The sequence below is a fragment of the Semicossyphus pulcher genome, unplaced genomic scaffold (genome assembly GCF_022749685.1).
Source record: "Semicossyphus pulcher isolate SPU_LCO1_2020_fin unplaced genomic scaffold, fSemPul1.0.p SCAF_5, whole genome shotgun sequence".
NCBI classification, from domain to species: domain Eukaryota; kingdom Metazoa; phylum Chordata; class Actinopteri; order Labriformes; family Labridae; genus Semicossyphus; species Semicossyphus pulcher.
Genome location: NW_027211726.1, coordinates 14,373,208 through 14,630,163, shown reverse-complemented (window position 1 = coordinate 14,630,163; position 256,956 = coordinate 14,373,208). Strand labels below are relative to the sequence as shown.

Below are 256,956 nucleotides of genomic sequence, written 5' to 3'. Positions count from 1 at the left end.
AATTATGTATGGGAATGTCCAGAAATAGCTTTGATAAGCGGAAATACGCCTCTCTAGTTTGCAGCTGTAGTCTAAAGCTTTCATGAAAAATTCATGATGGCGGCTCTGTTGTGTATAAAAACTCTGTGCTATCTTCTCCATACTGTTCCCTGCTTGTGTAACACTTGGACCAACGTATTGCTTTAAGTCCTTGAACCGAGGACGCGTTTACTAAAATGTCAGTCTACACTTTTTAATTAGCCTTATCAAGGTGAGGAACAAAGGGCCTAGATAAAAATGTCTTCCCTGTATTCAGTGTTGATATGAAGTGTAATCAAATCATGAGGAAAGTTGTTTGGCATCAAACTTTGACCGTTTGAAAAATCTTTCCACCAATGCTACATAAATACTGCTTTGTTCTTTGGTTGGTGCTCATAGTTTGAAGCCTTTTCACTGCCTTATAGAAAACCATATAATAATTCAATGTTAATTGACCCTCTTCTCTTCCACAACACCCTTTTACTCCATGTTATTCAGCAGCCATATGTTGTCATTTCCACTGGGAGAGACATCCTAAGCCAGACAACACTACAGAAAACTGCAGCCACATGCTCATACCGACATTATGGAGGCATGGTGTGCAGCCAAGCACTGTGTTTGTCTGCCAGGGGACATTTTAGAGTACAGACACTGTGCCTCCATATTTTTGGACTCTTCCACCACTGCATTCCTGACGTAGCATCAGTGACTCAGAGATACAGCAGGACCTAACCTCAGTTAATGTATTGAAGCATTTACTTGTGTAAAATGAGATTTCCACGCTGCCTTCGGAGGATGCAATGTGTGTTTCTTTGCCTCCTTATGAGAATGTGTTATCAACTCTTGAAGATAAAAAGGCTGCAGATAAGAGCTGTAAATACTGTCTGACGCACTTTGATTTGAGTGAAGTAATTTACAAGCGTTATCTTTTTTGTGTGTAATATTATACATGTACGAGGTTATTAAATGCTGACTGTGGAAATCAAGTCTGACAGTTTGGTGGATCCTTAATTCGACATGTCACAGATGCTTGACAAAGCATTATCTAGTATCAGTGTGTGTAATGTTGAGGTCTTGTCTTATCTACTTTGGGATAATTGCATTGGCTTTCTCTCTAACTGAATAATATGCAAAACTGTCCCAACAGATTCCATCAGCTGCGACACTTATGTGTCTATCTCCTGTGTGATACGGTCAGCCAGTCTGGGAAGCAGCGAGTGTCCTTTTGCCCCGAGGTGATGTAAGAAGGTGAACAGTGAATGAACACAGAGACGTGCAGTCTGAGAGGCCCTCGTAACCATAAATGGGAAAGCAAGAGAGGCAGCTAGTGACCTAACATCCACTTTGGACGATGTGGGACTGGAGGTACTCACTGAACAGAGAGCACACACACAAGGCACACACACACATGTACACTAATGTACTCTGATACTACACAAAGAGCACCTGCAGGTACACAGCTCTCAGGGGTCAGGCTTTGAGTCTTTCACAGAGATTTCAAATTCAATTGATAAATCAATCAATTAACAATTATCTTTGATGCACTGAAAACATCTTTTAAAGTATATTTTCTGACATTTCCTTAAGCCGTTGATCAACACTAGGCCTGTTCACACTTACAGGCAAGAGCTATCAAGAGTTTTGCTTTCAATAAGCACATATCTATAGGTGGTTTTTGACCAAAAGTACCAGGAACTTTAAGTTCAAGTGAACTTCTCTTCAAGGAACTAAAATGTTCCTGTGGCCATTCCTGTCTGTGTTTCCACAGCAGCCTAAAGTCCCAGGAAGATTATGCAAATCAGGACAGTGACGTATGGAGAAGCAATAAAAGTAACTGCACTACACCGCCAGTTCAGTAAGAAGAAGATGAAGGCCATACAAAAAAAGGTGATGGCGTAAAACACGACGAACGGGCTGGTATCATCATTTGTGCGACACTACAGTTAGCCTGTTAGCATCGAGGAGATTCAACTTGTGATAAACAATCCCGAAGCACGATGATAACAGTGAGCTCATAGCTGCAGTCTTTTAAACATGGCAGGTGAAAAAAACACTGCGAGTACTCGACCAATCAGCAACGGTCAGCTCTGCAGGCCCCGCCCGGAAAGTTCCTGAACCTTTGGAAAGCACTACCCCCCGGAGCAGGGACTTTTCAGGGGGTAAATCAATTACCCGGAACTAAATTTAGACCCTGGTTCCTGCTATCAAAAAGCACCTTATGCGTGCTTCTACATTGTTTTTTATATGAGGACTGGTTGGGTACAACCCCAGCATAAACACTTTGTGTTGGAGAGGTACATTTCCTGACTCTATGTTAAATGTCACATGGCATATCTCCTTCTAAAAATCTTCCCACAAACAATGAAACAAAGTCCCCCTGGAATTATTGCACTTGTAGCTTCAATCTGGATTTGTACTTTAAAACTTGTGTAACTTGGCAGGAGTTGCATATGTTCGCATCAACCAGTTTTAACCTGGTATTCACAGTCTCAGCCTGAGGCTTAATACTGATGCTACTCCATTCGTCCAATAATATGTCCTCCTGAGTATCTTCCTGCCTAGAATTCAGCTGAGCCAGACCCTGGCATATTGTACAGAGCTGAGATTCTACCCTGACTGTTACACTGAGAAGAGACCTTATTTTCTAAAGTGGACATCGGGGGTTCTGCTAGATTAGTTCTGGGCCGCTCTGAGGAAGCTCCTCAGCTGTAAATATTTAACTATGTGTTTCAGGAATATCATGTTTTACTCTGATTTATTCAAATGACATACAGTCTTATCTTTGTGCAGGTCTAGAACTTTCCCTAATCCCTTGCTGGCCCAAAGTTGGAAGCCTGGATCCGCACATTTTTCTTGGTTCACTATTTTATAAGAGCAACATTACTTTGAATAGAATAGTAATACAGCAAACACTACAAAGCACAATTTGAGTATGACTAAAACAAATAAACATTCATGTATTAAGACTCTCCCTTTGCACATGTAGGTCAATATTTAGGGGGGGGGTAGGGGGTCTTTTTTACCATCTGTGCTCTCGCACAAACACACACCATTTGCAGACTCCTGGTCCGCGGCGAGGTATGACATCATGCATTTTGACATCACTTCCCTTTGAGGCAAGTCACCGCTCACTCGACTGGAGCGTGAAAACATAGCCACGCAGGGGTTTGTGTGTGTGTGTGTGTGTATGTGTGCTCATGTGGGCACATGACATCACAGCGTCATCACTGCCCATCTCCGTAGCCAAAGCTGTGCCTCTTGAAGCAGATATTATGTCAGCAAGTGCCATGCTAGCAGAGCTGCTGCGGCTGTTGTTGTTGATGTTGTCGTAGCCTTGATTGCACTCTTTCATTTCTTTAAATCTATCACTCATGAGCTTTAAGAAGAGCAGCGCCAGGCAGCTGACAGATTAGGCGAAAGGAGGGACTCGTGTGCCCAATATGAGGAAAGGCCAGAGGGCGAGCAGCTCCTCTGAGTCCGACGAGAATCAACAACCGCGCTCGAAGGATTCCTCAGATCAGTCGTCACAAAGTGGAAGCTCATCGGATGAAGATTCATCGTCGGATTCAGATGCGGAGGCAGAGGGTGCGATGAAGAGGAGCCAGAGGTTCAGCAGCTCTTTCAGCTTGGAAGAAGAAAATCAGCCGCAGCCAAAGAACGAGGGCTGCGAAGAAGATGAAGTGTCACCAAAGAACTCTAACGGAGTGCCCGTCACAGAGCCGGTGGAGGCAGAGTTCGCAGCAGAGTGCAGGCTGTTGGAGAAACAGGACACTTTTTGTGACACAAATCAGCCTCTGAGGTCGGGTTTGTTCAGGCCTCAGGAGTTATGGCTGGCAATGACGAGATGTCTCTCCCTCCGGTGGCCTCCTTGTCTGTCAATCAACAGACAGACAACAAACAGGAAATTAGCCTACCAAGCGGACCTCGACCAATCAGAGGACACTCAGTCGTCTGCCAGCTCTGATTCGACCAATGACAGCTCCTCGAGTGCGTCCAGCTCAGATGCTAGAGACGTGACTTTGGCCAAACACGAGGAAAAGGAAGTCAAAAGCAAAGCGGTTAAAAGTGGTCCGGCCCGTTTCCTCGGGATTTCCCGTTCCTCCCCGAGATTGCCAAGAGCGAAACAGGCTACGGACTCCGTGCTAGCTTCAATGATCCTGGAAAAAGAGATGTTTTTAAGGATCGAGCTGTTAGATTCAGGCGAAGAGAAGGAAGATTTACGCTACCGGGCAGAGTGGAAGCTGTCAGAGAGAACTAAGGAACTGGCAGAGGGAGTCTGGCTCTCTCGGAGCCAAAAAGAGATGGATTGAACTTGAAGCTAGCGACTTGGTTGCCTTTAGTGAAGTAGTCTTTATATTAGTCACCCGCCAAGTTAGATCGGTTATTATAATCATCTAATCTTAGTTTGTGTGACTGCTGATTAGAAGTGGCCTAGATTTCAATGAATAATCAGTGAGATTGGTTTTGCATGACGGCTGAGTTAAACTGTGCTGATGCAGCCTGTGCTGATACAAACGCTCTGACTGTAGCTGACTAATTAGAAAGGCTATTTTCAGAAACAGCACAGCGAGAGTTAATGTTTGTTTTTTTCCGCCTTTCTGGGTCTCTCAGAGAACATTTTCTACATGGCTGGTTCCATGTGTGGGAGGCAAGAGAGACCTAATAGACTATGTCATGTATTTATAAATAAAAGCCTCTTTGTGAAATGGGTTTTATTTTTCTAATAAGAATTTATAGAAAAACAAATATGGGCCTTTTTGCCAAATCATGCTGAAATTTCCCACAAAGGAACGTTTGTGAGGAGAAATGTGAACATTGATTTGGTTTCTCTTTGTTTGTCTTTATGCTTGAGACAATTTCATGCTTTTATTGGAACTTTCTACTGAATTTGAATTCATTCAGTTTGAATGGCTCACCTCGAATTAAAATTTTTAATCACATAATTTGAAATTAAATGTGTTACTTTAAAACTGACTTCAAGTAAACTTGAAACTGAATGGATAATATTGTGAAATTCAAATTCAGTTTACTGAGACGTGCATCCTGTTGATGAGGAAGAGCAATCAAGTGCAGATTCACACCACTCCCTTTTGGCCAGTCAGCACCAATGATTTCTGACCATTTCCCTCACTACATCGAGCTTTTGAGCTACCAGAACTAATGATAGTTATATTATTACTTCTGGTGGCTACTGAGACCTGCCAGTGGAACTGCTGGTATCTACTGTCGTTACCTGCCAGCCCTGTGAGGAGCCATAGTAATTGTAATTGTGCAATGTGTTTTATGTAGATACCAAAACAATGTAACATAAGTTTTACACTGCGGTTCCGCCTCAGCGCTGTGACGAAGCTCCACCATCATGCGGCCTTTGCCATTCTACATTGGACCAAGCAGACGCTGGGGTAAAGCTGCCCCACGTGTGTGTGTTTATGTTCTGGCGTTGCAGAAGCAAAACGTGCGTGATGTGTAAACAAACTGCTTCACATACACACACACAGCGCCGTTCCGCCCTGCCGGCTCCACTGAGGCCGTTTCGCCTCTGTTACTACCGGCTTGGAGGCGGAACGACTTCGCCCCTACATCATGCCTCTGTGCGTTTTACATAGAAAACAGAGGCGTAATGACCCAGCTTTGATCTGGCAGTGTATAAGGGGCTATAGATTACAGTCAAGATTTCATGATCGGTGTATGCCAACAGTCTTGGATACAACCCACTGACTTTTTAATAAAGTCATTTGTTGATTTGTGGTTTAAAAGTCAGCACTTGTAATATCTTGTGTGAGTAAGAACATGATGGGAGTCTGCCAGAGTAACTACATTTCCAAAGTGCAGCCAAAGACAATTATCACCGTTTTTCTATCAGCCTTTCACCGCTCCATTATTACTACAGAAGACATGGCTATAATATGGTTCTACTCACTACTCTGATCAGGCCCCTCTTGAAGCCATCACATGCAATATAACAATGCACTGCTGCATAACTGTAATCTAATGTGACATGTGCAGGAGCATCCCTCAGTGTCTCTATGCAAAGCTGTAACCTATTTTTAAACATGCACAGGCTTAACCTCTCTGTGACAGAGGTTGTTAATGAGGATAATCACTGTATATGTTCAGTGTAGATAGACACTTACCTAGTTTAAGTATAAAGTCCTATAATCCTCTAGGTATATGTGTTGTTAACATTCGAGCAGTGCAACATGAACATGATATCTTTTCACAAACTCATGCAATTGGACCTTTTTCTATCCTTCTCAGCCTTGTGTCGATTATTGCGAGCGTCTGAAAATGGAGCATGTTTGCACTGAGGAGATGCTCAGCTGCTTTGACTGCCAGTGCCAGTTCCCCTTTCACTGTTGTGAGGAGTGCTGCAAGGAAATAGGAAAGGAGGAAGAAGGGGTTGCATGAGGAATGATTAGATAGAGTTCTTTAGTTCCAGCCAGTCATGAATTGTCTCCCACTGCTACCCCAAACACAGTAGTTGCAGCGTTCATGATGTGGATTTGTCATGCATCTATCCGCCCATTATTTATCGTATATGTGGCCTATAGCAACATCCAGAAGATGAGAAAAAAAAGAACGGAGCATGGAGAATGAAAAAGTGTCTGAACAGGCAGCGAGATGAGGAAAATGGAAGAAATTGGCCTCATCTGTTGTGAGCCAAGAGTTTGATCCCTGGAGCCACAAAACTGGCAACACATCATCACTACAGCCCGCCTCATTAGGCAAATGATACACGGGCTGCAGACGATGACACAGTCTTGTAGGGAGTTTTCAATGATAACGTGATTGCTCTTCAGTAATTCATTCAGTATTTATGTATGCTTAAATACTGAATGTGTGAGTCCTCATCCTCATAGAGTATGAAAACGAGAGAAAACTATCTAGCATCTAGACGACTGATACGGCGACAGCTTCTGCTGCATATGATGTGTTTTATTTTTGCAGGACATCAGTGATAGCTTTTAAGTTCTGGCTCATTGCATCTAGGTGATTAACTTCACATTATTAACAGTGGAACTGAATTGCTTTGCATTGTAAGGTCACCTTTCCATAAACGGAGAGGAGTTCTCACAGCGTCAGAAATAATCTTTTCCTTTGTCAGCACTCGCCGACTCATTCCCATCATTTTCCTTCAGCACATAAAGTTTTCCACGACTTTGTCTTTGGCTGAGTCAAAGACAAACTATCAACATCACGACCTCCTCTGGCAGGAAGCAGTCGAGATTGTAACGACGCCATCAAACCCTGGCGATCGTCAAGACCGCAGCAGTAAAAGAGAGAGGAGCGTTCCTCAGAGAGGTGACAGCGTACACAACGGCCAGCTCCTCTTTCCTGGTTCCTCTCAGCCGTGAAGAGTGTTTGTAAACTGTGCTGGAAGGAGCCGTCCCTGAAGATAGTTACATAACGTTCTGATGGGCCGCAAATCCCAGCAGAGGACACACGTTCCCGTCGCTAAAGGACAAATGTGACTTCATGGAATTTCGAGGCCTTAGGAGGCTCGCCAGACAGTAATTGCTTTAACTCCTCAGCCTTTACTTGCATTCGATTAGATTTAAAGCTTTTTGGAAAGGCCATTATGCTACACCTCAAAATGAAAGACAACTACAGCTTTATGAATGCTTTCAGACATCCGCCTTTGAACCGTCTCTTTCATCATCTAATGACCAAAATCTGCTCTAATTTAAAGTATCTGACATTAAAAGATAAAGCAGCGATCATCAGTGTTCATACCTACATACTACTGTATAAATATTTGTAGGGCTTCATTTCAAGATTTTCAGTTAAATAAATGTCTGTTAAGTCTCTATCTATCGCTGAATGAGGTAACACAATGGTGCCTGAGCCTATGGCCCTCTGATGAAAGCCTTTACATTTGCAGTGTATTGAATTTTTATTGACTGGGTGTCTGTGGCGACAGATAAGCGGCGCCCAGTTAGTGACGCGTTTTCCATCAGCCAGCAGTGGTTGGACAGTGTAGGCGGAGCTAAGTGGCTGCACTTCCGGTTTCTGTAAGCATTGAGAGTAAACAGTAATCTGCTGAACAAAGAAAGAAAAGATGAACAAACAAAGAAAAGATCGATGACTACAGATACAACGTCAAAAATAAGTGAAAATCCAAAGAAACGGAAACAAACTCGACGCTCAGATGAAGGCAAACAGTCTAAAAAGGAAAGCGACCGTCAGCGAGGAAAATCAAGAGTTACAACTGTAACAAAGGGAGCCAACCGTAGATGTCTGGTTAAATTGAGAAGAGTGTTCTTGTAATTAATGTTTCTTGCCAGTGTGTGGGGCTCAAGAGCACCAAAATGATAAACTTTGAAGTTTCTTTAAGTCACTATCTTTCACCGAATGAGGTAACACAATGGTGATTGGGCCGATGGCCCACTGATGAAAGCCTTTGCATTTGAAGAATTACAGACTGGATGTCGGTGGCGACTTTCGCAGAAAAAACTCACAAGCGGCGCCCAGTTAGTGACACGTTTTCCATCAGCCAGCAGTGGTTGGTCTGTCAGAGAGGCGGAGCTAAGCAGCTGCTTTTCCGGTCTCTGCAAGTGTTGCGAGTAAACAGTAATCTACTATGGCTGAACAAACAAAGAAAAGAACGATGACTACAGATACAACTTTAAAAATAAGTGAAAATCCAAAGAAACAAATTTGATGCTCAGATGAAGGCAAACAGTCTAAAAAGGAAAGCGACCGTCAGCGAGTAAAATCAAGAGTTACAACCGGAGACAACCGTGGACATCACACTTTAATTACCATTTATCACCATATGTGCCACCAAAGAGAACGAAACTAATAGGGTAGAGAATTGTCTAAAGACTTCCTTCCAATCATTGTTAGGTTCATTTCCACATCTCTAATGTATTTTCTATACACTGTTAACATGCAAGAAGCAAGGAAGCACAAACTGTTGACTAAGCACATCTCGGGAGGAAACGGACACAATGAGGACAGTTTGAGTTGGGGAAACCACACATGGAGCATGTTTACAAACGTATGCTGTATGTGCATACCTGCACATTTTTCCACATGCAGTATGAGCCCAGGTATCCCATGCATGTGTGTATTCTGCAGGTTAATGTGTGTGCAAATACTCTTAAGATAATTCCCTGTTTGCATCTATAAATGTTTAACCGAGGAAAAGTGTTTCATTCATCAGTAAAGGAGGGTCAATCCCCTTCGTCCCAGCTCACTTTACTTCCTCTATGTATTATAGATGTATCGTTTGTAAATGTGTGTGTGTGCACTGAAGTGTGCGTTCCAAAGCATGCAGATGGGACTCAGGTGTGAGCTTGCTGAAGCAGAATAACAGTGATCGTGGCATGCAGGAGCAAAAGGGACACTTTGCCAGTTGAACACTTGACTCAGGATGATGAATTGGAGTTAGGAGTCCGTGCTGTTTGCGTTGATGTGTGCTGCGTGTGTCTAAGGAGGACGGAGAGGAGTGTGATGGATGATTCCAGCGGGGCGTTTGTGATGACGGTCAAGATTAGTCAGTCCTTGACACACACACGTTCACTCTGGCCAACAGGCTCTGCAGTTCTCTCGTGACTTCGCTGGAATCTTATGAGATGTGTTCGTCCTTGTGGCTTTATAATCTGCTGCATTGTGTGTGCACAAGCATTCAGCACAGGGCTAGTTGACTCTGAAAGATGATATCATGATACTCCTCAGTATTCTCTCTTGTTATCGCCTGCACAAACACACACACTCACACATACACCCACCTGCAACACCATGCGAGTGCAGACCATACGGAGGCATTGCTCACAGAGGCGCAGTGGGTATTTATCTGCTTCCCATATAGTATTTTAAAGATGCATAGTATTTGTTAGTATTGGCGCCATAGCTGTGGAGAAAGTTGTACAAACAGCTTGTGGTTTCACCTATTCTACATTCCTACAACACCCAGCATGCATTGCGCCCCTCCCTCTGAAAGGAACGTCCCAGTGAGAGACGCTGGAGTGAAATACTACCGTTTTCCAGCCGAGGACATTGATCGCTGCAGGCAATGGCTCAGAGCGGTACAGAATCCGAAATATGACAAGAATATACCGGCGGATCGTCTAAAAAATCTTCAGGTCTGCAGTCTACATTTCAAACCTGATGATTTTTAACAAGACGTGACATCAGAGGCGAGCGTCCTAGATTGAGGAAGTGTAGTTTAGCAAGCTCCCTGGCCTCCGCCAGATGACGAGTTTAACGTAGTCTGGCGGAGGTTTTCCAGGGTTCACTGGAGAAGCAGATAGTGTCCTCCAAAGGCACACAGTGAAACTGCATATTTTTCCTACCATAATGGCATTAGCTCCCCATAATAGCATGATAGGACTCAGGTTGAAAATCAGCGAACTGGCCCTTTAAGCAGGTGACTTTGATGAAAGAATCTGTGAAGCTTCATTGAACCTTTTTTCCATTAGCACTAATAATAAAACCCTTTTAGATAAATGGCAAGCACAATTTAGTTTTCCCTCCCATATAATTGAGTAATAAGGTTAAATGGAACTTGCTTATAACCTGTGTGAAACCGTTTTCACATGACCAAAACTACATTTTTTTACGTTTTCAAATTTTTGCTAATGTCATCTCACTTCTTCATTGTTGGTTTCCAGGCCCTGTATCTAAGGGAATAAAACGTCAGGAACCAAACATGTAAATGAGACGATCCTGCAGAGAAAGATCACCTGAATCTTTAGTTTTCACAGAGTTTAATCATCAGTTTCTCCTCCTGCTCGCTCTCATTACTTTAAGCTTTGTGTTTAGCTGCAGGCAGTGTTTCTTTTTTTTAGCATAAATCAGGAAGTAACTAAGAACATGTTTACTTGTGTGAATACAAAATTGAAGTACACTTTATCTGAGTTTTTAGTTAGTTTATACTTTACTAAATTATCAGGAGATATATTTTACCTTTTACTTAACTTCTTTAGGCGATGGTTGTCGTTTAGTTATCTTTCCGATTTAAAGTTTTACACAGTGAAACTTAAACATATATGAAAACATCCAATGCCAAAGATTAAATCAGTGGCTGTCAACCTTTTTGGCTTGTGGCTACATATAAAAAAATGAGCTGTCCATGAGTTTTTAGTAGCTCCACCAAAGAGACGCATCTCCTCTAAACTCTAAGCTAAATTATACAGTTCAGCTTTTAATTTAATTTTTCTTTGTCCATAAATGCTCTCTTTTGAATTCATCTTGTGACCCTTCGGGAGCCACTATACTAACGTATTTGCTCATAAAGTAGTTGAACCAGCGCCACCTCGACTAACTACAATAGTAGTAGTGCTAAAAGTCTACATATCTGTGACTGGGACGAGTAGAGTACTGATTGTGTTAAGAATATTTTGCTGATAATACCTATGTACTTTGAGACATATGTTGCAGGACTGCAGGACAGTTGTGATGTCATTTTTACTTAAGAAAGACATTGAATGCCTCCTCAAATATTTTTCTTATTCAGCCAACAATGTCTTGTTTTAAAACCTTTATCATCACTTCATCACTTCTTAGCTGACAACATGCACATAAAGGTCTGGTACAAGGAGATGGAGGGTAAGGGGTTAGGAAGGGTTGGAGAAGTTGGTAGGAAGACGGGGATAAGCATGAAGTGGGGAAGGGGGTAAGGGATGAAGAAAGGATGCTACTCCTCTCCGTTTTCTTTCTTCTCCTTTTTCAGTTGCTCCATCTCCATTTCCTCCTCCAGTCTATTTTCTGCCACTTTCTTTGCTTTCTCTTCCTCTTTTTTCCTCTGTGCCTTCCTGTTGTTGATCCTTTGAAAGATCTCCTGAGGAGAGGGACAGCAGACATTGAATAGATTGTAAAATCAGGAATAAAAATGCGCTTATTATTTCAGATCAACAGGATCGGCGGAGGTGTCGTACCTGCAGCTCGGCCCTCTGTTGAGCCAGCAGCTTGATCTGTTGCTCCATTTTGCACAGCTCACTGAACAGCTCACTACACGGCTCCTCCTTCACCTTCCTGTACTGCAGCTCCTGCCCTCTCTGGAGGCAGGCCTCCTTTGCAGCCCGCTCGCACCTCACCTGATCTTCCAGAGGTTTGAGTTTGCGTGCTGCCTCGAGGAGCTCTTGCAGAGTCTTGATCTGCGCGGCTGCCTCCTCCTCTCTTTCAGCCCAGCGTTTCTTCCACTCTGAGTTTAAGGCCTGCAATTTCTCTTCATGGGCCCCCGTGTCTGCATGGTGCTGGCAGGACTCGGTATCACTGTGCCTTTGGATGCTCTGCTCCACATACTCCAGTCGGTTTTGCAGGGTTTGCTCAAGAGCGGAGAGCTGGTCCTCGCAGTCCTTTAAGTTCTTCGCCCGTTGTTCTTTTTTCCAGGACCGCTCTATCACGGGATCAATTTTGGAGGCTAGTGCCTCGTGTTTTTCATCGGCTTCCTTTGTGGTCTTTGTCATGGACTTCCTGAAGTCCTGCGCCTCTTCATCTGGACCGTCCTGGTCTGGAGCATTTTGGGAAGCAGCTTCAAGCTGTAAATTCAACACATATCTGTAGTATCCAGAGAAACTAGCAATAACAGCAATATAAAAAATCAGTTTCTTCAGGCTGCATGTCCTCTACTCTTAGACATTTACATCTTACACCCCTTGCTACAAAGTTATTGTCTAAATTCCAGACAAAAGATATAACTAAATGATGAAAGAGGCTGCCCTTGACCAGTGTTACACTGAAAAACACGTCCTGCTGAGAAAAACTTACCCTATGTACCGAGTCTTGTCTTGCATCCATGATAGCTGTACAGGATGTGCAGTAGTGCCGCTTATACAGGAGTGTTGTATTTTTGTATTTTGTAAGCATTCCGAATGCGTCATGGCGACGTCCAGAATGGTATGATGATTGCACGGTGGACACCAGAGGTCATGTGACTTCTCCATACATCTTGCAAAATAGAATGGGTCTCTCAAACGATATTGTAATAAAAAATATCACACGAGAGGGAGAGATGACAACATCATGACCTCCAGTGTGATATTACTTTTATACAACAGTTAAACAAGCGGAAAATAGTTGGAAACAGTAATAACCAATAACAGATTATTTTTTGCTCCACCAACTCCACTTGTTCCACAACTTAACTGAAACTGGACTTTTGTTGCCGAGCAACCCAAACATTCTCCTGCACTCTGTGTCTACAGGTCACCACAGATCAGCTGTTTTGTACATTTATCTGTTTGTTTTAATTTACCATCAACCAGTGAAATAAGAGTCTGCTGTGTGATTCAGAGTCACCAGCCTGACCAATGTTGACATACACGGTCTGCTGTGATGTTAGTTAACAGTATTCAGAACTCCTGACTGAGGCGGAGTGATACACAGAGTGAAAAGTCCCAGTGATGTTGTTCTCTATATCACTCATGTAATGCCTCTTATCCAATCCTATTACTTAGTCGGAACTAACTGTTTTATAATATAAAATAATAATGTAATATCTCTAATCAGTTATCAAAAAAAAGTATTAAACACAACAATGCTTGTATGTTAGCAGAAAGGCAATTAACAATTAAAAATGTTTTTTTATTAACCTGATATTAAAATGGGGGAAATCCTATTTTAAGTTAATAAGACAGTTATCATTCATGAGGATAGTTTTCCTTGTTGTTGTAGCCATAAAAGTGCCCGTTGATTTTCACAGCCATGATATTTTCTTGTTAAGTTAACTTGGATTGAGGAACCTTAATCCCAGTAATTCCTTTCTGGTTATTTTAACTTAATAAAGAGATCACATAACTTAAAATTTACTGTCATTTTGTCCATCTCCCATATGTAGCCTCTACACTATGAGCGTAGGATATGGAAGCCATATGCCACTTAGGGTTGAATCTGTGTCCGAACCCATTCCACAAACGACATGCTTACATTCAAGACATTTAAGACGTTTGGTTACAGAAATTTCAAATTTTATTGTTATGAGAATGCAAACCATACTGCAACTGTCGCAAGTGTTGACTGTTGAGTAGGGAAAATACTTAAAGGGCCAGTTCACCGATTTTCAACCTCAGTCCTATCATGCTATTACGGGGAGCTAATGTCATTATGGTAGGAAAAATATGCAATTTGGCTCTGTGCCTTTGGAGGACGCTAACCGCCTCTCCAGTGGGCCCTAGAAAACCTCCGCCGTGTCATCTTAAACTACACTTCCTCAATCTAGGACGCCCGCCTCCGATGTCATGTCTCGTTCAAAATCATCAGGTTTGAAATGTAGAATGAAGACCTGAAGATATTTTAAAAGATCCACCGGTATATTCTCATCGTTTTTCGGATTCTACCGCTCTGAGACATTGCCTGCAGCGAAACGGTAGTATTTCACTCCAGTGTCTCTCTGTGTGCTGTTCCTTTCAGGGGGAGGGGCGCAATGCACGCTGGGTGTTGTAGGAAATAGAATGGGCAAAACCACGAGCTGTTTGTACAACTTTCTCCACAGCTATGGTGCCAATATCAAATATTATTGCTTCTATCGATTACAGAGAACACCAGCTTTGACTGACAGTGGCTGTTTCCAGGAGCGAACTGCTCCTTTTAAGATGTGAAAAATTATATGCAACTAAATGGATCAGAGCAGATTCAGTGTATCCCAGAGACAATTAGGTCAACGAGAGTGTTCAAGAGTACCAAGTTACTTTAAAACCAGTCACTACATAGACAAAGAGGTGATATACTTTTGGTCCTATGTTACACAAAGTGGCACAGCTGAACTGTCCGTGCAAGTTTCCGACTACATCGTGTGTAAAAGGCAGATACAGCGTTCATCTGTGCGCCATAGGCATCTTGGTCTATCAATTAGTACCACATGCTCCAACTGCAAGGACATGATTTGTTAAGCGGCGTTATACCGTTTACAAGCTACATGATGCTTATCTGTTAACCCTCAGTTGTTGCTGTAGGACTCTGGTTTATGATTCATGTGATATGGGCTCAGTAGTAACTGAGCAGCACAAAGAAAGTTCTATTTACATCGATTTGCATGGCTAATCGTGCAAAGATTGCTATCAGGCAGCAGCAACAGCTTTCTTAGAAAGCCTCGAGAGAGAAAAATCAGCCGTGTTACACTGATTTTACACGTGTGAACGAAAATACATCGCTTGAAATGACTTGACCTTTGGCTACATGCTCCAAAAGATAATGAGCCCCTTTGTTTTAATGTTTAACTAATTTCTGTTTAAATTGATTGTGGGATCGTAAGAAAACAAGCATCACACAAGAGTTTGCTGTCAGAAGTAATCAGATAGAAATTTGCTGTCATAGCAAACCTTACAGTGAATTAATGTGTCTGTTCATGTTCTTTGATTCAATGTGAGCTGACTGCTGTCTCTCCTCTCTGTGTCTCTAACTTTCCCTGTTTTTGTCTCCTTTCCTTTCAGCACCTTTTTTTTTGTAATTTGAAAAATGAGGTCAGCACAAAGAAATGTTTTCGTCAAGTAAATTTCACACACATTTCATTGGAGTTGAAAAGAAGAGTTCAATAAAAAATAGAAGTGCAAACATGCTGCAACGGTCAAAATGATTTCCTGCAAATTCAGAAACTATGCAAATTCAAAAACACATGCAAAAGTCCAAATGAAATGCAAGGATGTAAATGTGCTGCAAATGAAAAACATGTGTTGCAAAAAAACGATACAAATGCATTAAGGGCCTGATCAGACAGGACGTGTTTTAGCAGCTTGGGGCGGCTTGTTTTCAATGAGAGGGATGCTTTTTGCGCGCTGCGCCTCGCTTTTTTTCGCTCCGTGCGCCTCGTGTTTTTGAGGAAACGCTCCGAGCGCCTCAAGTTGAAAAAACTTCAACTCAAAGCAGAAAAGCGCCCGACGTCATGGCCGTTTTTTCTCATTGTCCAATCGGATGAAAGGAGAGGCGAGCCTTCTGTCGGTTTACAATGTAACGGTTAGGTTAATGACAGCTAATAATTCGGTGGTTGCCTTAACAACAGTAGGGAAAAGCAGCCCCCAGCTGTTAAAACGTGCTCTGTCTGATCGGGTGTTTACTTCCCCAGAAAAGGCAGTGCGGTGCGGTGCGCCTTGTGTTTTACAGCCTGCAAAGCGCGTTCTGTCTGATCAGGCCCTAAAACTGTATGCGCTGCAAATACAAAAACCATGCAAAGTAAGAAACACACAATGGAGTCAACACAACAGAAGTGCTCCAGGCCTGTAGGGGGCGCTCAGTGAATTTATTTATTATCAGATCACATAATTATAGAAGCTGCCAGAGTGGAGTGTCTCTGACGGCCATGGCACACTGAGTACCGTGCAAAAACACAACGTTATATACAGTCTATGGTTATAACACACAACTGTGCTTGACTTTTTGCATGTAGCAGACATAGGCGTAGCAGTAGCAATAAGTAGCTTGTTAGCTTTTTTATTGCATTAACTTTAGATGCATGTATTCTTTTGGTTTTGTATCATTTTTACAAACATCTACGCCTAAATGCCAAATCTTTGATACGGTGTGTAAGCTTATGGCTTCTCAAGCACTCCATCCTCCACACATCTCCACATCTATGCTTTTACTTCACTCTCTGCGCTCGTGCTTGCCTGTGTGTGCCTCCCTGAATTCATCTGGGGCTTGTTTAGACACATCTGCCCCACTGTACTGATTTCACACACCTCAGTGAACATAATCTAAGTATGTTACGTTCACTGCCCGAGGGAGATACTGGCGCTGGACTCTTCCAATAGCATCAGTAAATACAGCATTGTAATGAGCTGGCCTACTTTCTATCAGCTTAATTTAATCACAGATTAAATAATGTTCAGTGTCAATTAACCCAACGCCACTTTATGTGATAAAACGCTTTCTGTTTACAAGCATTAAAGACACATGTAATCTGATTACATAAGTATAAACATGACTTTTACTTTGCTCGTTTAGAGGGGATTTTATTTATAGGATGAGTTGTGTAACGCCCTGTCTCTCTCATTAGGACACCCAGGATCAAATGGCAGAGCAGGGCTGGAGTGATGGAGGCTGTGGGCGTCCCCGAGTGACGGGAGGACGGAGACCAGATGGGACCAGAGGATCGGCAGATGTGGGTTCATGAGCTGCCTTCTGCATGACATGGGAGACAGAGGCGAGGTCTTTAGAGACTGGGACAGGACTGGACAAGTAGGTTCAACCTGCGCCTCACAGTATGTACAGTATTCTCTGAAATTAGTGTTTTTCACTGTTGCATCAGCATGTGGAAAAAACCCAGGCTCTCTGTCGGCTCCATGACACAGCTGACCCCATAAACTACACTGGGTTTATAATTACTTTAATATGAGTACATCTAAATAATAACCATTTCTCTTTTCTTAACCGGACAGCTTCAAAAAATAATTTATCAATTACTTTGAACAATTTTAAACATGTTTTATAATGATCAGTAAGTAAGTAAGTCGGTGGTTTACTTACTTAAAAGGAATTCTGTATCCCAGCAATGGTGTAATTATTATATTACTCATTTCTATTTTACCGAAACAAAACACTCCTGAGATAAATAATACAGAGGTTCTGTGTCTCTTAATGCCTTTGAGCAAAGAAGGGAAAGTTTTCTTTAAAGTATCATGACAGGAAGATCCTCTGCTCTGATCCAGCTGATCTTTTTTTCACATTTTGATGAACTAATTGAAATTTGTATTGCGTGCATGTTGTGTTTTTTGCCACATGTTACGGGAAGACCAGGGGCCTATACTACAAAGCCAGTCCAACACGCCCAGGGTCTCTTTTCCTGATCTGGCTTCACTTAACCTGACAAAGGCAATCACACTAAGCGGTCGCACAATGCTGGTTATCAACTCAAAAAGAAGCGTGTGACAAATCACACAGAGGGACAAGTGTGCCGTCAGCCGATCAGCATATTTTAAAAACTCTGATTTTAAAAAGATATATGAAGAAGTTAATCCAGACTGAAATCCACTCAGCTGCAGCGGCCAAATGCAGGAAGGACAAATAGCAAAAAAAACGGTGTAAATGTGCAAATGAAGTCTGCTCCAGCATTAGTGCATGATGTATTGATTATAATAACACCTGTGGCCCAGTGGTAGAGTCGGTCGTCTTTCAATCGGAAGGTCGGAGGTTCGATCCCCAGCTCCGTCAGGAAGTGTCCTTCGAAGTGTCCTTGGGCAAGACACTGAACCCCAAATTGCTCCCGGTGGCATAGCCAACGGGTATGAATGTGATATTTGATTGACAGTTGGGCACTTTACGTAGCAGCCTCTGCCATCAGTGTGTGAATGGGTGAATGTGATATGTAGTGTAAAAGCAGCTTTGAGTGGTCGCAAAGACTAGAAAAGCGCTATATAAGTACAGTCCATTTATTACATTAAAATAGCACATAGCAAATATGTATTTTTGTGGCGTCTATGACAGATTTAGACTCATTCTCTCAGCCCCGGCTAAACCAAACTATGGAGCAAATAAATATAAAACCACAATTTAAAACATTTTAAAGCTTACTTTCATATTTATTGTTCCTCTGAAAAGAGAAAAACTTTTTCACAGCATGGAGCGAGCTTCCAGAGAACGTAGTGCGGGCGCCTTCAGTTAACTCTTTTCAAAATAGATTGGATGAATTCTGGTCAGCGAAGGATATTTTGTGTAGTTTTAATGCTTAAATGTGAGTGTTTGTGATATTGTTGTGATTTTAAAAATGTTTGTTGTTTTTAGTGGAGAGTCTGGTGTGGAGGATTTGTATCCTGTACCAGAAAAATGTTCAATAAATTAATTCAATATCTTCTCAGTACAAAAGTACCGCTCTCTCTCTCCCTCCTCCCTCTCAGGATCTTCTCACAGAGCTCCTGAATCAAGACGCCTGATTGGTCAGTAAACAGTGTTTTGAACAGCTCTTATCTTGAACATAACCTGCTCCGGAGCAGGTTAGGTGTATAAGTAACAGCATAAGTAACCATGGCGATCTAACCCGGTAAGAAGTGAACCACCTTTGTAGCACTGAAAACCCGGAGTTAACCCTGAAGTTACCTCGATAACCGCAAATGCTGCTTCGTAGTACACCCCCCTGTTGTTATTAGTGAATCATTCTCAGCACAATTACCTCCTCAGTTGTTGCTCTAATCTTTATAATAACAAAAAAAGGTCAAGCAACAGGATTATCGATGTCAAAACACCTACAGTTACATCACATGTACATATCAGGCTTCCAGGAAAAAGTTTAAAGTCGGCGCGTTCAGACATTTGCGTTTAGGAGTGCAGCTTTGTTTGGTGCCAATAATATTGTAATGATAACGACATTATGAAGAATAAAATGTGATAAATACTAAAGATGTCATATTTCATACTCCTCTTTAGCCAGATTGCCTCCTGTGAGCGCACACTAAATCAATTGCTACTGACACCTCCAGTTTCAGCAGTCATGGCTCATCATTGAGCAATATCAGTGTGTGTGTGTGTGTGTGTGTGTGTGTGTGTGAGATAAATGTGGCTGGATTATCATTTGGCCGCACACACAAACATTCACACACACATTTAAACAATCAGCGCCAACATCTTTTGCTGATACAATCTATAAGGCGACATGTTCCCTCACCCAGGTGTGCAGATGGAAAATGTCTCGTGTACGTTCACTATCTGAGAGATACCTGAATAAATGGGCTGTCACCACACCGGGTCGGATACTGTCAGCTTAGCAGCGGAGGAGGCAGGAGGCGGGCAAATCAATCCACATTTTGTGTCATTTCCAACCTATTTTTGTCCATTTGGAAGCCACACACGTGGTATTACGGGAGCTTTGCTTAAACTTTTTGAAAAGCAGCATCTGCTTGTTACAGAAGGTAAAAACGAGCTCTGATCTACACAGACAGATTTAAACATGCAAGCAAAAGTAAAACGCACTTTATGCCGACTTCAAAAAAACGCATACGACAGCTTTCATGGAACTTATATGAAAGTGAAATCTCCACGAGATAGCTGCGTGGTTTATCTCTGAGCGCAGGCACGGTCCAGGCCCGAAGCCTCTGGGGAAAATCAGTCACAAGCCCCGTGTATGCGTGAATGTGTGTGTGTGTGCGCGAAGCCTGTGTCACAAAGTCATTGTCAGAAGTTTTGCTTCCTGCTATCTCTCCCACTCTGACGTGCTCTTCCTCCCCGCTTCAATCAGACTAATCATTTTCCTTGTTAATTGCTTCTCTCCCCTGCAGAGCTGTCATGTCTCAGACAGACACGCTGTGAGGGGGAACGTGAGCCTGAACATCTGATGTGTTCTCTGCTACACCTGTCGCAGCGTGCTAATGTGTATCACATTCAGCAGCAACGTGTCGAAACAGTCATGAAAAAATCATTTGAGAATCAGCTTTTAATGTAGTGTAAAATTAGATTAAGTATAGGCACTTAAACCTCACAAAGTTAAGGTTTCTAACAGCACACAGAGTAACATTTCAATCTCTGTCATAGTAATCAGATGTATACTTTGTTACATCACTATCCCTCTCATGTGTGTATAGTCCATGTGCAGTTACCCTGCATAGATAAAGTGGTATCAGTGACTTATATAACTAAATCTGGAATCCAGCCATTTTCTCTGATAACTGTTGAATCATCTGTGTGTGTTAATGATCGGCATGCGTTTCTTCCTCCTGATTCTACTCGAGACCTACAGACCTCATGGCCTCATTGCTTGAACTAAACAAGGTTCATTATCTAGCATGCAAAAAAAATCTAAAACCTATAATACGGACAACTTACCATCAACAGTGTGTTTTGTGGAAGTGAAGAAAAATGTCCATCACTTTGAATAGTTCAGATGATGCATTATTGTCAGTGTATTTTGCACCAGTATAATTTTAATGCTTCTGCAGATAATATATATATTTATATATATATAAATATATATTTATTATATTATATATATATTTATTATATTTATATATTTATATTTACGCCTGCAAAACGCGAGGCGCACCACACTGCCTTTGTCTGATCGGGTGTTTACTTTCACAAAGAGCGCGTTTTAGCAGCTGGGGGCGGCTTATTTTCCCTACTGTTAAGGCAACCACCGAATCATTAGCTGTCATTAACCTAACCGTTACATTGTAAACCGACAGAAGGCTCGCCTCTCCTTCCATCCGATTGGACAATGAGAAAAAACGCCCATGACGTCGGGCGCTTTTCTGCTTTGAGTTGAAGTTTTTTCCTCGTTTCCTCAAAAACACGAGGCGCACAGAGCGGAAAAAAGCGCGGCGCTCTGCAAAGCAAAAGCAGTACGCAAAAAGCCTCTCATTGAAAACAATGAAAAAAAGCCCCCAGCTGCTAAAACGCGTCCTGTCTGATCGGGCCCTAACACGGGACTGTCGCATCAAGGACTGAGCCTCTGAACACGGGACGCACGATTTAAACCAAACCGATACCTCTATAATAATTTTTTACACCGCTTTTCAAAAGAGGTTCAGTGATAAACTATAATCCATAGAATCACACAACTAAAAAATGTGACTAAAAAATGACTCCCCCCTTGGAATTTCCATTTCAAGGACAGCTGGCACAAACCACGACTTGTTCATACAGACAAATACTGGGACTTAAAATTCTTTACTTCTGATCAAGGGCTGACTGTCGTTAATAAAGTGAAATAATTTGGTCACATAATCAGGAATGCACAAGCCAGTATGCTGGCACGCAAATTTCACATGTGCACAGTTGATGTTAAACAGAGCTTTACAGAGCCTACTGTACCAGCCTACCTAAGGTGTAATTACAGTAAAGCTAGAATGAAAACGCTTCAGATGATCAATTTCGAACCCTTCTTAAAGTAACAATCTCAAACTTTTTCATTTAAATTTAAATGTCTGTTAAGTCTCTATCTATCGCTGAATGAGGTAACACAATGGTGACTGAGCCCACTGATGAAAGCCTTTGCATTTGCAGTATATAGTATTATTACAGCCTGGCTGTCTGTGGCGACATTCGTGGAAAAACATCACGAGCCCCGCCCAGTTAGTGACGCGTTTTCCATCAGCCAGCAGTGGTTGGTCTGCCAGAGAGGGTAGGCGGAGCTAAGCGGCTGCTTTTCCGGCCTCTGCTAGTGTTGCGAGTAAACAGTAATCTACTATGGCTGAACAAACAAGAAAAGATCGATGACTACAGATACAACTTCAAAAATAAGTGAAAATCCAAAGAAGAAGAAACAAACTCGACGCTCAGATGAAGGCAAACAGTCTAAAAAGGAAAGCGAGGAAAATCTAGAGTTACAATCAGAGCCGACCGTGGACGTCTGGTTATCTGAGAAGTGCACTCCTGCAATTACCGTTTATCGCCAGAAGGTGCCGCTGCAGAGAACGAAACAGAAATATTAGAGACGGTATCTTTAAGTTGCAAAAGGATATATTTGTCTCTATTACTGTTCCAACTCTCCATGCCGTACTTAGAAAGTTAATGTTCAAAATAATGAGTAGATTATCTGCTTCTGGAAACATTCGAAAAATAGTATTTATGGGTTTTAATCACAGTACCTGTGAACTCTAATGATCCTTTTGTTGTTGTCTTTGAGTTTTATTATTTTTATTATGTTTTTTTTGCTGATATGGATCTATGTGTCTGAAATAAAACAAAAAAGTATAAAATAAGATAATGTAGGCCGTGACAGTCTAAAACAAACGTATTAATAAGGGTCGTTATATGAATGCAGACAGATACTGGAGTATAACACGAGGTTAACAGTCAGAAACAGGATGGTCAGTGACTAACATGATAGAAATGTGTTGCTCGAGCACACTCATGTGAAGTCATCAAACTTTTGAAAAGCCGAGTTAACACTGTAATTTCAGTGTGTGGGCAGGTAACAGGTCAGCCTGCAGCCCGAGGAGCCTGTCTCATCACATTAGCTTATTGCAGCATTAAGGCTGGGACCTTTTAGTCTCAAATCAAAGCAGAATCATCCCTCACTTCTCCTGCAGCAGGATCAGAACATGAGCACACATCTGCATAGCCTCACACTCGGTAAAGTGCAAAGACACATGGGAAAAATCTCTGATGTGAGCCTCAGCCTTGCAGCCAAATAAGACATCGCTGTCATATCTCGCCCGTGTTATCTGCCACCCCTCTCATGCCTCCTTTCACATGCCCTCAACTCTGCTGTCAGTCCTCGCCTTGTTGTCTCCGCCCCTTCCTCGTAGATCTTCGGAGCACTGAATCAATTTAGGATAAGAGTTCTGGAGCGCCGGGTGATGGGCATGGAAAAGATGGTCAGGAGAGTGTAGAGAGGGAGGGAGGGAGGGAGGAGTTTTCATGAGTGGATGAGCCTCCACACTCCTGTTTTTATCTATAACTTATAAGCATGAATGTAAAAGCAGCTATCAAGTCCTGGGCTAGTGAGTCTATATTTAACAATGACAGGTTATTGCAGATCCTAACATGGTCACCTTGTGTTTAAAGATGATCAATCAGCTGATGTTCTGTTCTGCGTCTGTCTGACGTGTTGTGTTGGCTCTGGTTCAGATTGGCACAGCACTCTGTGACTACAGCAGCTGCCAGCACTGCTGCCCGCAGGGGTTTGTGATATGCAATGTGGACGTCAACAATAAGGCCACATATCAATCTCACATTGTGTGTTTAAGTCCCAAAGCACATCTTCCCCGCGGGGCCACTATTGTGCGGCAAATCGCAGCTACAAACGAGAGTGGAAAGACTCTAAAGACGCTAATTTGCTGCTGATTAAATAATGAATGAAAAAATGCAGTATAATGCAGCACAGTAGATAGTGACTCTGATAGATTAGTTTACACTGATGGCTTTATTACAGGAAATTGTAACTGACTTATTGGAGCGCTGCAATGAAATGCTGTTTATTAGCCCTGATTAGAAGCCCAGACTTTTAAATCCAAGGTGCTTGATAAAAACACAAGTTAAAGTAAACCAGCCAACCAGGGTTGTATATCTGCTGCATCTATAATCGCAATTTCTTGTTTCAGTCTGCAATTATGCACTATTTTTATGATATTTAACTCTTCATATGCCGATCTAGCATTTCACCTCTTTCTGTTTTGGCAGGGGAAGCACGCTCCCTGCAGCCGGCAGCAGTCAGTGGCAGGAAACATTCTTGGCAGGTCAGTCCATCAAAGAGATAACACCAAAACACTTATTGTGTATTCACGCTATAAATAACTCCCACAAGTCATCAGGGGTCTATTTATTTCTAGTTTAATGTTTAGTGCATAATGTAGAGGCAGGCAGGCTACTGTATAAACAGTTTCAGTAGAACTATCAGCAGTCATTTCAGTTTGCGCATGTCGAGCTTTGAGATGAGATGCTGTTGGAGCGATTCTAAAACCTTTTGTATTCATTGTAGTCATTTAAAAATACTGTGTTTACCTCTTTAAAACTGTAAGTATTGTCGTATTTTGGTGAAATAAACCTCTCAAATTGTAAGAAAGTAATGTTTCTGGCACGTTCTGGCTATAAACGGTAATTGCAGAAGTACGCTTCTCAGATAAACAGACGTCCACGGTCGGCTCCGGTTGTAACTCTTGATTTTCCTCGCTGACGGTCGCTTTCCTTTTTAGACTGTTTGTCTTCATCTGAGCGTCGAGTTTGTTTCTTTTTCTTTGGATTTTCACTTATTTTTGAAGTTGTATCTGTAGTCATCCATCTTTTCTTTGTTTGTTCAGCCATAGTAGATTACTGTTTACTCGCAACACTTGCAGAGACCAGAGAAGCAGCCGCTTAGCTCCGCCTACCCTCTCTGGCAGACCAACCACTGCTGGCTGATGGAAAACGTGTCACTAACTGGGCGCCGCTTGTGATTTGTTCTGCGAAAGTGGCCACAGACAGCCAGTCTGTAATAATACTATATACTGCAAATGCAAAGGCTTTCATCTGTGGGCCATAGGCTCAATCACCATTGTGTTGTGTTACTTAACAGACATTTATTTACATGAAAATCTTCGGAGATTATGTTTTAAAAACCTTACATTTTTCTCAGACTGGACTACATTAATTAGACCAAATACTCAGAGTGTAAATGTTCTAATTCTCACATTCATTCATAACTTTATTTACATACATTATTTAATGTCTTCCAGTCCACAGACTTAAACCATAGTTCTTCTCTCTGTGACTAAACTGTGTTGCAGTGCTTTCCTGGGAAATTAAAAAAGCTGACTTGTAGAAGCATGATATTTAATTCATGCACGCGATGCAAAACTAGGAAAGTGAATTCTATTTGGGGAAGCATTTTGTAACGCACAGAACTTTCTAGCATGAACGCACCCATGAATTTGTAGCCACAACTGGAATTCAGGTCGCTTCGACTTATAATGAATCATTTAAACCTGATAAATATTCAGTTTTTACATGTGAATTGTGAGGAAAAGCCACATATGAAGCCATATTTGTGCCAAAAAATGAAAATTGAACATCTGCCATCAGCACTTTTATTTATTTTGATAAATTATATGATTTTTTTTAGCAGCAACAGTCGTCTCTAATCTTTACTAGCACATTTTGCTGAGCATATAAGGCAGCTGTCACGTCTCCCGGCCCTCGCCAGTATTACTACGTTAAACTTAACTTTTAAAACACGTAACTGCAGTTAAGTCGGTACATCTGCCCCACATTCCCCGGCATGACCACCAAACACAAGTGCTTTCCGACAGATATGGAGTAAGCTTCACTTTGCATCTGAGTTCACTGAGTCATGCGGATATTTCTAGGTCAGCGAAACAGACAAGTCGGAGCATCCGTATGAGACATACTGTAGGTTTCACCCGGCTCTCAGAGCAGCCGTGTGCCGCTTTATTTAGAAAGCTTATCTGCCTGCTCATTGGAGCGATCTCGCCCCTTGTTTCATGTTTCATCTCTTATTCATCGCTTTGAATACATGCGAGTGGTAAATGTTTAATTATATAAACGTGGAGTAGAGAATGAAGTCTATTTTTAGCCCTGATGAAGGAAACATTGTTCTTAAGTCAACTCATGCTTGAATATATGTGTAATGTAGTGAGGCGAGTATTTATGTGGAGGATTATACAAACCTGCGGATGCCGAAAACCAACCATAATTGATCCAGGAAGAGGCATGATTACTCTGAATAACAGACCTGTATAATACATGGAGAGATAGAGGAGCATCGCTAATGCTGCACTGCCCTCATCTGGGATTCAGAGCAAGGACCTGCTTCTTGTGTATTTGTGAGCGGTATCAAAAGTGTTTTATAGGACGAGCTTGTTGGGCAGAACACAGCCAGGGTGATGTACGACGTCATTTGTTCAGGGCAATAACATCAGGGGGAGTTGCATGAATTGGGAGTGTGTCTTTAAGATGGATTTGGCTGCAAATGTGGCCCATAGAGAGGGAAAGAGTCACCCTCTGCTGGTACACTTGTTACTTCAAAAGAGAGAGGGATGGCTTACATTCTTCTTATTTCATTTTATTTTTAAGAATACCCAGGATACATTGCTGTATGTTTAATTTCATTTTTTTAAATCCTTGCTGAAGCACTGCAGCGTTCCCTTCGTGTGGATCAGTGGAATAATGTTTACCCATGGCAGCATTGTTTGACGTCACACACGTGCATGCTCTCCTAAAACCTGTTTGTAGTTCATGTCTGTCCATGTGAGTCCTACGAGCCAGTGATTACATAAATATCATAAATAAATCATAAATACATAAATATCGTTTAAGTGATGATGGGATGTATATAAAACTCTTGTTTTTTGGTGAATAGACTTTATAGATTTTGAAGTTGCCTTCAAGTCACCACAGAACAAATGGAAAACACATTAAATAGGTCCATATCAGCTGTTTGGACTGCTTCTCACAAGACAGCTTTCAGACACAGGAACCGACAGTAGATATTAATCCATCCGTCCGTTCATCATCTATACCGCTTATCCTGTTCAGGGTCATGAAGGGGCTGGAGCCAATCCCAGCTGTCATTGGGCGAGAGGCGGGGTCACACATAGGACTGATCACCAGTCAATCACACGGTTGACACGTAGAGACAGAAACACTCGTACAGGCAAGTTAGAGTCACCAGTGAACCTAACGAGCATGTCTTTAGACTGTGGGAGGAAGCCGGAGTAGCGTGAGGGAACCCACGCATGCAGATAAAAAATGATGCCGTGCTTTATTATTATTCTTTTTAGATTGTCAAATTGGTGCTCTTTATATAAAAAAATTTTCGCATGTAGTGACGACACTTCTACAAGTGTACATAAGATTGATAGGAAGAGATAAAATAAACCCTCCGCCTGTTCAAACAAACCGTTTTGCACGATCACTTGAACTAACATCACCTTTGCTGCTGAAACATGAATTCCCTCCAACTACTACAGCAAACCACTAGATGGAGTCATTGACCAATTTACATCATCTCCTCTCTCAGGATGAACTGTTAGCTCCACATTCAAACAAAGCTTTAATATTTCATTAAAGTAGTAAAACAGATTAGAGTCATGTGAGGTCTTTTTCACTTATTTGCTCTGGTTTAAAGCTGACTGAAATAAAGCATCTGGAAAATGATCATAACTACTCTGGGCTCCAGTCTTGCAGGTAGAGTCACAAACAGTGTTAGAATATGTGATGGCTTTGCTTTGTTTGCCTCTTTGCAGCTGAAATGGAAATGTATATAAGTGATAACATTAAACAAAATTAACGTCTTTATGAGGCAAGTTTAGGCCTTGTCTCTTTCAGAATCTGTGCACCTGTTTGCATGTGTGTGTGTTGCGTCGTGTGTGTGATATGCTGTGCAGGTCTTTGGAGTCACTCTGTTGCAGGCTGGTCTCAGTGGAATACACAGTGACAGACCCTCTCTGGCTGGAGAAAAGAATCTCCCACAGAGAGCCCGAGGGACTATTTTCTCCCTCTCCACTTTTTTCTCCCCGTTTTGCTTCGTCATATTGCTCACACACTGCTGGAGTCAGTTAAATAACAGTCTCTCCTCTTCTAATGTGAGAGCGCAGACAGCACGTGTGTGTGCACAGATAGACACGGACACACTGCTCATCCTAATCTCTCCCTCTTTGCACCGACTTTATCCCATCTGACGGAGTGAATCTTTTGCAGCCTCTCTGCACCGAGCCCATTGGGATGGTAATGGCAGAGAGTTGGCTTCCCTGTGAGCTTTCAGCAGGAGTAAGCAGAGTGAGCGGGGAATATGCTGCCTGTGGATCGCATGCTTCAATAAGCTGGAGACACGAATGTGGGGATCTAATTCCACGCCTCTAACACCCGCTTTATTCTTCCATTCCCTCTTCCATTTTTCTGCTTGCCTTTTTGACTTTGCCAACTGTGTTTCTGCATTTATCCATGAGGGGGGGGCACAGGTTTTCTCCTGTTGCATGTTTAAGGGCTACAGAAACACCAGTTTTTGTCATTCTTGTTATTTTAATGTATGATATTTTACAAACTTTCCCTGGTGAGATTTAACGAGCTTCTCCTGGAATTTTTTAACATTAATTTTCAGACCAGTGCACACCTGTCTAATAAGCCAGGGACACTGAGAAAAAACATTTTGTCAAAATAACTTTCATAGGTAGACATATGGCCCCTATTTATATGCTGAAATGTTTTCTAAGATAATTTCTTTGGCCTTTTTATAGAGAGGACACTTGATAGTGTTGGAAACAGGGGGAGAGAGAGTGGGGGATGACAGGCGGCAAAGGGCCGAGGATGGGAGTCGAACCCCGGGTTGCCGCAGCGAGGACTGTAGCCTGTTTACATGGGCCGCCGAATTTAACCACTAAGCTAGCTAGCAGCTAGCAGGGATTTGTTAATGCTTAAGCCTCTGTTTGTACTATCTTAGATATCATATTGTCTAGAATAGTTTCTCAGATGCTGTGATTTCCTTCTAGAAATGTCTCTAAATTCAATATTAACCACTTGACTAGAGTGTAATGCTGTATATATATTATTATTGTAGTGATTGCCCATTAACCACCAACTCCTGTGTTATCATGTTTAGTTCTGGATGCTAAATAATGCTAAATACCTAATACGGTTATGGCATTAAGTAAAAATGGCCGCCACAAGTCGTTTTTACACCGGCCCTAGTTTTAATTATGTTTCGACCACATGTACAGGTGTACCAAAATCATGCTTTTGTGAAAATATGAACAGTATTTTCAAATATAGCACCTAGAATGGGAACATACAGCAATGAAATCCTAGAACTAAACTGGATCAACTATCAACAGCCAGCAACATGTGCTTGACACCAGATCTGACACTTTTCTGAGGCCATGTCTACACGCACGCAGGTGTTATTGAAACAGAGTTTTTGCCTCCTTCGTTTCCCAAAAAAACACCTGTCCACACAAGCACGGTTAAAAAAAATCCCTGTCCAAACAAAAACGCAAAAACACAACAGAAACGCTGTCATGAGAATGCCACACCAACAGGCGGTGATATGACCCAGTAATGTGAAGAAGAAGAAGAAGAAGAAGAAGAAGAAGAAGAAGAAGAAGAAGAAGAAGAAGAAGAAGAATGTCTGAAAAAATCTATCCCTTCCTCAATATAGTAGACGAGTAACTGTACATAAATGTGTGAACATGTAAAAAGTCCTGTTAAGCATCACTGTTTTTGTCACGTCCGTCATTTTGCAAGGAATGTTGCCTCATTAGTGTCGTATCACCATGGAGATAACAGCGCACAGCCTGACGTCAATAGCCAAAAACGCCATTTAACCCACCTACGCGTCTCCGCGGAAATAGAGTTTCTTAAAGTCTTCACCCTGGCCGGAGTTTTACAAAACATCCGTTTTCAGTTCCCTAAAGCGGTGTGTGTGTGTGGACAAAGTGTGAGACTAATTAACTGCGTGCTGCGTTTGTTTACGTTTTCCAGGGCAAAAATTCAAAGTGAGCGATACATATGATTTGATTTTTTGTTAAAACCACAAAATCAGCAAAGTGATAAGAGGTTCTGCTTTGTCCGCAGGGGGCGCCAAAATCAACACAAACCGAAAGTTCCTCACAGGAGCTTTAACATGCTTGTGTCAAGATTAGGAGTAAATCTTAAGAAGCAATAGTTGATCAGATTACTGTGATTTCAGTTTGTTTGTATGCAACTCACTGTCTTTTCTGAAATCGGTAAAAGAAACCTGTGGTTCAAGTTCAGGAGTGAATGCAGACTTACATTAAATCCTGAACACTGCTGGTGATCAGTAGGCGGACCTACACTCCGTACCGCCTGAATATTTCACTGTCCATAGTGCTGAATATCTAAGGTGCAGCTGCCCACACAGGAACTAACTAGATACTAGATGTGCTGAACTCCCCTGACCATATCGCACAGTGCCTCAAAGCTTGTCAAGTTCATTTGAATATCAATCAGAAGATACTGTAGCTGCTCCAGTTTAAATGGACCTCCTGCTATATTTCAGAAGTAATGTTACATAACACTGAAACTTGTCCTGTGAGAATATCTGTATCTTAGAGATGTATTGACTTGGCCATTGCCAGACCACAGAATGAACAGGCGTGTAAACCCACAGTAAAGTTGCTCTGAGGCCAGAAAACCTGCCATTATCTAATCCTCCTTTTGACTGAGCTTCTGCCTGAATGACAATGCTGTATTTCAAGACCGCAGCAGAGAAAGCCAATCGCTCGCTTCGTTTGTATTCATGCCACGTCTTCCCACAATTGTCTCTCTTGCTGTTGGCATCTTCTGTGAAGTGATGTTCTGTTCTGCTATCATAATCTCATTTTACAATTTCATGCTTAACTGTTTAATTTGTTAAACACTTTATTAATTTCAAAGCAAACAATATGCTGTCTGCATTTTTGAAACATTTTAATTAAGCATTATGGAGCATTAATGTTTTGTCTGAGATCTTTCAGGATATAGTTTATACCCACTTTATATTTTATCCTTATGTTAATCAATGTCTCCTCTGATGTTGATACACACAGTTTGGGCAATAAATACTACATATTAGATACTACATTTTAACATTTAGGCTATAATTTACAATAGATAGTTTCTTTTGTACTGTTTATATTGTAGTATTTGTAAACAATTTCACAGTATATGAGGCTTTATCAGCAAAATTCAGTGTTGCATCACATTGCGTCATTAATGTTGAAGTGTTTAGGTTTTCTTACACTAGTTGGGTCTATCCTGTGACAAAAAGTGCCATATATTAGCAATCCGCAGGGTTTGTTATGAAAGGGATAATGTATACTGAGCAGGTTGTTATCGTGGAATGGAACCCAGACAACTCGAGCAGAAGGGTCTCACTCTGAAGGGGTTCCTACATGATAACAACCTGCTCACTGTACATTATCTTGCTTATTACACAGCTTTTTACTTACAAAATCAAACATTTGACACAATAGGTTGAGTTAAAAATGATTGTCTTTATGGTTTCTGTTCAAGAATGGTCCGATACACACAGAGTGAGAGCTGCGTCCATAGCAACGGTTACATCTGTAGCCTTCTTAGAATAAACTAACCTAGCTGTTATTACTCACATTAAAATAAGCTAACCGAGCTGTTATTACTTGCATTAAAATGAGCTAACCTAGCTGTTACTCACATTATAATGAGCTAAGCTAGCTGTTATTACTCAAATTATAATGAGCTAACCTAGCTGTTATTACTCACATTATAATGAGCTAACCTAGCTGTTATTACTCACATTAAAATAAGCTAACCTAGCTGTTATTACTTGCATTAAAATGAGCTAACCTAGCTGTTACTCACATTATAATGAGCTAAGCTAGCTGTTATTACTCAAATTATAATGAGCTAACCTAGCTGTTATTACTCACATTAAAATAAGCTAACCTAGCTGTTATTACTCACATTATAATGAGCTAACCTAGCTGTTATTACTCACATTATAATGAGCTAACCTAGCTGTTATTACTCACATTATAATGAGCTAACCAACCTTTTACTCACATTATAATGAGCTAACCTAGCTGTTATTACTCACATTATAATGAGCTAACCAACCTTTTACTCACATTATAATGAGCTAACCTAGTTGTTATTACTCACATTATAATGAGCTAACCTAGCTGTTATTACTCACATCATAATGAGCTAACCAACCTTTTACTCACATTATAATGAGCTAACCTAGCTGTTATTACTCACATTATAATGAGCTAACCTAGTTGTTATTACTCACATTATAATGAGCTAACCAACCTTTTACTCACATTATAATGAGCTAACCTAGTTGTTATTACTCACATTATAATGAGCTAACCTAGCTGTTATTACTCACATTATAATGAGCTAACCAACCTTTTACTCACATTATAATGAGCTAACCTAGCTGTTATTACTCACATTATAATGAGCTAACCTAGTTGTTATTACTCACATCATAATGAGCTAACCAACCTTTTACTCGCATTTTAATGAGCTAACCTAGTTGTTATTACTCACATTAAAATGAGCTAAGCTAGCTGTTATTACTCACATTAAAATGAGCTAACCTAGCTGTTATTACTCACATTAAAATGAGCTAAGCTAGCTGTTATTACTCACATTAAAATGAGCTAACCTAGCTGTTATTACTCACATTATAATGAGCTGAGCTAGCTGTTATTACTCACATTAAAATGAGCTAAGCTAGCTGTTATTACTCACATTAAAATGAGCTAACCTAGCTGTTATTACTCACATTATAATGAGCTGAGCTAGCTGTTATTACTCACATTATAATGAGCTGAGCTAGCTGTTGTTACTCACATTAAAATGAGCTAACCTAGCTGTTATTACTCACATTATAATGAGCTAAGCTAGCTGTTTTTACTCACATTAAATGGAAACATTTCTGATGGTGAAGTAAGACACAGTTAACGGAACCGCAGGACTCAGCACAGCACCTGTTTGAGGTTCTGTCTTGTCACTGTCAGACTCTTTTGACATTTAATTTTCCATTCAACATCTTTAAACACTGCTGTATCCCGTACTGTGTTCTGTTTAATGTTTACTCTTCAGTTTTGTAGATCTCTCTGTCGTAGCCTTCAGTTTTTACATCTTTTATGCTTTCTCTCCGTTGTTTTGTCTCTTTTTTGTTTTCCCTCTGTGAACAGACCAACATCAAATTTACCAGAGCGGCGGATTGCTATGATTACAGTTAGTCTTCTGGATTGTGTGAGCCAAATCCCTAGCAACAGTCTGTTCTTCATAACGACGGTCTGTAATCGAGAAATAACAGACCTCGGAATGCCATGATAAACCAATCAGAATCAAGTACTTAACACAGCCGTGAAATAATACCTTTTGATATGATGCACCCAGTATTGTTTTGCATATTAAGCCCATCAAAGCCCAACACTGACATTTTAAAACATATACCAGTTTTTCTGTCTGTCTGATTCCTTACTATTTGTGTTACTAAGTGTTTCTATTCACTTCATTACGGTTAGACAATCAGCATGCATTAATCTGACATGCGCTCGCACATAGATTTAGTTGTTCCAATTGCGATCATGCAGCTATAATTGATTTGAATACTGTGCAATGCATAACTAAACAAGGAGTTATGTAACCTATAACAATGATAAAAGTGTACATGAATGGATGGTTCATCTCTCTTCAGCAAGCTCCAAGTCTCTGCATGTTTTTCCCTCGCTGTGCTCTGAGAGGACCTCACATTGTTAAAGTACAAAGAAAGAAACTCTGCCCCAGTAGTTCAAATCTCAGCGCTAAATAGGCCTATCCCATCATCTCCCCCAGCATGACACTTTTCCATTCCACTTTCCATTCCACTACCCATTCACTCACAGCCTGCTCTCTGTTGTGCAAGGGTCCAGTGCGATGGTACTGAACCTGAGAGGAAAACAAAATAACACCTCGCCTGCCAATTCAATACAGGGCTTTCTGTACAAGTCAGCCAGAGCTGATGAAATTAACACTTTCAATTAAGCTGTGCAGGTCAACAACCAATAAAAAGAGGACCTTAGAACACACAAGTTATCTGTGTCATATTAGATACATGCTGGAGGTCGGGATATCGTTGGTGAAGCATCACAGACGAACAAGTAGAGTCATTAATGAAACAATCCTCCAGTTCTGTGTTTTCGTGGAAACCCCAGAATTTGCCGTAGACCTCAAAGGCTCATTTTCCCAAAGCGCAGTCAGCTGTGCGATGAGAGTAATTACCTCTCTGTCTTGAGGAGACCCGTGTTAAACATCAACTTTTATGTTAGAACACAAAATTGTAGTAGAGAATAGAGTTATATTTGCACTGCTTTCATCTGCGTATTCAGGTTTTGTCAGCAGTCAGGACTCATGCATTTTACATAAGATATTGTCACCTATTACATTACATTCCTGCTTTGTAACTGTCCAGGTCATCCAAGCAAAGCTGTTTTCATTCTGGATATTATGTGTTAGTACTAATAGATACTTAACGCCATCTCACATTATTCCCTACAAAATAAAAGAGCCTGTGTCATGGGAGAAGCTTTTAACCATAGTGGTTCCTGGTCCTCTTATAAAAGGAGGCGACACGAGTGGGGGGAGGAAAATCAAGTCGGTTCTAAAAGGCCGACTTGTTATGGTCTAATGTAGTCCATCAAAAAGACTCCCTGTGGCATGAAACGGGGGAAATTCAAAGTGATAACAGGGGTAGTGGCACGGGTCAGTCGTAGCCTGCAGCAGTTGTGGTCGGTAGCGGAACAAAGCGATGGGAGGTCACTGTACTTTAAAAACATGAGAGGAACGCATTGGATGTGTAGGAATGAGTTGAAGATGGGGTTTTGCAGGGACATGGCAGCAGGCGGACATGACAAACTTAAGCTTGAACGCCAGTGTGATCACTTGGCATCCACGAGGCCATAAAGACATAGCATATATATACATATATCATGTTTATACGACAACAGAATGTAAGGCTCCTTCCTCACTGATTATCTCAACCACACAAAGAAGGAAGTCAGTGACTAAACAAACAGATGATTTAAAACACAGCTGTATGTATTGCCGGCTTTTGCTACAGCTTCATTTCCAGACATACAGACTGTACACTGTTACTTTAATACATTTAAGTCAAATCTATCAATCAAACGATAAGTAATGCTTAAAACAAAAGCTAAAACTATTGCACCCACACAAAGGACACGGTAGAGATGTACAGATGTGTCTCAATCATAGACTCTTTGAATAAATGGATGTAGTCACTGTGACCTCAACCAGTAGTTTGTCAGAACCATAGACTGTATACAAAGATGGACGACATGACAGCTTCCTGTACTGTAAGTGAGGCCAAAACATTTCAAGCGCCCCCTGCTGACCAGCTGCCGTATAGTTCATAAAGCCCGCCTCCTCCATGTTAACAGATGGGAGATGAGTCAAACTATAAAATCAAAATACAGGTCAAATACATTTTTCTCAAACATGGTTTCTGTCACCTGGTTCTGTGAATAACGGGGTTTGAGCTACTTCTACTACTCCTTCTTCTTCTTCTTCTTCTACTTGTAATTGTGCTTTTTTGTCTTCTACTTTTACTTGTAGTTGTACTTCTTCTACTTGTACTTGTACTTTTTCGTCTTTTTCTACTTCTACTTGTACTTCTTCTACTTGTACTTCTTCTTCTACTTCTTCTACTTGTACTTGTATTTTTTCATCTTCTACTTATACTTGTACTTCTTCTACTTCTTCTACTTGTACTTGTACTTCTTATTCTACTTTTACTTGTACTTGTACTTCTTCTTCTACTTCTTCTACTTGTACTTGTATTTTTTCATCTTCTACTTATACTTGTACTTCTTCTACTTCTTCTACTTGTACTTGTACTTCTTCTACTTTTACTTGTACTTGTATTTGTACTTCTTCTACTTGTACTTGTACTTCTATTACTTGTACTTGTACTTTTTCTTCTTCTACTTGTACTTCTAGTTGTACTTCTTCTACTTATATTTGTACTTTTTTATCCTTTTCTACTTCTTCTACTTGTACTTGTACTTGTACTTCTTCTACTTGTACTTGTACTTATTCATCTTCTACTCGTACTTGTACTTCTTCTTCTACTTCTTCTACTTGTACTTGTACTTTTTTATCTTCTACTTGTACTTGTACTTCTTCTACTTGTACTTGTACTTGTACCTCTTCTACTTGTACTTCTTCTTCTACTTCTTCTACTTGTACTTTTTCATCTTCTACTTGTACTTGTACTTCTTCTACTTCTTGAACATCTTCTTCTTCTTCATTTACATTTTCATTAATGCCTGTAACAAACCCTCCTTACAGTCTATCCCACAGTTATCAAAATGGCCAATAAAATGTTCTCTTTCTTAAATTGTTAATAACAAACTGTCCTCTCTTCTCGCTGCACCCAGTGGCTCATTTTCAATGGAGAGATGAAGGCTGCTGATGAACACGGGAGCCATATTGCATCCTAATGATTCCTGAGTTTGTGTCTCCTCGAATTGGCCAATGCAGGAACAGATGGCCCTACGGGTGGAATCCAGACCGGCTCACTGTGCCTGTGACAACTTTGAAAAGTAAGTGTGTGTGAGTCACTTTATATCTGAACATTTGTGTATATGTGACTGTGTGTTCACAGCGTGAGTTGTATTTCCTTTCCAGCATTTTGCTCCTGCAGGCCACGGCTCTGAACGAGAATGTGTCTTAGTCAGCCTGCGTGCTTACATAAGAAAATCCTCTGTTTGCATGTTTGTAGAGTTTTTATTTGTACGTCACAAGAATAACATGACTGTAGAGTTCACCCCGGGTCTCCTGTCAGAAGATTTTTTTCCCCCGTCTACTTTAAATGAAAGAGAACAGGTACAGGGGTGTCTGTTTTTCTCACTTCCTGTTCTCGCAGTCTGCTTGTCTCTTCCCTGCGTTTGACAGAAGGATATGTGGCAGAAAAACAGTTACAAGTCATACAACTTGACATTCTAGACAAGATGATGACAGAAAGGATGAAGTTGACATCTGAAGACAGCATCTGTAGCCTTCACCTATTTCTTAGTTGTCTGTAGAGCTTTGAGTTGTCTGAGAAAAGACATCTTGTGGATCTTGGAAGGAGAGTGTTGATAGAATAGACACTATTTATCCAAAAACTCAAAAAGTTACTAAAATTTAAACTAATACGACCTTGTTTCAGTGTGAAAGTAGACTTTGTTTCTCATATGCGGTAATATTTTGTAAGCCAAACGTGATCTGAGTGGAAACACGAATATAAATTCTCACATCTCGCTTGTTTAAAGAGTCTATGAAGGTTCTGTCCTTGACTTTTCCTTCTATCGTTCACTCTATCTCTTCATTTACCTCTCCCAGGTCCTCGTCTTCAGTCCCTTCTTCCTCCCACCTTCCCCCGGATCCAATCCCAGCAGGCCTTGCCAACCTTCCCTGTAAGTCCTCTCTGTTTTTTTGATGCTTGACTTCACTGCCAATAACATTCTCTGGGACCTTGAACCAACACAGAACTGCTCTTATTTTGTGGTAATGTCAAAGAGAGTGTGATCCGACAAGGGAAAAAGAGGAAGATAAAGCAAACTGCCTGGGGTGTAGGGTTGCCTGGCAACAATTTCCCACCTTTGTCTGAGCTGGCCTTCATCAGATTGCAGAGAAGACATTTCGAGACACTCCAACATAAAAGTTGGTTTGCACTCACCGGTGAGAGGCAGGGACAAGAGAGAAGGAGCTGCTGAGGAATAATGTGTTACTACACGGGGTGACCAACTTTGACTGTCAGGTTTGGGCGTACAGCATAAAACTAGCTATGGCCTTCATGTTTACATCTTCTTTTCACTTGATTTTCTCTGCCTGGAGCTACACAAAGTACATTTGTCCCTGTCATGAATTATCTATCCAATACTTCACTACAGCGCCCGCCCACGAGAACTACAATATTCCCTCCATTCAATTCCTAGTCACGTACCCTGGGGTCGGGGTCAGGGTGGCGACAGATCAAGCTGAGCAGCCTAAATGCGTTTTTTTCCACAGCGCTGTCCCCCAGCTCCCTGTGGTACTCCGAGGGCAGCTGGGCTGTGTGATCCCCTCCGGCTGTGCTGCAGGGTGTCTTCTAGTTCAGCCAGGCTAGGAACACCTTAGGAAAGGAAGCACCTGCAGGGGGCAGGAACCAGGTTCTTGAAGAACATCAGGCTGCTTCTTTTAGGGCGGAAAGGCTTGATATTAAAGTCCTCCCAGATTAGTGGACATCTCTCCATGACAAAATAATGAGGACAGCCACCTCATGTTCTTGGTTTTAAGGATTAGTGTATGTATGGACAAACAGTATATTCTTCTCTTTTTAACCTTCATACGGGCACACGATCACATTTGGTGTCTAAAATAATCAATGTTTTCCACATTGGAGGCAGATCCACAGGGAGCACTTACGGCTGGTTTGGGGCCTTGTTCAAGGGCACCTTAGTGTTTGTTAAAGAAGGGGGTGATGAGCTTTTTTTATCCATTCTATGGTCCCACATTTGGCCAGCTTTAATTTAATGCAGTGGCTTTCTGGTCATAGACTCACCTTTGCCTTTCAAGCTGCAATTCCTTCAGAGTATCAGTAAATAAACTTTTAAAGCCAGCTCCCTCAGCTGTACCATCGGCCTGACTGGGTTCAGGCCTGAGGCCTTATTCAAACATCCTTAGGCCAATAATAAACTCCCAACCGGCTGAGTGAGGACAACTCCTAAAAATAAGGGCCGTGTAAGTCCTACGTTTTAGTACTTCACAAGCATTTTAGCTCTATAACTCGCTCTAGAGTCGCTCACTCGCTGCAGATAATAAACACCTCATCTCAACTGTGTTGGCAAATGAATAAGCGCCCAGTCAAGCCACTCGCAGAAAATGAAACAATCTCATAACACCAGGGATGATTTGTGTTTGCAGCTCTGCTGTATTTGGACACAAAAATCCTGTTTACAGCGCTGATGAACCTGAAATTTCTCAGACTGTCACAGTTATTCATCAAACCGAAAATGTGCTTTTCAGACCCCAAAAGGGTTGGACAGTTTATTAAGTGTGCAGACAAAATATGTGTGTTACATTTTGAAAACAAACATTGTTTTACTGCCATCAAGGAATTTACTTCTTTGTGTATTGATTTAGATCCCACCGCAAAATGGTGGATTGCTCCCTTGGAGTGGTCAACCCACCCGAAGGGGGTAGATGGGGCTGCGGATGGCTGCCTCGGTGTACTACTTGGCAATAAACCCAAGTTCAAGTATCTCGGGGTCTTGTTTTGACAGCGTCAGCAGTGTTGCAGTCGTTGTAACAGACTGTCATCGTGAAGAAGGAGCTGACCCATAAGGCAAAGCTCTCAGTTCACCAGTCCATCTGCGCTCAAACCCTCGTCTATGGTCATGAGCTTTGGGGAGTAACTGAAAATAGGAGATCCCGGATACAAGCAGCTGAAATGAGTTTCCTCCGCAGGGTGTCTGGGCTCAGCCTTAGAGATGGGGTAAGCAGCTCGGACATCCAGAGGGAACTCCAGAGCCAGCTGAGGTGGTACGGGCATCGGATTAGGATGCCTCCTGGGCGCCTTACCTGTGGAGGTTTTCCAGGCACGTCCAACTTGCAGGAGACCCTGGGGTAGACCCAAAGCTCGATGGAGGGATTATATTTCCCATCTGGCCTGGGAACACATTGGGATCCCCAAGAAGGAGCTAGAAATAGGGAGAGGGACAAGATCCTGGAGTAGCGGAAGACAATGGATGGACGGATGGTCGACCAATCACCGTTAACATGAATAATGACATTTTTTTCCTGATAAAAACTCTTAATTCTGATCTTTCAGCATGATTCAGACGGTCACTTGGTGGTTATCCTTTGTGAATCAGCCTCACAGCCAGCCTCAGATTAAAATGGCAGTTAGCAGAGCTCCAATGAAAACACTGATTAATCGCACACATTTTGTACTTTTGACGCATGAATATTCAACTTTTTTTCTGTTTCCTTTTGAGGGAGCTGATTAGGCGAGCTCCCCCGGCAGTCATGCGACATCAATTACATGACGAAAAGAGAACAACACTGTCCTCCTCCCAACTTTTGTTCGGCCCTTCGACAAAGCAGTTGAAAAGTTTATGGATGGCCTGGAGAATTTGGCTCGTCTCCGCATAGATTACATAAAAACTGGATTGCAGGATGTCAGTTTCCAAGGCAACTGTATTTTTGTGTCTTTGCTCTCTTTCTCATCCGTCAGTTCTCTCGCTACATTTGGCACTTTTTTTTTGTCAACCGAGGGCTCTCTCTCTCCCTCTGTGTGTGTGTAAGCTTTAGTAATGCTTGGTTAAGTGTCAAATGGGGAACGTGGTGAACAAAGGTTGTGATTGCACAGGAAGTCCTGGAAAGGTGAAAAGGCGGAAATGAGTTCTCCGAGCGTCTTCGCATGAAAGAAAAGGGAAGAAAGAGAGAGAGAGAGACGGAGAGAGGAGGAGAACATGTTTAATTGCTTCCCCCCATTTCGTCCTTCACTGTGTTCTTATTTGTGTGCAGGCCCTGTAGACAGTGTGAGTTGTTAGGAGGCTGCTGGAAAATCTCATTATCTGCCAAACAATGCTGCTTAATAACTTGCTGTGTCACTCTCTGAATTAAAGAGGGAGCTTTTCTAACAAGGATTTAAGGAAAATAACTACTGTGCAACATTTACTGCCATTTTAAAGTAGTGGTTGCTGCTATGCTTCAGCCTTGAATGTGCATTTCACATTCTGATACATGAGTCACACTTTAACACCATTAAGCGTTAAATAGAGCCTCCTTACACCTTCGTATACAGGTAAAAAAATGTGAATGGTTTAAGGTATTTGAGGCTTTTAGAGTAAAAGAGCTGTTTTCATTGCCGTTGTTCTTCCCGGTGTACGGAGTCGAGGGTCCTTTCACCCTCCGAGCTGCGTTGTAAATTGTGCAAAGATGCGACATGACGGCACTATCAATCTCCGACCACTTTGCAAGCAAATATGAAAGGTTACTCTCCTGGGAAATTAGCTTCTCTCTCCCCTCATAATTGTCAGACAGCTTAAAATGATTCCTATAATGTAAGCACACTTCACCTCTCACCACTGTCTGGTCTAAAAATTGCCTCTTTTTTTTTTAACATCCTCTCATTGATTTCAGCTTTCACTCGGCGCTGTTTTAAAATAAGAAATATCATAATCTAATGAATCTTTTTTGTTCGACTAGAAAAAGTGCCGCTTCGAGGTCCCTTCCCATGGCCGATGAATCATACATTTGCCACCCACAGCCTCGGATGATGGTCACGGTTATGTGCTGGCTAACATTGTCATTTTTTTGCCCGAGGCATCTTCATGTATCATCAGTCAGTGGTTAGAAGTGCTGGGGATGCAGAGGCCTTGGATGTATGCAGACATCTCTTACAGTTGAGTGTTTGTAAAGCAAGATAGTAAAGGGAATGCAATCACTCGAATCAACGTGGATGTGACAAGGGGCTATGGTTGGTTTTGTTAGAGAGATGTAAGAAATCATCGGTTAAAACCTTGCAAAGCCATGCCATGCATTCCAAAATCTCTGCATGATCAGCAGTGAAAACAACAACAATTGCAGTTATTTCTCATTGAACAGTTTGCTGTTGTCATATGCTTAAAGTCAGTCAGTCAAAGCTGGTGTTCTCTGTAATCGATAGAAGTAGGGATGCACGATATTATTGGCACATTATCGGTATCGGCTGATATTGGCTTAAAAATGAACTATCGGATATCGGCCAACACGCCGATATCCGCCGACATAATTAACCGATAAAATAATGGGCTGCTGCATACTTGATTAATGCCCGACCTCGGCGCAATGTCCCCGGTGCGAAGAAGACCTGCAGCGTGATGACGTCACGTGTGTCTTCCTGCAGCATGAGAGAGTTAGAAGCCAAAATGTCCGTGGTGTGGAAGTTTTTCAAAGTGTCTGAAATAGACAGCAAAACTGCTATTTGCAATGACTGCTCAGCTTCGGTGATGCGAGGAGGAGCCAAGGCAAAGTCTTTCAACACTACAAACTTGATTAACCATCTCAAGACCCGTCACCCCGACCGTTGTAACAAATGTGATAAGAGTATCACCATTATACTGTACGCTAATTCCAATACAGAAGAGAGATGATGATCTCTGCAATTAGGTGTGGGGGAAAAAAATTTTGGTGTCGGTAATCGGCTAAATGAGTTGTAAAATATCGGCATATCGGATATCAGCAAAAAATCCAATATCATGCATCCCTAGATAGAAGCAATAATATTTGGAATTTGGCGCCATAGCTGGGGAGAAAGTTGTACAAACAGCTCGTGGTTTCGTTCTACATTCCTACAACACCCAGCATGCATTGCGCCCCTCCATCTGAAAGGAACGGCCCAGCGAGAGACGCTGGAGTGAAATGCTACCGTTTAGCTGCAGGCGATGGCTCAGAGCGGTACAGAATAAAAAGATACCAGTGGATCGTCTAAAGAATCTTCAGGTCTGCAGTCTACATTTCAAACCTGACGATTTTGAACGAGACATGACATCAGAGGCGGGCATACTAGATTGAGGAAGTGTAGTCTAGCGAGCTCACTGGCCTCCGCCAGATGGCGCGTTTCATGTAGCCTGGCGGAGGTTTTCCAGGCCCCATTGGAGAAGCAGATAGCGTCCTCCAAAGGCACAGAGCAAAATTGCTTTTTGTCCTACCATAATGGCATTAGCTCCCCATAACAGCATGATAGGACTGAGGTTGAAAATCGGCGTAAGTATTTTCTAAAGTTCTTCACATGAGCTCAGCTATCCCTTTAATAATTTCTCTCCTTTTCCTGCATGATGTCATCTTCCAGGGTTCCATCCCGAAGTCCGTCCGCTGCACTTTTCACCCCTCCTGCAGCATGCTCTGCAGCGCGGTAACAACCACCCATTGCTAATTAAGGAGCTTAGGATAGTTCCGTTGACTTCCCTGCAGCGTGCAGCTGTATCCAAATGCTATTGATTGTGGCTGCTGGTGTTTGTATCTTTTTTTTTTTCTCCTGCACAACAGCCTCTTAGGCATTTAGGGGCTATGATGTGTCATGAAGATGAAGGCTAGGGTTGGCATTAAGGGGATTTTGTGTGTGTGTGTGTGTGTGTGAGTTTGTGTGTGCTCAAGCTTGAGGGTTTAATTTCTCTTCAGAGTGACTCAGTAGCCTTTTCTGACTCTAAGTCAGATGTTGGAATGTCGATGCGCTTTTTTAGGGACTATTTCCAGTCAATATTTTCCATTTCCAAAATAAGAAAGTATTTTATTTTGAAATGCAATCATTTAAAAATCTACTAGCACAGTTGCAGAAGCCGTGCTTGCAGGAAAATGAGTGTTTAGGGGTTCCCGTTAATTGCACTTGACATACACTGGATAAGAGTGGGGAAAAAGGGGGGGAGGAGTTTAGTGAAGGACACAAGAGGAGGAGATGGAGCTATAGGTGGAACTGTGAGGCTCTTTACGGCATCATGCTAATGAGGAGGATTATTATGTCCCCCCCTCAGGCGGTGGAGGCAGACAGAGTGGGTGTGGGCGCAAGTGTGTTTCACTTTACATGGTGTGAAATGTTGTAAAGCTGCTTGTGTGTACACGATAAAAGCTCACCTTTTGGAGAGTGATTCTATTTTGAACCATTTCATAAAGCAGTCATCGTTTATAAAAAAAAAAGAAGCTTACTCCTGAAGCTACTGACTCACACAAACAAAGAAGGTGTATAAAGTCTGCAGACTGGGTTTAGAGGCAGAAGTGTGTCTTTAAAGGTCAGACGAAAATGTGTTCATGGGTTATAAAGAGCCACACACAAACTAATTATCTTCTGTGCTCCTTATTTCCCTTCCTCTGTACGCACACACCCTCTCTCCCACCCCCCTCTCTCCATCCTCTCCTATCTCCTCCCGTCCCCCTCCTCCCTCGCTCAGCAGCAGCCAGTGGTATGCTCCACTCGTCTTCTCTCCCCTCTCTCTCTCTCTCTCTCTCCCCTGTCAGCCTCAGCAGCCTCCACACACCGGAGCCAGACACTGCTGCAGCGCCGATCCATACATGCATGTGCGCGCTTCGTGCGGCCGCCGGGGTTCTCGAGATCATTCAACATTCGAGTGTCCTGGTCGATGCGCGTGAGAATGTGCCTGTGAGCGTCTCTGCGGCACCTTTTTTTCGTATGGAGGAGCATGTGTGCAGAGTGAGAGACAGCGTGAGGATGCGTGGTGGGCAGGTGTTGTTGTGATCGGTGGAGTTTTCGGTGTACTATCGTCGTGCTGCTGCCTCCCCCCTCCCTCCCATTTGGTTACTCGTGAGGGCAAAAAGCACCCTGCTGGGATGTCCACCTCGCCTGGTGCGACGGACGGGAGCCAGAGGAACTCTTGTAAGTGACTTTTTCTTTTCTCCTTTCCTTGTGATTGGGAGTGGTGATCAGTGAGTCAAACGTGTGGTGTTGGTTTTGTTTGAACCCAAGCTTTGTTTTTCTTCCATTTTAAAAGAGGGCCTTTATTTTGAAGGCCAAGAAAGATAGAAGTGTACAAGGCAGTGGCACAGGAAATGCATTTTATCATGCTGCCTTTATATTGACTGTTGAAATGTAAGTATGTTGTGTGTGTGTGTGAGACAGAAGTGAGATCGAGTCGGAGTAAGGGTTTGATTGTGTAATACTGTGCAGTATAAGGGAGGGTGGTAGTAAAAGTAAAGGGGATCATGCATACTTGTTTACATGACGGATAGATAGCTGACGGAAGTGTTGTAACGTGGGAGTGTGTGGGAACGTGCACGAGTGTGTTTACATATTCCCCGGAGCGCCTCCAGCTGTCGGAGTGCTGGAACGGTGCTGTGCATCGATTGACATCCGAGCCAGCTGCATCTTTTCAGGAGGAGGAAAAGAGCAGATGAGTGCTGATGTCACTCACTACTACACTGATGAATATTTTACTTTGGCACTAGAAAGAAAGCAGATTGCGTTTTGCTTTAACCGTCACCAGGAAGTTAGTGCTAATTAACCACCCGCTTCATGTGTGTCTACGTGTAAGCTGAATATGTTGGGGTATAACGTAGAGGGATGCTATAGCGTCATAGTGTGAAGTGTATTAGTTATTATGTGGGTGAGAGTGTGTGGGACTGTTCTGTGGTTTGTAATGTTTCACTTCACACACACACGAAAACACACCAAACTAAAGGATAGCTGTACTGTAAGTGGGTGATTGATTAAATGATGTGACTCATTTTGACTCATCTGAGAGCTCAGTGGGAACAAACGCACACACACACACACACACATAGACGTACACATTGACTGGTTTGACTGAGGCACAGATCACATCTGGGAAATTGGGTCTCCTTTTATTGCTTTCATTATTATCGCCCCCCCTCTCCCTCCTCTCCTCTCTTCTCGCTTTCATTCCCCTTCTCGTTATTTTCTGGATGTTATTTACCGCCCGACCTCGCCTATAACTCGCCTGGAAACCTTTTGTGTGTGATGCGTTAACGGTCACACACCGACACGCCCACACGCACCAGACACCTATTGTGTGTTTCTGACTGCTGGCCTTCACGTCTTTAATAATTACCTCATTGCGCGTTCGATTATTCGGCTGACTCACGCGCTCGGTTATTGTTGTGTAACTCTGACTCCACTTTCACGTGTTTCGCTCTCAGCTGCTCGACTTGTTTGTTCCTTGTCGAGACTCATCCGTCACATTACCTTCTTATGTAGCAGCGCCTTCAGATGGAAATACCAAGCGGCCGCAGGCTACGATTACTGATTTACTAACTGTAATGTTACATAACCAGGAGCAGCATCTGGATGAAGGCGCATCAGGTAAACAACAGCTTGTAAGGAAAGAAAAATTTAGATTTAATTTGAATAAAATGGAGAAAAAAATGACTTAATCACACAAAGGAACATTTTTCCATCATCATATGACTTGTTAAATGTCCTTTGGTGTTAGTTTCAAAGGAACATGCCCAAACAAAGCCAGATTAGCTTGAACAATTGATGATATAAACTCATTAAAAGATCAAACAAAACCCTTAAAAGAAGATATTGTTGTTACATAATGTGACACCAAACGATACAGAAATAGAGCAAAGTTATGGACTATTTATGGGCGTGTGTTTAAAGCCTTTTATTTGTAAGGAAGTCCTATTTTTAGATAATCTGTGTTCCTGTAGCCTCGGTGTAACGCTGCTGCACAGCCCTCGCTCCCTGTTAGTGTGTGTCCTCTGTAAAGGAGCAACAGCAGGCACCTGCCACAGAGATGGATGTGCTGTGTCATCACTTCTCCTGCCAAATGATGGCTTGCTTCACCTCTCTCCGCTATCCTCCTCTTTTCTCTGTCCCCACCTTTCTTTTTTTTGCCCCCTGGTTGCTCCACACATCTGCTCTCCTCTCTGCTGGTGTCTCATCTGTTCCTTAATCTCGTCTCCACGGTTTCCCTCAGCTCTCCTCCTCCTCTCCTCCTCCTGCTCTCTCATCCCTCTCTCCTCCTGTCTGGTTTATCTGGGTTCACATGAAACTTTAATTGCATGTAAATCAAAGCGCTGCAGATGTGATTAGTCTTTTGTGCTGCTTTAATGAGTGGGGTCTGGACTATTGAAATATGGTACAGTGGCTTTAGCTGCTGCGCTGTCTCCGATGGCTTAAGGCACGGGCAGACTCCACTCTTATTGCTGCCAGAAGAAACACTTTCTTTTTAAATAAAAGGGTTTTTTTTCTTGGAGAAGTTGAGCTTCAGGGATAAAGTGAAAAATATTATTACTGAGAGGATTGTGGAACACTTTAAATGTGCTAACTCTTGGAGGTTTATTGGTCTTGCAGTTCCGCTTAGTGCATAAAAATCTGTATTAATATTCAGCTTGATTTAGAAAACAGTATTTAATGGGCTTTAAAAGTACTCAACAGTATACAGTATATACACCGATCAGCCAAAACATTATGACCACGGACAGATTGAGTGATTAAGATTGATTATCTCGTTACAATGGCACCTGTCAGTGTGTGGGATATGTTAGGCAGCAAGTGAAAGTAACTGCAACTCTTGTGGGGTGTTCCCGGTCCAGGAGCTACCAAAAGTGGTCCCAGGAAGGAAATCCAGTCAACCAGCAAGAGAGTCATGGGCAGCCAAGGATCACTGATGCATGTGGGAAGCAAAGGCTGGCCCGTGTGGTCCGATCCAACAGAAGACCTACTGTAGCTCGAACTGTTAAAAAAGTTAATGCTGGTTCTGATAGAAAGGTGTCAGAACACACAGTGTTTATTGCAGTTTATCCACCGCCTAAAATGAGCATGTGAGCATCCAATCGATCTGGGGGATGTGCTGGACAAACAAGTCCGATCCATGGAGGCCTCACGTTGCAACTTACAATGTTACAATTTCATTTAGCAGACGCTTTTGTCCAAAGCGACATATATCTGCGAGTTAATACAACACAAGCAACGATCATGACAGGAGAGAACAAAGTCAGTAAGTGCCAACAAACAGAAAAGAGAAGGGGACCGAGCACTGACCCTTGAGGCACCCCTGTGGATAAGCTGTGGGGTTTGGACTCTTCTCCTTTCCAAGATACTCTTAAAGATCTCTTACAGGACTTGAAGGATCTGCTGCTAACGTCTTGTTGCCAGACACCTCAGCACACCTTCAGGGGTCTAGTGGAGTCCATGCCTCGATTAGTCAGGGCTGTTTTGGTGGCTTACACAATATTGGGCAGGTGGTCATAATGTTATGGCTGATCGGTGTATTTATGTGTATGTTTGCAAGTTATTGATAGGTCAACAAGTTTGTGTTAGGCTGACATTTAAAAATGCTAATTAGCTTACAATCTAGTCATTCTGATGAGAAATCAGTTCGTAATCATATAATAGAAAAGGTGGCGACTGTTTCTGAGACGTGACATTTAGCAGGCGGCGGCACAGAAGGTACTTAAGTTTTTTTATTATCAACTAAATATTTGTTTGCACTTGCTGTAAGTGGCACGTTTGCTGCCGAGTGAAAATAGTCGATTCCTGTATCGACTGTTTACCAAGTGTCTCCTTAGTCTCGCAGGAACAAGATGCAGTTAGCTTAATTATTAGCATCTCGTGTAAACACAGACGCTGTTCACACAGAGGCGGACGTGTTTTAATTTGTCAATTTCAAGCAGGCCACGCTCCCTTTGAAGCCACTGACGGAGGTTAGAAGTGGGGCTGATGGTATTAATTGTCTTATGGATGGATTTTGTTTGAGAGATGAAAGAATCCGGGCTGTCAAAGCAGAAAGCCAAGGACGGAGCACGGCACATAATAATCACATTTTGACCTCGACTGGCTGTATTTTTGTTTCTTTTTGGTGCGAATCACTTTAAAAAGAAAAAAAAACATCACTGGGCCTTAGTGTGAATATTTCAGTTCCATGTGAGAACGTAGCTTCAGCATGCTAACACTGTTGCATAACTGGTGCATGTGTGCAGAGTCTTTTCTGCCTCAAGTAGGGACACACAGTTACACACACGCAAGCACAAGAGCCATAACTTCAATGTCTATGTGTTCATCCATCCGATTTGGCTTTTTATTTCATTATCCGTAGGAATTGCATGATTGCTTAGCTACTTCCTGTCTCATTTCCGTCCACTCTGTGTATCCAGCAGTGTCCACCTGGCTGAACAGGTGTTATTGGCAAACCCTGAGCATGTTGTCTCCTCTCCCAACACTCACATTGTTTACTCAACTGCACTTCTCCCAGGGTTTCTTACACAAAGATCATCCTTGTTCAATTAGATTAGGAGGAGCAGTCTCACAGCAAAGATGCGTTTGGGATTCAGCATGTTACAAAGAGTGCAGCAGAAGGAGAGAGAAAGAGAGAGGAATGAAGAGGAGGAGAGATGGAGGAAGGAGGGAGCGAGAGGAGACAGTCGGCTGGAAGAAAGAAGAGTAAAAGAGGGCACAGAAATGAGGAGATGAGATGAACAATGACCGGGGAAAGAGGATGAGAGAGAGCTAAGAAAAGCCAGCAGAGGAAGAAGAGAGGCGTGGTGAGGGAAAGATAACAGGTGGAGGATGAAGGAGAGCGAGTGAAGAGACGGAGAATGAAAGTAAGTTGAGAATAATAGAAAAAGAATATTGTTAAAGAGGAGGAATTAAAAAGACAGAGCCAAACCAAAAAGCACATTACAGATAATGAAAAGGAATAATAAAAAGGCGTAGGAGAGAGAAACGGGCCTTCTCACTATCTGGGAGTGTGCTAATTGGTGGTGGTTTGGGTGGTGGTGGCACAGAGGTTGCTCAGGGATCACAGACTGCAGCAGCGGAGAAAATGTAGCCTGTACTATCTGGAGGACAGGGCGTTTCACTCTCGTTTAAACATTAATGACAGAGGAAAGTGAAAACACTCGGGCCTTGTCTCCTACAATAAGTGCTTATTGTTTTTTTTTTTATTAGCTCAGCTCTAACAGTGTTTGAGGTTTTGGCTCCATGTGTTAAATGAGGTTTGAGTGCAGATTAACACATTTAATGAAGTGGGACTTACAATACCACAATTCTATTACATGTGCAAGAAGATGTTATTAGTGTTTTGGTAATACTGGCGCCTTATTTTTAATTAAATATCAGAAACCAGTCATGAAGGAAAGCCTCAATTATCTGTAAACAACTAATTAATCTTAAGGATGGATTGTGAAATTGAGGTTTAGCTAACACCTAGTTAGCTAAACCTCAATTTAGCTCTGACTCTATATTGCCCAATTGTCACAAGCCATTATACAGTAGCCTAGCATGGCAGCCCAATAAACAAACATTCTGTTAAAAAATAGCCTACTGTCTGAAAAGAATAACTAACATTGGTTAGAATGCAGAGTTTTGCCTAACACCAGTTAGCTTTAGCCTCTTTCTTTTAGCAACAAATCATGCATGTAGCCATCGAGTACACTTAAAACACCTGTTTTTAGGGTTTTCATTTAAACTGCTGGACAGCAAACCCTGAACAGTCATTTGGAGATGGAAGTCACAACAAACATGGAGCTGAAATTAGCTTCATAAGCTTGCTACAGTTTATAAAACTAGTCAGCAACTCTTATCATTTCAGCTGGCAAAATTGATAGTTACTAGCTAAAGAGAGGCCTACTTTTATTATTGTCTGAAATCAAGGATCTGTTGTTTATAAATAACGTGTCAGTTGCTGCCATTTAAACTGAAAAGTGTAGGTAATGTTCAAGAATTCAACATATTTACATAGCAGCCATCTTGCTCAGGGTGGGAAGCCCAAAAGCTGTTGTATAAAGTTGTGTATATTTCGGGATTGTTTCACTGTTTCGCTATTCATGAGAAAATGTGAAGAGAATTTCGTGTGAAAATCTGGAGGGATATTTGGTCGTATTTAAAGTTTAAACAACATATTTGATAACCCATTTTTTAAAAGCTAATGCTAGCATTTAACCACTTCCTAACAAACGTAAAGTTAGCTAGGACTTAAATTCCTAGCTAACAGTACAAAAGCTATTATGCCTCTCTTATTGTGTAACACCACCAAACAGTAATATTAGCTTTCAGCCTTGTACTAGCTAAGGCTTTTGTAGTTAGTGTCCGAATGCTAACGTTAGCTGTTGTCTAACGGTAGCGAATGGGTTATCAAATGTGTTGCTTTACCTCAAAATATGACCTGATTTCCCTCCAGATTTTCTTTGTTCATTGTCTTGAAGTTGCTGATCAGTTGGTAAGTGGTGAAATGAATTGTCACAATGTCATTTATACAAGAACCTAGAACATAGCAGCATTTAAGCCTCCAACCCTGAGCATGACAAATATGGTCAATGTAAGGCTTGTCAGGGGGGCGGGGCTTAGCAAACTGTCTTTCCTGATTACCACAATCAGAATAAGGTCATAGTCGGGGTTTACATAACCTGGCGCAGCAGGATCCCTGCTCGCTCATTAGAAATGTAGATGCATCTGAAAACCTTTAGTTAAATTTCTCTTGATAATTTGCAAAATGTCAAAGATCAACAGATCGGCTTCATTTTTTCATCGATCAATACCACCATAAAGGTGTTAGGATCTGGGTATATCCTTATTTTCCCGTATCGCTGCTACAAATAAGCTCCTGCTGCTCATCATGCTGAGAAATTACACTCTGGGCTGTGTGCACGACAAAAGAATAAACACTTGGACAGATCAACAAGGAGCGTAATGATTGTAATTAAAGGGACAATAGTGACGGGTATGTAATTTTGCACACAGAATTATGGCAGCGATGTTGTTTTAAGGATGTGAAGAAAGGAGGAGAGGGATGTATCTGAATTTAAGTCTGTCAGATGATTTCAAACACCCCCTCAAATGTGCCTGTGGGTGACGCGAAACTGGAGGACCAAGATGACAGACTGTCTTAAATCGTACTGCACACAAAGACGTACAAACACACACAGACCGTGCTGCATTCTCAAACCGACGTCTACCTATCCAAGCGCTTAATCTATCTTCTCGTCAAAAAAAGAGAAGCTGATATAATCAGTGTTTTTCTCTCAAATCCTGGTCACAGATGGTTTAGAAATTGCATTTTCCATCCGTGTGTGATGTACCTCAGCAGGTGGGTTATCGCTTTTTTTCCCCCCTCTCCTCTCCTCCCACTCCGCTGGGAGATGGAGAGAGAAGTAACAGTGTGGTCAGACAGCCAGAGAGTTGCTCTAATTAGGTCCATGGTTGAAGAGACGATATTTACCGAGTCAGTATAAACTGGGTAACGGTCTGTCTGTCAGTCTCTGGGAGTTTGATGCTATTGCGTGCACAGTAAGTGTTTGTCTTTCTGCTGTACGTGCTATAAAGTTAGCTTTTCTGTATCTTCCTTCATGTTGAGGTCATCAATAATTCTGTTTATTGCAGACCTTTTTTTCCAGCCTATACTCTCCCTCTGCCCTCCCCACCTGCTCCCTTATATAAGGGTAAATAACTCCGGTCAGGCAGACGCTGATAAACCCCTGAAGGACCTCTCATTTGTACCGGGGTCACAGAACACATCTTTCCCTCCTCTCTCTCCCTGACCCCTCTCTCCCTCTGTGACTCTCTGTACATTACTCTGCAGGAAAGAGAGTGTTTGCACGTCCGTGTGAGTGTGCCAGTGTTTACATGAGGATATCACTAAATGCGTCTGTTCTTGGGCGTTTGCCCGGCATTGTGCATTCACAGATTTGTAAGCGGTGTGTGAAGGAACAAAAGGAAACTGCAGGACAGGTTGCTGTGGGGGAGGGAAGGCATCCCCGCTGACTGCCAGGTGACTCGGTGTGTGTGTGTGGCCTGACTAGAAATCCTATATCACAAAACAACAGATGGATTGACAATGCAGCATCATCACTGGGCCACTAATCATGAAGGTGCGATGCTGTTGCTACTTGCCTTAAAGGGCCAGTTCGCTGATATTCAACCTCAGTCCTATGCTATTATGGGGAGCTAATGCCATTATGATAGCTTCTCCAATGAGCCCTGGAAAACCTCCGCCAGACCACGTAAAACGCGTCGTCTGGCGGAGGCAAGGGAGCTCGCTAAACTACACTTCCTCAATCTAGGACGCCCGCCTCTGATGTCATGTCTCGTTCAAAATCGTCAGGTATGAAATGTAGACTGCAGACCTTTTTTTGACAATCCACCGGTATATTCTCGTCCTATTTCAGATTCTGTACCGCTCTGAGCCATCACCTGCAGCAAAAACGGTAGTGTTTCACTACAGCGTCTCTCGCTGGGCCGTTCCTTTCTGAGGGAGGGGCGCAATGCATGCTGGGTGTTGTAGGAATGTAGAATGGGCGAAACCACGAGCTGTTTGTACAACTTCCTCCACAGCTATGGCGCCAATTTCAAATATTATTGCTTCTATCGATTACAGAGAACACCAGCTTTGACTGACAGTGGGGCGAACTACTCCTTTAAGAAAGAACACTCTACGTCATATTGACCGCGCAATATTTGAAGTATAGTATAAAGATTGCATCAGCCCTGCAGTCTGTGAGGGATGCTGAGATGAGGTTTAAACTTTTACGATAACCTTTGTCTACATCTTTGAATAATCTCGGCCTTATCTCATCACGTTAACAAGATCTAAATCAGTAATGTGTAATCCTTCATAAGACATGAGGCTAGTTGCAACTTTTCAATGCAGGCTCCAAGGTTGTATCCGTGCCAACTACACTGTGGTAAAAAAACAACTGTGAAAAATAGCCTTGGGTTTAGAGGTGAGAGTGTTCAAAACATGGAGCTGCAAGGGCATTATCCAGACGGAAATATTGAACCACATGATCATGATGCAGCGGTGGTACTATAACAAAGCCCCGGGACACACAGTGTTAAGTATGCACTAAAGGGCATGTGAGAAAGAGGGAGGAACAGTGAAATAATAAGGAGAAGATGAGATGATATCAAAGGAGGGAGCACAGTATGGAGTAACAAACGCCTAGAGGGGCTTTGAGTGTGTGTGCGCGTGATGTAGCTTCGTCTCTGTGCAAACGCTCTTTGTAACATTCCCTCCCCCGGCCAAGATTAGGCTTTTCTTTTTTTTTTTTACAATTCAGGCAGGGGCTGACATGAGGGCACACTTTGAATGCAGATAAATGACGAGTGGGGGGGAGCAACAAAAGAGGGATGAAGAGAACATGTGAGGAATACGCAGCGACAGAGAGAGGAGAACAGGAGTGACACAAAGAGACGCGGCTGATAGCTTTTGATTCCTCTGTCAGGGTCTAATATAAACACCGCTGAAATATTTAGGGGGAAGACTTCTGCCGAGACAAGTACAAGCTCTCCGCTGTGATAGTGGAAATGTTCACAGTACGACTCTTTATATTTTCACCTAACTGCCACGACACCTTAATGTCAATGACTGGGGAAGTTTGGCATTAATGTTTCAAGAATAACAGGCATCCAGGCTCCGCAAGACGCGCAAGGGGTAATTGAAAAGGGAACAGCAGTAAAGCACAGAAGCTGCTGTGAAATGTTTCCTACTGTACAATTAGAGTCCACAGGTGCACTTAACCAACAAAACTCGACTACTTTATACCTTCATCTCATACACCGATCAGCCATAACATTATGACCACCTGCCTAATATTGTGTCGCTCCCCCTTAAGCCGCCAAAACAGCCCTGACCCGTCGAGGTATGGACTCCTCTAGACCTCTGAAGGTGTGCTGAGGTATCTGGCACCAAGACGTTAGCAGCAGATCCTTTAAGTCCTGTAAGGTGGAGGTGTGTCGCCTCCATGGATCGGACTTGTTTTTCCAGCACATCCCACAGATGCTCGATTGGATTGAGATCTGGGGAATTTGGAGGCCGAGTGAACACCTTGAAGTCATCGTGCTCCTCAAACCATTCCTGAACCATGTTTGCAGTGTGGCAGGGCGCATCATCCTGCTGAAAGAGGCCACTGCCATTAGGGAATACCGTTTTCATGAAGGGATGTACTTGGTCTGCACAATGTTTAGGTAGGTGCTACGTGTCAAAGGAACATCCACATGAATGGCAGGACCCAAGGTTTCCCAGCTGAACATTGCCCAAAGCATCACACTGCCTCCGCCGGCTTGCCTTCTTCCCACAGTGCATCCTGGCGCCACGTCTTCCCCAGGTAAGCGACGCACACGCACCCGGCCATCCACATGATGTAAAACAAAACATGACTCATCAGACCAGGCCGCCGCCTTCTATTGCTCCGTCATCCAGTTGTGATGCTCACCTGCCCATTGGAGGCACATTCTGCGGTGGACAGTGTCAGCATGAGCATCCTAACCGGTCTGCGGTTACGCAGCCCCGTACACAACAAACTGATGCTCTGTGTGTTCTGACACCTTTCTATCAGAACCAGCATTAACTTTTTCAGCAGTCTGAGCTACAGTAGCTCTTCTGTTGGATCGAACCACATGGGCCAGCCTTTACTCATGACCCTGTCGCTAGTTCACTGGTTTCCCTTCCTGGGACCACTTTTGGTAGGTCCCGACCACTGCAGAGCGGGAACACCCCACAAGAGCAGCAGTTCTGGAGATTCTCTGACCCAGTCGTCTAGCCATCACAATGTGGCCCTTGTCAAAGTCGCTCAAATCCTTGCGCTCAGCCATTTTTACTGCTTCCAACACATTGAGGACAAAGGGTTCACTTGCTGCCTTACATATCCCACCCACTGACAGGAGCCATTGTAACAAGATAATCAATGTTATTCTCTTGACCTGTCAGTGGTCATAATGTTATGACTAATCGGTGTCGATCTCCCACTGTTTGCCCAGTTTGTTCTGGCGACATTTTGCTTTCAATTTTAAGACAGTCGATTCATTCTTGGGACTATATTTGTGGCTTCAGTCCACTGAGATTTCTTTGTGGATATTTCCGCCACATAGGTGATCTTGCAAACATCTTGTCAGCCTCACCTTAAGGCGGTCTGTTGAGTTGATATATCTGAACAGTGCAGGACATGAAGGTATCATAAAATCATTCTCATGATCCTCCAACCACCTGGGCAAGATGTGGGGGTTAATTTTACTAAAACAGGTCTTATCCTTTTCAACGCTTCCCTGGCACTGAAATTACTCTGTGCTTTTGACACCAGGCTTACGTCCTGAAATCATGCACACACTTTAGTTTTGGTCATTATGTGCCCTCTGTTATACTTGAAGCATAGCTCTGTTTTGGAGCAGCTCAGTACGTGAGTGTGGGGTGGTAGAGCGAGTCACAGAAAACGTTACAAGAGTTACGCGAGTTGTCGGGGACCGGTGCAGAGACGAGAAGAGACAACAGTGATCGGTAGCTGTAAGAAACAACAGCACGTATGTACAGCTTAGGCTGTGTGTAAATAATGAAGCCTGTGACCCCAAGGCTCAAACCGCGTTCCCGTGTCATGCTTGCTGCTGGCGCGTTAAAGTAACGGGACTTCTTAACGGAGAAGTCTCCCCGGTGCTTTCTGACACAGTCGGGACGCTAGAGCTGGAAAGGAAACAGTAGCGTCTTTTCAGTGTGTGCTGACATGTTATTTACATAGTGGTCACCTTCTCTGAACTCGTCCTCATAAATTAAACATTTTCACCCTCAGCTGCTTTGCATCTTTTTTGGCAAACTGTAATATTTAAAAACTCCTGAAGTGCATGAACTCGCATGTTAATGATCACACCATAAAGATGTGCTCAGATTACGAACTTCTAAACTGTTCCCCTCTGCAACAACAGAGGAATAGTAAGTGAGGCAGGAGCAAGAGGAGCTGTTTGCATAAACTCCCATTTCTAATGAAGTGGATTCATCAAGGTCACGCACTAGTTGTTGGAGAAATGAGAAGAATAATTCATGCTGCTGCCTCACTTACACAGAGAGCACCTCGGCCTCTCCCTTCTGTTTACTCGGTCACCGCAGGATGACAGCAGGTCAGCTCCTGCGGGACGTGAAGGAATCACATTTGTAGATTCATACAATAGTTCCATTATCCCACTTGGCTGCCGCTTGAATCTGAACACACAAAGTCCCAGCAGCCCCAGCAGCTGGATGCTTCAGTGTTTTTGGTGAGCTATGAGAGGAGGAAAACGGGAGAGAAGAGCGACAAAAAGCCTTTCGACTCCTTCCAGGTGATCAAAGCAAAAATACATTTACTATCCAAACTACTGATTAAATTACCGTTACATAATAAAACAGCCATGTTGCACATATGTCCAAACACCTGCGTGAGACTCTGACTGCTTCAGCGAGACACCTTCATGTAAACTAATGTATCATTTATCAGCCTCCCTGAATGAACAGACCTGCATACAGTCCTGGTACATCCTGTCTGACTCTCGCTCCAACATGATGAAATATTGATCAAAGGGAACACGTGTCGGCCTGTTCTGCATGCTGTGGTTACTGTAGTGTGTGTAAAAACACATGCTCAGGGCTGGGATGATGGGATGTATTCATGCACAAGGAAACGCAACACTCTTCTTGTGCTTCTTCTTCTTGTGCTTCTTCTTCGTATGTTTCTTCTGCTTCTTCTTCTACTGATTCTGCTTCTTCTTCTTCTTCTGCTTCTTCTTCTTTAGCTGCTTCTTCTGGTGCTTCTTTGTCTTCTTGTTCTCCTTCTTCTTCTACTGCTTTTGCTTCTTCAGGTGCTTCTTCTTCATCTTCTTGTTTTCCTTCTGTTGCTTCTTCTCCTTCATCTGTTTCTTCTGCTTCTTCTTCTTTTTCTACCTTTTCTTGTTCTTCTTCATATGCTTCTTCTACTTTGTCTGCTTCTCCTTCTCTAGTGCTTCTTTGTCTTCTTCTACTGCTTCTGATGCTTCTTTTTCTTCTTCTTCATTTGCTTCTTCTATTTCTTCTTCATCATGTTCTTGTTCTTCGTCTGCTTCTTCTTCGTCTTCCAGATGCCCACAGTGTGCAGAATCCTCACTCTGATTTCTGCTGTCTATGCTATATGCTTGTGTTTATCTTTATACAGTATAAAAACAAGGTCTGAGACCTGATCTTTAATAATGTATTGTACAGCACTGCAGATCTCAGTTATCTCCCACATACAGTATACTGCGTACACACACTTTGTGCTTTTACTGTCGGAGTGATGGAGCTGAACTTCTGCAGCGTTGGAAGCTCAAGTTTGTCTCGCGGCCTCAGATGCATGTCATCCCACGTCTCTGTCTCCTCTCTCCCACCGCACTGTTTCCTGCTTTGGAAGAGGCAGCGTGAGCAGGTCACTCTTGAGAGGCGTCTTCGCTGAGAGCTCGCTGTGGGTTTTGCTGATGCGAGTCTGTGTTTGTTGCGGTCGGGAGAGAAGCAGAGATCGGTGCATTATGCATCAAAGCCCGTGTGAGCGTTCTGCAAATGTAAAATACACACGCGTTTTTTTTATCCCACAAAATAAGCGTAGTGCATGCAAATCTGCACGGCTTTTTGGGCCCATTTTAACACGGTGGTTTCCCTTTGTGAAGAGCTTTTTGCCTGTCCAGAATATCCCATCTGCTTTGGTTCCATTGTGCAGAACACCTGAGGGCTTGTGTGCAATCTGCTTTCCTTTTCCCGACTATTTTTGTTGAGCCCCCGTCGCCTTCTAGAGATTCTAACTGCCTTCTTATTGAGAGGATCAGATTGGCCAGGTTTCCCAACACACAGTCATTACTACATTACCCACCGTGCAATGAGACAACCCCTCTTATCAGTGTGAGTAAAGCTCCCTTCAAGGCAAGCAATTAACTTGTTAGAAGACGCCTGTCATGCTCACTTTTTCTCCTCCTCCTCCTCTCACCTCCTCGTTCAGCCTCTATTAACAGCTCACAGATGCTCTGGTGATGTAAGCGTTTTTAACTGTCTCTTGGGCAGCGGGGTGATTCTTCTAAATGTTTGGGCATGATGTACTGTACGTGAATATGGGTAAAGACTTTATGAAGGTGATAATTCTTCCCCAGCTCCGCTGGAGTTCGATCCGTGTTGCGAGGTGGTGAGAGCCCCGTTGGCTGAGCGCTGATTTATTATGCAGCTCAAGGATTCTTTTTCTCTCATATGTATCTGTGAGCACAGGGAAGAGTGTGGGAAATTAAATGTTTCATTATTCATTAAGACACATTTAATCCCTGTTTGACAGGACGGGTTAAGCTGCATTTGAATGGCAAATGAAGCAGGACTGGAGCTGCAACGTTTTTTGATTAGCGCAAGAATTAAATTTCCACACATTAGGAAGCATCGTTTATCAGCCGTGCTGCAAACATCGGTTACAGTTTGTTCCCTCGGTATGAGAGTGTGAGGTTCGTCCTGTGTCCTTACAAGAGTCGCGTGATGCAGTCTGCTGAAGTGGCATCCGTGAGCGTGAGGAGGGTTCATGTGGGCCGAGCGCTTTGTTGGCAAACCAAGCGGTCGTGGTTTTTTGAGCAGATTGTGTAAGGTGGGCAGTTTGACAGGCGTGTTTCCTCCTCTCTCTCCGTCTGTCTGACATGTACTGTCAGGTGCTGTCAGATACAACAACCGACTCTTCTCTCTCTCCTTCTTTCTCTGTTACCAAGCCATTCTGGGTAAATGGCTGCTGTTAGCAAAGACTGCTAATAAAGATATGGATTTAGAATAGTTTATAGACTATATGTTTGACAGAATGAATCAAAATGATGAATGGGGTTTGGATGGAGAGAGGAGGGTAAGGCCGGAGATATATTTGCGTTTGTACTAACAGTCTGTGTCATACTTGTCTATGCACTAAGTGTGTTACTGGAGGATACCTCTAGAGGGCACACCAGAGAGCTCTAGCCGAATGCAACTACCGTATGTGCGGGATGTGAACAACAGACATGGCGTCACTTAATTCTGAGATCGAAGCGAAAAAGGCGACAGCTTTTGTGTGTTCGGTGGACAGAACACACCATGTACACCATCCCCACTCCGTCTTCCAACATGTTCCTCCGTGCACAGAAGTAACTGTCCCAGACTTATTTCCATTTAGTTTTGCATTTAGGTTTGTCGCTGTGGACTTGGTTTATCAGCTTGTCTTCAGAACTTTCTGTCATTCTTGTCCCTGCTGCTGCGTTGACCCTGTCACACCCCCTCTGCCTCTACACAGCCCCTACTGCTCATGTGCATACTGCATCTTGCAACCGCATAGCGTTCATTTTTGAGGACGTGCACAGCCGACGCTCCAAACAGATGCACGGAACGCAGGGCAGCCGTCATGCATATGCGAATGTGTAATTTAAATCAATTACATCTGCAGTTGAAGGGCGGAGGGATGGGGGATAAATGGAAAGGGAAAAATTTGCAGAAGACTTGGGACGATGGGGGAGAAAGATGTTTCAGCTGGTGTCAGGACGACATGAGGAAGGAGGGGGAGCCGTCTCTTTGTTGCTCTCAAAGGGTCAGGAATAAGATGTGCTTAAATACATACGGCATGGAAATGGGATGTGTTCGAGGCGTGGTCTTTGTCCCCCGAGTAACTTGTCAGTCCCTCCAGGATTTCGCAGGCTTTTTCTGTGATTGTTGTGCCCAAAAAGGACGGATTTCTCTCTAGCTTTTTTAAAAAGATGTGATGTGTTGAGGCGTTTTTTCTTGTTTAACACATTACACATCCACTGTGAGCGACTGGGACCAACGCTCCAATAAAAGCCATCTGTTGGCTGCTATTGGCTCAGGTTGACTTCTGTGTCAGGACTCCAAATAAAATGTGCAAAAATTAAAGTCAGTAGCCATTTTGCTCTGCATGTGTTTATTAACGCTATCTACATATTTGCAAAGGAGAATCTACACATTAATTATTACATGTTTGCTGTACAACTCTTTAGCTTGGCTGCTGTGACAGAATTAAAAAGAGACGGAGATTACTATCTCGCTGTTCAATAACACAAACACTAGTAACGGAGCCTCTGATTGGTCAGTAGTCTCAACACAAGGCTTCAGGAAGTGGCTTAGTGGGCGGCTGATCACACATAGAATCACTATAGTCTCCATAAAGACGCTGTAGTTTAAGGCTGGATTAGGTCGCCCATCAAAGAGAGGTGATCTCACCGGAGCCTCAGCTGTGCGACTCCAGCATGCAGTGTTAAAGATGCCCTCCAATCTTTAGACAACATTGCAGACCTCAGGGGATCAATATGTTGAATGTCAAAGTAAGTAAGTAAAGTTGCAGCAATTGGTTGAATTTTTACACTTTTCACGTAGCTTCTTATCACTGCCTCTTGTGCAGTTGGCTTCTGTAAGATGCAGTCCTATAGAGGTGATTACAACTGATAAGGGTCAATTTATAAGTCTGATAACATCTGTTATGGTTACATCATCAAGATACCAGCTCAGTGCCACCGAAACATGCACTGATGCAAGTTCACAAAGCCCTCTAACAGCTCCCTCAGGTTCAGGCTGCTTCGGTTCAAACCACCAACTTTCCCTACGATAAATAAAGGATGTTTGTCAAGCTAATATATACAACCTGTGTTAACCTGTGTTTCCTGCTTGGTGTAAATACACACATCCATGTAACCAGCTAATACATACTCTGGATCTGCTCTATACCCTTCCTCTCCTCTGCGACTGACCTTATCCATCTGGCCCCTGCTGGTATAAACTTGTATCTTCCAGCCTGTCTGTTGTGCAGCTGCAGGCAGTCATACACATGTGGTGTACGCCTGAACATACACATTAAAAAGGCCAGATGCCTTGCAGCAGCGGAAATGTGATGAGGTAAATGTCAGCTGACAGTGGGAAGCAGAAAGTGGAGACTATAAAATATATTCATTTGCTCACATTCCCCGCTGCCTCGGGCTCTTCCACCGACAATATTTAGATTTTGTGCTCAACAAAACAAACAGGCAGACACGGCCACTCATCCCGCAGCTGCACACAACCAGCTCGCTCGCTGTGAGCAGAAATACAGCGTCAGAATATCTCTCTATTATCATTGTTGGTTTGGTTAAAGACATCTCCGATCATTTGAATTCATGAGACAGTTTCCCCTGCGTCGCTGCTGCTTGTCAAATCAGATTACAAGAGGCTAAATAATGAATGCACCTTGAGCTCCAGGAGGCAGTTATTACCATCATCATAATGTGTCATATTATGTAACAGCGCTGTGGCTGTGTGAGGGAACCTGTGTGTGCGTTTGCTTTGTTATTCAACCGGCAAAACTTTGTCAGAGCGTTTGCAACAAGTTTATGACCTTTCTAAGAATATTTAATAAACCTGTGAGGTGAGTCACAGGACGGAAATTTGCTTAGATTAAATCAAGCTGCTGTTGTCATTCACGACCAGAGACATGGCTTTATTTTTCCCTCCTCTAAGCAGTATTTATTTTTCCCCTCACAAAGCCCGGTTAATAGGCTGGTGCTTTGATAACTTCCATCTCAGAACCCAATCGATCATATCTGCTGCATTCGAGAAAGTCGGGGAAATCTCAATCTCGGAACCCGTCGGCTATCGTCTGATGATGTAGCCTCTCTGGGAGTGACGGTGAATTTTGCGGGCATTCCGGTTTAGCCGGCGTTTAGCGATAAGGACTTCCACCCAAGGCCTCGGCGTGCCGCATTGTTTACAGTCCAGTAAGCAACTTGAGAAGCGACCGTGTGTTCAAATCAAAAGGGAAGCGAAATTTCTCCCTCCTCAGATATGTCAGCGAAATATACACCGTAATTTCTCGGTTCATTAAATCCCCCGGAGGAGCACCTGTTCATCTTTTTCTCACAGTTTTTCTTGTGATTTACTTTAATTATAGGGTCTTAAGTTTGTCGAAATTTCAACATCATGATGCAGATTTTTAAAGAGTAAAAATAAAGCTTTGTCAGGTTTGTCCTCAGAAGAAAACAACTTTTAAAATGCTTGTTGAACGGAGTTCAGATCGATCATTTATGATGCGTTCCAGGAAGTCGGGAAATCGACACAGCGTCGTGGGAATTTGTCAGCAAGTTGAAATTTTAGATCTAGAAAGGATTGTTAGCTGAACATGCTGCAGATGTCTGTTTATAGAGATTAATAAGAAGCTAAACAGCCACACATTCAAGTTTGTAAATTTGTACATTTCCAAGTTTTTCAGGTGTACAAATATTTTGTGTATTTGTACTTTAAATTTGTGCCGCAATAATTTCAACTTTGAGATTTCACAAAGCTACAGACACACACATTTCCCGTGTGCATTAGTGAACCTGAAGTTATAAGCTACAAGATATAAGCACGGATTTTGACCCTTTCTTTACGCCTCAGCTAACCAGCCAATCAGCTCACCTCCACGTTGTCCACTGACCATCCAATCAGAGGAAGCTAAACTGTCGACAACAGGTTTATTATTGAGGAAGAGAGAGGGAGACGCTAATCGGACTACAAACGTACTACAAACTGAAACCAGAACACTTCCTGAAATAAAAATCCGGTCCTGAGCCTACAAAGTCTACATTGTTATGTAGCATCTCTAAATACAGATCATGATTACCTTTGCGGTTAAATGCTCTGTTAGCCACCTAGGTTAGTATCTAATCTGTCTTAAAGCTGCTCAGATGACGCAGGCTGGGGCTGCATTCAAATCCCCTGCAGTGAATTCACTGTAAAATAGCTGAAATCCCCCCAGTGTTCATAACATGCAACATGCAAGCTGAGAAAAGGGCCGATACAGACAAACAGAAATGTTTTACTCTTCGGCTAATAAGCGAGGATCTAGTAATGCAGTCAGTTTGAGAACTTTAGAAGTGATTCGCTTGTGCCATTGATTTCATGGATTCAGGGTATGAAATGTTTCTCGTCTCACACGTCCAGATGTGACCTTCACCCCCGCTCACATCTAATTGGTACATTCCTAATCCTGCCGCACAGCCTTCTGCTGAGAGCGGCCGGGCTGCTCGCTGACACCTCTGATTTGCTGCAAGGCCTAGTCGTGACCCATCCACTCTATCTGTCCAGTGTGTGTGTGTGTGTGTTCATGTGTGTGTCTGTACAGCCTGTCGGAGCAATTTATGTCTTCCCGTCCATTCGTTCTCTCTGTGCGACTAATTGTCAGGCGGTAACGCAGGTAAATCACAGTGGCAGCTTGTTGTTTTGACACGTTAGTGAAATGTGTTCGTACGTGGACTCGGTCAAAAGGAATTATTCAGATCGCTGAAGGCTGTGTAATGTGCTCTTACAGCTTGTATTGGCTCTCTGAGGCTGTTTGGTATCTTTTAACACATAATGAGTCAGAATTTGTAATGAAAAATGTTCTGACTGCGAGTCCGACTGAGCTTTGCCTCACTTGTTGGTGAGCTGTTGCCTGGTTACATGTGTAGTTAGCAAGCTGGTTAACTGTGTGTTTTCACTCCCACTCGATGATGTGATGGACTGACACAGAAAGAGAAATCATGTGCACCAAATAAATATTTAACAATCCTCTTTTTTTCTCGCATAAGTGCCCACATCTTTATCTCTTAAACACAGCCTCAGGCATAATTAGCGTTTAAACTTCCCCACTCACATAAGCCACGATTCCAGACAGACCTATGACTCAATAATATTTTCCCCGTCTTACAGATCAGCAGTATTCTCACTGTTTTATTGTGTTCATTTCCTCTCGACGAGGCCTCTCATTAGATACCCATCATTGGCTGCTGCATCGCTGCAAACACTCACTTGATTGCAAACAAGTGAACACTCGTCCCTGCACGCTGGCCAGCTGTGAAAGCCTCGCACATAATGTGTTTGTACGATGCAACACGGGCACATTAAAGGCATCATTTCACTGGAAATGATTGAATCATCCGTCCTGGAGATTTGTTTGTTAGTGTAGGGTAGGAGAGATGCAGTGAAATGAAGTAGTGTGATGTTTTGTGCTTAAACATTTCATTTTTATAGCTCTCAAAGCTAACATGCGCTAACAAATTAGTTTCATACAGCACCTGTAATCACGATGTTACAAGTTTACAGCCAAACCTCGTTACATATGTGTGTTTCTATAAACAGCTCCACTGGGATGTTTCATTCTTTACCTGTGGAGTAGCTTAGCATAATTTACAGTTAAAAAAACCTATTTTTTCTCATACTGCTGCTCTCTGCAGGCCCTCATACAGCCTCTGCCTGAAACGACTCAGTTAAGAAACCCCGCCCCTACAAGCCAGCTTTCCTCTGATTGGCCTGCTGAGGTCGCACTTTGTGACGTCACAAAATGCAGAGTGTAGAAAACACTGTGTGAAACCTGGCCTTCACAGCAGCCTGCAGACTGAGCCGAGGAGCCTGGGGATAACTCCAACATACTTTTACCGACACATTTGAAACTTCACCCACGTTTAGTCTGGACATCAAACATTGTAACATTATATATATGTCTTAAAATGTGAAACAGCATAATACCCCCTCTTTAAAGACTATTACTCGTATTTATAGGCCTATATATATTAAATATAAAAAGCAAGGTTGGTTGAGGCAAAATAAATATAAACCACAAAGCACTAAGAAATCAATTGCCCTTGTAGCTGTGAGGTCAAAGAAAGCATGAAGGGAAGACAAACTGTGTGGTAAACTCGGCTCGACACCCACACTGCATGTAGAACAGTGTGCAGCACCCACTCTGCAACACAGCCATCTGCTATGTCTTTAGCTGCAGTCTCAAACCAAACACACAAACTATTCCCAAAGATAAAGTCATGCATATAGAGAGAGAGAGTAAGTACAAATGTAAGTCACAACAGCCATAAATACTCTGAATCATTACATCATGTTTTACAATTACAAGTTATATTCAATTACAAGAAAGTTTCAGGTTTAGTTTTTTTGGGGCTTTTTACACACAGTCCCTCTTATAATTCCAACTGTGGATCAGTTTACACCAACCAAGTGTGGACCAATGACCAGTGTATATAGATGGACGAAATGTCTCCATCTGTTCTCATTGTATGAAATTGAAGCCACAATACCACCCGGTGACGGGCGCTGCCATCTTGTGCTGGTGACGTCATTTGGAGCCAGAGCTGCGCAGTAGACATCGGCTGGTGGAGCCAGCGTAGCCGCTTCCGCTAACCAAAACACACACTTAACTTACAGCAAATGGCAACGATCCCGCACGTCGGCGTGTTTAACAGCAGAACAGCTTCTTGTGTTGGTCTGAAGCAGACGTTCACAGATATGTAAACTTCAATGACTGTAGTGATTGTTTTAGTTACGTCAACTCTCGTCGTTCCTCCTCTACTCTGCTAATCCAGAACAGATCGGCTGCAGGAGCCGTATTGGTTAACAGAGCTGTCAATCATCCTTTTTACAGCATCAAATAACTCATTAAAAATAAACTTGTCAGACAAATGAACACTTGGACGTAAATCAGCATGAGAAGAACTAACGCTAATGACAGAAACCATGTTTGAGAAACATTTATTTGGCTTGTATTTTGATTTCATAGTTTGACTCATGTCCCATCTGTTAACACGGAGGAGGCGGGCTTTATGACCTACACTGCAGCCAGTCAGCAGGGGGCGATAGAGAGGGTTTGGCTTCACTTTTAGGGAGCTGTCAGGTCGGCTATTTTTATATACAGTTTATGGTTCACACCAACCAAGTGTGGACCTTGTGCATCCACTAAAAAAATGCATTCATATAATTGTTGACTGGTCATGACACAAGTAAATACATCCAGTATCTCATCCTGTTTACGGTCACAGGGAGCTGGAGCCAGTCCCAGCTGACATTGAGCAAGAGGTGGGATAGTTTACAGGTTGTTTTCATGTAAATTAGATCAATATAAAGCCGACAGCTAGTGTGAAACAATTTGAATTACATACTCTCAGTACTGCAAAAAGCCGTGGTAAAGGTTTTATTCTTGAAAATGTCACCATATTCAACAAAGAGAGATTGAATTATAGTTTCAATCTTGGATCCCTCAGGCAGAAGCTCTTGAGAACAAAGTAACACGGTACAGAGTGATTACACTGAGATGCAGGAAGGCTGTCAGATGCTTAAAATGACACTTAAACTTTGCTAGCTGCACACGGTAACTTAATGAGTGAGTCTTTCCTGAGTGATGTCTTCATTAAGCTGAATCCATGTTTGTTTTTTATTGAACAAACAGTCCACACGCTCTTCCAGCTTTACAGTTGTCACTGAGCGATTGCGCGAGAGCACGAACTCAGCAGCTGATGTATTGCAGACCGCAAAGGCCGGACAGAAACCTCACTGCTGCTGTCCAGCAGACGGAGTGAAAACAGACAGGTGTTATCGATGGGAGAGAGGAGATAGCGCGGGGAACAAGACGAGCAGAAACTTCTGTGTGTGTGTGGAGTTTAAGCCGTGATTACTCAGCTGGGAGAGTAAAGTGTGAAGTCACGGTGTGCAGCCGGGGAAAGTCATTAAAAGTTCAGGTGTGGGGATAAATGTCTGGGTGATTCAGTCTGGAGAAAACACTGTTAAATCACACTTTTCATAATAGTGAGTCACTCCTCTGTTTAAGTGCGCCTCATCACCCGTGCACGCTTCAGCTACACACACACAGAGTTCATGCAGCCCCTCTGGATCACATCGCCTTTCTATCCTGCACATTGTTCTTATATAATTTACCTTAACATGCACGACATTCTGATTGGTGTGCAACAGAGCGATTGTGTTATTTACAGCACGGGGAGGGGGGGGCCTTTGGCGGAAACCTGGGCACTTGAGAGATAAAGCGAGGCGGACAGAATCTAAAAATACCCCCGGCTGAGTGAGCAGAGCTTAAGAAGAAGTAGAAGAAGAAGAAGCAGTGGCTGTCGTCACTGTCAAACCTGACTCTTGGTCTTCATGCTGCCGCGCCGCCGCCGTCGCCTCCGATGAAATATCGGGCCTTTTATAAGCAAGCGGAAACAAATCCATCGGAGAGCAGACAGCTAATTTAAAGTGACGGGGAGAACAAGGGGGACTTTGGATCAGATACTGAGCGTTTGATGTGTTTGGGGAGGCAGTGTGATGTAAAGTGTGTGAAACAGCTTTAATTAGATCTTTGAGTGTTTGCGTTGTAATCAAAATAGAAATAAAAGATAATTTGAGCTCATGAGGCGTGAGTTTAAGGAAAAGGCGATTAAGATGTAGTTTATTCTTGGTGTGTTTACTGTCTCAGGCATTGATGTCACAGAAAAACAATCCATATCTCAGGCTTGAGCCTTGACAACGAGGTCACGCCCGGAGGTCGTGCCCCCTTCCTCTTGTCATTTCTTCCCCTGACACATACATGAAAACATTTCCCCCCCAACACATCCTGCTTCTCTCCACCCATCCCCACTTCCTGTCTCTCTGTGTACCCCTCCGTCTCACAAACACAAGCTTTATTTTCGCTTCTGTGGCAGCCATTTAAGGCAATTCGTCCATCCATCTATTCATCCGTCCAGCCAGGCTTCAAACGCAACCTTCTCTCCATTGGCACCTGATATGCAAAGTGCTCTACAAAGTGTAAACGACTGTGGACGGGCTCGGCGGTGGCTTGAATTGGCTGCTGATGACTCATAAAAACACAGATTTCCATTTGAAAAGGGGGGCTGTTAGCGTCGCTTGTTATTTACGGTCACTTAAACGCAGCACGTCGCCGCTCTGACTGAATATTCTTTACACCTTAGATAACTTCGCTCTGAAAGCGCTCTGAGTGAGATTGGCTGCTTAAAAAAGTGGAGGGATGAAATTAGCTCCCTTTGCAAGTGGGCTCAAATTAGCACTTCCTGTACAAAAGAGATGTGTTGCCCAAGCTTGTATGATGAACACTTAGCCGTAAGATTAGCATTTTTGCTCCGCGAGCCAAGCTGTGAGAAAATGACTCCATTTAGTGGAATCTAAAGCTGGAGTTGAATCCTTAAGTCTTGAATTGGCCTTGATGGCGTGTTTCCTCTCAGCTGCAGTTCTTAGCTACGTCTCTCTCTCTCGCTCTACAATAGCTGTGAAAAAAGAGCACGGCGAGTAAGGCTTGTTCTCCGCGCTTCTAAATATGGACACACATTTACATGCTGTTTAAAAGACAACCGCAGTTTCACTTCAGTCGCAGACACACAAATGTGAGAGCAAGTTCATCAGCAGGTAAATGCTTCTCTGCTTCTTTATTATGTCTGCATGTGAAATGGGGATATTTAAAGATGCACAGACAGGTGCATGATCGCCCACATATGCACACAAGCAGACACGCCATCACACACACACACACACACACACTGACATACCAGCCTTTTCCTGTGGCTTCTGCTTCCTGCACTCGCGCAACACTCATTCAGACGTTTGTGTTTCTACTGCTGAAAACAGATATGAGAGTAATTACATTTAAAGTCTAGTGTCATATTGATCCGCCGGCACAAATAGCCATCTGAACAAGCAGAACAGGATTATATAATTAGATTTATGTTCTTTTTTATTTCCCCTGGGGTTTTTTTCGGTCGCACAGGAGCGTAGAGGTGAGAGGAAGAGCAGACAAACACTTTTGCGCGTACTGTTGTCTGCTGAGCTTCTGAAGAGAGAGAAACAGCCGGTGAGGGGACAGAGTCACTTTGTCCGCCTGCACGATGATTGCGGGAACAGACGTGCCAAGTACAGACTCAGGTAGTACGCCAACATTTTCAGTCCATGTGTTTCATCAGCTGACAATATTTCATTTTTAATTTGAAAGCAAAAGCAATCGAGGATTTTCTTTGCTGGAAAGCTTCACTTATGAGTTGGTTTTGTGGTCACACTTTGAAAGGCAAACATAAAAAGCATTACCTGGTAGCTTACTAGCATGCATATTAGTAGCATATTAGCTCATTAACAGCCATGAGAAATGCCTGATTCTGCATGACAATATTCTACAACTTCTAGTCCATAAAGTAAGAGTTTCTTTCTTCGTATCTTATTGCTGCTCATTGATAGAAAGGAAGCTAATTGTTGCACATGCATTTTTTGGGGGCCTTTTATGTCTTTATTTTGTGTGAGTACCAATGACAGTGTATAGATGGTCTCCACCTGCTCTCATTGTACAAACTTAAAGCAATGGGGACGTCAGTTGCGTAGTAGAGATCGGCCGCTGTAGCCACTTCCGCTAACCAAAACACACATTTAACTGACCAAAAAAAAACCTGCAAGGAGCCCGCACGCCGTCGTGTTTAACAGCAGAACAGCTTCTTGTGTTGGTCTGAAGCAGACGTTCACAGATATGTAAACTTCAATGACTGTAGTGATTGTTTTAGTTACGTCTTCTCTCACCGTTCCTCCTCTACTCTGCTAATCAGGAACAGATCGGCTGCAGGAGCCGGATTTGTCAACAGAGCTGTCAATCATCCTTTTTATAGCATCAAATAACTCATTAAAAATAAACTTGTCAGACGAATTAACACTTGGACGTAAATCAGCATGAGAAGAACTAACTATAATGACTGATGACTAATGACCACGTTTGAGAAAAATGTATTTGTCATGTATTTTGATTTTATAGTTTGACTCATGTCCCATCTGTTAACATGGAGAAGGCGGGCTTTATGACCTATACTGCAGCCAGTCAGCAGGGGGCGATAGAGAGGGTTTGGTTTCACTTTTAGGGAGCTGTCACGTCGGCCATCTTTTTATAAGGTCTATCCATGCATTCTGACCTTAATATCATTTGCTCATTATATGCCTTATAATAGGGTGGTACTACATTAGAAAGCAAAGTAATATAAGATAGTAATCCATGTTGAATAACTTCTTCACTATCAATAAGCAGTAATCAGGAGTTTATCGAGGTAGAAAACTCTTACTTAATGGCCTTAAGTGCTTTTCAAAGAGCCAACATGCTTTGTACATATATGCTAATAAGCAACTAGTTGTGTATACACAGTATGTGCCCAGGGCCGGATGCAGAGGGGTGGCTTGGGCCCCCCTTAAAATCTGATTGGCCACCCCAAGTGCCACCCCAAAATCCTAAACTACGATTGGCTGTTGGCCGTGACAGAGGCGGGACTTTCGTTAAAATATATTTGGGCTGTGTTGCGACAGGCTGCTAGTAGCTTTCTTTCCATTTCCATGTGGCACATTTCTTCTGTTTGAGTCCTTAAAGAATTAAGCTTAGAAGGAAGGGTTAATTAAATGCTATTCATTTGCTTGTGTGTGTGTGTGTGTGTGTGGACACATACTTCATGCCACCCCTGCATAAGTCAGTGCCCCAGTTGGGCCACCCCAGTCAAAAAAGTCTGTATCCGCCCCTGTGTGTGCACCTTGATATATACTATCACCTCTTTTTCTCATGAAGGGAATTCTTCCTCGTGAGGATGTGGTTCAGCTTTACATCATCCACAAGAGCCATTAAAAACATTCGTCTCTGTAATTAAATTAAATAATGTAATTTCATTCGACATCATCTGCTGTGACTAACATAATGCAATTGCCTCAGCTCCTATGAATCATCAGCAGATGTGTGTGTCTCAGGGTGTGCACACCCACTATTCCACTGTAGTGTCTTTACAACTTACACATGCATTCAAATCTGAGGGTGTCTGCAGGTCTGTGTATGAGCAGCACAGCCTGTAAGGATAGGATGTATTGGACTTGATGGCTCCCACACTAAAGTCACAAACTTAATCCTGCAGGCGGAATATGAGCGAGAGCTAAAAATAGTCCTGGTAGAGTCGGTAACGTGCGGAGCAGGATGTGGTTGTCTGGTAAAGAAAAGACCACGAGAAGGAAAGATAAGCGACAGGTGGTTTTAAAGAAGAGATTAAAAAAGCTTAAATGTAGAGAATCACGTTAATCAAAGGGTTTCAGGGGAATACTGAAATGAACCATCCCTATCTATGCTTTATTTCTTTCTCCAGCATTTTGGTTTGATGAATTCGAGACACTTACTTTGCTATGTTTGAATCTCTTGGGAAACTTTCTCGGCAACTCTCGGAAACAGTTTGTATGTGCCTACTCGTTCTTTTCTTCCTCCATCAAACACACGCTCAGCAGAGGTCTAAATAATCAGACAGCTCCGGCTAATAATGGATCCAGAATCTGATTAGAGACAGACAGATAAAAAGACATGATTTAGCTCCGTCATTAATGCTGTCTGTCCGCAAACCTTAATTATAGCTAAACGCACAGCCGTCTCCCTCCCTTTCTCCTCTTACTAACCCCACACAGCGCCTGACAATACGAACAAAGCCTCCCAGAGGCGCCTAATCTAATACAGCAGTCCCTACACGACACACACACACACGCCAACAGAGAGGGAGTCAGGAGGGAAAGATGAGGGACTGATGGGTAAAAAAAGAGGAGTAGTCAGATAAAGGAGATAAATTGGACTCTGAGAGGGGAATGACATAAAGAGAGGGCTTTTTTCCCCGAGTCTCGGAGGGATGTTGGTGTGATGTCTATCATGAGGCAGCTCTGGTGGGACCTTATTGTTCCCTCTTTTGTGTGTGTGTGTCCATCTGCTGCAAGCTCCTTAAGGGTCTAGTTATATTTTATCAGGACTCTGGTGTGTATGTGTGTGTGTGTGTGTGTGTGTGTGATGCTGCAGTCGAGTTAGCACTCCTGAAGCAGTGTATTGATTTTGAGGAGGCTGGTGTACATGGAGGAAAGGCGGAGAATGGTGCAGAGCTGTGTCAGACATGCAGGACAATAAGACATTAAGACACAAACAGTCAAAAGGACCAACCACTGACCTCTGTGTGTGTGTGTGTGTGTGTGGCTCTGTCCTCTCTTACTCTGCCAACATCTCCCTGTTTCAGTGATAAAAAAACAAACGTGCTATTGCTGCTATTTTTTGTACCTTAGATTACTTTCTGCGAGCTGTCATGCTTTCACCTTTGTTTTTATCTTTAAATAAGGACAAATAGTTTGTTTTCTACTCTTATCATTGCAGCCAGATGCTGGCTGGAAAGAGGAGACTCAGTGACCTCAATAGGAAGAAGAGAGGCTATTGTTTTTAAGTACAGAGTGAACGAGTATTTAATTTATTACATGTGGAGGTCAGATAAAACAACTTGCCAGTGGGGGATACAATCGCAGAAAAGTTAAAGATAAGTAAATTGCTCAGCAGCTGTTTAAATAGTCTGCTTTCTATGCTGCACCTTTTCTTAGGTTTTCATCTGAAAGTCATTATGTCAGCAGTATTTTGCCTCAGAGGTATTTAATATTCTTTATTACACGGCTGTTTTAAATACTTGATTCTGATTGGTTAATCACAGCATTCCAAGGTCTATTATTTCTCGATAACAGATCGTTGCTCTGAAGAACAGACTGTTGCTAGGGACTCAGCTCACACAGTCCGGAGGACTACCTGTAATCATATCAATCCACCAAAAGAAGTCCAGTACATTTGACGCTCTGTTTACAGAGGGAAAAAAGAAAAGAGACAAAACAGCAGAGAGAAAGCAATACAGGTTAAAAGATGCAAAAAACTGTCGGCTACAACTACTGAAGACGACACATGAAGTAAACATTAAAGGGAGCACAGTACGGGATACGCCGGTGTTTAAAGACAGTGAATGGAAAAGAAAATGTCAACAGACTCTGACAGTGACGAGACAGAAAACCTCAACTGCTGTGCTGATTCCTGCTGTCAAGTTCAACTTGTCTTACTTCACCGTCAGTGGAAATGTTTACATTTAATGATAGTAGACATTCATAATAGTCTGACATTTGAGTTATTCTTTACATGCTCACATAAAGATTTGAACAACCTATGGGACTTATGAAACATTCTCTTTTCATTTCACTGCATGTTTAAAAAGAGAAAATTAAGTAAAAAAAATTTTTTTACCCTTACTTCCCTAAATGAAACGGGACACATCAGCCTCTTTATTTGTAGCTTCCCAGCTCTTGCCACAGCAGTAAGTGTCAGCGAGTGGTCTTATATAATGCTGCCATCCATCAGAGGGAGACAGGAGAACCAAAGAGACAGCCTGTTGGAGACTCCAGGCTGCGGCCGTGCCCACACAAACAAACAGAGGGTTTCTCTATGTGCAGGGTCATACTCTCTGCCCCCAGTCTCTTGAAGATGCTCCTCCCTCTCCTGCTCTGTCATCACGGATTGCCCAGACGTCTTACAGTGCAAGGACAAGGGCCAGGAGTCCTGTGGGGATCAAAATGCAGTTGCACATTGAAGAATCACCATTCAGCATGTTAAATCATCCGCCTATTTTCAGATGCTGTAAACAGCTGTTTGGCAGGCGTTTTGCAAAATACTAGCTAGTTTTTAAGAGGAGAAAATAATGCAATGAAGAGCCAAACATTCAGAATACACTCATACATTTAGACCCCTAATTCAGCATAGCATGGACACAGAATATAATATAACAGACCCATTAAGTTAGTGCACTAATTCAGAATCTATGGAACCCCCTTAACTCAGAATATATATTTGACCCTTAAAGTTAGACCCCTTATTCAGATTATAACAGACACATTAAGTTAGACCCCTAATTATGAATGTAATAAAACCATTAAGTTCGACCCCTAACTCAGAATCTAATGGACCCATTAAATTAGACCCCTTATTTAGATTATAACAGACACATTAAGTTAGACCCCTAATTCAGAATATTAGGTACCCATTAAAGTCGAGCTGAAACGGCATTTCGAGAGTATCTAGCTTCCATATCGTGACGTATTGCCGAGTGAAACAGGATGTGCAGGCGGGACATATCATTAGAGGGATTTGATTTGATCGTTGAGAAGTGGGCGTAGACAGACGTTCTCCACAGCGCAGTAGCTAGCTTACTAACCGAGAGTTCTTGGTGCTCTGCGGCTAAATGTTGCAGATTGATTGGTTGAAGTTGTTTGGTGCTAACTTACGTAAGCACGTGTGAAATTTTGTTTTACCGAAGAAAAAATGATCGGATTTTGATATAAGAATACGAAGAAATTGATTTTCTTTTTTTTTTTGGCCTATATTGTCAAATAGATGCACAATATTAAAAGGATTAAAATGACATTTTTCATTTCACCTCGACTTTAAGTTAGACCCGAAATCCACAATATAACAGAGCCATTAAGTTGGACCCCTAATTCAGAATATAACGGCCTAATAAGTTAGACCCCTGATTCTGAAAATGACAGACCCTTTACGTTAGACCCCTAATGTCAAACTCAGTGGCGAAATAATAACTGGATGACATTTTAATCTTTTGAAAAGAAAGGAACGAACACTGTACTCACTTGTTTGCCCAGCCAGCAGTGATGCATCTCCCCTTTAATGCCACAGCACGACTGAGGATACACACAGCAGGACATGAGCCTCTGTTTACTGAAGTGTGTGCAGCTGAGTGGGCTGCATGCGTGAGACTTCAGTGAGTGTGGTCCCTCCTGTGCTGCCCACAGGAGACAGGGTATTGAGTTTCTGAGGGTTGGGTGAATCGCAGAATCTGTGAACGCTGTGGAGCGCTAAGCCCGACATCGTTCTGCTCCAGCAGAGATTGACCCAAGCCTGTGGAGGATGAGAGTGGGTACTTTCTACCTCCCATAGCACTCATTTAAGTCGGATCAAAGAGTTTTCGTCAGAGAGTTTTATATATAAGTAAGTTAAGTTTTGATTGTATTAGAAAAGGAGGTTCTTCAGGGATGTCTTTGTCATAATTGCTCAGTATTTGTCTCATGTTGAGCTTCAAACTAACTAACTTTCCTCCTCTCTCTCTTCTAGTGGAGCTAGATGCGGAGCATGCACAGAGAGTCCCCGGGGCGGATCAGGGAGGGCTCACGACCCCCCAGGTCAAGCTGAAAGAGAGGCAGAAGTTCTTTGAGGAGGCCTTCCAGCAAGACATGGAGCAGTACCTGTCTACTGGCTACCTGCAGATCGCTGAGAGGAGAGGTGAGAGGGAGGAGCACTGAGGTCAGACGGTCTTTACAGATATCATAGTCGTGCTCAAAAGCTTCGAATAAAGGACGTGTTCTTGCCTGCAAAGGAAAAAGGAACATTCAGAGTTGAGGTTTAGGTTGTGCTATCTGTAACTTATTCAGCAGTGAATGCAAAGCTATCAAGCATTCAAGTGAATTAATTCCGGAGTCCTGATACGATCACCCGAAACCTTCACACTTCAGCTGCATATCACAAGATTGAGCCATAATAGCTTTCTGCCGCGCAGCTCCACACTCTGAGTGCCTGTCGCTAAACCCACAAGTAGAGTCATTACTTTGAAAAATGCCACCGCGCCGTATAAATGTAGTCTTCCACTGGGATTGTAAGAGAATCCTGCTGCAGTTTACCCCGTGTATTACCGCTAAAATCCTGCGCTAAAATACCCAAAGGATGTGCTAAGAGAGACTGCATGCTGCACAGGAAAGAGATGCATTGGACTCTACGGGCCCGGAGTTTAGAATGTGATTTTTCTTCTTCTGTTACTCATCTATCCTCCTCCTTTAATCCGCTGGATGTGGCTTATTAAAGAGGATTGTGCAGCAGTAAGGAGGGAAGAGAGATGGAGCGAAAGGAAAGAGACTTAAGGAGAAGGCAGGGAGAGTGTTTTCGCTGTCAGTCAAAACTGCTTTTTTCGATCGATGCACTGACAGCCATGACGAAAACAAAAACAATCACTTAAGCCAGGTTTGTGGTGCAGGGAGTGAAATATTTCCAGCCCATTATCAAGAGACTAGACAGAATCCTCTTCAGCCTGCATTTATTCTTAGTGAAATAAATAGAGAAGACGTTTAAATACTGCAAGTCATTCACCATATTCAAAACATGGCCAAATGAAATGAACTAGTCAAATTGTTCTGGTTTCACCGCTTCTTGATTGATCAGCAACTGAAAAACAATAAATGCTATTGCTAGCTACTGGAGCGTTGCGGGGTAGCTAGACGGATGTGCGTTGCTAGCTCAACAGAGCCCAGATTTATTTCCTTGTGGCAGCAACAGCTAACCCAGAGGTTGAAGTATCTCTGGAAAAACAACAGACAGGCTAGCTAACTGCTTTTCTCAATTAGCTCTTGCTCGCTCGCTCAACATGCGCCTTCTTCTCCCAGGAACTTCCGCTTAAAAGTAGCTTTATCACAATAACTCCCTCTTCCCTCCCCCGGAACTACTTTTCAGCCAGTTACCCGCGACGGTGGACACCTCCCTCAATAAACAACTGCAAAACAACAGCAAACGCAAACAGGAACTACAGTGTTACAGTATTTGAAAAACCCTAAGCTAATGACAACTAATTAACAACAGCTAATTCAACCAGTTCTGAGCTAACATTTCTGTTAGCTAGCCAAGGTTACGTTTAGCTAGCTAAGAGTTAGCACTGTTCTCCTACTGTCCATCGTATTGTGTAGCACTGTCAAACAGTTATGCTAGCTAGAAAGCAGTTAAATGCTAACTTTAGCTGTTGTCTACGTTAGCTTGAATATGATGTATTTCTTTGAAATCTGGCCAATGTCTCTCTTGATTTTCACTATCAATGGTCTTCTTAGTTGATGATTAATCTGGAAGCGGTAGAATGATTATGATTGTCAGATTCTCTGCATCTAAATGATTTGCAAACCCGGAACGCAGCAGTACAGTACCAGGCTATAATAGCATGTTAGCTTTTCTAAGCAGGGTGTTGCTACTGGAGAGCACAGATACAGCTGGAGACAGTGAGGAAGAGGTACGGAGAATGAACTGAAGGAGATGGGCAAGAAAAAGAGAGAAAGCACTGTGGATGCCATCCCCCACTGAGCCATCAAAAGCCTCAAGGGTCTTATACACACACACACACAATCACACACACACAAACACCCACACACACAGATACTCTCCATCTCACTACAGTCCCTCCCAGCAGGGGAACCTTTTAGGCAAGGTCACAGAAGGGCTAAAAGAAGAGCATGTTAAAGGCAGTGACATGGAAATGATGTTCTCAGTGCACTGCTTTCTGGACCGACACTTTCACAACACAGCTGTAGTGTTGGTTTAACTGCGTGAATGTACGCACATGCGTTATTTTCGTTCGTGTGCTGAAATGACGGCTCCACTTGGGCCTGAAACTGAATCTACATCCTCCATGCTACGTTTCATGAGGCTGAATAGCTGCTACGTGGCGGTAATTGCGTAGCTGACAGGCGAGATATGGGAATGCACACGAGAAGAGGCTGCACACTGAGCATTCATTAGCGAGCGTTAGACCTTCTATTCTCTCAGATGTGTCACATAAAACAACGCGGCTGTCTCTGCAGGGAAACAAGGAGGAGAGAAATGTTTACTGGATTGGTGTATAAATGTGGAGTGATATTGTGTATGTTTAAATAAAACAAGACATCACGTGTGTGTGTATACGCATTCAATTCATCGTGTTTGTGTTTAAACGTTAGAATGAGTTTAAATGTGTGTTTAGTACATTTTTGTAAATGCAGATGAATTGCCAAAAGTGTAGTGATCTAATGTGACGCTCACTTGTGTGTCTGTCTGTGTGATCTCTTGGACATGTGTTGCTATATAAAGTATGGGACGACTTTTGGGGGGAGTCTCCATGGGAAGTAACATCCCCCTTCTTTCTCTCTCTTCACTCTTCTGCTCTCCCTCCCCGTGCCGCCCTCCTCTGCTCTCCTCATTTCCTTGAGGTACGGTAGCCAATGGCATCTTCTCTCACTGCTGTGCGCCGACCAATCGCCTCCCTTCTTCCTCTCGTGCTCGCAACTTTACCCCCCCCTCGCTTATCCTCCATCCCCACAGTGCAATGACTGGCTGTTTGTGATGCATGCAGCACATCATGCTTCTAAACAGGGGGCATCGTACCCCTGCAAGGTGGTGAATCCAGGACTGTAGTGGTTAGCGTGTTAGCTGCTTTGTAAGAAGAGCCTTAAAATGATTTTGTCGCTTGCATCAACAACATTCAACAAAATTACAGACTTAGTAGGCGTTTTTATCCAGCAATATTCTATGAAACTTAACAAAATCATCATTTTTTCCCTAAGAAAAATAATGTGGACAGTGTCGAATCAACCACAATACAATAACCAGTTTGTTGCATGCAAATTTAATTGAAGTCTGAACAGCTTTTATCTGTTTACATATTGTATTGTTGATTCTAAACAGAGTCCACTTTCTGATGTAACTCAATGTACCTTCAGTGGACTGGTGCTGGGTTCATTGAATTATGTGACCGGGTTTATTTCATTTAGTTGTATGTGGTAATTGAACTACGGTCAGCCCAGTCCCTGCTAGGAGTTCCTACACAGAAGCTAAGCTAAGCACCGCTAAAGACGGGGTCAGGAGTACCATGTACGTCAGCCACTTAAAAGAGTCCTACATATAAACAAACATTCAAGTGTATGCTGTATTTTGGAATATTTTCATCGCTTCACATTGACGTCAGTCAGCCCATTCCCTCCCTTACTCAGCACAATATAGCAAAAACAAAGACAATACAATATTATGAAAGCAATGAAATGCTGTTCACATTTACCCCACTTCAAAAAACCCCAACTGTCCCTTTAAAGCGGGGGTGGGTGTGAATTGACGCCATATTTGATCTTATTATTCAGATAATTTCATTTTAGATTGCTGTGATGTGGATAGAGTTTAAACAAATACAACAAAAAATACAGCCAAAGCCCTACCTTTGATTTTAAGACCAGCCCCGGAATAAATCATACACGTGGTTACCATGACTATTAGCATTTTCACTTCTTAGGGTTGATCCAATCATTTCACCTGGTAATAAGTAGATATGCAAATATTAAACCTCAAACCATTTGCTTCTGAGCCACTAAAATCTGTCCAATTAAAGGATAAGTTCATGTTTTTTCAATTTGTCTTAAAATGATGCTCACATGCCCAGACTTGCATCCAAAATATCGTCCTCTTATTGTTACTCCTTTTCAGACTTGCTGTAAGATATTCCTTCCTATAATATGATATTAATGTAAATGGTGGGAGACAAAGTCGGCAGTCTTTGTTCTGTGCAATGATAGATTAAAAGAAAATGTATTTAATATGAAACGTCAGCAGTTTAACAAACTTAAATCAAGTTAACAAAGAGACAGTTTTTTGTTAATATTACATAAAGTTGTATATACGTACACTTGAATAATCCAGACTGCTGAAGTGTCCTATTGGCTCCCTTTGGTCTCAAAAATGAAAGCGATGAGTTTCTTTCTAATGGGCAGGAGAGGGCAACTCAAAAAGAAGATTATATAGAAGTCTATGAGAAAATGAGCCTGCTTCTCTCTTGATTTATTTCTTAAGTGAACATTCTTGGTCCTGCTTGCTAGTTTCAAGTCTTCTTAAATGGAGAATGATTTTCATTTAGTAAATTATGGTCCCCTTTATAGTAAAGTAGACATTGTTGTGGGGTATGCTTTTGGGGGCATGGCTACCTTTGGTTGCCATGGCAGTCAGATGAAATGGTAGTCTAAATAAAAAACCAATAGGTGATGTCGCAGTGGTTACATCCACTGCTTATATACATTCAATGAACTGAACTTAAAAAATACATCATTCACAAAATAGTGAATGTCTAAATTGGGATTGCCTCGGGGAAAGATTTTCTCATTGCCTCCTATAAAGAAGAGGAACTACAGTCGCTCTTTAAATGTACACATGGGACTGTGAGTGAGACACTTCTCTTTAATGCCATCGTAGGTGTTGCTTGTCGCCTTCATGTACAGCTTCCTACACACAGTAACACCTGCCAATCCATTATCTGTTATCTGCTTTGATCATGAGGTAAAAAAAAACGCTGTTAGCTCACCCATTTCAAACGCAACATCCAGCCTGAATGAGCTCCATTCTGCTTCTGCTCGGCACGTTTCGGAACAGAGCGCGTCTCCTCCTGGACTCAGCCCCTTGCTGCTGCCCTCTGAACGCTTCCAGAGGCTAATATCTTCTTATCCCGTGTCGTGTCCAGAGCCAATAGGAAGCATGTCGTCCATGGAGGTGAACGTGGACATGCTGGAGCAGATGGATCTGATGGACATGTCCGACCACGAAGCCCTGGATGTGTTTCTGCACTCTGGGGGAGAGGACAACAGCGCTGCCTCGCCAGTCGCAGGTAGGAAGACAATAAACAAGACGCATATACACAAATTAAAATACTGAAGTAAAATATGTTTTCAAAGAATTTGCAAGAGCAGAAATCTATGAGTCAGAAGATTGACAGGCACCATCTGTCCACATCTGCTTGGAGAGATTCTTGTGACAGAGAACAACCTACAGCTTCTATTTGACAGCTTGTCCTCGTCTAAAAATAATTTGATGCCCATAATTCTGCCACATTTTATACGTCTGTAGGAGGCTGAGCTCCGAGGAAGTTTGAACTAAACAGATGAAGTCGTTCCAGCAGTCAGAACAGTGCGCTCGTTTTATTTAGAGCCTGTCGAGGAGCGCGAATAAACAGATGTGTGCCTCCTCCGTCTCCCAGGTCCAGATGTGGAGGCCTTCACCACAGAGATCAGTCTCCAGGTCCCCACCCAGGCTGAGCTCCGCCACAAGCTCTCCTCCCTCTCCTCCACCTGCACCGACTCAGCCAGCCAGGACACGGAGGCCGGGGAGGAGGACGAGGAGGAGGAGGAGGAGGAGACGGAGCAAGGAGGAGGAGGAGGAGGTGGTGGAGGTGTCGGAGGAAGGAGGAGAAGGGCCCCCGTGGTGGTGACCCTGGATGACGAGGAGGTGCATCCTGATACGGCGTTGGTGGACAAGGTGGAGCAAGAGGAGCAGAGCAGCAAAGACTGTGAGGAGAGCAGGCCGAAGGTGTGAAAGAGGCGTGGACTGGATTTAAACACACGCACGCACACACACGCACACACACACACTCATATATAACAATATTGGCTTCCTTCTTAATTCCTTTCATAATGAAGACAGAGCATAAGACAGAAAACACACTGAGGTTGCACTAACTGCCACATGACGCTGCCTTAAAGCCCACAGATGTGAGTTTTCAATTCTAATTGAATCCTGTAAAAAAGCTTTGAGTTCCCTTTAGCATTTTAGCTTTGGATGGCTAACATGCACAAGAAGAGGCATTGTTCAGAGAGTGCTGCAGTATTCTGTTTTTATGTTTGTGCATGTTGAGACCAGGAGAGGCCTGCTACTGATATATGACAGGAGATAGAGAAGTGTACATCCATGTGTCCCTCGCTAATGACTGTATATAAATATGGATGACGTGTCTCCATCGCTAAAATAGCCCCTGTGACGGGCGCTGCCATCTTGTGCTGGCGACGTCATTTGGAGCCAGAGTCTGCACAGTAGAGATCGGTGGGTGAAGCCGCCGTAGTCACTTCAGCTAACCAAAACACACACTTTAAATAGTGAAAGAAACGGCTGTTAAACAGCTTCTTGTGTTGGTCTGAAGCAGGCGTTCACAGATATGTGAACTTCAATGACTGCAGTGATTGTTTTAGTTAGGTCTCCTCTCGCCGTTCCTCCTCTACTCTGCTAATCAGGAACAGATCGGCTGCAGGAGCCGGATTTGTCCACAGAGCTGTCAATCATCCTTTTGACAGCATCAAATAACTAATTAAAAGTAAACTTGTCAGAAAAATTAACACTTGGATGTAAACCCGCATGTTAAGAACTAACTATAATGACAGAAACCATGTTTGAGAAACATTTATTTGGTGTGTATTTTGATTTTATAGTTTGGCTCATGTCCCATCTGTTAACATGGAGGAGGCGGGCTTTATGACCTATACTGCAGCCAGTCAGCAGGGGGCGATAGAGAGGTTTTGGCTGTCATGTCGTCCATCTTTTTATACAGTCCATGGTCCCTCTTCAGTTCTTTGTTTTCATGCTACATGCTAACACTTTAGCATTCACCATTCTGCACCTGTAGAGAGAGAGGTCAAAGGTTATCTCTGTCAGCTTTATGACATTTTACTTTTATAACTCACTCCAAGCCACGTGGTTTTATTTCACCAGGTTTTGACATCAGCAAAAGATTCTGCTCCTATCCAAATCGTTTGAGGTGAAAGAATCTTGTGTTTTAATGTTTAAAAACTTTAATGGCAACTTGTCTTTCCAGAAACAAAGTCCTGGTTATACTGAGTATTTCAAAGATCTCAGTCACAGGGACTATTTCTCTGATGTCTCAAACCCTGGGCAAATCAAACGTAACACAAGGTATTTTTTTATTCGTAATTTCATTCAATTTAGCAAAGAGTATCTGACTTATGACCTGCAGGGGGCGCATGGATGCATTTTGATAAGCTGAAGCCCCAAAGCTTGTTGCATTTCTTTAACAGGTTTATGAGCTAGATTCTGCAATACTCCAAATGTTAACTACCTACAACATGGCCTAATAACTGGCAGTCACCTGGCAGAGGGTTTATACAACATATTACTGTAGAGCTGACGGACTGGATCATGTACCTGGATGTCTATGGTAGGTCATTAAGGGTGAAAACATTGAATTATATGCACATGCATTCAACACGTGCACATACCAGGGTTACCTTCACACATAGCTGGATATGTGCTACCTGTGTGACGGTATCTGAGTGTGTGCGTGTAAAATATCAGTGCACCTAAAAGTTGTTTTAGTGTAACATGACGTGTGCATATGGTTGCCTTGTCACTATAAAGCACATAACTTGCTCACAAAGTCATGTTTTATTTTGTTTGCTGTGCTTTTATTTTGAAATTTAGGATTTAATTACCTTCCTGTGACGCTACAACAACTTTTGGGCACATTGAAATGATTTTACAGTTTGTCAGTGTGTTTGTGCACGTATGTAAATGTTTTCACCCTTATTGGCCTCTCATTGATGAGAAATGATTTAACACAGACACACACATATAAACACACACACACACACATGAAGGAGAGTTACCCATTGCCATCCCTTTGACCAATAATATTTGGGTGAACTTCTCCTTTTGAGCGAGGACCAAATCCCTGTTTGGACTGTGTGCTATGCACTGGACGACTCCCACGACGTTTAACTGTATCCACATGATTTTGTACAGAAATGTTTGTGCGATGTGACAGCGCTCCTCCCTCCTTTCTTTCCCCCTGCCTACAGTTTCTGACTTGTTGGTAATAAATGTTTCTCCCCCAGCATTGTTTTAATTTTCATCTCGAGCCTTTCAGGACCGAGCCGCAGGATGAAATGCGAGCAGGATTTAAGGGTTCGAGCATGTTAACAGCCCCTGTGCGCTCGCTCTGATTTACAGCCCTGCTGCCTGAGCTCTTTATAAATGGAAAGCTGACACGGTGAGTGAATGGATAGGTGGGAAGTGTGTGTTCTGCAGGAGAGGGAATGGGGCTTTGACGTACAGGTTTCCTCTTGGGGGAGAATATTAAACCATGTCTGTGTTCATTATTACAGTTAAATGTTTTAACTGGAAAATACGGAAAAGCAATACATGAGAGTAAACAGCGTTTGAAGACTGAGAGTGGATGTGTCGGTTTATTGTAAATAGCTGCTGCTGTCATTCAAGTGCACTTTAATGAAGGTTATGAAGAACTACAAGGCCCTCCAACAGTTTGCATGTCCGCTGTGTGGAGTGTGAACAGACTGATACGCTCTGTGTTAAATGAACAGAAGAGGCACTTCAATCCAACACATGCTGCTGCTAACTGTGGGACATGATAATGTCACGGTACACTCGCTTTCACCTTTTCACTTTGGATACGTGTGTGATGTTTGTGTTGTTTTAAAGAGCCAGTTAATCCAAATTACACCAACTATCTTCCCCCCCCCATTTACCTGCAGTCGTATCTATCAAAGAAGATCAGAGTAGAGGAGTCATTTTCTCAGTAGATGGGTTTTGAGACGCCTCTAGGACTTTTGGGTTCATCCCAAAACAATGAAGGTGCTTGTAAATTAGTTATTGGTGATCATAGCATTCAAATATTTAAACTAACTATAATATACCTTCTCCAATAAGTCAGTTACTGTTTATAATTTGAGAAATATTCTTACTTATTTACAGTGTTATTAGTGTGGATTATCTGTGCAGCTAAATTATGTTGATGATAACAGTCTTAAACCCCCAAAATATTCAGTTGACTGTAAATATGAGAGAAAACCCTTAAATATTCACATTTTAGAAGGTGGATTGATCACATCCCAAAATATACCGCAATCTACTTATCATTCAGCCCCTCGGGGATTTTGCGAGAATTTTTGTGATCGTTGCGTCCCAAACTGCCTGATTCCACGGCAGCTTCTTTGGGATGTTTTGCGCCATTTTTTCCAGTAGAACACATTTCACACCCACGCCACAATAAAGCCATCTATTGGCCGAGCGACCCGCTTGTCTTCTGACATCATTTCCGGTTGATTTCAGCATCAGGATTTCAAATAAATGTGTAAAAACTGAAGGATACGAAAGGCTCATTTCACACTGCACATGAACATTTAGTTTTATCGATGAGTGCAGGAAAATCTTCACTTTATTATATTTACTCTTTTTTTCCTGCTGCTGCTGTGGCAGTATGAAACAACTGACAGGAGACAGGGAGATTACTATCTCACTGTACAATGACTATTTAAAATCAGCGCCAACTCAAACATCAGTAACAAGTTAGCAAGTGAGCAGCAATTTGCCAATATTGCAAGGTCGAGAAAAAGTTGCAGCAATTGGTTGAACTTGCATGAATTTGCGGGAACGCAACTTTGCAACTTCCTGGGGGACTGATCATTTCAGCTGCGAGTAAGAGAAATGATTTTGTAATGGTGAAATGGCCCTTTAATTCTAAGATAAATCCAGAAGGCAACTGGCCTTTTTTTTGGATTAATCTCGGAATGACCACGACTCATGAGCTTGATGACTGAGAACCTTCGCAGACATGGCCCTGTACTGTGACCGAACTCCACATAAACACTTCTTCATAATGAAGCTGCTGGAACGACTTCTTCTTGCAGTCGTGTCAAAGTTTCGCACACAAAGAGACACAGGCAGGTTGGAAAGAAATGACAGTGAATTGTCGGTAAGTTTTTATTAAACCTTAAGTACAAACTGCAAAAGTAAAAAACTGTCAATATAACCAACATGAGACTCTCTTTCCGAGTGGAGGGAAAGGCCGAGATGCGGCACTAATAAATTAAGTCACCAGAGACCCCACTGTGAGCAAGTAGTTTATACTGTAGAAAAATGGAAGAAACAAACGACAAAAGAGAACTGAAAACAAACAAAAACAATCCCGTCAGAATAAAATATATCGTAAGGCCATAAAAACTTGACAACCACTTTTTTAAATGTTGAAAACACCCGACTTGGTATTTCATTAAATAGTCCTAAAACAGTTCAGTCTTCTGCGAGGGACGACAACCAACAAACTGGATTATAGGATTTTTCCTTGACAGTCACCACTGGCAAGCTCAGTGCAACATGAGTAGCTACTACATTTTTGTTGAATTTTCAGTAATGAAAATGTAAAAACCCACTTTTTTTTGCGAACATCTCTTTTTTTTTTTCCCTTTTCTTTAAAAAAGTAAAGCTAAACAAACAAAACTAGGTTGGGGGGCAGTCGTCGGCTACTCGATATCTTCTTTCTTAGTGATATAAGCAGCACTTAAAATTTTTATACACGTTTACCAGAGCGACCCTGTAAGCGTCAGACTCACATGGATGAAGAAAGGGAAATGTAAGGCTTTTTCTTCATCAGCACTCTCTCCTCTGGAACTTTTCATCTCTTTATTCCTTCCTTCCTTTCTTTCTTCCTTAACCCCAGAAAAAGGCTCAAGTATTTAAAGAAATTTACAGGATTATGTACAAAAAAAGTTGATGTTTTGTTTGTGTTGGACTTTTTCCTCTCTCTCTCTAAAAAAAAAAAAAAAAATCACTCATAATATATCTGGAAAAGGGAAAAAATGCAAAAAAGCCAAAAAACAAAGAACAATTTAAAAAACAAAACTGGGATTTGATATTTCACATTTTACACTCTTTGACTAGTGGCTCTACTTGAGATAACACATCAGATCAACAGAAGTAAAAAACACAAAATAATAATAATATAATATAATAATTAATGTTTACTGGTACAGATGAAACAAGAGGACTGGAAGAATGGAATGTTAACACGATTGCACATCTAGAACCAGAAAAGCCCGACAGCCTTTCTGCCCTGTGGGACGGGGGCGCGGGAGCTAGCCGTTAGCCGCTAGCAGGCGCTAACCCCCAGATTTTTTAATTTTTGTGTTGTTATACAGTAATTATAACCAACAGCACCAATAAAATGGATCTCCTCGCTAAGTATCAGGCACGGTTTTCACTCGCTAGCGAAGGAGGGATCCCTCCGTACTACCAGGAAGTGAGGCGGGAGCGGCGACCTTTCACAGGTCAGAGCAGCTGTAGCCCCGCCCCCTCTCACATCCACCGACGAACAGAAACATCCACAATGACAAAAAAATAAAAACACACAGAAGACTTCTTGCAAAAAAAACAAAGCTAAAAATTCAAAATAGAACTTGAAAAAACATATCCAACCAACAATAAACCAACATCGTCTGTCTTTCAAGTTTTTACCTCGCGTCGCCGACCCCCCCCTTTTAAAAACAAAAACAACAACGCAGGAGCTGCATCAAGAAATCAATTAAAAAAAAGACTCCTCCTCCTCAAAGCGAGGACAGAGAGAAACTTTGGGTAACTACTTGATGTCAGTTTCATTTTCAAAAAGCAGGGAGGGAAAAAAAAAAAGGGCTGCCTTTTCATTTGTCCCGTGTTCACAGCTGAGTGACGCCTGATGAGCAGGGAGGGGTTCAGTCTGAGGGGGGAGGGGCACATGAGGGCAGGAAAGAGTGATGCAACAAGAAGGTAACACATGTAACCCATTTCAGTGTAGGGTGGATGTAGGTGGAGGTAAAGGGTTAAACTGGGCCCATCGAGTCTTCTTGCGGAGGTTGCACTTAATGCTTGTACAGTTGGAAAAGGACGACTGAAAGGGGGACGGGGCGATTCTAAAAGCATCCAGAATAAAAACAAATTCTTCTTTCACACTAGTGCAAAAAAGACATCTTGTTTTCCTTTTTTCTTTTCTTTTTCTTTTTTTAAAACAAGCCTGTCATACTAAGGGGGGAGGTGACGATTCTTTTTGGAGGTCAGGTGAGGGGATTTTCAAAGCTCTAACACAATCTTTAATCTCTTACTGGGTGGAGGACGAGGGATGATAGTGATTCTTTATGGATAGAAAAAAACAACAACAGGGGAGTTTGGAGGCAGGATGTGGGCACAGCGCACCGGGTGGTGACGTCGAGGCCACCCCACTCAGGACACAGCAGCGGCCTTGGGGATGTGGCTGGAGGACAGGCGTGCCAGGGACACCTCCACGGTGGCGCGCTTTCTGGGGCCTCGCTTCGCCGGCGATGCTTTGGCGGGGCTTAAGTTGAGGCAGGGGTCCCCCCCTCCTGCGGTGACGACGACTGCACCGTTAGCAACACCGCTGCCGCCGTTCTTTAACATGGCCCGGCCGCACACCTGGTTCACCAAACTGTTGATTTGCTCCTGATGGAAGGCACAGAATAAAGACGGGTTAAAACAAGAACCATTGAAAGGTGCATGTCTCATTTTTTCTGTCTATCACATTCACACACAGAAAAAACCATGCTGACTTTTCTACTTCCTGGATCAGTGTAAACCTGGCTGATGTCTCCCCCTGCTGGACAGAAAGAGAACTGCACCACATCAAGAACCCAAACAGTGTCGGCTCACCTCATCGTATCGGTACATCATCTTAAGGCCTCTGCAGGACTTGTGCTTCTCCACATAGCGCAGCGCACACTCCAGACAGAAGACGACGTTATCAGTCTCCTGAACCACCTGCGCAGAGACACGAACACAGACAGAGATGACTGTAGAAACCAGACACTCACCTCAGACTCCTCTTATTAATGAGACGCAGTATTACAGGAAACATGAGCAGTCATTTGAATGTGTTCCCGTCATACTGGGATATGCTAATGGTGAGAGATTTATTACAATATCGTAGCATTCAATTCAAGAACAAAATCTTATCAAGTTTCATCGTCTTGGTTGAGATACTGATGAAATATTGAGCCCTAAAAACTATGCAGCATTTAGCACTTAAAAGACAGGATGTTAGTTTATGCATGAAATAATGCAAAGTAATACCTACATGCATCCGAGCTAGCATGTTAGCATTTCAGAAAATGTTTCAGAGTAAATTGTGCATGAACTCCTGCGCTCTCACCATGGACAGGTAGCAGAGATGCTGACAGATCTGGCAGCGTCTCTCCGAGGACTCCAGTGCCAGCCACTTCCCGCGGGGCTTCTTGCGTCCCTCGCCGGGCCCCAGGCTGCCGTCGTGGGTGCCGTAGCGGGCAGAGGAGAGCAAACCCGCCTTGTAAAGTTCCTGCCGTTGGCGCATCTCTATGTTCCTGTTGCACAAGAAATATTAAGTTAAGTTTTTCACTTTGCAGATTTTATTCTGCGGTTTTAGCGCTGTACGATCTCCACTGCGTCCTACCTGAGGTCTTTGAGTAGGGCGGAGATGGTGGTGAGCAGAAGGCCGTTGTCCCTCTTGGATTCAGCTGTGGCGATCTGGTACAGTAGCTTCTCCATGGAGAAGGGTTTGGCTATACGGCGACACTTCAGGTCCTGCACACAGATTCAGAATGAGAATAATTAACACTCTTTATTTCACCGTTTCAGCACATCTCCCTGAACTCTGCGGATCCATTTAACCAGGTTTACCAGGTAAGTTCAAGTCACATGATGGTTATTTCCCTCAGCGTGTAAGAATAAACAGTGTAACCAGGCTCTGCTCTCAGATCAATGTTTTGTCCCCGTTAGTAGAAAATGTTTCAGCTCATTGTGATACAGCGCGTTGTATGAATGTCGTATTACCCTCGAGAGCAATCTTAGCTGTGGCTGTGAATACGACTCGATTGCTGAAGATATACGTTCTTCCATCACCATAACGCCCATAATGACAGTAAAGAGCATTCCCCCTCTTCTATTACCGCTATAATGAGGTCCAACGGTCCACAGGCTTGCTCATGATTAGGAAAAAAATATCTAAATGCGCCCCCCAGGGAGACTTACAGCTGAAATTCCTCCTTAAAGTTCAGCACATGAGCCGATTACAGCATCAAGCTCGGGCTTCTGAGTTCATTTATTCATTTCAGTTTCAATCAACTCTCCATAAATCAGAGCTTTAACTGCCTCCGTCCACAGGGGGCCAGTGTTGCGAGGCATTACGGCGACACATGGCACATAAAGTCTGTGATGCACAAGCAAAGCAGTCAATCCAAAGAAAACAAAGAGACGTTTGGATTTTACATTTCGCGTTTATGGGAAGTATTTAGATCTGTTATGTACATTTAGTTTCCCACGTTAACACACAACATGAGCTGTTGTTATGACCCTCATGCTGATCTGCCCACGAGGATTTATATGCTGACCTTTGCGGCCTGGTAACCCAGGTTCATCCAGTGCGGTGTGGCAAAGTGCACCGTCTCTGACACGCTGTAGCCGCAGCACACTTTAGAGACAAAGGCACCGGGGTAGCAGACCACAAACTGGCCGCTCCGCTGGACCGTGCGGTAAACCTTGATGCCTTCACGGCACAGCACCTCTGGAGAGATCTGGAGGAGGAGGAGAGGAAGAAGAGTGTTTATATTGTCTTTATTTTTAATAATAAAGAAGCTTCCAAAAGTCTTATAACTCACCATGATGTTCTTCTCCAACATCTCTAGTCCTGGGGTGCCATTGGCCTGAAGCAGTGTATGGACCACCTTGTCCAGCTTAGCCTTCTCCTCAGCAGGGACAGAATACCTGCACGAGGAAACACACAAACATGAGCCGACATTACTCCTTTTTTTTTCCCACTGCGTGCGTCTGTTTAAATATTTACAGGACACTTTCTTGAGTGCGTACTCACCAAATGCAATCAGCACCAGTGTGTAAGTAATCAATATATGGAAGGCGATTTTGGTCTCGAGACCAGCATGAGGTAGAAAAGACCATGCCAATGTTCAGCCAGGGAATGGTCACCCCTGCAGGGACAATGAGGGAGACAGAGGGAAAGAAGAGGACAGGTTCATCACACAGAAACAAAGACACACAATCCAAAGAAATGCAGCTTAAAAGTCATTTGGAGAAATTCACCCCTTTATTTTGTTTATGTTTGTTTATTGATTTTGTAAGTGTTAATTTTATTAATGAAAATTAGGAGGAAAAATGTTCGTTAACGATCTTTTTTCCACGACCAAGATGAGACGTTGACGAGCTAAAAAAAGATAATAAAAACTCAGACGACACAAATGTTTTGTTTTCGTTAACGAGACTAAAACGTTAGTGGTCGGCTGTCTGAGATTTAAAATGCATATTTTCCCCCACTGTGCGTCTAATCTGTCTGTCAAAATACAAGCAATTTATTCCTGTAACTGGGTAACCCGTTTGGAGGTAAGAGGTGACATGAAGGTGGTTGTGAACTTTCTGCTTCATTCTCTGAGCGCGCTCACAGAAATGTCATGTGACGCTTCTTCTGCACATAAAGGAGCGATCATTGGCTGTCTGCTTTAGTCAGACTGTTTAAATGAAAAGCCATGATGAGAAGTAATCTTTAGATACCATCTCCTCATTGTTCTTTTACTGATCTGATGATCTGCTGAAATGAAAGTGTCAATTTTACCTGAAGCAAACAGGTACAAACGAGAAGAGGGAGACTTTTCTCAAGAGAGAAAACTGAAAGTAATGACTAAAATGTTTCGAGTTTTCGTCAACTAAAAAGGGTAAACATGACTAAAATGTGACTAAAACTAAGAAGCATATTCATCTGAAGAGTAAATCTAAGATGCTAATCTAAGAAGCTGCTAAAATGAACACCGGCTTGATACCAAGAAGAGAGCTGCCTGAGATCTTACCAGGCACAGCACCCAGATGTCTCAGAATGGATCCAGAGTTATTGGGGAGGACAGTGAGGTTCCATCCATGTCTGAGGACGAGAGAAGAGGATTATTATTATTATTCCAGAAATACCAACGAAAAGTTTGACAGATTAGATCAAGGGCACGTCTGAGATGACTCCTCAGAAAGCTGACTACTGTTGAGAGTCATTCAGTGGTGCTTAACAAATTGAGTGTGATGAAAGGTTATCGGGCTACTTACTTTGAAAATGGCTCTGATTTTCCTGTGGGGAAACCACTGCCATGTGTACTGGTGTCCACCTTCCCACAATGCACTGCCACATGGCTGTCTCTCTGCTCCACGATCCTCCAGTACTCTTGCTGCAGGAACAAAAAAGGAAAGCAGATCAGCGGGAGAACACATAGAGAAGTGGAAATAATGACAGCTAACTGAACACATGCTGCTAGTTGAGCGAGCTAGTTTCTGGCAGTGAAATAACATAAAACATTTTCAGACGATGAAGCCACATCAAGCTCTTGTAGAAAACGCTAAACATTCAACTGGTTCAAACGCTACGTTAGCATGCTAACCTCGACCTCCGCAGCCCCTGGTTCCTTGTTAAAGCACATGGTCATGGTGTTCCGCGCTATCCTGAAGAAGTTAGTCAAAGACACCGATTTCCCCTGCAACAAAGAGACATAAAACATGATGAGTCACAGCGCGTTAGAAGGAGAACAAGGAAAACATGTGTATTCTCTTTGGTCTTAATAAAAACAACTGTGAAGACTGTGAACCCAGATTGAACAGAGGTCGATGAACTGCAGGTCCGCCTCTTTCCCACCACATTTTTGTGTAGAAGTCGGAGGGAAAGCTTTACTCTCAAAGAATGCATGCGCTCCGTGCACTGACAAATTAACTGTGCATGTGGCTCTATAAGTCTCCCCTACACGTCCCGTATAGATTTCCCCTGGACTTGACCCCCTCTCTCATGGACACTCGTGCTACAGAGAAGCTTTGAAGGTTACCATAAATCTGCCGGCTCGGGGCCTGCGCACATACGGACCCTGCTGAAAGACGACCTTGCGGATTCTTTATCCTCACAGTGACAGTTTGTCTCTTTTTTTTCCGGAGGTGTCCAGATGCTTCAAAAAAGCTCACTACAACAGCTACAGGGTTGTAAAATAACACATTTAAATAATACAGTATAAGAGTGACCTAGTAAGGACTGACAAGACGCTTGTAGCAGCACTTATCTGGCATTTCCCCGCTGTAATTACAGTTAATTACACCCTTGACATGCACTTTGTTCTCTTGATAGAAAAGTGAAATATAACCTCCTTCTGGGGGCCGCTCGTGATGAAAAATGCATACAAATCTGAGGCGTGCAGAAAAGTGATGGCTCATATTTAGACATGGATGGTGACAGCCTTTCACATGTCGCAGCCGTGAATGCTGCTTCTATAATTCAGAACGCTGCGGACTGTAAAGGGTCAAGTCTGCTGACAGTATCTCAGCTCCTCGGAGGGAGGTCACAGAGAGGGATTGAGTTACCAGAGGAACTGGGAGGGGAGGGAGAATCAAATGGGATCCACATTGGGGATGGGTGGAGGATTGTGAGCAAGCAGGGAACAAAACAAAGTTATCTTAATTACAGAAATAATTACCGCCTCGCCTCATCAAGATACCATGCAATGACAAAAAAATGTGCACACGAGCGCTGTGCGAGAAAATAAAAGTGTTTCAATGACAGTATTTGGGGAAACGTGCAGTGTGTGTGTGTGTTTCTGCACACACAAACAACTGCTGGCATTTGCACGGATGCACATCTTGAAGGGCACAGGCGCTTGGCACGAGAGCACGGGCAAAAGGTTTGCAGATTTTTGGGGGAAATAGCTAAGAGCAAGGGCATGTGCTGAAGGAGAGAAGCCATGTGGAGAGGGCGGGATTAAAGGAGCAAGGAGGGCGGAGAGAGGGAGAGGGAAGAGGCGGGGTTTGGAGGGGGGGAGGCGGGACAGGAGGTTGAGGGGGAAGGCCTGGTTTGGGGGCTGCCTTCTCTCTGACCTACATTTCAGCCAGCCAGAGTCAACACAGCTGCCAGCAGGCTGGGGAGGTGGGAATACTGCGAGTGTGTGAGCGCTTACACACACACAAGCAAGGCTTCTGACCACCTCACACACACACACAGCTGCACATATTGAACAAAAGTACAAGATACTTCTGCCTTCTTTACAGCTGCACGACACATTCACACACTGCTGCATATAAACAGGTGTGCAAAGCTTTGCTCGCTATGACAGCTCGTTGCTGTTACCATCAACACTGTTTAAGAACGTCTGTGGGACGAACACCTTTGCAGTTCACACCACGGTAACGCAGGGAAAATAACTGCTGTAGCGCGATGTGACAATTTAAAGCACAGCTGAGCTCCTGAAGGAAACAGGGTGCATCGTTCGTCACTTTAAAGCCTGCGGTGACGCTGAAACACTCGATTTTACAGGTGGTACTATGAAAGTTGTACGCCGTTTACACCTCAAATGTGACATCTTGAGTTCAGTGAGATAGCAGATGTCTTGGTGAGTCATAAAGAGGCGTTCGAAGGCTGCTCAGGTGCAGCTGCAAACGGTCTGACGTACCATCGAAACAAAGATGTGCGATTAGAAGCTAAAATTAACCCGAAACATGCTGATGAATAACGTCGGCTCTCATATGTCACTCTTGCAACACGTGTTACATTGTCCATCTTGTGGTTTAAATAAAGTTTATAAAGTCTTTTGTCTCTGGATGAGTAAAATGCCTCCTCACCTTGTTAATACATTTGTGCTGGTCACTGAGAACTCCCCTCTCCTCCTCCTCCTGCTGCTCTTCCCCGTGCTGCTTGTCCTCTTTGCCTTGTTTTTCCTGAGCGAAGAGCCGGCGCCGGCCCGCTTTGACCTGAGCCTCCAGCTCCTTCAGACGGTGATACACTCCATTGGTTCGGTGATTTCCCGTCGCCCCTCCCACTATCCCACCCGCCAGCCCGTTCTTGGGCTCGTAGCGCGGCAGCACGAGCGCGCTGGGCGCCGAGGAGTCCGAGAGACCTTCCAGAGGGCCCCGGCGCGACTCCAGGCTCTTTTTCTCCTGTAGCACCTCGGCCTGCAGCCAGAGGCGCTCCTCGGCGCTGAGTGAGTCATAGGAGAGGATGTACTGGAGGTACGCCTCCTGCAGCTTGGCCAGCCGATCCTGAGCGGACTTAGGGATGCGCAGGAGGTCGGCGAGCTTGGTCCACTTCTTCAGGTCCATCACCTGCTGCATGCCGCCCATGTCGTTGATGAGCTGGAAAAAACGTGACAGGTCCACTTCACAGCCACCTGCAGGAGAGGAGGAGGAGAGAGAGGACAGGGAGAAGTGAGGAGAGAACTTAGCATGCTTAAACAGAAAAGTGTTCCTATAGGACTCTATGCTTAAGCTAACCTTACTACAACTACTAAAGCCGCTTTCCCACTGCTCAAAAAACCCGCTAACATCCGCCTTAGTTGAAAAGGTTACAATCAGCAATCGGGTCAAATGACTCAGCAGTAGACCCCGGTAATTATCGCCTCGGCTCCGATCGGCATTGATGGGAACAGAAAATCCAGGTCGACACGCTAATCTCCGCCCCCTTTCCGGCGTGATGCTACGCTCTGTCGGTAACTTCTGCGCCTCCTCGTCATCTCAGCTACAAATTCAACCCGTTGTTCCAAATTTGTCGCGCCGAGTTTCATACACAGACTGAATGAGTAAAAGATACAATAAAGACCTAACCACCGTAACATCTTCACTGTTTACTAACCCTGAATTGGGCGCGTTTGTGATGTCAGACGCAGCAGAAAAGAGACCAAAAGAAGTATACTCCATTGGCAATGGGAAAAGAGACAATCGGCATCTATAAGCCGGTCTTCCCGGGTCTGAAAAACCGGCGTCAAAGTGCTAAATTCAGCAGGAAAGGGGTATGATACTTTAAAACCTCCAACTGTTTCTAAGCAAAGACAAACCGTCCTCTCTCTCGTGTCTAAACTCCGATTCAGAGAACAGAAATCTAATCACAGAGACTGCCATCTTGGAGCATCTGCTCCTTTGGCGAAACACAGCTCCATCCAGGCCAGTTCATTTTATTTGAAACGGCCAATTGAGCTTTCACCTCTGAAAATGATCTGAACCTTCATTGTGCCAAATAGAGATACAAATTCTGTTAATGTGGAACTGATCTGCTGGGCACAGTAAAGGAAGTCATTTGGAACAGTGGTGTCCTGGCTGAAGCCGCTCCGCTGTGGCTCGCCGGCTGCCAGGGCTCTCTGGCTAACGGCTGCACACCGACTGTACTCACACCGGGCTGAGTGCAGCTGTATACAGGAGGCACTTTAAGAGCATGAACTTCAACCAACTGGCTCTGTGCATGTAAAGAGTTTCTCTCTACACTCGGGTGTTTAAAGTCTCGTAAAAGGCTGACGTCATTGTAAGAAATGAAAGGTGACAGCTCAATCTGGGGGAAATATTGTTTTTGTGGCCCGCAAGGCCACCAGCCAAGTTGTTCCACATTGTTATTGTCATCTATAAACAGGATGATAAAATGCTGCAGAATGCCACTAAAGCTTTCACCAGTGGAAACAGTCGGATCTGTGACGCTGCGTTTTCTGGCTGCTGATGTTGCGGCTTTAAAGAGCCCAGCACGAGTGACATTTAGTGCTTTATAACACTTTATGTATGATGTGAGAAAGTGAAGGAAGGAGGAACTCCTCTTCCTGCTTCCCTCTGATTGGCTCTCTTACCAATGACAGGTGGCTCGTCCATGGTAATGCCCTGAGATTTGAGGTGCTTCCGGATGCAGGCCAGCCGCTGCACGTTGGGGCCCCAGCGCCGGCCCAGCATGTGGACCCTCTGCACCTGTGTAACAAAACGCATCTCCTCGCTCAGCTTGCACTCGGGCCGCCAGTCTGGAGGCGGGACGACGCGGCACATGCCAGCAGCCTCGGCCTGTTCCCTCACCGCATCCAAGTACACCAGGGGGTCCAAGAACTCCCGCGGCGCCGGCCGGAAGACGGGGGCTTCACCCAGCGCCGGCCAGCCCTCCGGACTGCTCCGCTGGCGATCCCACTCCTTCTCCTGCTCGCGCTCCTTCTGCCGCGTCATATCTTTCTCCCGCTCCCAGTCCTTGTCGCGGTCGGCGAGCCGAGATGCTGCTGGTTTGAGCTGTCCGGGGGTGCTGTTGGAAGTAAGCGGAGAAGAGGAGGAGGAAGATGGGGTGGTGGAGGAGGAGGAGGACACAGAGGTTTGTTGGGGGTCTGAGGTAGTGCTGGCACGACTGGGGTTCTGTGGGTGATTCTGTCCCGATGAGGGCGAGGAAGAGGACGAGCTCCGACCGTGAGACCTGCTCTGCTGCTGCTGTGCTTGTCGAATCAACATCAGCTTGCCGGCCGACGCCCGCTTGGGTCGCTGGTTCACCGGCTCCGCGTTGGCTGCTGGTGTAGAGGGAGGTGGGGTTTGTTGTGGAGGGGGCGTAGGAGGTGCAAGCAGGGTTACAGGTGGAGTTTGTTTAGGAGAGGGGGATGTTTTTGATTCATGTCCATTAGAAAGTGGAGTGGTAGGGGCGGGAGCTTTCTCTTGATTGGGCACCTTCTTGCTGCTGCTGCGCGTCTCCAGAGGCGATGGATGAATCTTTGCCTTCTTGGCGTCGTTCGCTGCGGTTTTGGCTTTCTGCTCAATAACCCCGACTCCCACCGAGTTGAGCACCACCTCCAGACGCCGCTTAGAGTTACGCAGTCCTTCCCGACCCGGGCACTCCGTGTGGCCCTGCTGGCGCTGGCACTGTCTCTGTCCATCTTCCTTGGCCGTCGTGTTGTGCCGCTGCCCGTTCAGCCTGCCGTTGAGGCGGGCGCCGGCAGCCACGTTGTGCAGCCCGTTGGATAATAGCACCTGTTTGCGGGTTTTTGCATTGCTGTGGAGGGCTGGTGCCGCTGCTTTTCCTGAGTTGGCCAGCCCGTTGCTGGCTGCTGGCTGGCTGTGCTGATTGTGATTGTTCGCTGACGATGGTGCCGAGGCGGCGCTGTTGTGTTTGTTGCTGCTGTTGCTGAGTTTGGTTTTCTTGCCCAGTTCTTTCTGTTTGGCTTTGGTGTAGGTGACGTGGCCCTTGGACACGGTGGCTGTGTACTTCTTCACAGTTTTGGACGGCAGTCGGAAGTCGCGGCTCTTTTTGGCACCAGCGATGGCTTGTGCCGAGCCCGCCCGCGTCAGCCCGTTCACTTTAGAGACCTGAGGTGGACAGAGAGAGCGGGAGAGAGATCGTACATTAGATAGAGAAAATGCTGTAGGTAAAAATGTTACGTTTAATAAAAGAGAAATATCTTTGGAAGAGCTGCTTTCTGGAAGGGAAAAAGGGTGTTATAGATAAAGATTACATCCCCTGTTAAACGTTAAAAATACTTCTGCATCAAAATATAGAAATGATTTCCCAAAATGCACCCACACACGCAGAGAAATCTATAATCAGACAGGACATATGCAGGGACGTGGGCGCACCCACACTCCACGAGGAAGATGCCAAACACTCAGATGCTAACACTGCAATAAAACACTTGGCCGGTCAGAGCCGAGCTATTTGTGGAAACCCACGCTATTCATTAGATAACCCATCGACCGTCTCGATGACTGTGCTCTCAAATTCAGGACGCTTTTGTAAACAGCGGCTCAAACTGCTGTCAACAGAAAAATCTGAAATCTGGAAAAGGATACGTCCCGACCGAAAAACCGCTACATCCCGAGATAAACAACAGTTTAGGAGAGAAGGGAAAGAGTTGGTGGACGTGAGAGGGAGAAGCGGGGACGGTTTGAGCGAGCAGATGGCTGGACAGTGTGAGGTCGGGAGGTGGGGTCATTGGGATGGAATCAAATCCCATCCAGGCACATAAAAACAGCCTTTTATTCGCTATGGGTTCCTTAAACGCTATAATCAGTTGTTTTGCCACGGATAAAAGCTTCTGTGTATGTGTTTGTGTGAGACAGAGCGAGGGATAAACGTGAGTGTGTGTGTGTTAAGCTGCCGTGGCCCGCAGCTGCAGATCTGAGGTTTGGCACTGTGGCGTCTGAGTCCTCAGCTCACCCACTCCATCGGTGCAGAGAGCTTTAAAAGCAGGGACAGAACAGGTTAAAGCCCAAAGTGTAGAATTGAATAGCTATATCTGCCTTTCACTTCAACTGTGCGTGTCCCTGCTTCGACTTATATTTCCCCTGTATGCATTTCTAAGAATATCCGCTTCTGTCTTCGTCTGCCTCCTCGTCTCTGTTGTTTTGATGGCCCACTTTCTGCTTCTCGTTCGCTTCTCCCTCTCGCTCTTCTCTGTGTGTGTGTGTGTGTGTGTGTGTGTGTTAGAGGAGGGCCTGCAGTGTTAAAAGTTAAAAATCAGGATTTGGGTGCCAATTTCTAAATGTGCAGAGCTGGAGGTCATGTTTCTGCAGATGTATCAACACAAAGGGACTACTTTTTTTTGTGCTAGGCTACGTACAAACACGCTTTCCTTAATGTCTCTACTCTCAAATCTCTACCCACGTCATATAAAGTCGTCATGCTATCTTCAATATCGGTGTCTTTTGCTGTCTAGACCAGCTGGAAGCGAACCAAAGAAGAAGAAAGGAGGGAGGGAGGGGACGGAGAGATGGAGTTATCAATCACAGTCTGGGCGCCACAGGAGGGAGGTGACAGCCGGCCCATTGGCAGGTTTGCCTTTGAAGGGCTCTTGTGTCACACTAGTGTGTGTATGTATGTGTGTGTGTGTGTGTGCGCATGTATTGTATTGTGTTTGTCTCAGGTGGCGGGGGGGCCGACACAAAGACCAGGCCATTAAAAGATAAGGGGGGACTGAAACCTAACCCGGCCTCCGTCAATCATTCCCTCAAACACACACATAAAAACACAAACACACACACACACGGCTTCTCACAATGGAAAAACACAAGGTGAGCCGGAGAGAGGGAGGAAAGAAGAGGAGGAAATTTTAAGTTTTAAAAGGAAGAAGGCACAAAAAACATGCACACTGTTGTGGATGTTTCACTTATTTTACTTTAACAAGTCCGATCTGATTTATTTATAAGCTCAGTGGGACTTTTTTTAGTGTTTCACTGATGCAGAAATAGAAACTAACTAAAGCAGCAGTCGTCCAGACAGCTTCTATATTTGTCCGGCCACAGTTTGCTGACAAAGCGCTGAATCTGAGAGACACCGTGTCATGACCGCTTCCTGCCACAGGGGGGCTCAGCGAACCGGCTCTCTCTCTCTCTCTTCAGGGGGGGGAGGCTTGGCAAGTCTGCCTCACTTTTCTCTCTTTAATTATTTGGTCTGGTGGAAAAGGAGGATGGCAGGAGAGGGATTACGAAGCGGAGGAAAGAAGCAGTAGGATGTTAAGAGATGAGAAGAGAGGGAGAAAGAGAAGGAGGAAGGATAAAGTAGTTCCCTCCTGCTAACAGCTCCTGGCAGAGAGAAACAGACAGAAATGAGAAGGACGACGAGCAGAACAAGAAAGGCACCAAAGCCAAAGGGAAAAAATACAACACACACACACACACACACACACACACACACGCAGGCAGCCCGAGTCTGTTCTGGAGTGGATTTCGGTCGCATGTGAGCGGGGAGAGGAACGGGGAGGGAAGGAGGGGAGGGAGAGGGAGGTGGGTCTAGATGACATCATGTGTTGCTATAGCCCAGCTGAGGCCTGGCAGGAAGATTTTTAACAGGCAACATCTGCAGGAGACCCGAGAAGAAGAAGGGGGGGGGGGGGAGACAAAGAGAGAGAGAGGAGAGAGCGAGAGAAAGAAGGCCAGCCAGAGGATAGAAGACGACAAGAAAAGTTTAACCCTTGCAGAGCTCAGCTGACAAAAGGAGGGAGGGGCGCACGCAGACGGGATTGCAACATCATTGTTTTCGTCACATTGACACATTTTGAACACGTTTAAACTAAACTTCAGGGCCGTGAAGACACCAGGCGGGGACCACGGGGTCTGGAAAAGTCAGCTTCAGCTTTTTTTTAACATGTTCCTGATGCAGCTGAAGATGATGACATGGTGCGAGCGGAAGACATTCGACCCTTTTCCTCCCAATGCCGGCATCCATCACCGGCAGAACGACATAATGTAAACACCATAACTTCCGCCGCGTAATGAATGCATGACACAGCTCGACAGCGCGCGTCACATCCATCAAGCGTCTGCGGCGCCGCGGTGACAATCAACGGGTTAAATCCCGACGCCGAGCGATAAATCAACGCGGCCGAGTCGTTTGCGGCGAGACTGCCGAAACACCTTGACGGCGAGGCATAAATCCGGCTTAAGCCCTCTTCCCCCCTCTCTGCTGTCTTATTAAGGTGCGCCGTGATGCGGCCCTGGGCAGGTTGACTTTTAAGCAGCTCGAGAAAGGTCACTTTACAGTGTGGCGCTAATAACGCACACAATGCAGAAGCCTCTATAGAAACAGGGAGACGTGCGTACAGTAGCGTTCACAGGGGGACGGCGGAGAGGAACACACGATGCAACCTTTGCAAAGCAGGTTTTCTTATTGTTTAACATGTTGTTGCATTATGAGGGAGTCTTTTAAATGGTTGCTCCCACCTGCGCGTGCTTCGCTGACATCCCCTCTCCTCTTATTTAATTGAAATGGACAGAATCAGATTGTTTTATAAAGGTCTTGTTACAGCGCGTGTTTTTTGTTGATACCAACCGCCGCTATTAAATTTAGGAGGACTGATTCACGCTGAATTGAATTATGATAATGCCCTTACCCTCCGGTTTTACACACACAACCTCTAGTTGGTTTTTACGGCTACATAATCACTTAACCTTTTATATGGCTTAGCCTGTATTTTCACAGTCGGTCGTGTGTATAAATGTGCGTGTGTGTGCGCCTTTAATACACATGGTTAACACACATACTGTTCATGCTAATTGAAGGGAGAGAGAGGGAGGGGGGAAAAAAAGGCACTAATCCTTCCAAATGATTGGAGCCATGTTGTCAAGGGCAAGATCCGTCTGTTTGACACGGGAGCAGAGAGAGGGAGAGAGAGAGGGAGGGGGAGTGGAGCATGAAGTGAGTGAAAGAGTCTGAGAGAGAAAAGTGGAAGGAGAGTGCAGAAGAGAAAAAAAAATACTCAGCGAGAGAGGAGTCAAAAGAATCATGCAGGGTGCCAACAGTGAATTGAAAAAGAGTGAGGGAGAACAAAGAGCGGCGAGTAAGTGAGGCTGAAGTTTGTGTTGGCAGGCAGTCGCTCTCATTGAGATTCATTGTTGGTTTTTTAACTGGACAATTCCAGACACTTTACAGAACCTGAAGCATATGCCCGAGTCTGCATCAACAAGACAACACTGGAGGTACTCTACAGGAAGCAAGGAGCGGACAAAGAGGAAGCAGAGGAGGGAAAAGTTGATTATGAGAGAGTAAAGAACGTGCAGATAACTCCTCCTGACAAGCTGATGTGATCAGAACAAAGCCAGTTTTCTGACTATAACTCATCTCCTCCTCTTCTTCTCTCACTTTCCGGGGTTCCTTGAAACCTGCTTAGTGCCACGGAAAAGGAGGCAGGCTTTCACAGCCCCTAGCCAGCATTACTAAATATAGCAGCAGCAGCAGCAGCAGCAGCAGCCACGGGCAGGCCAAAACACAATCATTACTCTCCCAGACACAATGCATGCAGGAGAGGAGTAAAAGGAGGAGCGTGGAGATCACGATGCAAAGGAGGAAAGCAGCGATAAAAAGGAAGTATAGAGCGGAGACACAAGAGGCACAGGGGTAGTTATGAGACATCATTGAGGGGAAGATAAAAAGAGGAAGTGGCAGATGGGTGAATGAAAGGACGAGTCAAGAGAGGGGAGGATTTCAAATAGGCCAAAACAAGCATCTCCAGCCTGTTAATACGGACTATTCCAGCTATCTCCGTTAGCAACACAGCTAATGCAAATCTTCCAGTCTTATTTAAATTCCAATACTGGCTGCTCCTGCCCGTACAGTACCTGTTTGCGTAGCTCCTCAGCCGCTCTCCTCGATGGCAGCCCGTTGGCTGTGCCCCGACTGTTGGCCAATGCCTGCTGCTCCCTCAGGTGCTCCCGTGCCTCCGCCCGCTCGCTGCGCTCCCTCAGTAGTGGCGGCGGTGGAGGCGGGGGAGGTGGCAGTGGCGGAGCGGGCGCATCCCTGCCGTGAGTTCCCGCCTTGGGCCTCGGACTCTCCCTGGTCCCTGCTTTACCGTGGCTGTTGAACACTGGAGGGGAAAAGAAGAGGTGTCAGGTGTGTTGCTGTTAAGTATAGATCTCTCATTAGCTTGAATTGGCTCGTGACACAAGCTATGTTTCCACTGCAGAAACTTTCTCCAGGGTCTAGGGACATTAGGAGGTACCCAGGGACTATTTTACCCCCTCAATGTCCCTGCTAGGTAGGTGGTACTTTCTGATAGTTCAGGAACTTTCGGGTGGAACTTGCAGCACTAAACGTTTCTGATTGATCTAAGAACTTACAGCATCCAGAGGACTCTTTAAAGCATCAGCAGACTAATTTACCTAATACTCAAAGGTCTATAGACCTCACTGGAAACACAGACAACAAAGGGCTGGAGGAACCTTTTAAGTACTTTTGGGACTAAAAGTTTCAGGTACTTTTGGTGGAAATTAGTTTTTTTACATACATGCACAAGCTGTATTTGGCAAGACGATTTGAGTTTAGCTGAAAAAGAAGAAATCGCTGAAGAAATTGTAGCTTTTCCAAACACATCTTTAATTTAATTACAGTGGTAATCTCGATCCAAAGATCTCAGTTTCGTTCTCTTTGGCGGCACCTTATGGTGACAAGCGGCAATTGCGGAAGACACTTCCAAGTTAACCAGACATCTATGGCTGGCTCCCTTTGTCACGGTTGTAACTCTTGATTCTCGTCGCCGACGGTAACTTCCCTTTTCAGTTTGCCTTCAACGCAGCGTCACATTTTTTTAATTTTTCTCTGGTTTTTCACTTATTTATGAAGTTGTATCTGTAGTCATCCATCTTTTCTTTGTTTGTTCAGCCATAGTAGATTACTGTTTACTCGCAACACTTGCAGAGACCGGAAAAGCAACTGCTTAGCTCCGCCTACCCTCTCTGGCAGACCAACCACTGCTGGCTGATGGAAAACGTGTCACTAACTGGGCGCCACTTGTGATTTTTTTCCACGAATGTCGCCACAGACACCCAGTCTGTAATTCTGCTCAATCACCATCGTGTTACCTCATTCAGCGATAGACATTTATTTACATGAAAATCTTCTTTAATTAACTATAATTTTGTCTTTAAGTACTGAGGTAGCAAAAATGTTTCAATTCTTGCCCTGTGATAATCTGCTCCCTGTAACAGGCACGTACAGATGCATATGGGTGACCCTGCAGTAAATGCTATACAAGTCAGAAGTAAGCAAAATAAAATAACAAATAATCCACTGTGAAGGCAATAAGTAATAAGGCATACATATCTTAAAAGGGACATATAGTAAACTGTGCTTTTTCAGGCTACCGTCTGCCTACGCCAATAAGTGCCTGTAAGCCTCAATACCCCCCCTGTAGTGCAGAATGGCTTGTAAACCCCCTGGCACCAAACCACGGCGACCAAGTGGAAAAGGCCGCACAAACATTAGAGTGACAGGCTTTTGGCGAACATATAGCCTCCAATCAGTAAAATATGCATGATTTAAGGTGTGCATGAAAACGTCTTTATGCCACGTGTCAATGAACCTGTTCAAAATGGACATCGGGCCCCGGGGACGACGCTAAACGAGCCGAACACGAGCGCTGCAATCAACACGCACGCTCAGAGAGGGCTCTCTTCTGCCTTTATGGGGCTCAATTTAAAGTTTCACGGCGTCTTAATATCAACAGGCTGCATGGAAAGAGCAGCACGAACACACGCAGCATTTACAGTACACATGCAACACGCTAAGTACACATTTTGTGAGCATGTTTGCGCGTGTTTGTGTGTGTGTGTGTGCATCCTCTCGTGACCCACGGGCGAGCGTCTGCACGTCTCCGGGGCCCCTGGCTCAATGAAAAATGAGAGAAATCCTGACATTTTGAGAAGTGAGCTAAGCAAGAAACTGAGCCCAATAAAAGCTGTTTAATTTAGCTATGTCAACATGGCACACGGCCGAGCGAGAGAGAGAAAGACAGAGAAGTCGGGGGACGGCGAGCTGATGAATGGCCTACAATGTAGGGCCTTTCCTGTCTCTCTCTCTACCTCCCTGAATAAAATATCTCTCTCTTCCCTTCACTTATTCTACTTCTCCTTTTTTCTCCCCCGCCTCCTTCCTCCCTCCTTCTTCCTTAAGAGCCCATATAACCCTGCTCCCGCTGGAGAGCGGCCCAGGCTGCATATAAAAGTGTCACGTTTGACACCACTCTTAATACCGCAAATGTACCAAGGTGTGTGTCTTTTTCTTCTCTTAGTGTGTGTAAACACTTGAGCGACGACCCGGTCTCGACTGTGTGCACGGACCTGCGTATGTAAACGTCTGTTTCTGTGTCCTTAACCCCTGTCATCCCTTTTGTCCCCTAGAAAGTATATCTGCCTATTTCCCTCTTATCTATTTATTTAGCATATCACAGCGGAGGCGCCGAGCTGCTTTGCAAACACTGTTGGTGTGCGAGATAAGAAAGGAGACTAAGCTGTCCTCGTGCACACAACAAGCCTGGATTTGTTCAAACAGGTCTCGCTCTCCTCCTGATCGCGCTCCTTGCACAGATGTGAACATAATGTATGTTTACAGCTTCAAGCCGCGGCTACAGATGAGTGAGAGAGAGGTATATGTGTCCATGTCGGTGCACAGTTCCCCGAGAGTTCAGAGTGAGCAAATCTACGGACTTTCCTCCCTCTGTCTCTCATAATCCCACCAGTCTCTCTCTCCTCCTCCTCCACATTCCACTCGAGAGGATGACAGAGGAAAAAGCTGAGCAAGGCGGTCACCTTTTGAACCTTTCTGGCGGCTATTCGCCAGACTATGAGGGGTGGGGGGAGGGCCGGATAGGAGGAACTATGAAATCCAGGCCTTGTTTCATGGGGGAAACGCCTGGCCGGAAGGATTGTATGTCTCCCAAGTCGGCCAGGGAGGGACGGCCTGCGGGATGAAATTGTTTCTCTATTGCTACGTTAAAAAAATAGAAGACTGAAACGAAAAGATGCGGACATGGGAGAAATATTTGACCTTCCTCGCCATAAAGAAAGTCATATTTTATAGATTTTCTTCCACGATTGAGCTCTGAAAGTCTGATTGTTGAAGGGTTTTCTCAAATTTAGTGATAATTTCTTGCATATAAGAAAAAGAAAGTCTGCAGCATACATGTTTTTAAAGTCTTCACTGTGAGCCTGTCCTCATGGGCTCTATTGCATGCACGCAATTCCCTAAATGTTGCACACAAATGTGTGTATGTGCATTCATCCAACTGTCTATCTGCCCCAAGGGGAGTACGTCCGCTGTTGCTGCATTGTGTGTGTGTTTGTGTGTGTGTGTGTGTGTGTGTGTGTGTGTGTGTGTGTGTGTGTGTGTGTGTCGAGGGCCCCGGCCAGCTGTTGCGGCGCGTGCATAAACACCTTGTTAGGGCTTAGCGAGCTAAGTGTTAATTGGGGTGGAAAGAGTTGATGTGCTGCTCTGCTGTCCCATGTGACTCCCCCGAGTCTCTGCGGTGGAAAACACGAGTGCAAACTTAGGAAAGTTCTCACGTTCACACGCGAAAACACACACACACACACACACACACACACACACACACACACACACGTGCGCAGGGGGGAGAAAGACAAACACTACTACTGTGTACTCTGTCCCAGGACTCAATCTGTGCTCCTATTTGGCCCGACTTTTTCGACTTTGCTGTTGCGCTTCACCATCTTTCACTCTCCTTATCTTTTATAAAAAAGGACCTTTCCATTCCTCACTCGTCTTCCTCTTTGTCTTCCGTTGCCCTTACCATCCTCTTTATCCTCTGATCTTTTCCTCCTTTTCACTCACTCTCACCCTCTACACACAAAGCACTCCTGCACCTCTTCTTCGTAAACTTCTTTTCCTCTGTTCCTAAACATCTATACAAGTTGTGAATGACTGCATTTCCCATCATCCTCTAGGAATATGAAGGGTAAAAACATTGTCCTTACCGTGCCCGTTGAGCGGCTGCCTGGCGGGGAGTTTGCCCTTGCGGGGCGTCGAGTGGCACGACGAGGAGGCCGAGGCCTGGCTGCTGCTTCCCACGCCGTGAGAGTGGACCCCGCCTCCGCCGTTCCTCACCTCCTCCTCTTCCTCCTCCTCGTCCACGTCCAGGTCGTCCTCCTCCTGGGAGCTTCCGAAGTAGGCCATGTTGTTGGGCAGGGCCGCTGAACCTGAGTGCAGAGAGGTGGAGGAAGAGGAGGAGGAGGAGGAGGAGGAGGAGGAGGAGGAGGAGGAGAGGGAGATGAATAATGAAGAGGAAGAGGAGAGGGAAGGAGAAATTTAAAATCAGAAAAATGCAGTTTTTCTGTAAGTAAAACCGTTTTTCGAGCTGTCACTGTATGAAAAAAACATCTGACGCTTCACATGATTCAACATCAATATTTAAGTGGAGAAATATTAATGTAAAAATCGGAGCTGCTGGAGCGTTTGTGAAAGATGGTGATTGTGCGGCTGTTTTTTTCATCCCTTATTATCCCAGCTGGTGGCCTATTGATGCTTTGTAAACCGCTCTGCACATCGCGGCTCCATTGTTGCACACACACACACACTCAGACAAACATTTTCACACACACACACACAGCACAACGCTCAGACAGTTTCACTTTAACAGCGTCTGACTCCGTCCGAACCTCTGTGTTCTTTGCATTTTTTCTTCAACTGACCTTTGACCTTAGACTCCTGTGTTTGTTCTGTATAAGTTCTGCATCTTGTAGGAAATGTAGCGTACTTCTGGTGGTGGTGGTTCTGTTATTATCAGTGGTATTACTCGATACAGCGCAGAAGGAAAGGGATTGCGACATATTGTGATAGCGCGCACAGCAGCCAGAGCGCTGTTCGTATACACCAGGCCGTCTCTCCATGCTGACAGTTTTATTGAGACATATACGCCGTACATGCGCTCAAATATCTAACTCTGTAAAAGAGTTACTTTGGAAAGCAAAGAGTCACTGCTGAGCTAATCCTAAATCTGCTGCTTTCACTCTTCCAAACAGGATTACTGTCAATCTCTCCCCCTATTGGAGAAATAAACCCGCGCTCTCTCTCCTTCCCGTTTCTGTCACACTCAATCACTTTCATTGTCATCTCGCAGAAATCCAGCTCAATACGTGCTGGAAGGAGGCGAATGGTGTTTGGCAGTGGCTGGCCTATAATGTTACCTCAGTTAGCTGAATGTAGACGCACACTCGCGCTCATAAAAAGGTCATAAAGCCCAAAGCTATGTTATTAAATCTCATAATGTTGCACTCGTAAATCAGCGTGCAAACAGCTGCTTCAGTCATACAGATGCAGGGAGAAACACCGAGGCGGGCTTGTGGAGTTGGGGAGCAGTGACTGGCACTTAATGGACAGAAGTTTTTAATGTTTGTTTTTTAATTTAATTTGGCTGCATGATGCCTCAGCGTCAAAACAAGGTCCTGATGGCGAAGTGAGAAGACAGGTATGTTTGCAAAGTTAAAAACTGTAGTTAAGACATAGTCTATCTACATCGATCAGCCATAACATTATATGTTAGGCAGCAAGTGAACATTTTGTCCTTGAAGTTGACGTGTTGGAAGCAGGAAAAGTGGGCCAGCAAAAGTTAAAGCTGGTTCTGATAGAAAGCTGTCAGAACATACCACTTTCTCTCTCTTGCAGCAGGGTAATGCGCCCTGCCACACTCAGGAATGGTTTGAGGAACATGACGAGTGTTCTCCAAATTCCCCAGATCTCAATCCAATCGAGCATCTCTAGGATGTGCTGGACAAGCAAGTCCGATCCATGGAGGCCCCACCTCGCGACTTACAGGACTTAAAGGATCTACTGCTAACGTCTTGGTGCCAGATACCTCAGCACACCTTCAGAGGTCTAGTGGAGTCCATGCCTCGACGGGTCAGGGCTGCTTTGGCGGCAGAAGGGGGAGCTACACAATATTAGGTAGGTGGTCATAATGTTATGGCTGACTCTGGTGCTGAAATGGATTTTTGCAATAAACTATTGATTTTCTCCCTTTTTTTAAATACCAGATTGACGTTAAGAGCTACCTCTGAGGTACAGGAAATGGGCCAAACAACTGATTATGTTCTGTAAGTCATGAACTAAAATATAAATGCATTAATAAAAGCAACATTTTTTCCAAAATAATTTGTTCCCAGGCTTCACAGTCGTATAACCGTGTCTGTGATTGTTGATTTATAGTTACCAGGGAGGTGTGGTTATGCAACAGCCCAGCTAGCATCATGTCTTTAATTAAATCTGCTGTTTATGAGCAGGAAACGCTGCATTTTATGAATTTGCAACTGCTTATTACAATCGATTGCATAGCATGAGCAACCGCTGTGGATTTTATTACCCTTTTAAAAGGGCCCACAGTGTTTAAAGGGCATTAATGAGAAGCAATGCGTGATTATAAGTCAATTAAAATAATGTTAAGCCCCTGAAAATAGGCTGAATTTAACTAGCCTGCATTAAGCTATACAGGGTACTTTAAGTGACACAGAGTGAATTAAGAATTAGCCAAGCCAATTACTGCATTAGCACACTTGTTTTGGAGGGAGCTGAACGCTTATCTTAAACTTTACACATTGGATACATTATTAAGTGGCTTAATAGGAATAATGAGGTAAAGAAGGTAGAAGGAGAAAATAATTCAAGTTTCTCATAGACTGAGAGAAGGGGTGTAAGTTATGAATGTTAGAAGAAGCCAGGAATGAGCAGCAAAACATCCCGAGTGCTTCAAAAGATCGTCAGCTGGACATTAACGTCTGGATTAAAGAGAAAATGCTCATTGGTTCATCTGTGGATGATGTAATGTAACCTTAACTGTAAAGTTGGGCTGCACGATATTGGAAAAACTTTTTGTTCTGCGATATTTATTGTGATTTTTAAAAATAAAGGAAATTATAGCGGATAGTGTTTTCATGTCCATACAAACAATTAACAATAATTTGGACTTTTAAGTCTGTTTTCTTCGAACAAAACAAAATATACCACACTCGGTTCAAGAGTCTGACACCTTTATGAAAAAGTAGGTGGAGCTTCACGTTTCTTTATAATACCAAAACAAACAGACTAGTGAGCTGCAGTTCCGTTACTTATACAGCATGTCATCTAACATTTCTAACGGTGTTCAAATGTATGCCTAATCAGCGTGATCAGCTCGGTGACGCTAACTTTTTGAAACGAAAGCTCACCGTCACCTACTTCCTGTCGAAACACACAACCTCACGCCGTGTGGGTGCTGCAGTTGTAGCCGCTTAAAGTAAGCACGTCCGCTCTGTGAACGGTCCGTTTATGTGACCACGGTGTTAACGAGCTCCGGGACGAGGTGCCGCTGGTAACGAGAATACACTCGCTTATTAGCCATCTCGCCTAACGGAGCGTCTGCCTCGATCATCCCGCTGACATGATCTGTGACGCCAGCAGCATTACGTGCTTGTTTAGCGTTTACAGGCAGGTGACACACAGGCTGCTGCACAGCGGTCAGTTCACTCTGTGCTCTCATAAAGGGCTGCACTAATGTGATATCAGACGGACTTTCTGGTGAGTTTTCGTTTCATTTGCACCGAGCAACAATAAAGTAGCAGCTCGACGTGTTTCACGTAATGTGCTTCACTGTTGCATGTCCTGCGATGTGACTATTGCACATGCGCACATTGCAATAGCAATCATATTGCTCAGCCTGTACAGTCGTCAGCCTTTACACTGAAGGTGGACAAAGAAGCACAGTTTGAACACTAAACGTGTGTGTGTGTGTGTGTGTGTGTGTGTGTGTGTGTGTGAGGTTACACTCAACACTTAAACTAAGCCTGGGCTTTCATTATGACAAAGAACAGGACATGGTGTAAGGCTAAGCTAATGCTAACCAGTACCATGCAGACCACAGTGCGGTCTAAAACTGAAGCACAGGCCTTTAAATAGCAACACTGCAGCATAAAATAAGAATAGAGAGTCCTTAAGGGGACTCTGGATTGTAAAGGAAACCATGTTTTTTTTAAACTGCTGTAAATCAGCCTTTAAATGATTTGACAGCTCAGCATTAAATAATAAACACATTGAAATCATTATTCCAACTTTCTTTTCTACATCTTTGAACATTTTCATTTGTAAGTGCAACAACAACTATTACTGGCCACACGGGGGACGTGCGGTTACCGCATGTCACATTGCATTTATTTTGAAAGGATTGTTTAAATTTCATACTTGAAATCAAAGCGGTTTTTTTTGAACCACTAAAAAATAGAGCCGGGTAATAAAAACTCTTGTTGTGCCTTGGATCATTATTTTCACACAGCAGCTCTGCCAGATTTTAATTACGTCCTCGGAGAGCTGCTGGGAAACCGAAATCTGTAGTGGCAGCACATTTTACCTGCCCGCTTTAACTTCTAAAGCAGGTCTGTGGGGTGAAATGGAAGTGTTCAACAACACTGAAATATGGCTTTTACATAATCCACTGTGACCCACATTGTGAGGCAGGTTCCTGCGCAGGCAGCGGCGGATTCTCACACTGCGTCTGGTTAAAGAAGGGCCTTGTAACCTGTGCCCAGTGTGTGTTTATGCCGTGGTTTCTTTGCACGCACAATAATAAGCGGTTGAACCTGTGTAGCAGGAGCACAATTTTCTAGCTTTAAACCAGAAGATGGAGCTTTAGAGGTTAGCTGACCGCAGCACACACACACACACACACACACACACACACACACACACACACACACACACAAAAGAACAAACGCACCGCGCAGACGTGTCGTTTATCTTGGCGACGGAGCAAGCGCTCCTCTCTTAGAGCAAACAAACACAGCGAGGTGGCACACACACACAGGCCCAATCAGCTTCTAATGACTTGCTTCATTAGCTAAATGGCTGTAATTTAGTGCCCTGATCAGGGGTCAGGAGGCCAATGGCAAACAGACCACAGGGGCAGAGATGGAGGGAGGAGGGTGTTTGTTTGGGGGGCGCAGGGAAGAGGAGATGGAAATGAAGCGTGTGCCTTTATAGTAGGTTTTGTTCTGGATTTGGGAATAAATGCGTTCAAAAAAAGGTTGAAAACAACAGCCTGATCTTTCATCTGATGTTTTCAAGATCCCTGATACGAAAACATCTCGGTGAGAAGAGAAGAGAAACAGACGCACGGCATCAGCCAGCTAAGCAGATCTAGTGGTCTAACACTGACCACCAGCATCCAGACTACACCACGACCTTCACCAGACTCTAGAAAACACTCATACATGGTGAAAGAAACACATCTCAGTCCTTCTTTAAGACCTCCAACAGAGTTGAGCATCAGTCCCCCAATTACATCCGCTTTTATCCACCTCATTTTCCGACCGCAGACGAATCGTAATTAGGTCTGAAAGAGTCTATTAGGATTGTCATTTTTAACCGGGCTCATGGGTGGGTGTGTGGGGTGCGGGGGGCATAATTACAAACCCTCCATTCTCCTGATATACCCCTCTTTTGTCCCCGTAACTGGAACTGAAACAATGAGGACAATTTAAATAGTCAATCAGGAGGCTTTAGCTGCGGCGGCGGGGACACGTGGACGTGCTGCCGACTCGTGCACAGGACGACGTTATAAAGACGGTCTAAAAGAGAGATAAAACTATGATGCACGAGGAGGAAAAGTTCCCACAAGAGGAGAAAGACAGAGAGGATTAGGGATTATGTCTCCATTGACATTCCTTGATGTCAGCAAAACCATTAACCCCACAAACAGTGATTCAGCTCTCGGAGGAGGAACGCAGAATCCGCCCGTGTGTGCGAGCAACTTCTGCACGGGCAGCACGAGTGACGAGAGAGTCACAGCTCTGCTGAAAGTGTTTCCAGGCTCTAATCAAACAGCAATCATACATTAGAGAGCGAGAAAAGTACCGCATCCCAGAGGGAAAATCAGCTGTCACAGCAGCGATGCACCCGAGAGGCGCGCGAGTGGCTGTCGGACTACAAATGCTTCTCCCAGGAGGGAGAGTTAAGCGAGATTCTCAGACTATAAAAATACCATGAAACAAAATCAAATCTAGCTATTAAGAGCGAAGTCCCAAGCGAAATTATTTGGATTGGCTGACATTTCTTGGAAATATCTTGGAAAACAGATGCCCACATTTGTCTCACATGTGTAAACACGCACTGGGAACCTGAGGTCCTGGGTTCACTGGGTCAGGGCTGGGAGGTTATGTAAGCAGAGTGAGAGAGAGAGAGAGAGGAGCCGGCCCCACTGAACCCGAGAGAGAGGCAGCACACCGGGGCTGGCAGGCTCGGGAGAAGGCCCAGAGGGTAAAAGAGGTAAACACAGAGGAGGTGGTGCACGTATACACAAACTGGCACACACACACACACACACACAGGGGAGAAAACACACTCCTGGAAATGTGTGTTATGTAAGAGGCTCATTTCCAGGAGTGTGTGTGCAGGCAGTTATTCATTTACTCCCTAATCTATTCTTATCTCATCTGTGTGAATGTGTGTGTGCGTGAGCCACAATGAGAACTACACAATAACGTCTGTAGAAAATTTGAATCCGTTGTTAAGATTTGTAGAAACCTAAAGCAGGCCGTCGTTAAGCGCTTCCATCTCACCACTGCTCCTCTCAGTGCCGCCCCCACCCTGCCAGCAGCAGCACTGCACCCTCCTGGGTTACCAGAGGCAGACAGAGCCAGAGGCAGACTGTCTGGCTACCGCCCAAATGGCTTTCTCCATGGATATAAACAGCCCAACTACAGGCCTGGACCACACATAAACACCATTCTGCGAACACAAGCAGGGACTGAGCACTCTGCGAGGGTGTGTGTGAGTGTGTGTGTGTTTAAGGAGAAAAAGATGAGCTGTGAGATAAAAACAGAATATAGCCCGAGACAGTGTGGGTGGTGAGTATACATGGTGTACATCCCTCTGTACAGTAGACATCTAGAGATGTTGTTTTCCACTTTTCTGTCCAGTTACTCCCACATTGCATCAGGATAATCTGGCACCCATGCTCCCCTCCTGGAGGAATTAAAAATAACTTTTCCTCAGATGCAGCAACACCAGCAGCAGCAGGCAGCCGATTCATTCTCACAGGGAATAAAGATCCCACAAGAGTCGGATGTCGTCAGTTACCATCCAGAATAGGACTCACGAGCAGCGCGCAGAATGATGGAAAATTTCGTTGTAGTTTCACAATCGAGAGCGACACAATCGCCCCGCTTTCACAACATTTGTTTCTTTTTGTTGTGTGCTTTAGCGCCTCGAATCCTTGAAGTTTTAACTGCTTTCATGTCGCTGTCAAGAGTGAGTGATGGATGGAAGCCTTCGGGGTGGATGTGTAATGTTTGCCAGATAAGAAAAGCAAACAGTGCAGAGGGTGTGTGGGGGGGGGCGTAGGGGTGTGTGTTTACACGGTGTGAATGTTTGACCTGCGACGGATCCCTGAATCGCTTCTGATAGGGGAAGAAATTTGTTATAACTTCAAAAAGTCTTAATCAAATTGAGAAAAAAGGAATTACGTGGGATTTTAGATTTCCATAATATAGCTAAAGAGGTATTTTGGTGGCAGACATGAAGCAGCGTAATGTGTGTGATGGTCAGGTCACCAGACGGACACGCATCAGTAACTTAAAGGGGATCGTGAGCTTCAGACGATATCAAACACTGGCGTTCCTTTGAACAGATTAACCGGGCTAACACGGTCGTCCTCCTGGGCTGCGTCTCGTCATACACCCTGAATGTGCACAGATACACACACACGCGCACACACACACACACACACACACACACACACACAGACGATGGCCCACTGGAGATAAGCAGAGCAGGCTGCATCAGCTGAGCTTGGATTTGCAACGATGCACACGCTGGAGCACGCACACTCACAGATGCACAACCTCAAGGGCTGCGCTGACATTCTCCCATGTCCCTCTCTTGGTAAGGGTCCCTGCATATGGGTCACATGAGAGGCCAAGGGGAAAAACAGAGCCCGCACAGGAAAATGTCATCCTCACAGCGTGGATAGCACACACACACGTTTACACACAAACACACACAGAGCTAAACTGAGTCTATAAATACGGCGGTAAAGCAGGGAGCGGCAGAGTGGAAAAAGCCCAGTGGAAAACCATTCAATCGTTAGCTTAGCAGCCTAGCTCTAAAATTAGCCGTAGCGCAGCAGCCCACGCACACACACAGACCAGAAATCAGCCTGCAGAGCAGCGTTCCCGACCGTAATTATAAAGAGAGGAAGCAGCAAACTGAGTCAGGACCAGCCACCTACACCTCATTAGTCTGTGATGTGAGGGTGGGGTTAGCTTAGCACGCCGCGCTCAGAATAATCGCAACTTCAAAGTATATGGGACATTATATCATTAGCCTATGTCACATCCTGGCCTATATATGCTAATCAGAGCCCCGCTCACCAAAGGCTTCAGCAACCTTCAATTAAACGTTCCTGAATGAGCCCTGAAAGGTTGAAACGGCGTTCCATAATGGGAGTCAGAACAGCGACGTATAGCCATCACGTCCCGGCAGACGGGAATCTAAATTTGCCTCTCCTGAGTGTGTAGCCTACTTTGTAATACGGGCAGAGGTTAATAATGATAACAGTAAATTAATCTGAAGCGAGGCGTTTTGTCTTCCAAATGAGTTCATTCTGGCTGTGAGGGCATGTTCAAGGAAAAGGTGAGTGGGGTATTCAGGGAAGGATAAAAGTGAGATAGCAGGGAGAAGTCACGGCCAAGGTTGTCGGAGAAAACTGGTCAGAACTTTTTATTATTCAGGCCTCGAATGTGTCGCCGCCTCGCCTTTTATATTTCATAAGAAAAGGGATGATTGAAGACAGAGATGAATGAAAAGTGTGATTTATTCGAGGGGTCATCACACTCTCTTAGATCTGATGTAAAAGTCTGCCAACACATAGTTTAATGTAGTGGAGTGTTTTATTCTTCTAATTGACAACAGAAGTGTGTAGAACCATGACGGAGCTCATTTCTTTAGGGCCTGTGTCCACTAACGGCATTTGTTGCGCTGGCAGCGCCTATTTCAGCTTTTTTAGCGCTCAGCGTCCTAAGCACGTCCTAACCTTGAACATAGTTAAACTTTTGGAACACTGCCACGCTTGTCAATGTCACTTTATCTTCAACGAACAATCAGAATTAAGAGAGGGTGGGACTTCCGATATCAACTTTGTCAACAAGAATGGCGGAGGAGGAGCTAACCCTTTCGGTTTTTTTGTTTAGAGCTGCTGCTAACGCCAGGACACGATTCCTCGACATTGTTTTTATGTTTTCTTTGTAAACTTTCCTTGAATAAAAGCAAATAAACATACAGAGTGATTTAATACAGACTTAACGCTCACTACCACAGGAACCACTTCCTTTTGTAACTTTCGTAACCTAGCAACAGTAAGCACTGGGGAGAAGCGCTGTGAAATTGAGGTTGTGGGCGCTGCCAGCGCTAAAAACACAGCAAGTGGACACAGGCCCTTATTCATTTTGATTTTTCTATATAATATTTTTAAAGCACACTGAGTGGCTGCTACATTTAAGTTAAGACAACTTACTCCAAAGTTACTGTTATGTTGTCTTAGTGATTTAATTTTCCGGCCTTTTTTCGGATTTTACATGAATTTTAAATCTTAAATGTATCTCTTTGTCATACTTTTCTTCTAGCTCAAATTTTGAAATGACTTTTAAAAGAAGTTTCTTGGGTTTTGGTCTTTAAACTCTGGACATCTGTAGCAGAGCAGAAACTTCCTGCATAGTCCTGGCAGTGGACTCGCCTTCTCTGTTAGCTGGCCAGCAGAGCATAGCTCATAAGTAACACGACTCCTTCATTAACTCCAGAGGAAAGAGAAGTGCACTTGTTTAGCTCCTGTGTCTCAGAGGGGTCTTGGTTAATTTGACCTCATGTACACAAACAGCTCATACGAGTGTGTGATAGAGTCTCAGCGCCTGCGTTTATCCTAAATAGTCCCCCCTGTTGGGACACTCCCAATAAACAATGCTGCTGCGTGTGGCACCAGCTAGCTGCTGCTAATTACTCTGCCACGACTTTTACAGTTCATTTGACATCGGAGGCGCTACATAGTGTCGATGAACCTGCGTTTGTAGTGCCGGGTGTGTGTGAGTGTACTGTATGCACGAGCAGCTGCTGTGTTAGAGGGTGATGGGCAGGGTGTTAAAGAGACAGGCAGCTGTTGAAAGGCAGGAGGGGGAGATGTGTAAGCTGATGAAATGCAGGATAATCTTAGCCTCAGGCAAGTACACAGTTATTTGCAGCATGTGTGTGTATGCGTGGTTTTGTGTGTCTATGACATAGGAGGGTGATCAAAAACCTGACTTAAAACTCGTACTCATGTACTCTTGAATTGCTGTTGTATGGATGTTTTTGTGTGCGAGTGTGTTCAGGTTTCCCTTCAGACCTTCATGAGAGTCAATACATCTCAGCGCTGAGCTGCACATACTGAAAGATCAGCCTTGGAAGTACTCGATCCTGATATTTGGCAGATATTGAGTGTGTTCATAAGCTTGCAAAGACACCAGACAGCAGCAAAATGTTATCCAGCCTCGGAGGTAATATGTAGTTTGATTGTCCTGGACTCGAAGCATGTAATTCAGTGTCTTACCTCTGAGGCAGAGGAAGGTGAGGAAGTCCTCCGTCTTGGGCTTGCGTCTCGACAGGTCCTGGATGGAGGAGGACAGGGATGAAGAGGACAGACACGAGAGGGAGGAGGAGGGCACGGCGGCCAGGACGGTGGTGTTCAGGCTGCCTGGCTCGGCCACTTTGACGGGCGTGGTGCTGGGCGAGTTGGGCTGCGACTGGGCGAACTTCCGCTGGGCCTGGAGCCGAGGTCTGAGGGGGAAGGAGAGAGGAAGTTAGTGATAAGCTCTTTTGTATACACGCACGAACACAAGCCATCCTTTACTCCTTGTTCCTGGCTGTTATCTAAATGTAGAGTTCATTGCTGAAAGAATTACCCTGTTTTGAGTTGAACACGTTTGTGGGCGTGTGTGTGTACGCACATTTGTTCACTGAATAGGTGTGAGAGCCCATCATGATCACTTGGATGCTCCTAAGTGAGTGTTTTAGTGTATCTGTGTGCAAATGTGTACTTTTACATGACTAAATTATACATGTAGTAGCTCCTACTTTATCCCTGTTGAGTATTGAGTGGAAGTTAATTAAGCCATCTATAATCTACAACAATGGAGGTCAGTTTCTAGAGGAAAACTTTTCATCTCTTTCTTTCTTATTCTCTTTCTTTTTGTCTCTTTTACTTCTCCCTCTTCTTCGCTTTCCATCCCTATTCTCCCCTTTTCCTCTCTCCTCGTCCACATTGTGCTTACTTTCCTACGTGGCGCCCCACAACGCACAAAAGATGTCTCTCATTTTTCTCTCTTTACATCACAGTGTGAGACAGTGGCGGCGAGGGAAGGAGGAGAATATTAAAGTAGAAGTCTGAGAGGAAGCGCTGGACTGACTTGTCACGCCGCCTCACTCGCAGAAAACACACACAAACCCCTGGGCGTGGACACTCGTTCGCATGCACATTTTACGTGTAAGGGCATGCACACTCAAACAGTAAAAGTACTGTGCTTTCAGCAAGTGGCCTCAATCGATTAGCGCTGCTGTGTGTGTGTGTGTGCTCAAAAAAGAGAGAGAGTGAGAAAGCGACATGTTAAGAAGCAGCGATAGAAGCAATGTGATATCCTGGTATTATTTGTCAATTTGCCGCGGACAGGATAGAAGTAAAGGGAAAGATAGGATCATGTCTGGAGAACACCCACAATGCATTTGGCTCACTGAAAAGGTGCAGGGTTCCGATTACACTTCAATCAGAGAACAGCGTGGCTTCAAAACGTGTCAATTTCCCGCCGCGACACGGGTGTGCGCTCAATATGTGAGGAATTGAGAGATGATTGCGCGCACGTTGCCAGGGCGCCGCATTTAAACACACGGTGCCAGGAAAGTGAGCGAATAACCGTTCGCACACGCCCAGTTTGTTTACAGTCACAACATCGGGTAAACAAAGGCCTATGATTAGCTTAGCATTTTCTAAACGAGAATTAAATACACAAAAGTGAAATGCATTAACACAAATCTAATTTGCTTTCGTGCCAAAACATCCATCATACTTCTCATTTTTCTCTCTGCTCAGAAAAAATACAGGCTTTCAGTCTGACAAGTGAGAAGCTGAACCACTAATTTGCCTGAATAAAGGTATTATAGTGCTGCCTTATTTCCACATTCAGATAACAGCTAGGTGCGTACAGGAGGTGCTGTTTTCCCCTGGTATTACAGAACAAAGAACATGACTGCTCAATAGGCAAAACAACACAATGAGGACAGGTGTCACTTCACACAAAGCTGCGATTTCAATATAATAAGGACGAAAAGAAAGAGGGCAAGAAGGCAGCACAGGAAGTAAGTCGACTGAGATTCAAAATCCCCACAAAATACACGCTCATACTGCACCCATGCCCTCATGAAACATTTACCTCCTCAGTCTGCATGCACGCCATTAGAAAACTTTGGTTGTAGCCGCCAGGGATGGAGAGAGCAGGGCATACTGACAGAAAGAAGTATGGAAACAGATGAGGCCAAAGAAAGTGAGATGAAGTGATGGAGAGGAAGGAGGAAGGGCCGGTGGGAAGGCTGAAGTGCAGAGAGAAGCTAAAAGCAGGGAGGTTTGCGTGACTGTAACACTGAGTGAGATGTAGTGTGTGATATGAGAGAATGCAACTTTAGTAACTTTAACCATAAACATGCCTCTACATTTATTTGGGGATTTTTTAAATGGACCCTAAAAACCCCAACACAAGTCTTTTGTCCATAATACACCCTTATAGAAGAATTAATGTTATAATAATAATAAGCGTTAATGTCAACATGCTTTTACTAGAGTTGTTTCAATACCATTTTGATACTAATGAGATAAAAAAGTATACATGTTTGCTTTGACTAACATAACACTCACCCTGAGCACCGGACTGTTATAGTTCGTTATTGATACATGATAATTTACTGAACATCACTTGTATTTTTAGGGGGCTTAGAAATGATGGTATTGGATTGGTGCATTGACTTGAGGGTACTCACCAACACCCTATAACATATCAGGGCTGTATCGGAGGCCGATACTGATACTAACTCCCATACCGACACCTGTTACCAAACCAGTTTCCATACCGATACCGGTTCCCATACTGATACTGGCTCTAAGACTAATACTGGTTTCTATTCTGATACCGGATCCGATACCAATACTGGTTCAGATATCGGCTCCCATACCGATACCGGTTGCGATACCAATACTGGTTCCCATACTGATACTGGTTCTAATACTAATACTGGTTCCTACCAATACTGGTTCAGATACCTTACTATACCGGTTCCCATACCGATACTAGTTCCCTTAACGATACTGGTTCCCATACCGAAACTACTTCCCGTACTGATACTGGTTCCCATACCGATACTGGTTCCCATACCGATACTGGTTCCCATACCGATACTAGTTCCCTTACCGATACTGGTTCCCATACCGATACTGGTTCCCATACCGATACCGCTTTCAGTACCAATACTGGTTCCCATACTAATATAAGTTCTGATAGCGATACTGGTATTAGTATCGGGACCAGTATCAATATTGTACTGGAATCAGTATAAGAACAACTCTAGCCTTTACCAGGCTCTTCCTTTTAAGTTACCTAAACTTTCTTAGTTACCTACCATGCGGTTGCTAGGTGAAATTTGTACAACAGTTACGTCTTTTACGGTGCGTTAGTTATGTAACTTATATTTGTTAAATAACTAAAGTTATTTCTTATGCTATGTTAATCACTCATCCTCATATTCTAAAGCTTCGGGCCACAGACTGAGTAGCCATATTGGCTGAGTTGTGAGTGAAAATAGATATTAGCATGTCCATGTGTGAACACAACTTATTTATGCATGACTGTGTACCTTTTGCTATGCTAATGCACGGTTCAGTTGTGCAGCCAGCCACCCAAACCTGTCGCACCGTCTGAAAAATTCAATCATATGCAATTGAATACGGCAGAGGAGGCAGTGACGCAGTCTAAGCAGTGCTAAATATTAGGCAGAGGAGAAACCGAGCTCTTCATAAAAGCTTCTTTGGTAAGCTAAACCCTGGATGGTTTTATTGCTCCAGCTTTAGATGAATAGGATTCAATTTAGCTGCTTAAAGAGAGAGAGAGAGAGAGAGAGGGTAGAAGTGACACGCACAGAAAAGAAAAACAGGCAATAGAAATAAAGCACAAGTGGAGGAGCACGGGGACAGAGACAGATGAGCTAATAAAGCTATGTGCTTACTACTTCCTGTCTAGACAGTCAAGCAGAGCCTCTTTAGATGAGCCTCAGGTTTGCAGGGGACGATGCTCTGTTATCTGTTACCTATTAGCTATCACGGGGGGGGGCATGCTGGGGGGGGCCTTTCCAAAACCCAAACAATTACTGACAATAACTTTGAGGTTATCTTTAGTAATTGGACTCTTTAGGAACATCTCTCTACGAATAATCAGTTATCTTCCCTCTGTTCTGGGAAGCTGAAAGCAGAGACACAGCTCATAAAAAGCTAATAAAGACAGATCTGATTCACTGATGATGCGATAACGCTTGCAGCAGGGGAATGAATAAATAAAACACTTTATCCTTAGATTAAGGAAACTGCAACTGAAGAAAAAGTGAATATTTTGCAGACGACTCTCTCTTAGGTAAAAGGTGTGCAGTTTTGCCAATTTGTCCGTGCTCTGCAACTGAAACAAATGAGGGGACAGGCATTCATAGGTAAGGCTCGAGTATAGCTGACACACACACACTCAAATACACACACACTTCAGGGTCCCAAGGACCTGGTAAATATTGAGAAATCAGCATGGGAACAATTTGCAATGACATGACTGTTTTTATAAGTGCTGCCACTGCGCTAAAGGCTGAGTGGTAACATGAGCCTCTGATTTAGCCCACCGCCTGCCCAGAGGAGGCCCGCTGCCCGTGAGTGTGTGTGTGTGTGTGTGTGTGTGTGTAAGCCAGGGTACATCGTGTTCCCGAGCGTCCTGAACTATAGAATACTCATTGGTACAGTGCCATGAAGGTATAACCGAGGCTTACGTACGAGCCTGATTGCCCCGATTGCAGGAGAATGAGAGGAGAGCCTGTGAGACGCAGGGGAGGGAATAGAGGAAACAGAGATCCAATAGAGGGAGAAAAAGCAAAGAGATTACAGCAGGATGTCCCCATTCATCCCTTTCTAATCCACCTTTCATCCATCCCTTCCTCCCTCCATCCTTTTCCTGCTACTCCCCCCTCCCTCCCCTAGCCATCTACCCTTCAAAGGGCAGCTCTAATGTCTAATATTACACATGCCAGCGCGGGTGCTGGAGCATTGATTATCTCTGAGAGAGACAGAGGGAGAAAATGTGACGATCCTGTCAGGCGGCAATCCAGGGAAAGAGGACGGAGAGGAGCGAGAAGAAAGGGAGAGGGTAGAGGGCGGTTTGTGATTTCGCTCTAACTTGTAAAATGAAGAGAAATGGGATGAAGGTGGTGATGAAGGGACGGAGACGAGCAGAGCGACATTCGCTGCTCCATCACAGCTGTGTTCAGTTTGACGTAGATCCCGCACACGGACCCTGTCAATCAAAGCTCTCTTCTTCACTCTCCACCTCATCAACACCTTTTACAATGATGTCTGTCTCCATGGGAACCGGGTTTCAGCGTGGTCATCTCGCCTTACGGTACAAGCCCGTCGGCAAGCACGCACCCTGCTGAAGTGTCACCGAGCAAGACTACACTCCCAATCAGCGCCAGAGATGCTGATGAGTAACTGACCCTCATCCTTCACACGCAGTCGATAACTCTCAGCGTAGGAGAGGAGCGCCACAAATAGAAACATCCACTCTTGACTGTCTCCTTATGCCGGTTTACTGTCTGACAAAGCACATCAGCAAAGTGCACGGTGGAAGAAACTACATGACTAAGCAGAATGAGTCAGTATAGAGCTGACAACAGCTGATTTATTAACCCGCAAGTCAACTCACTTGTGCATAAAACATTTAAAATAGATGCAAAGAATAATTCTTTATATGCCAATTAGGCAGGACTGATTGTTGGGAAAGCGGCCTCCCATGCATGTTTGATTTATTGGGTTAGCTGTTGGCTCAGTGTAGCAGCATCTTTCAATTCTGTTATTAAATATGGATGAATAGAGTCCAGTGAGGACAAGAACAAGCAGCAGATGCAGCCACCGCTGTCACTCGAGCTTAGCCGCATGTTACAGCGTAAGGAAATCACTGTATCTAGCATTAGCATCATAGCATCGTCTCAATGCGAGGAGGTGTTTAATGACGTGTGTCTGCGGCCCCGAGGTCGCACACTTGTACACTGCGTCTCTTGTAGACGATGCCCGGGTCGTCCACAGGGGAGCCTCTGGCTGTGATGCGTGCCAGGCGCTGGGCGCTTTGGTTTCAGACCTTTGCTGTACCGCTGTAACCGGACACCTGGAGAAGGCTGGCAGGTGGAACATGAGCTAGAGGCGCCTGTGTTAATTTGTGCCAATGTGTCAGTGTCAGACTTTTAAAGCACTGGTCTAGACTCTTTAATACTGTGAAGTTCTTTGGATAGAAGCAGTCACCGGCACAGAGTGTGATATTAGTGTGAAATGAATGCGTAGCTAAATTGCATTGACTCAGACAGAAGGAGGAGAGCAAGAGTGGTTAAAGCAGCTAAATATTCCCTGCTTTCAGACTGACAGGGATCGTTAAAAGGTACAGAAACAATATATATTACATATTTTTATCAAACAAACTACGTCAAATGTTCCAAATCTTCTCTCTTTGGCTCATCCGAATCACGCTGACTTTGTCCTCCTCAGTGTCTCCGAGGTCTGATAAATGTTGGCATGAGGCTGAGCTCCAGTCAGACGTCGTGTTCCCTCCCATGGTAAAGGTTATTGTGTGAGCAGAAGAGCACTGATCCAGAGTCTGTACCTTAGGGGCTGTATTAATTGGCTCCAGATGGCCCACATGGTGCTGATAAAAGACTACCTCGCTGCAGCTGGCTCTGCGAGAGTGTGTGTGTGTGCTCGAGTCCAGAACAGAGCGACACAAATGTGCATTTTTGTGTGTGCATGTTTATACGCAGGGATTACGTTCACAAAATGTGTGTGTGTGTTTAATCAATGTCTCAGCACACACAGGAATAAATACAGATAGACGTGTAGGCAGTCTGTTCAGATGAAACTATCTGCTGATAAACAAGGGGAATAAAAATGTGTACAGTGATCGCGCTGTAATCGACACCATGTGCTACCTTTTAGTTTGACACAGCTTGTGCATCAAATAAGGAAAAATAATCAGCCTTTACATGTGTTACTTCTCAGCAACAACCAAGGTTAAAAGTTCATCATGCTAACCTGAGTTTGTGAAACCTTTTTTCAGCCACTTTCCCAACACCAACCCCAAAACGAGGACGTGTGGTCGGCGTAAACAGTCATAACTGAACACTTAGTCAAAGTGTTTATTGCTTTTCTGTCTCCGTGCATTTAGGAGCGCGATGGCACTGACTGCGGTGAACTGACCCAGTGACCTCGTGACCTTCACATATGCAAACAGCCCCTGCAAAGCCCCCCTAGTCGCATAAACACAGGGCATGTGCACAGCAAACACAAATAAACGCCGTCATTAGTCAATGAGCCGAGGCTGCTGAGAGGGCAAATATGCACACAGAGGAACACCTATTACTCACTGTGCTGGGCTGAAATGTACATGTATAGAAGTCAAGTGGAACAGGCTGTAATAGCCTTCATAGTAATGTATATACTACAGTATTTCTGTGTATTTTGTCAGCGTGTGGTTTTAACGCTCGGCTGCTTTGCGTTGACATCAAGATAAATGTCAGGAGTGTTATTCAGAGGTGTGATAGTGTGTCTCTGTGTGTGTATGTGTGGCAGTTCAGCTGTGGCAGCTATAGGCTTCACAATATATTCATTTAAGATTAAAGATACAGCCTGGCCTGCGCTCAGATTTAAATATAACCTTGGCTTTTAACCCGCCTCTTTCTTCTTGAATGAAACAATGAGAGGGGAGATGGCCTGATAGGCAGATGTGGAGAGAAAAGACATCTTGACAATAGATCTGTATCTCTGAATATATAAATGCGATATTAGGTCAGAGGGAAGTCGGCTATTATCCCCTTTGTCACTTTAAAAACATGTAATGTAGAAAAAGTGGCTCTAAGTTTGAGCTAAATGCTGCTAAAGTAACTAAAAAACACAAACAAAGGTGGAACCAAAAGTTTTAAATTTCATTACGAATGAAATAAAAACACTGCACTTAAACGTATCCTTTGTTAGCAAGGTCCACTGCTCTGGGATAATCACCCCCACCCCTTCACAACGCACACTGACCTCCAACCCCATGACCTCCGACCTCACAGCCCTCCTTAAATCACGGCTGAGAGTGGCTGACTACAAACCAGGTTAGGTCAATAAACATCAGAGAGGGTTCTGTATGGGCTCTGCAATCAGTCTAATTAAGCCCGAGTCCCTGTATGTAGACTTTCAGAGACCTTGAGTGGACTTGAGGCCTTGGGGCGAGAGACACAGGAGGCCGTAGCTCGAAGAGAAGATCAAGGACAAGAGGAGGAAAGTGGAGCTCAAACAGAATAATAAAAGGTGCATTCATAAACATTTTCTTTCTTTTATTTTGTACAATATGGCATTAAGATATTTCTATTCTCATGATTTTTGTTTCAAGTGTGTTTGTGTCTGTGGTGTAGCTTTCAGAAAACTAAACCAGGGTACACACTACAAGATAAACAGGCCGATTTTGGGCCCAATTGCCCCCTGCTGACAAAAGAAAGCAAAGTCCCGATTTTTTAATGGTTCTACAAATAATCTTGCCTGATTTCCTGCGATGTGTGTATGTATGTTAAGAGTGATTTTACTTCCCTAGATCTGCTCAGAAGAATGTCGGGTCACAGATTGCGCTGTAACACGCACAGATCGCACTGTAACACGCACAGATCGCGCTGTAACGTACAGATCACGCTGTAACACATACAGATCGCGCTCTAACACATACAGATCGCGCTGTAACACGTACAGATCGCGCTGTAACGTACAGATCGCGCTGTAACACGTACAGATCGCACTGTAACACGTACGGATAGTGCTGTAACACGTACAGATCGCGCTGTAACATGTACAGATCGTGCTGTAACATGTACAAATCGCACTGTAACACATACAGATCTTGCTGCAAAACGTACGGAAAGTGCTGTAACACGTACAGATCACACTGTAACACGTACAGATCGCGCTGTAACACGTACAGATCGCATTGTAACATATAGGTGGCGCTGTAACACGTACGGATAGTGCTGTAACACGTACAGATGGCACTGTAACATATACAGCCCATGTTCACGCCATCTCCACAACTTCATCCATAGTTTTTTCTTTGTCAATTTTCAGTAAAAAGTAGTCCAAGAACTACCACCGCCAATTCCTCCTGCTGGTCGTCATGTGGGCCAGCCTTAAGCGGAGAGATTTGAAAGAAATTATTGTACACATGTACACACAAGCACAGGGATCTAAGCGGTAAACACACTCACACACAGGTTGCTCCTAACTGATCAGTCTCTCCCCAGTGCTTTTCCAATTTGCAGAAGATTCCCAGCCTGAGAAGACAAGGCCGACCCTTGCGACGGGTCACTGCACTCTGCAGTGAAGCACCGACTGCAACACTTTGGAAACATTTTTTCCTTTTCACACAAAACCTCAGACTGAGCTCTGACTTTAATAGCACGGAAAGTTGGAATTCTTTTTCCTTGCACTTGACATACAAGGTGATGCTTCTCATTGAGAGGAGAGGGGATATTCTTAGGAAATACTTTCAGTTGCTTGGCTAGAAACAGGTATTTTTTAGCTAAAAAGGAACTCCAATTAAAAGACTTCTCTGACTTTAGGGTGGCAGCCTCGGTGTACACCACAAGAAGCCCCATGCAGCCCCTCTGTAACATGTTTAATCTGCACTACAATCACAGCGCTAGCACTTGTATTTGAGAGTGATTATGGCAGCGAGTTTGCACGCTGACTGACATTATGCACTGTGGCGGATGGTTAATACTCCGTCACTCTGCCATTTATGCAGAGCTTTCATAAAGCTGCAGCGAGGCAGCAACAATGAGAGGAGGGTTCAGAGGAGATTTGGGGAGAGTGACACGCTGACACGGAGGGCTGAGTCACTCACGGGCTGACAGAGGAGGAAGGAGACAGACGAAACAAAGAGGGAGGCTGTTTGAACTGGAATCAGGACAGACAGTATTTAGCAGTGTTCCAAGTTTCTCTGGGCAAATAAAGCCACTGTCTGTCCAGCTTTCTAATAAGCTCAATCTATGCCTGTTTGTTTGTGTGTGTGCTCCTCTGTGTGTGAATACAACATTAGGTGTTAGTATTTCAGCTGCTGTAGGTGTTGCACTGCATATACGTCGTCGCATACCATCCAAAGTAAATCAATAGACACATTATGGCCTTCTATTAACACACGCATTTGCAGTGTGTGCGTGCAGCGTGTGCGTGCAGATGCTGCACATGCATGTAATCCCTCATAAATGGAAATGGTGATTATGCATTACTGACAAGAGTCATTGGTTACGCTAGACAAGACGAGCCTGTGTGTGCGCAAGGGTGTGTGTCCGTGTGTGTACACACTTGGCATTCATTAAGTCGAAACAAAACAAGCGGCAGCAGCTGAGTGTGTGAGTGTGTGTCTTGGCTGCGACAACAGAGAGAAGAGATTCAAAGAGAGCCAAAAGTGGGGTTCAGTGAAGAGAGAGAGAGAGAGAAAGAAAAGAGGGAGAGACGGAGGGAGGGAGAGCGGAGAAATTAAGTTAAGAAGTCTGTTAAAGAGGGACACTCAACTTGTGATACACACACACTTTCGCTTCACAAGTTTCTGTTCAGTTTTTTTCAACGCACACACGGCTGAGCTAAAAGCTGAGTCGTCTGGGGCGACACCATGAAAATCACTTTAATCAGAGGAGCTGAAAAAAAGATGCATCATGATCGCAAAAATATATCTGGTTAACATTCTAAAAATGATGCATTGACGCAGCGACCGCAGCTCGCCCTCGGCCCTTTGCTGCATGTCATCCCCCCGCTCTCTACTCCCTCCTGTCTCTCTTCCGCTGTCCCATCAATAAAGGCAAATATCGCCCCCAAAAAATGATGCATTAACACATCAGATTAAGTGCTTTAGATGCTGTTTATACATTCATTGGCTACAAAATGACTCCCTGATTAATGTTTAACACAAGTTCAAAACCAGATCTCCATCCCGACATGCTCCAAAGTACACACGGGCGAGCCAAAAACACGTCCTAATCATGAAAAAGAAACCACACTGGAGTCATTTTTAAGAGAGCAGTAATACTGAATTATAAGACCAATGAAAGATTTACTCGGTTCATTTAGAACGCTACAAGATGCGGGCTGAATGGCAGAATTATGGCAGCGTATTGGAGATGAAGTAGCTGTGACAGCAGCAAAATAAAGACTTTCTTTTGGGGAAATTAAACACTTTTAAACTGCAGAAAAGTTAGATTATATACGCAAAGGTTTTTTATGGTAACTGCCTGTTTTGGTGCTAGACTCTGGTGTTTAACCTAAATGTGGGAGAGCAAAGAGGTGCGGGAATAGAACTAGGTCAGTAAACCATGGCAGTGGAGTTCAAACCGCGCTAGGCTGTGGCTGTAAGTTTCCGTGTGTGTCGGTGTGTGTGTGTGTGTGTGTGTGTTTCACTTTGGCAGGGGAACCCCATTTGCAGAATCTGGTCATGCTGGTAGGAGCGGGCTACAATGAGCTGGCATGTTTGAGGGGATGTGCTGCCAGTCTCGCCACCAATCTCAGGAGCATGGGAAGGCAAACACAGAGCTGATCTCAAAGACTTCTAAAGCGGGCCGCTTCCTGCCAAAAATCACTCGCACCTGTCCTTCTGTTCCTGCCTCCCTTTCCTCTCCCTCCTCTCTTTCTTTCTCATCTGCTGCTCCTCCCAGTCTTTCCCTCTCTTGTCTGCGCTCCATCCCTTCATCCTCTCTCTCTCTCTCTCTCTCTCTCTCTCCGCGGTGTGAAACTTTTTCTTCGCTTAGAAAAATTGGACGCAGCCGCTCCTCCTTTCTTTTTTAAGACCGGTGCCAGGTGTAAAAGCTCCTGGCATCGTCTCAGTTGGTCCTGTTTAGAAACAGTGTGGGGCAGCCATGCCAGGGCAGAGGAGTCATCCCTCACACATAGAACACACACACGCATACACACACAAAATAGGCTTTTTAAGAGGGCAGGAGGCATTGCCAAGCACTGGCTAGGCTTGTGTTTCATTAGCATCGGATAGAGCGCCTTTCTTCATTCAGTCCTGCTGTGTGTGTGTGTGTTTCTAAGTGTGTATTGGATAATGAAAACCACGGATAAGGCTGGCCTCTAACTGAACTCACAGCTCTACAGGCCATCAGAGAAAAGAGAATAAAGTTTGAGTGTGTCCTTGTTAAACGTTATTTCTCCTGTGCTTTCTCTCCTCAGTTGGTAAAGAGCGGAGTGTTTATGCTGGGATAATACGAGCCAAAGGTTCACCGCGTTTCAATTCAATATAGTCTGTTTTTGTCAGTCAAGACGTGTAAAATCAAACCTCATTCATCCTCCCGGACGCGAGATCACCTGAAGATTCTCTTGTATGAAAAGAACACTTGTTCTTTCTTTAACTAAGTCAACATTTTTACTTCTACTGAACATCTGTAATTTCTTATCAGTTGCTTCCGAGGCCCCGCTCTTTTGTTTCAAAGCCAGGTAGATGAAAGCTCGTAATGACCGAGCTCAGATTTTTTTTGGAGGTTACAGTATCGAATGACAGCTAGCAGGACTCGGGCAGGTGCTTGACGCGCACTGAATGGAGCCTGTATGGGCTGCTCATTACAGAAGGACATCTGCTGCCGTCCGGCCCCCAGACTCCGCCCCCTAGCTTTACACTGATGCTTTGATGCCCTGTCAGTGTGTATGTGTGTGTGTGTGTGAGGGAACAAAACAGCACACATGCACACAGTCATGCACCCACACTGACGCACACACCTGCCTCCTACGGTAGCTTAGAATAAAATGTATTGAGGATGAAAATGTAAGAAGAATGGCTGCAACATAAAAACGAATGTTCAGGGATTTATTGTGTGTTGTTTTGTGTGTGTGTGCTTTTTAATCAGCTGTACACTCTATGATTATATGTAAATCATATTTCCAGCTTGTGACTGAATGCATTCCAAGCGTCACATTTTCCAAAAGCTCCCATTTTTTCAAAAGCATTCATCTTAAAGGGGGGGCATTATGGTCATTTCAAGCTTCATATTTCGCTCTGTGATACCTGTGGGGTAGCTTAGCATAATTTACAGTTTAAAAAAAGACTCTCACACTGGTGTTCTGTGCAGGCCCTCATACAGCCTCCGCTTGAAACGACTCAGTCAGCTCTGTCCTTTTAAGAACCCCAACCCTACAAGCCTACTTTCTTCTGATTGGCTGCACCTTGTGACGTCACAAAGTGCAGCGCGTAGAAAAAACTGTGTGAAACCTGGCGTTCACAGCAGCCTGTAGACTGAGCTGAGAACCCTGGGGATTACTCCAACATACTTTTACCTACAGATTTGAAACTTCACCCACGTTTAGTCTGGACGTCCAACATTGTAACATTATATATATATCTTAAAATGTGAAACAGCATAATACCCCCTCTTCAAAGAGAGCAGTGTTTCTAAACTAATCCCTCTGAAATTTATTTCAATTTTCTTGTCATATGAATGCCTTCTTTAAAATACAAATATTTTATCCTAACCCTTGTCCTCTGCAACAACTTTAATTTCTAAATGATCAGTTTTTAAAAGCATTGCAATGTTCCTTTAAGTGGCTAATTATAAATGACAGAAATGGCATTTACGTGAGGAGATGAGGGGGAGTGCTCATTAAAAGACCTCTGTGCCCTTTACAGGGTGGTACTATTTACTCTACTGTGTTCGCTGTCATCTTCTATTACAGAACTAATGGGCAACTTGCTCCTGTCCAGACGAGGGAAGAGAAAGAAATGAGAAAGAGAGTGCATGCAGAGAGTTTATAAATCAATGCAATGAACAAAGTAGCAGTGAAATATTCGGAATTGATTTGGCGGGAGGCGTAAAAGGGGAGGAAGAGAATATATTACACAGAGGGAGAAAAAGAGGAAGATAAAGCGTGTGTGAAAAACTTAAAAGCATCTGGGATCATGTGACAGCTTTTTAACCTAAAGCTCAGGAAATACATCACGACTAAACTCACACACACACACACAGTATTGTGATTAGCAGCAGCCATCTTTGCCATGAACTCACTGACACACAGACAGGCTCACACTCCGACAACTGTACAAGACCCAGGGCTCTTTAAAGCTCTTGGATGACTCGGTGACCCGCAAACAGGATTAGGAACTTTACACACGTACAGAAATACACACACACACGCAGTCTCACCTCTTCTTTGCAGGACCGTCCTCGCTGTACTTGCTGCTCCCGTCCAGGCCCTGAGAGTGCAAGGACCCATCTTGTTTGTGGCCGCCCTTTGACCCCGAGCCGTTCAGCTGCCCGTTGGCTAAGGAACCTGAGGAGAGAAGAACCAAAACGGTGAGCAAGAAATATTTGACTGAGTGAAAACTCCTTTAGAGATTCTTTATGATCCAGTGTCCTTATATTGCATTTAAATACAAAGTAACAATGTTTAAAAGTGCAATACGATATTATTGCGATGTGATACTATTGCAATTGTGATTTTATCGTGATACAATATTATCACGATACGATATTATATGATACAATATCACAATATGATATTATCATGATATGATCTCACAATATGATATTACCACGATACGATATCACAATATATTACCATGATACGATATCACAATATGATATTACCATGATACGATATTACCACGATACAATATTACCACAATACGATATCACAATATGATATTACCACAATACGATATCACAATATATTACCATGATACGATGTTATCACAATACGAGATTTCGATACGATATTGCATTTTTTGCGATATGATTTTTTATTACTTTTTTCTACTGCAAATCATATCCCCAAAGAAAAACCTTGCCAACATCTTTTTTTATGTATTAAGAACCATTTTACACTCCAATAATCTTACTCAAAAGCATTTTCAAATGTTATAAAAACCTGCCTTAGTGTTGCATCCACCTGGCAAACTGAATTTGTATTACAGTCTCCAGATTTTAAACTTGTGGAATATTTGAGTGAAAACTCCTTTGGGGATTCTTTATGATTCAGTGTCCTTATATTGCATTTAAACATGGAGTATTTGGGAAACAAACAATGTTCTTTTCTTTATCTGTCAGTGTTAATAAAGCTTTCTGTTCTTGATTTGATGCAGAGGAAGGCAGAGTGGACATATTTCTTTTGATATGATTATGGTAGGTCTGCTTTATCTGAGTGTACAGAGGAAGGAAAACAGAAGAAAGACGCAAAGGGAGGAGTTGATAAATACAGGACGAGCACTATTTTTTTAAGCATCTACTCAGTCATATTTGTAGGATAGAAAAACTCACATGAGGACCCTTCAAATTATGTATTGCAGCATTATTTGGGCTACTTTTGGAGTTACTTATTCATTTCTCTGTCCACATTCTCCTCTGTCAAATGCAACTGCAGTTCTCTGCTGACGTACGTGACACGTGCCCTTTGACAAAAGCATTAAAAAAAAAAAAGAAAACAAGCCCGAGGCGGTGAGGAGAAGTGAGCAGATATCGCTGGACTTGACATTCTCAGTGAGCCCGATTGACAGAGACCCTAATTAAATATTTAGCAAGCGAGTCAGACAAACAAAATAAGCCCCCAGACAGATTCTTAAATCAAAAGCAACAACAGGCTCAGAGAATTCAAATTAGGTCAAACAGAGGAGTGGAAGTCAATGGTAATTAAGGAAGACAACCAAATTAAATAGATATCACAAGGCTTAAATTCCTCGTGGGCAGTTCTTGCGATTCTTGGAACGTGTCATACGGGCTCGTCTGAATGAGCAAAGTTGTCGGGGGAAACAACTGGGGTAGTTTAAAGCTTTTGGGAGATGTTAAAAAAAGAAGAATGTGTAAATTGCCAAGAAAGACTGTAACCGACTGGAGACTGAGGGGAACGTCACGTGTTTGAATCTGCACACTCTGCCAGCTGAACTAGAGCTGAAAGCTGGAGATTTATATCAGCGAGTGAGCAATGCAGCAATCAAACTTTTGACCCTGGCAATAATTAATCACTTTTGCCCGTTTTGACACGTATTCATGCCTGACTGGACTTCAGTTAGGCAGGTTGTTCAATTATTCACCTTCATTTCATAAAAACAAATGATGACTCATTGAACATTCAAGCTCCCAGAGGTTTGTTTAACCCAAAGCGCTGCTGTCATAAACCCTTTCATTCACCTTTACACAGTGAAATTCCATTTGAGTGATGCATTGGAGGGATGTGTCACTCACCCGGCGCTGCAAACTCCTAATAGTGGGTGTCAAGAGGAAATAAATTAAGATAATAAAGACAGGGGAAAGGATAAGTGGCAACTTGAATGATATCCTGTTAGCGAGGATGCTACAAACGAACAAGCCCGGACGTTGTGTCATCCCAGAATGACAGGACGGAGGAGGGAAGTAGTACGATGAAATGACAGTGTAGGAGCAGGTAAAAGCAGTTTGCAAACATATTATTTAACTGAGATTTATAATGTGCTTTGGGCTGAATGAAGACACACACGCTCTCAGAGTATAACTATCTCATTATTGCATAAACACAGGCCGTTGGTTTCCCCTTACACATGCAGGGCAGGTCAGTACCTGAGAGCGGAGGTATAGTCATCACACACAAATCGCTGCGGTCAGAGAGTTAACAAGCGGCGGCGTGATGAGTAAGGCCACAGCACTGCTGGCAATGCTTTATGTTGGCGTTGGAGAGCCACTAAGTCTATAGGCCGGGGGTGAATCACTGCAGTGCAATGTCACTGCTTGCACGAAGGGCTTACATCAGGGTGCCTTTAATCAATCAGGAGGTTCCCTTAAAGTCCTTTGAAGTTTCTGGTTTCAAGCGGTGGTACAATTAAATTTAATGAAAGAAAATGAAAGGCCACACATTATTAAGTTAATCTGCAGTTTCTAGACTTTTTGTAATAAATTCCAGAGATTGAGATGGATTAAGATTCAGTAGGGGTAGGAATCACCAAAGGGTTTGCAATACAATATTGTCGCAATACGATATTATTGCAATGCGGTATTATTGCGATACGATATTATCATGACCGATATTATCATGACCGATATTATCGCAATACGATATTATTGCAACTGATATTATCGCAATACAATATTATCGATATATGATATTAGCGCGATACGATATCATCATGACCGATATCATCATGGCCGATATTATCGCAATACGATATTATTGCAACCAATATTATCGCAAAACAATATTATCGATATATGATATTATCATGACCGATATCATCATGACCGATATCATCATGGCCGATATCATCGCAATACGATATTATTGCAACCAATATTATTGCAATACAATATTATCGATATATGATATTAGCGCGATACAATATTATCATGACCGATATCATCGTAATACGATATTATCACATTTTTTGTGATATGCTATTTTTAATTTTTTTCTGCAAATCCTATCCCAAAAGGAAAATTAAATCTTTTAAAAAAATCTTTTTTTTTTTTTTTTTTTAATCAAAGATACATTTCGAATTCCATTGATCTCGCTCAAAATCGATTTCATCTATCATAAAAAAAAAGTTATCAGGCCGTTCAGCAAACAAAGTAAATGACTGTTTAATTGAAATTAGATAATCAATCTTCGTTTCGGTTGAGACCAACCTCTGCTGATCTCCCCAGGGAAACATTAGTTGACTGAAAAAGCAAATGTTTTTATCATTCTAGGAGCAAGAAGTGAAATCTTTTTTGCAATATAACCTAGTTTATGTCACAAAAGATCGATACTTGGCTTCTGTGTATCAATACAATATTGTCAGACAAAATATCAGGATACTACACTGTATTGTTTTAATTTTCAGTGCTTAGTTTGTGACCGTGGCGCCACTTATTATAAATAATAATTAATTGTGGCACTACAAAGAGAAAATGATGCAAACAGTCGTTGTCAGGAATTCTGGACAATATGTTTTGCCTGTGAAACGAAATAGCTCATTAACTTTAATTGTGCTCAGAAAATGACTGACGCATGACGTCCCCATAGAACGCAAATAAACAAGCAAGGGGCCCATTTTATTCCGACCCCTCCTCGTGTCTTCTCCCCTCCCCTCCCTGCATCTTTCCCGCTTTTCCTCCGAAGAGTTGTTTGACATATGCTGGTTGCACATGAGTGCCCATCTGAGGGGCAGAGCTGGGAATGATGGGACGGCTGAGGGCTGGGGATGGAGGAGCTTTCGCAGACAGCGTAGGAAGAACCAAAGACCTAAATTCAAACTCCTGGAGAAAAGGCTGGAGCGGTGGCAGAGGTTAAAGGTTGAATGTGGACGAGGCTGCAGAGGGAGATGAAATAAGTGCACCATCCCAATAGCTGCTCCTTTGGGTGGGGGGTTCTAATCAGATTTATGCATGCTTAACTAAGCCCATCGCCTCGCTACTTTCACCTCCAAGTCTCGGGAGAGCAGGAGTGAGCAGAGGTGCGTAGCGTAACATGGCGTATCACAGGGCTGAGAGGAGCCTATTAGTGTGAGCCGAGGTAATAAGTATAGCGGAGTAGTCATGCCATAAGGAAGAATCATTGTGGGGCCAGAGAGTGCAACTTATAGGTCCTTTATTACACTTAAAAACATGGGCTTCATGTGAAAATGGGTGTGATGTCATAGCTAATGAACGAGGGACAATATAAGAGCCGTGAACAGGTTAAGTAAACACGTATATTATGGCAATCTGTCTTTTAAAGTCCGCCTCATGAATGAGCAATTCTGTTGTAAATATTCTACAAGACTTTAATCTCCTTGTAAACAGGGGCACTACTATTCATATCACTCCCTTTGTTCAAGTAATCCTCTGGGCCTGTACACAATCAAAACTGTGGGGTAATATAAAAAGAAACAATGCGTCGTTTTATTTTAGCGATGCTCCCCGAAGCATCCATTCCCAGGCGTTCTTCAGAGTAGAAGCAGATACTAAAATTGACAGCCTGGGATTTCAAATTGCCCTAAATAGACTGCACTTCCTTCCAAAATTGGACCCAACATCGCTGCACGACACTTACCACAAGCCAGAACAAAGGCAAACAACAACGAGCAGTTCAAGGCTGTAAATCTGCAGCATCAAAGGGAGAGATGGGATTCTTTCACGGCCTTGGATTCGGTCTTAAATGAGCACACAGAGACACTAGATTCAATATCTAATCTCTATATTTCGACTACTGTTGTTCTCTTGTTTGTCTCCTTTTACCCCGCCTTCTATCCTTCTCCTATTCCAGAGAGAAAATCGAGGGCCCATACTGTGTTCTTAGCTGCCACGGCTGACACTCCGGCCATGCAAGGGGGCTGGCAGCATGGGAAACACAGACAGACAGCAGAGTGACAGCGGAGCGAGTGCTGACGGAACGAGGACGACGTGCATGAAAAAAAAAACGGGGTAGGAGCGGCAGGTCCTGAGACGGGCAGACAGACAGGAAGAGAAAGAGAGGGGACAGTCGGAGGAATGGGCAAAGAGGGAGCCCCCTTCTCTCTGGTTTTTGGCTAAGAGCCAGCTCCTCCATCAATAGCTCTCAGGGAAATGGAGAGGGAGGAAAGGAGAGGAGAGGGAGACGGCGAGGTAAGGAGGTGCAGCTTCAACGAGTCGGACAACAGGAGAGGGAGAATGGAAAAAAAGAGGGAGGACCCGGGCGATGGATAGTGGAGATAGTTAAGACGGACGGGGCAGAGGACAGGAAGGACAAAGCGGAAAAGAGGGAGGTGGTGAGAAAAAGGGAGACAGAGACGGATGGAGCGAACAGGAGGGAGGAAGAGAGGGAGGGGGGGGTATGGAGATACATAATCGAGGAGATGGAGCAGCGGGAGGGAGAGAGGAGACAGGAGCTTGCGGAGAAGGCAGTAACCAGAGTCCTATTGATGTGTAATGAATCCCTGCATCCGGGGAGAGAGACGACCGGAAGGACAGGCGGACGGATGGAGGGAGAGATAGGCATGAGAAAAAGGGAGAGGAAGAGGAGGAATGAGGCTGGAGAGGAAGCCGGGACGCAGAAGGGCATAATGTCATTTGTTAAATAATGCAGGCGGAGAGCAGGAGAGGCAGGAAGTGTGATGGACGCAGAGATGGACGGCTGCCAGCAGCGAGAGGTAAAGTGGATGGAGAGATGGCATAATTGCCGGCTACGGGCAGAGAGAAGGCTGGGTGGGTGGGGAGAGAGACGCGCACACACACACACGGACACACATGCAGCTGACTGACAGACGGCCACACCCCCTTTGAAGCAGATAGCCACTGCTGCCACACAGTGACGGAGCAAGGAGGAGGAGAGAGTCTGGGAATGGATGGAGGTTTCTGGGGCCATGTGCTGCTTTACAGAGGGTTACAGCCAGGTGCCCACCTTCAGTCTGATGCCATTGAGAGCCAAAATGGCTGATAGTTTCACATGAAGGTTTGTGTGATTCGGAGCACTATGACACATGCCTGGCTCCATTAAAAACCTACATCCTCTAACCCACAGTCCTCTAAACCAGCAGGAGCTGCCCATTCAGGATGTAGCACACGCTGGGTGCGTTCCTCCAAAATGGCTGACAGTTTCACCACAACATCTATGCAAAACGGGAAACTGTGCCGCTCGTACAACCTCCAAAGCTTCGCCGTAACCCACGGTGCTCTAAAACAGCAGGGCCCGTCTATTCAGCCCCGGCTTCCCTTTTGTGTGAGCGCGGGCTGCTGTCGTTACCCCTCGGCACGACGGGCCGCCAACGCTTTCTAATGAGTCATTTTTATTCAGGCGATAAGGTCAGCTACCCGCGGCGGCTTAAAAGGCCCTGAGGAGCTGTGGAGTGGCAGCTATGAGATGCCAGACAGACGCACAGAGATACACTGTAGCTACACGGAGGGGAGGGGAGGGGGCGCTCTGCCGAGACACAGAGGTGTGGAGGAAATATAATAAAGAAAATAGAGAAGGAAAAAAATCAAGGTGTGAGAGATAAGCTACATTTCAAAAGACACATCCCTCCTGCCTGTCTCCCTGCCTGCCTGTCTGTCTGTCCTTTCTGCCTAGCATGGCTTTCCTTTCTTCCGGTGTCTGGGTTGTGTTAATGTCAGCTGAGAATAGCTTCTGAGGCACGTGTGAAGTTCAAATCTCCGCTGTTGGCTGGCTGAGGGTTTTTTGTGTGGGAGCACCAGTGTCAAACAAAGACATGGTGGCAGCCTGGTTCAAAACATCCCCCGTGTGCCCTCGCTCTTCTTCTGTTGTTTCAGGTTTACACGGCACAACAGCCCTCAAGTGTTACTGTAGCCGGCTTCCACCTGGAATTAGCATGTTTTAATTCATGTCCGGGTCTCTAATAGTTCATGTTTAACAAGTCCGGAAACAATGGTTGTGTGTAAATGTCCAAGCTGAAAACACTTTTTACAAATGTTTTTCCTGTGTGGCTCCACCAGGCTTCCTCTGTTTGATTCTTCAACAACAAAAGGGACAAACTTTCAGCTCCACGGCTCCTTTGAGGATGTGACTCTGAACCACCAGAGTGAAAGACTGCAGCCCGCTGCCCACTGACCCACAACAAAAGGCAAATGTGAGCCCTTGATCATCTGTTCTTCATTTGGTTCTGTCCATTTTCAGTAAAACCAGGTTCCAAACTCAAAGACAAACATTCATAGGCCTCACTTAAGACCGAGTAATAAAACTGTCGCATGCAATTAAAAGAATGAAGAGCAAGACTGGGACGCTAATGTCGGCCAAGCCAGACACAATTGGCAGCTGTGACATTTCCTCCACAAAATGTTGGAGCAGCCGGGGCTTTCTTTGTCTTTTTCACTGCTTCAGAACAAAGTTAAAGTTTCCAACATGTCAAAATCCTTCATTTTAAGTTCACTTTAATTGTTTCAGGGCTGGTTGTTGTATTCCATTTAAATTCTCCCTTTTTCAGCCAAAATAAGGATTACGAAGTTCTTGATGGGTGACAAAAGGATACTTTATCATACAGTGAGACTCTGTGTGACATGGAATATACCAAATGACCTAAATATCATACTATAGGTGGTGCTAAAAGTACCAAATGGTTCCTGTGGCCCTTTGTTGTCTGCATTTCCACAGCGGCCTAAAGACCCGGGATGATTACGCAAATCAAGGCCAATGATGTACGGAGAAGCAATAAAAGTAACTGCACTGCACCGCCAGTCCAGTAGGTGGCAGTAAGAAGAAGATGAAGGCCAAACAACGAAGATGACTCCATAAAACGCAACGAACTGGCCGGTACCGTCGTTTGTGTGACACTACAGTTAGCCTGTTAGCATGTAGGAGATACAACGTGTGCTGTTTTTGATGGTGCTTTATTGCATTGCAAATTGTATGCAAGGCCTGCACCTCGACATCGGTCCATCTGTCGTAGGCTTTCTTCTCTGACTCCATCTCAAAGCGAGTACTCGACCAATCAGAGAGTACTACCCCCCGAGCAGGGACTTTTCAGGGGAACTACATTTAGACCCTGGTTCCTGCTACTAAAACAGCGTTCCTCAAAAGGTTCCTAGTTCCTGCGGAAAGTTCCTGTTGTTGAATAGCACCGTCTGATATTGTGGACAGCTATAATCAAAAGTAAAAGTACACTACAAGTGGAAGGAAGGGGCCCACATTGGTACAGGATGTGTATATGAACTTACCATTTGAGTTTGTGGTGCCGTCTCCATCCAGCTGCCGTTTCTGTGCACTCCTAAACTCCTTCAGGGAGAGATAAAGCACCTTTCGCATAACCCGCTCCTCCGACCACGGGATCCCATCACTGTCATCCTGTGGAAACATAAAGAGAGCGAGAACAGGTCAGTCAAAAAGGCAGACGTGGATAGAAACAACAGGTATGGTTTCTGATACTTGGAGGACAGACTTTGTTCAACTTGCTGCCGATGTTGCTCAATGTTTATGCTGAGATTTAGCCTTTGTTTCTGTTGCCAGACAACAGCAAGCGTGCACACATAAAAGCTCGACTTCCTTGCCAGGTGTTTTGAGATAAAAAAGACAAAGGAAAAAAGGCTAATGTCAGATCAGACTTTCCATTTTCACCTTCTTCTGCCAATTAGGTGCCAGTTACTTTGTGCCTCTCTCACGCTATGGGAACTCCAAAAACAGCACAGGGTTTACGTCAGGATAAAGCTGCCTTAGCAGCAGCCAGTTAGCATTTTGAACATAAAAATAACAACTTGATAAAAGAAACATGATGTTGTATTCAGTGCAGTAAAGTGTGAAAAGTTATGACAGCTTTAGTAAAGACAAACAGACAACAAAGCTTCTGGGAATTGCCTTACATATTGTTCCTGCTGCCATTTCTCGCTACGTCGTGGCATTAGCATGACACAGCATTAGCATAACATAGCATTAGCTTGCAGCTTGACACAGGGCAACACATTAGCATGAGAATGCGCAGAGGACTGCGTCTTACCACAAAGGCATGATAGGACAGAGTTATGGTGATGAATGGGTAGGAAGCAAATGAAAAAGGCATCATGGGACTGTGAGTCCATGTGCTGCTAATCTCTGCCAGCGCGACTGAGACAGAGGACGGTGTTGTCGAAGAGGTCAGCAGAAGTCACACACAACACTTCCTTTACCAAGACGTTTTACCCCACTCAGTTTTGATAGAACATACAGAACATCAAAGCAACATTTTATTCTAAACATTATATTACTAATATTAAGAATTTTAACAGCTTAATAGAAAATATTCCACTGCAACAAGCCCTGTTAAAAGGGTCTTTAGTTAGCGTCCAACTGCAATAACCACACTTCTCCCCCCTCGCTCCTCCACACTCAGTGCTCCAGCAGCTGTGTTTGATGTCGAACAACGCTAATGACTAAAGGAAATGAGATTAGGACATGAGCAACAACAAAGAGGTATTAATAAATAATGGAATCTGGAAATGGCTTTTCTCTAGTCAAGCCATGGGGCGAGTGAATTTCAGCTGCGAGCTTCGAGAAAAGAAGAAAAAACACTTTCCGTCTTTGTGCGAGGAAGCTAATGTATGCTAATTATTAAAATTAAGAAACATTTCTGATCCTGTCGGCTCATCTCCCCTTCTGTCTGAGTCAAACGTAATGTAAGAGGCTGACGTGAGCGGCGACCTGTGTGGGAGCGCTCCTGATTATACAGTTGACTCAGATCACTCGGAGTTGGCTCGGCTAAAGCAGCTGGCGGGCGTCGCGGTGACATCAGAACAGGGTGTATTAAAAGTCTCCACCTTGCGAGAAAATAATTACGCCAAGATATTTTAGCGCTGCTTTAATAACAAGATAACAGTCATATGTAGCGCCGCATTAGTGAGATCTCTAACAGGCTGAAACAGAGCGAGTGTGTCAGGCTGGATTTCGGTCTGACTGGCAGTGGGAGGATGCAGAATATTAGGATGAGATTAACCTTTCTCCCTTTCACGCAGTGAGAGAAGTGCTACTGAAATGACGGCTACTCCAGGTCTAATACACTCTATTCACACTTAATCAAACACAGAACATACAGGAGATGCTATATGATTGTTGATTGATTGATTTGACTTGAATGTTTCATGCATAAATAATATGGCGAGCCCAAAACAGATAGATTATTAAACTAATATTAAAGAAATAAACCACCCCAACCTTTTTTATAGCTCTAGAAACAAAGGTGGCCACCCGTAGGGCCCAGGCCCGACCTACTTTTGAATATAAGACATTGCAGTGAACAACACGTCACCCAATTTAAAACTAAATAAGTGTGTGAATAACTGTTAGTAACTTTGTGCCCCTCTCGCCCTGTATATGTCTGCTCTGTCGACATTCATCATGAGCTGTAAGTTTTATGAAAATGTGCAAAAAAAATACAACTCGCATTTTGAGTCGTTAAACACGTTGCGCATCAAAACAGACTAGTGAAACCGACACTACACAGCTGCACTTAAAATCTTAAAACAGAATAACAACTTCAATATTTAACAGAAGACGTCGCATCTCAAATCAATGCAGTTACAGGAGGGACGTACCAGCGGACGTCTCTCTCTCTCTCTCTGTATGTGTGTTTCTGTGACGAGCATGTGTGGAGACACTGCTGCAGGTATGTCAGAGGGAGGACACGAGGGAAGAGTGTCCAGTAAGTTAATCGATCGTGGATGATGATCGTTTTGACAGATAAGAAAAGAAACATGATAGAATTAGTCGCCAAATATACTTGAGGTGATGGTGGTGGGCCCAACTAATTCTGAATGCGTTCCGCGGTCCATCAAAGTGGCTATTTGTAAGCATTAAATCACTGACCGCTACATTCCGACGCATCAGAGCGCCAACAAACATTTCAGTAATCAAGAGAGTTTTTAAGTAAAGAAAAAAGAAAATGCTATCATAAATACACTCTGGCTTCTGATCAGTGCAGATTCATAGTCAAACAGTCAAACATTTAAAGCAACAGGTGGGTCGCAAAAAACAAAAGTAAGTGAAAACCACCTAAAAATGAGTGAAATTTGGTTTATTATCTTTCTATAAAAACAGAAGTGATATGGCCTCATTCACTCACTCCATTCATGTCCCACTTCTTAATATTCTCCGACACTATTGACAAGACTGAAGACTTTGCTTGTTTATCAGTCTTTTGTGGATTTTTTTTGTCTCTTCAGCAGATAAAAATAAGCTCGTGCAGAGTTCTGTTTTGATTTCCCAGGTCTGCTCGGGGGGCCTTGGGGACGAGGCCTCAGCAGCATCTTAAAACGGAGGAGGGGGGGAGAGGGGGGGCTAGATTAAAAGCTGGGTGTCTGCACATGATGGAGCTGATGGGTGACAGCCACATCTCCCTGCATACAGTACGCATGCCGGCGCACACACACACACACACACACACACACACACAGATATACATAAGGCAGGAGTGTGTGCAGCCTCAGACTGAGTCCCTCATTACACTGTCACACGTGAGCGCGCGCACACACTAGCAGGAAAGGTAGTGAAGGCATTCAATTATGCCATTTTCTCCTGTTGTTAATGTCATCTAATTCATTCTGTGCGTGTGCGTGTGTGCGTGCACGTGTGCGTGCAAAAGCATGCCAGGTAAGCACCAATTACCCAGACAGCTCGCTGGCACTCTTTCTCCTGGTGTCATGAGGCCAAATGTACACTGACATGCACCCAGTATTAAAAGTACATATTAGGGTGACAAACTTTCTAAGATATAAAGATATTGTATGGTATGTATGGGTCTACCTGATGTACACAAACACACAGCTGTAGTAAGAGGGGGAAACGATCTAAAAACGGACCTCATCTTTTTCTCTCACTTTATCTCTGGTTTCCTCACAGTGGTTGGCAGCGTGCCACAGATATTTCCTGCGCTGTGTACACATAGCAACAAGTTTAGAAAAAAAAAATACAGAGGAAAAAATGCTGACTGACTTTTCATCAGCTGGCAGGGGGGGAAATAGAGTAACAGTTAAAGCTCTGCTGCTCCATTTCAGCCGGCGCTCCCTGAAACCTCACTATTAGTTTTTCATAACTTCAGATCATCGCTGAAATGGGTTTTCACAACCTTTGCTCGACTGTAGGTTAACTGTTTGTCTGACCTGAGAAGGAGCCGGCCATCTGTTCCAGGCCAAGACTTCCTCCTCTTCTCCTGCTCGCGTGTGTTTGTGTGTGTTCCAGGTGTAAAATAAAGAAGTGTTGTGCAGCCATAGCATGCAAAAAAAACCTCTGCAAGCGTTCACACTGCCTGCCAGAGCATGACAGAGGAGGGAAACATCTACTCAAATAAGCAATAAAACCCTAATTGTGCTGCATCTCAGCTTCTCAGTCAGACAGTGTGTGCAGTCTGTGTGTGTGTGTGTGTGTGTGTGTGTGTGTGTGTGTGTTTCTGAGGTATTGCCAGAGCTCTTTAGAGACAGCTCTTACACGGAGCACCGCCAGCAGAGCGCTACCTGGCACTGACACACACATCCACACCCCGACCAGCTCCCATCAGGCTGCTGGAATTCCACTAATGAGCGCAGGGACCTTTTCCGTGCCCATGTGTGTGTGTGTGTGTGTGTATGTGTGTGTGTGTGTAACCGAGTGATGCCTGCGTGTGCCTACTGTCACCCGCCAACCCCCTCCCCCGACTCCTCTGCAATACACAGGTAATCCGAGCTGCAGAAACCACACAAATACACAGACAGACAGCTTTTAGGCATCCATAGGGATCGTGTGCTTGAAAGGTAAGCCTCGCTCTCTCTCTTTCTCTCTCTCTCTGTCACTCTCTCGTCCTCTCTGTCACACACATGTGCTGTGATAAGTCACACAGTGCTTGGATGTATACCAAGGTAATACCTTTCCCGCTGGGCTTCTTTAAACATTTCTCCCTATAAAACTCCACCAAGCGGAGAGAATTTAAGTGAACACACACCTGAAAAGCACTTCCTTATTCTTGTTACATTTAAATAACTTCCCTGACATTTTTATGGAGCACAACGTGGCTTTTATGCTTCAAAATAAAATGTTATCTCCAAAAAGAGGAAGTTGTAAGATAGTAATAGTAAAAGTTACATTGAAAATATTAACATTTAAATTCAATAGAATTAAGCGATATCCCACGAGAGGGAGTGATGTTATACTGAATATCATCACGGCCGACACGTGCTGATATTCAGTATAACATCACGACCTCGGGTGTGATATTGCTTTTATACAACGGTTACACAAGCGGCAAATATTAATAAACAGATTATTTTTGCTCCACCAGCTCAACTAGCACAACTTAACTGAAACTGGACTGTATTTGCCTAGCAACCCAAACATTCTCCTGCACTCTGTGTCTACAGGTGACTACAGATCAGCTGTTTTTATCATGTACATTTATCTGTTTGTTTTAATTTATCATCATTCAGAGGTACCAGCCAGTACACAGTCTGCTGTAATGTTAATTAACAGTATTCAGAACACCTGGCTGAGGCGGAGTGATGTTCTCCATATCAGCACTAATGGAATGCTTCTTATCCAATCAGATTGCTTGGTCGGAACTCTATAATGAGAAATAACGCTGACAATCGAACAATTACGGCCAAGCGGTGTGAACAAACTGAATTTTGAAATCTGTTCGAGGAATTGAGCAAAGGCTAAATAAAAAAAACGTGCAGATGATATAATCTGCGGGATAAATCCATCACTGCGTCTGTATGTGTTCATTTAACTGCATGAAAAGTGGAGCCAGTTCCACTTCGTAACCGCGGCCTTACTCAACAATCCTCTCTCCTCCACAGCAGCCGGCGAATCCAATAACTCTGGTGCCTGATGAGGAAACAAGCGAGTTGCGTCGACTGCGAGTGGAAGTGGAGAAAAAAAAAACCTGGATGTAGTAAGAGACACAAGGCAAGGAGGATGAAGAGGAGTGCAGGATGTACAAGCGTGTCCAATTTAATGTGTGAAATTTCTTATTAGAGAAGTTGCTGGAAAAGGAGCAATGTGCCTTTAAGAGCCTCTGCGTCGTGCTCGGGGTCTGTGTGTACAAACGTCAGCGCTGCGGCTTAGACGCGCCAGTGCTTCCTGTACAGGAGAGAATAGATGGAAACCACTGATTTAAAAGGTGATGAAATCAGCTATCCGATTTTTTCTCATGATTTAATCGTCCAATATGTTAATTTTGTATAAAAAGCAACAAAAGAGGCTAAAATCAGTCCAAATGTTGCGTCTCACACTGGTGTTCAACAAAAAACTTCAAGCCTCACGATAAAAATTCTCACACTTGGGAATCTGCATATACGTGCATTTCTTTGTGTGCGCGCGTCCTCCCAAGCCGTTCTAAAAATAGCGCCGCGCTGCTGCCGACTGTGTGGATGTCATGGCAGAGGAATGTGGGCCACGCGCCAGCTGTGATCTGCTCTACAAAACCGGCCCGAAAATCTGTTATTCTAACACACATTTCCCTTCAGAGGAGGGACGGACGGATGGACGGATGGAAAAACGGAGGAGAAATGTTATTTTAACAAAGCTTGGGGGTTATTGTATCCAGTAGTCGGGACAGTCTTTTACCCCACTGCTACCCCTCTTTCTTCCGCTCGCCTCCTCCTCCTCCTCCTCCTCCCACATCTTGATCTTTCTTTTCTCACCGACACATGGGCTCCAGATGACTAAGGGTATGGCTGCTCGGGGTTCACAAGTGGTGCAGATGACAGCGATAAGAATTCTTTCATTCTCAGATGTATTAATGTAACCTTTCTTCGGGTCATGAAAACTGTTTGTGGATCAGAACCATTTAAGGAGTGCTGATGAGGATCCTTTGGGGAAACAGAACAACCGCAAAACATTAAAGAAACTAGAGACAATGGAGTAACCACAATAAAGGATGCAAAGAAGGACATCTGAGCCGCCTGTTTGATTCTGAGTGTAAATGACGCCTATTGTTTCCCAGCATGCTTCCTGGTTCCTTCAAGCTAAATGTCACGATTGTCTTTTAGAGTCTTAAACGTCAGAATGAGTTGCAAAAACTGTGCAGACTTCCTCAACTTCGCAGCACGTGTTGCCGCTCGCATTCCGATCCTAACTACATCCTGGTCCTCGTGTCCCTTATGGCCTCAAGTGGGCCGGATGCTTAGCTCAGCTTGGAGCGCAGTGAATAGGGCGAGTGGAACGAGGTTGCGGGGTTGCCGGGGACGAGAGGCCCTATATAATCGCCTCATTACACCACAAGCTCACTGCATCGGAATGTATGCATGTGAGAGGGAGAGTGTGTGTGTGTGTGTGCAGCCGGAGGGCCTTGAAGTAGCCGTTGCAGGGGTAGCCCCAACTGTTAGAGGGGAAGGATCCAGAGCATGTTTTTACATAGAACTTCAAAATAAAAGAGACATTCTGGATATTTAGTCTTTCTAAATAGTCCACATGCATATAATCAGAAGTAGGACTGCATCCTCTCTCCACCTTTCCTCCTCCTACCTACACATGCAGCACCTTCTCCCTCCGCACGATGCCCTCTCCTCACAGCTTGTCCAGTAATGTGTCTCCCGCCAAGCCGAGTGTCAAAGACACACACACGCACCCACCCACACACACACGCAAAACCTCCCACCGTCCAACGCTGTCAATCATATCAGCTGTCTGCATTTGCACGCTCACGCATGCACGCACAGTCTGAATCTATCTGAGCGTGCTTAAGTGACAGACTGCCAGCGCCATTCAGCCCCGTGGAGCAGAAAACGCTATGAGGCTGGTAAAAAGTAGAGCACGGAGAGAGAGAAAGAAGGAGAGATGAAGGAGGGAGAGAAGCTTTTAAATACAGACGGTGACTGAGTTTATTTTGACTGAGAGAAATAATCGTCACAGTGCTTTGAGGATTCTGCGTGTGTGTATTTGTGTGTGAATGCGAGCAGAAGAGGCGCAACTGGCTGCATAATAAGGGTTTAAATTGACTGGGATGCCCACCCACGCTGACTATGCGACCCCTAACCCCCTGCTTTGACCCCTAACCTCAACACAAACAGCACCTGACGCAAATCTTCTACAACAGTGACCAATTCTTCAACTTGTCAATCTTTATTTTATGGATTTTCTTTGCATCTTTTTTGAATAATAATCTAAAAGCTGGTCGGTTGTGAGGTTAGAGGAACCCAGCTGTCCAATTTTTACACTCGCACTTGAATGCAGCACAGCTCTAGCGACTAAAAAGACAATTGTTTGGCTGCAAACATCCCCGATCAACCCAATAACCAAAACGAAATCACTTGATAACTTGAGCCATCTGTCCACCAAACCCCAGCCAAATTTTCTACCAACTTTCAGAGATGTCTTTGAAACAAACAGGCAGTATTAATTTGTGTTTAACTCTTAAAAACAAAGTCAAAAGAAGGAAATGAAACACAGAATAGTAAGAAACATTACAAAAAGCCTTCCTAATCTTTACAATTGTTTTGTTTACAACGTTCCTGGAGCACTGACTGTTACAGCAAAATCGACAGATTATCTAACAGGACCTGGTGGCTCTCTTCTGGTCTCGGTGACTACATGCCACACTGCAGCAGAGGAACATTACCGTAAAGGAGCGGCGTCTCAAAGCAACTGTTTGGAGATGTAAAGTGTGAAATGTTTCCCTGGATGTTGGAACTGTTGTTGTGGGAATTTTAAGTGTCTCCTGTAAAGGGAGAATGTTAAAGTGTAACGATGCTTTGCAGCGGTGTCTCTGTCAGCCTCGCAGCCTTTGTTGCCATGGTTTTTAGGGCTCAGCCGAGGAAAATTCTTCATATTCTTAAGTTAGATTTGGCAGGTTGAGAGCGCCGAGTGTTCAGGCGGAGGACTGCGTGTTACAATACAGCTCTCATGGTAGAAATGTGTATTATAAATGTACTGACGTGTGTGCGTGCTCTGACAGGTTGCATAACAAATGGCTCCCATGTAATAACAGCCTCATTCTGCAGACTCTGTCACAATACCATTTTCACTATGGCTACTTGCCGTCACCTCAATTCCCTGTACACAAACGCCAGCTCACCAGTTCAGTCAGATCTGATGGACGGCGCTCCCCAACACGCCGTCATTCATCACGGTCACAGCGGCGAAGGCTCCTGCGCCTTCCTGCTATTCCCTCAGGAGCCCGTGGAGGACCCCGCCGCTGATCCCTCTTAACAGACCTGCACTCCTAACCTTCTCTCTTACACACACCCGCTGGAGCGCTAAAAATATGAGGTATGACTTTTAACTTCAACAGCAATAGTTCTTCTCTTTAGATTCATACAGGCAAAGGAAAATGTTCTTTATAGTCACCCAGAATATACGACAGCAGGAAGTAAGTGTCTGTGGGGATTAAGGAGATCCTGTCACATAATAAAAGCTTGATCATTATACTCATTCATGTAGATTTATTATAATTTTAATCCCAAGTTAAGTTAGATTTCTAGACATATTTGTACGTGTTAGCACATAATGAATGAACCAAATCTCGTCCAGCAGACTGCCCAAGGCTACAGCAATGCTAATGGACACATTGTTGGAAAGAAATATCGTCTCTCTTTACAAGCAAGTCACATTTCTTCTGTCGGAGCGTGTTGAAAAGACTCGGTTTGAAGATATAAACAAACTAAATCTTATTTCAGCCCCTGGAAATCCACTTTGATTCTTGTAATGGAAGGTTTTGGGTCATTTAATGCACCCTGAGGGTCTTAAAGCTGTTGGTTTTCTGTGGGGGAATATCACCTTCTGGTTTGAGAATAAACACAAAAATTGGAGTTTGTTTTATGTGTCAGACGTGATATATTACAAGAAACTAGGGTAGAGCTTTTCCGGCTGCCAGCTGCCGGGTCTGGCCTTCAAACGTCTGACATGTTCTCTTATATTTGGAGTGTCGGCTACAGCTTGATTAGAATATCTCATGATACTACAAGGCGCGCTAAATGCCTACTGTGTGTATGTTTCAATGCATATCTAAATTCTTACAGTGCGTAAACATGTCGTGCCACAGAGCCGAAGCCCTCCAACTCCCACAAACACAAGGAGGGGACAGGAAGGCAGCAACAGGAAACACAGTAACCTCATTAGCCCCGCACGTTGTCTGACAGGAACCGCCCGCAGGCTTGCAGACTCAAACCAGCGTCCTCTGGTCAGTTTCTGCAGCATCTGTCTGCTACCAGAGGAGGAATCCATTTGTATGGAAGCGAGCCGGTGCGAGGGCAGCGCCTGAGGGGGACTTCTAGAAAGTCTCCCTGTTAGCCTTGGATAGTCAGACTCGTCAGGAAGACTCCGGGATTACGTCTGGAATCCAGTTAGGCGAGGCTGTAAACAATCAGACAGGAAGACGCACACAAGCAGCACCGCACTGTACACACAGGCACACTTACTTACACAACAACAAATCATAGCCCGGGGCTTTAATGTCATTTACCCTCGCAGAACTTTGCACGAGCTCAGACGAGGAGCTTTACTAGAAAGACTCATTAAATCCCCCTCTCCACAACCGGGACATAAAAAGATATTGAGCGTGTGAAGAAGGCCGCAGTTTGCCCACACAAGTGAAGAGCTAAACGGCGAAGTAAGATCATCCCAAATGATACATTTCAGAAGCGTCTCCTGCTCTCCGTAGAGATGCCTAAATGTTGTGTTTGAATCCGTCTCCTCTGAAGACAAACCCGGAGGGAAAGAAACACAGATGGCCTCTGCGCCTTCCCATTTCTCCTCCCGAGTCCTCCTCTATCACTTCCGACTAAAAGGAGTTCAACCTCAGCAGGATCATTTTTAGATACACTGAACGCTGCTGTCTGTTGATGCCAGTGTGATTAAGTCATTAGAAAAATCGATAACGTGTGTGTGCGCGCTGCAGCAACTGCCAGACCTTTTGAATTAAAGTACTTACTGTTTTTGTAGCTGCAAGATAACCTCGTTTTTTATACCCTCCAACTCTCTCTGTCACACTTACAGTTTTCTTCTAACTGTTCTACCATCATGGATTGTGCCTGTACTGTTTGTGCTTCATATACGCAGAATTATATCCCAATGTTTGTAGAAACCAAGCATGGAAATGTGAGAAAACATCCTAAAAAAAACACCTCCAGCATCCCTATGCTCGGACGTAAGCATGTAGCCTCACAAACACAGGTATTATTAGCCTTCACACACTGACCTCAGAAGAATAGTAGCAGACTGCGCAGCACCTCAAACTACTACTGATACAAATATACAACTGGTTGTGGTTTCAGACAAACATGTGAGAACAATTACACTGCAGAATAACTGTAAGAGAGAGAGAGATGCATTCTGCAGCAAAGAATCAACTGCACCCTGATGAGAAAGAAATGGGAAAGCCTGCCTTTCTGTTCTCTCCCATAATGCAACGCTCCATTACTGCGTCCTATGCTGCCTCGTTCTCGCACACGTGCATGCAGCCAAAGCTCTGTCCGGTGCCGTTTATTGAGATGGATGACCACCCTCGAGTGGCCTGCATCCATGCATTCACACTGTTACATATGTGCATGCACAGACACGCACACACTCTCACACACACACACACACACACACTCTCGCACAGGGACATTTTATATTTAAATTGCACTGGAAATCGAAGAAGGGTAGAAAAAGCAGTGGAGAAGAGGAAGAAGAGAAGAGGAAGAAAAGGAAAAGAGAAGAGAAAAGAAGAAAAAAAGAAGAAGAGAAAAGAGAAAAGGAAGAAAAAGAAGACAAGAGGAGAAAAGTGAAAGACAAAAAAGAGGAGCAGAGAGAGAAGGAAGAAAAAGAAGAGGAGAAGAGAAGAGAAGAGGAAGAAAAAGAAGAAGATAAGAGAAAAGAAAAGAAGAGGAAGAGGAAGACAAAGAAGAAGAGAAGAGGAGAAAAAAGGAAGAAGAAGAGGAGAAGCACACAGTGGCTCCTGTGTGGCCGCTCTGGGCCTGGTGCCGGTTGGCAGTGGTCGGCGTCGCCTCCTCTGCAGCTGGTGGCAATATTAACCCGCCTGTTGGCAGACGGGTGGTGGGGGCACGCGGGCAACAGCTAGCCAGGCTGGAGGTGGAGCAGCGCTCTGTGGATCTGTGTGTGTGTGTGTGTGTGTCCTGAGATGCCCTCTGTTGGCCCTGATGTGTGTGAACACTTGTGGGTAAGTCTGACTTTGTGTATGCAACTGTGCTCACATGCCCTGGGTGTGTGTGTGTGCACGCGTGTGCATGTGTGTTCGCTCCTACGTGCAGCTGCTTGCAGTGGTAGATGGCGTGAGGAACCAGATCATAAACAATGCGGAGATGAGAACATGACTCAATATTGGCGGGTGCTGCTAAATCCCATTAGAAAACACAGAGTAGATCCAGGCCTGTGGATAACCTTCAACTGGAACACATCAACTCCTGAAAGTTCCTGGATCCTTGGCTCTGCCTCCACTCCAGAGTAATACACCTTATTCACAGCTGAACAGACGGCTTCACTGCATAAATCTTCACAGCGTTATTCTGTATAAAAATCACTGTCATTAACAAGATTGCCTCTGGGTACTCAACAAAAGTATATTTATCTCTGTGATAGCTCGAACATTTGTGGAAAAAGGTAGATTAAACTGGGAGCTCGGAGCGTTATGACTCTTGTCAGGAAAATGTTTAAGCCCGACATTCAATACAATCAGATTAAAGTGGGGAAAAATAAGTGCGACTGCTCCCCTTTTTGTTAGAGAGTGTGTGTGAGGGTATCGCCAAGAATCAGCAAATCACTCAGTGTAAGGCCTACTCTGCATTTGCACAGTGAATACAATATACCAGGTATGCATGGCAATATGCAAAGCTTAGTGTATGTGTGTAAAAATGTGGTTGTAAAGTATCTTAAAGTAGTTGGGTTTTTTTTATCTCGCTCCAGTTTATTTCTCATGTCGGTTAAACTGCAAGAAAACACCATAAACAGTAGCAGAGCATCAGTCCAGGTTAGCATGTTTTAGATGGGAATTCTACTCGAGGAGTCCTGCTGATGTACACAATACACTTCAGCAATATCACACGAGAGAGAGTGATGTCGGCCTCGTGCCGCACATAACCACAGCCGTGCTGATAATCAGTATAACATCACGGCCTCGAGTGTGATATCGCTTTTATACATCAGTTATACAAGTAAACAGTAAAAATAAATGACAGATTATTATTTCTCTGCTCAACCAACTCAACTAGTTCCACAACTTAACTGAAACTGGACTGTTGTTGCCAAGCAACCCAAACATTCTCCTGCACTCTGTGTCTACAGGTTACCACAGGTCAGCTGTTTTTATCATGTGCCTTTATCGGTTTGTTTTCATTTATCATCAGCCAGTAAAATAAGAGTCTGCTGTGTGATTCAGAGGCACCAGCTTGATTAATGTTGCTATACACGGTCTGCTGTGATGTTATTTAACAGTATTCAGACAACCTGGCTGAGGCGGAGTGACGCTGTGCTCTATATCAGCACTAATGGAATGACTCTTATCCAATCAGATTACTTGGTGGGAATTAACTGTTGTATAAATTAACTTAACAGAGGGGAAAACCATTGTAAATATAAGAGAACAACACTATATTAAATATATAAAGGCTCCATTTGTGTTGTCTGGCTAGCATTAGTGTCAGGTAAATGTCATGTTACTCAAACGACAACTGAGAAAAGCAGGCAGGCCAGATAAGAAAGGGTGAGAACTCACGTAGTCCGTTGTGGGTAATGAAGTTTATTTAGTCCCGTTATGACTCACAAAGAGCACCTGATGTAGAGAGAGTAGAAAAAGTCCAACGGCAGCCTGTGCAGGAAAAAGTCGCAGTACACTAAAAAGTAAACTGCACTGCATGCAATCGATAAAGCTACAGATAGAATCTCTGCACTGCACAGCAAAGAGACCCATTTTCCACCAGTGTAACCGGGCCTGATGACAGCAACATTAGAGTAGCTTGTACAGACCATGTAAGGTCAAGTCTCTCTCTGGCTGACAATCTCACTAACAAGCATGTTACAACACAGTGCTCTTCCTACACACACACACACACACACACACACACACACACGCACACGCACACGCACACGTCTCTGAAAGACTTAAAGGCTCACGCTATGCGAGTACTTGTCCTGATCATTACTGGCAGACTGTGAGCTGTTATGTACACATACACGCGTAGCCAGGGCCAAGAGGTTCATATCCATCCTTTCTGCTAGGAGCTGTTTGTGACAAGCAAGTCAATGCAATCTACGTGTGCGTGACTGTGTATACATGTACATGTCGTGGGATACCGATTGTATGCCTTCGAATGTAGTGTAGCCTACATATGAATCACGGTAAACATAAGCAGGGAAACGGTAACCGCCTTCAAAATAAACCTCATCCGCCAAGAAAACAAGAGACGACAAACTAAAGTAATTCAGAACGCGAAGAATGAAAAGGCTGCACAGCAGTTTAAACATTTTATGCAACATCCAACAAAGCAATAATTAGGCAACATAACTATTATTTCATTGACAACACAATTATTCCACAGTCTCCAATTGCTAAACAGGGGGAAAATGAATCAAACTGTTGTGAACAAGCCACAAATATCACTTGGGTGACAAGTTAATTACCCAATTTAACAAAGCAAATAATTACCCTCCGGCTCCGGGTCTAGTGAACTATTTTCTTTATGGAAATGAGATTATGTGCACACAGAGGCTTCGGCTGCGTGGTGGGGAGCTGACGTCTGCAGAGCTGCTCACAAAGGAGCCGTGTGGAAGCTCCGGGGTGGGTCAGTAGTTTAGGCCTGTTATTACCTTGTTGTGTCTCCTGGTCATTGAGGTAATTTAATATCAAAGAGAAGACGAGTAGAGAGGAGAAGAGGGCGTGTGTGTGCGAGCGTCGTAAAGCTTGCACTTTGAGGTAGCTGCAATGTTGCTTGAACCTCCCTATATGTTGAAAGGGCATGTGTGTTCACGCACATGAACACACTCAAGAGTCCATGCATTTATATAGAGCGACCAGGGTCATAGCAAACATATGTCAGACACTTCTGCAGAGCCTGAGGGCTTTTATTCTGGATGCACGCGCGCAAACACTTCACCATGTACGCACACAGACACATGATCGAGTGTTGTGCTCGGCAAAATGGCCGCTTTGTGGCCTCTGTTACATACAAATGAGTTTTTCTTAGAAACTGGCAACACAGAGCAACTTATGTCTTCGCAGTTATAAGCCTTATGGAAAAGGCAGCTGTGACCGGTGTGCAAAATGTGAAATGAGTGGCAACATTCAGCGAGCGGAGGGAAAAGAAAGACGAGTCATGAACTTCAAATCATGCTTAAATTACCATCACGGCCAATAAAGGGAAATGAAACAATGCATATATTATAGGAAACGTAAGCATTCGATTCCACACAAGCACCAAAAATCTTTGTATTTGCTGCATCATGTAAAAGGCTAAGCTCGTCCACGAGTGAAGTGCCAGACGAGCGCGCTGTAATGAATCTATAAGCGATCACGGGGGGGAATGGAAAAAGCAACCTTTACGCCACAACCTCTCTCGTCGTTTGACTCGCTTTATTGCGGTCCAGATGCATTCTGTTTATTTACCCCGACACGGCGGCCTAATTTAGCCCCCGAATGAGGGAAATTAAATCAGGCCTTGTGAAATCGCTACACTTCCCGGGCCCTCGTTGCGTCCATTAAATTGTCATTGTAGGCCGCGGCATTTACGAGACGCTGCAGAACAAATGTAACGCTCAAGGAGCGGAGCAGAGGGGGCAGAGGACGTGGTGGAAATTGCAGCGCACTTCATGGGTGGGAGGGTAGGACGATGGGGGTATGTGGGCTTAATTATAAATCATAAGGTGAAACATTCAGATGGATCACAGTTTTTAGCGGTAAAATGGGGGCACAGGGGTATTAAGAGTGTCGGCAGGGGGAAAGGGGCAAAGGGGAAGCTGATTTCAGTTTAGGCATCAACGTATAAGAAACATAGATAAATGTAAAAACAGCCTATATGCAAAGTAACCCTCTAATTTCTTATCAAAGGCCACATGTGGTTAAAGCTCTACAATGACTTGTAGTCCCGGGCTTTTTCACACACAAGTCCAGCTAAAGGTCAAAGGTCGAGGGCAAGCAGGTGGCCAGAACGGGTCAAAGTTGACCTCCTGGCGGTCACATCTGTGGGCGGGCCTAAGCCACTCTGCTCAAAGGACCCGTCAATCACAGTCACTTATTTACCATGCGTCGATCTCGGCCAGGCCCCGGGGAGCCAGCTTGCCATTTTCTCTCCAGCCTCTTTACCCCCAACCGGAGCCAGATAAGGGGCCTCTTTACATGACAAAGTGCTGTGGAAGACCCGGGCAGAGGAAAGAAAGAGCTTCCTTTGAGTCGCCAGTGGGGAGCAAATCCTTTGCCCCCGCAAGAGGTTATGGTCACATGGTTCTAATTTAAAACTCAAAAGGTGAAATGGGAATGTTGGATTCCCCGGCCCGACGTCACATCGAGGATCTCGCAGCAGCTTGATCTTAAATTAAAGTTAAGCAGCTGTGGCTATAAAGGCCGAGATCAGTGCTTCTAATCAAGCTTATTTCTTCAGTTTTCGAGCCAGTCATGATATAAAAAGCACTCTTCTAAGTCAGATTTCATTGTAACACTCTGCACACTAGAAACCAATTAGACAAAGTTGCTCTGAACGCCAAAACCTGGAGCTACGCTACAGCATGTGTTGTAACTTTAGCTCGCAGCTGTACGCTCGCTCACCTCACTCTGAACCTCGCCCTCGCTAATGATGTGCAATGTGCTAAAGTTATCGCTGCCTAAAAGACAAGAAGAAGACAAACCTTCTTCCTTTTTGTCTTCAAATGAGCTTGGATTCTGAGAGATGTTTTTGGCATGTGGAAGCGAGTGTTTTTGAGCGAGAGAAACAAGATGTGAAAAGGGGGAAGCCTGGTTTCCATGGTTTACAGAAACCTGGCAGACAAACAAGGCATCTGTTATGAGTAGAAATTTGAGAAAGAAATATATTTATATATTAGTGGAGGGAAGAAGGAGGATTTGGGGGTTTGATTTTGTTTTGAGTCAGAGCTGGAGAAACTCCCGATCGAGCCATCTGCCCGTGTGAAAGCGATCGCAGGAGTCAGACGGCTTCTGCCAGCAGGAGAGAAAAGAAAGGGAGTCACAGGGGAGTTGGTAGGAGGAAGAGAGGGAGGGAGGGAGGACAGGTAGGCATTGTGTCTCGAGTTCCCCTTTCTTTTCATTCACTCTGGTTCCTTTTTGGCCTCTTGGGGGGATGGTAACTAAAGAGGGTGTTAGAAATGTCTTGCTGCTCGGAGGCTGTCATGTGCGGACAGAGGGGAGTTTTGTATGTAAGGATGAAGGAATTCAATCAGCTGGCATCTGTAGAGGACAACAGAGCCCACTGAATATCAATAGCGTTAGGATCTTAAAGGGACGTGTCAGCATTTGCAGCTGAATGTTTGTCTCGGCAAGCTTCAAATGCTCAAAGACAATGGAGTCATGGGGGATCTTTTGATTAGCCCTTTATGTGAATGAGAAACTGAATTCCTCCACACGCTGTAGAACAATTTACACCACAAGGAAAGTAAGTGTTTACAATCCTACAGAGGTGTTAAAATGCTGATTTCAGAGGTGTTACCGCACCACGGGGGGCTTTTAAATTAAAAAGAGGTGAAGGTACGATGACAGGTCGTCCCAAAGGCCCGCTGGTATTTCTCCTTGAGGAAGTTGATTTCAAACAACGCCTCCCCTCCCCCAACTCGCCTCCATATTTCACATTGACTTTTCAAATACGCACAAATCTTCATCCATCACTGACAGCGAGGCAAAATAAACAATCATACCGTAGATCAATCACTGTCTGTTTAATGCTGTGAAGAGCGGTGGCTGCGAGGTGGGGAGGTTTAACACGATGGCGCGGCGGCATGTGTGCTAACATGTGTTCTCAGTTTGTTTGTGTGTAATATCCATGTTGGTTTTGAGTGGGAACACAAAGCAGATGTTTCTTTCTGTAACTTTGAATGCGAGTTCTGTAAAAATGGAACCAGTGGAACCATAATAAACCTCACTGTTTGCAAATGAGTAATGACTGTTTGGTGATATGACCAGAGGCGGGAAGTAACCAAGTACAAATACTTCATTACTGTACTACAAGATTGATTATTTCTATGAAGTTATTTTTGATGTCTGAAGCGATTAACTGCACACTGCCTTTGTTCACATTTTCCAGGGCAAAAAATTTAAAGTGAGTGATAAAGATATAATCTAAAGATTTTCTTGTAAATAAATGTCTGTTAAGTCTATCGCTGAATGAGGTAACACAATGGTGATTGAGCCTGAGGCCCACTGATGAAAGCCTTTGCATTTGCATTATAAAGTATTATCATGGACTGGGTGTCTGTGGCAACATTCGCGGAATAAAATCACAAGCGGCGCCCAGTTAGTGACGCGTTTTCCATCAGCCAGCAGTGGTTGGTCTGCCAGAGAGGGTAGGCGGAGCTAAGCGGCTGCTTTTCCGCTCTCTGCAAGTGTTGCAAGTAAACAGTAATCTACTATGGCTGAAAAAAATTGATGACTACAGATACAACTTCAAAAATAAGTGAAAATATGAAGGAAAAGAAATAAATTTGACGCTCAGATGAAGGCAAACAGTCGAAAAGGGAAATTTTTACAATATTGTGTATATTTAAATCCTGTACTTTTATTTCAGAAACTTTCTTAAGTAGGCATCTTAACTTCTATTTGAGTAAAGAATGTGTGTACTTTTGCCACCTCTCGACATGTATGTCACGTCTACCCCAACAATTAAGCTTGATTTCAACATGTCTAAAGTCAGTCAAGAAAGTTAGATTCAAATCTAGATTCATCCTTGGAAAAAAATATTTGGTGTCTATTGATGGGCTGAAACATTAAACACTGCTGTAAACGTAGCCTCAGAGAAGTGCATGAGGTCCTGCGCTGATATCACTGCTGCCAGGACTGATCCTGTCTTTAATCCGAACCTCAGATGTGGGCTCTCTATCACCGTGTCTGCTTTAAAACCAAAGTCTGCTGGCCGTCATCACCTGGCCTTCCCTCCTCTCATCTAACACTTCATAAAGACCATTCATCCCACCATCCTTTCATCCGTCTATACCGGGGGCCTCGTTAATCCTCCTCTCCATCCTGACCCTGTACCACTCTACTGGACTGGGACAAACTTCAAAGAGGGAGAGAGAGAGAGAGAGAGGAAAAGAGATGGTGTGTGTGAGAGAGAGAGAGGGAGAGGGAGAGAGAGAGAGACAGATTGGGTGGGTGGGCAGCTGTGTTGTGCTTGGCCTAAACCACAAAGCCTTTAGAGGACAAGGGCCCACACACACACATACACACACACGCCAAAACTCTTCAACATCCTCTCCAATCCCGCAGTAGTTAATCTCTAAAGAAAGTGAGGAACTAGTCACAGAAAAGAAACTAGAGCAAACTAGAGCTGCAGCTAATGCTAATGCTTTTCGGGTATTTTCAGTCTCAGAATACTCAAACTGAATTATAATGTACAACAAATATAAACACACATATATGCACTATAACATAACTGTAGACTACTATCTGCCACATTGATCAAATGACAGGAACAAGATGTACCATTTAAGCTACCTGAAGGATTACAATATACGCCCCTGTTGCCTACCTTCAACAACCATTTGCTGGTTTGCTACACTCACGCTAAGCTAATTCACTGCCTCATATGGGCTCCTTCACCATATTTCACATGGCGGCCATTTTCCTTTAACGTGATGCTAAAGGTGGGAAAGTAAAACGACATATTTGATACCCATTAGCTACCTCTAGACGACGGCTAATGCTAGCTTTCAAGCACTTCTGTGATAACATTACATTAAGCTAACATTTTGTTAGCTAGTCAGTATGTTAGCTAGTTATGTTTCCAAGTTAACATTATGTTAGCTAAGAATTTAAGCTTATGCTGTTTTATTGTGTAAAATGACGAAGCTGAAATATTAGCTTTCAGCCGCTTTCTAGCTAACGGTTATCTTGTCTAGTACGTGGCTGGATGTTAGCATTAGCTGTTGTCTGAGGGTAGCTAACGGGTTATCCAATATGTTGTTTAATGATAAAATGGGACCAGATTTCCCTCCATTTTTACTGTTTATTGTCAGAAACCCTAAATCTGTAAACAACCTGAAACAACAACATTAAACATCTGCGCTTCTCACAGAGCATGACGTCAAAGGAAAATGGCCGCTGTGTGAATGTGGTCAAGGAAGGGGGAAGAGGGTTTTGACAGACAAGCCCCAGCTAAAAGTGACAGTCTGTGTTTGAAAAATAGACTCACACACATGCATCAAATAACCCCACACACACACACACAGCTGATGACAGCTCAGGGAGTCTGACATGCCTGCCATCGCCACCGGAGGATGTATGTTTATTTTATTAACCTGCCACAGACTCTGCGGGTGGGAAGAGGGGAGGGAAAAGAGGGAGGGAGGAGTGGAAAAGGCTAAATGTGTGTGTACACGCTGTGACCTGTAAATGTAATGTAGGTATAACTCTAAATACAACCATTTATCCGACGCATTTCAGGCTGTGTGCTTGCTAATCTGTATTTCTTAAGATTTGAAAAGGTTTTCCCTCCTCAGAGCCGTCGGCGAGCGCATGTTTGTCCCAGTAGGAAGGTGTTTCAGAGTGACATTTTGCTTTGTGTCTGACTGTGACCTATTGTGTCCAGATACAAGCAACAAAAGCGCCGCGTGTTACAACCCAGGCCTGACTTTACTGCCGTGTAACAAAAGGATAAAAGCAGTAAAAAATGATGGCGGCAGAAAGAACATGGGGTTTATTTTGCCCAAGTGTTTCCATTATGCCTTTCACATGCGACAACTGGAAGAGTTTTACAGCAAACACATCAATGCTAACACACTGACGAAGCATTTCCTCAAGCTGCTTCTGACAAAGAATGTTGTTACAATGTTCGCAACTGACCATGACTTCCACAAGATAACAGTAGACAGGCCCCTCCTGCATCACCTGCTCATCTTGCCAAACCTCATTTACTCACGGTATCGACCATAACTGCCTCACTTATCACTGGACAGGCTGCTAACTGACACCCAGCCAGGCGTGGCACACCCTGTCTTGATACTCGCCAGCCCTGCTCTCCTTTTTTTTTTTTTATATTGACGTTGGCTCCTTTCCTGGCGAGACTCTACATCGGGGTAAAGTGGGTGCATGTGCTGTTCTCCCTGCAGCGCTGTGGCTCTTAATTGATTCATGTGCTTTAATAAAAAAAAAAACTCTTCCCTGCCTGGAGGAATGCATCTGTCACATGAAATCGGCGTACGAAAAGCGAGAACAACAGCTCCCGAGACATGCAGATGTGGAGGAAAAGATTTGTGTTTGCCGTTCTTTGTGCGGTGTGTGTGGGTCAGCTGTCGCACTTGGCCTGATCTACCCACACAGCCTGGTGGCTTCACGGTACAGTGACACCCTGTGCTCATGTCCCCGTTTCTTTCTCCCTCTCACACTATGATATAATGGTGCATTCAGCCTGACAACAGCAGAAACACACTGGCGTTATACGAGGAACCAGGCTCTTTTTAACAACATGCTGAGTCAAAAAATACTTCACTTTTGGCTAACCACTTAGAGCACAGCTTACACCTTTCCGAGAAATAAGGTGCCATCAGAATAAGTACCTTTAATTGTGCCAAAATGTAATATGTTTTTATACGTCCTAAGCCGGGTTGCGCGATTAACAGAGCTCTCGTAAAATGTGCCGTTTCATTTAAGCTGACGTTCCGTTAGAAAATGTTCACAATCGTTTTCCTGTATTAGCTCAGCGAGGAGCCATCAACTGGGTTTTTTTATTCCTTATTCTTCTGTGTATAACTGGGGATTGTAAAAAGAAAAAATAAGAGGGAGTGAGTAAGAGTGGAGCGCAGCAGAGAAGCAGAGGAAATACAAGGGCATAATTGCACGCCACTTGCAATCAACTTCAATTCTGCTTTTGTGCTGCTTTAAAGAAGAGAAAAAACGCGCTAAAGACGTCAGAAATATGGAATCAAATCAACGTGCTGCTTTCGATTTTTCAGCACCACTAGCACCCTCTTTTGCGATTTAACTGGAGTACCTACAAACTTAAATTAAATCAGGATTAAACACCAGAAAGAACATTTGTGTGTTAAAAGAAAAGGAAGAAAAAAACGGCTTCAGCTGTCTTGTTTTGCACTAATATCTGAAATTACAAGGGCACTAAAATAATGACTCATTTATATCCTTAAATTTTAAGAGCGAAGTCTTTATAGATTTGATGACTTTAAGACTAGAAGTGAGAAAAGTTGACATAGCACCATTAGAAACGTCCTGTAAGATAACTTTACACTCATAGTTATACAGACGTTTTTATTGACATCTCTTTGGCCCGACTGGCTGATTTCTACACACTGAAAGCACCAACTGTCAGTTACAATCATATTACAGACTCCTAATTTTAAATATTGCATAATTAAGTGCTATAAGTCTCACATTTTCAGAAGTAATTACACAGTCAGCAATAAAAAATTACCTCAGATCATTTTAACACATTACAGCCGCTGTTTGAATGTGGCCCAATTAGCAGAGTGTTGAAAACTACAACACGAGGGGCGTTCTCCGAGCCCAGACGCGGCAGCCAGAGACGTGTTTGCCAAATAACAAATGCTTGTTCAATTACTCTCACCTGCCAAAAAATGGTCGTAAATATTGCTGTAGGCAGGCGAGGCTGGCTGGGGAACTGCCTGGAGCGCTCGGGCCAAATAGGCGGCTGGCCTTCACAGAGTCGGGTTGTTTCTCCTCGACCTTTCGACCCCTAAAAACATGCCCTTCCCTACCTGATTGTTCGTATCTTCAACATGTCCTCATTGATTCTCTCTCCTCACTGTTACTTTTGCCTCCTGATTCAGGAGACGCAGGGGATTTCAGGTACCACAACTTCCTGTCAAAATGTTCCAAGTATACATAAAATCTCAAACATACACACTTGAAACCTGCCAGCCTGTCGCCTGCTGCCAGAGGTAGGAACATAAAGTGGAGAAAACAGGAGAAGAGGATGTAGACAAAGAGAAAATCTAGGAGCCGTCGCTACATAAGGCTCCTAAGTGAGGTCATCTTTTTCCCCTGGTTGTCATTTCTGACCATATCTCAGCCGGCCCCACCTTCCCTTTAATGCCCTGTGTCTATTCCCACTCAGCACATCAAGATAATAGCAGCTAAATATAAGCTAAGGCGATTCCGGATAAGGCTCTACTTCTCTCTCTCAAAGCAGGAAATACTACTACTACCAGCACCCGTGGGGGGCCTTTGCTGCTTAATGAGATTTGGGAAACGCTGGAGGGAATGAATGAGCTGTGAAGCCAAGGCAGCCGACCGTTTTGGTTTCAATAAACTTATTTCGCTTTTGAAAATTTTTGGCCTTGGGTTTTTGATAAATGAAGTGTCGAGCAGCCGCTGGTGGTCTTTTTCCTGTGTGGTGGAAAAAAGAAACATTCAGCAAATTCAGAAATTAACCTTCTTCGGAGCAGGGACTCGCTCGTGGATTTTTAAAGGTCACGTCCAACATGGTTTTTTTGAGTCATTTTCACAATGTGATCGTAATATCTTTCTTCATTGAACCCCAAAAAAACACTCGTCATAAAGATTTGACACAATTCTTAGCTTCAGCCTGATATTCATTATTTAACGACAGGTAACAGAGGCTTGTGACGTGACAATGCACCTATGTAAGCACACGTATGTACACATAACGGCAAGATAAAGAGCTCAGGGCCTTGAGCAGGTAAAGTGGCCGCTATGCTTCATTAAGCATGCTGTGATTCCCTTGGCCCTGCTACGTTTACACAATTTAGACAGGAAATGACATTGTGTTAGCGTTAGCAAGCAGAGGAAGGGAGGAGTGTCGAGAACAGAGAGACCACAGGCGGAGAGAGGAGAACAGACTAGAAGAAAGCAAGATTAGATTAAGAACATAGGGAATGGTCTACCATGAAGAGAGGGATTGGTAAAGTGAATTAGTGAATTAGCACACAGCGGAGGTGCATGAGAAGAGCCGCAGCATGGCATTGCTTTAGCTACAGTAGCAAAGAGAGGAAAAAAGGTTGGGAAGAAAGAGAAAAAAGTGAAAGAGACAAAGAAAGCAGCATGTGGAGAGCAGGCTCACCAGCCTAATCACATTAACACTGACTGGAGGAAGGATGGAGGGAGGGAGGACGGAGAGAGGGAGCGGAGTGCTGTAAGGCAAACCCATATTGGAAATCAAGTCTCGTTCTGCGAGCTTAAAAGGTCAGCGTGGTCACGGCGTGCATGTGTGCGTGTCTGTGTACTTAACAGGTTGAGGCCACAGGAGAGCCCAAGGTCTGCAGAGTAGGAAAGAGGTCGATAGTGCATTACTGAGACCGAGTGCGTGTCTGTGTGTGCGCTCGTGTGTTCAAGGTCCGCAGCAGTAACAGAGACGGTATCTCCACTGGGAGTCAACACGCCTGCATCAGAGTGTGTATGCACAGGTTTGACGGGAGCGGCTGAATGAATCGCAAGCTAAGCAGCCCACACAAAGCAGCGTCAGAGGGATATTTATATCTATACCAACTTTCCCAAAATACAGACACACGCTCTCACGGTTTTAGTTGGTTTGTCGTCGCAGTGGCAGACATTACATCATGAGGCGTGGCCTGAGAGCGATCCTGGAACAATTCTCACATTCGTGTCCGGCCCTCATCCAACTCCCAAATTCCCATCCTTCCCCTTCAGCATCAACAACAACCCACATGGATTAAGCTGCGACGTGGAGTAGCGCTAATGAAGGGGAGATGGAGAATGTTGCAATTAAACCCTCATTTGCCTGCATGGAACCTCATTGATCTGATTTGATTTGATTTGAGGGATATTAAAGACGGCGAAAGGACGGGTGGAAAAGGGAAGTGAGGGAGGGGGAGGAATGGTGAGAAAGCAGAAGAGATGGAGATGTGTGGGAGTGTAGTCACAAACTGACTGGCAGTCCTGCTGAGGAGCTAGCAGGAGGCACACACACACACTTATTCACGCTTGCACATGCAGAGTGGGCCAAGGCATCTGTGCTGGAGACCTGTGTGAGTCAGGCTGACGGGATGACGAGCAGACAGACAGAGAGGGAGAGGAGAGAGGAATCAGGCCCGAGTGAGAGAGAGAGAAGTGATCTTGATGTGCAGCCAGTAAATGTGGCTTCATCACAACAGAGCTGAGCAAGTACAGGACTTGTTGGACGGATACACTCACGGAAACACACATACAAACACACACAGCGTCAGAGGAGAAGGTCTAAACCAGAAGCAGATTTATTTTTCTTTTGATCAAGTATTAAAGTATTTGTACACGTCAGTGCAGCACACTTGGGACCATCTCTTCCTATGCCGACGATGCAATTCTGTACGTTAATGGTCTATTTCATGAGAGTTTTTGGCAACACTACAAACAGCTTTATGTCATGTGTAATGGACTGTGTTACAGCTGGAAATTTGGAGTGCAGCCGCTTCATTCTATATACAATCCTTTCCCATATAAACGTATCCTCAATGACTACCTGATTTAACATTGTTCAAGAGAGGTGTCCAGTTTGGAGGACACCCAAAACTCCGATGTACCCTGGAGTGAGCGTGATCCAAACATTGTACATTCCAAAGCCAACAAAAAGCTTTGAAATAATCCCCCAGCGCTGCACTCAAAGCTCCCCTGCCTGCAATAAATCCATATAAGACCATCAGTGCTTCCGCATCGTAGACTAAACTGCATTCCTGCTCTGCACTCAGAGTGTCCCCACTTTTTAAAAAGACAAAGCAAGACACCCTGGTTCTGGCAGTAGCCATTAACCTCCTTTTACATTCACTCCCTGGTATGAAATCAATGACAGTATATTTTTTTATCTTCTTTTGATGGTCTTTTGGGAAGGCCACATGAATTCCTTGGACATCTGCAAATCTCTCATACCCTTCTGGCCTGCCTAAACAGATCCCCAAAGACTATCATCCAAAGGATAACATCATCACCATCAAATCCCTTAGACACAAATGCATGCTCACACACTCTCACAAGTACACACAAACAGACAACTTCCTCGACCAAACTCTTTGACCCTTTGTTTAATCATCGGCCATGTGCAAGGGGTAACGGGTGGGGGCTTTACTAGGAAGGATCAAAGCAAGCTCAAAGACAGACCTAAATAACCCAAAGAGCACTGGTCGGGTGAGGGATGTGTAAGTACTGCAGGTAAAGGGGGGGGCGATGAATGAGGGAGGCAAGAAGAGCGAGCTAGCAGCAGAGAAGCCAGCTCACTTGTTTCAACTCAAGGCTGTCTGGGTATTGTCATAAAAACACTTCACATGGCGTCCCGAACACATTAAACCCCTCTCGATTTATAGGCTGACCACTTAAGTGGGTCTTCGGAATGACTCAAGCCAAATGGGTTCCAAATAAAACACTGAATCCCAGCAAGAGGGACCTATGCAATATATACCTCTACGGTGGTGGTGGGGAGTTTGTAACCCATTTGAAATCCTTTCAAAAGTGATTAATAGTTGGTGGCATCTCTGTCTTTAAGTCTAACACAAAGTGCTGCCGTGACTCAGACAAGCTACAAGACACAGAAGCACACTGAACCACAAATGAGATTTAGACATTCACCACAGACCACGCTGTAACAATCTGTTTAATATCACCCAAAATCCTTGGCTGTGTATCGTCCTTTCAGCGCTATTCTACCCTGTTGTGTGTGCTGTGGTGCGTCCACCCAATGATAGGTCTTTTCTTGGCCATAATTACCGTCTGTCTTTATCTTGGAACCGGATAGTCAAAAGGATGGGTCATACCGCAATGACAAACTGCAAAGCTAATAGTAATGAGAACAGAAGACGCAGTTTAACCAAAGCCAGAGTTTGGTGTTTATCTCCAAAGATCTTTCAGTCTGGTAACCTCATAGCAGTTCAATCCATTACATCATCAATCCGTGCCATGATGCGTCTGGGAAATACCTCCAGGGGTTTCCTCGTGTTTGTCTCAGGAAAATGACGCCACTACGAAAAACCACAACAAAGCCTGAGGTCTTTTATTGCGGATAAGCGGCATGCAGGAAATCACTTAGCTGACTCAAATGTGTGTCAGTGACACGGTGCAGTGACCTGCTACGGTTATAAAAATCACACACAGAAAATGACTTATGGTGATGCAAGGACGGGGGAAGGGAGGGAGAGACGGGAGAGCGAGGGATGGAGGGTTGTCAGAGGTGAATCCAGGTCTGAGTCAGAATCACCCTGAATCACTCTTTCATGTCAGCGTCATTATTTAATGAAACCCAGAGGAGGTTTCTCATGAGGAAACGTTCGGTATGCTGGAATCGGCAGAAAGACACGAGAGGGGAACGGCTTCAAGTGTGCCGGGGAAAAGTTGTGCTAATGGATTCTGTGTGGGGGAGTTTTCATCAAGCTTTAAGAAATAGAGTTGACAGGTTCTGTGCAGAAAGAAAGATGTTCCACTGGTCATGCATGCTGCTGCAAGCTTTTCCGAGATGCGCTGGTTGCTTCAGCATTTTGACAAGGCACTAACTGTAGTCAGGATGCTTATGAACTCTGTATTTATGCACTAAGAAGAGAGAACATCTTTGGTGCGAGCAACTATTTCAATTCCAAATGTATCTCCCCCAATGAGAAGAAAGACTTGAATGCTTAATTAAACCCAGCATACGACCCTCCTTCCTCATGATAGCAGCATCGCAGGAATTTCTTGCCTCTCTATCCTTCCTCATATCTTCTTCCTTGTTATGATCAAGATTTTTTTCTCTCCCTTTCTCTGTCTCTCTCACACCCACCCACTAACAGAAGTTGGACAAGCGCCAGAGAGCCGAGGAGAGTGTTACAGCAGGGTAGAGCACTTTTAGGGCATTAGACCATGGCTTTGACAGATCTTCCACTCAAATGCCACTTTGCATTGGCCTTGAATTCAGACTGTTGTTTGTAGATTTCACCCACAAAGCAGCAGAGAGCATGTAAAGACAATCAAATGTGTGTTTCAGCATGTATCCTTATCTCTGCTGAGCAGGAGAAACAAGTTCAAAGTGATTTGCAATGCGTTTATCCTGCCCTAAAAGCTCACCACCCATATGCCCCGTGTGTACAGACTCGCTTCTCTTTCCGCCCGAGACAAAGGGTCACTGAAAGCAATCAATCATAGTGTGGCACTGGAGAAAAATGTTCACATTCGTCTCAGCACAAAATAATCAATCTTAATCTATTGTGTCCCTTTCATTTCACATTGACAGAGGAGTGGGAGGAAAGGTAAATCAATAGGGGAGAAATGTGTTGTGCCGACAGTGACGTGGCATTAGGTGTGTGTGTGTTTATGCTGAGATGTTAAAGTCTATGCTGACATTCCTTGGATTCCTGGGGCTAAGCGCTCCGTTTGACCTGAGAAACCTGACAGCGGAGAGTAAGAGAAGTCGAGAAAATATTTCACAAGATAGCAAGAAATTAAAAAAAAAGACATCTGTATCTTAAAAAAAAGAGGCTTGCTGTAATGTTTCCAGGCTGTGCATGAACTCTACACGGCCTCTGAGTTGGGGGTAAGGAAGAGGGTTGGGGCGGGGGGCACAGTGACTCTCGCCCTCTAAAACCACAACTCCCAGGAGGCTCTGGGGATTTATTGACCACAGGAGCAGTCTGGGAGACTGGAGCTAACACAGTCTCTAACCAGACCAGGCAGCAAAAGCAGCAGAATTAGTCGAGGGGAGGCCATAGGGGAGTGTCTGTGTGTGAGATTAAATGTGTGTGTGAGCTCACACAGAGAAGTGTTCCTGCTCGCTGGAGACAGGTTAACTGCCAGTGTCTGCACACAGCGGAAGGCAGGCCAGAGAGCTGCCGCTGCTAACATCCGTTATTCAGGGAATGGCCATTGATCTCAGCTTTTCTCCCTCCCTTCCTCTTGTAGTCTCTTTTTCTCTCTACATCCGTTCTCTCTTTTTCCTTATCCCTCAAATCTCGACTCCCCCTTTCTGTCTTTCTTTACCAGCCACCTTTTTCTGCCTTTCCTCTACCATCTCCTTGCAAAAGGTGCCACAAGGCAAAAACTCTGTAAGTAGCGGGAAGGCTGATTTCAACTCCGGCTACCCTGATAGCCACGCAAACCACATGCACAACACGAAAAGCGTCCTTGAATGTTTTTTTTCCCCACTCTCTTCCACTTCCCAAAATTGTTTCCCACACAATCAATCCCCTATGCGTTGCTGTAGGATGATGTAAATCGCAGGAGACCTGTGTATTTTGGCAATACAACCACTAAGTGAGGGACTGAGGAATTTTTTTCCCATTGATTGTCAGGGTTTCCCCCTCGTTCTGCGATCTCGCTCTCCAGTCCCGTTCTCTTTCCCACTACAGCCTTGGAGCGTGGGGGAGGGATGGTATCCTGTCAGACAGATCCAGGAATTCTCTGTGTGTGCAGCGAGTACAGTGAGGACTCAGTGAGGAGCGAGGCCGGTACACTGAAGCCATTGTAAGCCGGCCAGCCACCCACATGTGGTGCTATGGCTAGCAGATACAGATACACTCCCATGACTGTAGGGGGCAAGAACTGTGTCTTAAATCCACACTATACTTGCAACAGAACTGTACACTACGTAAGCATGCTGGTTTGGAAGGTAGTATCAGGTAGAACTAATGTGCATTAACACCAGTTAGACGTCAATCAAACTGGGACTTCAGAAAGGAGCTGTCAATTAAATTGGCAGACAGAAAACATGTTTTCCAAAGATTTATCACTTGATTCTTCTGTTAGCTGAGATTTTTCCGTTTCAACGATTTCCAGCTGTGACTGATTCTCCACATTTCCTTTGTGTGTTGCGTTCAAGGACGACAGACACCACAAACAGCACTCTTCAAAACCTGGCAAATTAATTATGGATTGTCTTGAGCCGTTTTCACAAGTGAACTCCAAACATTGTCCAGAGAATCGGGTCCAGACTCGTCCTTTCACACATGTAACAAACAGCTGTAGTTTGTCAATGTGAGGCCTACTCACAACTGCTGAAAGTACTACTTTTGGTATAGGGGAGGGTATGCACCTGGGTTGAGCATGCGGAAGGAGAAGGACTCTTCTGTAATGGTTACATTGCTTGCGTTGATGTCACTATAACATAAAAAGGACCTACAAATGCAAGAGTGGAAAACCATAAACAGGCAACCGAGGGGAGCAAAAAAAAGAGTGCAACGTGAGCTTCTTCAACACGCCCACTCGCCTGCTGTGATTGGTCTGTACAATACCTGCTTGGCTACCGTTAGGCTCAGTCAACGGGCTTCTTACTCGGGGGCTTGCATGATAGAGTTCGTTTAATGTCCTGATCAACTGGACATTTGCTTTCTCACATCTTAATCCACAGGCAGAGGTTAGTTCTGTCGCCTTACAGCTAGAAGTTCCTTGTTTGAATCCCAGTTTGGACAAGAGCCTTTCTGTGTGGAGTTCGCATGTTCTCCCCGTGCATGCGTGGGCTCTCACCAGGTACTCAGGCTTCCCCCCACAGTCCAAAGACTGTTAGGTTCGTTGGTGACTCTAAAATTGTCCGTAGGTCTGAATTTCTGAGTAAAAGGTTGTCTCTTTGCGTCAGCCCCGTGACTTCCCAGCGATCAGTCCAGGTCATACCGCAATGACAGCTGGGATATGGCTCCCCCGCTGTGACTCTGAGCATTTCATCATATCAGTACAGCTCATCACAATGGAGGAGTGCGTGTGAGTGTGTGGCTCTGCATCAGCTCAGCTTTGCTCATCACATCGGAGGAGTATGTGTCAGTGCGTTTACGTGTGTACTGACTCCGCTCCCTCTTGTTCTCACCCCCCCCATTTACCACCTGGGTCACATCCACCACTTTCCCGGTAAAGTGAATAGCTCCCGAGTCGATGGAAAGCCTATACAGTGAGAGAAAAAAAATAGGGCCTTTCTAACAAACACTCCTCTCCTGCTCGCACACACCTACGCACCCTGTCACTTTGAGTCGCATACACAAACACAAGTTCTCTTAAATTACCATGTACAAGAACATAATGATGTGGCTTGCTCTATAGACACAGTATGGTGCCGTTTCTCTTTTGTTATCCACAGATAAGTGGGATCAAAGACAGTAGCACCATACTGGGGCAAATGTCAGGTTTTGTTACTAACTACTGCTATAAAATAGGCCATTTTCCACCACTGTATGTTTGAAGTCACAGTGTAAGGAGCCAATTTACTGTATAAGAAATGTGCGAAAATGTAACGCTTCGTGGAATCTATTAGCTGGCAATCAAGAGGCAAGAGGTCCGGGATGTGACTACTTTTTGGAAACCCATTGGTGACGTAGCAGAGATTTCCCCTTCTGAGCTCTTGATGTTCAGTGGTGATGGAAGGCTGTTACTTGCAAGTTGTGTCATAATGAAACTAATCTGAAATCAGGTAATCTTCCTGTCAGTGCTGCAGAGGAGGAAGAGGTGCTGTAGGGGATGACTCAGACTAGAAAATTATCTGAAAATCAAGCAAGAAAATCTGACTAACGATAAAGGTTTTCAGTTGACATTCAGAAAGTCAGATTGAAGTTTATTCCCAGGGAATCGTACATGTGCGCTGATATTTACCGTTACTGTCTTTTAGTTCCCATTCAAAGTAGTTTGCATGACCAAACCAAGCAGAAGGCCCCTGCACTATCCCTGGGGAAACCCTGTGCATGTTTGCATGCCAAGCATCTCTCCCGCTGGTTTGAATAATTAACTTGGGGCCTGTTTATCCTCTGAGCTTATTCAGAGTTGCTGGACCGTTGACTCAGCCCTTTTAATTCCTTCAGGTTTCAGCTTTAAAAAAAAAAAAGGGGACACGGTGTTGGCTCTTATGGGACTCCTCTGAAAAACACAGCACACACTTTCTCCTCTCGACGGTGTGAAAGTTTGTGGTTTGTGGCAGCCGAGTCATTTCAGAAAGAAAACAAGAGAGAAAAGAGTGCTTTGCGAGACGAGATGATGTAGTTTCTCTGATCTCTTCCCAGTTACACAAAACATGGGGATTTCTGCTTCTTTTGTGCGTCTGAGTAAAGGTGTAGGCAAAAATACAGATATGATGACATATTTGTATCAACAGCAGTGACTGTAATGGAAACTCAACAGTTACGAGAACAATAACAACGTAATGGAAAACTTTTGTTTTTAATAGTTTGTTCACTTTTTGGATTTTTTAGAGACCGTTAACAGATTTGTGACAAGACACAACCTACACTGAAGGTTTCAGACTAGCAGCCAGTCTCGGTGAAAGTGAAAGACACTTCCCTATATGAACTAATTTGTCTATTTTGGCTTTCAGATAGTATCCAGGTTTAGTTAAGCAAGTCAGGACAAATGAAGGGAAATAACGTCCGTCATTAGAGTGGGTCTGGCAGCAGTTCCAATCAGAGTCTGCTGGATGCTTTGCAGTCTGAACGTCACATGACTCAGAGTCTTTCATAACATAACACAATAAGGACAGAGTAAGGTGTGCACCAGGGTGTTTTGGAGGGTTTCAGAAGGCCATATGATGGATCTCTATTTCTCATACTTTCCTGTTTGAAGGCCGCTACCCATGCTGATCGGTTGTTGATATCTGGAGTCACTCAGTCTAATCTGATAACTCGCAAATAACACTGCAAACAATCTGTCTCATGATCTAATTTGGGAAACAAATCTGATTTGCTTGCTGAACAAAAGCCAATGATTCATGCAAGTTGAAGCTAAAACAAATACAGACAACACATGTTTAAAGTTTTCCTGAGCTGAAGTCGCTCAGGAGGAGGAGAGGAGGGAGTAAAGAGCTTCAACAAAACGCCTGCGTTTCCAAATCAATGTTTTATTGATGTGACTGGTAGCGAGCAGCGGATTTTATTGTATTTGGCAGGCCATTGATTTGAAGACGCGCTGATCTCTTCGCTCATCTATATTCATTTGGACGTTAAAGGCATCTTAAAGAGGTGCGAGCGGTGCGATGTACACACTGACACGAATGTGGGACAGGAAATTAAGGACAACTTTAAACATGCTGGTGTTATCATGTACAGCATGCTGTTAATACTTTAATAGCTTAAATGTGAGTGTGTCCAACCAACTAATACTGAAGAAAAAGATCGAAACATCAACCTTAAGAAAAGAGATGAAAAGATTTTCAACTTGGATTTTAAGTGTTTGTTTTGGTATTCATTTTATACATTGTTGGACATTGATAACCTCCGCTAAATATGCAAACACAGTTCAACAAAATGCAGCTCTAGTATGGTGTACAACATAGCCAAGGACATAGCTCAGCAGCCATTACGGAGCAATCTCCTGCTCTGGTTTCACTTCCCATTAGCCATTCAGAGCCATGACAATACCCAGGGGGGAGACTGTGCAGGCCTGGCTTTTACCCTCTGCCAAGGCCTTCAGTTCTCTCGCTCTCTCTCTCTCTACATATATATGTATATATATATCCCACCAAGTCTCCCGGAAGTCCACGGTTTTGCAAGATGATTATATTTTTCCCCGAATGTGTAGCTAAAATAATTTCCCTGCCCATTCTCAGTTCCTGTATTAAAAGGAAGAGCTTGTGTGAAGAGGCAGTCAACCTCCAGATTTGGCAAACCCCGTGGAGGCATCATCAAGGGGATGTTTGGGAATAGAAGTTTCCGTGCTGTGCATTCGGTAGCACATGTGACAGAGGTGCATGTTGCATTTACTGGGTTAGGAGCGATGATTAACCTATTCTTAATGGGGACATGCTTCTGCATTACTTGCAAATTTTAGCATTTTGCATAAAGTTATTCTGTATTTGGGTGGTTACATTTTGCTAAAAAAGACAAACCTTAAAAGCAAAATGGTAAATTAAGCCTACACGTTTTGTAATTCCACTGCCATGATCGTATCCTTGCCCTGTCCCAGAGTCAGAGTCCGTCTTACCTTACCCCTACTCAGAGATCTGTCCTCTCTCCCCCCCACTTCCAGTCCCAGATTACCCATCAATCCCACTTTATTCCACTGGCTCAGACAGCCCACCAATCAGACGGCAGGACGGGGAGGAATATGATAGAGGATTGGCTCGTAGGGGGGGAAGGGGTGGAGCAGCTCAGCCGTCCCCTAACAACAGCAGCGTGCTGTGAAATGAGTGAGTGAGCATGAGAGGCGAAGAGAATTCGCTCGTCTAGTATTTAAGTCTTCCTCTCCACTTCTTTACTCCCCTCACATGCCAGCGCCCGTCTGTCTTTCTCTGAATCTCCAACACACACTTGTTCTGTCTCAAAAACAGTGTCCGGTCCTCTTGTATCCTTTGGCTGTCAGTCTGCAGACGACTGCTGACTCTGTAGCTCACAGCGACATTGAACAGAGCCATCACACACACACACACAGAAATACACACACACTTGCCTGATGCTGTGGAAGCCGGGGGAGGTTAGGCTGGTTCCTGGCGGAAGGAAACAAATTACACACTGCGCTACACATGCCCACACACTCGCACACAAGTACATATGTGCACACACGCACGCGCGGCTCGGCTCGGGTTGAACGGGGTCCCTTCGCTGACCTACTTCTTTACCGTCACTCTGAGGCAAACGCTGGGCACGCTCGCACTCAACATAAACTCTGCAATAAAGCCGCTCGCATGATGGGAATGTTTAGGATCAAGAGGGGGCTCTAACCACACACTCGCCCCCGCCTCTCTTTCCTGTGGTGAGGAGATGGCAACAAAAAGAGGCCCCCTTCTGTAGACGAGAGGTGTTAACAGCCTCAAGCAGCCATCTTGTCTGTTTGCGTGCGTGAGAATAATACAGCGAGGAGAAATTAGAAGCAGGAATACGTCCTGAGAGTGCGTCCTTTTAAACCTTCAGGTGCTCAGAAGAAATGCCATCATTTTTTATTCTTTCCCATGATCCTCTTCTGACAGGAGGGACGCTGCTTTGACCAAAAAAACAACCTTGTCGGCTGGCTTACTTAGAGAAAATACTTAAAAACTCAGAGAGAGCTGGAGCACCAATTTTCTTCTTCTCTTGAAAGAGCTTCAAACATCACTAACCTCGTCTTGGCCTCTGTCTGGGGCACTTGTTGGTATGTTTGTAACACCTGAACTCTTTTGAGTGTGGTCTTTCAACACACGGGTCAGCCTTACGTCAACTGCAATTCAGCCAACAAAAGCAACCACAGTCTGTGAATACAGACGACATGTTTGCCTCTTCGGCTACACAAGCGCGATGGCTCCTTTAGGGACATTTCTCATCACAAATAAAAACCCACTGGATACTTGCTTGGCTTCATTTTTATTGATTCTAATTGAAAGGTTGTCTTAAATTACAGCTTCAGAAATGGAGTCTAGGTGCAAAGTTTCAGTCTGTAAAATGAGGACGTTTTCAGATGGACCTTCTGCATTAGAAGCTCCTTAAATCAGAGTTGCAGGTAGTTTCCAGCTACAACTTGATACACATGAAGTCCCTTGATAAATCAGTGCCGTATAACATTACCAAGCAGCTGTGGTGTAGTTTTGCCACAGTCAGGGGTTCATGGCTGGTTGATCTTAACCGTCTGTGCCAAACACCTGCAGCAAAATCAGGTGAATACGACAGGAAAGAGAGGTGCTTCCCAAACACACAAAGGCCTTATCGCAGACCTCCAACCACCACACACACACACACACACACAACGCAGGAAGCCCACAGAGGGGGCAAGCATGTGCCCATTGTCAGAGGGTCTCATGAGCCCCCCCCTGCTCTTTCAGCCCTGACAATAGCTGCATTGATAACACCTAGCAGCTAGAGGGATACAAAAGGAGAGAGGGAGAAGGCAAAGAAAAGGGACAAAGGGAAATTGAAGGAAAAAGGCATCGCTGCCTGTCAATGGATATATATTCACTTCCTTAACATGCAGAACATTTGCCCCATAAGGGTTTTCTCTCTCGTCTTATTAGATAAATCGAGTCCAGTACTGAAAACAAGCTAAGCCACGTTGAAACGAGTGGAATCGAGGAAGGAAATGGAGGCAGATTTAACTCGATAACCCCGCATCGGTTATCAGTCAGTCAGTCAGTCAGCTGCTGATGGGTGAGGCCGAGCACGCTCAGAATAAACTCCACCAGTGAGTGACAGCCGCCTTCATGAATCAATCAGTTTGACAAGTTATTCATACATCAACACCCTCGTTTATGTAAATCGTATGCAAACTGGCTGTCGAGCTCGAGACGCGTTTACAAGGAACTTATCCAATTCCCCGCAAGACCGTTTGGTGTTCTCGCAGTGCGGAGGAGAAAAAGATCAGTTTTATGGCGAGAGGATGATAAACCGTGCAAGCTCGGAGATCTGCAACTTAAAGACATGCAGACATTTCTTAGCAGAGAAGCAGGAAGACGGCTTCTTTACGTAGCTGACATTTAAATCTGTGTATGAAGAGAGGAAAAGAGGTCGGAGGAAAATACATTTCAGTGATCTTGCGGCCGCACAAGGAACAGCTAGGAACGCCGGGCCTCGTGTCAACAGCTCACTCCGGGCCTGAAACAATAAATATCTAATCCCTGTCATGTTACAGGGCCCCCGTGCTGCTCCGGGGCCCCCCACAATCGATCAGGGTTACCCCCGCCTCCTCCCCGTGCGGTGCCCCTGCCTGCGACACAAGTAACAGGGACTAATCAATGGGATTTAGCTTGTGCTACAGACGCAATAACAAGACAAGTGAATAATAGATTTAGAGCTGCGTGAGGGTTTATTTATTTATTTAAGGTTGGTGTGGACGGGTGATAGTTTCACTTACTGATAACAAATGCACAAATGCAGAGCAGGTTTGTGTGCAACTAACAGGACAGAAAACGAGGTGTTAAATCCTGTAGACACTCAGAGTCAGCATGTCTGACCAGAGTTTAAATCACCTTAATAACCTCTTGTATTTTCCAGTTATGACGCCACAATGAGGCCTCTGTATTAACCTTGAAAGCCGCCCTTTATTTGTCACATTCAACTACACTAATTCAATGCAGGTGCAAAAAAAATGTCTTTTATTCCCGTTCCAACAACAGCCATCAGGAGAAACAGAACATCACACAAGCCGAAGTCGACGCCGAGATTAAAAATTCAATATAGGCCAAGCCACTCGATATCACAACAATCATATTTCAGCCGCGCTAATCAAATCCACAAGCGTGACCTCTGGGGGTATATTAAACGTGTACGTAACATGTGTCATCTCTCAAATGTTTAGCAGGGGGAGATATCCATCTACACAAGTAAATACAGCGTGGAGAAAAAAAGGTGAGCCAGCAGCAGTCGCAGCAGCTACAACACATTCGCTCCACATAAAAATGAGCGGTGGATAGATTTCAGCGTGCAGCTTGCCAGAACTGCGGGAGGGAGACTAAATGATTATGTTACAACAAACGGCGGCTCCAGCTCTCTGAAAACAACAATCAGGGACTAGGTAGGATATTGCGGCCCGAGTGAAATTAAAGGGGGGAGTGGGAGCGAGACAGACTCGGAGGGAGGGAGGGAGGGAGACGTGGGAGTGCGTCAAGCAGCCAGGAAGTACCTGCTCCAAAATTCATACCTCGTCTTTGTGAGGGAGGATGCAAGAGGGGAGATAAGCTCCTTCTGTGTCCGAGCAGCTCCGACAGACTGATCCTGTGCAGAATGTGACCCTGTCAATCAAACTGTTCGGGCCTCTTTTCAACAAGCCAGAGTTTAAACCCCCAAATGACAACACTTCCCCTCAGTACGCAGTGTTGCCCCACTGGGGACCAAAGAAAAACGCAGCCTGTGCTCTGGCCTCGAAAGGGTTAACCGGCAGCCGGCTGAACCCTAATGCTGATTGTCAGGGAGATAAGATTACCAGTTAGTGTGGTGGTTAATGGACGCCAACGCAGCGCTGCGCTGACAGTTGACAGGAAAGGCTGAAGCACTGAGGCCCCGACCACAGTCACATAGGCACCACCTTCAGGGCGTTACAGCCAACCCGTCTCATGGTCCACACACGTCATCAGAACCGGCTCCAGCACCAGCCGCCTGACCCGGATTAAACATGTGCTTTGATTATGGGGAGGGGATTTAATGTTACAGATGGTTTAACAACATTGAAGGGAGTTCCTGACTTGTGCAGACTGTTGCAGTCTCTGAACCGCAATGCCGAAATATTAACCTCCGAGATAAGAGCCGTAGAAATGAGTGCTGCTGAGGACATTCAGTAGATAAGCTTCAGACTCCATCGACAGAATGAAGATAGTAAAAGACAGGAGGGGGTGTAAAAGTCAAAGCTTTTTAAGCAAGAGGCAAATCTATATTTGAATCTAGCGTTACAATTAAAGTTGCTCCTATAGCAGTATCAGTATCGGCCTCCGATAGCACCGCACTGCGAGTAAATGCACCGAGACCAGACCAAAGCTAACATGACTATCTTTCCACCAATACAGTGTTCATTTCATTAACAAAAACCGTGACGAAAAATGTTTGTCAACAACCTTTTTTCCATGAAGATGAGACGTCGACGAGCTAAAAATAGATTGTTGATAGAAACTCTGACGACACATTTGTTTTGTTTTCGAGACTTACGCTCCAAAAGTTTCCATACAGACTAAATATAACCAGGGCTTAACATTTCTTGTGCACTAGCCAATGTCGCGAGTGGTTTTCTGAAGTTACGAGCTACAGTTTTTGTTTTCTTCACCTTGTCACAGTCAGCGAAGCTACATTATTTTCTTCGCTGGATCATATTCCAGCCAATCTCGACCTGACCTCCTTTTCTTTTTCTTCGTCTCCTCTTCATTTTTCATTAAGTTCTCTTATCTGTGTTGTCTGCTCTCCGGGCTTTGTAACACCTGTGACGTGCCGCCACATTTTGATTCTTCACAGGGGCTTCTTCTTCCACTGGCGCGCAAACACAAGGCAATACTGAGTGCGGGTAGTGCTCGTGGGAGTTGTAGGTTCGTAGTGTCACACAATGCAATGAGTTTATAAATTCAGATGCATTTTCAGACTGCAATTTTTAAAAACGTGCGTGTGTGTTTGTATATGTATGAATTCCACCCACCAAAGTCGCTAGAAAGAGTGACCACTGCCCACTTCTACCTGCATTTGGCAGATTAGCGAGTGCTAATGTCAAGCCCTGCACATTACCTCAGCTGAGGAGCGAGGCCTATATTGGACGTGCAGATATCGTCAGGAAACAATTAATGTAAGGACGGATAAATGGACTTCACAGCAGATTGAACCTGTACTAGGATAATTGAATTAGTTTCAAAAGAGAAAACGTTTTGACTAAAAGTAAAGACTAAAACTGGACTAAAATTTTCGTTGACTAAAACTATAAAAATGACTTAAATGTGACTAAAATTAAGAAGTATTTTCGTCTTAAAACTAAGACTAAATCTAAGACAGCTGCCAATATTAACCCTGCAATAATGTGGATGTTTTTAATCGCCCTGGTAACAGAGGGTTACTCAATATCAGCTGATACTCAAGTTGAGGTATCAGCGTCGGTATGGGGAGGCAAAAAGTCAGAACTTTATTAACATCCAACTTTTTAAAAGGAAAAAAACTGGGCGTAAAGCCAGACGTTACTTGTATTAGAGAAAAACTCACATAGGGAAGCCATAAACAATAATGACATTGTTATTGCATAAAATAGGCCCCGCACATCTTAGAGTGACGACAGCTGCAAGAAGTTGTGTTGAAAGCCAAGCTGCTGTTATCCACACACACACACAACATTTTAATACAATGCACAATATGTGTGACAAAAAGCAGCAACAGCTCAAACTGTTCACAAATGTTCCATCAGGATCGCAGACAAAACAACAACTGTGCTTCACACTGAAGTACACTCAATTTACAATGCAGCACAACTACTCATTTACACCTCACCTCGACCTCACAGTGCTACATCCAAAGCTTATTTTCTCTGTATTCTGCTGTGTCCAACATCTTAAGCCTTTTTAAAGCCTCCGTTTGTGTGTGTCGGTGTGTGTGTGTGTGTGTTGCTGTATGACTGCAGATTACACTGTAGCCACAGAACGTTATGAAACAAAGCCAGGGCTTAGGCTGAGGGAGTTCCTCTGCTCGGGGAGTTGTAGTGCGGGCCCAGGAGTCCGTTCCCTGGCACAACCGCTGGCACAATAAAAAAAAAGACAAGAGGCAATTAAGAAATGATTTTCACCTCACAGCTTGGGACAAAACCCGAATACCTCACCCCACCCCTTTGCTCCACTTACACCGCGATCGCACACAAAGGCAAAGTCTCCGAGGCCTGTAAGGGGCCAGAGAAAGGGGGCACGAGACGGAGAAAATACAGGGGAGAGAGAGAGAGAGAGAGAAAGAGAAAGGGAGCATACAGATCGAGAGAAAAGGTAAAGGAAAGATTGTGCGTAAAAGAAATGGACGAGCGGTAAAGATGGAGTGTGAGAAAGAGGTGAATAATAGCGTTGGTACAGTGGGGATGAAGAATGACGGTGATGCATGAGGGGCGATTAGAAGGCGTCAGTGTAGCGAGAAACCCACACAAGAGAGAGAGACAGAGAGAGAGGGGGCACCCACACGTGTAGTGCTGACTCTATCACTGGTAATTGACCTCAAAGGGAGGAAGTGAAAGAAATGAATGTAGGTCCAAGCTCAGACAAAACAAGGCGTAGCTTAAGAAAAAAAGGGCACATGCTTTGTTGGCACATTTAGCATCTATGGTTTGTGTTTGAGTCACTTGGCCGACCCGTAATCGTCCAAATTACATAACTTCATTACTGGATTAATTCCGTCTGAGTCAAACGTATCCATCAATAATGTTGCAGTACATCAAGCGCAATAGATTGTGTTAGTTTCTCACCCTCACACACTGTGCCAAAATGAGTTATCAGTGATTTAACGTGCTGTGCAATAACGCTCTGAGTCAAAGCTCTAGTTCGTCATCAGACATGCAGCCCACCCAGGTTGTGGTCAATGCTTATTGTTAGTGGGCCTTTTCCTGGAAAGACCTGCCATGTCAGACATGATCGGATTCTTTCTGACTGGGTGATTGTTTTTGCATATTTAACGTCTAGGTATAATCATGTTTACAACATTTAGGGCCTGTGTCCACTAACAGCATTTTTTTTTGCGCTGGCAGCGCCCACGACCTCAATGTCGGAGCGCTTACTGTTGCTAGGTTACGAAATTTCCTCTTCCCTTGGTAGTCTGTTTTAAATTGCTCTGCATGCTTAATATTTTGATTTCCTATTAACAACGAAAATGCAAAAACAATTAGCAGCGTTAGCGTTAGCAGCAGCTCTACACCTGGAAATTGTACCCTCGACAACATGAGAGGATTAGCTTCACCTCCGCCATTGTTGCTGACAAAGTTGATACCAGAAGTCCCGCCTCTTCTTGATTTTAATTGGCCAGGTAAGGGAGAAGTGACAGTGGCGAGCGCAGCAGTGTTGCAAAAGTTGAATTGTTTTCAACTGAGAGCGCAACGACAACAAACAGGGTGATTTTGCTCTTCGCACGCCGAGCACTGAAAACGCTGAACTGCATTGATTTTGAAAAAGTTAAATAAGTGCAAAAAATGCCGTTAGTGGAGACAGGCCCTTATGTTCATTCTATCCAATTACAGGCGTTAGAACTGTGAGTTTAGTCATTTAGCCTCAGTTATCAAAGGGTTAACACTCCAAAAACATATTCTTCACACACCAAAACGTCGCATCGAGGCACGTGTTAAGTTTTGGTTTTAGACACTGATGTTTTGGGATCCCTACAGACACTCGAAATGAAAAAGGCAAATGAGACTGAGGGAGATAAAGTGAAACCGGTGGTTCAGGGTGAATTAACTCCCCGTTGTAATTTAGTTTCAGGTTGTTTGCTGCAAAATAATCATGCAAAAGATTCTGTGCTACATAAAGATGCAAGCCACAGCTGCTTTAATTAAAATCAAGAGTCACAGCCAGGATCACTAAGCATGATGGAACAGACATTGTGATGATGTCTACACCCTGTTTGTGTTGTTAGCATGAATAAGGTATATAATGAATTAATGCGTCAGTCCTCTTCCTCAGAACTCGATACGAATTAAGACCAGAATAACAACCCGTCATACGCGACTGAGCGCTATGAGTAATATGAAATTCCACTCTTGATTTCAGCGACTCGAATGGTGGTGTTTTCGCCAAAGTGAAAACGACTGTCGATAATTATGAAATGACTGATCTACTGTCAGGAAATGGGCCAACATCACAAATTGTGAAAGTTCAACAGTTTCCTGAGAATATTGGAATTTACTGGACGTGTGTCACAAGCCGAGTAATACGACACAATCAGGTGACGAAATGAGAAACAGCATGAAGAAGATGTGGACTATGAAAATCAAAATAAAAGCACGACCACTTTCCCTACCAGGATTACTACGTGCTCAGATGCGATTCAAATCTTACATTTGCATATTTCTACATGTTTTTCAACACAGTTTATCAAATGTGTACATAAAATTCCCCCTCTCAGCTACATTATCTCAGTTTCACGGTTACACACTTGATTTCTGTGACTCACATGATTGCAAAGACAGATCGAGTAACTTCCCCTGAAATAACTCCAGGAACCAGATGCTCCAACAACAGGCCGACTTCACACTTCATCTGGTTCCACACCCTCGTGAGATGTAGCGCCAAAGCAAAGAGGAAGACGCGATCAGAGACCTCGCTGGTGATGAGTTTGTTTTGGTTGTAGTGTTAAAAAACACCTGCATTACTCATTTCAGATGTGTGAAAGTCGGGGCCTGGAGACAGCCAGTGGTTATCTCATTTCCTGTCTTAAACAATTAAAGCCAAAAACAGTCGACTTAACGTCAGCTTTTGCTTTTGCAGAGGGTTATTTTCAGTACATAGGCCGTGCCTTCACTGCCTTCGCCGAGGATATTCCACTTGAGAAGGTGACTAATTTGATTATTTCAATCCTCTTGGATTTCTTCTCCCTTACGATCACAGGTTGTGATTTCCTGAGCCGGCCTCCCTCCCTCTCCCTCCCTCCCTCTGCCCCGGGCCTTGTGATGTTTGATCCAGGGCCAGGGGAGGCCGGCCAGACATTCAGCCCAGACTCTGGCGCCCTTCCCTCAGTGTACCATGCACTCGAGCTCCCTGCTGTGAGGCCTGGAGGAAATCAGGCAGCCGGGAGAATTAGAAAAGCCCCTCATCTATTGAGCAGAGGTTAAAAACAGAGGGGGGGGGGACAATACCTTTGACTCACACTAGGCTTCTCTCGGTGGAAAAAACTTAAAAAGCACCTATTGCTCAAAAAAAGATCAATAGGCAAAAAAAGAGAAGAAGAAAATCAATGTTTCTGTGCTGACTCTTGTCGGTTCATGCTGCTTTTCATACTGTGCTTCATTTATGGGAGTAACAATAAGGGGAACCCTAAGGACAGCCCCAAAGTGCTTCATAGAACAACGTAACAATGAATGTTACGGCAAATAAAAACAAGTTACTATAAAAACTAATGTAGGATGATAGACAAACCAACCGCTCTTTAAATCTAATTTTAGTGAAGGAATTCCAGCAAAGACACGATTCACCACAAGCGAAATGACAGACCCAGAGGGCGAGATTATGTATGTTAGTATGTTGGGGTGTGTGTGTTTGGCAGCGTTGCTGTTGGACGGGGTTAATTCACACAGCTGTGTAAGATCAAACCGGAGAGGATTCCAAAGTTTCCTTTTGGCAGACCAAATCCAAACAAAAACGGGTGGAAGAATGCGAGATGCCGACCGAGCGGGAAAGCGAGAGAGAGAGGAGAGCTGCAACAACCTCATCATGTCGCTAAGCAGGGCTGATCTTTCAAGGAAACGATCATCGCACACAAACGCGCTGGGCGCAAATTAAAAGTGGGTGCAGATCCTGTCCGTCGAGCGCGTGCTCCTCCCTCTGCTTCTTCCGCTATCCCACAGAACAGCTCCCGACGCCTCTTTGCTCTCTTTGTGGGCGCGCTGAGTAACACCGCGAGTGTGGAGGGAGGAGGTGAGAGAGATGGAGTGGAGGAGAGGAGAGGAGAGGACGGGGGGGGGGGGGGGGGAATCCACTCAGTATTCTATTACAAGACAAGATGAGGGGGGAAGTAATGCGTTTCTCGTGGCAGGGTGGAGGATGTAGGATAGACGCAAACAGAGTGTGTATATATTGACCTGCGAATCAAATAAAGCGTTTATTCTGACTCTCACGGCCCTCAACCACCCACCACCTCCTCCTCCTCCTGTTTCTCCCCTTTTCTCACATGAGAGCCGCAACACCGATACCCCCTCCACCGAGCGTGCTTCAGCTTTAAAAACGTGCGCTTGTCAATCCTCCAAACACAGCTTGGCAGGCTGAATTGGGCCAGAAGCAGTTAACACCTTTTCTGGTAGCGGCCATCTTGCTCTGAATCAAGACGGCACACGATTCCCAACTTCTACTCTGCCTTTAATCAATAAGCTTTGTATTTGCAACATTTTCTGCTTTTTTTTTCACCCCCGTCATCGTCCAGCGAGGGCTGAAAAGTAGAGATTAGGCAGCAACAGTGGTCACCCAGCCACTTTGCTCCACTGGCTCATTACTCCCCTAGTTGTGGGATAGAGGAGGGAGAGAGGGATGGAGGGAGGGGGGTGACTGCCATCCTGAATTAAGGCCTCCCTCGCAAGGGGCCAAATGCTTGGTGAAAAGGGTTGCGTTCGAGAGCGCTTTAACAGAACAGAGGTCACCGTTCCGCGACTAGCTAGCCATGCATGCTGGAGAGGCACAAATGAGTGGCGGAGGGGGGAAAGAGGGGTATTAATAGTCAAATATAAAAAAAAGTTAGCACAGGAAAATGCCCTCATGAGAGAGTCCACGAGAGAGGGATGTCGAGCAGAGCGGCAGGTGGAAACAAGCAGCTCCACCATAAAAAGAATGATTCATAGATTATAGAAAGCTTGTGAGGTCGTAATGCACAACAACGACTGTTATGAGTGTACACAGCATGATAAAGCTGACATGGTGACACAGTGCAACCAGATATCGTCACACAAAGTCAGATAAGTCAGCATTTTCCTTACAAGACCAAACCGCTGCAGGATTTCCTCATCTCAGCGCCGCAGCCGAGACATTTTACGGCGTTGCTTTACCGGCACATGTTCGACAGCGAAACTGTGGTATTCCGGGCAGAAAGAGAGCGGGAGTAATGGCGGATCGATACAGCCTGAGCCTCTGCTCTGTTGCTTCATCCCCAGAGGCTTAATTCACTGGATGTGTAAAGACGACGGTGTCACAATAGGGGATCAGATGGGATTGACCGCGGGATGAAAATGTAAGGAGTGTTTATTAAACTGATGTAGTTGAGATGAAGAGCGAGGGAGGAGGCGAGCGGGGGGGGGGGGGGGGGGGGGGCGGTCAAGAGGTTGTCAGAGAGATGTACATAATGGTCATTAAAAGCTAATGCCAGGCTAAGCTACGATAGCGCAGGCCATTCAAAAACCTGCCTCCTATTTCAGCTTACGGAGATTAAAAAGGGAAGCTCGGGGCTAAGCTGTAAACTGAACTAGCAACAAAAGCTACCTGAAGATTTGGATGATTATTGTGTGTATTTAAAAAACAACAACCTTTTAATTGATTGACAGAAATAAATGATGAGCAAATAAAGAGCTCAATTGCTTTCTTTTCACTCTGCTAATGCTGAATGTCCTTCACGGGCCTCCGTAAAGCCTGCAAGGCCACACCAAAGACAAAGCTAAAGTGTTGATTCAGCTTCATAGGGATCCTGAACGGATAAGCTGTGGCAACCACTCACTCATTCACACACACACACACACCCATGCGCATGAGCGAGCATGCGTGTCCACATACACACACATAGGGCCTCTCGCAGGGCCTGACCAGCTGTCTCGCCCCCCTCCGCCCGCCCCATCGTCCGAACCCACAGGAGCAGGAGGATATAAATCACTCGGCAGAATGAAGACGTGCACGTAGGGAGCGCACGTGGTCTACGTGACACATGCATACACACTTGGATTGCATTGGCTGTCCACAACTGCAGTGTCCAACCAATCCTTGTGTCAACTATCTGAGTGCTTCTGTCATGAGATGTGTGTGTAGGTGTGTTTTACAGCTCATACTGTAAAACAAAGACGGTCACGCCCATCTTTATGTCATCATTCCTGTAAGTAGCCTTCACTGGGTGCTGATGTCTACAAGACGGCTTGCAAGGGGTGGCCTCAAAACCGGTTACTCTCACCTACTGACTGCAGGTGCATACCTAAAAGACCTTTGACTACGTGTGTGAGTGTGTGTGCTGGTGCCAGCAAAGACCCGGAGATTGTGCTCAATGTCAACAGCTGATAAGAGAGAAAGGTCATATTGCATAACAGGAGTTTGTGCCGTGTATGTGTGTGTGACATAATACTGAGAATCAGAGGGAGACAGTAAAGGGTAAATCGGGAGAGAGTGTGTTTTTTATGTCGGGGAGAAAAGAGCCGAGTGCTGATACATTTGGCCCGCTGAACATCCATCGCCGCTCCAAATTGAAGCCGGCAGCTCGCACAGCGCCAGTAATGATGCAGTAAACTCTCTTTTGGCAAAGCAGGCTTTATTTAAAGGGGGGAAAAAAGGGCTCCCTTCTCCTCATTTCAGCACAAGTTTAATAAATACATAAATAAATAACGCTGAATTAAAAGAGGATGGGCGAGCCAACTTCACTCCCTGAAAATTTTTTTCTGGCAGCGGCTGTCGAGTCAGCAGAGACCCGCGAGAGGAGAGAAGAGACCGGAGGGACGCGAGGCTGCGCCTGCAGCGTGGGAAGGACCGCTTCCTCTCTGCTCCGACACTAAACTGTTAAAGCAATGTTCAATTAACTGACAAATTTCCGTGCAGTGTAAATTCAATTTTCACAAAAGCACAAAGAAAGGAAAAAAAACGCAGCGGACAAATCTAGTTGTGTGTTGTCTGAAATGTATAATTCACTTTATGTTCTTCTCTGCAAACTGTGTGTGACACAGGCTCCTGGTTTGCTTCACTTATTTTCCATTGTGTGTAATTCGCTGGCAGCTAATCTTCATGAGGACTTTCTATATTCTTGGCAGTTACTTTTATGCCACGCTGATACAGTTTGGCAGCGTAATCAAAGTAGCCCCGCTTTGATTTTTCCCCATTGGTGAATAAAAAATAATAAAGCAGAGTGATGTTTCTTTCAAATTAGAAAGGATTATCCTCTGTTGCCTTTTGTTTACAGCTATCTCTGCCACATCCTGCTGCTTTTCAAACCTGCGACACACACACAATGAACTCGCACATATGGAAAGCACTTTTATCTTCCACCGTAGTGTCTTTCACAGGTGCCACGTGGAACGTAACCATAGCGAACGTGGTCGCATAAACAGGCAGTGAAACGCTGCTTTTGCCACGGTACACTTCGGTTTGCCCTGGTAGCCATAGTGACAGGGAGGTTGCAAAGTGAACCCTGCCATGTTGCACACGTGAGGAGAAGGGGGCTTATGAAAGAAGAATTTGCATTGAAACATAAGGTTAAATGAAGCGCATTGAGGCTCAGGCACGGTGAAAAAACAACCCTGTGACCCTCTCTTCATGGTCCTACATGAGGCCCACATTTCATTTGGACAGGCCGAGAACGAGGGAGCGAGACAGAGACAGAGAGACAGGGAGATAAAGAGAGGAAAAGGAGGAGAGGAGGGGGAGAGCCTGTGCCTTTGCACTCCCCATTCTGCCCCCGCTCTCTATTTTTGTTTCCTCTTTTTGTGCACGCTCAGCGCACACACTCACAGTGCAATGGATTTTCAACTTGGCCCTCATCAGTTGTGCGCCTGATGAAACAAACACTGACAGCCTCTTTACATTTGTAAAGGCCCCTGCAGCAGCTGTGCTTGTCCCACACACACCATGCGTGCACACAAACACGCACTCTCACACACACACACACAACCTTTGAATCGGAGGCCTAGCCCCAGCTGGGGCCTACAGGAAGAGCCGACTCTGCACAAAATGGCCCTGGCTGCACGGAGCTGCTCTCTGCCGAAGCTCTCCTGCTAGTCTCGCTTACACTCATTCACAAACACACACACACACACACAGTGTGTGTCATGTTTCGTTAGACAGGACAACACTGCTGCACGTTAGCGCCTGCTACCTCGGTCCTCACACAGCACCTAGCCTCGGCCGCTGGCTTGAAAAGAAGCGACAAATTAAGAAAACAGATATGATTTTTAGCTCGTCATCGGGGAAATGGAGAATAAGTGCTCTTGCTTGCTCCTGCAGCGTCACGCAACCTGACAGTAGTAACGAGGCATCTTTGGGCTTTTTGGCTTTTCTCTTTATATTGGCGGCTATCAATTCTAGAAAAAACCCTGTTTGCATTTATTAAAAATGACTCATCCCCCTGTTTCAATCATTTTATGACTGTTGAATTTTAATATCAATGGCAGATAGTTGGTGTTTGTGGGATGCAGGGGGTGGGGGGGTTACAACTCACACCCGTGTTTCAGGGGAAATGGTTAAGCCAAGCATGTATAATTGTCTTACGCTAATTAAGGGGGGGGGCTGGAGAGGGGGGAGGGGGGATCAGTAGGGGCCAAGAGTCCTGTCTCAAAGCCCAGAGGGGGGACTTGGGGATCTGGACTCCTCCAGGTTGTTGTAGAAATGCACGTTTGTGAGCCTTATTTGGTCCCGACCAGACTTTATACATTAACTGCAGCTGCCGAAAAAACACACGACAGATGTGACACACATGCAAACACACACACACACACACACACACACAGCAGACAGAAACATGCATCCTGCAGTCGGGCATACAGACAAACCATTCCCCCAGCACTTATGTGGTTATGAATAGTTGGTTATGAATAGACCAAATACAAAAAAAGCTCATCCCATTTTAGAGAGCAGACACTGATGGCCCTTGAAGCTCAATTTGAAGTGGGGACTTTTTTTTAGTTAGTCACTAATTCTATGGTACATCCTGTTTCCTCAATTCAGAGGAAGACTTGCAGGATATTTTCCAATAATCAAAAATAATCTATGTTTTTCTGCGCAACATTCAATCAACTTAATGTCAGCGCAACTGAATCTACCTCTCAAGTAAAGGAAAGTCGCTCGCCTATTTGAATATCCAAAAAGGCGGCTCCGATTACCACAGAGAATACTTCAGGGGATGTTAAACAACCAGCATAAACGTCAAACACAAGACACATCTGTCTGTCTTCTTTGGGATGACTCACATTCGTGTTGCTTGACTGCAAATGAAAGTTGAAGCCCATACGTTTACCGGTAACAGGAATGTATGTTTCCAATAAAAAGACATACAGATGTGTTACAATGACATCATTTGTAAGAGAGGGGCTTTTTTTTTTTTCTTCTCCCTTCTTCAGTGGAAAGCTTTGCAAAAGTGCTCAAACAAATGCTCCCTTGAAGGTTGTTTTTTTAAAATGGTGTATCTATTTGCTCTCTATTTTAACCAGGATGTGTACAATCACCATGCAGGCAAAATGATGTGAACACTTGAACTGAGAAAGGTCATCGCAGGGGGGAAAAGCCAGATTATTATAAGCAGAAGCTCTAATTGATAACACTATTAAATTCTCTTTACTTAGGAGAGACAGGAAAACCCCCACTTGAATAAGAGGCACCCAAGAATGCATGGAAATCCGCACTTTTAAATGTAGTCTAATTGTTTTCTTGCTCGTGCAAACCTGTTGCTCAGTTTGGCCTTTAGCAATATTGTCCTTCAGCATACAAACGTGTGTCAAATTGTTCTGCTTTAGATTTATTCATAATGCAAACTGTCTGCAGGAGTTAACACACTTTATAGGAGACACTCCACGTGTTGTTTGGACGGGGGTGGGGGCGGTTAGCTCTGCTGACTCCAGCCTCACAGCATTAACAGACATGATATGCCTCGTGCAATTAAACGCAACAAAGTATCCATTAGGCGCGCGACGATAATTCACAGCAACAATCTGTGAATGCACGAAAAGTGCAACAAACTTTAAAGCCCAGGCAGACAAAAGAGGCCGGGCAGCGTGTAGTCTTCATGAAAAACGATACATGGTAACTTAGTGCAGTGATGTGCTGAGCCAGTTACACTTTACAAGATTAAAAGTCTGCGTTTCGTTCACGAGGGAGGGCAAAAAAGGTGCTCACCGGACTACAAATTAAGCTAACATTCAGCTAAACTGTTTTATATCACAGCCTCCTTGCACAGAAATTCACCAGTGTTACTTGCAGAAAGAAAATGGTTGCTTCTTCGTATCGCTTCATACATGAGCCTCTGCAATGCGACTGAACACAGCCCTGTTAAAAAGACTGTATCATGCAGAAACACTGTGCTCAGCCACACCGAGCATGTAATGCGCAGTTTAATGTGAATTCGGTAGCCGAGGACGAGACCTAGACGCTTGTAAGCTAATCCCCCGTAGTATTGCAAAAATGGAGTTATCCCTCAGCGGGCTGCTGCAATATCTGCTCGTTCACAGAGGTCACACGGAGACCTGAGAAAGGACTGAGACCCTGGAAGACTTCTCATTGATAATAGGGCTTATAGTTAATAAAACAGCCTAACAACAACCTCAGAGTGTCCCCACGCCGTCTCAAGTGTTGGAAATGACGAAAATGCTGAATTGCATGACCCCCTTTCCTCCTGCTCTCCCTCACTCTTTATGGAGAAAATTAAAGAGCCACAACAGTCCGCGAAACATGTCGGTTTGCCAGCCCTACAGCAACAACACAACAGCGCCGACACACACAACGCTATCCTGGACATTAACATAAGCTTTAGCTGGAGACTGGCTTTACATTCACAAGGTAAAAGCTCGGTTTAAAAGCGGAGATAAAATGCTCAGCATGGGACGAAATGGAAGCCGAAATAGCTGAGCCATGGCCGACAGGCTTGTCTTCACGGCTCTGAATAGGAAGAAATGGAGAGCGAACAAAAGCCTTTTCTGAAAACACTTCGCCAAGTCCTTTAATTTAAAACCTTTTATGACTTTATCACGTAGCCAAGACATACTGTGCATCCCCCCAAAACGATTCAAAATGAGCGAAGCAGCCCCCAAAGCACCCGATGTTCAAATAGCCTAAAACATGTCTGATGTCGAAGAAACGCTGCAACACAGACACTGAATAAACATTGCTGTCTCTTTAAATAAAAAGCATGTAATTGTTAACACGTTTGGCGAACTTATAAGCGTTGCCCTTTAAAGGATATTTGACCCAAATACTACACAAGCAGCCTGATGGTAACCTTCACAGTCCGTGATGAAAGTTTATGCATTTTCATCGACACGAGCAAGGCAAACTTGAATAGAGCGGTCGCATTTGAGAGCAATAAAGGCAAATATATGGTTTGTACTTACGTATTTCTTTTGAATGATATTCCTCTTAGGTCTTTCCTTGCTCATTATGCAATCCCCAAAAATGTTTGGCTATAGAGAGAATGGCCACATGAATTTCTTTCTTTGACTCTCGCCTCTCCCGGAGCACAACCAAATGACGATTTAAATCCCCGGCTCCGTAGGAAAAGCTCGCTGGCTTTGCAGAATCCTCCTTCGGCGTCTCCCTTAAACTATTCGGATGTAAATCCCACAATTCAAGGGTCGACGGCGGACAGAGACGGACCGAAGCCAAACTCACTTGGGGATAACATAGTCAAAACAAATGCACAATAAGTTCCATTCGCCAAAACAGCTCGGCTTCTCGTCTCTGCGCACTCGCTCCCGGCTCTTTTCAAATACATGAATATACTGGAGGTGGTGTCGACAAAGTTACATCTTGCTCGAGGTGACGAAACGACGAGTAATTAATAAATAAAATTACAAAATAAAACGTTAGGTGTCACGTCTTTTTTTAGCTGGAGCCTGCGGTCGACGGGAGAGCTCTCCAGCGGCACTGCTCTACTGACTGAGAGCAGCTCCTTTCTTCCCCAGCCTCAGCCTGTCAGCCTATCACGGCCCTCTGCATTCAGCGGCAACTTCAAAATGACGGTGAGACAACCCTAAACACAAAACACTGCCAAATATACACACTCCGTATTCTTTTACCGTCTTATTATGTATTTCTGGACATTTAAATTAACAGTTAATAGCGATATTACCAAAATGGAGCGTTTAAACACGAGAGGGTGAAGTATATCAGTGGCATTGTAAGAGAACAAGGGTGGAGAAAATGTTAGCTTAAACTTCTCCTATGTTGGTAGCATTTTAAATCCTACCTTTTCATACTATATCTATGTAGACCACATGTCTATAGCTTAAACTCCATGAGGCTTTAGATAGTTTTTCCTGTCACAATCTTATGACGCTACACATTTTATGTACTGTGGTAGTTTAACTTGTGTTAGCCAAAAACAGGCACATTTTAATGAAAAACGATTTTCAGGAGATGCTTGAGGACAAAAAAAAAGTGGTAGTTCCCAAATTTTTATGTAAATGACAGATCCCAACCCCCAGCCCCAATCCCCACTCTCCTCACCACCCCCACAAAGTTAAACATTAGAGACATGCGTTTTATACAATGCTGTGACTTATGTGAGGCCTTTGTCTGATCAAACTTTACGTTTGGGATGTTTTCTCCAGACAAATTTTGTGTGAAATGCTTGAACAGAGAGGGTGAATGTTCAAAAAAGTAGCTTTTGTACTTTAGTTTCCTCTGCTCAAAGTCAAATATGTTAAACTCTTCCCTCCATAACCCCACAGGAGTTCACTCAGGGATGTCTGCCCTAACAACAACCCTAACCCACCCCCACTTGAGAATTACAGCTCTAAAATAAGCATCTCTTACCTGCAAGTCAGAGATTTTGTTTGCTTGATCAAGAACGTGTATCTGATCTCATGCATATTTTGGTTCAGGTAATATTCATAATTTTGTTTTATCCACTCTGCTATGACTGTTAGTTGACTGGGTGTCCTCATCCCCCTCACTGAAAGTGGGCTGGCTGTGTCATTATTCTAATAGACTGAGTGGGACGGTTGATCTGAATGAACTGAGGAGGAAGTTAAGAGTAATGTGGTCACATCTGTGTGTGTTACAAAATGTTCAGTTGTAGCCTTGTGTCCAAAGTGTGTCCTTGAAGAGAGCTAGCTTAAACAGCAGAATATTTTTTCTTTATAAACTGTAAAGTATTTAACTTTTAACCCATCGTGACTCTTTGACCCTATGACCAAGATTGGTTAGTCGGTCAAACACTTTAGTCCAGGCGGAAATATGTCAACAACTGATGGATGGATTGCGAGGAAATTTGACACCCAGAGGCTGAATTCTCACGACTCTGGTAATCCATTGAATTTTTCCTTTTAGCAGGTTAAAGTTTAACTTGACAACAACATCTCTTTGATGAGTCAGCAAAAAATATATTACAGACATTCATGGTTTCAAGGGAATGGACCTTCCATTCTGAGTTGACCCTATAGCACCAACATGTGGCATGCAAAAAGCAAATTATCTCAACAACCACTGTATGGATTATCATTAGGTTTGGTACAGAGATCCGATATCACCCAAGGAGGACTTGTATTGACATCGAAGACCATTGTTAAAGCGGGGTATGCAATTCTGATCCAATACAACATTTGGTCAAACCAAGCAAATATCTTCTCACCTAACTTGCTTCCCATTCTGTGTGTTGAGATAATCAGTAATTATAAACAGCACTAGTTGTGTAGCCTAGCCAATTAGCAACTACTACTTTTCTCTACTACGCTACTCTCCCTCTTCTGCATCATCACACACAAGAGACAGAGCTACACCATGATGGCTATAAAAACAGCTTCCCCTCATTGAGGGGAGTAGACACTCTAGATATTGCTTGTCAAAGTAGTTTCACTGGCAGTTTGCGTCAACTGATTTGGGGGTGGAGCTTCTGAAGGACTACTGAAGGTTGTGATGCATTTCTTTGGTTTTTGAGTTCAAATATCAATAAACCTTTTCCAGAATACCCCACCCTAGATTTATTATTAAGAACATCTTCATGTCAATATTAAAAGACTTTGGTTCATGCCCTAAAATTGTTAGCATTAGCATTAGCTGTGTTTTCTTTGGTACAAGTTTGTAAATGTTTGCAACGAAAGATTGTGGACATAGCTAGCTTAATAATTGGCAAATATTGGCATGTTAGCCATTGGTTTCATACGTTTTATCTAAGTTGCAATGCACACACTTCAATTTATAAGCCCCCCCCAATTTATAAACATCTACGACCACTTGAGATTCCTACCGTAGACGCACTACACATCATAGGAAGTAGTTCGTGTTGAGTACATCCCACCCTTTGTGGGAGGAAACCTGTGCACAGGTGTGACCGCTACATGTTGAAATCCGGTTCAGCATCTCAGTGCAATCATGTTGATTTCATTATCATTCATGTAACGAGAAAGAGCTATCGATTCCTCTCCCGTGTTTGATGTAGATTTAGCATAACGCACCCAATGATCAAAGCACTGAACTTACCCATGAATGCATGAACAAAGACACCAAATCAATAACTGACGGGTCAATAATTCTAAGCGAGGATCGCGGAGGACATGATATTTATGTAGCCCCCCATTAAGTCGCGCTGAACGTAACATATAAACAGAATACCAAAGAAATATTGAAGGATGAGTAGGGATGCAGATATTACACAGTGTGGATGAATGCATGAGCGTGAGGGTTTAGAGAAGGGATAATGGTTCATATACGATTTAAATAAATGCTGATCACAAGCATATTTACTTCCTAATCCTTTATTTTCAGGTAAATCCATGCAAAGAAAACACTGTAAATCTTTTCTCAAGTACTTTTTATCTGTGCACATAATATCCCTTTAGCCCCCTGATCAATGACGTCTTGTCCTTTGACAGCGTCAGAGTCAAGCAGGCTATTTTGAGACGAGGCTGCGTAACACTCTCCCTTTAGCCGCCGATCACCCTGCACTCTCAGGGGGTTTAGCAGGGTCCTCTGCCCTGCTGGTGCTGACATTTAGGGCTCACATGAATCAATGAGACAAGCCGCAGTGGAGGGTTGCCTGAATTTCATTGCACAGTTCACATTTAGCCCACGCCATGTACAGGCAGAGGGGTCGCGGGGCCTTTGAGACATTTTTAGGGCTAATTTCTTCATGCTCGGATTCGTGAAACCGGGCACGTTGTTCCAATGAAATCAAAATCTTTCGCTTACAGAGCCCTTTAAGGGTTAAATTTGTAAAGTGGAGACAACTCCAGTGTGTTAATGAGATGTGCATGTAAAAGACTGGTGTACGCTGGGTAAATCTGCTCCAAAGTAAGTGCACGATGGCGTAATGAAGCTTAAAACTTATTCAGTGTTGGTCAGTTGGAGGACAGGATTTAAGATAGGCTGTTTTATTCATATTTTATGCATGTTAAAGCACAAGAGTGTGTTTTGTGTGTGTGTGTCCTTGACGGGCAGCAGGTTTCAAAAGTGCTGTTTGGACTGCCCTGCTTTTATATCAATGGCAGAGACATTTACACCAATGGATTTAGGAGTGTGTACTTTTGTGTGTGCGTGTGTGTGTGTGTGTGCATGTGTGTGATGGAGAAGGCCAGGGATTGATTAGAGCTTTCACTCTCAATGTGGTTAATTGCCCAGTGAGGCTTAGCAGACGGTGCTGGCTAGATTGATGTCCGATAGCCAAGAAGGGGGGGGGGGGGGGGAGTCGGGGGTGTGTTTGTGTGTGTGTTTGATGGAGGGAGGGAGGGGGGGTGGGTTTGGGGGGGCTTGATTTACTGGGCAGAATGGATAGGGAGGGGGGACCCAACGAATCCCAAATTAGTGTTGAAAGATTGAATGGTTAAATATTGCACACTGTGGAAATAAACCCAAAGGAGCGTCCCTCAAAAGAAAGGGAAAATCAAGTGATTGTAATCACATCTGCTGAAATACGTAAAGAGAAAAATAGTCAGCCATGTCACCTTTTGTTTGGTTTCCCTGTAATTAAAATGTTTTTTTTTACAGAAGAAAGTCGCTTTTAGTAGAAGTGTCCTTTGGGTTTAGTTCCACTATGACCTGATGTTTTCATCTCTGCTTAGTTCCCCTTTGAATCTTTGGAAACAATTGTTTCATTCTTCAACTTTAAAAATCCTCACTCATCTATCTCTCTATTTAATTGCCACAATCTCTACAACAGCTCAACCTGAAGCACCTTTTAAATCCTGCGTTCAAAAGTTCCTGAAGTTCAAATGTTTCTCTGAATGTTCGCACTGCAGTGGAATAAAACAAGATCTCAAATGAAGAATGGCATCTGCACGAGGAACAGTAAATGCCACACCTTATCTTTTATTCCTCCGTACTTATCATGTGGAGGGTAATAAAAACGATGTTTATTGTTCAATAAGAGGAGTAGGGGAGGCGTGTATGTGTGGGGAGGAGGGTTAGAATTAACTTTGTGAGCGTGAAACCGTGGGACAGCAACAAGCGAGCCACAGAGCTGGCAGGGGGTTGGGTGGATAAGGAAGCAGTAAAGTCATGGCTTATACAATTCTCTCCTTTACACGCAGGCTGTTAAACTGCAAGTAATTGGAGCGACAGAGATACTGAACGCTGCTTTTAAAAGAAGGACAGAAAAGTTTTGCACTGGAAAAACTGCAAAATGCTTGTTGGGGAGATTTAAAGGAATACAAAGAAGCATCTCTAAACCAAGAACTGCAGAAGAGTTTTGCCTCATATTGATTTTGAAACCATTTCAAATTCAATAGCGTCTCAACAAGATAGAAAATTATCCACCAATCTTTATATAACCAGTTTCCATTACAAAATGGGCTTTTTTAAAAGAGAACTTTGAAGCAAGACAGTGCTGATGTTTCCAGACACACTGGAGGTTGTGTTGGCTCGAATAACTCTGCTGAAATCTGAATCTTATAAGAACTCCCATTAAAGTGAGGTTAACCTTCTCCGCAGCCGCCCCCACCTCTCCCTTCGCCGTTCTGGGACTCGTTGAGATCACAAACACAATTTATTTTTCGACAACCCTCCCCCGACACACAGACGCACACCTCCCCTCCTGAGGGGACTTGAGAGTCCCCACTCTACTACCGTGGATAATTGGACACCTTCAGCATGAGAAATCCCCCACAGAAACAAAACAGGCACCAGCGAAGAACGCTCGTATCAGGTTTGTCAAATAGACGCCAAACAGTGAGGATGAGGCGAAGACACACAAACCTTAACTACGAGCTAGATTTGATAAACTCCCTTTGGCGGTTGTTCTTTTAGATTCAATTCACACGTTAAAGATCTCACTTCCTGAGTTGTGGTGGCTGCGGTGAGGTATGGAAGGATCAACAGGAGGAATATCCACACCCTGAGGCTCCTGGGAGAAGCTGTCCTCAGGGCACGTTACCGGGAGCAGCACGGTTTTCACTGCGCCCCACGTTGACCCATCTGGAAGCTAAATGCAAAACTGCCTTCAGATCAGAGCCGAGGGATAACTTGCCCTTCTTTCTGCCCCCAAGGCTGTTGATTTGTTTCACAAATGAGGCAGATCTCCTGCAGCTCACCTGGTAACTGTCATCCCAGATAAGTGTAACAGTGTAAACTGTGGACTTTGAGAACAAATAGATGTTAAAATGGTCCAGATGTTCTCTTTATGTTTTTAAAATGCTTAAACAGTCTTAGTAGTGGTCAGGTCACTGCACCACATAAAAGTATTTATATCTTTATAGCACCAGTAATGCCTCCTGGTATCGTTGCTACCACAGACTTTAGAGTGTTGCAAAACGATGCCACTGGTTTCACAAGTACACCTTAAACCTGCATTTTTCTGATGGTCAGCAGGGGGCGACTTGACCGGTTGCAAAATGTAGTCCAACTGTATGAAACAAGATGGGAAAAGTCCCCTACTTATCTGTAATTTTATCACCTCAGTAAATGTTCTTCTGACAAGTTTATGGTTCCAATGGCTCATTTTAAGTCTTTCTCAGTGTAGCATGATGCTAGTTTCATAAATAATGCTGCTTTCCCGCTGGTCAAAAAACCTGCTAACACCCGTTGTTTTTGCTAAGTGGGTAAGGTTTCAATCGGCATTCAGACCTTGGTCAAATGACTCTGCAGTAGACCCGGGTAATTATCGCCTCGGCTTCGATCGGCATTGATGGGAACACAAAACCTGAGTCGACACGCTAATCTCCGCCCCCTTTCCGTCGTGATGCTATCTCCTGCGACTCCTTGTCATCTCAGTTACAAATTCCGCCCGTTTCCGTCCGAACAGCGCTCGAATGTCGTTTCAGATTTGTCGGCGCCGAGTTTGATACACAGACTGATCTAACCACCGTAACATCTTGACTGTTTACTAACCCTGTTTCTGGCGCGTTTGTGACATCAGACGGTGACGTAGCAGAGAAGAGACCGACAGGAGTATACTCCACTGGCAATGGGAAAAGAGACAATCAGTATTTATTAGCAGGTCTTCCCAGGTCTGAAAAACCTGCGTCAACATGTTAATTTTGGTGGGGAAGGGTTGCAATAGTCCCATTTAGAGGTCAATTGGTGGTCAGCAGCATATGCTTTCCGGTGTGGCTAGCTCTGATTGGCAAAGTGCTGCCAAGGCGGATTGTCAGTCAGGATAGAGACATTTTAAAGCGTATTCATCCGGTCGTCCAAATATGGTCACTTCTGGTTTCAAAAAAACAAGACAGCCACGTCCAAAATGCAAAAGGAGGTTCACAAACCAATGTGTTCCGTCATGATGGTTATGTCCACCACTTTTATACAGTCCCTGGTTGTGATGCCAAAACAAGCTGATTTCATGTGACCAAAGAACAAGTTTTGATTTATGTTTCTTTTTTTAACACAACCAGTGTGTTTGATAATGTGGCAGTGTGAGCCTCATTAATGGACGTATTTTGCAACCTGTATTTCAGCATCAATGCCAATGTAAGTCCAGTTTCCCCATTCAGTTTTATATCATTCAACACTCTTGTTCCCCTTCCTCACCTGAAACCAGTCTGGACTGGAGCACGCTGTGGATGAGCGGCTCAGCATGAATCACTCATGAGGAACAAGCAGCGTTGCAGCGTTGCCAGGTCTCTTGTGTGTATCTAGCCACACAGAGAGTAACAGCATTCAGCCACAAAGCTTCTATAGCCCAGGAGTGACTGGCTGACTCATGTGGGTCAAGACCTGCCACAGGTGGGGGATCCCAGGCTGAATACTCCCCCCCCCTACAGTAGGCCGGCACAGCCTCTGCACCCCTTTTCACCCAGCCGGGACACCTGCACCGGACACAAAAGCCATCCCTCTCCGATTCTTTGAGCGCAGGAGAGGAAAAGGACGGAGCGAGGGAGAAAGAATTAGGGCTGGATGGGTCGCGGTGGGGGCTGCCTCAATCGTGGCCATGCGGAAACAAAGTAACACAAACTCGAGCCACAGCAGGGGAACAGCTGGAGCACACAGGGGGGGACGGCTGTCTGGGTGGTCCGGGAGAGAGAGAGAGAGAGAGAGGGGTGTGAGCTCGCAGGAGAAATGAGCGAGAATGAAAGACGCAGATAGAGTTGTTGAAAATGGAGAGGTGGTGCGGAGAAAGAAATGGGAACACGAGAAGAGACGAGAAAAAGCTGCTACTTGTGGGTTTCCCCTTTATCCCTGCAATTATGGCTAATCGATACACATCAATATCTAATTATTCAGAGAAGCCCTTCCATCTATAGCCCCATTAGAAGCAGAGGGGCAATTCAATGCGCAGGAGAGGCCACTTTTATGCAGAAATAAATTACTGTACAACTGAAATCTGTTTAAACAACAGCTCGAGATGGGATGATAATTAGTATAGGCACTTTTTTTACGAGAAAGGAGTAATTACTTTTCCTACACACACATTAAACTAAACAGTTTCATAATCAAACACCCTCTCTCCACCTTTCCCACTGACCATCTTAAAGGTGTTTCAATCCAGCCGCTCTTATCAGAACTATTTAATTAATCCTCCGGCATTACTAAAGTTAGAGTGTTGCTGGTCGGGAAAGCATTTGATAACCCTTCTAACAAAAGAGAGGCATTCACACGCACGCAGCCAGCCAATATCCCTGTGCTTTTTCAGACGCGGCTTATCACACCAACATGGTTTGCATGATAAAAAAAAAATATAAAAAAGAAGGTAAGTCATGCGGGAGGTCCTGCTCATTTGCATCTCCCCTGGGTGCTCGGTGTAATTTAGCTACATATGTCCCGTCCCTAATAGGCTGGAGTTGGCTTAACGCGAGGCTCGTGTTTTTGGAAGCGACCTTGCTTGATTGTCTATTCGGATTCGCGGCTCGGCTCTGATTTGCAATTGAAAGGCACGTAATTGTACTTGAACTAACTGAATAACTATAGGTTTTTTAAAGAGGGTGCGTGAGGGAGAAAGGTGTCTTTTATATGCAGGACTCAGGGTTGACATCCCTGAGTGCAATCTTCTCAGTGGGATATCGTTTACATAGCCGTATGTGTTCTTGTATGCACTTGTGGCTGTTGAATATGACTGTGATGTTGGCCTCATTGCTTACATATGCTAACCCTACAGATTCAGCCACTATCACATACCGGTGAATTTGTAATACTGCTAATCAGACTCCATGTTTCCCATGGTAATACATAATATATCTGACTGAAACAAATGGAAATATATTCATGATATGCATTCGCTTATTCCGCACTAAGTTTGACATTCTCCTTCTGAATCCACAGAGACTCAGACGGCATTAGCAGGGTTGATACATCACCGACCAGGAGCCGCTGTAAATCCAGGACCTACTTTGTTCCTGGTCATAGCCCGCTGCTTATCTCCCATATTTGCGTGCCGTAATTTGCCTCTCAAATGCTCTGCTTTAAGATGTTACAGCTGCATATATCTAAGGATGCATATTTCACTCATGCAGAGGAGCCTCGTGTGTTTTAATCCCAACTTGTTATCCACGACATCAAACCCAATTTATCCAGATTTAACATCAATTTTCAGTTCGACGGAGAGGAAAAGCACCGTGAATTAATGTTATTTTTTTTAATCTTTCTAAATAATAACCCAGGCACCGCTGCAAAAACACTTACCACTTTTCTCTCTCCACGATATTAAACAAGATTAGGATAGCTAAAAGGTTAATGAGATTCCCTTCTTTTGAACAAACTGTGCCTTATTTCTCCCGTTCAGCGGAAGCCGTAAACATCCTCCCTGTAATAACGAATGGTGATTATGCCGATGATATTAATTATCATTACTTTCAATTACTACACCCAGCCAGGCCCTGTCGGTTATGAGGGCAGCTCCCTGTGGAGGAGCCGCCACCCGCCGCCGTACATTCATTAGCTGAGCCGAGTGATTGTGTGACTCTCTGCCTCCCTCCTTCTCTATCTCAGTCTTTCTTCTTCTCTTCCTCCTTTCTTGTGTGGCCTTTCTTTCATCCTCTATTTTTCCTCTGTCCTGTCTCTTCCTCTCGCCAGTGTCAATGAGTCCAGAAAGCTCTACATACCGGCCTTCCAATGAATGAGGTGAGGTGGAAGTTAATTGTGGAGAGATCTGAGATGAGCGGTGAGAGAATCCATGGCACAGATTGTACAGATTCCTCAACCCCCACTCCCCCCTCCTCCTCCTATTTTCTTCTTCGTCTCTTTCTCACCCATCTTATGTCTTCGCTTTAGCTCTTGTCACGTTCCCCTCGCTCAATCTTGTCGCTTTGTCTCTCTCCTTCTCACTCTCGCTCACTCCTGACATGAAACATCCATTTCCGCCCCATGAAATATGAAGAGGGCCCTCATGAATTGTTTACAGGTTAGCAGCATGCATGCCAATGGCAGCGGGGGGACGGGCTCAGGTTTTCAGGGTGTAGATGGTAGAGAGGGCCAGGCTCCCCGAATATGCTCATAAACCTGTGGAGTCTGATTATTATGGGTATTCTGGGTTTTTGGGTATTCAATATTGTTATAAATAAGCCGTCACACATGGATTATGTATGTTACTTCAAAACCTTAACCTGTTAAATTCTACCCAACTAGGATAAATCATAATCATCTTGTTAGCCACATTTTCACATGTCTGTGCAATTGTTGCCTGACCCTAAAGTCAAAGTTTTAAGACTCTGGTTGTGAGTTTCAAAAGGCAGTAATTGACAGACATCTGACATTGCTCGTTGACAAATTGCCAACTTCCGTTGTGCACTACTGATCGGAACAAGTCATAGCCCTTTATGGCCTACATGATGTTTTTCAGCTTCTCCGGCAAGCCCACATTGTGGTTCTCTACCATTAGCAAATGGAAGGCGCAATCATGCTGTTAAGTTTGTATTCCACTCAATAAGTGTATGCGAGCATGCTAGGATGACTAGTTTTCATTGACTGAGTGGAAGCTAGCTAGCTTACCTTGCTAACACCTACTGAATCCCTTAAAGCCTTTGCACACTCATGACTGTGTGTCTGTCACATTATTCAGAGTAGCTGGTCAAGCTAATATTAGCTGTCTCTGTTTTACCAATTGTGTTCATGATGTCAAATGAGTTGAAACTTTGGCATCCAGTATGTTTCTCTGTAGTTCAAACAACAACATGATCTAACTAAGGAGTCACCGAGTAACCAATGGCTTTAGGCTACAGCTTACATCTGTTTGGCTTTCATCCATCCATTTTAGTCCGGGGTGGGGTCGTGGTGGCAGCAAGCTAAGCAAGTTAGCCGAGATGTCCCTCTCCCTACCAACATTTTCTAGCTCCTCCGCGGGGATCCGAAGGCATTCCCAGGCCAGGTGAGATATATAATCCTTCCATTGAGCTCTGGGTCTACCCCGGGGTTCTCCCCCCAGTTGGACATGTCCGGAAAACCTCCACAGGGAGGTGCCCAGGTGGCATCCTAATGAGATGCACAAACCACCTAAACTGGCTCCTTTTGATGCGAAGGAGTAGCGGCTCTACTCCGCGCAGGAAACATTTTGGCCGCTTGTATCCGCGATCTCATTCTTTCGGTCACTACCTAAAGCTCATGACCATAGGAGAGGGTTGGAACGTAGAACGAGAGCTTTGCCTTACGGGTCAGCTCCTTCTTTACCACTATGGTTCGGTACAATGCCTGCAATACTGCTAAAGCTGTTTGGCTGCGAGAGCTCAAGACAGTTCAGTTCAGGGTAGAGGGTTGAGATTTTACCCTAGCTACCCCTGCAGACGATAAAATGTGCATCTCCTAAACGTCCCAGAAGAATCCAGAGGAGAGTGAGGGGAAGTGGGCTCGGTGCTGTAATGCGATCTCCCGGACGGTTCAGGATATTTACTGGCTTGGTCTCGCTGGACGAAACATGGCCTGTTGAGTTGGTTAATTTCCTCCGTTTGAGTTTGTAGATCACGTCAGCGTTGGACCGCAGGGACGTGAAGGATGGATTTGGAAGCATCAATTAAGATGTACTTCGGTGAGGGTTTTATCAGTTGTGGCTTTTTTTCCTGGGGCCTAATAGCTTCTGATTGATAGCGATGAACTTGAGCAGGAGGGGTGTGCATTTCAGATGGACAGATAGAGCATTTTGAGGGCGTGCTGACTAAAGTGCCTCACTGCAGCATATGCACTTGTGGTTCTAATGGAGTGCTTGGGAGCCACACCACTTGAGAGATGTGTGGATATATTATTCATCTGTTCCCTGTGCCATTGCTGTATAGCACTGAATGTGGACCTGGTAGAGAGAATGCTGCTGTGGCGCCATCATCCCCTTATCTGTCTCCTTCTCTCTGTCTCCTTCACTCCCTTTCAGCCTCTATCTCCTCCCCTGTCTTTGTCACTCAACCTCTTCCTCTGAGGACTGTCTGAGGAAGCAGCCACAGCCAGAAGAACAGAGGAAGAGGCGATCAGATCAATATTCCTCTCAGGAAATAGGCTTCCTCTCTGTCTCTCTTTCTGCCTCTGCCTGTCTTTTTCTATAGCCAGCTTGTCTGACCACATCATTGGTGCATCATGGCCAATTTCACAAACAAGCCAGATAAGCAGCCGTACTCAACATGTCACTGACTGTGTGACAAGCTCAACACGCAGTACTCATATAATGGGAGGGGGGAAGGGAAAGTGATAAAGAAAGTGAGAGTTGTGGTTGACAAAGAGCAAGACAGTGGACGTCAGTTTCTCAATGTCATGACTAAGTCATTTTGTCGGTACAAGCTACATTTTGATATGAGCCGAACAAAACCTCATGTCTCCCCTTATTTGACTCAAATACTGTTCTGGGACGCCTCACTTCCTGGTTTTGCATCCACATATTGAGGACTTTGTGGATGCTAGTTTGTACTGTACTTATTCAATGCCATATGATCAAAATGATGCAATTTACAGATCAACCAAAGAGAGAAATTGTACAATGAATGTAAAAGGTTAACTGAATAATGCATCTCAGTATACTGGAAGTTACTTTAGTTAAGTGCATGCTGATCATGCCGCTAATATCAAATTCAAAACCCTGTTGCAACAAAAACAGCTCCTACCTACCTGAACACCCTCATCCAGGTCTACCCTCCGTCCCGCCCGCTACGCTCTGCCAATGAAAGGCGCCTGGTACTCCCATCACAACACGGCCCTAAGTTGCTAACTAGACTTTTCTCCTCAGTAGTCCCCCGGTGGTGGAACAAGCTACCAAACTCCATTCGGTCTGCAGAGTCCCTTTCACCTTTAAGAAGAAGCTAAAGACCCAGCTCTTTATGAACACCTCCAAACTGATATTGATGCTATTGATGATGATGACATCGAGGATGTAGTTTATGCTGACTAGGATTTTCATGATGATGATGATGACTATACTGATGTTGTTGATGTTGCTGATGATGATTATCATTAATCATTATTTGGCACCAGTGTCCGATCGCACTTGAAGCTGTTTGTTGGCACTTGCTGACTTTGTTCCCTCCTGTCTTGATCGTTGCTTGTGTTGCATTAACTCTCAGATGAACGCCGCTTTGGACAAAAGTGTCTGCTACATAACATCGCAACAATTGTAACAGTTGATCGTGTTACTCAGAGCTATAAAGCTCATCTAAATCAAATTCATCCAGAGACATAACACATTATTTTCACACAAGAAACTCAAATGACCTTTTCTCAACTGTACCGTTATACTTATTATACAACAGTTAGTTCTGACCGAGTCATTTGATTGGACGAGAGGCATTCCATGAGTGCTGATATGGAGTATAACAGCACAGGGACTTTTGACTTCATGTATCACTCCGCCTCAGGTGTTCTGAATACAGTTAATTAACATTAAAGAAAATGGTCTTTTTTTCACCTGATCAGGCTGGTACCTTGAAATCACACAGGCCGCCAAAGCAACAGACTCTCATTCCACTGGTGACATGACAAATGGAGGCATACAGATAAATGCACTTAACAAGAAGTGGCTAGTCTGTGTTAAAGTGTACACATACACAAAGTAGGAAGTGTGCAGTACAATGTTTTATGTGCTGCATGCTTACAGTCCAGTTAGTCAAGTTGCTTATAGAACTGTTGTATAAAAGCAATATCACACTTGCGGTCGTTCTGTTGTACTGAATAACAGCACGGTTGCAATAGCCGTACTGTTCAGTACAACAGAACTCCCTCTCATGTGATATTACTTAAATGAAATCAAAGGCTTGGTTAATCCTAATAGGACAGTTTTATTCGTTTGCAGATGTTTTTATTAGAAGGAAACTTTAAAAACAAGGGAAAAAATGTAATTTATTTTCAACTGTCGGGCTGTTTCTTTAGCTGCTCAGAACAGATCAGAGAAAATAAATAGAAGGTGGACTGAATCAAACCTGAAAAAATGTAAAGAAGATCAGGCTTGACTGCTGAGCTGCAGTGCTCTGCAGACACTGTGAATATTTCCGACCAGTATGCTACATCATTTGAAACTCGGCTCACTGGCTGTGACCATTGTTTGATTATAATCACTTTTTCCACGTCTGCCAAGATGCCTGATGTCACAGAGCGCTACGAATTCTCCCTCTGCTCTAAATCTTCTCTCTGGCTGCGGAGCCGTTTCCACATTCCAAGGTAAGTAATAATTTACTGTCAAGAACTGTTCTGTGTTTTGACTGGTGAGGCGATGAAGCTGTAACCACAAATTGTGTCAGCTGGAACAACCACGCGGATGTCAGGACCGGTAATGGCTCGTAAAGTGCATTAGGATTATATCAGGGAGGCACGTCGTTTGTCAGATGTTTGTGGTGGAAGGTCACTGGGAAATGACCAAAGTGATCACTGGGAATCTATGTTACAGATTATTTTGCCAACACTGTGTGGGTGTGTGTGTAGAGGAGTAGTGGGAGAAGAGGAAGAGATTGTGTGTAACAACAGGAAAAGTGGGTGGTGTAGCAGATGTGTGTGTGTGTGTGCAGATAGGGAAGTTTCCATCTCTCTGGCACACACACTATCTTCTATCTTGTGGACCTGCTACCTAGAGATTAGCTTCCCCACAGAGGGGTGTGGCTGTGTCGTTGACCGCCGTCCAATCAGGCGTGACCTAGAGATGACAACCAGCCAACCAGCACGCCCAGATCTCACTGGTCTGCCAAGGGGGCGTCACATGATGGGACCAACTGTCACCGCACATGGTCTCTTTCTCTCGCAAATCTGTCCGTTTGTCCCGGAGAAACAATCCATCCATTTATCCTTGTTATCCACGGAGGGAAGAGTATCCTGGTATTTTTTTTGCCTATTTTTGGATTCCATTCAAAGCTGCCGTCCTCCTGTTAACAAATAGACTTTAAATCATCTTTCTTTTGTGTCCTGCTTGAAAGTTTTGTGCGTTCACAATGTCGAGTGTGCACAGATAGTTAAGTGGTTCAATCCAAACTCCCCTGATGGCAATGAATCTCGCCAGAACTCTCCTGTGACTTCCTCTCTGCTTTCCAAAAGTCTGGTTAAAAAGAAAAAAAAAAAAGATTCTGTCTTTTCTTTCTTTTTTTTTTGTCTTTGTCATCGTTGCTGTTGTTGTAGCTTTGGTCATTGTTCATCATCTCCCTGCATTACCCTGTCATGTTTTAACCGCATGCCCCACGGGATCAGTGTACGCCGCGACCACCGGAGTTGATCGCGCCCACTCAAGATGACACTGGTGTTTCCGCAGCATGCGCCGCGTACCGCCTCCGACACCCTGATTCTATTTTTGACGGAGGCCTCTTCAAGCGCGTCAAGCTGAATAGAGCAGATCGTTCCAACCACGAAGTCAGTCACGAAAACAGCATAGAGCATCCGGTCATTGCAAAATAAAACACCATGTACAGACTCACCAGTGGAAGCACAAAAATCACAGAATGATATCCGAATGAGCAGATAATCAACCTCGGAGGTGCAAATTGATCTGTTGTTTGTGTGTTGCCCTGTTTTAACATGATGTTACGCCTGATTTCGCAATTCCCGTGCGATAATGTAGTTCTCCCGCGATCTTGTGACCTCGGAAATACAGCTGTTCAGGCCAGCGCTCGGCTACGCTGCGGTCCAGAAATGCCTCCTGTGGGGAAGGGCGCGCGCCGCCTGACGGACCAGAACAGCAGCGCCAACTGAACGCAGCGTTAGTCATCCTTCCTGTACAGCACTTTATTCACAAAAAATCTTCTCCTTTTTTTGTCTTTGTCATCGTTGCTGTTGCTGTTTTTGTTGCTCTGGTCATTGTTCCCCATCTCTCTGCATTACCCTGTCATGTTTAAGTCATCCTTCCTGTGTTGCACTTTCTTCGCACAGTAAAAACAAAAATTCAAGCGAGCGGCCTTTCCACTTTTTCCCCTCTCAAAATTGAGAACACTTGTTCCTCCTCCCAAAAGATTTTCCACAGGTGCACAAACATTATCACTATCTTTACAGCCGCCTGCATTGACCAGACCTGATGACTGTGGTTTTTTTTGTATCTCCAGCACCTGGCCATTTTCAGCTTCACTTGATTCTAAATACAGAGATTCTGCTCGGGATCTTCACACCACATTAACTCTCTTTGGGACAACAAACTGCCTGTTTGTTTTGGACATAAAGAAAAGGACATGTTGGCTTTAGCCGGATCACTTCAGATCAAAATATTGCTTTACAAGGCAACACTTTGTTCCAAATCACCAGCTGTTTGCAACAAAAGGCCCTTTTGGCAGTCTCTTGAACGTAACCTCTCCTGATCTTTGTTTGCATGACTTACCTACCTTACAAAGGTTTAGTTTGTTGTCTTGTTGGATTATATTTATACTTAGCATCTTGCGTGCAAAGAATGTACACAAAGCATGCGGACGGAGCAGTTTGGATGTTGCGAACACCTGTTTTTATAAGAGGTTTTACCACAATAGAAGTACGCCTTTATATTCTGTGCATAGTGTCCTTCACATGTCTCTACAAGCCGGCTGGATTACATGTGCTTTAATGTTTGATTTGCTCAAGGTACACTCGCAACCAAAGCTTCAGCTAACGAAAAAAAACAGCCCTGTCTCTCCGTGTTTCTCGCTCTGTGTCTCCCTCTGGAAATGATTATGCTGTTGGGGCAGCCTGGAACCATTACTGATGTACACTGATGAAGTCCCATTTGTTTGAAGTGCAAGCACTCTGTCGAAGCTCTCTTGTGCGCCTGTGTGTGTGTGTGTGTGTGTGCGAGCCTGCATACATCTGTCCCTCTCCTTCCCTTTCTCCCTCAGCCAAGCCCACGCCACTAAAAACTCATCGCAGAGAGGAACTGGAAATAAACTTGTGAGGAAACCTGATCCCTTTGAAGTGTCAGGCTCACAGTTCAAACCGTTGCCGGTCATCAAATACATGTCATCAATCCCCAATTTAGGTATAAAACACTTCCCTTAAGCTATTGTTGCGAGGGCTCTGTGCTTTGACAAGATAACACAGCAGCTTTTTCCTGTCCCTGACATTATTTTAGCCGCAGAACGTCAGCGTAGAAGAGCCGTGTTTCTGGTGCACGGGAGAATCGGTTCAGTGTCTCTACACGTGTTTTTGGCTTTCGGACAAACAATCTCAATCTGGAGGCTGATGTTTAAGTGTTGATGTGATCGAGAGCGATTGTTCTTTCAAACAAAGAGCCGTGTACGCACAATCTGTTCTAGGTTTTTGGCCTCTGGGTAAAAAACTGGTCTTTTTCATTTGTAGTCAAAGACAGCTGTGTACTTTAACTGCATTTACTGTTGATGTGTGCAAAGAAAAGATTATGAAGTATAATTATGAACAGGATTTCAACACTTAAAGGGTCTAATTCTCCAACTAAATCCATGGATTACCAATCAGACCAACAGGCATCATACTGGAGGTTAAGCATATCTTTCATTCATACATTTTATGGAATCAAACCCCAATTTTGATGATTACAATTGTGGGCAATTTGTCGGCAATAGTCACTTACTTATCTTGTCAATGGTGGAGTCCATCATCACTGCTAGATTTAAGGTGCCTTCTAATGCACGGTAACGATGCACCCAACATGTTATGATTCAAATTTACGAACACAAGCTTCACTTTTTGGCTGGTGTGTCTGATTAATACAAATCTCATTAGAAATACAAGAGTGGAAACATCACTTTATGTGTCTTAACGGTGACAGTAAGGGCCTATCTCAAACCTCTCCCTACACACTTCAACTCCGTTTGACAGAAGGCCCGCCTCTCCTTTCATCCAATTGGACAATGAGAAAAAACGCCCATGACGTTGGGCTCTTTTCTGCTTTGAGTTGAAGTTTTTTTAACTCGAGGCGCCCCCAGCTGCTAAAACATGTTCTGTCCGATCGGGCCCTTACTGACCAGGTGCAACGCCGTGTTATGATCGTCACGAGAGGAGAGACGTAGATTAAGTTCCGTGTTGTTACCCGTACAAATGAGAATTGCTTTAATTAAGATAAACATGAAATAATATCGGGCTGTGGTTAGTGCTGTCCCCTCACAGCTAGAAGGTTCCTGGTTCGAATCCCAGTTCGGACAAAGTGGGCCTTTCTGTGAGGAGTTGGCACGTTCTCCTCCTGCATGCGTGGGTTGCCTCCAGATACTCCGGCTTAGGTTCATTGGTGACTCTTAACTGCCCGTAGGTGTGAGTGTGAAACGTTGTTAGTCTCTGTGTGTCAGCCCTGTGATTGACTGGCGATCAGTCCAGGGTGTACCCCGCCTCTTGCCCAATGACAGCTGCTCCAGCCCATCACAACCCTGACCAAGATAAGCAGGAAAGATAATTGAATGGAATGGAAAAAATATATATACTGACGTTAACGTCTGAAAGTGAAAGTTATATTCAGGATTTAATAAGCGTTTTCTTGTCTGGAAACGATGCAAGTGAAACGTTTAAAGTGTTTATATTAACAGAGATGGCTGTAAAACCTCAGCAGGTCATTAACATCACACTGAAACAAACAAATATATTTACAGATAAGAAAATCCACCAAGGCAGCTCAGGATGTGGAGCGATTTTAATGACGCTGCCTCACTGGTATTTATCTACTATTTGTGTGACATGAAACCATGGTTACACATATTTCATGTCCCTTCACCCTAATGAAGGGTGCTCCATTCAGCTGTGAGTGTGACGCCAAGCGGAGTTCACACCGCGGCGGATGTGAGTGGGGAGGGTCCGGTTTGAGAAAGGCCCCAAACTTCAGGAGGTCGTATAACACTCGATATAAAACCACAACATTTTTACAAAAGAACCATTTTAAAAACTCTAATTAAAAAGAAATTAGAAGGTTGTTCATAAAGTTGACAAACTCTACGCCAATGAGTGTGAATTATATTTTTGTTACAGGCTGGAACATGTTAAACTCAGACTGTAGGTCGGGCCTCAAGTTCGTTTAGTCTACAATTAAATTCAGCCCCGTCCGGTTAATTCTTTATATAATCTAATATTAAGTGAGCAGAGAGGGGGGAAAGTACTGAATGAGGATTGTGATCATTTTCTCATTGTTGTCCTGTCATCTGCCAACAAAGCCGGAGAGAGAGAGAGGGCGGGCGAGGCCGAGCAAAGGGTTATTTAAAGGAGACCTGAGGATGTCCTCACTAATGGATGATGCACTTTACCCACCAGTGCACAATACTGTACACTTCTATTTAAATTCAAATTACGCCATTTGAGCTTCAGTGCATGCGTGTGTGTTTGTGTGTGTGTGTGTAAATGTGTGTGTGTCGGGGGAGGGCCGGGTAAGTCCCCTTTGTAGTGTTTATTGTCGACAATGAGGTTGAACCCCTCTTAAAACGAGAGACAAAGGCAGAGAGGTGCTAAGAGGCAGGAAACAGCTCGCCACTTCTCCTTCATTTCCTTCAGCACACACACACACACACAAACACGCACACACTCAGCTAATTACATGTGCTATCTCCATAGATGCAGTGCTCTAATTGTGGAACCACAAGTGGCGTTGCTAAAAATAGGTTGACTTATTATGAAAGGCAGATGTCTTTGTCAATTACAGAGTCTATGCTCAAGTTTATGTTCAGATGATGAGTGCGTGCCGTCTTTTCTTTACCGTTTCCTTTATTTAAAGTTGCAAATCATTCGTTACGGGTCATCACAGCGTCAGCATGTGGTGTGAAAGTATGCAGGAGTGAAAGAGCAAGGTGTTGCTCAACACGCAAAACTTGTTTTTAGTAACAATATCTTTAACTGCGTAGACGTGCCTTAGTGGACTTGTTAGAATGCAGGATCATTGGATTAGAAAGAACTGTAAAGATTAGTGATTTGTAAAATAGCTGTAAGATGCTTAAGTTACTATAGAAACACATTTGTGACACATTTATCATGTCAGGCTTACAATTAGAGCAGTGCAAACTTGAGTCATTTGTGAGGCTCTTTACTAAGCAAATTGCTTTTCAAAAAGTACATTTTTTTATATATAAATGTAAATAAAATTTTCGGCCTTTTATGCCTTTATTGAGAGAGAGAGAGCGAGAGAGAGCACAGTGGATAGTATCTGAAGCAGGTGAAGAGAGAGTTAGGATGACACGCAGCAGAGGGTCAGAGTTGAACCTGAGGCTGTCGCATCGAGACTGTCGCCTGTGTATATGGGACGCCCTAATTTAACCATTAAGCTAAACAAAGGGGATTTTTTTTACATATATGATGAGCAAACATGCTTGTTTTATTAAATATAAAATATTTAAGTTGGTATGTTTTTTGAAGAAATGCTCGGGAAAATAAACTAATTTCTTCTCATTGTTAAAACTGCTTTCTTACTGATTGAAGTGGAGTTCTATTTTGAATGGGTGCACTAATGCAAGAGTCATTCAGTTACATTTTTAATGTAAAGTATATTGTGAATCTATAGCCCCGTTTTACACTGCCAGTTCGAGGTGGGATTATTACACCGCTGTTGGACTTCATCTTCTTTGTAGAACGCACGGAGGCGGGACGGTGAGGCGAAGTCGTTTTGCTTCTGAGCCGGCGTCGGAGGTAGTAACAGAGGCGAAACAGAGCAGCAGAGCCAGCAGGGCGGAACAGCACTGTGTGTGTGTGTGTGTATTGAAAGCATGCGCTGTTTGTTTGCACCTCGGGCAGTTAAATCGGCGACTATATACAGAGGCTATAGTCCTCAATGCGGCGACCCCGGGTTCAGCTCCCGCTCTCGACCCTTTGCCGTGTGTCATCCCCACTCTCTCCACCGTCCTCTCTTCAAATATGGCATAAAAAGCCAAAAAAATAATCATCTTAAAAGTCAATTAATTTAGCTGAGAAATGAGACATCATGAAGATGAAAACAATCCTGTTCTGATCTCGTGACAAAGATGATGGGAGAGACATGACAGTGACAGAATGCTGTTGAAAAAGGACAAGTTTACTTTAAAAGAACATAAACTCCTCTTCTCTCCACAGAGACGAAACCTAACAGAGGATTTCTGCTGCTGTGAAGACTTGGACTTTCCTCACACGCTCTCCTCTCCGGCAGCAGACGGGCAGATTATCAGTGTGTAGCGGCGGTGAGCCTGGTGAGCTCCTAATGATAGCTCTGCCCCTCGCCACAGACTAAATCAAGGCTTGCTGGGTAAACCGACTCAGTGCGACCACTTAACCCCCGTCTGCCCTCCTGCCGCCGACGCTAAAAAAAAAAAAAATGTCTGTATTTATATGCAAATGTGAGGGGACCACCTGACCACGGTGTATCAAAGCGTCCTGCACTCAGACCGCAGCAGGTCCTCCCTGAAAATAACTCAGAGGGATTCAATTTGCCAGAAAGGTCTCAGTGTCTCAATAAGAAGTGACATTATTATTTCAGAATAAAAGCCCCACCAATTTTAGTATTTTGTGTTCATCCTTTAAACGTGGAAAAATCATTCTGGTATCATTTTTCTTATTTTTTCAATCCAGACGCTGTAAACCAAGAATATAGAGATTTGTCCAAAAAGTCTGAGACTCCATCTCGATTATCCTCCGACTGTTTTGAAACATCCATCTAGGAGACGCACCGAACTGCAGGGCCTCAATTTGTCTTCATAATGTGCAACTGTCAGCACTTCACAACCCTGTAAAAGAGACACCAAAGAGGCTCGCCCCTTAACTCCCGAGGCTTTGAGAGAGGTATTAGAGGAGGCTCAGGAATGGAGAGGGTGTGTGTGTGTGTGTGCACGTGGCGCCTCGGGGCTCCAGGTGTGTTCACCTGTCTGCCATTCACATCCCCTCAAGGAGAACGGAGCGGAGGCAAGGCACTCAAGATGTCCAAAGATCAAGTTACACTTCTCTCTCGCTCTGTTTCTGTTTCTCATCATTCACACAAACACAGGCGCGCACACACGCGCGCACACACACATAGCGCAGAGAAGTATGCAGGAGGTCCATGATCCATGAAATGGGGAGTAAGGGCTTGAGGCCAGTGCGAAAGCTGTGGAGAGGAAGGGAGCGGCGTGATTGATGGCGAGGATCAGGGAGCGGTGCAGGTTGGGTTACAGGTGGGACAGGGGCAGAGACGGAGGTGGAGAGACGTGCAGACGTCTGTGTGTGTGTGTGCAGGATTCACACACTAAAAAACGAAATGAGAGAGGGAGAAATAGTTTGTGCACATGACTGGATGTGAACCAAGTCTGTCCACGGCGGTTGAAGCCTCACAGAGAGAAGGACAAATTTGATGGTAAAGCTGAGCGCTGGATTTGAATCACGTTAAGTTTGCATGAAAGTCTGCTGCCGCTGGAGCATCGATCTACTAAAGTTTGTGTGTTTTTAGGTTCCAGTTTGCTCAAGTTGCCGAACAGTGCGTCTTAAACTCATTTAGAAGCAGAGTAAGCGAGGATAATCGGATTTCCCCGGCAAAGTTACGATCTATGTTAGCTGCAAACCGCAGTAATCACAGTCCGAACGCTGCCCTTTAAATCAGGTTTGCAACAACTTCTCTGGTGGTAAAAAATGGGCTGCTGATACAATTACACCAACACATCAGCAAGGATCAAAGACAAATCAAATAACAAAAGGAGGGCTGACGTGGTTGCTGGGGGGTGGGGGGGTGGGGGGTTCTCGTGTAAATGTGACCCAAGTATAAACATTGCATTTTCCAAGACCGCAATTTCCTGTTTTCCCAGGCGATTAGAGCGAGATGTAAGCCTGGAGGAGTCACGGCACGGTCATGTTTCCTCCTGCGCTTTCAAGAGAGCCGAGGAGGGCCGAACCCGCTCTGAGCTCAGACGAGACCAAATTTACATATGTGTGTTTCTGCTGAGTACATCCTGAGCACACTGATTCACTTAACTCCCTCCACGTGTTGCAGAGAGGGTGTGTGTGTGTGGGTAAGTGTGGTTGTTACGTAGCTCAATAGGCCTCTGTGCTGCTACATTTTGCAAGCTGTCGTTATGTCACATAAGAATTTCTACTATGTCTTATTCAGACTTATTCAGCAGCTTTAGGCAATACATGCATAACATCCAATAAACAATAATGTGGTATGATTTACGGGATTCAAATAACGGCTTTGCTAATCATTTCTGAACAAATAAGTGCTACATTTTAAGACAGTGAACGTGTGAGGTGCATCAATTAGGAAAAAATACCAAAGCTGTTGGCCTTAGGTTAAAAAAAAGGCATGAACTGAAAAAGCGGCAACCCCGAGGCTGAGAAATTAAGCCCATGGAAAGTGCCAAAAACTGCAGTTCCTCGAGTGGCCACTCGAGGCTGGCTCCAAAAGTGAGTCAATCCCCATTAGGCACCATTTTAAACTGGCCAACGTTATGTTCACAGCCTAGCAACAAAACTAACCACGTGATCGTTGCCGTGGATACGGGGAGAGTGGGCGGTGCTTAATGTGGCCCGGGATACATGTGCGTTCACACTACCAGACGTATGTGGATAAATGCGTCCCAGACCACCTCCGTATGTGGCCTGAGTGATCGGATCTGAATGCATCTTCAATCCGTCCCGAGAGCGTTCAGACTGTCCACTATTTATACAGTCTACAGGACTGACAAGACCCCGGTCACATAAAAGTCTTGGTTGGCTGGGTGCTCACTGCAGGTTTTAGGAGAAGGAGGTAAAAAAAAAAGCTGTGCTGTACTTCACCACTGGTCAAGTTGCCATGGTGACATAGCCCGTGACGCAGGCTGACAAAAGTTGAAGCTCTCTCACTAAAAGTTTGAATTTGTTATTCAAATATGTTTGTTTTTCCATTTTTCTAATTTGGCAGCCGTCAGTGTTCAGCATCAGCTGATTGCTGTCTTATTTTGAGCTGCTTTCCCACTAGTCAAAAAACTCTGGCTTTTTTGCTTAATGGGAAAGGTTACAATCGGCATTCGGACCCAGGTCACATGACTGCAGTAGACCCGGGTAATTATCGCCTCGGCTCCGATCGGCATTGATGGGAACACAAAACCCGGGTTGACATGCTAATCACACGCTCAAACATCATTCCAAATTTGTTTGATAAACAGACTGAAAGACCTAACCACCGTAACATCTTCACTGTTTACTAACCCTGTCTCTGGTGCGTTTGTGATGTCAGACGGTGACGCAGCAGAAAAGAGACCGAAAGCAGAAACTCCACTGGCAATGGGAAAAGACACAATCGGCATTTATTAGTGGCTCTAGCAGAGCTTCACTCATCACATTTCCCGCAGCTTGTTCCTGTTTCGTAGTCATGTGTTTTTGCTGGTTTTGGTGAGAAGTGGGAAAGGTTGCACAAAGAGAGAGAAGTTTCAAATTGACTAAGTTCACAGTCCTGGGTCTATTTTTATACATGTGGTTTATTAGACAATGTTAGACCGATTCTCGTAAGTCATAGTGAGAATGATATTGTCATGTGAGCTTTCTTACAATCTCCTCTTTCCCAAGTGTTGTAGGAAGGGTTTGAGTTCTGTCACCTTCCAGTGAATCCCTGAAACAGAAAGTCAGCACTGCATCATCCGTTAGTCTTTTATTATCCCGACAAACAGCGCTTTCAAACATACATAATCTCTCATTATGAAAGAATGCATCTCTATTCTTCTCCATTCAAACAGAAGTAAAAGTGTCTTTCACTACGTAGGCGACATCTGGCATCCAACAGAGTACACACCTGACACTGTGGGATAACCTGACTCGCAGAGCGGCCCACAGGATGAGTCAGTAAGCCCTGACTAAGTGTGTGGTTTTCACCCAACTAATGTGTCACTCCTCTTTCCTTCGAGGCTTTTCAGCAGCTACAATATGCTGTCAGCGCGACACAATGAGACGTCGGAAGAAGAAACTTTAGTCACTAAGTGCGCTGGATGAGTATTTTCTGATCCAATTTGCAGTAATAAGTCACTTCTCGGTAAAGGCAGTAAATGATGGCGCGTGCTATCTCCGTCTGGTTTTTAATATCAGCGTTTCTCGCCGAGATAAAAGGACATTTGGAAGTCCTCAGAGACGCTGTTATCTGATCTGAGCCTTTATTGGAGTTTCTCTGCTGCCTCCTTGTCTCTTTCTACCCCTCTTTATCTCTCTCATTTCACCCGTCTTTCTCTTTTCCGTCTATCTCTCCCTTTTTCTTTGACAGCGCTCGTTCTTCCTATCTGTGAAACCGCCTCTTTTATTCTGTCTCTCACTCTGTTTCATCCAGTGATCATGTCCTTTGTGGACTCTGTCTTAGTTTAATTCTGACATAATGAGACTTTTCCTGTTCTTATTTTGCTTTCTACTCTTCTTTCTCAACTGTTAAAAATCCTGAAAGAGGAAGTCGAGAAAGAGGAAAGAGAGTAAGAGAAAGCAGAGCTGCGAGGTTGTCTTGAAAGAGTGTGCCATGCTGCCCCCTTCACCTCCCTCTTCTCCCCCCGTCCGTCTCTCTCCTTGTCCACCCCTCCCTGTCTTGCCTCTCTGGTGTTTATTGCCACTAGTGTGTGTGTGTGTGTTTGTGCGCCTGTGTGTGCGCATGAGTGTCTTTTTGTGTGTGCGTGTGCGATGGAAACCCCGAAAGTTGGCCCCATGACAAGTGACCCCCTTCTTCTCCCAAACTCCCCGTAGCAGAAACCATCAAGAAAAGCAGACAGGGGGCTGCACACACAAAAAGAGAAAAGAAAGGGGAAAAAGAAAGGGAGACGAAGAACAGAGCAAAGAAAGAGGGAGAGAGCAGGGAAGGAGGGCAAGCCCAGCTGTAAGCAACACAATGCGAACGAGAGCTTGGCAGAGGCTCAAAGCTGCTCCGAACGAGTGCCTCCAACTAACCCCCTCCACCCCTCCCTGACAAATTAAAAGCGTTTGGTGCTGTAAAGCATGGGGGGAGACAGGGAGGGAAGAAAGAGGAGGAGAAAGGAGAGGTAGGGGGGGGGGCAAGGGAGGAGATGGGATAGGGAGAGGGGACACGGGGAGGATTAGGAATTAATGCGTTTCTGCACCGGCTTAATCCTAATGATTACACCAAAATAAATACAACTCGGGTGTATTTTTTTAGTTTGCTATTTGATGTTGCTGACAGATGCCACAGGGCAAAGGTGGTAAGGTCTCCAATTTAAAGGACCCCTGTTTTTTTCCCCCAAACACGTGCCAAAAAAGTGTTCCTAATTATGTCATTGTGTAAATACATTATGTCTAGAAAGGACAATCAAGCACAGTGGAATAAAAGATCACAGGAAACGGAGAAAGGTGTGTGCCTGTGAGTGTAGGATACAAAAAGAGTGGGCATATCAAGATGCAGAGTATCAACCGATACCAGTGAATCACAGTTTGGTTACTTCACACACCCACTGCCAAACACATACAGACTTGCAAACGCACACATACAGTCGCGCACACACCTACAAGAGTCACGGCAAGCTCCTCGCACAGGAGGAAGCCTCCAGTTAAATGAACCACAGATGACCCGAAACCCTACCCTGTGGAACTCCACCTGACATCGGCGCATACATCTTCAAACCCGTAACCATAAAACACGCAAACATACCAGATTCGCAGAGGAAGGCATTGCTCTTGTTAATGGCATTCCACATTTGGAGCTTATCCTTCGCTGTCAATACTTACACATCCCTCACGGAACACATGTGGGCTCACATCTGTGGGGCATCTTCCTCAGATCTTTCGCTGCACTTTCAGTGTCCCGTGGCAGCAGCTGTGAGAACTGTGAGCATGTGTGTTTCTTAGTTTGGAGGCCGCAGCATTTGTGAGATTTTACTTTGGTTTTCATAACTTTTAGTTCTTGCTAAACCATTTCATCTGCGAAACTACAAAGTCACATTGCCCATAAGTTTACTGACCTGTTGTCTTGCCAGATGCTTGCTACCATATTGTAGTTTTTAAGCAAAGATGTATAAATGTTTTTCCAGAGTTGCATGAGGTAGAATAATCGGAATTTAGTTTAGTCACCTGCTCATGATTATTTCAATCAATGTGGTTAAATTGTAACTACACTCAAATGTCTCTGGATTGATTGCAAGACTTTTTCTTTTAAGTCACCAGATTTTAGTTGTCTGGATTTGTCTGTTTGGACTGATTCAATAACATCTGATTAATCAGGTCTGAGTAAACTTGATTAGATTTGAATGACCTGAACTGGTTTTAATTTATTGAATCTGCCACATTAGACTTCAGTGACCATGTGGTTTGTGCTGCATCAGACGATTGTTCAGCACTGTTACCTTGAGAAAGCTCAGCCTGTCTGGATTTTCTAGGAATTGAAAATAGGCCACTGGAACACGACGTCCGCCCCTCGAACGCCTGAGAAAGAGGCCCAACTCCGCCCAGCCCTTCCCTCTCCTCCTGCCCTTCTTTTTTTCTTCTTTTTTTTTTTGTACCAGAGCGTGAAAGGGAATACCCTGCCCCAGCTAGACGGCCCCACATTCCTCCATTACAGATGACAAGCCGCCCCCCACTAACCTCCCCCCAACCCTCCACCGCGAACGCCGCAGCCCTAAACCCAGGCCTGCCGACTCTGCAGCCTGCTGTTTCAGATGCCTCAGGTTTCACCACGGGAAAATCCAACTTTGGCAAGGCTTCAAATTCGCCCCCCATCCCTCAAAGTCTGCACACAAGTGTACACCTGATTGCCCGTCTTTTCTGTCCCTCTCCCCTTGTTGAAATCCTTCCAAAACCCATCAGAGGTGCAGTGATTGATGGCAGTGAGTGTCCGTCTCCAATTGCCCCAATTAGGTCAGTAGCTGCAGCGAGGCATTAGTCTTGTCCAGCCTTTTTTCCTTTCTTTCTCCTCTCAGACCAGGTGGTGCATGTTGTTTGGTTTAGCTGAATCTCTGTGTTTTGTCTGCGGCATTGTTACACATTATGACTTCTTAACACGATGCGGGGCGGGCGCATGCAATGCCGGTAGGGAGCTAGGGATCGACAGTCCAATCAATCAACATCGTCATGTTTAGTCTGTGTTTGTCTGTCACGACAGGAGGGCTGTCTGCTACTGTTCTGGAGAGCGACGTGAACGCCAGCTTTTTCTGGTGTCTGCAGAGAGTTCTGGAGGAGTTATTCAAAGATTGACGATGAGATCGCCTCTGCTCACATAGCGACAGAAGGAAAAAAGATGTTTGTGTGTTTGGATTTAAAACCCTGGTGCGCAAAAGCATCATTAACATATGTGCTGCATGACTGTGCCCGTAAATAACCGCTCATCTCTCGGGGCATGTAGTTTTTGTTTCATCGACACATTCACAATCACAAATCACTTTCAGTATGATGTGTGGCTGTGCGTAGCCACTTTTTATTAATTATGCCGTATCCTCGAGGATCAGCTCAAATGTGCTTTGTTTTTGTGACTCTTTAATAATAACATGGAGGCACGGTAATAGTCAAGTCAAAACAAACTGTGTCAAACAGGATTGAACATGTGTGAAGATGGAGAATCTTTTGGTTGATGCTCAAATCATTCTCTCTTCCAACAGGTCAAATACACCAGCTGGTTTGTGGCCCTCAGGAATCCAGTTAACATGGATGGGAATTCAACCCAGTCTCCTGGATAGAAGTCCTTACCTTACTACGACACCACATCCAAGCTAGCAGAGTGTCCACGACTGACGCTAGAGGGGTACCTACAGCATCATAAGTCGAAGCTTTGGGCCACTGAGTGGGGAGTGAGAACAGGCTGTTGTTGCTATAGGTGGCATAGTTATCTAAGAATGGCTGTGTAAAACAGACTCTACAAGCACAGAGAAGGAAGTGAGTTGTTGGAAAGTTTTCCGTTTTTTCATTAAACCTGGGAAGACCTGCTTATAGATGCCGATTGTCTCTTTTCCCAGTGGAGTATTCTCCTTTCGGTCTCTTTTCTGCTGCTTCACAGTCTGACGTCACAAACGCGCCAGAGAAATGGGTTAGTAAACAGTGAAGATGTTACAGTGGTTAGGTCTTTATTATATCTATTACTCATTCAGTCTGATTATCAAACACGGCACCAATAAAATTTGGAATGATGTTCGAGCGATGCTCGGACGAGACGGGCGGAATTTGTAGCTGAGATGACAAGGAGTCGCAGAAGTTACCGACAGAGCGTAGCATCACGCCGGAAAGGGGGCGGAGATTAGTGTGTCAACACGGGTTTTTTATGTTCCCATCATTGCCGATTGGAGCCGAGGTGATAATTACCCGGGTCTACTGCAGAGTCATTTGACCCGGGTCTGAATGCCGATTGTAGCCTTTCCCATTAAGCAAAAAAGCCGGGCCTTAGTGGGATTTTGACCAGTGTGAAAGCGGCTTAAGTTTGTTTTGATACCACAACTACAGAACAACTGGCGGCGATGACTTCTGTACCCATGCTTGCACCAATCCTGCCCTGCAGTGGGAACCGATGATTCCATTTGTAACATGGTGGAGAATTACCTGTCAGCCATACACGCTACTGGAAACTCCTGGCCGGATGCTAGACAACTGTGTCCGCTAATTGACGCCGTCAGCACTCTTTCTTGAAAACTGATGTCATGTACATACCGTAACTTCAGTACAATATTTGAGTTATAAACAACACTCTTTTTTAACTGAACCAAGTAGTTTTGATGCATAACTCGTAACCAAACTGCAACTCATCTCCAATCTTAAAGAGATTATCCACGTTTCTCTGGTACGCCCATCTCTTGTGCTCTCCAACCATCAGATATGCTGTTCTGGGAGTCATTGAAATTTGTGTACACCGACAATGACCCGAGTGCACTTAAATGGAAGGATTGTTTTGATCCTAATGTGTCACTTAAACACGTGTAAGTTGCTTCTCAAACAATAATGCTTTACACAAAATAAATCACTGACACTTTCCACTCCTTGGTGATCAAGCTTGATCAGAGAGGACAAATATTCCCTCTCAGCGCTATGGATTTAAACCTCGCTCACAAACCTTGACCCCATGTCAATCCACTTAATCTCCCATCATCCTCTTCTCTCCCTCTCCACTGTACACAATGTAATGAGTTAAAAAAATGTCATAAAATCCCTCATCCATCTCTGGCACCACGAGGAGTGGAACGCGCAGGTCGCCCGAGGACACATCCATTCATTAAGCCGCTCCACCCCAGAGGAGGAATTGGACCGCGGGCTCCCGGGTGCATCACCATGTCACCTTGAACAAATCCAGATGATTAAGTGACAAGCACTCCCACGTGAGGACGCCTTATTTCCCAGGAAACCCCGATGCGCTCTCTGCTATCCAATTTTTAGGATGCAAATCTGAGAGTAAAAAAAACATGCCTCCCTCTCTCCCTCCATCTTTCTTTCCTCATGCCATGTAAGCAGTACTAATTGCCTTTCATAATTAGCCCGGTGACAATAATTGTTGAACTGATAAAACTGAGTGTGTGTAGAGTTCTGATAAAGTGGGTCATCATCAATGAAATGCCCCATATTTAGATCACACAAGGACAATTCCTATACGCTCATTTCCTGGCAAGTTTGCACATTGTCTTGCTTTTTTTTCAGCGCACGGGGGAGAGCGAGCGAGGGAGGAGGGGGAGGGAGTTTTATTTCATTAGATGCATCCCACCAATGGAGCCCGTGCAACCTCACAGACAGAAGCTGGCATGTAAATTTGTGGAGAAGCAAGACAAGGAAGAGTTTTAATTAGCCTGGTTAAGTAGGCGCTCGCGAAAGCCGCCGGGGCTCACCGGGGGGATTACGACAGATTTATTTAGCCGAGGCTGCAGGAGACGCTGCGATATGATATATTCCAACAGCAACAATAGCTCTGTAATCACGCTCCAACCCAGGAACCCCGGCTAATCTATTCCCGTGTCTCGAAAACGAGCACTCATTTTACTCCCTCTCATCTAGAAGTCAAGAGTTTTGTTTTTTCTTTTTTTTTTCCTCTCTCCGCTCCCTCCTCCTCCTCCTCCTCCTCCTCTTCCTCCTCCTCTCCGGCGTTCAACCCTTGTGGGCAATTTAGCGAGGCACTCAGACATGCTAACACAATCAACAATCAGGTCGTTTGCTCTCTCTAATAGGCACTCCGGTTTTCAGTAAAAGAAGCCGTATTGTTTATTTGATTGTGTTCACCGGGGAGAGTCCGCTGGGGAAGTATTTGTTACACGTTGGAAGGCGGAGGTGGGGTTGGAGCAGCCTTTTGTTTTGGAGAGACTACTACAGGAAGTCTGAACATGGAGGCACAATGCGAAACCACAAAAAGTTACTCGTAATTCAAAGCGCTGTATTCAGGGCTTAGTGTCGTTTGGGGAGGCTTGTGGTGCACTTGTTGAGTGAGTGCATTGTTTACTTAAAAAAGAAAATGACTCTGAAGTTCTTAACTTTATTGTAAGTGTATAAAAACATGCCAGCTCAAATACGGGCTTTTATTTTGATAGGAAGTTTCTAGTGAAGCAATCTGGATGAGTACATTTTAATGCCAAACCGCCCAGATGTAGCCATGATGCAACACTGTATTCAATGCATTAAAAACAGGGTTGTGCTTTTGATTTTCAAAATAAAAGTTGCCTTGAGGCCTCAAGAAGATGACTTCTTTGGGTCGTCGTACTTTCCAGAGATGCAGAACAAAGTCATACGCCGCAGTTAAACAGCAACAGAGGAAGGAAAAACATTCAGAGTGCGATGTTTCTCTGTGGTGAAGCCTCACCGCTGAAAACTCACACCGAAAGCCAACATGTGCAAGAGAACAAACTCGTTTGGACATAATCTACTTGCAAAAGCAGCTCATGAGGGAATTCGACAGGCCTGTTGTTTGTAAAGTTTTTGACATGTTGTCACCTGTCCAAATTTACATCAAAACCATCTGGGACCACACACACACACACACACACACACACACACACACACACAGAGCAGAGAGTCGTGAGAGGAAGAGGTAGGTATACTCCGTAATTATTGACAACACATAACACCTGTTTCTATTCCGCATGGGTAGAGCACTCAGCAAACCAAATGAGACCTGCTGTTTATCCTGAAAGGCTTTAGAAGACACACACACACACACACACTATAGAAATCTATGTACAGTATGTGTGTGCTGTGGTGTATGGTTCCCTTTTGGCTAATTTCTTTATATATTGGATTGTGACTAAACTGGGACATAAGTAACACAGGGTTTCAGCACTGAAATACGGAGGTTAACTTTGTTAGATTAACGTGTCTGTTTTACACTTATCTCTATTTACAGATTCTGCATAGAAATGTAGAATCTGTAGGCAGGGACGTGGATTTCCGGGACGCCAAGTGTTCTGGTTTCCGTTTGAACTACGCTTGTAGTCCGAGTAATATTGACAAATCACGTATCAGCAGGCTGCGGCGTATGCAGGAAAAACAGTCCCTGTCGAGAGCAAAAGCAGGCGGAACGTAATCCGTCGTAATGACATCCCGGCTGATTTATCTTCTTATTAATCTCTATAAACATCTGCATGTAAGTTCTAGCAGTTCTAAAATTCAACTTGAGATAAATTCCTTTGACGCTGTCACGAAAGCTGTTCAGCGTTTAGATTTCCCGACTTCCTCGAATGCATCAGAAATTATCGATCCGACCTCCGTTCAACAAACGAGCATTTTAAAAGTAGTTCTCCTCTTGAGGACAGACCTGACAAGGCTTTATTTTTACTAATCTGCATCATGATGTTGAAATTTCAGCAAAGGTAAGACCCGTTAATTAAAGTGAATCACAAGAAAAACTGTTTCTTTTTCTGTAAATAATGCAGCACGCAGAAAAGGAAGTCTTGACTGGAAGTCGTTTATCGCTAACCGCTGGCTAAACGCCCGGCATGTTCACCGGTGTCCCCAGAGGCTATATCATCATCAGACTATAGCCGATGGGATCCAAGATTGGTTTTACACTACACATCTGTTTATGGGCTGCATCGCTGCAAAGGCTCAAGGAATATTTTTATTGTGCAAGTCTTCGGAAAAGTGCGTCATGTGACTCTCTGGGATCCAGAGATTCTTTGTGCAGTTCTCAAGCATTGCAAAGGAAATCTAAACTCAGATCAAAGTCACACACACACATTAAAAGACTATCATCATAGTTTGCACCATGACTCCTGATTCAAAGACCACCAAACGCTGTGTCACTCATGGCCAGTTTGTCAGATGGTGCAATGAAAATAGAGCCTGCATGTGTTTTGGTCGCCCAAGTAGGAAGCGGGAGGAACTTTTCTCAGCGTATGTGGAGAGCGAGCAGCTTTCACTGGAATGACTCAGCCATGAGACTGATGTTTGTGTTCCTCTTCCATTGTTAAACACGTCCATGTGATGCACAAAAACACATGCAGGGATTAAATGTTGACTGACAACAGAGCAGTATAAAATTAACACACTACAAAGGAGAGAAAAATCATTTGAGGTAATGTTTATACCCAGTTTAAAGCCACCATATTCACACACACACATAAACACACACACAGGGATAGCAGGCCACAACACAGACGCGCTCCTGGGAGAATAGTGAAGCTCTGCAGGCAGACCTCACTCCCTTCAAACAAGCCACAAAGGAAAACATGAGCTTAAAGTAAACAGGAGGCAGACACAGAGGGAGGGGGGGGTTCAAGACAACCGCAGTTTAACTACACTGTGACGCACCGCATTTGTGTGTGTGTGTTTCTGCATGTGTGTGTGTGTGCATTAAGATCTGTCCATCTTAATTTCTTTCCCATTTACAGTACTGATGTTTGCATGCATCTAAGTATATAAAGGTGCTTGTGCATGTGCCTGCGTGCCTGCCTCCATATGAGTGTTTGGGAGTGAGTCAGCACACCGCTGGCCCACACACACACTCACTCACACACACACACACACACAACCCTCCCACAAAGCTGATGATAGAGCGCTTTTAATAGACTTTAGTGTTCTGCCAAGTATAAAGATGAATGAAACACAGAAAGTTTCCTCATCATGCTTTGTTATTCTGGTGGCAGCGGTGATGTCAGCCGGGAAACGTGACTGTGGGCAGACTGAATCAACGCAGGCTCGGGTGTCTTTTTTCTGTTTTTAAGGTTTTGTTTTTTGTGGGGGAGAGAGTGGGGGATGACACGCACCAAATGATCAGCAGATCGGAAGTCAAGTCTGCGATCAGTGCGGCGAGGACTGTGGCCTCTGTACACGGGACGCCTGCTCTACCAACCGAGCTAAACCAGCTTTTTTTCATATCAACACCACACATTACATAATAAATCATCTGTAAACTGGACACGGCTTCACCATATTGTGGCACTTTCTTGATTTTTTTTTATATGCATGTGCTTCAGGTGATTTATCAAATTGATTAAGCAGGAGGGAAACAGCTGTTGTGTAAATGAAGATCCTGGCAGGTTTCGACACTTGAAAAAGCGTATAAAATGTGGCATCTTATCAGAATTTTTCTTTTTTCATGACAGATTTTTATTTTTTATTTTTTGGCTTTTTGCCTTTATTGGATAGGACAGCTAAAGGCGGACAGGAAATGTGGGGAGGAGAGCTCAGTGTGACGAGGACTGCGGCCTCCGTACATCAGGCTCCTGCTCTACCACCTGAGCTAAACCAGCACGCCTGGAAAAATAAATAAATAAATTGCCGCAATTTTTTTCATATCAACACCACACATAATACACACATAAATCACCTGTTAACTGGACACAGTTTCACCATATTATTGTACTTTCTTGATTTTTTTCCCCCATAGTTTAAGATGCATGTTCTTCAATTTCTGGTGTGAAAAGAAAGCACTCAGGTGATTTATCAAATTGATTAAGCAGGAGGGAAACAGCTGTTGTGTAAATGAAGATCCTGGCAGGTTTCGACACTTTTAAAAGCTTATAAAGTGCCACATCGTATCAGATTTTTTTATTCATGACAGATCAATTCTTTTTTTGGGGGGGGCTTTTTGCTTCTATTGGATAGGACAGCTGAAGGCGGACAGGAAATGTGGGGAGGAGAGGTCAGTGTGACGAGGACTGTGGCCTCCGTACATCAGGCTCCTGCTCTACCAGCTGAGCTAAACCAGCGCGCCTGATGGCATTTGTCATCTATCTGAAAAAATATGAAATACCACACATTACATGATAAATAATCTGTAAGCTGGACAGGGATTCAACATATTGTGGCACTTTCTTGATCTTTTTTTGTTGCCGTAGTTTAAGATGCATGCGCTTCAATTTTTGGTGTGAAAACTCAGGTGATTTATCAAATTGAATAAGCAGGAGGGAAACAGCTGTTGTGTAAATGGAGATCCTGGCAGGTTTCGATACTTTAAAAAGCTTAAAAAATGCGGCATCGTATCAGAATTTTTCTTTTTTCACAACAGATCAAGGCTTGCTTTTGACTATTTGTGGAGATCCTGTGTGAAGGACAAAAAAAGGCATATTTGACATGACAAAATAACGGGACGGTCTGAACGTACTCTGAGGAAAACGTACAAATTAGCCTCCGCGGAGGATTCTGACGTTCCTTTCCTTAAAATGAAAGGCCGTGACAATTAGCATGAACCTCCCGTCCCGGCTCAGCCGTCTGCCAAGCCAAGCTGAACTTGAGGGGAAGCAGGCGTTTTTTTTTTTCCTCGCTGTTTTAACATTCTCCCTTTTTTCGTTTTAATTAACACCTCAGTTACTCGGGGTGTTTGAGTTTCCTCAGAGGGAGCGTGCAGGAGCCTGTGTTTTTTTTTTCTCCTGGAAGATCTTCACACCTGTTCAGTCAGCAGGTGTTCCCGTCATCTCTGCTGAGGGAAAAAAAGGCAAAGAAAATTCCAGAAATAGGAAGCATGGGAATCTAACACTGAAGTTATTTGATCAGGAATACATTAAATGTAAATACACTTTACAAATCTGGTTTAATTTGCCAATTTTTCTACCATCTGAACATTTTAATTTCCTTCTTTTCTGAGTCCATATTTGAGAGATTTTCTTCCTCTGTCTCAACCAGGCAACAAAACAAGTCAACAGCATTGTCAGGTACATTAGCTATTCAGTTATTCTCTTTTTTCTCCCTGGCAGAATGCTTGAGTGTCTGCATTTGAATATCGACCAGGACTGTCACACAGCTTTCAGGTGAGCGGGGAAGCAGAAATATACAACCCAATAACAGTCCCTGGCAGCCGCTGTATTTTTCTTTTGTTTTCCAAAGTGGAAATGAACACATATTTTCTCAGTGTTAACTCTCGCACCGTATCGCTTCACGTCAAAGGACTTGTATTGCGTTCATTAATCTAGCCCACTTGACAGTTATTTGGTCTAAATTTGATTTGCTGCTGTTGGTTTTGATCGCGGCCGTATTGGGAATGATTTGAAAGCATTACGGCCTCTCTTGAATTCATAATGAATTTATTGCACCTTTATGGGATATTGCAGTGACAGGATTTGTGTGCTTTCATATTCGGTCTGCTGTTATATGCAGGGAGGAGAGGGATGCAGATGTTCAAACGCCATACAATCCTTCCTTCTGTCTTTCCTTAATTCCCTCGTTACTTTCTCCTTTCTTTCCTTCCTTCCCTCCCTCCTTCTTTATTTAATTTCTTCCATCCTTCCTCTTTTCTTTCCTTGATTCCTTATTTCCACCTTTCCTTCCGTCTTCCTTCCTTATTTCTCTCTTTCCTTTCTTAGTTTTTTTCCCTTCCTTTTCTTGTTTCTTTTGTATACCCTCTTATTTCTTTACTCTCTTTTTTCCTTCCCTCATTCCTTCTCACTTTCCTTTCTTTTTTTACTACTTCTTTCCTTCATTTCTTCTTTCTTTCTTTCCTTCATTAATTTCTTGTTTCTTCTTCCTTTGTTTCTCCCTTCTGTCTTCCTTTCCTTTCCTTCCTTCCTTTCCATCCTTCCTTTTTCCATCCTTGCTTCCTTCTATCCAGATTTCCTTTCTTCTTCCTTTGTTTCTCCCTTCTGTCTTCCTTTCCTTTCCTTCCTTTCCATCCTTCCATCCTTCCTTCTTTCCAGCTTTCCTTTCTTCTTCTTCCTTTTTCCATCCTTATTTCTCTCTTTCTTTCCTTCCTTTGTTTTCCCCTTCTTTCTCCCTTCTGTCTTCCTTTCCTTTCCTTACTTTCCATCCTTCCTTTGTCCTTCCTTGCTTCCTTCTTTCCAGCTTTCCTTCTCCATTTTCCATTCTTCCTTCCTTACTTTCCATCCTTCCCTCATTCTTTCTGCCTTCTTTCTTACTTCTGTCCTTGCTTCCTTTTCCCTTCCTTTCTTATCTATCTATCTATCTATCTATCTATCTATCTATCCTTTTGTCTCTTGTTACTGTATCTCCTAAAGTCTCTCCCCCTCCACCTCCTTCATCCTGTAAAACATCTCTCCCCGCTCGAGCGCCTCCTCCTCCCTCTCCCAATTAGACGTATGAAATCATCCTCGCCGTATCAATCGGTGACTTTTACACCCATTAATTTGCCATAATTATTTCATTTCAGATTGATCTGACTCCGCCGTCGCAGATGGTGTGCGCGCCGAGGCCCCGTTCCCTCTGCTGATCAAAGGGAGTCATTTTAATTGGAGCCTTTTCAACGCTAATTGTTCTCTCTGTTGTAAATCAGTGTCTGTTAGTCTCCCCAGGTCTTTGTTAGCAAATTGTCTTGGCAGTTTCCTTGTTTCATCTTGGATTGAGTTTTATTGCGTTGCATAACCGTGTGATCGACTGTGACGATTGTGAAGTGCAATCGGGGAATTTGAGGCTTTAATCCCACTTCCTGTCACGTATTTTAGCAGAAACGACAGCATTTTAGAGATAAGTGCTGGTGTTTAGTGTTCATTTTGACAGCTTTCATGATGAGTTTTGTGTAATAGTGGAGAAAAACGTCTCTTCAACTAGATCCCAGATAGTTTTAAAGACTGACTCCCAAAAGAACAGAAGAAAATCGTATTAAAAATGGCCACTTGATGCTCCACCAGGCTCGCCCGTGCTTTGTCAGCACTACAGCTTTAAGTCAGCGAGCAGCCTTTAGCTTTTTGTCCGCAGCTTTGGCCAACAAAAACAGCACCTGCCTTTGCGTGTCCATCAGTAGCCCATTAACTCATGTCTGGTGGAGCAGACTCTTTAAAGTGACCAGAATGTGGCTCTTGCTCAAAAGCCGCTCCTCTACAGGCCCTGTTGACGTATGGAGATAAATGGACTCTGGCCTGCATTGTCCTGCTGACACGCCCACATTCAGTTTCATTGGTCTTTGTGACAGGCCAATGGGGGAGGGATGCAAATAAGGTGGAGCGGGACCCCAAAGTGTTTTAATTTTTTCATCCATCAACCGTGTTGACTTTATTTTATTGTTCCATTTTTGGGGGCTAAAACACTCAAATAAGGAATGATATCTTTATTCCTTAAGGTGGCTTTCCTTCTTCTTGTTTGTGTCTTGCATGCATGATTCCTGACCTCTGACCTTCCCCAAAGGCAGCAGGCGAGTCCTTTTGGCTTTGGGATTAGATCGGGGGTTTGGATGACCACTGGGCCGAAGGCAGGAAGCGTAAGCTGATACACATCAGACCTCATTTAGATCTGAAGCGACTGGTTTTCATGCATGACTGCAACAAGAGCTCCTCACTTCATATACGCTCGGCCCGGCCGCGCTGCATGGATCATTAAAGCAGAAATAATCCCGCAGTCTGACTTTTGAGCCTGTAAAACACGAGCAAAGATCCATCTCCCCCATACAGCTGTTCGACTGTGCACTCGCCAGCTCGTCAGTGTGTGTTCGCAGCAAGTCCGCGTGCATTTCGGGTATCCGTGAACAAGCATAGGTGTGTCTGTGCATGTACACGGGTCTGGGAATGTAAAAGACTTCTCAGCTTTAATGCGTCAGCCGGAGAAAGTGTTTTTTGGAAATCCCAGTCGGCCAGTTGGTATTTCTGTTACCATGAGAGCTCAAAGAAGTGAAATCTAATAGGCTTTCTTCTCCCACAGGAATATTGAGCAGGACTCAACAGATTAAGACCTGTTGACTGATGGCAGCTTAAACTACAGTGCCATTACACTCCCGGCTCCTCCGGATAAGTGTTTCAAAATGATACCAAAGGAGGAGGTGGGGGGGGGGGGGGACGTGACGGAAGCAGTCGCTGTAGTTGTTGGCTCTCACTTGCATTGTCTTGTGTATCTTTAAATTGTCTCAGTTTTTCTGTTTCTTCACAGCTTTTGTCTTTTTTCATGTTTCACTTTTTAGCCAGATTAGGGTTTTGGCTCTGTGGACGTCTGTTGGTCTGTTGGTCTGATGGTTGTTCCATCACTTTGGTACAGACTGAAACAAGATGAGATAAAATAGAACTTTATTAATCCCTATGGAAATCATAGTGCCAGGTTGCTCCAAAAATACTGTACAAAATGAGGGAAATACAAAAGCAAACAGTGATAAAAAAAAATCTACAAACTAGGCAGAAAGTAAAAGTGGCAGTTAAACTGACAGTAGCGTTGACAGTTACAACGTAGTAGCAAATTGTATTGCAAAATACAATACAAAGTACATTGCAGATTGAATTCCAGTTGGTAAAAAGGTCCTTACATTTAGCATGAATGGTAAATGGTAAATGGACTGTACTTATAGAACGCTTTTCTAGTCTTCCGACCACTCAAAGCTGCTTTTACGCTACATGTCACATTCACCCATTCACACATACATTCATACGCTGAGGGCAAAGGCCTGAGTGCCAATCTCAAATCAGATCTATGCCTATTAATGCTATGCCACCAGGAATGTAGCAGTCAGGGATCGAACCCCCAACCTTCTGATTGAGAGACGACCGCCTCTACCACTGAGCCACAGCCGCCCAATGAATGTCTTTATGAGTTTATGCCCTGACATTAACTCGGGCGGGACTGTTACAGCGGCTTTACTCCTACTGTGCAGTCTCTGGCTCCAAATCACGTCACTAGTGTAAGATGGCAGCGCCCACCTCAGGGATATTTTTTGGCTTCAAATAAGTACAGTCGAGTGGAGATCGTCCATCTTTTATACTGTCATAGGTGCTAATTAGCTAATTTAGACATGCTAAACTAAGATGGTAAATGCTACCTGCTGAACATCAACATGCCTGCACTGTCACTTTAAGGATAGGATAATGTGATCAACCAAAAACTTGCCACACATTCGACCAGTACAAAAAGGCTTCTGATGTATCTATTGGTTTTGCATATATTCTATTTAAATGTGCTGGAGATAAAAGGCGAGTAAAACTGGAGTTATTTGTTTAACATTAAAATTAGCTTCACACATTATGTATATCCTGTTTCTTTTGTCAGTGGCCTGATTACCAAGACTCAAACGTCAAATGTATTTTAAGTTCAGAAAGGATCCTCTTCATATGCATGTCTTGCTTTACATATTGTATCCCACAGTGGAAGTTTCATTAAAACCAACATGAAAAAAAAAAGTTTAAATATTTATTTCCACGCCCCAAAGTCCGGTCCCATATTCCCAGATCCCATTATCAAAAATAGACATAGTTTGTATTCATATTTAGACATATTTAGGACGATACATGAAGGGAAATCTTTTGGGAAATGTTCGGGTTTGAAACGACGCAGGGACTTCACGTCCTTGTCATTTACTTTGGGTATGGATGTTTCACAAAGTAAAGAAAAGTCTTCTAACAGAGTGGCAGCAGATTCCTTTCTTCCCTCCTACAGTGGCTAAACTTCCCCTCAGGGCTGAGACCTCTACACGGCCGGGCCTCTCTCTCTCACTTAAGCGGCATTCATCAACCAGGCCGCTCTCTTGCTGTAGAATGTGTAAGCACTCTGATATCGACCGTCTGACATGTAGAAACATCAGTTCTGCTTGCGGATTGACAGAGCAAAGATGAAGTAGATGGTGTTTCAAACACGCATGCTACAGGAAACCACAAGTCAATGATCATGCCATACATAGAAAGCAATTGAGCCTCCCTGACTTGACATCAAAGGCCACATCGACTCTTGTAAATTATTCCACATCTGGCTGAGCTTTTCTCCAACAGCCGACTGTAAAGACACATTTTCATCAGGGAATGAAGGAGGATGGTGTAAGAGAGAGACAATCCTCCACATGAACTCTGTAACAATGCCCTGATTTTGAGGGAGTAAGAAATGAAAGAGTGTTTGATTTGCCAACAACATATGAAGCCCCATTTAAACAGAGATACGGGAGAATATAGCGGGATGATAGATATACAAACGCTTCAAGGAAAGAGAGGCTAAAGTGCAAGGACAGACTTTAATCCCTCCTTAAATGGATCGGAGCAGAAACTCCATGTCGAGAAGCCGGATTCTGTGTTTTGGCTTCTTCAAGTGGCGGCAAACGCCAAGGCGTATGGATGAGAGGCCTTGTACAGGTGCCATGCCAATGCCCTAAATGGTTAAGTGCCCCAAGTGCCAGTTTGTCTGGCACGCGGACAGCTGGCACGGTGAGGTGGTCCCCTGAATTACATTAGTGTCAGTGAGGAAAAGTACAAACGCCTGACACTGAGACCATTTCCATTCAGTGAATGCTTTCTCTCTGACAACAGGGACTGGAGAGCTCGCGTTTGACTGGCCTTGATAAATCTTCAAAAGGGAGAAAATACAGACATGTGTAAAAATTCTATTTTAGCCTTGAATATTTAAGCTATAATAGCCATGGCGATTCGGTTGTTTTATTCATATTAGTTCATGTATGGGGCAGCGTGGTGGTGCAGTTGGTCGCCTCACAGCTAGAAGGTGCCTGGTTCGAGGCCTGGTTCAGACAAAGTGGCCTTTCTGTGTGGAGTTTGCATGTTCTCCCCGAGCATTGCGTGAGGTACTCCGGCTTCCTCCCACAGTCCAAAGGCATGCTCATTAGGTTCATTGGAGACTCTAAAAAATTACCCGTAGGTGAGTAGGCGTGAAAGGTTGTCTGTCTGTATGTGTCAGCCCTGTGATTGACAGGCAGTCAGTGCAGGGTGTAACCCCGTCTCTCGCCCAATGACAGCTGGGATAGGCTCCAGCTCCCTGCAACTCTGAACAGGATAAGCGGTATAGATAATGGATGGATGGATGGATGAAATCCAATTTACCAAGTTTAATTCACTTTTGTCCAATTTATCCCGTGTTCTTGTTTAAATCAGGTTTCAGAGGAGGTCATAATATACAAAATAGAGACTTTTTCGGATTGGCCAAGGTCACAATAATCTTCACCAATAGAGTAATTAGTCCTCTTACCCAAATGACAAAGAGCCTACTGTCAATGTCAATAACGTGGACAGCTCCACAGCTCCGCTCCTCACACAAAAGAAGCTATCTCACATAAACAGCAGCAGCACTACAATAAACTATGTGGGAAATAACACAAAGGGGAAAACAAAGATTTTAATTCACTTTTTGTTTGGCTATTAGGAACATGGTTGTGTTAAATTTGGAGACAGAATCATTTGGGATCCGTGAATAACATTAAGATAAAAGAAGACACAAAAGGTGTTTTTTAAGGCACAAATATAAATCTACAGAATGACATGTTTTACAAACAAACTCTAATTTGGGCGCCTAATAATTTGTCAACGACAAAAGGCTCCAGCCCAAAACCAAAAGACTTTTAGCTGGCATGCAAAAGCAGTGGCAACATTCAGTAACTGGAAGAGTATTCGGATGGGATGCCAGTGAGGGATCACGTCCTTTTAGCTGCACATGTGACTCCTCCTGTTGGTGGTTGGCATCTTAAAGCAAAGTGGATTGTAATCTAAACCTCTTCATCAACTTGGCAAACATCGGAGAACCGCACTGATTTATGTAGTCGAAACTATAACATGACACATAGAGTAGCAGCGAGTGGATCATATATTCTTGTTAGTCTGAATCTGAATTTATCAAACAGACGTATGTTTGGCAGGCGTTGTGCAGCCATCATTAGCGGTGCTACCTTAAATGAAGTGGAAGAGAAGTCTCTCTCCTCCGTGTCTCTCCCACACAGATGGCCAGTCGCACATCATTAAGCCTTCGAATGCTGGACTGCTAGCTTAGCTTAACCGAGCAGTCCACTCCAGCCCACAGCTGGACCCTCCCAGTGTGTGTGTGCGTGCATGTTTGTGTGTGTAAATAATCCACAGGTGCACAGGCCTGCTCCGGACGGAAAAGAGAGCATTAGCCCCGGGCCATGGAGGCAGGGAGAGAGGCAGAGAAAGGGGCAGGGCACGGCCGTTTCAAATGCAAATGTCCTGGCCTGTTCCTCACAAAAACTTTCTGCAGTGGCACAGCTTGTAAAATATAGCACCCTATGGCTTCATTCACGAGATACACCCACGGACCAGGGACTGTAGAAACACATGGGCCCCCCGAAACCACTCAAGCATATCATGAAGAACAGCAAGCTCTTTTTCAATGACACTGGTCAATGAATACACCGAGGCATATTAGAGGAGCAGTTAAAGTTTACTTAATGTTTTATCCATTTGGCTGTATGTTGAAAGAAGAACTATAAAATGTCTTTACTTTTGCTATTATATTACTTTTTTCCATATTTATTACTGGATAGAGAATTTACTGAAAATTAAAAGTAAAAATATCTTAAAAAATTGCAAGAATAATTCGTCAGTAAATAATTGGCTCAGAAATTAGCAAGCAATTTGAGACATCAAGGATCGGATATACACGTTTTAAACCACCCTCATGGGACTTTTATTTTGAAATAAATGCCTAATACATCCACTGTTTTCTGTGCTTACTGCAACAAATCATAACCATGAGATATCACAAAAAAAGTCCAGTTCTGGTAGTTAGATATAATTATTACACGACTGTATTAAGTACTCAATTCTCATTGGTTAAACATGGCATTCCGAGGTCTGTTATTTCTCGATAACAGACCGTTGTTATGAAGAACAGACCGTTGCTAGGGATGTGGTTCTAATCACACAATCTGGAGGACGAACTGTGATCATATCAATCTGCCGAAAGAAGTCCGCTAAGTTTGACCTCTGTTTGTTTACAGTGGGGAAAAAAAGAAAACAGCAACATGTAGTTGCAATAATATCTCCCTTAGCATTTTTCATTGTGTGAATTTAAAATACAGATTTGGTCGTGTTTCTTGCATTCAAACCAGGGCCATATTTTAATTACACTCTTGAGAGAAAAATCACCTTTTTCTTAATGATCCTCTGATCTATTCCCCACTTTTCAGACTTACAAATGAAACTTTGTCTGCAAACTTCTGCAGCTTCAGATGTTGTATCATTACTCCCACACTAGTGCGACTTCTCAACATTTAGCACTCAGTAGGAAGTCCGAGGACTGTTTATACATCTGCTATGGCTATCATAGAGCCTGATGGCCAGCAGGCTTTGTGAAAACTGCCTTTGTTTTTAGGACTCCCTAGACATGCCGCTCACTGACACATAAAGTAAGGGAAAATGTTATGCTAGGCTGATACAGTCAATAGCAGTTACACACACAATCGAGGCGTAGATGCATACACATACATTTGTTTTGTTTAATGCGTCCAGTGAGTTTCATCACAAAATATGACATCATAAAATATTATTGTTCAAAGTAATTACTTTTTACAAGGTTGAATTTCTATGAGTGACTGACACATAAATATATCTGCCTGTGTGGGAGAGTGTGTGTGTATAGACTGTGAATTATGGCCCAGACAGCCCACTGCACTACTGAACTATGAATGATACGCTCACCCACACACATATACACACACACCACATACAAACTCACACACAGACACACACACATATAGACAGGAGCTGACAGCAGTGTTATGGCTGTCATGAGACAAAGAAGCCTGAGAGGCTTGTGTATTTTCCCAGCAAACGCTGAGAACAGACAAAATAGATTGTGATGGTACAAACAGATGCTACAAACCTATCTATCTATCTATCTATCTATCTGGTATTTAGTAACCTGCTAGCTTCTATGGGGCTAGCTTGGTGTGCTGGTACAGGGTTAGCGGCCACCAAAATAGAAATAAAAGGGTCTTTAAAGGCAAATAATTGATTTATTTTTTAAGCTAGCTTGCTAGCATTACCTTCTGCTAATTTTATATCCAAGAATAACCTGGTTAAGTTCACAGTAGGAGGGAGAGGGAAGGACTTACAGTGCAGTCACTTAAGCTAACGTTAAACTAGCTGTGGATGGTTGATAACTCCAAACAACTGTCTGGCTGCTTTTTAAACCACACTTAATTTTCTATTTCTATTTGTTAAACGTGGATGAGTATGTGGGTGTCGAAGCTTTATATTTCTGTTCTGGAGTTCACAGTAGGAGGGAGAGAGAAGGACTTACAGTGCAGTCACTTAAGCTAACGTTAAGCTAGCTGCTGATGGTTAATTAATAACTCCAAAGCACTGGTTCACTGCTTTTTAACTACTTAATTTTTGGCTTAATTTTCTATTTCTACATGTTAAACTTGGATGAGTATGTGGATGTTGAAGCTTTATATTTCTGCTCTGGAGTGGTAAGTAAAATATTGACTCTCTTTTGCTCATTTCTAGCCATGTAAATTAGCATATTTTTTTCTACAATGACCCACCACTGTCAGAGAAATTAGAGGCATTGTTCAAAGCACAAACTGGATAATAATCAGCCGCCTTGTTGTTTTAATGATTATTACGTGCATAGCATAAACAGGTACGTTAAAAGAAAGAATAAAAGAGGGCTTTTAGTACATGAGTGGGGGTAAACTTTAAGAGCGCAGTGAATTGTATGTAGGAGGAGTAGAAAAGGCTTGATGTCGTGACTGTGAGTTATGGAGAGAGGAGATGGCATTTAATTCTATGACAAATGGAGAGGAGTGACTCTGAAGAGGAGTGACTCTGCAGTCCTTCTGAAGAGTGAGGGGCCTCATTATGTTCAGAGTGGCTTTAATGTAGATGCAGATAGGTCAGCAACACGTTTCAAGCTCAGTGCTCTTTAAGTTTGTTCTTTGCTAGCTTTGCCTACGTATCTGCACGTTGTAGTACAGCCACTCAAATGCTAATTTTCTGCTTTATTTATGCTTTTTGACTCGTTCACTTGAGAAGCTTCCAACATTATAACACTCATGTTTACTGTACTATTACTGAAATAGGTGCCTTTGTTGTGTTTTTATTTTTTATTATCAAGACACAGATTTTGATTACTTTAATTAGACACCTGCAACAGACAATATACTATATTGCATGTTTGTTTCACAACTGATGTCAACTGTCTGCATGTTTGACCTTTCCAGCACACCTGTCTTTAATAAGGCGCTAATTAAGAGTCCCATTAGGATCAGATAGCTAATTAATGAGTCCTTAAACACAAAGATTTTGGTCTCTGGTGGAACACAGTTATTGTGGGAGGTAAAATGTCAGCTCATAACAGAGAGAACAGTAAAAAGCCTTTTTCACTGCAGACATTTTGACTTGCAATATCAGGAGAAGCACAGGTGCTGCTGAAATGTTAACAATGGCAAAAATGTCGGTTAGCCATGACAATGTGACTTTAAGCCTAACATTGACACCTTTTAGGTTGATATGCCAAACATCCAGCAGTTACAAGGCAACATTATCAGATTCTTGGCGTCCTGTTTCTTATACTTGGCAAATAAAAGCCTTTGATTTTTACCATCTTCTGGGGGAAATATCCAACTATTAAGCTCCTAAATGCTTCACTAAAGAGTGAACTAAACCAGTTAAGATGTGGGTCAGACCGGTAAACAATGCGTTCAACTTTTCTATGAAGCTTTGTAAAGCTGAAAGGAGCTGCAGATTTGGGTGAAAATCTTTTGAAGGTTACTAAAAAAAGAGCAACTGCTTTTATATTGCTGCTTCAAACAAGTTTGACAAATAAAGACTGGGATACAATCAAAAACTACACGAGGAATGAAGAGGAGTTTGATGGAGGGATGTCATCATCGTCATCATTAACGGTGTAATCATTATGTGGAGGTTTGAATATGTGTGAACAGACTGTGCTTGGAGGGCATTTGCATGCATGAACAGCTCTGTGTTTGTGTCTATTGTGTCCGCACCAACATGTTTCCTTAAGCCCGAATGCCTGAATACATCTCCGTGTCTGATATTGACTTTTCTTGCGCTCACTGACCTCTGCCTGCATAAGCCACAATATCCTTCCACCCAAACATCGGGTCAAACCTTGACATTTTCTCCGTTTGCTTGACGAGAAAAATCTGCAGAGGAAAAAGTCCTCCTCCCGGCCTTAGCGTTGGAGACAGAATAAGTTTTGTTCTCCCTCCCGATCATTAGCAGATAAAGCCCCTCTTTCTTGCCCTTTAATCAAACAGGCGATGGCTTGACATGGCTGGTTAGCTCCTCGATAGAGTGCTCATTGTGCCGGCGCTGGGCAGCTATAGAGGGCTTGTCTGCGAGCAAATCATGGGATCACTGGATGCACATTCCTCCTTTCCTCCCCCATCCCTGCTTCTCTCGCCATCTCTCACCCCCTTTGAATTTCGTCATATCAAAGAGATGCAATTTATTGCTAATTTGAGTTTAGGCCCTTATTTCAGGGACAAAGTGAGAACAAACATTAGCAAGTTGAAGATGTAAAAGGTGTTTTTGTACACAGTTTGCACAGGTCAAATAAGTCCTCCTTTTAAGGTAACGTGCCCCCATAAAACCTTTTCTTTGCAGCCTCGAGCTCAGGTACTCTTCCTCCCAAGCAGGGTCGAGAACAAAAGGTTTGAAGGCGAAGGCCCTGCATGTTTGCCGTCTAGTTTGTGATGAACCCTCAGGGGCAACCGCTCATGAGAATTACACTTTGTCGTTTTTTCTACCCCTCTTTTCTAAGGCTTCTCCGGAGGCAGATGTGCTCAGCTCAATTCAGACGCAGCTGCTGATGAAGAAGAAGAAGTATATCGAGAGGGGGGGGAGAAAGCCCGATGAGATGGAGGAGGGAATGAGGACCTAAGGGGAGGAAAGACAGCTTGCGAAGGAAATAAAGAAGCAGCAGAGGAGAGGCAAACCAAGCGAGCGAGGGATGAAAATATAGCAAAGATGTGAGATACAGACGTACGGAGTCAAGTGAGGGAGTGTGTAAAGGTGAGAGAACAAAAGAGGTGGAAGGAAAAAGACAAACAGAGACGGAGGGACCGAGGCAGACAGAAAAAGAGCGCAGCGATGGATCGAAACGCACACGTTTCCATGTTGCATGTGAGAGCAGAGGCGACGGTTGAGAAACAAGACGTTGTGGTTTCCCTGATCTAAATATAAGCATGTGGTCGGACCCATTAACTGCTGTGTGTCTCGATCTGGCGTGTGTTTTCTCTGTCGCTAAAATACCACATTTACAGACAAAACATGAGCGCTTTTTAACCCTCACGTTTGGTCTTATTTTACGGCTTTATACTCAGACTAAATAATTACATTCTGAATATAATCGTGCAGCAAATTTGAATTTATTATCAGGAAAAAAAACTCAAAGGATTTGTAGTGAAGGCAAATTCAAACATTTACATATCCCCATCTCCGGGAGATCAAACTCTGCTTCCTTATTAATCGTCATTTGTATGTTTTGTTGATTAAACGATCCCGCTCATAAATCCTTCATTGTTCCCTGTAAACAACAAAGTAATAAAGCTAATGATGTATTATTTATCTTTGGCTGATGCTCTGCGAGTGTGCTAAATGTCCTTGATGTCATTTGCAGTACTTTTTGTAGTCTTTTTGAAATCTCATTATTTTCCCACAAACACAAAACAAGAGGCATGTAATTACAGAGGCTCTGACAGTAGAGCATTAAGCATTCTGTCTTTGTGTGTATCTCCCCAGAACCCATACATAGAAGTGGACAGAAACTTCCCATAGTGCATCCTGGTGCCATTACTTCCCAAGGTAAGCGACGCACACACCCCCGGCCATCCAAGTGATGTAAAAGAAAACATGATTCATCAGACCAGACCACCTTCTTCCATCGCTCCGTGGTCCTGATGCTCACGTGCCCATTGTAGGAGCTTTCGGCGGGGGACAGGGGTCAGCATGGGCACCCTAACCACTGATGCTCTGTGTGTTCTGACACCTTTCTATCAGAACCAGTATTAACTTTATCAGCTACAGTATCTCTTCTGTTGGATTAGACCACATGGGCTAGCTTCAATGAGCCATGACCCTGTTGCTGGTTTTCCTTCCTGGGACCACTTTTGGTCGGTACTGACCACTGCAGAGCGGGAACACCCCACAAGAGCTGCAGCTCTGGAGATGTTCTGACTCGGTTGTCGAGCCATCACAATTTGGCCCTTGTCAAAGTCGCTCACATCCTCATGCTCGCCCATTTTCCCTGCTTCCAACAAGTCAACTTCGAGGACAAATGTTCACTTGCTGCCTAATATATCCCACCCACTGACAGGGGTCATTGTAAGGAGATAATCAATGTTATTCACTTCACCTGTCAGTGGTCATAATGTCACGGCTGATCGGTGTATAGTAAGGCCTCAGCAGGCCCCGTGTTCACTGCTTCCCCTCATATGCATCAGAAAACTACAGACATTTTGCAGTTTCCTGTTTGACTTATGCATTATTATAATCTTGTATCACATTTAGATTCTTATCTTGATACAAAAAAAAAGTCGCATTAGTTCAGCAAACTAGATTTCTCCCACGAGAAGCATCGCTGTAGTTCATCTTTCAGTATGAAGTAATTGGTTGCTTGCAAAGCAATGCTTTTCGAAGTAGCTTCCCCTGCACTCCAAATCTGATACTCTGATACTTTGAAGTTGCTTGTGAACAGTTGCAGATTGCTATCTGTCTCAGGCAGCGAAAAACAAGTCTGAAGTATAAGTGTGTATCCTGCTGTAAATGTCCCAAGCCCACATGCCAGAGCAGTTTGTGCAGGTTTATCAAACAAGCATGAACATGGAGTTTATCATCCTCCCTGTATCTCTATCTGTATCTCTCCTTCTTTCTCTCTTTAAACTTTTTTATCTGTGAGTGGCGTCAGGAAACGTTCAAAAGCTCAACATGTACGCAAGTTTAATGGCTATGGTGTTAAATGTTGCAGTTTCAATGCAACAATTTATATCAATATTTCCAGATGGCTCGTCTCTGGATGTAGGCACAGAAAAGAGAAAAGAACCAGCTGGTTTTACTTCTTTTACAAGGTCGTATCGGCGAAAACACTTACACAAGGCAGCAACAATACACACATACAAAATGCTTTTTACCTAGAAAGCCACAAGACGCTGTAAGGAAGCTGTTAGCCAACATTCCTCGAGTGTTTTTCATAAGATGTGCAGCTCGGGAAGGGGAGGAGTGGAAGTGGCAACCCAAGCTTATTTGAGGGCAACCTCGCGTAACAGAAAACATCTGCCACCACTGTTTCTGCAAGTCATCGGTGCAGCTTGTAGTCATGATGCTCAAGGGGAAGGAAACTTTGGAATCATCTCAAACAGCAGGAAGTTTTTGGAACAAATTCATTGATTATCTTTGTTTTAAATTATTTAATGTCCTCTGATTACAGCTTAGAGCTACTGGAGTGTTTTGCAGTCTGTGTAAGCAATAAACACCCTCCTTTTTGCGCATATGACTGCAGGTTTTCTGCAGTCTTTAACCTATGATTCAAGCATTTCCCTCAGGTTGATTGACAGTTTCTACAATTCCAACTGCACTTTCCTAAATGAAAAGAAAACATGCTTTAGCACATCCTATAAGATGAGATTTATGAATATATGACTGCTGCATACACATAACAGCTGCTGCCGTCAAGCAGCGCCAATTATTTAATTGTTATGTACACTGCGGCAAAGATAACACAACGACAAGGTAATTGAAATGTTATCCCAATCTTATCTGAGATGATTACTTAAACACTACATTTCTAATGCATGTTGAATTAGGCAATTACATGCGTTTAACGAGAGCGGGCGAGTGAGAGAGGGAGAGTGAGCGAGCGAGGGGGGAAGAAGAATTAGTAGACAATGGAATGGGAATATTAAGTGTTTCAGCCAGTGAGTGTGGGGTCAAAGGTCACAGAGCGCTTATAGGCATATTAGCCACTTGGTTATGATAAATTATGACTGTGTTGCTATGGCGACCGGTACACTCATAGCCTGCATCAAGCAGGAAAAAAAAAAAACACAGGGCCTTAATGAGGCAGGGCAGAGGGAGTAATGTAGTGGTTTAATGTAACTTCTGTTCTTGAATTAGCTTAAAAATTAATAAACTATTTTAGATAATGATTTTATTTCAGAGACTCTCATGAAAAAACTGTCAGCCAGAAGCTTTAAGAGCACAAAGTGTGGTGTAACTGTAAAACATGCTCCATATCAAGTGTGCTGTAGTTTTAGCTTAGACAACATGTCCTCTTAGTTATATCTGATGTTAACCTGAGAATGAATTTGAGGAGGAAAAAAATCAAGGAAACAAGGTAGGACATCTCTTTTTTTTGAGCGTGTGTGTGTGTGTAAAAATCTGGATTCCCCACTGTCTGCCATATTACTATGATTTGCCACTTACTTGACAATTAGACGCTAGCAGCTGGATGTTGATTTTTTGGGGAAGCGTGGGCGCTTGTCGCGGTAGTTGAGGCACATTCCCCGTGAGCCCATTAAGGATGTGTGGAACGCCGACTGATTGGCTGAAAAAACTGGTGATGGACAGCCAGGTCTGTGGTGAGGCAAGAGAGAGAGAGAGACACAGAGAAAGAGAGGGAATTAGGCACACAAGATATAGATTTTTGGGGGGGGGGGAGTGGGTGGCATTTACAGTAAAAGCAGCATAGAGAGAGCGAAAACATTCTATAAAAAAAGTTGTTTTTTTTTTCATTCGATTTAAAAAAAAACAACAACATTTTGGGGGGAATATACAGTGAAAGCAGCATAGAGAGAGCACAAAATACAATTAAAAAAAGACAATTTAAAAGAACAAAATTAAAAAATTTTGGTTGATTTTTAGGGGGGAATATACAGTAAAACCAGCATAGAGAGAGCAAAAACATACAAAACTTTTTGGGGGTTTTTTTAGATTTTTTTTTAAATTTTAGATTTTTTTTTTTTAAAGATTTTCTTTGTTGATTTTGGGGAGCAAACATACAGTGAAAATGGCAAAAAGAGAGCGAAAATATTTTAAATAGATTTTTTTTCTTTTTAATTTGTTGATTTTTGGGGGGAATATACTGTGAAAGCAGCATAGCGAGAGCGAAAATATACAATTTTTATTTTTTATTAAAGATTTTTTTTTAAATTAAATTATTTTGTTGATTTTTGGGGGCGAACATACAGTGAAAGCGGCATAGAGAGAGCGAAAACATACAATACTTTGAACTTCCTGCACTGCCCCAGTAGATTTTTTTTAGCAGCTATCATCTTATCTGTAAACCCTTTTTATATTTACATGCAGGTGTGTACACGTCCAAGCGTACATGTGTGTTCAAACATGTCCGCACATGTACATGTTTGCCAATATCCTCCCTTGTGTGTGCATTTGTGTAAACATATACACACATACACACACAAACACATATGTCACATGCTTTATAATTAGCTGATTGAGCTCTAACTTCATTACCATGGGCGAGTCCTCTGCACACTAATCAATTTCCACCATCTTGTAACGGCTTAGCGCGCAGCTCGGCCTGTCAATGGCAGAATTAAGCACAATGCTGTGGGGACGGAGCACGTGGCCGGCCTGCTGTGGGAGGGAGGGAAGAGTGTAAAGTCTGATTAGAAAGTGTGATGCGTCGGCCCATTTGCATGCAATCTGCGTTCTCTGTGTGCAACGTGTGTGTGTGTGTGTGCTGCTGTGAATGTGTGTACCTGGCTGCTCTCCGTTAATAGCCACACTTCCTGCTGCTGCCTGTTAAAACTGGCATTTTTACAATCTCGTTTGACTCTAACACTCCTTAATACAAGCAGGCCAACAAACGCCCCGCCATTTCCTCTGTCTGGCTCCTCTGAACCCCCTCTCGCCCTTTGTAGTTAACATTTTCTGAGCCATGGTATGGGTCTTGCTTTGGGTTAAGTATTATCCGTGTGGCTGTCTGTCCACATCTGTGGTCCAAAATGTGCTTGAACTGTTGGATAGATTGCCATACATAATATTGGAATACTGTATGAACATTCATTGTCCCCTGATGATGAACCTTCCAGACTTTGGTGATTGCTTGACACTTCCTGTAGTGCAAGCAGAGTGACACTTGAATCCTAATGGTTGTGGTCCCCTGACTTTTCATCTTACATCATCAGTAGATCAAAGCTTTAATTTATGCAATAATATATCTTGACATCTACAACATTAATCGGCACGAAATTGGGTGCACCTCATGAATTAATCCCTAAATACTTTGGTGAACCACTGAGTTTTTTTTCTAGTGCCATGATAAGGTTGATCTTTGGGGTTCAAAGTGATGAGATATGTTTAAATAGCTTTTAGTAAAGACATTCATGTCCCCTTAAGGATGAACTGTGATTCCTTTGATCATCCCTTAAAGGGCCAGTTCGCCAGACTACGTAAAACGCGTCATCCGGCGGAGGCCAGGGAGCTTGCTAAACTACACTTCCTCAATCTAGGACGCCCGCCTCCGATGTCATGTCTCGTTCAAAATCGTCATGTTTGAAATGTAGATTGCAGACCTGAAGATTTTTTAGACGATCCATCGGTATATTCTCGTCGTATTTCGGATTCTGTACCGCTCAATGTCCTTGACTGGAAAACGGTGGTATTTCACTACAGCGTCTCTCGCAGGGCTGATCCTTTCAGAGGGACGCAATGCACGCTGGGTGTTGTAGGAATGTAGAATGGGCAAAACCACAAGCTGTTTGTACAACTTTCTCCACAGCTATGGCGCCAATTTCAAATATTATTGCAGAGAGCACCAGCTTCGACTGACAGCAGCTTTTTCAAGGGGGCGAACTGCTCCTTTAACCTTTCATCTACTGGCTCAGCTTTAAATGTAAAATTACCTAATACTTAGGGTGGTTACAATACTGCTAATGGTCAGTGTTATAATGCTAACATGCTAAGATGTATCTAACATCATCATAATGACGATGTGATTGTGGTCATGCTGATGTTAGCAGTACAGCCTTAAAGCGACGGTAGCATGGCTGTAGATAATTACTTGTTCTTTTGCATGACCTCCATTGAGTGTACATGGATTCTGTCCAGTGACGTGTACACTTTGCCAGACTTTCTTCAGACGGAATCAGTCGTCACATGTCATGATGTCATAACTATTGTTGAATGTTAGTTGAAGGCTCATTTAAGCTAGAATATTTAGGTAGAACTGACTTGCTTGCTTTCACTCAGTCTGGAAGAATCATGTTTGTCACTGGCTAGAAACACTGCAGGAGGTCCTGTGAGTGGATGGTTCGCCTTGTAGCCCTCAGGCTGTCATGTCACACACATAAACATACAGACAGGATGCCCACCAGGGAACCCGTGGTGAACGGAAAAGAAGGAGAGCAGGTATTGGATAACCATTTGTTTTGTTTGCAATCAGTAAGGAGGTGTCTCACTTGCAGGTTGAGAAGAAGGTATGAAAAAGGTGGGTTGGAAGATGGGAGTAAACAGGGCCGAAAGGAAGAGGGAACATCACGGGTTTATTGACAGATGTTACAGCTCGCAGGCCTCAAGATGAAAAGAGCATCTTACTCAGGTGCTGATTGCATATCTGAAGGAGGTGAGGGCAGTTCCGTCCAGCCTCCAGGCCCCAACACCCAACCAACACCACCACCTCCACCCCCTCACCCAAACACTCCCCCCTCACTGAGGATCTCCTCTGCCAGTGGACAAAAGCTGCTGCAAGTCAAGCATGAAAGCAGGGGAGGGGGAGCCCCGAAAGAAATTAGGGGGTGTGTTGGAGAGAAAATAGCAGGGGGCATGAACTGCCAGCTGTTGTGTTCAACGTGACACTTTTTCTGGAGTAAAGGGTGCCAAAAAATTCATCTCGGTGTGGATCACAAGATTTACTTTAGATGTTGACATTGTTGGTGGATCATTTGTGCATATCTTTCAAAATAACTCTCAAATAAGCTTCAGTGATACTAAATAGTTTCCTTGCAGATACATTTTGGCCTTTTTTAACTTCCACTTGAACCTCCAGAGAAAGTTAAGTGTTCCTCGAAGGCAGCATTTAAAATTACACTGCATTTTTTGACCTGTAGCTTTATGCTGGCAAGCATTGTGTTGACTTAAAAGGTTTTATTTAGTCTCCACAAAGTCTTTGGCATCATAAAAATGCTGCTTGCCATGTCGCTTAGAGCAGGGGCGGGTCCTACCCTCTTTCTCGCACTCCTGACTTCGGCGGTTTGCCGTCCCTGCACGGAAACAACTCCTGCGCATAAAGCTATCTGTCAATTTCAGCCCTCAAGACAGTCGTCTGAAACAGTCGTCTGAAACAGTGTCAACACGTTTGTCGGCTCATTAGGATGCATTTTGGAATCCGACAAATCCCAGCCCCTCCCTTTAAAAGTTCTGACACTTCCTTTTTTTATTTATGCATGATTATGTTTCAGTTTTTTTCCTTTCCCCACAATGACAGCATGTCTGATTACAAGACGAGAGGGAGTGTAAAAGCAACAAGCCAAATCAGCCCCCTGAAGTGATATGTATTGGCTGGGGAGATTTATTTTTCCAGCGCTCTCTTGTGCTGTAATCAAAGGGAGTGGCGCTCTGACTGCGACTCCCATCACCAGAGGCTAATGGCTAATCAAACAGGAAGGCTGCCAACTCTCGATGGTTTTCTCTCGCTGTCCTGAACGTTTAAATATCTTTATTTATTCAAGAGATCTTCAACTTACAATTAGCATGCGTGCAATTTCAAAATGGGAGATGCTTTAATTTCCTTCTGTCTGACCTGATAACATCGCTACTTTACACCTCGGTTAGCTCTTGTTTCTCCTCGCCAAATGTCCGATCCCTCGTATACCGCGAAGCTGTTGCCGTGCAGCTCGGGAGGCGCAACTTTTGCTCGCCCCCTTTGTCCCCCGGCCTTTGTGAAGAGCCACAGTTCAAGGGTCAAAGTTCAAAGGCTCTCTGACCCACAGATCTTTTCAAACGCCACATCCCATCAGTCCTCTGGAGCATTCTGAGGAGGATTTGTATGATTAATCAAAAGGCCCCCACCCCCCTCCTCCCAGTGTCCCAAAGTAAAGGCACTGTCCCACTGTGAGCCCCTCCCCTGGCTCAGAGTCAACACGGCAAATTAACTTTGTGCCTCCGTAACACTTGTGGATTCATTTGTGGTATGATTTGGAAATTACAGGAATCACAATCGATGATCTGTGTTGCTTACAAAGCTTTATCTGTGGACAGATCTCAACTTAGCCCTTTTTCTGAGGGATTTTTGATAGAATTATATCATGAGAAATAAGCAGATTATTTCTGTTTATATGGTTATTTTCTCCCACAGGCTGGAGGGGATTCAGTATGGCATGCACAAAAAGTCTTATTGTAGACGGCTCTCCGTTTGCTGCTTCTCAGAAACTCCCCAAAACCTGGAGAGTGGTTTGAAATAGTGTCATTAAAGCTCCAGTCATGTTTTAGGACATATAAAATGCTCTGCTTGAAATATTAAATTGTGTCCGATGTGTTTTTTCTGCAATATACGTTTAATTACCTTGTAAAAATAGGCCCCGCCCACTATGCACTTCAAACCCCCCCCCTCCATCGCGAAAACAAAACACGTCTCTGCCATCGTTTAGTGGCAACTTGTTGAAACTTAGCTAGCTTAAAATGTAGTCATAAGTAGTAGTAACGTTAACGTTAGTAGTTAGTTTGCGGAAATGACGATGAGGGTTACAGCTGGCTCGTGCATCGCCAAAGTGGTTGCCAAAGGTTGCACATAATGATATGCATAGCGTCACCCCGTCCATTAATGGGATTGGCTCCTTAGGTTTGTGACGTCACAAACCTGCCAATCTGAAAACGTGTTGTTCAGCCTGTCCTTGGTACACTGCAGTTTAAAAGCAGACAGGCCCAGCCGTGGAGATGAATGCTGATGTTGTCCCTGATACGTCTTGTAGCATATGAACACCACATGGAGATGTTTACAAGGTTAAACACTTGATTTTCACTGGAGGGGGTCTTTAATGAGTTATCTTGTTGTTATAGCAGATATATTTAGAATGAGAAAAAATGATGTAAGCAAGAAAATATAATTATACAAATAAAACATCCTAGAAGCCACAGTCCTCGATACGACGGCACCAGGTTCGACTCCCACCCTCGGCCCCTTGCCAACGCTCTCTTCCCCCGTTTCCGACACTGTCCTCTCTCTCTGTCAATAAAGGCATAAAAGGCCAAAAAAAAACAACATTAAAAAAAAAGGTACCTCAGATTCTAACCCAAGTGTTCACAGGCTAATCTCAGCTAACTTGTGGGAGTTGTTGGTTCATAATTAGGGAGTTTTCTGCTGTTGGAGCTCAGTTTGTGCTCAAGTAGCGAGAAAGCCTGGATTCAAGATAAATTGGACCCTTTTTTTTTTTTACTGACAAGTTGTTTGTATTTAATGCCTTCCACCCAACAGATGCTTCTGCAGCAATATATTTTAATGGTCCAGCCTTGCTCCGGGCCATGGAGGATGTATGAAACAGGAGAGGTACATTTAGCGAGTGGGAACAAAGTCGTTAGTTAGTGATAAAAGCTGTCCATTACAAATCCACAGAAGACTGGAATTCTTTTCTGTGATTCAGGTGTGAGAGTGGGAATGTACTTCTGTGTGTATCTTAATGTCCCAAACACACACACTGACACACTCAGTAGCCCCGGGCCTGGCATGTGGGGCCACTGTAATGTGGTGAACAAGTTTCAGGACACTCCCCGCTGGTCTCAGTCTGCGGTGCCGACCGCCTGTCGGCCAACCTCTGGCCGCCATCTGTGTCCCATTAGAGCCACAAGAGGGCCGCGGAGCAGAACGCATGGAGAAAAAAAAATCCACTGTGTTCCCCTCAAAGTCATCGTGCATTATTTAATTACTGAGCACACTCCATAAACTTCATGTTATTAACACAGTGGGAGCACATAAAAGTATATTGGATAAAGCGACAGCGAGGCGCAATCAGTCATTGGCTGCTGCGAGCTGGGAAGTCAGGCCAGTGATGGACAATTGTTATGTTTGGGCGATTAGTGTAATCTCAAAAGGTATCCTTTATTTATGTATGCCTTAAATTATGTATGGACTTGGACTCAGCTTGTTTGTCTGTATAAATAAAGCAAAAGTCTGCGCATGTTTGACTTTTATTTTGAAGGTTTTTTCCGCCAAAACGTGTTTTTTAAAGTTAATTTACCAAAAGAATCATAATGGAAATTACCCATCCTCCCTGCAGGTGTTCTGTTTCAGGTTTTTCCTCGGTTAAGTCAGCCGAAATAAAAGCCGTGGTAGATCTTTATCCAATAAACCCAAAAAAGAAATTCACCCAGGTTTCCATTTTGACTAATTTGCATTGTTTAAAGACTTCTCGTCTGTGCGCGGAAACTCTATACGCCAACAGCCACATGAGAGAGGGGCTGCAGAGGGGGATTAGGGGTCACAGCTTTTGAGGCCACATTGCGTGACCTCAATCAGCGCTAAAGGGGACATTCCCAAATAGCTAAAACTATCCAGATGATGACCTTTGACCTCGGCTCTGCACCCACCAACCTCTGAGTGAAGTGGACGACGCCTCTGGCTCTGGAGCACCAAATGCTTCTATTATGGCCTCAGACTGGAGCCAGGATTAGACTTGGGGACCAGGCACACACACACACACAAACACAAATGCAGCCTATTTTCATCCCTCGCTTGTTTTCTCTCCCTCCCCGTCTCTCCCTCCTTCTCCTCCCTAACAAGCAATAAAGCTTTTGTGCTCGGCTGACTCCTGCAGGCTGCTCGATTGGGGAAGTTGCCTGTCTCCAACACTTTATGTTGTTTAGATTTGCAGAAAAATAAAACATAACCTGCCACCTGCCTGCTCAGTCTGAGAAGCGATCCAAACACAACAATTAGCCGGCGCAGAACTGCTATAAAATGCCATTATGGTGTGCGTGCGTGTGCGAGACAGAGAGAAAACAGCGCACACTTGAGATATAGAAGCACATTTCCACTCCAAATGAATTCATAGCATGTGGGAAAACACGCCGCCCTGACCTGAATAAATATTGGACGGGCTTGTGTTCCCGTCCAAAAATGGAAATCAGCCGATTGATTTCAGGATAACAGTCGGCATATATTCAGAAATGGCTTTTATCGCTGCCACTGAAAGTCATATAAGGAAATCTAATGTCTCTGTAATGTAAATATAATGCCACTAATCCGAAGGTGCGAGGCAGCTGGAAATCTCCTCGAGCAGGCGTGCAGGGGCTCCTAAATATGTGATACCGTTAAATCAAATTAGAACACCACTGTCTGACCAGAAGTGAAAGCAGCGTGCAGCTCACACGGGAAGATAATTCAAACAGCACAGTGAGAGGAGAGCAGATTAATTCCACTAAAATTATCCAGTAGATTGTTTCGGTGAGCATTTCCATTTTTCAGTGAATTATTCTCTCTCTGCCGGCTTGGCAGCAGAGCGGCACAGAGTGTGTCACACCTCTTTGTCGAACTAAATACATTTTTTGTCTTTTTCCTTGGCAGAGGAGGCCTCGTACATGACATTTCAACCTCACTGCCAACCCCTGCGGCAGGCGATACAGCCGCTTCTCAGCAGCGGGGGCACGCTGCCTTTGATGGAGGCTGTCTGGTTCTGAGTGGCACAGTTGGCCCGGATCAGTTTAATACCCAGCATCCGCTTTTATGTGTGCGCTTTTTGAGATTGTGTCTCCGACACTGAGGGCACAAAAGAATTTACACAGAGAAATCCCAGCATTCTTTGTACTTGACATCAGTATTGAAGGCTGCATGTCAGTCTAGACCTGTTTGGGCCCTTACAGCTCCCAGCATCCTTTATCACAGACCCAGGATCAGCACACAGCACTTCGTAAAACTGGCAACTCTAGAGGTCAAATTCGACTTTCTTCATTGTATAAATTGTTTGACTTGTCTATTCAAATGTGTGTAGACGAAATGCTTTTCTTTCTGCAGTACTGATTACAAAAATAGCACTCATCAGTCCTCCAGGATTTCTTGTTGCGGCCTAAAAAGCCTGATTTACAATGCTATCAATACGCGCCAGGGAGAATCTACACGTACGATATTACATTTACATTGTTCTACTCTCTCTCTCTCAAAGCATTGATAAGAAACAGGGGGATTACTATCTCACTGTGCAAACACTCTTTGAGATAAGCAGTGACTCGCTCTGGTTGGAAAGTTAGGAACGCTCTCTCTGATTGGTCAAAGACTCAACACAAGGCTTCAGGAAGTGGTTAAGTGGACAGCTGACAGTTTCCAACACGGAAACCTAATTAAAAAAATCACAAGAAGACATTAAGTGTTGGATTTATTATTATTGATTCACTGTACAGAGTCTCCTTAAAGACACTGACGTTCAAGGTCGCATTAGGGAGCTCATGAAAGAGAAGCAAGTGCACTCGTTAGCACGGATCAGCTGCCTGCTTCACAGCAAAAAACACAAAGCACGTCTCAAGCATGCAGCGTTCCAGAGGTATGAAAGACACAGTAACCCTACAGTGTATATACATCGCAGACATAAGGGGCTCAATATTTTAAAAATAAAAGAAGTAAGTTTGGCGATGTAATGGCAACGCGTGCAATAGGATGATTGGTCAAATTGGTCGGAAAAGTTGCGTTCATAGGCCAACATTGCAAGGTCGTGCAAAATGTGCAGAGATTGGTTGAATTTGTATGAATTCATGCGATCGCAACATCACCACTCCCTGGAGGGACTGACTTTTATAATAAGGACGCTGTCCTACCAAGGGAACAACAGCAGTCACTTCAGCATGTGCCCCAAAACAGACGTTCACAGTGAAGTTACAAAGCCTTCAGTGGCACAGAGGATAGCTTACATGGTTATAGAGTCTGTGTCAGGAACAATGGTCAACAAAGCATCTGACTTTAACACAGGAGACTGTTTCTTTTAACCGGCACTCAAGTCACTTTTTTTTAAAAATCATAACAATCCATGACCTCAAAGACCCCCTCCAGTGAAAATCCAGTGTTTAACCTTGTAAACATCTCCATGTGGTGTTCTTCATGTGCTACAAGACATATCAGGGACAACATAAGCAGTCATCTCCATGGCTGGGCCTGTCTGCTTTAAACTGCAGTGTACCAAGGACAGGCTGAACAACACGTTTTCAGATTGGCAGGTTTGAGACGTCACAAACCTCAGGAAGCAATCCCGTTAACGGACAGGGTGGCGCTTTGCATATCATTATGTGTAACCTATGGCAACCACTTCGGCGATGCGCGAGCTAGCTGTAACCGTCATCATAATTTTTGCAAACTCACTACTGAATGCTAACGTTAACGTTACTACTACTAATTACTACATTTCAAGCTAGCTGAAAATGGTGGGCGGGGCCTATGCAGATTGGGGAATTTTTAATGAGGGAGAAGGAGGAGATGCCTTGGGAGGGTTTTTACAAGGTGATTAAACAGAAGAAACATATCAGACAGAATTTATTATTTGAAGCAGAGCATTTTATAAATCTTAAAACATGACTGGAGCTGGTCTTTTACCCATGTTTATTATTGTAAACATGATCCGGAACGTCTTCTTCCCTTTTTAAATTGTTCATTTAAGCCAAAAGATTATATTTCCTTTAACCTGAACTAAACATCAGCGTGTTAAGTCAGTAATTTTTACTGAAGCCGAACCAAACAAGTGATTTCAGCTCTTTGTTAGTAGTCTGATGTTATGGCTCCTTTTTAAAGAGTTCTTTTGTTCTTTTCGGCTGTGTTGCCAAGTTTAGCATGGTTTTATTTGCCTAGGACTTTTGCATTATGTGCACCCAATGGACAAGACTTTAATCATAGCATTGCCTTATCTTAAAATTGAGTTACATTCTAAGTAGTTGAGTTATTTTCTTATGGATGAACAACTGTTTTTTTATTGTTTAATTTGAAGCACTTGGGACATAATCATCAGCAGGCCACATATGGCAGCAAAATTCATTTTCTACCTGAGGTTTCGTTGCAGTTTTAACTTACAAGTCATAGTTATAACTGATAACTAATAAATTATGTTGACAACTAAACTCAACTGCAATTTCCCTTTTAATAAAAAAATGTTCTATTTTATCTTCAAGGTCCATAAGACCAGTTTAAGCTCCTGTGTCAAAGATAAAATAAAATTCAACCCTAAAGCAGAAAAGGGCGCCCTTGAAACACGTCTAAATTTGCTCTGTAACCACAGATAATAAACTGGGTTAAAGTTGAACATCAATTTTCAGCCCACTGTGAAAATCATGAGTATTCTGTTCATCATTTGTTTTCATCCAGATGAATGTTGTGATACATATTTTTGCATTTTGCTGCTCGTCTTCTTCGGCTGCAGATGTTTAAAAGCAGCAAAAATAAGTTTATTGTGAAACACCAGAAAAATGAACACACACACACACACACACACACACACTTCCTCGGGGCTGGTCACATGCTTCGTGCTCTGCTCAACTGGAAATCTTTTGTGGTGAACTGGCTGCTTCACCCTCACTGCCTACGCACACTCCCACACACACACACACACACGCACACAGTCATTCACACATACTTTATGCATAAAACCACACTCACACACTGTAAGTAAAAAGACAAATACATTCACAAATACTGTCAGGAGTGCATTTCTGATGCATCCTTTTCACAGAGTTTGTCTGGAACAGATGGAAGTTAATACTGATGGCAAGTTGAAAATCACTCTGGGACATATTTAAACGTCACCTCAGAAACTTCTAGAAAACCACCATCGTGCAGCTGTGAGAAGTTCAGTTCTCACACTAAACAGATGTGTCATGAGAAACATCTGGGGCTGAACCTTTGGCCTACCATAGCTGACACTTGAGCAGTTTCAATGATAGTTATGAAACGTCAGACACAAATCACTGTATCATCTGCAAAGACTTTAGGCTGAATAACTAACCAACAACATGTAAACCAATATGATTCTGTACTATCAATTCATTCAGATTCAGTCATGTATCACTTGGGTTTTGTATCATTTAAACAAACCAGATGAGACAAGTTAATTAGCTTTAGAAGTGCTAATAAACTAAATTTGTTAGCTTTATATGCGCTAATAAACTAAATTAGTTTTAGATTTGCTAATAGACTAAATGTGTTAGTTTTAGACGTGCAAAAAAACTACATTTGTTAGGTTTGCACGTGCTAACAAACTAAATTTATTCGCTTTACATGTGCTAACAAATAAAATTTGTTTGCTTCAGATGTGATAAGAAACTAAACTTGTTAGCTTTACTGTTAATAAAGTAAATTTGTTGGCTTTAGACGTGCTAATAAAGTACATTTGTTAGCTTTCAACGTACTAAAACTAAATTTGTTAGCTTTAGACGTGCTTATTCAGTAAATTTGTGAGCTTTAGGCCTGCTAATAAAGTACATTTCTAAGCTTGTGATGTACTAACAAACTAAATTTGTTAGCTTTAGACGTAGGCCTACTAACAAACTAAATAAGTTGGCTTAAGATGAGCTAATGAACAAAATTAGTTTGCTTTAGATGAGCTAATGAACTGAATTTGTTCATTTAAGACAGGCTAGCTGTTTTTCCAGTGTTTCATTTTATACGCTAAGCTATGCTATCTTTCAGCTAGCTCTATTCAGCCAAAAAAAAAGCAGAAAATTCCTTTGACATAATTGTTACTGGCGTTTTCTTGCCTCCTGATCATCATAAGAAGACATACTTTCTTTGGTCGTCACATGACCAAAGTCAACCATATATGGCCAACTCATATCACAAAAATCAAGATAAAACTTAGTCATGTGATGATATCTGAGCCATCTTCATGATGTCCATGAACAAACTCCATCCTCTGATGAAGACTGTTGGATGATGTTGAAAGCGCCAACAAGAAGTAGAAAAGGTAATAAGAGGACCCTGAGTTAAGAAGTTCCCACTCAGCTTCTTACTACTTACGTACTTTAAGTTTCAGGCATCAAATAATGAAACTTTAATCAGTATATTACTTCCATCCTGGATTTTAAAGATGCTTGTTTATTTATGTATTTCCTTTTTTCTTTTAGGTCCTTTTGCTGCACAGCTGCTGGCTCTTTTTCCTGCGCTGGGTGACCACACACAGCTGGCAGTCAGCTGTGGTGTCACCACAATGTCCTCATGTGCACTCCATGCTACTTATGCAGGATGTGAGAAACATCAGCATCTATGCCAACATAGTTTTTATATATTTGCAACATTTCCATGACTTTCGTATATAATTTGTCAGTTCGAAGCTATGTAGGAAATATAGTAGTTTTAATGACGCTTTTTTTCCCTCACTTTTTTCTTTGAGCTGTAGCCGGCATTTTCTGACATGCAGTCAGAGTGTGGATGGGAGTGGGCGCGTTTCCGGGGGCTCGCTCAGCACTTGTTTTTTAAAAGCATCGTGTTAAACCGCAAGAATGTTCAGGCAGATTCCTCACTGCACTTGACAGCCGCTCGGCCCCTTGAAGAGGGCTTTCGTATGAATTCCACAATCCCAAATGAGTGTGTGTGTGTGTGTGTGTGTGTGTGTTTTTAAAACTGACCTGCAAGTTAACTGTTCACTTACTTTCCAAACAGTTAAGGCTGAAGTCCATTTTTAGTGTATACAGTGCATGACATTGTTTTTAAAATTGTTGCAAATTCTGCAGATTTGATGTGTTTTTTTGTCCTTCACTCACTTTCACATCATCATTCACACATAATATCCTGTGCAGCAAAAGATGGACTGCATGCAAGCAGCTCGACAAGTTAAAACAGTTTATCAATAAGTCTGCGCACATGTACAACCCACTTCACTCCCTTTAACCCCTGAAGTCCCTGTTAGTTCACCATTAATACCAACATACACGCTCATAATTACATGCAAACGCGGCTCTATGGGCTCCCACCTGTGTCAATACTCCGTCAGTTTATTTAGCGTTAGCTTTGGGCTAAAGGTTTAGCTGTTTCCGTGTCTGCAACAAAGCTGTGTGCCTCCAGGGTGCAAGTTGAATAAAGATTACATGTGTCATTATATTAAGTAGCAGCAGCTCTTGTTCTGCACACGCTAATATAGGGTGACATACATTTTACATGAGCTGCACTGACCGGCTCCTGCTCCGAGGTGGCTCACTTCATTTAAAGCAGGGACAGAATTAATTAGGTAAACGTCTCAGAGGTTAATCATTTTCCCCCCCTTCTCTTTTTTTCACTTAAGTTTTTTTTCCCTTCTCCGTTCTGCGCTCACGGGCTTTTTGTCTTAACACACGTGCCGATTCTTCTCCTCTCCTAATTTCATCTTTACCCTCTGTTTAACCCGTTCTTGCTTATTTTTTTCTCTTAAATTACATCTATTTATTTAAAAGTCAAGCTCGTTTGCTTTCTTACAGCGTTCCACACACATACTCCTACACACACTCTCCCCCCACACACACACTGATTAGAGGGTGGTCGGTAAAGCCTGAGGTTAAGTTGATTAATTAACAGTGATATAGATTAATTAGCTGTAGCAGCACTTTGATCTATGAAATCACCCCCATATGTGTAGCCAGCATGTCTGTAGCAGTGGGGTGGTTCGTATATGCAGGCAGGATTTAGCCTGCGTGCATGTGGTTGAACTTTAACTTTTGGACCTATAAATTAGAAAGACAAAGCAAAGGTATAAAGAATTAAAAAGTTGATGTGTACGTAAAGAGTCTGAAGGCATTTAATTTGATGTATTTGTCTCCAAATGTTTGCGATTTTTACATTAAGAATGAGAGAATACTGACTTCTTGTTTCATTGTTTACGTAAAAAGGAATTAATAATGGGTTAATTTAAGTGTTGACCCTTATTTACAGATTCCATTTAAAATGCAGGCGGGGCCAGATTTTAGTACAGGAAGTGTTCTGGTTTCCGTTTGTAGTATGTTTGTAGTCCAGTTTGGAGACCATCTGCATGCTAACAATCCGCTCTAGATCAAAAAATTAAACTTGACCATTAAATTCGCAGAAAGCCAATGAGTGTTTAGATTTCCCGACTTCCTCAAATGCATCAGTAATAATCGATCAGACCTTCATTCAACGAGCAAGCATTTTAAAGATTAGTTTTTCCTGTATTTTATAGGAGAGCTTAAGCGACCAGGAAGTGTGGGATGGAGTGAGTGGGGGATGACGTGCACCAAATGATCGGCAGACATTAACTTGCAATCAGTGCGTCGAAGACTGTTGTCTCTGTACGTGGGGTGCCTACTCAACCAACTGAGCTGAACCAGCGCCTCTGAACAAGCAAGTTATATTTATACTATATACTATAACGTAATCTGCCCAATTTCTAATTAAATTACTTAAAGAGAAGCGGTGCACCTGAAGGCGTCGCGGTGGCTCAGTTAGCTAATGCATATTCGAGATTTGCTTCCCCGGCTCTTGATCCATGTACGCTTATTTGTGTACTGTTTCAAAAGAGGGCTTATTTAACTGGTACTATTTGGACTACATAAATTGGATAAAAATTTAATTGGAAATCTTCACCTAAGAAAAAATAAGAAAATGTTTGCCTTAAAAACGATTCAAGAATCAGTTTGAAACAAAAATAAAACACCTAACTAAGGGAAAGAGATTCAGCTGATCCGGCGTGTCTCGACTTCCCTCCTTCTCTCCGTCTCCACAGCAGAGAGGGTCTTCCACCGACCGGCATCATTAAAAATCAATATGGCTGCTTA

General features: G+C 43.9%; 2 protein-coding genes across 4 annotated transcripts; one reads left to right on the top strand and one right to left on the bottom strand.

Annotated features, from left to right (window-relative positions):
• Positions 1-43,869: 43,869 nt before the first annotated feature.
• On the top strand, positions 43,870-83,092 carry dtnbp1b (dystrobrevin binding protein 1b). Of its 3 annotated transcripts, none has more exons than XM_069681916.1 (4): positions 43,870-44,212; positions 74,770-74,937; positions 79,949-80,083; positions 80,453-83,092. In XM_069681916.1, exons 1-4 carry the CDS (start codon positions 44,167-44,169, stop codon positions 80,785-80,787), a joined length of 684 nt encoding a protein of 227 aa, XP_069538017.1. In that variant the 5' UTR covers positions 43,870-44,166; the 3' UTR covers positions 80,788-83,092. The 3 variants fall into 3 exon arrangements, with proteins under 3 accessions (XP_069538017.1, XP_069538016.1, XP_069538018.1); XM_069681915.1 differs by having other exon boundaries at positions 79,940-80,083; XM_069681917.1 differs by lacking the exon at positions 43,870-44,212 and adding an exon at positions 68,655-68,735 and having other exon boundaries at positions 79,940-80,083.
• Positions 83,093-84,943: 1,851 nt separating this feature from the next.
• jarid2b (jumonji and AT-rich interaction domain containing 2b) lies at positions 84,944-190,581 on the bottom strand. Its single transcript, XM_069681053.1, has 18 exons — positions 190,063-190,581; positions 138,986-139,112; positions 130,562-130,688; positions 116,628-116,854; positions 106,006-106,227; positions 101,857-102,101; positions 95,634-97,113; positions 93,652-94,196; positions 91,440-91,532; positions 91,111-91,229; positions 90,867-90,937; positions 89,882-89,996; positions 89,670-89,775; positions 89,403-89,585; positions 88,466-88,596; positions 88,190-88,376; positions 87,691-87,798; positions 84,944-87,483 (listed from the first exon to the last, which is right to left on the bottom strand). The coding sequence occupies exons 1-18, from the start codon at positions 190,105-190,107 to the stop codon at positions 87,247-87,249; spliced, it is 4,368 nt and encodes a 1,455-aa protein (XP_069537154.1). The 5' UTR covers positions 190,108-190,581; the 3' UTR covers positions 84,944-87,246.
• Between the last annotated feature and the right edge of the window lie 66,375 nt (positions 190,582-256,956).

What these genes read in the sequence shown, in the direction of transcription:
- dtnbp1b (XM_069681915.1), top strand. Translation starts at nt 44,167, where the DNA reads ATGTCCACCTCGCCTGGTGCGACGGACGGGAGCCAGAGGAACTCTT. An exon ending in CGGGAGCCAGAGGAACTCTT is followed by an intron (nt 44,213 to 74,769) that starts GTAAGTGACTTT and finishes TCTCTCTTCTAG; the next exon opens with TGGAGCTAGATGCGGAGCAT. An exon ending in CGCTGCCTCGCCAGTCGCAG is followed by an intron (nt 80,084 to 80,452) that starts GTAGGAAGACAA and finishes TCCGTCTCCCAG; the next exon opens with GTCCAGATGTGGAGGCCTTC.
- jarid2b (XM_069681053.1), bottom strand. Translation starts at nt 190,107, where the DNA reads ATGAGCAAGGAAAGACCTAAGAGGAATATCATTCAAAAGAAATAC. An exon ending in CGGCACCACAAACTCAAATG is followed by an intron (nt 130,689 to 138,985) that starts GTAAGTTCATAT and finishes TTCTCTCCTCAG; the next exon opens with GTTCCTTAGCCAACGGGCAG. An exon ending in GCAGCCGCTCAACGGGCACG is followed by an intron (nt 102,102 to 106,005) that starts GTAAGGACAATG and finishes TTTCCCCTCCAG; the next exon opens with TGTTCAACAGCCACGGTAAA.